General features: G+C 41.7%; 8 protein-coding genes across 15 annotated transcripts; 6 read left to right on the top strand and 2 right to left on the bottom strand.

Moving 5' to 3' along the window:
• The first annotated feature begins 27,907 nt into the window (after positions 1-27,907).
• On the top strand, positions 27,908-32,808 carry LOC140536006 (helix-loop-helix protein 2-like). Its single transcript, XM_072657613.1, has 2 exons — positions 27,908-28,432; positions 30,653-32,808. The coding sequence occupies exon 2, from the start codon at positions 30,705-30,707 to the stop codon at positions 31,071-31,073; it is 369 nt and encodes a 122-aa protein (XP_072513714.1). The 5' UTR covers positions 27,908-28,432; positions 30,653-30,704; the 3' UTR covers positions 31,074-32,808.
• A 13,807-nt stretch (positions 32,809-46,615) lies between these two features.
• On the top strand, positions 46,616-120,533 carry LOC140536001 (vang-like protein 1). 2 transcript variants are annotated; one of them, XM_072657607.1, is made up of 9 exons: positions 46,616-46,789; positions 67,801-68,072; positions 80,313-80,442; positions 94,242-94,673; positions 98,397-98,572; positions 106,800-106,933; positions 114,357-114,507; positions 116,315-116,549; positions 116,985-120,533. In XM_072657607.1, the coding sequence occupies exons 2-9, from the start codon at positions 68,002-68,004 to the stop codon at positions 117,243-117,245; spliced, it is 1,590 nt and encodes a 529-aa protein (XP_072513708.1). In that variant the 5' UTR covers positions 46,616-46,789; positions 67,801-68,001; the 3' UTR covers positions 117,246-120,533. The 2 variants fall into 2 exon arrangements, with proteins under 2 accessions (XP_072513708.1, XP_072513707.1); XM_072657606.1 differs by lacking the exon at positions 46,616-46,789 and adding an exon at positions 47,640-47,873.
• A 6,282-nt stretch (positions 120,534-126,815) lies between these two features.
• On the bottom strand, positions 126,816-141,965 carry LOC140536002 (calsequestrin-2-like). Of its 2 annotated transcripts, XM_072657609.1 has the most exons (12): positions 141,339-141,965; positions 139,275-139,479; positions 137,253-137,337; positions 135,941-136,041; positions 134,344-134,455; positions 132,690-132,763; positions 130,623-130,753; positions 130,470-130,515; positions 129,347-129,401; positions 129,136-129,236; positions 128,977-129,051; positions 126,816-127,610 (listed from the first exon to the last, which is right to left on the bottom strand). In XM_072657609.1, exons 2-12 carry the CDS (start codon positions 139,356-139,358, stop codon positions 127,371-127,373), a joined length of 1,104 nt encoding a protein of 367 aa, XP_072513710.1. In that variant the 5' UTR covers positions 139,359-139,479; positions 141,339-141,965; the 3' UTR covers positions 126,816-127,370. The 2 variants fall into 2 exon arrangements, with proteins under 2 accessions (XP_072513710.1, XP_072513709.1); XM_072657608.1 differs by lacking the exon at positions 141,339-141,965 and having other exon boundaries at positions 139,275-139,511.
• On the top strand, positions 141,510-165,889 carry LOC140535998 (protein O-glucosyltransferase 1-like). 3 transcript variants are annotated; one of them, XM_072657598.1, is made up of 18 exons: positions 141,524-141,645; positions 144,690-144,780; positions 145,434-145,577; positions 145,668-145,803; positions 145,991-146,112; positions 147,038-147,097; positions 147,296-147,395; positions 147,497-147,555; positions 150,058-150,225; positions 151,152-151,208; positions 151,512-151,655; positions 158,451-158,717; positions 159,818-159,983; positions 160,903-160,991; positions 161,089-161,156; positions 161,575-161,653; positions 164,839-164,949; positions 165,497-165,889. In XM_072657598.1, exons 1-18 carry the CDS (start codon positions 141,570-141,572, stop codon positions 165,639-165,641), a joined length of 2,082 nt encoding a protein of 693 aa, XP_072513699.1. In that variant the 5' UTR covers positions 141,524-141,569; the 3' UTR covers positions 165,642-165,889. The 3 variants fall into 3 exon arrangements, with proteins under 3 accessions (XP_072513702.1, XP_072513700.1, XP_072513699.1); XM_072657599.1 differs by lacking the exons at positions 160,903-160,991; positions 161,089-161,156; positions 161,575-161,653; positions 164,839-164,949; positions 165,497-165,889 and having other exon boundaries at positions 141,512-141,645; positions 158,451-158,754; positions 159,818-159,902; XM_072657601.1 differs by lacking the exons at positions 159,818-159,983; positions 160,903-160,991; positions 161,089-161,156; ... (1 more) ...; positions 164,839-164,949; positions 165,497-165,889 and having other exon boundaries at positions 141,510-141,645; positions 151,512-151,635; positions 158,451-158,529.
• A 3,556-nt stretch (positions 165,890-169,445) lies between these two features.
• LOC140536000 (glycerol kinase) lies at positions 169,446-194,722 on the top strand. 4 transcript variants are annotated; one of them, XR_011977572.1, is made up of 22 exons: positions 169,446-169,596; positions 173,500-173,573; positions 174,739-174,845; positions 175,029-175,106; positions 175,840-175,919; positions 178,121-178,258; positions 178,456-178,565; positions 179,909-179,975; positions 180,257-180,274; positions 181,330-181,365; positions 181,475-181,542; positions 182,634-182,676; positions 183,546-183,626; positions 183,895-183,973; positions 184,545-184,641; positions 186,915-186,999; positions 187,215-187,335; positions 187,687-187,830; positions 189,181-189,267; positions 189,800-189,886; positions 190,582-190,838; positions 194,524-194,722. XR_011977572.1 is itself a non-coding variant. In XM_072657603.1 (21 exons), the coding sequence occupies exons 1-21, from the start codon at positions 169,504-169,506 to the stop codon at positions 190,590-190,592; spliced, it is 1,704 nt and encodes a 567-aa protein (XP_072513704.1). In that variant the 5' UTR covers positions 169,446-169,503; the 3' UTR covers positions 190,593-194,392. The 4 variants fall into 4 exon arrangements, 3 of the variants coding, with proteins under 3 accessions (XP_072513704.1, XP_072513705.1, XP_072513706.1); XM_072657603.1 differs by lacking the exon at positions 194,524-194,722 and having other exon boundaries at positions 190,582-194,392; XM_072657604.1 differs by lacking the exons at positions 180,257-180,274; positions 194,524-194,722 and having other exon boundaries at positions 190,582-194,392.
• Positions 194,723-196,480: 1,758 nt separating this feature from the next.
• On the top strand, positions 196,481-201,360 carry LOC140536005 (indolethylamine N-methyltransferase). The gene is made up of 3 exons (XM_072657611.1): positions 196,481-196,867; positions 196,957-197,164; positions 198,583-201,360. The coding sequence occupies exons 1-3, from the start codon at positions 196,717-196,719 to the stop codon at positions 199,004-199,006; spliced, it is 783 nt and encodes a 260-aa protein (XP_072513712.1). The 5' UTR covers positions 196,481-196,716; the 3' UTR covers positions 199,007-201,360.
• pwp2h (PWP2 small subunit processome component) lies at positions 200,210-216,570 on the bottom strand. Its single transcript, XM_072657597.1, has 21 exons — positions 216,430-216,570; positions 215,989-216,101; positions 214,324-214,418; positions 214,123-214,222; positions 213,886-214,029; positions 212,226-212,361; positions 211,722-212,011; positions 211,294-211,437; positions 210,035-210,105; positions 209,809-209,945; positions 208,560-208,708; positions 208,055-208,202; positions 207,045-207,195; positions 206,069-206,249; positions 204,837-204,984; positions 204,463-204,571; positions 203,286-203,351; positions 202,686-202,904; positions 201,768-201,918; positions 201,547-201,621; positions 200,210-200,612 (listed from the first exon to the last, which is right to left on the bottom strand). Exons 1-21 carry the CDS (start codon positions 216,445-216,447, stop codon positions 200,426-200,428), a joined length of 2,832 nt encoding a protein of 943 aa, XP_072513698.1. The 5' UTR covers positions 216,448-216,570; the 3' UTR covers positions 200,210-200,425.
• Positions 216,571-217,830: 1,260 nt separating this feature from the next.
• LOC140536007 (thymosin beta-11-like) lies at positions 217,831-220,183 on the top strand. Its single transcript, XM_072657614.1, has 3 exons — positions 217,831-217,932; positions 218,932-219,044; positions 219,237-220,183. The coding sequence occupies exons 2-3, from the start codon at positions 218,945-218,947 to the stop codon at positions 219,266-219,268; spliced, it is 132 nt and encodes a 43-aa protein (XP_072513715.1). The 5' UTR covers positions 217,831-217,932; positions 218,932-218,944; the 3' UTR covers positions 219,269-220,183.
• Positions 220,184-264,077: the final 43,894 nt, after the last annotated feature.

Genomic DNA, 264,077 nt, shown 5'->3' with positions numbered 1-264,077 from the left:
TCCATCCTTGGGCCTTTAGACCATTGGACTAGAGCCTTTTTATTATGTGGAAGCTCTCCACACTTTGAAACGTTATTTAAGAAACCAAAAATAGCAACTTTTAGCACCTTTCGTGGTCAAGAATAAGAAACGAAAGAAGCTGATTAGACACCACCAGACATGGCTTGATGTTTTGGACTACAGCTGTGGTAAATTGTAGGGGATTTCTTTATTTTGCTAAACTATTCCTTATTTTCAAGGTCAAACAGTAAAGAAAATATATTGCAAGTCAAATTTTATGTTGAGCTAGGTCTGCACTCATGGCAAAAACCGAGATTGTAGCAAACACCCTCCATAGAGGCCGTTAATAATAATAAAAAAAATCCTCATACCCGTTTGCTGGATATATTTCTACAATAAAACTAGAGATAAGCAGAGGTTCACCTTTTGAATCCCAATGTAGAAGGGATCAATTTTAGCTGAATGTGATATGCCAGCACAACACACACATACACATACACACACACACACCCACACAGACAGATATTAGAGGAAACCCACATGCACCCTGAAAGAGGCCAGACCCTACAGTAGCTGTGAGAGCCTGAGGAGGAAGGGGGAGGAGGGGAATTACAAAGAGGACCCCTGAATATTGCCCTGTGGGCACAGTTGTACCCGATACAGGACAAAACACTGACCCCTAGCCTCTGAGCCTCCAGTCAGATGGATGAACATTGCTCGCTCCCGGAGCCCCAGAGGAGCAAACCCCTAGAACTAAGCTTTACATACGGTGCTCTCTAGCAGGGAAGGAGCCATCTCACTTGTACAAATCACTGGGACTGTGGGATCTGCCGCAGGCCTGCATGAGCTATGCCTTTCTTTACAATAGAGATTTTGCTCAGACCTCTTAAAGGTATAGTTCAGCTAAATAAATTCAAGTTCACACCATTTTACAGAAGTGCAAGCACAAATCATTCAATGCAGTTCAATGTTGTTTAAGACAGATTAGCTTTCCAACCTCAATACATTGAAAAACGTATCCAAATAAATACATAAATAAAAGCAGAGCATTTTAATTTCACCACAATTAGCAAATACCAACATCACTCTGTTACATGAATGCATGATGTCTTACTATTCGTAAAATGACAAAATTACTGGTTACAGTGGATTTTCTTTGAGTAAATTTACCTCAAAGTTCTCTTGACGTAAAAAAGTTTTTTAGTTCTGCATCTCAGTTTGGTCTCTTGACAAGCAGACAGTTATTTGATTATCAAATTGATATTTGAACCCCCCTGGAGCTGAGATGCTGTGTACACATCTGTGTTCAAGTAAGAACCGAAAGGTGAATTTACTCAGAACTGTGTTTTTGTGTTGCAAAATTTCTCAGCTCTAGAGTGGCACAACAGTCTAACTGCTGTTCGTCAAGTGCGCGAAGATCAGAGGTTCAAACCTCGGCAAGGGTTCAGCACTTTATTGTCAAAACCTTCCCGGTCTGGGGAAATCATGTGATAGGGGGAGGTACTAACCTACAAATGGGAATAAGCAGTTAAGAAATAGAGGGGGAGGAGTCACAGACTTTCATAGTATCTAAGCAATTTTAGCTGCAGCTAGTTTACTAATCTTTTAAGTGGGCTTAACATTAGCATTTATTGTTGGCCAAACTTTTATCCAGAACTAAGAAATGAGAGAACTGGACTGAGAAATTGAGAAATGCTCTGTAATTGGTTACTTTATCATTTTAAGTTGTCAATTTTACAATTACAGGTGAGTAAAAAGAAAATTAGGGGGAAATCTAAGGTTTATTGATTGAAAAATGTACAGAATTCCAAGAATTTCTGGTAATATCTGTCTGATTACTGTCAAAATTGACACATCAAGCTCTTATAAAAAACATATCCTTACACTCTTAAAAACAAAGATGTTTCAAATTATTCTTTGAGCGATGCCATAGAAGAACCGCTTTAGATTCCACAAAGAACCATGTTTATGTGAGAAGAGAAGGAACCTTAAAATTGGTCTAGAACCTTTACAGCCAATAAAACGCCTTTAGATCTTTCAAAGGCTCTCCATCATCACACACTCACACATCTCTATTTTAAACATGGTTCTTCACGGAACCAAAAGCGGTTCTCCGATGGCATCACTCAAAGAACCATTTGAAACACCTTCATTTTTTAATAGTTTATGATGATCTGGCCAATAGCAGGTTCCACCTGAGGACCATGACCCAGAGGGTAAAGACCACCAATCACAAGTCGTATAACCAGTGTGCTCCTTTATGTTATACATTGTGTGATGCAGCCATTGTCTTTCCTGCCATCATGCTTTACAGTATGTTAGCATTCCACTAATTGTGGGGGTTATAAGCTATCATTACTTATTAGCTATGTTTGCCTCGTATGCCCACTGAATTACGATCAACTACATTCCATAACTTTCCGTAAATGAGATTTTCTGATTCTCAAGAAGTAGGAGTCAAAAAAAAGGCAGAGCTTCTCAGATCTCAGCTGTGGGTCTATCTCTCTCGTTTCACAGACAAAGTGTTCTCAGGGTCACTTGAGACAACCTTCAGAAAGTTCTCCCTCATGCCAAGACACAAAGGGGGCAGGTGAGAGCGTGCCATGTACAGCCACGTCTGCCGTGTCCGTCCACAAGCAAGAACACGTGTGTTCAAAAAAAAGAGAGAACGAGAAAAAAAAAACAAAAAAAAAACGGGCTGTCAGCCATGATAACAGCCCCCTCCCCGACTCTCTCCACGTGGAGGCTGAGTCAATGGGCATCCATCACTGATGCTAACAGCTCTGATTAAAAATACATCAACTGCAACTGGCCTCCTGATGGCAGTGCGTAGTAGCGAGCATAATTAAGGGGCCAGGGAGCTGTGATGATGAAGGGCAAGGCACACCTGCTCTCCGTTAAATCACGCTTCTGTTGGTAGAGCTTTGCCTATTTCACCCTCAGCAAATTAATTAATATCAAATCAAGGGAGGAGGGATGCCATTTTTATTTACGGCTCATGTTGTGCCCAAAGTTTGTTAGGCTAACTCACACATGCGCCGCGGCGGCATCGCTAACTCTCACACCATTTCTCGGCTCAAATTAGGAGGACAAGTGCAACTTCCAATTTTATGATCCAATTACGCTTAAAGTTAGTTAACTTGCCATGCATCCATCTCTCGATCTCTGTGTTTCTCTCTATCGCTCTCTCCCTCTCGATCACTCTTTCTCTCTCTCTCTCTCTCTCACTCGCACTGTTTCTCCCCCAGGTAAGGGTGTGAGAGAAAGACGCAGCGTTTGCGGAAAGCTCACTGGGCTAACACTCGCAGTGTCGCGTCCAGCCTCACCCAATTTACACCTTCTCCTCTCCTGTCAGCGCCACACCGATTCCCCTTGGCGACAACGCCACGTCAACTGTCAGCCCCCCTAAGAAGCGCACTCGAGGGACGTCGACTGCCCACCGGAAGTCACGCGCGGCTACGTGAGCGAGCGCAAGGCCTCTGGCTGCTTCCCGAGAAAGTGCCAGCTCCCGCCGTAATCCCCAAAGGCCCTCATTGGAGGAGGAAATAAAAGCCCCTAACGCTTAAAAAGGCATCCTCAGCGATGCCTGTTTAAACAACTTGACGGGATTAAAGCCGAGTTAAAGTGTTTGGTAGTCGCAGTTAATTGAAGCGGATGGGATTTTTAATAAAGCATGCAGCAGCAGCAGCTGACAAACAGGCCCGTCGGCTCTTCGGGGACGTGGTATCAGAAGATATGTACTCTGCCGGAACCCATTGCGTCCCCCCCACCCCCCCGCCAATTCACGCTTACCTTAATCGTTAGGGTTTTTTTCCACTTGAGTTTTAATTACGGTTCATGTGCAGGATTACATGGGGAATAAGGGACAGACTGTGCGATGAACAAGAGAGTGAGAGAGAGAATCAGCATGACAAGCAAGGCCTTGCACATCATCGCTGTAGCATGCGATTTTCCACTGCCGCAAACAGCTTTTCATTGTGAGTGAAAATCCAAGAAAAAGGATTCCTCAATCAAAGGATTGAGGAAAAGGGGGGGGGGGGTCCAATTTTCTTCTCAATTTAGTCAATGTCAACTCCTACCCACTAGGACTGCTCTGTCACATGATGCCAACACCACGCAATTAAAGCTGCATCCTTCTTCAAATCAAAGTGCTGCTCTGCTCTGCATCATTGGACAGCTCAACACAATTGGAGGAGACCCAAACTGACAGTTCTCTAGGCTACAGATCAGCATTGTGCTCAGTGATAGGATGATTGGGGAGAGCAGGGGACGCCCTATACATGATGGTGCCAACACTGAGACAGTTGTGCCACTCTGGATCCCCTGTAGTTCCAGTCTAAGATGCATCGGTTTAAAAGAAACTGTACACCATCACCAGTCAGTCATAACATTAAAACCACTGTCAGAAGTAAAGAGAAGTGAAAAGCACTTTTTTTATTAGTCTCATCTACAGTGGCATCAGTCAAGGGGTGAGATGTACATATTAGGCAGCAAGTAAACAGTTTTTACTCAAAGTTGACAAGTTAGAAGCAGGAAAAATGGGCAAGTGTAAGGATCTGGCTAGACAACCTGGTCAGAATTTCTCCAAAACATCAGACAAGACTTAAAAGATCTGCTGCTAACGTCCTAGTGCCAGATACCACAGGACACCTTGGGTGGTCTTGTGAAATACATGCCTCAAAGGGTCAGAGCAGTTTTGGCAGTATGAAGAAAACCTAGACAATATTAGGCAGGAGGTTTTAATGTTATGGCTGCTTGGCGTACATATATATACTACACAAAAGGCCAGTTCTTGATCATGTTTTCACCTCTGTGAACATCTGCACTGATATGTCTTCATGCTTGTGATGCTCAGATACTTGATCATGAGTAGGTCCTGAAAAGGAGAGCGAACCACAGCACAGTTAGCATTACATCAAAGCTCCATTCCCCTTTACCATCCCTGTCAACAGATTTACGTCTGCTTTTCTCAGTAACTGGCCTGTACTGCTAACTATCACAAACTGGACTGTTAGACTGTAGTCTGGCAAAGGTGGCCAGGGTCCAGCACAGTTTGCTGATTTTCCTGCTCTAACAGACCTACTAAACCTGGCAGTTAACAGGTGAGATGAATCAGGTGTGCTTGAGCAGGAAAAGCACAAAACTGTGCAGGAATCTGGCCCTCCAGGCCTGAAAGTGTCCACAGCTGCAATAAGGCAAAAGCAAGTGTAGTGCTTGGATCCTGATCATTGCCATGTATGTAATTTGTAAGCAGTGGGTTCGACATAAAATTCAGACTTAACCAAAAATAATACCCAACCAAAGTGGCTCCTGGTTGTCTGTTTTGCAGATTATCGCTGTCCAATGAAAACCATGCATCTCCAAAATAGTTTTTATAAGTAATTTAGAGCATTTCTATTGGTCTATTCATCATACAGAGCAGCCACAGGGCCCAAACCATGGAGAAAACGACTATATATATAAGGCAGTGAATTGTGGACTGTATCTTGACACTTTGCCTGTACTGCAAACTGTCGTGGTAAATGTAATAACAACAATTAAGCCTTTAAACTGAATCTTGTCCGACTTTTTAACTGTCAAACTACAATCAAACTGAAAACTACTAGATCATAGGATCACACTGTTGTAAACACCCCCCCCCCTTCTCCACACTGGGTCATATCAGACTGCTGTCCGATATTTAACGCAACCCTTTAGGACTTCAAGTGGGCATTTAGGATTGTCTTTATAAAGACGTCTTATGGGAAAAGTCTATTTAATATCTCGGTTTTTCGATGCCACGGCCATTCCTGCAGGACGGGGCCTTGTGTCAGGGGACAATTAGTGAGTTTCATTTTCCATCATATCAATCACACAGCTCATGAATAAAAACAATTAGGTGCTCATAATTCATACAATTGCAGTCCCTCGCTGGGCCCTCTTGCGATGGAAACCAAAGCCACTTGGGTATTTGCCCCCGTTGTCACTATGGTTATGGGGAGAGGCCTAGTACAGGAGGGACCAGAACGAGGGGGAGAGATGGAGGCCTAAGAGAGAGAGCGAGAGAGACAGCGAGAGAGACAGTGAGAGAGAGAGAGAAAGAGAGAGAGGGAGAGAGAGAGAGAGAGAGAGAGAGAGAGAGAGAGAGAGAGAGAGAGAGAGACGACACGGGACTCGTTACTGAGCCCGACCCGTCTGCTGAGCAACTGTCACTCTTCATTATGGGATAGAGGGAAAGCGTAGCTTCCAGGTATGAAGGGATGGAGAGAGGATGGAGACAGAGAGAGGGAGAGAGCTACAGAGAGAGTCCAAGGGACACAGAAAGGGTGAGGGAGGGAGGGAGGGGGTGGCAGCTGTGGAACAATGGCGGGGGTCCGCGTCCTAGTCTCCTCCGGCAAAACACCAGCTTCCCCACCGCTGCGAACCCATCTCCCTCTCTCGACGGCCGCAGGGGAGGGATCGAGAGGAGGAGGTCACTGCCAATCAATGGAGCTGTCCGTCAGGCGCGGGATACACTGATACCATCAACTGTGCTTTATGTCACACTCCAGGCCCTGGCACTGAGCAAACTTAGATCACAATGAATTATACACCCTGAACAAGCCAATCCACCAGATGAATCCACATTCAGATAAAATCCATCTCAGAACTTCACAGCTTCAGCTTTAAGTCCTTCACTCATTTCATATTTCTAACATCACCTGATTTTTGAGCTTGATTTAGGGGGGCGCGTCAGTGTGTCTTTGCTATAGTAACAATAGGAAAAGTCTGACTTGTGCACCTCAAAGCGAACAAAAGCAAAAGGCATGTACTAAGCCTCTTAATTAATTATGGATGTGTTTTGGGCGTAACATGCAATAAACCAATCAGCGTGTCACTTGCCATTCCCTTTAAGAGACAGGTGTGGTCTGATGTTGGCGGATTGCTATTTCAATGGTGCAAAACGGGGGTGTAGCGCGTTGGGCGCGCAACTGTGTTGACAATTCACTGCCAAGACAGCAATGAACGTCTGACTGTTGACGTCTGCTTAGTTTGTTTTCAGTCAGTGACGCATGTGTGTTTTTTCGTTGCCAGGACAGCTTCTTTCATATTTCTGTTCCATATTGTGGATATTCAGTGTACATATTGCTATTCTAGTAGTGTATACATATAGTGTACCTATAGTGTACATATTGTTATTTTAATAGTGTATACCTATAATCTACCTATAGTGTCCATATTGCTATTCCTATAGTGTATACCTATAGTTTACATGCTGCTATTCCTGTAGTGTACATACTACTTTTCCTATAGTTTACATATTGCTATTGCTAGAGCAGTAAAACAAGCCAAGAAAGCTGAGCAGATGAAGGAAAAAGGTACAGCAGAGGAAGCAGGAATGGAGGAGGAGCGTGAGAAGAAGAATGAGGAAGAGAAGCATGAGGAAGAGGGAGGACAGGTGAAGACGAGCTGGTTGTTCAAGCTCAGAAAGACACTGGGGTTTCTGCTGGAGGAAGGAGGAAGAGGAGGGAAGGAAGACAGGAGTAAGAGAGGAGGAGAGGATGATAACAGGAGGGAGAGGAGAGGATTCTGGAGGGGCAGGGGGAAGAGGAGAGGAGGAAGAGGAGAGGATTGTGGAAGAGAAGGAGGATGAGGAGAGGAGAAAGAGGAGAGGAGTGTGGAAGAGAAGGAGGATGAGGAGAGGAGGAAAAGGAGAGGATTGTGGAAGAAAAGGAGGAAGAAGAGAGGAAGAAGAGGAGAGGATTGTGGAAGAAAAGGAGGAAGAGGAGAGGACTGTGGGAGAAAAGGAGGATGAGGAGGAAGAGGAGAGGATTGTGGAGGAGAGGAGGATGAGGAGAGGAGGAAAAGGAGAGGGTTGTGGAAGAGAAGGAGGATGAGGAAAGGAGGAAGAGGAGAGGAGTGTGGAAGAGAAGGAGGAAGAGGAGAGGAGGAAGAGGAGAGGATTGTGGAAGAGAAGGAGGATGAGGAAAGGAGGAAGAGGAGAGAAGTGTGGAAGAGAAGGAGGAAGAGGAAAGGAGGAAGAGGAGAGGAGTGTGGAAGAGAAGGAGGAAGAGGAGAGGAGGAAGAGGAGAGGAGTGTGGAAGAGAAGGAGGATGAGGAGAGGAGGAAGAGGAGAGGATTGTGGAAGAAAAGGAGGAAGAAGAGAGGAAGAAGAGGAGAGGATTGTGGAAGAAAAGGAGGAAGAGGAGAGGACTGTGGGAGAAAAGGAGGATGAGGAGGAAGAGGAAGAGGAGAGGATTGTGGGGGAGAGGAGGATGAGGAGAGGAGGAAAAGGAGAGGGTTGTGGAAGAGAAGGAGGATGAGGAAAGGAGGAAGAGGAGAGGAGTGTGGAAGAGAAGGAGGAAGAGGAGAGGAGGAAGAGGAGAGGATTGTGGAAGAGAAGGAGGATGAGGAAAGGAGGAAGAGGAGAGAAGTGTGGAAGAGAAGGAGGAAGAGGAAAGGAGGAAGAGGAGAGGAGTGTGGAAGAGAAGGAGGAAGAGGAGAGGAGGAAGAGGAGAGGAGTGTGGAAGAGAAGGAGGATGAGGAGAGGAGGAAGAGGAGAGGAGTGTGGAAGAGAAGGAGAATGAGGAGAGGAGGAAGAGGAGAGGAGTGTGGAAGAGAAGGAGGATGAAGAGAGGAGGAAGAGGAGAGGATTGTGGAAGAATAGGAGGAGGAGGAGAGGAGGAAGAGGAGAGGAGTGTGGAAGAGAAGAAGAATAAGGAGAGGAGGAAGAGGAGAGGAGTGTGGAAGAGAAGGAGAATGAGGAGAGGAGGAAGAGGAGAGGAGTGTGGAAGAGAAGGAGGATGAGGAGAGGAGGAAGAGGAGAGGAGTGTGGAAGAGAAGGAGAATGAGGAGAGGAGGAAGAGGGGAGGATTGTGGAAGAAAAGGAGGAAGAGGAGAGGAGGAAGAGGAGAGGAGTGTGGAAGAGAAGGAGGATGAGGAGAGGAGGAAGAGGAGAGGAGTGTGGAAGAGAAGAAGAATGAGGAGAGTTTGTTTGTTTTTACCCTAAATAAGCTTTTTTATTTACCTCTAATATCATTGATTGTTTTATTTTTACACTTTTACAAAATATAATTAATATTTTTGCACACTGTAAAATCGAATTGCTCAATCTTACTTTAAATAAGCAGGCAAACCAATTGAAATAAAAAAAAAAAAAAACAATGTGGTATAGGCATTGTATGTTGTACTAGCAGATGCTTTCCACACTTGAGGCTTTAGTATATTGCTAAACTTACACTTAATAAACCCTGTATAGAGTATGAGATCATTTACTTCTGACTGAGTATTGGATCAGGTCTACTGTGAGTGCTATATAGACAGATGCATGGACAGATGTATAGATAGATAGATATTTTATTAATCCCAAAAGAAATTTAGCAGCCAGTAGCAGTTACACAATACAGCACAGCAATACAGTAATACGGCACAGTAATACAATTAATAAATGTAAAAAATATGCATTTGAACCTAACCGGAGATGAAAGGCAGTGCAGTAATGAAGAATAAAGAAGCGGGTATCAGCAGATAAATGACAATACTAAATAAACATGTGCATATATTGGTATTTAACCTCCTGAGACTCAGACTTTTGCTTGGTGTGCATTTTTAGTTTCTCCTATTAGGGATTAGTAGGACCTAACAAGTATAAAAACTAAACTTAACCTTTGTACAGGAAGTTGTTTTTGCAAAAAGACATTGTCCTCATATAAGGTCAAAGGGTAAAAAAATGTAAAGTCCTCATATGAGGACGCAGGGTCTCAAGAGGTTAAGTAAGTGTCAGGGCATGCTAGCCTTCACCTCCCTTTTGCTGGTAGCACTGTCTGATAGGAAGAGATCAAGTTAGTGACTAGAAAGTGGAGGGAAAAAATAGGTCCTTTTCTTTTGGTGTATTGGAAGCAGAACTACCAGTCAAAGGTAAGGATCTGAGCACCTTTGACAAGGGCCAAATTAGAATAGCTAGAAAACTGGGTCAGAGCATCTTGAGGTGGTCCACAAGTAAGGACAACCAGTGAACCAGCAACAGACTCATTGATGTGATTCATAACTTACAGGATCCGCTGCTATCGTCTTGGTGCCAGATACCACAGGACACCTTCAGAGGCCTTAGGGAGTCAGAACATCATATATAGGACTGAAGTGTGTTCCTGGCCAGGTGTATGTCCTTCTAGCTGTTTCTATCAAAGCAGTGGACAGAGTCTTCAGTCAACCCATGAACCTGATTTTCAATCCAATTTTTCAGATTTCACTGAGGGTACGTCGGCTCAAGGACACCATGTCCAACACTGGTCAATGTTAGCCTTCCAGTCATTTCAGCAGTCTAAACTCGTTAACCTTATATCCCCTGTATAACTGTGTGATCTGCGTGAGAGGGACTGATCAAATGGAACACACTGAGCTAATCAGCAGGTTATCAGACCTCATTGATAATATAAGCCTAAGCAGTGCCAGCTTGTATAGTTTAGTAAAGCAAACACTGGTGAGCCTTTGTTTACCACGCACAACACACATTTATACACACACACGCACACCTCACACTCACTTTATTAGCTAGGTCAAACACAATCACAGCTCAGCCACACAGGGCTAGCTAATTATGGGTGGCAGCTGGCAGTGAGGGTTTCCTTTAGGGCCTGGGTGCTGGGTAATGTCCATGCATGAACTGTGTGTATGCATATGTGTGTGTGTGTGTGTGTGTGTGTGTGTGTGTGTGTGTGTGTGTGTGCTTGTGCATGAAGCGTGGATGAGGAATAAATCTAGCTCTATTGTCTACAGTGAACTGTGGGACAGCCCCCTAATTTCAAAACAGTCAGATATGTGGACGCAAGCTCAGATTAATAAGGGGAATGAGGCATTAAATTAATGTGATGTAACTCATCCTTTTGTGTGTGTGCGTGAACGTGCATGTGTGTGTGTAAGAAACAGACAGAGAAAAATCTCTAACCCCAGCAATCCATTAAGAAGCTACAGTACATGCAATCTTAATAATAAAGGTGCCCAAATGTGTTATTTTAAGCAATGCTTTAGAAGAACCACTTTTGCTTCTCTTAAGAATCTTTCAATGGGTGGTTCTCTATGTGAGAGCTGGGCGAAGAACATCTTAAAGTATTTTAGCTAATGAGATGTGAAGTGTGGGGAACCTTTTAAATGTTAAGGAACGTTATGTAAAGGTACAATGTCCCTTTACTAAAGTCCCTGCCTACCTGTTTTTAATGGTTAAATGGTTTTATTGGTTTTAAATATTCAGAAATATATTTTAATACCAAAGATATGCACCAAAATAAGCAATTATCCACGTTATATATTTAATATGTATATATATTTATATATTAATGAAGTTTAAGTAGTAGTAAATTTTTAAAACTTTGCATGTTTTAGAAATGTGGCAACACTTCATGACTGTAATTCATGTATTCACTGGATTTAACCAATATGAAATGTCTTAAAATATCATTTCAAAGAAATACACAACACTAAAGGTTTGCTGTGAGCACAAAGCTGAAATTCCACCTTAAAACAGCACTGCAGGTAAATTCTGTGTATTGTATGTAAGAGGTCTTCCTAGAACCTTTACAGTATGCGTAGGTTCTCTAAACTTGGTTCTTCATGTTTAATTTCCAAAAATAATCATCTAAATAACCACCCACTGAATGTTTTTTAAGGAACGTCTATGGCGTTGTTTAAAAAGTTTATAAAGGTCCTTCTGCATGGTTTTGACCATGTAGGAGGTTTTGACCCCCACACTTACCCTGTTTAACCCCTTAGTTGCACACACTAAGGTGTACTACTCAGTAACTACAGGGACTTCTGTACACTATTCTTTGGTAATAGGAGTTTGTAATAGCACTTTTGGCCCACCGGCGGTCCAAAGGCATCAGATGGGCCAAATCTAGTCCTGCCCAACTTAAATCCAACAGAGGAAAACTATGGAAAAAATAGTGCTAAAATATTTTTTGGGAGTCACACAAAAGGGACCTTAGGGAAGGTGTATGGTGTTGCATAACAGACTACTAGAACCAAAAACCACCTTCATTTTTAAGAGCGTGTGCAATGTGAAGCCCTACCTGTGTTGACGTTGCTCTGAAACCAGTCACATGATAACTGAGTGTTATGTTGAAACCTACCATCTATCCTTCACCCAAATTGATGGACGTTTTCCTGCCCCCCCCCCTGCTCTGTTTGATTTAGGTCTCAATTTACACAAGAAAAACCGCACCGGCCGAGAACAGAGAATCCTTCACAATCAGCTCACTGCGCTGGATATTCTGTAAATTGGGCAGCACAACGACAGAAAGTAATTTCCATGAAAATCAATATTAATATCCGTCTGCAAGTGTAGGACATTACATTCACACCCTTAACCCACCGTCGGTGAAATATGAAAGGAAGGCATGCGAGGGGAGTGGGGAGGGGGAAGAAACGCATTCATCAGGAACACTAATTTTGCCAGCGAGAGGGACCACTAGAAAACTGCATCTCTCTCCTCCTTTGGCAATCAAACGCAAGAGAAAAAATACATTAAGGTTGACAGGTCTGAATGAGGGAACGCGAAACTGCCCCAACGTGCCAGAGAATGAGACCAGAGTGAGAGAAAAATGTGAGTCTAACAGACACAGAGACGAAACATTTCCTCAAGAAAGGGAAAGGAGAAGCCTCCAGAGAAACAGGAGATGGAACCTAACAAGGAAAAGCAGTGATTTCTTTGGAAAACCACAAATCCATACTCCCCAAATGTCCATACATACCCAAAATATCCACTACACGTCTCATATATCAGCTTTGAAGGACAGCAGACTGAGTCAGAAAATGCTATTATCTCCTTAACACTACACACTAAGGTGTATTACTCAGTAACTACTAAGTCAGGGACTTCTGTACACAGTGGTGAGGCTATTCTCTGGCCTTTTAAGGTGTTATGGCCCTGTCCCAATTCCCAATTCCAAGTCCTGACCCCTCCTGAAAGTGCACTTTTATGAAGAGCAGAATTGGGACACACTTCGTCTCATGTCCCTTCACCTGTATTTGACACTGCTGCTCAGACGGCTGCTAAATTCTGCTGCTGCCGCGATGCTGGGTTTAACTGCTAACTGGCTACCTCGGCTGCAGCCTAGGCCTGGGAAGGCAGCTAGCGTCTCTGCTGTAAGAGCACTGGCGCAAACTGGCTGCCGCTTTACATCACTTGTGTTTCTGTTGTTTTCTTTCATTGGTTGGGTGACTTTTGAGCATGGCTCTGAAGTTTTCTCGCAGCTTTGGGGCTTTCTGGACCGGCTGCCTGTCTTGCTCTTCACTTCGGCGTGGAGGTTTCAGCAGCCCGCTGTCAGAGTTGCTCTGTGTTGCAGAGCGGATGTTTTTGTGCCCCGTCGTCAGAGTGACTGTGTTGCCGTTGGGGCATTTTCTGGCCTGGTGGGGTCTGAGCTTCACAACTCTGGGCCTCTTGGGCTGAGCAGGACTTGATTTTTCACTCATTTGTGGGGACTTTTATCTGAGCCAGTTAAGTGACTTTGTGCCTCGGTCTGGGGAGAGGTTCCCCTGACTGTTGGAGAGAAGTGCAAAAATGTCTTCAGCTTACAGACACCCATGCTGAGTAGCACCATGTCAAGTGATTGGGAGGGGGGGGGGGCAGTTATGCGTTTTTGGAACCTGTTTACACCTGGTCACTTCATGTGACCTGGAGTCCTTGGTGTCCTTGGAGCAAAACAAGGCACTGCCGTTATGGTCAGAGGCTTGCTGGATGAAATTCCAGTTCGAGGTGCTAGTCCTCAGCAGCCGGAGCCTGAGAGAGAACAATTGACCTTGCTCTTGCACTTCATGGCACGTCCTAGTTGATGCACTCCCAGTGTGATGATGGTCAGCAAAGGCGTCTGTTAGCTATTGCGTCAGAGTTGGGGAGCCATGCTAGATGCCATGCTGGCTGCTGCAGTTCGAAAAGAGGCTTCAGATGTTTTGGAGGAGACGTGTGATAGTCTTCACCCTCCTAGTGTTGGGGGAGCAGAGGGAACGGGGATTGGGTAATTGGCCTTCTTCTAAACAAATAATTTCTAAAAAAAAATATATATATATAAATAAATAAATATATATATATATATATATATATATATATATATATATATATATATATATATGCGTGTGGCTAGGCGTTAAATTACAGCCTGTGAACCTCCACAACTCCACTGGTTGTCTGTGAAACGCTGTGGCAAGATTTATTGATCCACTTGGTCCTGGCGAAATGAGATGCAGATGGCCTCGTCCCATCTGTAGAAACCATAATCATGATACAGTATAGGCTATCTCAAGCTCAATATCGGATTGTGGCGTGGCTGTGTTAATCTGATCAATGTCTCATTATAGTTTTAGCGTGATAGCATTTTTTGAAATATTCCTCACTGTTTTATAACACTGGTCTCGAGTCTGAGTTTGAGATGTGTGTGCGGAATCGGGCAGATTGTGTTTCAGTAAAGCTATTTGACGATTTTCTGTGTAATAGAGAAGATTAAGGACATTGCGCTAATGACCAGACAATGGTATTTCTCTGAGAACAAGGACAAACTTTTTTCCCTCCTTTTCTTAACAGTGAATAGTCCATCCTTGGAATAAGCGATGATATGGGGTGCGGTGAAAGGGGCTAAGGAATGCTCCATGACAACAGATTTGTGTGTGTGTGTGTGTGTGTGTCTACTGTGCACATTTCATCTTTGCACTTTCCCTCTCTCGCTCCCTGCTTTAACTTGCCCCCCAAAGCCCTTGTAGCCATGGCAACAATGCTGATCGATCCAATGCCATCTGATGCCAAACCCCTTGAATTACTAAAAAGATAAGAAGGGGAAGACTGGAGATTTTGGTTGACAAACTGCACTGCTTTGGAACTTGGACGATATGAGAAATGCTCGAAAACGAAGGCCGACTTGTTTACAGCTAACTGATGGAAATGCCTTTAATTGGGAAATTTGACCAGCGTGATCTATACAGGAGGGGAATGCATGTTGGGCAAGCCTTTAAAAAACAATGTAAATCCCCCAAAAATACGTAAATACTTCTGCTCATAGACACACTCAGTTCCTACTGTAGCATAATCCAAATGTCATGGGGTTTGGTTACTCTGTGTCTGACCAGCCGTATGGTCTTCTTGACCGACTCGTATTGGCGGAGACTCGCGCAGTGTCTCGGTGGCTGTATGCCTGCAGGACTCAGGGCTCCAATCACAGGCACATGTCACATGCTGTTTCTTCATCCAGACAAGAGGCCACAGATTTGCCTGAACTCAGACCGAGACTTACACACAGCTGGTTTGAGCTAAAACAGGACTGTGTTTGCTTAAGGGGAAGATCGGCTTTAGATTTCACGTAAATTGATCAATAAGATTTTAGCATATTAGATAGCATATTAATAAAGTGCTATGACTATGTAAGGATGTATAATCAGCTCCAGGAATAAATGCCTAATTAGACATGCTCTAAATGGACAAAAGTATGAGGACACCTGCTCATTTTTCTGAGTTTATCCTGTTTTTGTTAGAGTAACTGTCTCTACTGTCCAGGGAAGAAGGCTTTCTACTAGATTTCAGAGCATTGACGTGAGGATTTGATTGCATTCAGTGACAAGAGCGTTAACAAGGTCAGGATGATCAGCACACTACCTCATCCCCAACTCAACCGAACAGTACAGGATGGAAAGTGTCATTGGGGGGGGGGGCTTTATAGCACTTTAGTCCACGCCTGGCATTAGGCATGGTGCCAATAGATTCATGTTCAAGTGTTGCAAAGGAAACTATTGGAAAGAACTGCTTGTGCCCTGGTAAGACTGGCCAATCAAAACCCTCCTATCACTGCTAACGAAAAACACATAAAGCTTAGCTTGGTCAAGAAGGTGGTGCACTGTTTCATTGTGCAGCATTGCTTGAATAAACATGCTGTAATATTCTAGATGGAGTCATAAGAAGAACACCTTACCTGCAACCTCATCACTCTGTGTTAGAGATGCTACAGAACATATAGACAAGATCAGATGAGTTTAGGAAAACACAAGTGCCACATAGCACTTAGCAAAGGTACATTTAGAAATACACACAGAAAATGAGAAGCAGCATTTCATGAAAAGAACACCTTGCCAACTGTGAAGCACGGGGTGAATCTGTCATGCTTTGGGGTTATATTGCCCCTAACAGCTTTGTCAATATTGCATGGGTGGAGGGAACAATAGATTCCGCAAAATACCAGAAAATCCTGGATGCAAATGTCAAACCATCTGTTAAAAGGCTGAAGCTGAAAGAAGGATGTCTTCTACAACAGGGTAATGATCCAAACCAGGTCTCAAAACCTAAATAGACTGCCTGAAGAGACACAAACTCAAGCTTTTAGAATGACCCTCACAGTGGCCTGACCTAAATATCGTAGATGTTAGATAAAAAAAAGCTGTGCATGCAAGACAACCCAAGAATATTGCAGAACTAGAGGCCTTCTGCAAAGAGGGTAGAATTTTGGATACAAAAAGCTTTTACAAGCTGGGATTTTTGCCAAAGGGAGAGTTACTATGTCCTGACTCTGAAAGGTGTCCACTCTCTTCACTTTTTGTTTACTCATGTTTTTTTATGACATGAAAGTTAAGTAACAACTATAAAATTAAGTTCATTTCATCTCACAAAAAGATGGAATTTGGCCAAGAGTGGTCAAACGTTAGCATAAGACTAGCTATCTAAACCATAGTGATATATTGGACTTTACAAATGTTCTTGACACGCCTCATTTCCAACAGTGATTCTTTACCAGTAGAACCATGATGACCTGAAGGGCAAGATAAATGCTTAAATGATTCTTTGCCCACAAATAAAAGGAATACTGGCTATTAAAAAGGCCCCCACTATTGTTAGGGGTCTGAGAACCCTATGTACCACAGCATTACATCAAAGTACCCCTTTTGGCACTTTAAGAGTATATTAAGCATGTAGACTCTGGATCTGATAACCTACCCTATCTTTAAATGTGCACTCTTCAAAGGTTCAACTAGGTCCCACTCAATATTAGGTTTCTTTAATAACTGTGTTATTACACATTAATAATCCAGGCAATAGTGGCTTAACTACTGGCAACCTATTCACTTTTACAGATGGATTACAGAACTGCAGATAGTATAATTAGAAAGTGTGTCAACTTCAGCTTTGACTTATGTAGTTATAGCATGTATAACAGCAGATTCTCTCGGTAATGTGGTTATACATGTGTAATAAGATGAGAGCAATTGCATTTATACAACTGCTGCATGTCTTGTTACAGATATTGAGACTGAGCACTTTAATTACAAGAGTCAACGCTTGTGTAATCGCAAGCTGTACTACTGTACTGCATCTGTGCCTCCCGTAGTCACATAAGCCTAGTTATTACATGAATTGTCAATGTGTAATTACATAGTTATAATAGACAGTATATCACTGCTGTCTAGTGAAAAACATGCATTTCCATTTTTAGTTTTTCCCATGGTTTGAACCCTGTAGCTGCTCTGTGCACTGGATGAATGGACCAATAGAAATGTTCTAAAGTACCATGAATAAACTCTTATTTCACATTGACTTCCATTCAAAGCTCAGAACATTTTTGGCTTCTCCTGAAAAGTTACCATTTATATATATGTATATATATATATATATATATATATATATATATATATATATATATATATATATATATATATATAAATGGAACTGTAGCAACTCAAAGAACCAATTAAAGTATTTCAATATTAACAGAGAACTTGTTATATGTGATTCTCTAAAGAATATAGCAACAATAAGGGCTCCAGCATTGTTACAATTTTTCTTCTTTTTTTTTTTTTTGGTTGTACATGATGAACTGTCCAGCATATTCCACTTCAGAACAATCAGACTTAGCAAGACTCTAATGCGCGTGATGTTAAATCACAAGCACGTAAATAGTCAACAGATCTGTGCTTCCTTTGTCTGAAGCTCCTCTGTGAGGTAGGAAAGGATACAGATGTCAGAGAAAGCATATGAACAACAAAAAAACACAGATGACGCTAGCATGTTAGCGAAGCAGCTCCAAAGCCGGTGATAAACAACAGCGAGTAAACAAACAAACAGGAGATTATACTCGGATAACGTAATTGAGTGCTAAAGAGGTGTGATTACGCAAAATGGTGTGAAGGAAATCAAATATAGGGAAAGAGGAGACGAGGATAAAAGGAAGGAGAACACAAAATGTTATTAGGGGAAAAACAGATGGCCGAATTCAGCGGACCCGGGGGAATACAGGGGACAACTCGCCACACCTACAGTTATGAGCGCCAGCGAGGGTTTTAATAAGTGTGTGCATGCACGTATGTGTGTGTGTGTGTGTGTGAGTGTGTTTGCAAGGCCAGAAAAGGAGAGACATTTAAGAAAGTAATTTAGCGGCTAATGTTAAAGTGTCCTAAAATGAAAAGAGAAATGAAAAGGTGTGAGTACTGAAAACTCAGCAAATTATTATTATTTTTTTTTTTAAGTTTTAAGATTTTTTAAGGACTTTTACGGGATTTAAAAGCTGTCCTTTACTCAGTGAGGAATGGACTAATAGAAACAGCCCCTAAAAAAAATCTGATTACACTGATGTCAATTGAATTTAGGTATATTAGCAATGACGATGCCATTTTTACAAATTTTGTTACTACAATGACGATATGCAACAAAATACTCTCAAATGAGCACACACACACTCTTTCTCACACACACACACACACTTAGATGACAGGCAGAGAGTGTAAATGAAGGATTTGGGGTTCCATCCCGTTACATTATGCAGCAGATGGCGTACAGGCCGAGCCAGGCCGGGGCAGTCCCAGGGGTAACGCGCATGTGAGGGGGAGGGGAGGGGGGAAGAGGAGGCGAGGGGGACAAAGCTGCCCTCCTGCCCCTCTCTTCTCCTCTCCTCTCCACTCATCTCTCTCCTCCTCTCCTCCATCCTCGCCTCGTCTCCACTCCCTTCATCTGCCTTCTCTCTTCTTCCTTCCTGCTCTCCTTTGTCATTCTACACTTGCAAAAAAATAAAGGCGCTACAAATTGTTCTCTGACCGATGCCATAGAAGAACCACTTTTGGTTCCACGCAGAACCATGTTTGAGCGTAAAGAACCTTTAGGTCAAGTGAAAGCCTTTTGATTCCCCTAAATCTTCGCTTACCTATCCAGGTCTTGATCCTCATGCAGAAACTATTATGAATTATTTAGTAGTCATTTAAGTTTAGCATATTTCATGGAGTCCTGCAGGGCTCTATCTTAGGGCCAAAGTAATTGTCCAAAAATAGTAATCTAGTCATGAGAGTGAGGAACTGAAGAGTGTAAACTGTTAAGCCTTTGAAAGGTTCTTCACACTCTCACATCTCTATTACTAGCATGGTTCTTCATCGCTCAAAGAACCCCAAGTTTTTAGAAGTGTACGTCTGCAGGACCGATTTCCCATACCTTAAGCTGTATTTGTCGCATCAACGATTCTGATTCAGAGTCTGATTCTGATTTATTTGTCCAGCTGCCTCCTCTCTTCATTTAACCTTCTCTCAGTCTGGCTTCTTTCTTCTCCAGACTTCACTCCACTCCTGCATCTCTTTTCATGTTTCTCTTCTGTTCTGCCCAGATAACCGTCACCTTAACCTCCTCCTCCTCTCCTCTCTCTAACTCTCTCTCTCTCTCTCTCTCTCTCTCTCTCTAACACGCCTTTCTATCGTTCTCTTTTCCCCTCAGCTGAAGCCGCACCTGAGGACCACTGCAGAAGGCCGTGACCCTGAATGACCAGAAGAAGCAGAGGAGATGTGTGTGTGTGTGTGTATATATGTGTCTGTGTGTGTGTGTGTGTGTGGGGGGGGGGGGGGGGTGACTGAAGGACTGCAGAAGAAGAATCAAAGGAAACTGGGTTTACATACAGTGGGGTTTACATGTGAGCATATGTGAGCGAGAGGGAGGGAGAGAGAGAGAGAGGGAGAGAGTGAGAGTGATAATTGCGATCACTAGCAGCATGGTTCTGGTGGCTGGTTTTAGAGTTATGCTGATTAGCATCGTTATGTTTATGGTCACTTTCACTGTGCAGGTTCATTAGTTTAGCGCTGCTCATTACAGGCCGCTGCTGTACCTGAAACACACGCACGCAGCAAACACTGATGTACATCCTTTTATCCTTTTATCTCAGTGCTCAGTGCATCAAATATTGGCTACTGGAATTTAGGAAATAATGTATAAATACATCAGAATACATCCTGTACTCTTTCTGTCCTCCTGAGGTCCACTTTCCCTGACATGGACTATGCCGACACTGGAAAATAGTGCCTTGTGTGTTCAACCTATAACAAAAAATAAATAAATAAAAACAATGTGGTAACACTCAATTAAACTGTTTTTTTTTTTTCAACTCAAATAAACACACTGAATGAACCACTATTTGATTCAAGGTATTAATTTAAGTGGAATATAATCAGTTGAATTGACTGGACTGTAGTGCTGTAATGATGAATCACCATTAAATTCTCTTTACTATAAAATTAGGCTTAATCTTAATCTATTTTTCTGTGGAGCAATTATTATTCACATAGTTTTCCTCTGTTGAATTTCAATTGGACGGGACTAAACTACGCCCATTTGCCAAATTATGTTGACCGTCATGCCAAAGTTCCTGTTCAGATTGCTAAAACTCTCCTTTTCACTCAAATGATCATACTCACACATCTTGTATATAGTTTTTGTAATTAGTGGCATTTTCACTGGTGTTCTCAGACTTTTTGAATGTTAGGTTCTTGTTAGTTTGGTTTTACCATAGTTCTCTGGTGTCAAACATTTTGAAAGGTTCTTTTAACCCTTAAAATATTTCATCACACTCACTTATTTTGACTTGGGCAGTACAATCCATGTTCATCTCAGCATGATAACAGCTGACCTATGTTCAACAGCCTAGCTGCAGATTGTCTAAACACTATCCACTATCCAGTGAGCATCCATCATAGATCTGGATCCGTCGACAAACTGCAAAACAGAAAAATCCCTGAAAAGGGAAAAAATCTAAGAATTTACACTTTTTTTTTTTTAGGGATTTTTAGGGATTTTACATCCCAGATAAACATGAACTTATTGGCACCATGCCTAATGCAAAGCATGGGCTAGAGGGGTATAAAATGTTTATTATTTTAGTTTATATTAAAAAGATTAGAATAGATCCAGCCCTGGCCATGACATTATGGCCAAGACTAGGTCTAATCCATGTCAATGAAAGCATCTCTTTATGTTATTTCTCCCCCCCCCACCCAATTTCGTACTGTCAATGAACCCACCAGTTCTTACGTCCCCCTTGCACTAGCAATGCTCTCAACACTACATATGATACATGTGAAGCCAGCGACGACCTCTTTCAAACTCCCGCTGATGCAACATTGCCGGGCAGCCGACACATTCAGAGGAAAGTGCTGGGTCCCCAGCTCCACCGCACCACTTAGCAGATGCCTGTGCCGGCCAACATCGCTTAGAGATCGCAGCCAATTGTGCTCTTTCAGACTGCGGCCGCTGATGGCAAAACGGCATGGCTTACTTCAATTCAATTGGATTTAAACTTGTGACCCTGGGCCGTAGTGGTAGTGCATTAGACTGCTGAGCCACTCGGAGCCCCATCTTTAACGGAACATTAAGAGCAGTAGATTTTATTCTAAAAGTCAAAAGTATGGTGACATTCAAAAAAATACAGTAAGACCATTATTTAATGTGGTATATATGAATAAAGCTAAAACTTCTAGTAATAGAAAACACAATAAAGATTTATTGGGACTTCATGACAACCCAAAACTGTCAGCTGTAGTAATGTCAGACTTTTATGGCACTGATAAACAGAGAGCCTGAAATATCTGGAGGTGGAGGCTTGCCTACAAACAGTGCTGGCTGTTATCACATTTGCTCGCTGCAATCCCCCATCTCCCTAACAGTGTTAACAACACTTTCTGCTACGACATGCCAAGCGATGCCTCCAAATGTCCTGTGAGAGATGCAGATGTGTCCGCACTTTCTTTGTGTTCGCATGTGGGTGTTTGTTAAGGTAAAGAACCAACCTTGCCAACGTCTCTAGAGCTCGTTGGTTTGACAAGCTTGCACCCTCCAGGCTATGTGATCTCAGGTTTGGCTGGTTGGTTCGACGCATTCGTCCAGCATTGCACTTCGTTCCCTATTTCTACCCTGTGCCATTTTCATTTGTACCAAAGGATCTGTAGGATCTGAACCGAGCACCCACTGCCAGTGCCACACAGCCATCCAGTTTGCAGACAAACAGCCTGCCTAGGTGCCAAGAGGATGGTTGGATCCTTGTAATTCAGGAACTAATGAATGAGCCAACGCACAAACAAGTTCATTAAAGCAGAGAGACCCAAGTCCAAGTTCACCCAAAATGGCCTCTCCCGTTCTCCATACTACCATGTGGTCATCCTGGTTGCTCATCTCGGTGCCAGCCTAGATGCCAAGGGAGCGGTGAGGGGTCTGCAAATCGCACATGTCTGCATGCGCACACACACACACATATACACACACACACACCCTTGTGGCTTTCCTGGAGCATCGTGGAGTCCTGGCATGGCTTTCTGTCTAATGAACCCATCAGCCAGCTGGAGGAGCAAAAGAGGAACGATTTAAAGAGCGGCCTGTGCTGCCATACAAACACAGGCCAAAAGGTGGAAGAGGAGGGAGGGCGGGATTAAGGGAGTGAGGGGAAGTTCGATGTGAAGAGTTAAATAAGGAGAGGCAACATGAACGGTGACCTAAGAAGAGGTGGGACGGGGCTGAGACGTTACCTAAGGGCAATTGATTGAAAGGCTAAAGAAATACAAAAGGCAGAGACAGGGTTACTGATACTGGGCACACAATGTGAACTGGATTAATGACAGATAGAAGCCCTGGACAGGCAGCGAGTGAAAGAGAGACAGACAGAGTGAGAGAGAGAGAGAGAGAGAGGGAGAGATGAGCAGAGAAAGCTATTGGCAGAAGCATTAGCGAGCAGAGAGGAAGGGAGATCATGCGTTGTTGCACCCAGATGCTCGAGACATCTGCACCCACCTGAATCACTAGCTAACTAATGGGGCCTCTTCTCACCTGACTCTGTTCCTCCCCCCTCCCAACTGATGCTTTACATCTTTGTCTGTCTGTTTGTCTCACCCTACGCTACGTTGGCTTTGTTCCTTTCAAGCCTCCGTTCAAGCCAAGAATTCTGCAGTAGCATCTGGATCCAATGCAATTTCACAGTAGAATTGAGGGTAGTGAGTTCTGAGCCCCACACATGGCTGGAAAGCATTTGAGTGACAAGCCTAAGCTCTTATGTCTGTCCATAAGAGATCTGCCCCTACAGACCACCGCACATAGATTAAATTAAGCTGTGGCCATGACTTAGTAAGGCGTGGGAATGAGATCATTAAGACGTGGCCACGACTTAATAAGGCGTGGGAGTGAGATAATTAAGTTGTGGCCACAACTTACTATGGCCATGCCTCCGGATCTCCCTCCCATGCTTTACTGTATCATGGCCACAACTTCATTTTATTTATGTAGCCAGAACTTAGTAAGGCATGGGAATGAGAAAATTAAGTCATGGCCACAACTTGGTAAGGCATGAGAACAAGATCTGGTCACGACTCAGGATTTCATTCCCAAGCCTTACTATATAATGGCCCTGGCTTAATTTTATTAATCACCTGCAGGGCTTCATACTTTGCTGTGCTTGGTAATGTGCTTTAGAATTCATAAAACATACTTTTCTATATCAGTCATATCAAGGAAAAATTATATATTCCTGGGAAACTTTATATAACTATATATAAGTATATATGAGTCTGGGAAACTTTACTCTCAACCATGCAAATTCCTCCCATTCAAATCAAGTGATTCTTGAAGAAACGCCAAACCACTGCAGTCCTTCAGGACTTAAGACCAATGCTGTATATTGGATATTTTAAATATATATCCCCCTAAATCCTAAATGCAGTGGACAACGATTCTAGCAAATCTGCCAAAGCACTATGCAATTGAACTAAATGAAATACCAAATCAAGCAGATTTGTTTTATGTAGACACAGGAAATGACCAACAATCACAATATGCCTCCTTATACCTCCATGTGTGAGTGTGTGTGCGTCCGGCTGCATTTATGTACTTGTGTGTTGGGGGGGGGGGATCCCTGCTGGGACTACAGATGGTGCAGAAGGCTGGCGGGGGCTTCGGTGATGGCCACATTCTCACATGGGACCACAGGCCCCCTGCTCTCTCTCCCACACCTCCTGTTCATTACTGGCCAGCTCCAGTGTCATTGTGGAAGCCTCCTGCCACACACACACACTCTGCCAGGAGCAATGAAGGGAGACCGCAGAGATGCCAGGTTGTAACCCAAGCACAACACAGTATTTAGTGGCCTGAAATAGAAGCGAATTTGTTGCTGTGGCTCTCGTTTTTGGACCCGGCCTTTTTCTATTCAAGGAAAGACAAGACAAGATGATCTGATTGTGTGTTCTCGGATTGTGAAGGCTGCCTGTCGCCTGACAGGTTGCAAACTCGTTGTCAACACTCGAATCCAGCTATAGACTGCGAAGATCCAAGGAGAAAAAACAGATCCCCAATGGCTGCCGCTACATTATCACTCCGTTTTCGCTTCCAGTAGATGTTTAAACAAGCACCTGCTCGATTTCCTCACAACTGTGTCCTCCTTCAGCGACGAGGCACTGTGACGAAGTTTAATGGGTGCATCAGGGACACATCTCTCTCACTCTCAATATCCCTCTCTCCTGCTCTCTGGTGAATTCCGGCTGACTCTTCGGCCACTAGGCTGCTTACTGACAGAGTGCCTAATCCCTCCATTTCATCCGTCCGTCTCGGGGCTCGCAGGAACCAATGGCAGGGCTTTGAGCTCCAGTTTGGCACAGCAGGGCAGGAGGCAGGTAGACCACAAGAGGAATCAAGAGGGCACTTCTCAGAGTTCCGGGAGGGGGGGGTTTGGGGCCTTTGAACGAGTCTTGCGCTGCAGGGGTCTTGAGCACGGCTCTCGGTTCATCAGAGGTCTGCGTTGTTAAAGACGTGTTTCTTATTGCTTCAGGCAAGAAGGAGTTGATCATATCGCTGCTTGGTGAGAGGCCAGCCGATTACATCTGCGATATAAGGTTCAGGACAGAAGGACACAGCATCAGTGTGGTTGTCTTCCTTCAGGCAGTGGGTTGATCATCCCATAGCAAGGTCTAGGACTTGTTGAGGGGCCAGTTGAAACAGGGGAAAGACCCAGCATCAGTGTTTTTTCTTTGATAAGGCAGTGGGTTGGTGTTCCTGCTTGTCCACGACTGGACAGTGGCTGGGACATGAGGTAAGGACTTGAAGGCGTAAAAAAGGGACAGAATCAACGAGTGTCTAATTGAAAGTACGGGTCAGTGCTCTGTTTGTGACCTCCGTGCAAAGTGTGAGTGATGTGCTTGTTGCAGAGCAGTTTGGGTACTGTAATTGCTGCAGTCAGACACAAGCCTTCTGGAGTCAGAGTCTCAGGACAGGAGGTTCCTGCTTGCCCCTACTGACACTACACAATTAGAGTGACCCCATGTGTGCTCCCTGTCAGTGCAGCATTCTTCCTCTCCCCTGACATGTCTCCGATACCACCGGCACACATACACTTTTGCCGCTCCCCCCCCACCCAAACCTCCTGGTCTCTCCGAGCCACATCACCCTGGACAGAAAGCTGAAGGCAACTTTTCGATCAATCACACCTTCCCTCCCACCTTTTTTTTGTCCCTCTCGCTCTCACCACCCCTCCTTTGCTCTATCAGCCCTCTGGCTTACACCTCTCCACTCTTCCCCTGCTTCCTTTTCATGGCGATGGCGGCAGGCAGCAGCCAGCCCCTCTCTACACCAATCCCCCCCCTCCCTCACCATCCACCCCCCACCCCACTCACCATGCAGTGGCTCGGGGCCACGGCAACTCAGTGGAGCCTCCCTCATCGTTTTAATCAGCTCGTTAGGCACGGTCGGCCGCCGCAGCACACTCCCTGACCACCACCGCAGACACACGGGCGCACACGAGCAGCCTTGACCCGAACCTACTGGTCTCCTTGGGTGGGATGCGGAACAGGGTGACACTAGGGTCGCGTCACTGATCCAACTGCTGCCAGGATGCCGGTCATGTGCCAAGAATACACAAGAATCACACTGACCCACTGATGTGGAAAGATCTGTTGAAGATGTCGAGAGCAGAGAGTTCTAGGAGAGCGTTGTGAGCAGCTTCTGAAACAAGTGATGAAAAAAAACTGTTGGCTGCAGGTGTTCGCAATATGCAGATGTGGGAGGTTGAGCTTGTTAATAGCAAATAGCAAAAACAATGGTAAGTCTAATATCTCTAAACACATAGGCTTCGTGTATATTGTGTATAAACCGAGCGCTTGAAAAATGACTTGGTAACTTCCAGAAGCTGCTTAGTACATTCGTGCTGCGTTTAGGGGCGGTGTAAGGAGCGGTACAGAGCCTGAACCTGCCCATTGAATTCCCCGTGGTCTCAGATCCAGGAGGGACAGATCTAGCATCAGCTGGAGCAGAAAGCCACCCCCCACCCTTCTGTCCCTCTCTTTCCCCTTGATTGACATCTCGCTTTAATTCCAACAGTTTGAGGGCCTCTCCGGATGCACTCTCCCCGGGCTCCTTCGTGATTTGATAGACGTAAGGCCTTGCCAGGCTCTAATGGTTTGGATAACTTTCTGTGAGAGAAGAACATTATTTGGACAAACCTGTAGCTCGTTTGTTTACAACATTTTTTTTACAACACATGTAATGAGTACAGATCATTTCATTTTAGGTTATAAAATATTGGTCATGCAGCCACATATATATTGTTATATAGTTATATAAAGTAAAGGGTGTGTTATGGGGTCAATTTAGGATGATTCTAAGGGCCTGTGAATGACATGGGCCCTAATAAATGTATTAATTATTAAGTATTTTGGCAGAATTGATCAGAGTTGTGGGAGCTAATGTAATATCTTTTAATGGGGCCCAAAATCCCTGGCAGTGCTCCTGTATTAGGTTATACTGTGTGGTGATGCTGCCACACAAAAACCTTGTATCCCTTTTCCCCTGGTATCCCATGTTTGCTAGTATCCCATGTTTTGCACTTCATCATTTGAATCTGACAGTTGTTCTTTACATCGTGTCAATATTTCAGAATTGACCATCAGAAATGGATTAAAAAAAAAAAATTTACATTGACTTTCATTGAATTTTTTTATGTTACCATTTTGGAGAACAAGGTTTTTGCATGGCAGCGACATCCTAATGTCTGCAATTCTTTGCTTCACTGGAGAAAATAATTATAATTGTTTAATGCACGTTTTATTCCATGTAACTCTGGTTCATTTCTGCTCTTTCGCTCATCATTAAATGTTCACACATAATGTAAAGAGCAACATCTGAGCTTTAACAAAAAAATTGGGCATCAACAAAATATTGATGTTTAAATATGACACAAAACTGGATTATTTGCACCTATTTTGAGGCGCACTTCATAAACCCATCCCTAATAATTCTTAGAGATTAGGAGAGTATTAATGTAATAGAGATTACACCTGTCTCTATGCAAGGTGCAACCCGTGTCCTCAAATAGGACAAACTTACACCCTATTCAGCCATTTCTTTCTTTTAACTCCTTGTTAGACTTCTTGTTCCAGACTAATCCAGATGAACGTAGCCGAGGTAGCAGAGGTAGATGGACAATGGCTAGCAGAAGTACCCCTTCTGGTTTTTGTCCATCTCTCCTCAGCATCCTTGTCCATGGACCTTGGAGGAGGAGGAAGAGGAGGAGGAGATGGAGGAGAGGGGGGTGTGATAGAGGGAGGGAGAGATAGAGGGAGGTGTGATGTTAGAAGGGGCGGTGTTAGACAATACCACCCCACAAATATATGCCACCTCCCCGTCATTCCGGACAGCGCTCCACTACCAACTCGTAGGCGATTGAGTCCGATCTTGGTAGAGCCGCGGACTCTTAAACAGAAGAGACGTGAACGAAATCCAGAATCCAACCTGAGATGATCCTCGACTCCAGGACTGCTTACCTTCTCGGCGTGCTGCTCGCCTAGACCGGGAGGACTGACAACATTTCTGCACTTTTCCATCTGATCTCGCTGCTGCCATCTCGCTCTATTGTCTGAAGCCGGAGGGGTCACGAGACAGCAGCTCGTCGAGATCTCTATCTGCGCGAGGCCACGCGCCGACGATCTCTCCTCAGATTAAAGAGAGATAAAGAGCAGCAGATCAGTCAGAGAGCGCTCCGCGCGAGCAGCGGCTCCGACCTGCAGTTTAGTGAGGGCTGTTGACGGATTCTCCGCGGGAAAGTGAAGTGATCGGAGAGGCGGAAGAGGAGGATGCTGAAGGAGAGAAGCCACGGAACCGCGTGCGCTTAGGGGCCAGAGTTGGAGAGCAGGGAGGACATTAGGGACACACTTTTTCTGGACCGGTCAGCATTTTACGGTTTGTGGAAATACAGATAGATATCCATCATTTCATCCAGTTTGATTTATATATAGATATGATATAAATATATAAAAACAACTTCATTTTTGAAGGTAAAATTATTATTTTTTTAAAAGGTTAAAAATAGTTTTATACATGCATGCACACATATATGCAGTTATATATATAAAATCAAATATTATATATTTAAACTAATATCATATATTGAATTATATTAAATAATACAGCCCAGATTGTATCATTTTCGATTAAACGAAAGTTAAACGTTTTGTATTAAAAATACAAAAATTAAATACAATAAAAATGATTTATACAAATGCAGAAAAAAACTAAGAAATTGTATATCTAAATATATCTAAATATATATATATATATATATTCTGACCTTTGTTTATCTCTGAAGTTTTTGCCCCCTATTTATTTATTCTTTATATTTTTATTAACAATATATTTATAGTATTTTCACTCCTGCTTCTTTTAGTAGTCTGCTTCTGACTCATATGTCAGCCAAACAATCTCAACATTCAGATTATTTTTTTTTTTTATGCAAAACTACTGTTATGATAAATGATGTACGATATATGAGGTATCATAGGCTATTATTATTATTGCTGATAAAGTGAAGCTGCTCTCGCTTTGTCGAGGCTGGAAATGTTGCCTGTGCTGCTCCAACCCCAAAGTTGCACCAACAGATGTTAACCTTTGGAGCCTCTTATTATTCCAGTTCCGTTTTGTCCTGTCAGGCAGCACGAGCCAAACCCTTATAGTGGGACAGATGGATGATTTTAATTACGGAACATGACTCGAAAATTATCATATTTGCACTCATTTTGTGTGGAGGGGAACAATATGGATCGGAGCAGGGGGAGGGACGTCAGGCAGCTTAACACTCACGCCTATAAGAAATATTTTACAGCAAAAACATCATTTATCTCTTATCGTGGTACTTCTACATTTAAGAGCAGCGCAGAGTGAATGAATTCACGGGGAGGGAATGCGAAATAAAGGAATACGTTTAACTGTATTTATATAAAATACAAAAAAAAAATATATATATATATATATATATCAACAGTAAATGTAAGTAATTTTAACAGACCCGTTAATGAGCTGGGGTGGGGTGTGTGTGTGTGTGTGGGGGGGGGGGGGGGGTTAACCCACTCCTGATGGGAGTTAGTATACGTGTTTTAACCCACAGCCGTAAGTTTCATTTGTGTGGCCTCGGGGCACAACAAGTAAACAACAGAAACGGACCTCTGCTCCTCTGCTGAGCATCTGCTGGGCTTTAAGCATCGAAACAAAGGAGCCGAACAGAACTCAATTCAGGCTCCGTCTGACTCCCGCTTGATGAATTAACAGTCAATACTGAGCCGGAATGAAAATGTCACTGCAGCTCCGTAAACATCTGCCATGATCAGATGCTCCTGAACCGGGTTGTGTTCCCATTTGAACACGTTTACATTAATAAGATTCCCAATAAAAATATAATCTGTGATAAAGCTACAGGTTTCTCTTATAGTGGATTCAGACCATCACTGTAGTTTGCTACAGACAGTTTACACAGTGGTTATTATATGATACATTATTATATAGTTATCAGTTATTATGTTATGTGTTAGCAGAAACATTAATACACATAAAACACATAAAATTTAGGTAGTAAAAAAAATAAATAAATAAATAACACAGTAACAAAAAAAACGTTGAGATGTTTGGTTCAGTGTAGAAGCGCTGACAAAATTTCCTGGGGCTGTAAATTATTGCTTTCGACTTAATTAAAACAAAAACAAACAACAAAACAAAAACAAAAAACATAAACAAAAAATATCTGAAAAATCGTTTTCCTTATTTTGAGAACAAAAATACACATAATTAGTAGATGAGTATTATATGCTAAATTTAACCTGGTGATTTAAAATGTATCTTTTGTATTTTTAACTATAAAAATTCAGATTTTGTTTTTTATATATAAATTGTACGTTTTTATGTCGTTTTAAAAACGTCTGGCTTTTCCAAACGTATCTGCTCAACAAATCTAATTCTTCAATGGTAGAGAGAGTATATATATATATCTCTCTCTCCACCAGTTCAGATTAAACGCGTTTGGGAAACTGAGCCTCATTAGTTACGTTTAGAAGCTTAAATGAATTAAACCTGCTAAAATATGCACGTCCTATAGACATGGGCTGAACTTGCGACGTCACTGTGTTCCCTCAGGTGCTCCCGCGGAACAGAGAATTGGCGGGAAACTTCTCTAAAGGGGGGGAAAATGATGCTGAGCCCAGACCAAACCGACCCCGACCTGCCCTGGAGTCAGTCGGACGCCGAGACTGTGCTCGGTGACATCAAGGCAAGCTGCCTCTCGGACGAGCCGACGGACGGAGAGGGCAAGGCGAGGCCGCTGGCTCCTCAGGCCCTGACCCGGGAGGAGAAGAGACGGCGGCGGCGCGCGACCGCCAAGTACCGGTCGGCGCACGCCACGCGCGAGCGGATCCGCGTGGAGGCGTTCAACGTGGCCTTCGGCGAGCTGAGGAAGCTGCTGCCCACCCTGCCCCCTGACAAGAAGCTCTCCAAGATCGAAATCCTGAGACTGGCGATCTGCTACATCTCCTATCTCAACCACGTTTTAGACGTTTAAAACAGGACGCTTCCGGTGGTAGACGGAAGAGCCCTGTTTCACAAAAAGAAAAAAAAAAAAAGAAAAAAAATGGCGTCAGTGTTTTGCAGTTGGGGGTTCAGGAGGGGATTTATACTGGACTCAGCTGAATTTGAGAGCTGAGCTATTGGAAGGGGTGGAAGGGTTGATACCACTTGATAGCTATCACCCAAGTGTTCGTCCGAATTTAGGTATTAGTGACTTTGTTTTCCTCTTAGAACAGTGGTTCCCAGAGTCTGTTCTGAGGACCCCTTTACTCTGCCTTTTTTGGGGGGGGGTGTTTGCTACCTGACCCAGCACACAAGGAGCTTTTTATAATGATGTAATGGGTTAAATCAGACTTGCTAGGCTAGCTGTGCAGAGTCCGGGGTCTCCAGGTTCAGGATTGGGAACCCCTGACTGTCTATAATGTCCCCTTTAACTATGGTGAGTACTCCAAGAGTCGTAAACCATTTAAAAGACTGTGGTCCCTGCCGTAGGCTGTATGTGGGGGGTTAAAAGAGATGCAATAAAGCCGAAAGGGACTTTAAAAAAAATAATAAATAACTGGAATTAGCCTTCTTTGCGGCAGTCCTGGATGACCACAACGGTATGGACAAAGTGGAGAGTGCAGGCCGTAGATGACCAGTTGCACTGAAGGTGAACAAGAACTACATAAGCGCTCCCCTACCCCGATTAGCTGCTCCCTAGATCTAGCAAGTAGTTTTCCAGTCAGGAAAAAAAAAACAAAATACGTATAAGTGCCACTTAAAATATAACATTGTGACCTTAACCTTTTCTTATTCATTTATCTATTTATTTATTTGCTTGTTTACTTGTTTATGTATTTATTTATTTATAAATAAGTTATTTTCTTTGCTTTTTCAGAAATTGTTTTCCGTTAAGGTGTTGTTTTTAGATAAATGTACAGTATGCTGGGTGTTCGTACGTAGCCTATTGCAGAAGCAACGTTACCATATGTGTTAGACTGTGACATTCAACTTTTCATGAAAAAAAAAGAAGAAGAAGAAGAAGAAAAAAAAGTTAAAGAGTCCAACTGCACTTTTTCAGTGTTTACTTATTTATATTGGATATATTTTGTGATGAAATTAGAGATAGGCTATTATGAGAAGTGATTTTCCTCAGAAGTCTGTCCTCATTAGCCAACGACCATAGCCCACAGAGCTGAAGTAGACTTAGCTTAACGCTAAACCGAGAAGAAACCTTGAGGCCGCTCTGTAGTCGTGGCCATTAGAAGAGAAACTCCCGTGAACATGAAGAGAAATTCAGAAGTAGCATGGAGATACAGGAGGCGTGTTTTCGTCTACGGTTATGGCAGGGCCTATGAGATGATGTGACTTAAGAGAGGACAGAGGAAGTTAAGAACACAGGCTTCCTGATGCGACCAAATATGACATCTTAAGTCTGATCTTTATTTTTTTGTTTGTTTGTTTGTTTGTTTTGTTGGTGTTTACGTGTTACGCTGTTTGATAAAATATTTTATTTGTGTATTCATTTCCGCACTGAGACAGATAATTACAATAAGTTATTTTATAGTGGGGGAAAAAAATATCTGCTATCCAAAGAATTCTCGTCTTTTCAGGGTTGTGCCCTTATTGCTTTATGCACATATTTTGTAGTAGAGTTGCTGTGACAGCTGGTTTTTAAACAAAAGCATTTTTTCATATTTTACTGGTGAGTTGTTTTTTTGAAATAAAACAATAACGAGAGAAACGGACTAACGGCGTACGTCTTTTTCCTGTTTACTAATGAGCAACGATGACTGTGTGCCTAGTGTGATTTGACCTTACAACTGTTTATTACAGCGAACCCCAACTATCAAGTCATTACTGTGGTTAAGTAGCGTAGTGGATAACAGTACTGTCCTCCCTGTAGAGGATTAGGGCTTCAGTTCTCAAGCCAGGCAAACACACCACTCTACATCATTAAGCCTCGTCGAGCAACATTTCCAACACTGCTTTTGCCTGCTTGTGTAATGTGATGTAATGTGATGTAAGTTGCTCCAGATAAAAGTGTCGGCCATATGCCGAAAATAAAGACTTGTAGGCCTTGATATGGTATACAGGTCAAATACTATTTTGTTATGCTGAACAAACCAAACAAATGATTGCATTTATTAATTATTTATTATTAAAAATAGACAAAACTATGTCTCGGTATCAGTGAGTTGCGAGCAAAAAGCAAGCGAAGGATCTAATTTAACTCAAAGACATGATTTAGCCTTTTCGTTTTTAGAGCGTGGCTATTTCCAAGAGACTATATCCAACCTTACGGACTGCAAAACTGAGTCCAGTGCAACCATATGAGTCCATTTATAGCATTTTAAGGCATGCAAGACCCTGATAGTAGGCCTTCCTTTTAACCAACGCAAGAGCCTACCTCATTATTATTCTTGAGGCTTCTATATATTATTGGAAAAGAACACATTTCCATAAGGAACTGACAGTGGGACATTGATCTTGTGCTGTTTGTATTCCTATCATCTGGTTATGTTGCGCAGCCCAGCTCCACAAACAGATTAGAAGAACCTAACGCAGACCGAAAGTGGTGGTCAGTCGACGTGTGGAGCTCAGGAGTGTGATTTTTGCCCGGCGAGTGTTTGCTCCTCGTCTTCCCTCTTGGCTGAAAGGCCGTTTCCCCAGAGAGGGGGCAGGTGTTACTCCAGACGAGCCAAGACAACCAAATTACTGGCCGTCTGGCACCTCCCGTGGGAAACACACACACAGGGAGAGAGGAAGATGGAAATGTACGTGTAGGGAAGAGCGATGTATCACATCTTCCCTTATGTAATATTTTCTATTTTTAATAAGATCCATAGGAACATTTTCTATAGGAATCAATTGGCTGCTAATATACAATAATATGCCATTATTATGCCATTACTGCAGGACATGTTGAGTTTGTTTAGCTGTTGTTATTGTTTGTTTATGAAAATGCCTTCATATATTATGCAGATTATGCAACACGGATGTAAACATGTGGGAGGGTCATTAAACTGACAGTCCCCACCCCACCCCCCCTCCATTCAGCCCCACACCTTACAGAACGAATGGCCAAGAAAGTCATGATACGCACACAACCATTAGCATTATGGATGAGGTCAGATTAAGCCTACAACAGCCACTTCCACTGACATTGTTCATACTGTAATTATCTGCTGTTTAATCGTTGTCTTCTTCTCCATCGCCTTTTCATTCAGACTGAGCTCCCTTACAAGCACTTCCGCTTTGCTTCAGTCACACAGTGCCAGCGCTGAAGAGGCCCTTTCTGTTAATTCAGTAGCCAAAGTCTTTTGTAGCGGCTTTGTCTCGTGACAACACTCTCTCGCACACATGAACAAGACCACCGAAGAGCTTTGAGAGCGTTTCTTTTGCCAATCCAAGGCTTTGCGTCCTTTTAACAGGCAGTTACGTAGAGGAAGAATTCTCAGAGGACTGAATCAGCCACTTTTCACTGTCGTTTTCAGGGCCAGCATCTCCAGAGACAGTCGAGGTGAACTACTGGAACCTGAGTGTCTGCTTTCGATGTGGGTTTATAGATTGAGCCATGAAAAAAAACTGTTCATCAAGGACAGAAAGAAAACTTTACAAAGTATAAAGTATCATATTAGGCCTGAGGTCCTCTACCTGTACAGATTTGCAAGAGGTGGTTGGATATCAGCTCTTTCAAAAACTGCAACAGGGTGCCCTCTGCCAAATTCATACAATTTTCAGGAGCTCCCATTCAATATTTCATACACATTTTACAGTGCACAAAGACCTCTTGTCCACTGGTAGCTTCTACGCAGCTTCTCATGTCCTCAAAGAACAATTGAGAAAACAGTGGCAACATAACATTTACATTCACATTCAAGAGAACTTCTACTGTGGTCATGTTTGGGTGGATTAAGTGTTAGTTTAATGTAAGTTTAGCCTACGTTTAGGTTAGAATTAGCTTTAGATGTAGTAGATTAAGTTTAGGTTTAGGTTACATTAAGTTTAGGTTAAGGTTAAAATTAGCTTCTGGTGTAGTAGGTTAAGATGTAGGTTAGGTTAAGTTAAGTTTAGGTTAATGTTAGAGTTAGCTTTGGGTGTAGTAGGTTGTTAAGGTTTAGGTTAAGGTGTAAATTAGGTTAAGTTTAGGTTAAGGTTAGAGTTAGCTTTAGACGATGTAGGCTAAGTTTAGGTTTACATTAGAATTAGCTTTAGGTGTAGTAGGTTAAGTTTAGGTTAAGGTGTAGGTTAGGTTAAATTGAGATTAGGTTATGGTCAGAATTAGTTTAAGATGTAGAAAGTTTAGGTTAGGTTAAGTTTAGGTTTAGATGTAGTAGGTTAAGTTTTGGATTGGGTTGTAGTTGATTGATTTTTGGTTTAGGTTTAGATGTAGGTTAGGTTTAAGTCAGGTTAAGTTTATATTTAGCTTTAGATGTAGTAGGTTAAGTTTAGATATAGTAGGTTAAGTTTAGGTTTAGAGGTAGTAGGTTAAGTTTATATTTAGCTTTAGATTTAGTAGGTTAAGTTTAGATATAGTAGGTTAAGTTTAGGTTTAGAGGTAGTAGGTTAAGTTTATGTTTAGCTTTAAATTTAGTAGGTTAAGTTTAGGTTAGGTTACACTTAGGTTTAGATGTAGTAGGTGAAGTTTAGGTATAGGTTTAGAAGTAGTAGGCTAAGTTTAGGTTTAGATGTAGTAGGTTAAGTTTAGATATAGGTTTAGATTTAGTAGGTTAAGTTTAGGTTAGGTTACACTTAGGTTTAGAAGTAGTAGGTTAAGTTTAGGTATAGGTTTAGATGTAGTAGGTTAGGTTTTGGATTGGGTTGTAGTTGATTATGTTTTGGTTTAGGTTTAGATGTAGGTTAGGTTTAAGTCAGGTTAAGTTTATATTTAGCTTTAGATTTAGTAGGTTAAGTTTAGGTTAGGTTACACTTAGGTTTAGATGTAGTAGGTTAAGTTTAGGTATAGGTTTAGATGTAGTAGGCTAAGTTTAGGTTTAGATGTAGTAGGTTAAGTTTAGATATAGGTTTAGATATAGTAGGTTAAGTTTAGGTTTAGAGGTAGTAGGTTAAGTTTATATTTAGCTTTTGATTTAGTAGGTTAAGTTTAGGTATAGGTTTAGATGTAGTAGGCTAAGTTTAGGTTTAGATGTAGTAGGTTAAGTTTAGATATAGGTTTAGATATAGTAGGTTAAGTTTAGGTTTAGGTTTAGATGTAATAGGTGAAGTTTAGGTTTAGATGTAGTAGGCTAAGTTTAGGTTTAGATGTAGTAGGTGAAGTTTAGGTATAGGTTTGGATGTAGTAGGCTAAGTTTAGGTTTAGATGTAGTAGGTTAAGTTTAGGTTTAGGTTTAGATGTAGTAGGTTAAGTTTAGGTTTAGGTTTAGATGTAGTAGGCTAAGTTTAGGTTTAGATGTAGTAGGTTTAGATGTTGAACTATATCTAGTACACATTGTCCTGAAATGGTCTTTTAGGCACATATGTAATATTTGCTCTTGGCACCAGGTTGTTCAAGCAGTTTTACAGTAAAGCATCATTAGTACACTTTCAGTGAGAAGGTATTTAAGTGTTACTGGGGTTGCCGTAAGCCATCAGGACCTAGTTAGGAGACGTAATTGTATCCTTTGCAGTTATTAGATTTGAAGCACCTCATTGACATGGCTTTTAACATACTTACTCACTTGCTCACTTCTAGTGGGCTAACATTTCAACACAAGGGAGCACTGTTAGCACTTAAAGATGAATTTGGTACTTCACATCAGTGACACTGTGTGTCCTTGTATTAAGTTGCTTTGACCTCATTCACCCTGTCTTTACTGCAGGCTTTAATAATATGGACCTATACCCTGGGAAAGTGAATATGCTGTAACTTTAAACTCTATTTATTATATGCAAATGGGCCTTTAGAACTGTTTTGTGCCCTCAGTTGTACAACTCTTAAATCTTTGCTGTTTTTTGGTATAGCCAATTTATCTATAGGCCTGAGACCCAATCTCACATCCTTGTCCTGATTTCACTCCTAAGAGACACTCAGGATGGTATTCTGCACTCTGTAATACTATTAATTATTAAATTATTAGCTAACGTTATTAAATTATTAGCTTTAGTCGGAGTTAAACAGCTAAGCTAACATAGTCATGTTTTAGTCTGAGTTTACCTTGTTAGCTAAAGTTAGTCTGTGTTATTCTGAGTTTATCCTTTTAGCTATAGTTAGGCTGTCTTAGCTGGAGTTAAATCTGTTAGCTATAGTTGTCATAAGGGACAATTTAGCATAGCCAATTTATCTACAGGCCTGAGGCCTAATCTCACATGCATGTCCTAATTTCGTTCCCCAGCTCCACCACACCAGCTAACAAATGCCTGCCGAACATCGCTTTAAGAGTGATGAGGGGAGAGCGTGCAATCTACCCACTCGCAGAGGGCATGGCTGATTGTGCTCTCTCTGACTCTGGTTGCTGATGGCAAAGCGGCATGGCTCAGGATTAGAACTCGCGACCCCCGGACCATAGAAACAGCACTAAGACCACACTACTAAATACTACAAAATTCAAATATTAGTACTTGTAATGTTATTTAAAAAATAAAAAAAAAATTAAAAAATTAAATAGAAAATATTGAAAAATAGAAGCACTAGAAGAACTAGCGGTCCCACACTTCTGCACCCCATTGTATTTGTGTGAAATGGTAAAAATACTGGATAAAATATTGCACCTGCCCACAGTTCCTGTATCGGTGAACCCCTCTAGTCAAAATGTGCGTTGCGTTTACTATAAAAGAGCTTTGCCTTTATTTTTACTTCATAAAATACATCAAGGTGAAGTTCATTATCTTGATCACCCCTCAGCACAGTATTTATTTGGCCATATGTCGACAGCCCATACATTCACTCCTCTATCGTTTCTCCTCCATTACACCGTCTCAGTATATTCCAACCCAAAGCCCCTGCCAGCTGTAGCCCTGCTGTGGGTAGTAACAAGCTGTCAGTGTGGCCAATCTGTGTGTGAGCGTGTGTGTGTGTGTGTGAGAAAGAGCCATATTGCTCCTCTTTTCACCATGGATTATGTAATGGCAAAGGCCTACAAGTGACCATATGTCAGAAAGCGTACAGACGAGCCCAGAACTGCAATCACCATTGTAGTTTTTTTTGGAGGGTACCCTGCTCTCTCATCATTCAGGTAGACTTCTGGACAAGAAAAAAAAAACGTGCACACACACACAGACACACACACAAACTAAAATGGGACAAAACACACATATGCACACGTTCCCCTTTGTTCCACAGAGGAGCGTCTTGTCTTCTGGCTGGAGAAGAAAACATGACAACAAGCAGCCATATGTCCACAGGTCTTGAAAAGGCATCTCTGAGTGTGTATGTGGAAGGGGCGGGAGGGGGGTTAGTTAGTCTGCCCCCCTTTCCCACTTTCATTATAAGTGTGTTTAGTACTCAATGCCTTCAACCCCCCCCCCCCCCTTCACAGTACTCTCCACCCGCCCCTTTTCTCGTCCTCTTGATAGCCATCAGAGGTGTGTGTTGTTGTAGAGCGTGAGCGCATGCATGTGTGTGTGTGTGTCTGTGTGTGTGTTGAGCCAGCAGCAAGACACAAAGGCAGATCCATGTGTTGAAATGTGGCCCCCGGGATGGACCACATTATGCCTGCCTACTTCACCAGCAGGGACCCAGGCTGGAGCTGGCTCACGGCCCTTTGTCTCCAAACAGATGGAAATAGACTGAGAGGGGCGAGAGGTAGACAGAGAGCGAGAGGGAGAGAGAGAGAGAGAAGAAAGAGAATGTGGAAAAAAAGAAGTCAGTCTGTTCTCATTAACTCGCATATTGAGAGAGAGGCGCTCACAATGCGATAGGCCCGGCCTTATTCAAGCTCACGCTCAGCCCATCTGTACACACTGGACCCGTCATACGGTGCACGCATGGATTAGCGCTCATACCCACCTAACAGCCACGTTTACAACTCGGCCTAGAGTTTTCATTTACTCTCAGCCAATGGAGCGCATGTTTAAACGTAGTGTGTTCAGAGCTAAAGGTAGTGCGTCCAACACACCACATATCTGCTGAGCAAGTGGCAAAATGCATCTATCAGTGCATTTATCAAGAGAATCAGCAGCTTGGACCCCCAGCAGCGTATTCCCTATATCTCAAACCTTTCATTTCATTTATTTCAGGTCATCTTTGAGCCTGACTGAGCACGAATCTGAAAGGAAAAAAAGAAATAACCAACTAAATAAATACATTCAATTCAAACCTGCCGAATAATAGAGGCACTAAAGTAGCTCTGGAATCTGCCACCAATATGTAAGCAGCAAGTTGGTGAACTGTGAGGTGGGGCCTACACGGATCACATCATTGTGATCCTTGGGTGCCCATGACCCTGTCGTCGGTTCACCAGTTGTCCTTCATTGGAGCACTTTTGAGAGGTACTGACCACTGCATACCAGGAACACCCTCTGACTCAGTCGTCCAGCCATTACAATTTGGTTCTCATCAGAGACACTCAAATCTTTATTCATATCTTTATGTCTTCTGATCTAGCTGTTCGCTTGCTGCCTAATCTGTACATCCCACCTTTTCACAGATGCCACTGTAACGCATTGATCAATATGATTTACTTCACAGTAAACTTTTGCCATTTGCTGGACTGCCCTACACTCTAAAGAAAGGGGGTCTTCAAGGGTTTTTAGTAGAGATAAGGTTCTATATATACATATATCCATATAGATCTATGACAACCTAAAGAACTATTTCCAGGAATAAATGGAGCAAATAAACACGAACTAAAAAGCTTCTTAAAACTGTTTATACATATCAGCACTGTCAGCTGTCATGCAAAAATCCTAAATGACAACTTTCCAGGAGAAGGAAAAAAACTATTAACTATATATATATATATATATATATATATATATATATATATATATATACAATCACACATTATATATAATTTAATGCTGAATCTTTGAGCATTAAAATAACCATAACAAGCCTCCCTGATCTCAAATCTGCAGCGAATTAACTCAAATTAACTTAAAAAGTTCATTAGCATCCTAAGTGAGTTGGGCATGACTGGGTTAATGACCCTGCAGGCTAAGCAGTGTAAGTCCGTGTAAACGCGATTCCTGAGTCTTTAAGGGTTAAAGTGCAGTTAGCTCCGTCAGCAGCCTGACGTGAAATCTATTAGAAACTTACTGAGGATTTACACAAATAAAACAAACCAGGTTCCGAACAGATCCCTCATTTTGGGACCCTAATCTCCCTAATCTAAGAGATCGTAAAACTTGCCAATGCGCAGTGTATCAATTCCAGACCTGAGGGGGTTTATTGTGAAATAGCACCGCCCCCTATTGGCTGCTAATGGCAATGCAGAGTTCGAGCATGTGCGCTGTTTATACATCCCCTCTTATTATTAAATCTTTCCAAATACATGTATTTTTTTCTTTTCTTCATTGTTCTTATATTTTATAGTAAAAACTGCAGTAGTATCAGGAAATGCCCAGCGTCAACTAATTCAGTGTATACCGACCGGCCTTACCCACGTTTGGCCACACGAGGGAGCTCTTTTCTGCTAATAAAACCGGCCATTAAAAAGTATATATAATATATTTATATATACTACTATATAATATATACTTACTACACTAATGAGCGCACTGCTAACGGTGAGGTACCATTTCACACACTATTTAGTGAAGTAGTCTGTGGTTTGGGATTGCATGAGCAAAAATAGAATTTGTGGCTGTGTCCAACAGTTAGTAGCAAATTTGTAACCCTCATGTCATCTAACAGCCCCCCCCCCCCCCCCCCCCCCGATTTGTTATCTGAGGTCTTCATTACTCTCTCGCCAGTGAAGTGACCGGACTGATTAACTCAGTGGTGGTAATTCAAATGGCCCGTCATGTTTGTCTACCCCTTGGGAGTAAAAGAAAGGCAGTGTCAGAGGTCATGTACTCTGTATGACCCCAACCCCCTTTAAAGCCCACTCATAAATGAGTCAATCTGTGAAAGGGGAGCCATTGGAGGCCCGATGTGGTATATAAGTGACAATAAATCTGCTAATATATATTTTTTCAAAGCTCGAAATGAATACAAAGTTTCTCACCAGCATTTCATTAAGAAAAAGGAAAACCAAACTCTTGATAGTTTAACAGTTATTTATTGATTTTAGGAATATGTGCATTTTTAGTTGTCAGTTTAAACCCAAATGTTATCTCAAATGCTACGGAATAAAAGTTGTAACAGAAAAAAATCCCAAAAATCTTTTTGGTAAAAAATACTTACAGAAAAGGAGCCTAATTTAATGCTGGAAACTGTTAATGCTGGACACGTTAGTTAGTCAGTAAGTAAGTAGGCAGGTAGGTCTGGCATCTGGTGCAACTGCGCCCTAACATTTCTAGTAACTGTTAATTAGTCTTTTACATCAGCTCAGAGGAATTTAGCCCATTCCTCAGTCTAAAACAGCTTCAACTCTTACGTTGGTGGGTTTCATCCCCTGAACTGCTTGCTTCAGTTTCCTCCACAAGAACTTGACTTTTGACCATTCTTTGTTAGAACCACTTGTGTGCTTAGGGTCATTGTCTTACTGCATGACCCAATTCAGAATTGACCTGACATAATTCAGAATTCATTGTTCCATCAATGAAGGCACGTCTTCCTGGCCCAGATGCAGCAAAACAAGCCCAAACCATGATACTACCACCACCGTGTTTCACAGATGAGATAAGCTCTATGCTGGAATGTAGTGTTTTCCTTTCTTCAAACAGAACGCTTCTCATTTAAACCCAACAGTCAACCGTGCAAAAAACATCGTTCCAATAGTCTTCTGGCTTGTCCATGTGATGTTTAGCAACCTGCAGATGGGCAGCAGTGGTCTTTTTGGAGCTTGGCTTTCTCTTTGCAACCCTGCCATGATTACCATTGCTGTTCAGTGTTCTCCTGGTGGTAGACTCAGAACATTATCACTGGCCAATGTGAGAAATGCCTTCAGTTGTTTAAAATGACCTCAGGTTGGTGGATTGGTGGAGTAAAGGTAAAGGTAAAGGTGCACGTATTTGTCACTGTACACTGTACAGCGAAATGTGTCCTCCGCATTTAACCCATCTGGTAGTGAACACACACTCACACACACACACGTGTTAGGGGCAGTGAGTACACACACACCCAGAGCGGTGGGCAGCCAACTCCAGCGCCCGGGGAGCAGAGAGGGTAAAGGGCCTTGCTCAAGGACCCAACAGTGGCAGCTTGCCGAGCCCGGGAATAGGAGTCTAAACTCTTTAGAGATGGCTTTGTAACTCCTTGTAATTTCTTTTTTGTAGTTTTCTTTGTTCGTAGGATGTGCAAACATGTGTTGTGTGTTGTGAAGATCAGACATTGATAGATGCCCACTTACACCTGATTGTCATCCAATTGATTGAAAACACCTTCAAATGGGCAGCTATTCCTAAAGGTTCTGTAAGATATGTAATATTGGATATATTAATGATCAAGTCAAATATTTTGTCTCATTTGTTTGATTTGGTTCTTCTTAGCAATATTTAGGACGTCTGATGAAGTTTTAGGTGAAGTTTATGCAGAAATTCTACAGAACATTCTAAAGGGCTCACAAACTCTCAAGCACTACTTTACCACCCTGTCACAAGCTGTACTTCTTGATGTTTAAGGTTACTGTACTTCTGTCTTTTAAGTATTTTAGGAAAGTATGTGACTTTGGTTGGGCTGAAAAATACCCATATGTAGTTGTACATGCCCTTTTACCACATACATGATTTGGCCCTAGAATAAAACAAGCTTCTATGGTGGGCTCCTGAATAATTTTATGAGCTCTGCTCTGATCGGTTGATTGATTTATGGCTCACACAGAATCAACATATTTAGCCACCAGCAACTTTAGCACAGTCACGCTGCTTGGTTATGGACGCTGGGTTATTTTGAAACACTTTAAGGTTTTAGAATCTGCCTGTTTTACCATTTATGTCACTGCGAGATTTGCACTGAAATGTAGAGACAGCAGTGTTCAGTTCAGGTTCAGTGTCACTTCGATGTACCACAATCTTATCATTTAGGCTTTAGTCACTGTATTAAAGATGCAGAGACCTGATTTTGTTATGGCCAATATGTATTTGAAACTATAAGGACATTCCCCTTTCCCTGTTTTCTCTTTCCATCTGTAGTCATGTCCAGTTTTCACCCACTGGCTATATGTCCCCCTATCATGCAGGTTCACCAAGCTGGGAGAGTGAGGGTTCCCACATGCCTGCTCTGAGTCATGTGAAGCATACTGCATCTTTTTCTGCCCCATTCACTTACACCAGCTAACAGACGCCCACGCTGGCTAGAATCACACTGAGTGATGGTGGGAGAGCGAGGGCCATCCTACCCACCCACAGAGCTTACATTATTGTTGTATCTTGGGCTTCTGGCCACAAATGGCTGTGGCGCCACTGGGATCGAACTGGTGACCTCTTTCCTAATGATAGGGCCAATGCTCAGAATTCAAAATTCCATTCATGCATTTCAACCAAAGTTTTTTTTATGTATTTATTTATTATGTCAAACATAGAAGGTTAATTAATTTTGCACAGATGATGAAAATATAAGATGTCAAATATTCCATACAGCTTTTCTTCTATGGTCCAATGCTGTCAAGATACCTCAGAATAACAGACAGCCTTACCTCAGGATAAACTGGACTTTAAATGGATACTATGTGAGCTTTAGGATCATTGTTATTCTGCCCACATTTAGATTATCTCACTAGAGAAAGGAGGAGAAAGTGGATTGTTAAGCTAGCAGTAAGACGCATCGATCAATACGGCGATAACACCAGAGGCCTAACCGGAGCATTGAGGAAATTAGCTGCCTTATTTACACAGGTCTGGGACCAGTTTCTTTTCCCAATTTTCACTTCCATTTATAAAGGATAACACATATAACTGATCTCGCGTCAGTAAAAAAAGAGCGACAGATTGCTTTCAGACAGACATAAAGGCAGACGGATAGCTCCTGAGGCTCTGTAACCTCAGAGGGCTCGAGAGACACTAAGAGATAAAATTATTTACATTCCATTATGACAGCCTGCTAGGCTTCGCCTTTGCCAGCAGTGTTGTTTCTTACTCACTGCATCTGAATGTCTATGCTGGTAAAGAGAAGTAAGGAGATATGGGCTAGATGGACAGCATAGATTAGCGTGATCCTTAATGATAGAGTTAGCTTGTTTAAGAAATGCAAAAAGTACTACACTTTTTATAAGTAAAGCAGTGGTAAATACAATCTCAATGTTGCTAGTTTGCTACTTAGCCTGGTTGGAGTTTACTGTACCACATTTCAGCTCTGTAAATGGTTTGTTTGAAAATAAATGAGCATTTTCATACTCTCTTGGCCCAGAATAACATAATCATTGTGATGCTCCATTGACATGTTAATGGGAGAATAGCGTCTTTATCATTGCCACTCTGAGCCCCAAACATTGTAACTTTGGTGGAGTCATGAGAACTGTGTAATGCTGCGAAACATATTTGTGTAAAATCTTGTAAAATTACTGTACCAGATCAGTCCACAGGCCTTTTTCATTTAATCTGTCAGATCTGTATCTGTCAGCCTGTCAACAAGTGTACAGCTGTCCATTAGGGGGAGCTCATAGTGTGATTTGTATTTACAACAGTGGTGTAAAAGTGAACCGGACTCCACAACTGTAGGGGGAGCCTATGAGCAAACAATGCAAATTTCCATATAATGATGCTGTAAACATGCTGTTTTTCTTACCGTTTTTCAAAGATCCTTACCACAGGTAGCTGGATATTTCTAATAATAGAGATTTTCCTCCCTCTGTTTTTGAAAATATTTCTGTCAACAAAGAGACAAAAACGCTTGCATGAGCATGCTAGTGCTGTATGAGGCTATAGTACCTCAAAAAGAGAGACATCAAAACATCACGAAGAAGGAAAATAAAAAACACAGAGGTTTAATGCTAAATTACACACTACTCCCTATGTAGTGTACTAATCAAGTCATGAAATTAGAAGCCGCGTTCCCGGCTTCGACGCAGACGACAGCAACGGCCAGAACGCCATCTACCCAGACTAGAGAGAGCAAGGCCAATTGCGTGCTCTCAGGACCTCGGCTGCCGATGGCTAGCAGCATGACCACTTTGGTGCCAGGACAGAAAAAAGCCTGGACGCTTGTCTTCCGCGGATTTTAAAGGATGGCGTGTCGAGCCGAGCTGTACTTGAAGCTTGAAGGGCTCTTGGTGCGGATCGGCTTTTGACCATTGCCATCAAGTACAGAGGGGCTGGCTGGTCCGTTCTTGGCTTTGTAGGCCAGCGTCAGGGTTTCGAATCTGATGCGGGAAGCAGCTACAGGAAGCCAGTGAAGAGAACGCAGCAGTGGAGGGACATGGCTGAATTTAGGAACGTTGAAGACGACCCGTGCCGCTGCATTCTGGATGAGTTGCAGGGGCCTGATGGTGCGCAGAGGGAGACCAGCCAGAAGAGAGTTGCAGTAGTCAAGTCTGGAAGTGACGAGAGACTGAACAAGCACCTGGGTGACCTCTCTAGAGAGGAAGGGTCGAATTCTCCGTAACAGCAGAGAACTGGTATTTCTTGCTCCTTGGCTCCCCCTACTGTTGGGAGATGTCATTCACACTTTGAACCACCACTGAAGAACATGCTTTACACACGCATTCCTGGACAACCTGAGAGATACAGACCTGGCATCTGAAGCAAAAAGCACATGTACTGACGCAACAGAGTATTTTACACAAATATGAAAAATATAATAATATATTGTCCTGTCCGCTTCACCAAATCAGCGCTGAAATTAGAGTCAGTGGAGCTTCACAGTGATTTTGAAGCTGCTATTTTGAGGTAGAAATGCTATATAATAGTCTTTAAATATATAAGTCTTATGTTTGTGTATTATTGTTCTTTATTATACAAATAATTCAACTTTATAACTGAACTTTACAGTGACATTATCTGTTTATCTGCTACTATGTGATATGTGATATTTTAAATACTTTGATCGTATAGGATATTGAGATAAAGGCCCTTAATAACTGTAAAGAGGAGCCCGTTATGCAACCCAACAACACAGGATCACCAGCGTTACAGAATAACATGACATTGTGTTGAATGGTCGGCCTCTTGTTCCCCTAGCGCGTTTCAGTCGTATTACACCTTTCTCTCTCTCTCTCTCTCTCTCTCTCTCTCTCTCACACACACACATTCTCTCTCTCTCTCTCTCTCTCTCTCTCTCTCACACACACACATTCTCTCTCTCTCTCTCTCTCTCACACACACTCTCTCTCTCTCTCTCTCTCTCTCTCTCACACACACACTCTCTCTCTCTCTCTCACACACACACTCTCTCTCTCTCACACACACACATTCTCTCTCTCTCTCTCTCTCTCTCTCTCTCTCTCTCACACACACTCTCTCTCTCTCTCTCTCTCTCTCTCTCACACACACTCTCTCTCTCTCTCTCACACACACACACACACACACTCCCTCTCTCTCTCTCTCTCACACTCTCTCTCTCTCTCTCTCTCACTGACACACTGAACACTGCCCCCCTGTTCTTCCAAATGTGGCGAGGCGATTCCACAGCTGGAGCTTCCAAACGAAACCGGGTCGGTTTGAGAGGCGAGCTGCACCTCAGGATTACTTTTACGGGAACATCTGAGCTCGGTGTTTCTCTGTCTGTCGGAATGCCACGCTTCAGTACAGGTAAGCTGTCGACTAAATATTATTATTATTATTATCATTATTATTAATATTATTCACCGCGTCTTATCGAGAGCTTTCCGCCGCCTGCCTGCCTGCCTGCCTGTCCGCCCGCCCGGTAACACGGTAACAGCGCTCACAGACGGAGGTGGCTGCTGGCTGGCTGGCTGCTGGCTGGCTGCTGGCTGGCTGGCTAGCAAGCTATGATAGCGCTGTGTTGGAGGCTAGCTTAGAGTCCTGAGGTCAGGAAATACACCGAGTTTACCACGCTAGCTCCAGGTCTCCTGTCCTGCTCTACTGACCGCTCTTATGCCACTTCCTCAGTGTTGTCTGTTTCTTCACAGAGCCGCAGTTTTGATGAGGAGGAGAGCTCCTGCAGATTAGCTCATTTTCTGGTCACCAGCTAGCAGCACAGTATCAGAAATGTTTGAGGGCAGCTAGGATCTCTTCTTCTGGGTTTGTCACTTCAGAGATGTGCTCGACCAGGACCACTCTGGAGCTGAAGACCAGCTGAACACGGTGATTTCTGAGGGGGGGGGATTCGTTATTTTTCAAAAAGGAGTCAAGTGCAAGTTCACCAACTGTCACTTTCACCACTTCTCGGTACTGGAACCGGTGCTTTATACAGAGGCTGCTTTGGGTGCCCCCCCCCCACACACATACACACACACACACACTTACTCTTACACACACACACACACACATTTCCAACTCCCTCTTCGGTGGGAAGCCGAAAGGCGTTGACACACGCTGCTGGCGAAAGGTTAATGTCGCCCCCTCTCTCCGAGCAGTTTCGCTCTCCTCCGGCATTATGCAGGGCTTCATGGTTCCGCGGCGGTGTTTCCCCCCTTCTCCCTGCCTGTACCGGTTAGTCCAGGGGCGTTCGCTGTTTACCGTGCCCGCTTTATGGAGCTAGGTTTGGCGCTTAAGGCCTGGAGGAGACCGGGGAGTTTCCTACCGCGTCCGCCATTTGTTCGGGTTGTGGGAGGCTACAGGTAGGACTGGGAGTTGGCGGCCAGCCTCTCGGACCTGAACTGAGAGCCTGAGGTAGCAGCTGAGGTGTTTGTGCGACTCGACGACATGTCAGGTGAGTTTATTTAGCTAGAGATAGCTATTTAAAACTGAACTGAGGCTCGGATTCAGCCTGAGAGGACGTGAGGGAGCTGAGGTGTAGGTGAAGTGGAGAGACTGCAGCGCCAGTGAGGAACAGGCTCAGGTACGTGTGGAGCTAGTTGAAGTCAAAACAGATATGATGATAAAATATTTACAGCCAGAAATGAGGTGTAGAAGACTCCTCCTCTTCCTTCTTGTCCAAATGTCCTCACATGGTTCATATTTATAAGGTAGCATCTTCTGTAAGAAGAACTCAGGGTTGTCCCATAATAAAGCTGTAAGTAGGAGACTGGGCATATTGGTATTGATGGGTATTGATATTGGGCTGCTACCAGTGGGAATGAACAATTAGTCTGATCTGATCTGATCCGATCCAATAACAAGTGTAGCCTGACACAGCTCACACTCACACTATGTAATGTCATGTTGTTAGCAGTGTGTTTCTTCCTGTAGGGTAGTTGAGGGTTGGAGCTTTATAACCTATCTGTAAATATCCATCTTACGTGAAGTACTTCAAATAAAAATCGCTCATTTTAAAGCTTGATAGTATCTAAGAAGAAATGTTGGATCTGTAGCCACCGACACTAAAGATTTTGATAGTGGTTTGGGAGAGGAAAAAGTGGCCTAGCAGTTGGTTAAATGGTATATAGGACCTCACTCAGTTCAGGTGCCCCTTAAACACCCAGCACAGAAGACAAAAAAAAGGCAATATTAGCTATATTACAGAGCATATGCATTTATAGAGGCACCTCAGGTATCTTTTTATTTCATTTATTATTTTAGTATCATGTTTGCCAGTTTTTACTGGTGGAAAAAGGTAGTAGTCACATTACTTGTCTAGAATCTCAAAATTTCAATATGTAGATACAACTTTGTTAGTCGACTGAGTGCAGTTTACAGGTTTCCCAGTTTAACTGAAAAAGAGCACACATCACTTCAGCTAACTAAGGTGACCATGTTTTTACTATACTAATATATGCACCCTGTTTCCTGCTCCACAGTTATAGTTATATGGGGGTGTACCACAAAGCTGGGTTTCTCAATTATCCAGAAATCTTGAGTCTAAAGATAAGGGTTGTCCCAAGAGGAATGCCCCCTATCTCTTTTCTGTTTAGACTTGAGACCTGACTTTGGGCTTCAGTTACCTGGCTAAACTGACACATCCTGCGTTGTGGTATACCTGTCAGGTTTAGTTGGTATGTTTGAGCATACAAAAGAAACATGACCAAACTGTGCCGGGCCCAGAACATTTTCACCCATGTGCTTTTTAATCCGGTTTAATCAGACTCTGGCTTGTTTTCACCCTTGGTGCGAATCATTTGGGTCTCCTGATCTGACCTCGATACAACCCAACCCAACCATTAGGTGTACTCTTCCAGTTTGAGCTTAAAGGTGTCAATGTGGTATATTGCTCAAATTACTTCTACTACTTTAGCCATGACCAAAGGCCATCTCTGCCGTTGCTGCTTGTTAAACTGTGCAGATATATGCCCTAGTCCAGAACACTGGACCTTCTGACCTTCTGACCTTCTTCCTGTATTTAATGTCTTGCTCCCACGCCAGACAGGTCTGACCACTCAGCAGCAAGATTGGCATCACTTATTTTGTTGACACATTTTGGTGTGTTTTTTTTTTTTCTTCCCTGTATGATAACAAACTAAACCAAGGTGGGAAACGTTCCAGACTTGTTAAAGGATTTGTACCAGCGTGGAAGAACTGTAGTTGTGAAAATGCCTTTAATTTTAAGACCACCTTAACTACAGAGAGTGAGTTCTGTGTAATGCTCACTTGACCTGTTAAGCATTGGTCTTTGTGCAAAGGTGCTTTGGGGAAACCCAGCCCTGGACTCCGGCCCTCAGTCCAACACCCCTGCTATAAACGAACCTGGCGGTCTTAGGGTTGAAACTAACTAATTCAAAGCTGTTCTACATGCGTCAGTGCAGCTGCACTGTTGATTTACTTTGATCAACAAGGCTCACGACACACGTGAGACTCAACAAGTGGTGTCCCAGTGGTATGGTCAGGCGTGTACAATGCTAAACAGTGATTTCACCTGGTGAGCCTCCCCCCCGGAGCAGGCTGTGCTTCTTACTTGTGCTTCAGGATACATGATCTCAGCCATGCCTGAGTGAATACAGATGGTTCTTCACACCTGTGAAATTTATTCTCCAGTCTATCCCACTTTTTTTTTTTTTAAATCTCTCTTCCTTTAAAGACTGTTTCATGCATCTTAACAGTCAATTTGACTCTTTTTTTTATTCTCTTCTGCATTGCGCCCTGAAAAGGAGCTGTTATGTTGAGAAAATGCTGAACGTTGATATTCGCTTTTGTAGTAAAACACGGCCTGGCACCAAAGAGCCAGGGATAAAAAAAAATAAATAAAAAACTCTTCAGGAGAGTAAGGTGTTCTCCCCTGCCGTTCGATGAATAATTCAACACCGTCAATTATATAGTTTTTGTCGGAGCTGCGAATCTGACGGCAAGGCAAACGTGTGATTATTGCAGTTGGGAGTACGCATGGGATTTGAAGGCCCCACTCCTACCTCCCATATAGAAACGGGTGTGCTTCTCACCTGTCTGATGATGCCGTGAATGGAATGTTTTTAAGCTGTCTTCTGGAGAAGTGGAAGATAAATTTATCTTTCAATAGTAATCAGCTCTCCAAGGAGCGTGATCTATGAAGCTTGTCGTCTTTGTACACTGCACTGTGTTGTGTCTGTCTACAAGTAACCGACTAAATAATAGGCCTCCTCTGCAGCTCTCTTATTTCTTGTGGCGGGGCCTGTCAAACGTTTGAGTTTGACTGAAAGACAGGGCAGGGATGGACCAGTCTACTAAACACTCCTAACTCCTGCACTCCACTTTGTGCTCTCAGATATGCTCTAAAAATATGTTAAGGATTTGAGCTTCAGTTAGCTGGAACACAGTCTGTGCTGTGGTGTTTAGCTACCTTATCTAAGCCTAGCTAGTCGGCTACAAGACCCAACACAGCAGAACCAGCAGAACATTTTCCCTTTCTGTTAATCCCGACACCAGACACTCGACTTCACTCTCTCGTTTTTATCGTCAACACTTGTGTCGGTGGCTCAGCAGTTAGTCAACGGTCATCGGATATACTAGGTGGATCTGGAGCCAAGCTAGTTGAGCAAAGGTGGGCCTAGCAAGTGGGCTACAGATCCAAAATGATGGGGGGGGGGGAACTTTTAAATTGTGCTTTTTGTCTTTCAACAACAGACGCTCGAGTCCTTCTCGTCTAAACGTTTGAGTTGGGTTTAAGGGCAGCCAGAGTTGAATTAGTTCTGTGGTGAGCAGACTGTTATCCTGCTAAGGCTAATCAGCCTGTCTCTCATGATTCAGGGCAGTTTAGCATTTGTAATTGTCAGATTGAAGATTAAACATTTATTTGCTGAAAGATTTTAAACTGTGCAGTTGTCACCCTGTGAGCAAACTGACCGTTGTATGTAGTGCATTTTGTTTTAAAGCAAGGCTGCAATAACACTGTATACGGCTGTATTATTTTGAGGTGGTATAGAGAAATGTTGATAACACCCAAAGCCCTGCTGCTTAGCCATGCTCCTTGCTTACTGTTCATTATTTGCTCTTCTTGTGTTCCTGCTAATACAAGAGAGGAAGGCAGCCAAGAATGTTGCTGAAGTTAGTGCTATTAATTCGGTTCACTTCACTTTGTGGGTGACCACATGATCCTTAAAGATTCATTCATGCACAGCCTGCACTTTTCTGGCTTTCTTCTGGGCCACAGTGCAGCAGATGAGATGTGTGTGAAGAACCTTAGAACTTTAAAGAAGGTCCACATGATGAGGTAAAGGTTCTACACTAATTTAAGGTCTTCATAGAACTGTCCATCCAAGGTTAGAAGCATTGGAGAAGCTTTATTGTAGGAGTGCGTTGCAGTTCGTTGCAGTTTTAACACTGTATCTGTGGAAAACCTTGATATTCTCCAGGCTTTAGAAGAGCTTAGGTATAAGAAATGCTGTACCTAGGCATCTAAATTGGGTATATCCTTTCTCTCTCTCTCACTCTCTCTCTTATTTTCTTTCTGTCTCTTTCTCTCTCTTGCTTCCTCTTTCTTTGTTTGCAAGCTTGGTCTCATGGACACTCTGGAGCCAGGGATGTTGTAAGTTCTGGTTGGAAGCAAGCCAATGCCTTTTCTTTTGTGTCCCATAGTGATTTGTCTTCGCCTCTCGCTCTCTCACTCTCCCTTTCTCTCACTTTCCCTGTCTCTTGCTCTGTTACCACCTTTCTCCCTCCCTGCTGAGGTCTTGATTCCTCACGTCCGGCTTAGCAGGACCCACTGTGCTGGTACCCAAACAGGAACTGGCCCCAAGTCCATGAAAGTTCCTCTCAGACTTCCCTCTCACCGATTGGCATTGCAAAATATACACACACACACACACACACACACACACACACACACACACACACGAGTTCATTAACACGTTTGACCGTTCTACTGCAAATGCCGTCACACCATTGTTCATGACACAGAGCGCTGTGGGGGGCTGGTCTCTTGGTAGTTTGGCCTATCGTTCGGCGTCACGAGAGCACAAAGATTCAATCCGAGATAAGCTGTGGTAATTCAGTCCTGATTTGAGCATTCATGAATGGATTCCCAATCTGCGCGCAGCACGTTCTTCCCGGTTGTCAGCAAAATCCCGAAGCACGGCGAATCGGTTGCCTCCTCTGCCTAGGCGCTTTTCATCTCCTCTTTTCTTCGAGGCTTGTGTGCTTTGTTTCTTTTGTTGTCATCCTGTTACCCGTGTTCTGCTCTGGGCAGGGGGACCGGCGGTGGTTTTCTCTGGTTGTTTACTGAGCCGTTTTGCATACGCTTCATGAGGCGTTGCTAATGACTGAGATGCAGACGATTATTCAGATCTTCCACCATTGTGGTCAGATTCGTTTGTTTTTGTTTTGCGCACTACTTCTCCTTCTCTCCTCTCTCACTTTCCTTGTCCCCAAAGAAACAGGGCCAAGTAAATTGATAAAAGTAGGTAAGGATGGAATGACTGACCTTTCTTGGTCAGCGTAGCTTTTTTGTACTAGCATCATGCCATCAGGGGAGAGAAAGGGATGTTTTGGTCAGGGTTGGTGTTTGGCTGTAGGTCTGTAAGCTGTAGAAGTGTGCACTGTGGAAAATCCTCTCCACTGAAGTGCATGCAGGCTCTCCCCTTTAAAGCCCATATGGAAGAGCTTCTGTGAAGCTCTGGAATGTTTTCACAATGGGTGTGGCATGGTGATTATGGGAGGATGTTTACACATGAAAAAAGGAAGTGACAGAAGAGATATCAGAAAATAAACTTGGAGCGCTACGGCGAGGCCTGGCACGTTTTCAGGATAGCTTGATATTCAGTATGTCCTCTGGACGGAACCGTGTGGTGAAATTGTCAGTTTGATTGAAGGTTAGGGCTGCAACAGACAGCTATTTTGATAGTAAAATAATCTGTTAATTACTGAAATGGATAATAAATTATTCTGATTATGAATCCCCAAATTACCAAATAACTTCTGATAATACATACGTTAAACTCCAATGTTTTTTCCTGTCAATTTTAAACTAAAGATGCGTAAAGCAGCAACAGTTTTCCATTAATATATATATATATATATTATTTCCCTTAATCATTTTTTTTCAGATCAGCAAAGAAATATGGAGACAAATGTGAGACAGTAAATTTAGCTTTTAGTTTGGAAGTATTTTGTGTTACTACTTCGTTTACTTTTATTTTGAAAGTTGAAAGCTGACTGGCTCATTCTGTTGATAGCCAGTACTTTAGCCGTAAACAGGCGCCATGTGTAGCGTTACGAGGGCTCCCATTCATATTTCAACCCCTGACTGATCTCTTCATTTATAACGTCTTTGTGTCGACTTACTTAAAGATTCATATGTCCATATGAGACTCCCATGCCTCACACTAATAGAGCTCTGCTCTCCTCTCACACACCAGAGTGATGCTGCTGCTTTATGATATCTTTGTGTTTTCACTGCAGTTCTGCATCCAGATTAAGGTAATTACTACTGTAAAAAGTAACAGCAGCAGTAAAAGTGAATTTCATACTGTTCTGGTTAAACTTTGGCTTTAATCCACGGTTCATATATGTCCAGAACCATTCTTTTATTGAGACAAGAAACATGCATCATAATGTCAACAACAAAACTACTATTAATTAGTTGCCTAATTTGGTTGTTGCTTTAAGTCTACTAAGTGTTAGAGTATGAGATCACTGGAATGCCTTGAAGTAGCTGTGCTGCAGGTTTTGAACATTTAATTGCAGGGTTTTTCTTTTCCTTCAGTTTTGAGAAAGAAGGCCTCATCAGTGTCGGTGTGTGGCACCGACAGGCACTGTTTAAAATAAAAAAAAACCCTGACGACTTAAAACCTCTTGTGTCATCCTAACACTCTCTCTGACCTTGCACCTTCTCCCACGCCTGCTTAACCCTATTATTAATCCTTGTTGAATTCTATCATTCTTTGCCTTTTGTAAGCGGATTAGTGTGAACTGATGATGATGACCGAACAGGCATCTCTGTATTCTTTCCGAACCAGGAATGCCACTTCTCACATCCTCCTGCTGGTGAAAACAAGCTGTTTTGGTCTAAGGATTGATGAAGTAGCTTGAGGGGAATGTAGAATGGTTGAAAGTTCATGTATCGCTGCAGGTCATGGAAGCTTAACGTTTCTTATATTTGCCATTTCCAGATCTTTGGAGAAAGTTCTGAGTAATCCACTGAGGATTACAGAACGTCTGAAGTACCGCATGCAGCAAAGCATCTATTAAGTTTTACGTGCTGGAGGCTTGGGCTCAAACAGAGAAGTGGTTTGCTGAGGGCCACCACTAACCAGCTGGTGGTTTCTCAGTAGAATCTGGTCACAGAAACTCTGTATATTGCAGATTTATTAGGCATGAATAACATGTTGCTCTGGCTCTCTCTGACTCTACTGTAATGGAGAAGACGTGATGGGAACTTACTGAAGCCTGCACTATGCCTTCTTGAAGAGCTGTGACAGTATTGATATATTGCCTTTGGCATGAGCTTGCCATGGCGAGAGCTTTTTTGAGACGTTGTTTATGTATGGACATGCATGTCCCCTGGCTCTCTTGGAGAGCTTTACTGTTTCCCATTCCCACTTTTCTGTTCAACTGAAGATCTTTTGTTCTACAGTAAGAGCCTGATGTGACTATAGATATTGTATCCCATATCACAAGACTCAAGGACTTCGGTATTTGGCTTGTATGTCTTACCTAATGTGACCAAAAAGCTGTTTTCCTCAGGGTAAACAAAACAACCGGTGCTTATAGATCTTGTGACCAACTAATGGCTTTAAAGCATACATATCGTTCATTTTGTTGTTTAATGTATTCCCCAAAGTCCAGTTTTGACACACGTGGTCCAGATTTAAAGACCTGTGCTTTAGTGTTTGGATGTACTGGTCCATTTTAATTTTTTGGCTTTATAGACCAATGTCTAGACTTAATCACTTAAATGGGGCCTTCCTGCAGTCCTACGCTTTACGCTTTAGGCTAAGGCATTACATTCCAGTCAAATGATCAAAATATCACTCTGTTTCAGTCCTGGGCATTTTATGATGACGGCAAAATCTCTCCTAGAAAGTTCATTTGTTTTAATAGGCATTCCAGCCATGCTTGGTGAAAGAACTTCCATTGGTAAGCTTAGTTTTTCATTTTTTTTCTGCTGTTTATCTCTTGGAATGTTCTTTTCTGGGAAAGCCCGCCATGAAACCTGCAATACAGACGGAGAAAAACGGACTCTGAACAGGCGGTGTAAGAGTGTCTGTTTTTTATTCAGCTATTCTGACCTGTTTGTATGAAACTCCCCTGTGTAATTGAGTGTGGGGAAGTGTAGGGGAGAGATTTGATACGGGTGCCTGGGTGCCGGTATGAGAGGCACTCAACTCTATCACTGGACACTTAATGCTGGCATGCACCACTGTAGGTCACAGCAAAAAAATCTTTTCAAGATAGTTGTGCTGAAGCTAGAGGGTGGGGGGGGGGGGGGGGGGGGGGGAGGTGCCGTGTTACAGCAGCTTGGGGTCAAGTGTTTTGCACTGGAGCACAACAGTAGTATTCAGGGGATGGGCAGAGCTGTTAGAACTTGCAGTGTAGAGACGAGGGCAGGGTTTGATAAGCTACTTATTTTTTCACAGCATTTGCCGTGGACACAAAGGGTTTTTGGTTTTGTAGGTGATGAACTAACTTTCTATGTTAAATAAATTTTACTTTAGGAATTGCTTTTGTAACTCATACCGTTTTTAAACTATAAGCTATAGCAGTGGTCTCCAACCCAACCCAAATCTGGCAGACCCCTTTCAGCCAATCAAAGACGTCTGAAGGCAGTTGTTCACTGGCATGACGTCAGCTATAGGGGGTGTGCACGTGGCAACACAGGTGGCAGGGGTCACTGTGTCCACAGCCACGCTCACTGAATGGCAAAAATACTGATTGAGTGGAAGCGTTGGGGTAGAGCTGTTGTGCGATTGACTGTACAGACAGATTCAGCAGGGTTTTAGACTGCTGAAAACCAAAGAAAAGAGAAACTGAAGATATTGCTGCAGTTCATAGAAACGACTGGAATCCAGGCACCGCAACATGGCTAGAATAGGGTTAGCATTTAGCCAAGTATGCATAATTGGTCGTTTCCTGGGTTTGCCTTTCCTTGTGCACCACTGTCAATGTTCTTCTCCGGCTACTGGCATCACATAAAGCTGCGGTTACAAGGCCTGTTTCACTTAGCAATCCAAGATTGTATGTTTTCCGATGTCTGTCAAAGTCTGGTGTTGATATCCAGCTTACCAATGTTACTGATGGACATCCTGGGAATTAATGCCTGAGAATTCTTAAGAATCGCCCATTGCTTGTTTCTGTACCGCCATTTTGGACTAGGGCTGGAACGCTGGTATATGTAAATGAGTCAAGACTGTTTAGAAACGGTATGTTTTACAGCCCTCTTTTGCTTCTGGGGGATTTGCATTGAATAGAGTTGCGTTGAGAAGAAGTGTTTAAGGTTCACAGTGATTCTAAGGTACCTTTAGCAGCAGATGTATATAAGCCATCTTCTGCTGGAGGATCAGAGGTTCGTCTGCAGTCTCCAGTTTCTAGTTTCCATCTTGTCCTAGAGCTTCCCATAAGCTACAATGCCGTGTTGATCCGAAAACAGTTCTCACAACAAGTCCTTTATGAGCATAGCCTCTGATCTCCCCATCTTCAGTCTGCTCCTCAATCGTAAACCTCTCACTGCAGTTTAATTAACTGGCAGAAGGCTGCAAGTTACACAGATACTGTGGCTGCAGCTAGATTTACAACGCATCAGGCCCAGATAGGTTTCTCATTACTGAGCGCCCTCTTTTCCACGGCCATAAAATCGCCACAATATGCAGAGGAGCATCCAGACCCATCTCAGATTTGTAAGAGTGAACCGTAGAGTCTGAAATGTGAGCGTGAAGTATTCTGAATTTAAATATTTTGACTCCGAAAGGGCTGCTTTAATCCCCCCATGGTCCAAGTTGTTATTAATGAGTGGCGTTAATATTTGCATAATCCCTTGAAGTGTTGGAATGCATGGAGGAGTGTTAGGAGTGAGGAGCGCTAAAGTGGTGAATGAATACTTCACCCCACTTCATGGTGCCACCAGGGATTCAGCTCGAAGTGAGATAATCTTTCTTGTCATTTTTAGTTTTTAAGAATCTGTCTGGAAAGGCGTAGTACACCGCAATGCACACGGCACAACTACAGCTTCACTATGTGGTGTTAGATCGTTGAGGCACATATTTCAGGTGTGATTTTACTACATTCTTTTGGTTTTATTTTATTATTTATGATTCTGGTTTCTCATTGAGCCTTGCTCGTCATTTTCTTATTAATTGTATGAGTGGGGATTGTCCTATAGTATGATGATCTCTACTAATACTTTACTAATGATATAACTAATTCGGATATAAAAAAAATTATTTACTTTTATTTATTTTTCTGATATTTTATTAATTATTATATAATTATCCAACCAATACATATTCTCCCGCTATGACATGAGGGTGGAGACCGACACAAGCTTCCTCCTCCTCACAGCCAGCCATTAGCTCTCTTTCTGAACTTTCAACAGATCGGTGCATAAGTTCATCGGCCACTATTGCACTGGAGTGAGGTGTGGCGTCCACTCACCATGAAGAGAGTAAGCTAGCAGCATGACCGGGATTCGAAATAGCGATCCGCTGGTCATAGAGACCACTCGGGGCCCCATAATGCGGCTTTAAAGATTGTAATCTCACTTCAACCCTTTAATTGAAGCAAAACAGAATTGTGTAGGTGACCTCAACATTTAAAAATTCAGAAAGGGCCCATCCGCTTCACCGGAGCTTCATAACGGAGCCATTTCTCTGAGTAGAGATGTTTTGTTGGTTTCTCCTCCATAAAATGGTCAGTTTGGATGTCCATGCAGGTCCTCTTAGGTACAGGAAGGACGTGGATATGTTATGGATTCACTGTTACAACACAAAATAAACTAAGGCAGTCCTGTTATTCTTGTCATGGAAAATGAGGCAAAGTTGTGTATTTATGGAAATTAAGGAGATTGGTGACCATCTAAGTCCATTGCGTGTTAGCATAATTAGCCTAGCATCTCTTCTGAACTGAAGAAGCAAACGTCAGATATTAAACTTGTCGGTCAAGCAAGACCACGTCTGGACTAAGTGATAAATCACTTTAATTAGATTCTTCAGGACCTGAATCAGGAAGCCCTACTGTTGATACACTCCAGCTGCAGGATGTCATGTAGTCTTAGCAGATTAGTGAGGCGGAGTAAATTCGAGAGATGGTGTAAAAGTAGATGCTATCAGCTCGAGGGATGTAAAAAGAAGCTTATCAATTTTGCGCTCTTTAGTTCTGTGAAGTATAGCATTCCATGTTACACGACTTGCTGTGGGGATTTGGGACTGAAGTGCTTGATGTGTAGAGCAGAGCTTAGTGGTGCTCCTCTCTGCCACCCCACCCCCACCGTGCTTGCACTATCCCCCTCTAGACAGACACACACACACACACACACACACACAAAATGTCCCTCCGGATGGATGCAACCGATCCTCATTACTGTAATCTCAGTCAGGATCTGTGGCTGCGGGCTTCTCGGTGGAGCAGACATGGAGCAGCATGGAGAGATTCCTCAGTGAAATGCAACTGGTAAAAGCATGTTTTCTGACTTTCAAATGCACGCGAGCTGCTTTTGGAGAAGGTGCACAGACATTTTCTTCAAAGAGCGCTTTTTTCTCTGCGTCCATGAAAGCGGAGCTAATCTCTGAGGAGGCCGTAAACGCTAGAAAGAAGGGCGTAGAGCACTGGCGGTGTCTACTGGGAGTTTGGTTTGTACTCCCTTTCACTTTCTCTTTCTTTCTACCTCCCATTCTCTTTTACTCCAACACCCACCCCACCCCCCCATTTTATTCCTCCCATCTTTTATCCATCTCTCTCTCTCTCTCTCTCTCTCACTCTCTCACTGTCTTACTCATTTACCTAGCTATCCTCAGTGTTCTTCAGTAGTGCATGTTGCTGGGACAAGCTTTATATACTGTCTGCAAAAATCCCATCCAGCCTGATAGAAGCCTGCATTTCAGTTTAAGATGAAACCCAACATTTTAGCCCCTTCCAGTTCCGATGTTTTTCTCACTCTAGCTGTAGCTGTTGGACTGTTCTCAGAAGAAACCAAAGAAGTTGGAAGAAGAGCTGTTGTGTGTGATTAAACAGATTCAGTACAAACAGATTCAGCAGGAATTTAGAGCTCTGCTTTTACAGACTGCTAAAAGTTAAAGAGAAGAAGAACTAGTGGACTGCAACAATTCACAGAAACATACCTGAAATCCAGGCACTGAAGCTTGAGTGGTGAAGTCATGCTCTGAAAACAGTGTAGTTGCACTGTAGTTGGAAATTTATCGACATGCTAAGTTCAGGTAAGGGGGAAAGTTAGCAAATCTGGATGAGCCAGTCTACTAGATGTGTATGAAAATGGTGGAAAACCAACTTTCTGCTCTCAGTTATGAGATTTTATCCTCTGGTGTGATTTGAGCCCCAGTTAGCTGGACGTTCCTGGCTACACATTAATGTCCATGGACGGTTGGTTCTTTAGTAATTTGGATGGATCGCTGTCGAGTCCAACTGCCTTTAATTTGAGCAGATAATCGCTTCATTCCTGTTTTATCATTGTTTCAGTTCCAGTTTGGCTGTTTTCCCCAAAGCACGCAGGATGTTTTACCACTCAGTTCGACTAAAGGGGGCGTGTTCCAGCAGAAGCGTGATTTTTCTGGTGGCACATGCACTTGTTAAATGAACGTATTTACCCTCATAGCATGTAGCGGGTATTCTTGAATGAATATGTGTATCGTTACACCGCAGAATCTACTCGAAAGGAAGTCCTGCGACCTGATGACGTTAATGGATAGTTTTTTTGCCATAATGAGCAAAGGATGAATGGAACACCTCTCCAACTGTTAAGCACAGGGGTGGACTGATCATGCTTTGGGCTTGTGTTGCAGCCAGTGGCACAGGGAACACTGGTGGAGAGTAAATACAGTTAAATACCAGCAAAAAAAGACAGCAGAACAATCATCACACCACCAAGTTGGGATGGAATGATGATGTAGCTACTCGAAACTACATGCATTTCAAAAGCAGCCCCACATTTGACACCATGGCAACAACGACCCAAGTCTGTCCTATGGGAACTACACCCAGTCTGTCCTAAAAGTGATTAATCCACTCTTGTACCGAATTTAAGCATTCTACCAAAAATTGAGCTCTGCCATTTCTTTGAATGGCTGAATGGGATTTGGACCAACCTCCAGCAGGTTGGGCGGAGCGTAGAGAGGTCAGCTGAGCACGAAGCACATTCATCTTTTCACCACTCGCTCCCAGCTGCTTCCATATCTGTCTCGCCCACACTGCACATTCTCCACCATGAAGTATGAGTCTCGTGGTTGCAGCCATCAGGCCCTCAGGCACTGCTCCTATGTGTATTTGATGTAAACAAGGCAGAGCACGGCAGCTCTTTCTAATTCCAGCTCGCAGCTTTGCTCTGTTGTCTCCACACAAGGCTTATCACGTTACCACATTTTGGCTCGTGATACCACAGTGAAAAAGTTGTCAAGCATCATGTTACCAATTAGTATAACAGAGGTAATGAGTAACGATACCTGGCCTAATCGTATTGGTTTGAGGCCATAGAGCCAGCACAGAGCGATTTGTTGTTAATGTTTCTGCCGGAGTAGCGAAAAACTATTAGGAAACTGGTGATGCTCTGACACCAGAATTAAGAATACATTGTGCTGTTTTGGTTTGTTTGTTTGTTTGTTTACAGGCTAGTTATTAGTTCTAAACCAGTCCTTTTGGAAAAATAACAGAGCTGAGAAGCAATGGTTAACATACGCCTTCTAAAATTATTGAAACGTACTTTATGTGCCCAGGAAATCCACCATCCTCAACAGCAGAGACAGTGTTCATCCACGGCAGTAGGATTCCAGTTAGTCTTGGCAAGTTCTGTCAAAATAAGATATTTTTGAAGAAGAAGGGCTGCAGAATTTGAGAGGAAGACATCTCTCCAACTGTTAAGCACATCATGTGTTTGGCTTGTGTTGCAGCCAGTGGCACATGCAACAGTTCTCTGGTGGTGGAGGGGGTAAGTAGGATAATGGTCCTTAATACACATTAGAATTGCAATGCACATCAAGAGGCACAACCTAAGGGTTTTGCTACAGCCCTCACAGTCCCCCAACCTAAACATCATCAAAAATGTGGGGTTAGATGTCAAAAGAGCAGTGTAGCAAGATAGCCTAGAAGTCTCACCGAACTAGAAGTATGGGCAAAAATCCCCGAAACAAGAACAGAAAAAAACTCTTAGCAGGCCACGAAAATCAGGTCATCTTTTACTTGCTATCCACAGTAACCAGAGACCAGAGGTACCCGAAGTTCTGCATGCCACAGTATTTTACATGTAGAGGAGAAAATCTCAAGTGTAATAATCTCTCTAATTACTCACAATGATTTAAAAATCAAATGTCTTAACATTTTTCTTGTGGATACAAACTAGTTCACAAAAAAGAAATGGAGACTGGAGCTGGAGGACAGACCGGATTCTGTCACCCCGCCCCCCACCCCCTGACCTGTCACTTGCTTTATTTAGGGGACAGAATGAGTCACGCAAAGTGAATTTTGTGGTTCTGACAGGACTGTGACAGGCAGCGGTTTGAACTTGAGGGCTAGCCGGACAGCTTAGCATGTGGTCTGCCTACCGACTTGATTTTAAATCAAATCAGGGTCAACAAAGTGTCAATAATATTTAACCCTTAGCATGTAGAAGTCTAGAAGTGTTTGGGGATGGTAACAAATGCATGCTGTAATTGTGATTTTAGTATTTCTCACCTGTAGCTTCCTAAAATAGGCAGAGATGTTAAATTGTGTGAATTGTCAGTGCTGTTGTGGGTAAAATTACAGCGTTTCCCCGAATATGCAAGTTCACATCTTGGGGCTCTGGATGCTGGGGCTCTGGATGCTGGGGCTCTGGATGCTGGGGCTCTGGATGCTGGGGCTCTGGATGCTGGGCTTATCATCACTGGTTTGCTTTCACACAGATGAACTTTATATGAAGCAGTGACAAACGGTGCTTTCTGAAGACCATGGCATGGCACTGTGCAGGAACCCCTGCAAACAAGCAGCCATTCTCGTAGGAGGAGTTTTTTTTAGCCACGCAGACGATAAGTCGAAGGAGTCACGTGACAAAATGAACCAATCGCCATCCCACACGTGCCGCTGGGAGCAGTTAGCTTTTACACATTCAGCTGTCCGTACCCGAGTCCACTAAAGGCGAACCCCAGACCACCGATTTCGGGAAGACCTGAGATTGGGATCTCTGAGATCTCTAGACTGCTTCTGTGCTCCGAACCAGCTTTTACACTTAACCAAACATCCCGAACAAGTGCTTCTGGATTCTAGTGTAAAAGCACCCTTACACATTTCTGTAATACCCTATAAAGTGTATCTGCCATTTGCATATTTGTAGCTAAGGAATGATGCATCAGCATGCAGTTCAGTAAGGCTGCCATGTTCATACTATGGAGAAAAAAAAAAATTTTGATTTTCCCCTTCATTCTAATTCAGCTGTAACTTCAGACTCCAAAGAGAGGGAGAGGAACTCTGGTCTCTCTGACTGAGTAGTAGACTCCGTAGTAGAACACATAATACACACATGGGAAACCTAGCACACCTCACACAAACACTCACACCTCAGTGTTTCGACAAGGCCCAGCTTGTTAGTTCCTGCCTGAGCCTTTCATATTCAGCTATAGCCTGTTCCTCAGCCAGCTTCAAGACTGAAAGTACTGGTATGTATCATGCCGTGCAGGAGCGTGCTCCGTAATTTATTGCTGTCTGGAGTCCTCCATTTCTGTCCTCTCTCCCTAAACTAAGACTCATTAGGCTGCTTTTAAGTGACAGCTGAACATCCTCAAAGATCCTTCAGCTTGGCCCCCCACCACCCCCCTACTCCAGTTTTTCATTTAATTGGCTTGCGGATCCCCTTTGAAAAGAGAGTAATGATCATAATTTGAGCGCGTGCACCATGCAGGCACATCACAGAGAAGTCTTGGGTAATATACCTGAGGCCAAAAAATGGTTTGCACCCCACCCCATACTTACACACCCAGAAACAGACATTCACATGCATGCGAATCCCTGCATAAAACCAGCTATGCCCAAGTCACATTGTGACTTGTGATACTGTTGGAAGTTGGCAGTAATAAGGAAGTATCTCCAGTGTAACGCTTTGACTTCATCACAGGGATGTGGGTTCAGTACCCGCATCCGCCAAGTTGTCTCTGAGCATGACACTTGACCTTCTTTTCTACTCCATGGGTGCTGTAGCGTGACTTTCCCTGGGGACAGTGGTGGCCAGTGGTGGTGCAGCAGTTACTGTGCTGGGTTATTGCTCACAGGGTTGCGGGTTCAATTCCCAGGTTTATTAGGCTGCATACAGCAAGGCACTGGACCCTCTTAGTTTTAGGGGTGCTGTAGCATGGCTGTGCCTGGATTTCTAAGCTTGGGGGACAGTAGTGGTGCAGTGGTTACAGTGCTGGGTTATTGCTTACAGGGTTGTGGGTTCAATACCCAGGTTTATTAAGCTGCCTTGAGCGGCTTAATAGTGGATATTGAGTACTTTTATAGTGGATACTGAATGATTCATAGTGGATATTGAATAATTCATATTAGACCCTGAATAAATCATAATAGATATGGAATAATTCAGACTGGATACTGAATGATTCATAATAGACCCTGAATTAGTCACAGAAGATACTGAATAATTCATAACAGATACTAAATATTTGGATTGGATAGTGGATGTGCAATATCATCACAGTAGATTTGCTCATTTATATATTGAAACAGATGAAATAAACCAGTAGCATCACATTTACAAAAATACTAGCACAACTGTAAGTGCTATATATTGATTCAGCGTTTCACACTCCAGACTGTGCTAATTCCAATTAAACAGACCCGTGTTTTTTGTGTTTGTATGGGAGCATGCAGTGCTTACTGGCTTAATTACTGATGAGACACATTATACTTATAGAAACACACTGAGTAATTTACCATAACATTGCTCATCTGTACCCCTAGGTGGTCCACATTTTTTTTGCTTTATGTTGCGATGTGTTGAATTAAAGCAACCACTGAACCCCTACTCTAAAGAACTTTCTTTAGATGTTTTTCTATTTGGGATTTGTAAATGTAAGACCCTGAGAGTAGCTGCTCTTTGTGCTGAATTCTGCTGCCACTAACCAGCATGAACTGTAGCAGCTTGCATCCATAAACGTTGGACTCTTTGACCATAGGATCCATCACTTGTTTTGTCTTCCTCTAAATCATGGTCCTAGAAATGTGAGATCGGCCTCATTTATCTCCTCCTATCATGCTCTGATGGAGTCACCCTCTCCGAAATCCTCTTAGCGCTGCCCTGCGTATGGTAGCAGATGGAATGAGCGTGTTCCATTTTTAGCCTGACTCTGGCTCTCGTCACCATTGATCTCGATGAAACCTCGGGATTTCACTTAGTAACTGTCACTCTTGACTTGACATGCACTCTTTCTTTCTTTCTCTCTGGTGATGGGTTGATGTGGTCTATTGGTGAAGTCGATAAGCTGTCAGGTTGATATGTTTGCGGTGACGCGTTCGTCCGAACCTCTGAGAAGAATAGACAGTGGGGCCTTTTGTTTTATGACATTTCTCCTAGCCGAGATATTTGTTAACTGCGTTGATATGTAGCAGTAGTCATGGAATAGACATGATTCCACCCTAATCACAGACCCCTGAATCCATCATGTATTCACGGTAGACCCTGAATTGAACTGGTTTGGCCTCTCCACTCCAGTTTGCCAGAATCCACCCCAGGTTTTGTATGTATTTGAAGATTTGAAGACTAGACATTGGACTTCTACCAGTTTTAGGGTAACAGTGAACTTTAACAGTCTTGTTTTGGATTTATCTTTTTATTTGGAGGACTGTGTTTCATCTGCTAGCTAGATCTCCTAGTCACACAGTGCCATCATGGCTGGGTGAAGGCTACTAAAAGCTTGGCCTGGGACACTTGTACTGTCTGCTTATTGTTTTTTTTTTTAAACTGCTGCTAATGCTAGGTCACCGTACCGTCTTGGAGAACGCTAACTGTTCAATTCTGTAAGACCAGGCCCATCATTCTTACAGGGACTCCTAGACGTGGATGGCTATGGCACCACTGGGGATCGAATTCACAGTCTCTCAGTAGTAAAATCCACACTCTTAAAAATAAAGGTGCAATAAAGGGTTCCTTGAGTGATGCCATTGAAGAAACAATTTTTGGTTCCATTAAGAACCATGTTTGTGTGCGACCTCAAAGCTTTTAAGGGTTTGAAGTTAATGCCAAGAAAGTTGACAAAAGTTCTTCATGCATCTCATTTACAAAAATGGTACTTAATGGAGCCAACAATGGTTCTTCAATGACCGCTTAAAGAACCATTTATCACACTATTATTTTTAAGAATACAGGGTGACCTAACTGGTCTGTTTGTCTGGAGTACAATAAATGCTTCAGCAACTCCAAGGATGTGCAAAGCAGCAGCAATAAAATATAGCAAAGCTATAGGTTTGAAGGATCACATTTTTTTCAGATCAGAGAAAAAGACCAAAGGTAGACAAGTGAGACATTAATTTTAGCTTGCAGTTTGAAAGTAATTTGGCTTACTGCTACGTTTGTATTAGTGTCCTTTATCTTAACAGGTCTATTAGTATTAGTGACTTATTTTGATATGGTCGGGTTGTTCTTTTGTATTAGTTTATTTGTTAGTTTGTGTTAGTGACTATTTTGACCTGGTCTGTTCGTTTGTATTTTTTAGTGACTTTTTTTTGACATGGTCTGTTGGTGACTTTTATTTTGAGTGCTTTTAAAGTGGATACTGAATAATTCATAATGGACCCTGAATAAATCATAATAGATACGGAATGATTCATACTGGATACTGAATGATTCATAATAGACCCTGAATTTTCAGATCAGAGAAAAAGACAAGTGAGACATTAATTTTAGCCTGCTTTAGCTTTTTTATTATATTTTTATTTTATTTGTATTAGTGTCCTTTATCTTGACAGGTCTGTTAGTATTAGTGACTTATTTTGATATGATCGGGTTGTTCTTTTGTATTAGTGTATTTGTTAGTTTGTATTAGTGACTATTTTGACCTGGTCTGTTGGTGACTTTTATTTTGAAATGGTCTGTTTGTATTAGTGACTTATTTGTACACTGACTCTTTGTTCATTTGTATTAGGGGCTTTTTTGACGTGATCAGTTTGTGATGTAGTGGTGGAGTGAAGTGTTTGGGGGGGGGGGGGGTTGTTTTTCTTTTTTCCCCCTACTTTCATTCCATTTCACATTTTAAACGAGTTAACGTTTAAGTGCATCCTTCTGAGACTAACACACTTGAAGAGTTCTCCTATTCCCCCTCAGCCTGCGTTCTGATGAGACTCCCACTAATAGAGCTCTGCTCTCCTCTCCCACACCAGAGTGATGTTGCTGCAGATGTGTGACGTGTTGCCTTCTGGGCCTCATTCCTCAGTGTTTACAGTCTGTACTGGTTCAGCAATGGTTAACCTTCACGATTAACCCACTGTTCCCCTGCACCCCTAGCAAACACCACACGCGATGATGTCACCATCTAATCAACGATTAAATTAGTTACCAACTAATTTGGTTGTCGATTTTTGTTGACCAAGCCGATTAGCCGCTGCACCCCTGATGCTCATGTTGGTTTTAAGCGTTGACCTGTTCTAAGCTTCAGATATGGTTAGATAAAGCTGACCCTAGCCTGTCGGTCATCAGTGTGCGAGAGCACAGCTATGCAGGGTGAGTATTAAGGAAGCAGGGTCCTCTAAAGCTTGTGCCCGAGTGAAAGCTATTATTTCTCTACAATATTCAGCCGCCTTCATTTACATTCATTAATATATTCCTTGGAAAATCACAGTGAGTCACCCTGACCATTGCAGCAGCCCAAACTCCTACTGCGTGAACAGCCCTTCAGCTAAATGGACTGGTTCAGAGTACAGGCGTTGTTTAATCTTTTAGTAGTACGTTAAACAACTAATGAATAATGCCCCTAGTCACTCCACCGCAACTACTCCAGACGCGAGATGCGTTGGAGACCTTCCTGACCTTGTGTGCATCTGAAAGCTCGCGTCTGCTTGAGAACATGCCTTATGGTTGTACGCCTGTTCGCTTGGTATTGAAGGCGAGTCTTAAGCTATGAAGGTGATAACGAAACTGATATGCTTGCTCTCTGTCTCTCTCTCTCTCTTTCAAGATTGATGCTTGATGACTGGGAGCCCCCAGGCTCGCGTCCAAGATTGACACTCGGCAGCGCACGGTCTCCGCCAATCTCCTGAGCGAGCTTCTCCTCCTGCCAGATAAGACCGCCCACAAGCTCCCACTACGTCTGCCCAACCCCAAGCCCAGCAACGCCCAGAACGCCCTCAGCCAGTCGCTGGGGCAGGAAAGCGTCAGCATGGACACAGAGTCCACCTACTCGGGCTATTCGTACCACTCTGGCCGGTCGAGGGGGTCCCACAGGCATGGGTAAGATCCCTATTCCTCACTCACTATGGCCATGAACAAAAGCACAGGCTAAGTTTGGGCTTCTGTTCTTTCATTGTCTTGTTCCCTCTCTCTCTCGCTCGCTTGCTCGCTCTTTCCCCCTCACTCATTCTTTGGGTGATTTGTCTGTCAGTAGGGGAACTGCTCTGACTGACAGCTTCAGGAAGGCAGTCGGAGACGGGTGCTGAAGGGCTCTGGATACTGATCTCTTGCTAATTCTGGCTCCCCACTCCCCCACTTCCCTTCAGTTGTTTCGGCCTCCTCTGCCTCAAAACGTGTCTGCATTCCCCCTAACAAGGGTCTTGCTCAGGCAGATGACCCCCCCCCGGCACCTTCCTTACACATACATATCATTCATACAATGTATTATGTTGTTGACTTTTACAGTGCTGATATCACAGAGGGCTTCTGTATGAATTATATGTCATTTATAATTATTAATTAATTAATAATGGCATTGCTGTGTTTTTGGCTCCAGTCGTGGTCAACTCCAAACTACTGTTTAATAAAAATAAATAAATAAATAATAATATTAATAATGGCGGCTGCAGTAGTCTGACTCGTTTTTTTTTTTTCTTTTTCTAATCGATAGAAAAACAGTTGTTAGTGGCTGCCATAGTTCTTCAAATGTGTATTGGCATCAACAGACGTGTAGAAGATCTCAGATATCTGCATCAGCCCACAATTTCCATGTCTCTACGGTCCTATTCCCTACTTAGTCCACTGTAAGTCTCCTGACCAATCATCCTGATGATTGTTGTATTCATTGGGATTTTGAGGAATCAAGGTGTTTTTATGAGCCACCCAATTTTAAATATATACTGTGTGCTACAATGCTTCTCCATCCAGTCCTCAGGGACCCCCCCCCTCAGGTGGTCCACATATTTGCTTGATCCCAACTTCCAGCGCATGAGGATAGAGAAAAATTCGAGGACAATGAGGACTAGTTTGAGAACCACAGTTATAATATATACTGTATATCCCCACTGTAGTCTCTAGCAGTATACAATTACCAAGCAGTTTATTCAGAACACTGTATTAGTACTGTGTTGGGCCTCCATTTACTTTCAACACGGACCCCAGAAGATGTTGGAAACAGTCCTTGTCAAGTTCACGAATGCATTTTGGCATTAGGGGATGCACATGGTCAGCAGCAGTACTCAAGTAAGCTGTGTGCCAAGAAAGGATTACCCATGCCATTACACCACCTCCACCAGCCTGGACTGTTAACACAAGGCAGGTCTGGTGTTCGGTGAGCCTCTGCAGAAATCAAGCTTTATCAGACCAGGCTACATTTTTTCTAGATCTTCAGCAGTTCGTTTTTGGTGAGTCTGTGCTGAGCCGCTCCAGCCTCAGTTTCTGTTCTTGGCAAAAAGAAGTGGAACCCAACATGGTCTTCTGCTGTTGCAGCCCAACCGCCTCGAGGTTGGACGTGTTGTGCATTCTAAAACACTTTCCTGCTCACCACAATCGTACAGAGTGGTTATATGAGTACCTGTCAACTCGAACCTCGCTGGCCGTGACTGAGTAGCTGTCCAGGTGTTCCTAATGAAGTGCTGGAGGAGCTCTCTCTCTTGCTTACTTGCTCTCGCTCTTCGCTCACTGAACTGGATGTGTTGAAGCTTCGAACAGCTGCACTCTTTCAGCTCTCATCTATTTTACTGTCTCTCTCTTGCTCCCTCCCTCGTTCTTCTCCCTGTACCTCCTTCCCCTCAGCACTTTCTCTCTGGCTGTTGAGCATATTTAAAGTGTGGAGGACCACATTTTTTTATTTATTTTTTTGGTGTAGCTCTCTGTTCACTTCCCCACAGAGACCCCGCATCCCCCCACCCCACCCCCTTTTGCATTTCATGATATAGAGCAGAAGATCAAAAGCGGCAGGAAGTATCAAGGAAACCTCCCTGGAGTCTAGGAATTCGCTCTCAACTCCACGCTGCCCTGCCACTCATGACGACATGACGGGAACATACACTTAGCTGCAGAGACTAAAGGAATTTAAGAGGCTTTAAATCTCCCTCTTTTCACAAGCCTGCCATCAGTATAATGGGGTCCACTGGGCCTAGCTCCTAAGTGACTGCCACTGCAGGAACGTTCTCACACACTTTCCAATGCTGAAGTAATGAGTCACGTATCGGTGCTACGTTCTGAGCTCTTGAACATGAAGCAGAATTTGAAACCTGAAACTGGTTTTCCTGGTTTTACCGTAGTTCTTCTGCCAGGTCATTGTGAAGAACCGCAGTCAGCTGGGTGAAATGCATATATCATTTATTAGCCTTTGCTGTTCCTGTGCTGGCAGCTCACGTAACCCTTTGGAAGTCACAGTTAACCAAGCGAAAGCACGGTGTGGTTTAATACGAAGCAAATTCTGTTAAATGCAGATTTTGAGCTGTGAATCCGTTTCCGACTTTTCAGGATTTTCCGAAGACCGTTCAGTAGTGCTGATAAAGCTTGTCTGCCTTGTTCTTTGACATTTAAAAGAGGTGAAGCCTCAAGCTTGTGCACGCAGGAGAAAGCTAAATTATGAATCTGATTCATTGTGAATCTTGGATAGTTCAAATACATTGCAAATTTACGTGTAAACATTTGTAGATGACTCTTTATAAACCATTTCTAGATGACTTGGTTCAGTTCTTGTCAGATTACTCATATAAGACATTAGCGCATGTCTCTGACGCACCGTTTGAACATTACTCATTAGGGTGATTCCAAAACAAATAGTGTACAGCATCAGGGGCTCGAAATTTGGTCTAGGAGGGAGTGAGCACCATCAGTAATTCATGGTTTCTTCTAAAAAATAAGCGTATTATCCCAAATGTAGTCTACAAACGCACACATTTGAAGTTTCTCAATGTTTCTATTATTATCTGGGTGATAATAGTGCAGAAATACCTATGTGTATGCCTAACTGGTGGACTCGTGTCCGTCATCTGCCTCTCGTCTGTATTCGATGGTTTCTAGCGTCCGTGTATCCATCAATGAGAATCTCATATAATACAAGAACAGTTGAACATTGGAATGACTGCTTCAAATAAAAACTGAAGTGAACTTACTCTTGCACTCCTGAACGTGTACTGTACAGGGGTTCACATTTGGTCTGGGAGGGAGTGCATACAGCAGTTTAAAAAGTACACTATGTGGACACTCTTTTATTTGTTGTTTCTTTTTCGAAATCTAGAGCCTACACCCTCTGGAGTCTACAAACCGGATGCTTTATTACAAATCGTCCATTACATTAAAACGACCTGCCTTATATTGTGAAGGCCTCCCTCGCACGACACCTGAAGGTGTTCGGTGGTGTCTGGGACCAAAGCGTTAGCAGCAGATTCTTTAGGTTCTACCTAAAGATGTGATTGATCACGTCAGTGAGCCTTGGGCACCCATTGGGGACTTCTTTGATTTTTAGTACATCTCCAAGGACATGTAGGCCTATCCAAGTCCAAACTATCCTCTACTTATTAAGTCCTGGGTCCCATATAACCACTCGTTCATGTGGAAAATTGGGCCTTGTGATTTGCTTAATTCTAATTATGTGGTACCACACTTTTTACACAGGGAACAGTCTCATGCCAAAAGCACTAATCCTTCAGTGAGAAGGGGGCCTCTGAAGGTTCCCTAAAACATTCTCCCTTTCAACTCTGAATTAAGCCCTGATGTGTCCTCCAGCCTCTTCGTTAAGGGTTAGCTCACTTTTTAGCTCGCTTTAGCGGGAATGCTGGGCTATATGGGATTAATGTCTGTGTGCACATGCGTGTGTCTAGGCCTTACACCTCTGCGTTTCTTCAGTTCTACCAATAATTGCTCTGTAATTGCTTGTCATGTTACAACACGGCCCTGATAGCTTGTCACATGTACCCTAGCCTTTCTGCTCCACCCCAGTCATCATCACAGAAGAAATGAGAAGGGAACATTTGACCTGAGCTGAATATCAATGGCACCCTTTTATTGAATTTTCCTATTTCACTTTTATGTCATACTGTCAACAACATTCTGCACTCTGGAATTGGTAGGGCGGATTCAGTTTGGTCCATTTCAGGATTCATGGGGTGGGCTGCATCTTCCCAAATAAAACTGGAGTTGGGATTTACAGCTGAAAATGAATGATGGACGGCCTCTAAAGCAAAGTGCTTTGTATAGTTTGCCCCCCTTTTGCATTGTATATTAATGGAAAATATTGTTTTAGTAATTGTTTCATGTATAGATTGTTTTTGACGATTGGGGCTGAACAGCAATGACCTAAGGATAGCCTTCCAAAGATTTAGAAAAGGTCAGAAAGCTCAGAAGGCTTTGAAAAAAATGTCAGTTTGCCTGTGTACACCCCCTCATTGGGTTTGAAATTGGTGTCCTTAAAGTGTAGACTATCAGCTTTAATTTAAAAGGTTTGACAAAAATATTGCATGGACCGTTGAGGAATCGCAGCCCTTTTATTCTACATAGTTCCTTCCTTCATTTTCACAGGCTCTAAAGTAACTGGACAATTAACTGATAAGCACTTTCATGGCCAACTATTGTCTGTCCCCTCATTATTTCAGGACACATTAAGTCGAATAAAGGTCTGGAGTTGATTCCAAATGTGTTGAACGTTTGAGCATTTAGGAGCCATTCTTGGGACTTCTCAAAATGCAGTCCAAAGTGGTAGCAATGGAAGTGAAGGAGACCATCAAGGCTGAACAAACCTGGCAGGAGGGGCCAAGGCAACAATTTGATATATTCTTAAAATTAAGGAATGTGTTGGCAAGCTCAGGGAAAGAATTGTCTTGTAATCTGAAGTCTTTTAGTGTTTAAAAGTATTAGATCCTTGAGGACCTTTTTGAAGGTTTTTCAGTTTGAAACTGTGAAGGAACCTCTGAAGGTGCTCAGAGCCCAACAATTCCATATTTTAACTGTCCACTGTTGGGGAAGTATAAGCATTGACTACTGAATTAATTGGTGAGATTTATTGGAAACTCTCATAGTGTGTGGAGCAGTTCACTGGTGTAGCTCAGGGATTCAGCTGCTATTTTTCCCTTTGGTGTTTTACTACCTTTCAGCATGTGTCTGTAGTAAAAGAGGTAATAAGAAGCACTTAAGAACTCCACTGTAACTTGATCATCTACTTCAGACCTGAGACGCATGGCGCGAGCGAAATTGGCCGCTCATTCATTTTTGAACAGTAGCCCACAAAAGCCTCAGGAGCTGTCTGCATCTTTCAGCGTAAATTAGCCGCTAATGGCAGTCTTCAGTGGACAGCGGCCTTGCAGAGAAGCATGAGCTGGCTAGAAAACTAACTACAACTCAGCTAGGGCAATAGAAGATGCAGAGACATGGACATTCGTTCGGTCCCCCACTGGATAATGGATGGTGATTGGCGGCGCTTCTGGAATTGGAAGCCCTCAGAATGTTGGCTCAAATGTGTGAAAAGCTGGCAGGAAGTCAGACCCCCTCAGGAATCACATCCTCTTTACCCAAATACCTGCATTTGGAAGCAACGCTGGAAGTCAACTGCCATTAATCAAACGAAGCTCACTCTCCTGCAGAATACCAAATGAGCTAGCCTCTGTTTAAGTGCCAGTTTGATCTGCTGCTGTTGCGATTAACTGATTGTAGGCTTGGCTCTCAGCTGGTCGTCCTGGCTTCGTAATCGGACATGGCAGTCCACAGCTGGTCTTGGGTTGATAAGGCTGAGTACTGTTACTGATCTTAACATTATAGCAGTATTTTGCCAGTAATCAGGTATACGCAATGTTTCCCCAACTTCACATAAAGTCAGTGAGCCCATACATGTTTGATTCTTAAGTTTTGCAATTTGTACTTTTTGCTTCACATCATGCAGTTCGCCAACAGGTAACATAGCTGATGGGTAACGGCTAACAGCTTGCCATTGCCAGTCAGCCATATTCGCCACTGAGCTCCAGTGCAAAGCTAAAGTAATGCTTTAAGTAATGCTTCCCTGGACTCATGATTATTTATGCTGAGTTAGGGATGTAACGAATACCCCCCCCCCCCCCCCCAAGTCCATATGCTTGCATTCATATTGATATGAAAGGCTAATACATAATGTGAGACATTTAATATGTTAATAATGACTACTACTACTCCCGAATACTGAGCACTGAGACTTTAATTTGACCAAGATCAGGCTGACAACCTTCACAGTCTCCCATTCCGAACTCATGTTGTAGCTCATGTTGTAGCCTCTGGTTCTGTTTGAGTAATAATACCAATATATCTGATTATGATCTTACTGTGTAAAATGTCGTTTCCCTCTGCTGCTCTAAGTAATCTATGATTTTAGGGCTAGCAAATGAGTCTCGATCATTCTTCCATCTAGGAGCATGCATTTGATTTGAATGATCTTGGCTATGATTGTGCTCTGCTTAAAGAAGGAGGATATGAATCCAGCAGACTACACACAATTTATAGCATCTTCATATCTCACTCTGTTCAGTTGTAAAAGCTTTGGCTTTTGAACCTCAGTGGTATGGTGTTATTTTGCCAGTCTGCGTTCAGGCCTTGAGCGTGAATTTTAGACTAACAAAGTGGTAGCACTGAATATTCTAGACGTGATAAGTAGGGAATGTGCTGGAAGTGTGTTCCCCACGGAGAGTTTCTAGACTAGTTTTTAATTAATGCAAACTGTTTGCAAACACTGGATTCGGAGACAGTTCTGATATTATTACATTTGGTACTTGTTTTTTTTTGGCAAAACGAGCATCTTTAGTGTGTAAGAGTGTAAACCCACATATCAGTTCTTTACTCTATAGTTACATTATTGCCATAATTGGCAGTTTGATATGCCCTACAATAGAACCCTGAGGGGCTCCACAAGATATGCTAAACCAAACGGTTACCAAATAATTCACCATAGTTTCTGCATTTGGCTTAATAACTGAAAAATCAACCAAGGGTTCAGTGGGTTATAGTTGATTTTGCAAATCTGATAATAACAAGATGCTGTGTCATTGTGACTTAAGCTTTTGGCACTAATATACTTTTACTGAAGTATATTTGCTTTTGTTCCATGTTAGGTCAACCTGCTTTGTCAGACTCGCTTCAATACCTGCCTTGTTAATTTGCTGATACCAGAGTTGCTCCTGGATAGGGCAATTGGATTATATGATGATGATGATGATGATGATACCACCATACATTAGGTCACAATGAGGTTTTCTGATGATGTTATTAAATAGCAGTATTTCTCGAATGAACACACCACATGACTACCTAGAGCATGAATAGGCCATACTTCTCAGCATGCAGTCCTCTTCAAATAGTCAGGGAAATGACCTTAAAGCGTCATAGCGCCACCTGCAGTACTGGAGCACTCGTGTGCAGCAGCAAGAACAAAAAAAGGCAGAGTATGTGAGCTTGTAAGCTGGCGTTTGAGAGGATTGTGCAACTCTCGCAAACTTAATTTCTCTGAAAGTATGCTGAGGACTTTAGAGGAAGCACATGATGGCAGTCACCTTCCAAGTTTGGTGGTATCTTAATTATTTATTTATTTTTATTACATTTTTATGACATTTTTAAAACTTACTTTCCAGTATTGATTAGCCCTAACTCCTTACAACAATGGCGTGTTCAGGGAAACCATTAAGCATTTATGGTGAAGAAATTCTTGTACATCGTTTAGCATCAAACAATATTCTGCTGTTACACAAGCATTATACTCTTTTGCTAAGAGTGTACAGACACAGATCAGCCATAAAATTAAAACCAACTGCCGTATATTGTGTAGGTTCCTCTTGTGCCGCCAAAACAGCTCTGATTCGTCGAGGCATGGACTCAACACACAGCCAGCATTAACCTTTTCATCTTTTGTGCTACAGTAGCTCTTCTCTGGGATTGAACCAGACGGCCTAGCTTTTGCTCCCCACGCCCATCAGTGTCCCTTGGGCACCTAATGACCCTGTAAACCTGTTCACTGGTTGCCCTTCCTCAGAGCACTTTTGGTAGGTTCTAACCACTGCATACCAGGAACTCCCCGCAAGTCTAGCTACAAGATTTGCCTAGTCAAAGTGCCCCAGCTCCTTACGCTTGCCTTATTTTCCCTGCTTCCAGTGATTTTAATTTTATGGCTGATTGGTGTATACCAAGTTCAGACCAGTTCCTCCAATTGTTGACCATCTAAACCAAATAACCACCCCTGCAAATCCTTACGCTTGGGTGACTTCACTGGGTCCTGTAATTGTCTAAATAGTGTGCCAGCAGTGCACGGAAGCAGGTGATGGAAACCACAACATTTGCAAGAGCTCGCTCACATGGCCAAAGGTCACGAGACCTCTTTATAAAAAAAAAAAGAAAAAAGCTGTGTGTTTGTCCAAACTGCAGGATATCCCCTAACTGCCATTTGTGATTTTATTTTATTTTTTTAAAGATTTATATTAAGCAGCACCAGTATTTGACTTCCTTACTGTGGGGATTTCCATATTTACTGAAGCGCAGAAGGGTTTGTTCAACATTGACTTGAACCAAGCAGACACCCTCCCTTTACGGGATGTTTACATTTTATGCAGCCGTACGTCAGTAGATTATATGTTATATGGGCCAGAGTCTGATTTAAACCCACATGATGGCAACCTACAAGTCAGCACATGTCAAAATATAGGGCTGCTAAGAAAATCATCTGGCCTAAAACAAGGGGCAGATACGGAACATCCTCGGTCATCTAGCTGTCATACTCCATTATGCGACATTGCCTAAGCTTAAAACCAGGGAAAGTAAAATTAGCATGTTTCTGTTGAACAGATTTGACATGATTTTGCTCGGGCAAGATGAGAGTGTGTCCCAAGCCAGCAAACGCTTAGACTAAACATGGCGAAACACAGCTAAGTTCTGCTGTCAGTTTGTTGGTGGGCTGTTACTGCTCTCAGGTTAATTCCACACAACTGCCGCAGAACCCTTATCAAAGCTGGTTTATACAGTATGAGGTGTTGGCCTCTTCTCCTGTGCTAGAAACCTTTTTCATGTCATGCTTAGAATTGGGTTGATTAATGTGGAGTACAGGTTAAAAAGGAGAAGGTCTAAAAATAGATATTTGCATGGTTTAAAGTGTGTAATTCAATGTAGATGTAGATAGGGGTTTCACACTAGCCTTCTTTTCTGGAGTCATTTTCTACCCAATCTGGAAGGCCAATTGGTCAATCTCCCTTTATGTGAATCGCCCCAAACACTAGGAGTAGCACTAGAACACGTGAAACCAGTCACGCCCTCTTTTCGAATGGGAAAACACAGCTCCACAGCTCCGATACAACAACAGATAAGTGTGCTGACCAACATCACACTAGGAGTGATGTGGGGAGGAGCTGCCATTAAACCCACCCATGAGACAGCAAGGCCTATTGTGCTCTCTCTGAGCCCGGCTGCTGATGGCCCAAATGTAAATGTAAAAATGTACGTTTGAAAGCTGTTTTTAAGCCTGGTAGCGATTTCTGATCCTCCATAGATTGGTGGTTTGGGGTTCTTGTCAAACAGATTCTGGTGCTGCCTGTTGCACTAGTGGGTAGGGCTGGGCAGTTAATCAAACATATTGGAAATCGACATTGATCCATGATTGGAATGGGGTTGTTCTGTGTTAAAGCAAACCAGTGACGATGAGCCTCTCCTCCAGTGAAGCCCAGAATCGGTTAATCAGAGTTATGTAGTCGGGATAAGTGTAAAAACACCCTAAAATAGCTGCTCTTTTTTTATTTTATTAAAATAAGAATTAGAGTATTTTTAGGTATTGCAATTTGAATCCCCTCAGACACTGGTGTCAATATCCGCCACAAATCTTTCACACCGCCCAGGCCCCAGCAGTTCCACACAGGGCCTCACAGGCTTGCGGATTAGCCTGCAATGTTCACCTCTGAGTGAACATATGGCAGAAGGCTACAGGGCAGGCCTAGGTGGTGCTGGATTAAACCCTGTTGGTGCTGAAGCGCTGGGGTCAGGTACAGAAGCAGCCCTCTTAATGTAGTTCACATGTGACTGAGGTTGGTTGGAGTTTCAAGAAGAACAGTAAACCAGTGGGAGAGTGGCCGTGGCTAAGAGAGAAGGTGGGGCTTAGGCTCCTCCAGTGGACAATGCGGTGGCGGTCTGTCATCAGGTCACCAAGAAGGTGGGATTAAATGTAGGCCTTTCTGCCAAGGGGTCACGAATGGGTTATTGAGGGTGAACATCTGCTCACTGTGTGTGTGTTGGTGTGTGTGTGTATTCATGTCCGGTGTGATGCAATGAGTAAATAAATAAATAAAGCAAATAGATGAAAAGATAAGCTCTGAAGGATTAGGGTGGCTTTTGCGTTCTACTGTATCTTAGCTGAATTGTATAGTGTTTTATATATGAAGGGGATTTTAAAAAAAGGAAGAATTTGCATTGACCTAAGACAGCTGGACATGCTGCCTCAGCCTTTTTTACTTTACATGTGTGATCCCTGTTTACAGTGGGAACCTTTTAAGTACAGTTAATTCCCCCCAGCAGTGACCAATGCTATTGTAGAGCTAAAATACTAACATTGCTAGCAGTCTGTGCTCAAAACAGATTAAATTTATGGAACAGGTTGCAATTCCAATTAACAATGAATTACATTTTCATCAAGAGCAAACACTTTTTTGTTTAAATTTTTTAAAAAGCCCACAACTTAAAAAAAAAAAAACATGTATTTTCTCATCTCAGGCATAAAATCCTTAATATTTTCTTTCTCAATTCGACATGGGGGTCATGTTCACAGTATAACGTGACAAGGTGATATGTGACCGGTTGGCAGATTTCACCCTAAAACGGATGCAGTTCTTCATGGGTTAAATTACTGACCTAGAACCCGTGCCATTAGTGCAGACATTTTAATAAACAGTTTTTCATATATATTTTTGTGTGACTGGGTGTTTGGGTTGAGCTTGACAAACCTGAGCTTGTCTAACATGAAAAAGCAACAAATTACCAATGTAACAAAAAAATGTCAAGACTGGCCACTTCCTTAAATGATACCCTATATATATGCATTTGTCCCTTAGTTCAACTTACCACCCGGCACACCAATTAGTTTTATTTATAAATAAAGTACTGTTGTACACATGTTGTACACTATCTTTTTTATAATTAATTAACTAATTTATTAATTTCCAAATATGTTGTATTTAAACAGGGATATATATATATATATATATATATATATATATATATATATATATATATATATATATATATAATTCTCAAAACAATAATAATAAGCTTTGAGAAAACAGACGTTGGCACTTTTTTTGGTACTTAATGCATCTCATCAAATATTAGCAGAAGCAAACTGCTTCCATTTGAAGAATGACTCAATGCATCCTCTTATGCAGTCATGCCTTCAAGCTTTCTTTAGCAACTCTGAGCTCACCATCTACGATTTACTGATTTAAGTACTCTAGTAAATCTACACAGCCTCAATACTTAAAGCACAGTTTCCCTGACAAGGAATTAAAAATTGAAAACCAAATCTGGTCCATGGTCCTTCATTTGAATGGAATTCTTCTGGGTAAAGGCTAACCAGAGGTAATGAGCCCCTCCCCCAAATGATTCCAGGGACAAGTGTGAAAAAATAAGATTATATAAGAATATAAAATTACATCGTCCAGTTATTTTTGAGTTATTGGAATTCTAAGCCCCTAAACACTGTTATTGATATCTCCCACAAATCGTTTACAAATCAAACATTTGATTCGATGCATTGATTAAATGCAAGTGTGCACAGCATTTTCAATGGATTTTTCAGGTGCAAAGAAAATCTAGTCCATGATTAGGCTTCTAGTTCATTTTCTTAGAAACCGGCCCAAAATGTATCTGTGCATAATACCTGTACACCTTTTGAAGTTGCTTACATATACTTAAGTTATGTTGACAGCTGCACCACAAGAAAGTAAAAATGGTATGTCAGTATTGATGGGTGATGATCAGTATTGGATATTGGTTGGGGTGGAGGGGAGTGAGTATTTTAGCCTGAAACAGAACACACTCACACTGTGTGACATGTTAACTGTGTGTTTTCCAAGAAATGTTTGGAGTAAGAACCGAAGTTTATGATGTTCTACTATTACAACTGTAGGTGTGTGTATTATTCATATAATAGTCTATAGATTTATTGATCAGAATTAAACAATTAGTACCAGTAGTTAATGTTTAGTAGTTACAATGAATTGTTGTTTTAATTTTTCAATCAATTCCTTGGGAAATTCCTTATACTCTTTCCATTTGTCGAATAATGGATTCTTCTCTGCATTTCAGGGAGCGCAGTCGTGACCGGCACAAGTCCCGCAGTAAAGACAGCAGCCGCTCCGAGAAATCAGTCACCATCAACGCTCCCCCTGCTGAGCCCTTGTTAGGAGACCAGTCGATACGTGGAGAGGAGATGCAGGTGAGCCACAGCATCACTGTGGATCTCTAGCTTGTCATACAGGACTACAGCTGCGTGTCCCATACACTGTAGATATTTGCTGTTAACGGAATCTAGCAGGCTCTGCTTTTTGCTATTTGTACACTTGTGCAAATATTGCTGATGTTGAGATCTTTGTAACTGGTAGATGCTTTTGGAAAACCCAGCCTTGGTTAGAATAGCAATATAAGATATAGTAGGGGTTCAAGCACCATGAACCTCCACAAACCCAGCTTCTAAACATGACTGTCCACAAAGACACAGATATTCAACCTGAGATCTTAAAGCTATAGTTTATTTCACAGGTGAAAGACACGGCAGGCAAGCTGTGCAGTGAACATTTTATGTTGATGTAATTAGCGATGCTCCCTCCACCGTGCTTAACAGTTGGTACAGTGTTCTTGGGCTTGAATGTCTCAATGTGCAGCACACTGTGGACTAAAAACTCAACCTTTGTCTCATCTGACTATAAACTCTGTCTCTCAGAAGGCCTTTTGTATTGTCCATTTGGTCAGCAATGCTGGTTTTCCTGCAGATTCTAGTTTGCAGTGTTTCTTGGGTTGTTCCTGATCACCCAAACCAATATCCTTTTAGCTGAGGGTGACCGTTTGGGTCTTCTTCCTGACCTAGGCAAAGTGTCTAGACCTCCCAATAACTTTGCTTGAGCTGATGTTCTTGGTATCTGCAGTTGTTTTGAAAAGGCTCCAAGAGACATTCCTGAATTGCACTTATCCTTGGACTTTCCGCTTGTACTATGTTTTTGGTCAGTCTGATGAGGTCTGTTGAGGTCTGAGAAGCTACCAGCTGTAGTCAATCATGATGACTGGCAGGAAGTTAAGAGGCTATGGCAAGTTTACAGACATTTTGGAACTTTCAGTTTCAATTAATAATGTAAGTGGGTGGATATGTTAATTTCAGCCCCCCCCCCAAAAAAAAAAGTAGTTTACATGAGTGTATATAAACTTCCAACCACAACTCTATCCCCTCTGCTCTGACCTACTTGGCTGCTGTGGACGCTCCCCAGTCAACTCTCTGCCTGAGAGTTTAGGTTCGTGCTGAAGTTAGTGACAGGCTCAGGGGTTGCTGTAATATTAATGCCTTTCGCTTGCCGCTGTTGCTGAACATTTTTGGGTACCTCTCAGGGTTATTTTTGTCGCTGCGTGCTGGTAACAGGATTGTGTGGCGTGCCTCTGTGAATGCTAATCGCCCTTTGAATTTGATTCGTGGCAGACGAGCACATGTTCTGTGTGGTGTTTTATTTATAGCAAATTAAGATTCAAAGGTACGCAGCAGAGCTACCTCTGACCTCAGCAAAGCATGCTGTGAAGAAAATGTCAAGAGTGGCTACTTCACTCTTCTCTACTCTGAGGGATGGAGATTTTATTTATTTATTTATTTGTAATATAATTACTTGTGGGTGGATGGGTGTTTGTGTGTGAGAGAAAGAGGGAGGGAGAGGGAGAGAAAGAGGAAGTGTGCATGCCCTGTGGGACTTCCCTGCGGAGTCTGACTGTGATGTGTTTGCACACAGGAGTGTAGTGTCTGTCCTAGAGCAGCTGTGCGCTTGGGACTCGTTCCAGAACCCAGGCCAAGGCCAGTGCTAACGCGTTAATGCTTTAAGCCTGTCTCCAATAAGGATCAAATGTTTGGACCTCTTTGACACTATATCACAGGTACTCCATCAATAAAAGGCAGTGCAAAGACTCGGTTTGGAGAAACTGTTAACCCTTAGACGCAACAGAGTTGATATTAATGTACTGTTTAATTACAGAATTCTTTAAAGCAGCATTAAAGGTAAAGGTAAAGGTGCACGTATTTGTCACTGTACACTGTACAGCGAAATGTGTCCTCCGCATTTAACCCATCTGGTAGTGAACACACACTCACACACACACATGTGTTAGGGGCCTTGCTCAAGGGCCCAACAGTGGCAGCTTGCCGAGCCCGGGAATCGAACCCACAACCCTGTTATCGATATCCCGGCGCTCTAACCGCTGAGCCACCACTGCCCCAAAACAGTGTGGACTGTACAGCGAAATGTGTCCTCCGCATTTAACCCATCTGGTAGTGAACACACACTCACACACACACGTGTGTTAGGGGCAGTGAGTACACACACACACCCAGAGCGGTGGGCAGCCAACTCCAGCGCCCGGGGAGCAGAGAGGGTAAAGGGCCTTGCTCAAGGGCCCAACAGTGGCAGCTTGCCGAGCCCGGGAATCGAACCCACAACCCTGTTATCGATATCCCGGCGCTCTAACCACTGAGCCACCACTGCATTATGTGTTATGTGCAGTTCTGCGTAGTGTTGCTTTAGAACGGTCAAAGAAGTAAATCACCATTAGATTTCCGTTTCAGGCATTGACCTGAAGAGCGCAAGAAAGGCCTCACTCTCCTTCCATCAGTCAGCCACTTATGCATCTATTAGGTGTCCGAACAGAAATGGCAGTTAGTGTGTTCTCCTCCAAGTGTATCGATGAATGATCAATGATGTAGGCAGCATTGTGTGATAAGGAAGGTCCTAGCTAGTGGCATGTCTATGAAGTGGGATTGATGGCAATTCCCAATCCAGTCGGTCTGAAGGCCTTATCTGTCACATCATTTACAGTATTTATTTTTTGGTTCATGCATAATGTGACACTGGAGTAATATGAAATCATTTTAGGTTGCTGTTTTAAGAACTCGAAAACACTAGAAACACTGGCACCTCAGATATTAGATATGTCCCGATGCGATTCAGTGCATCTACAGGAGAGTTCGACTCTGTTGCGAAATAGGATTTCGAATTAAGCTTCGAAGGCGTACCAAAGCAGAACTCACTCAATGCACAAGCACCTGAACAGAAAACACTAGACGATGAACTGACAGCAAGGGCAAAACCACTGTCTGCTCATGTTTGAGGCTTGTTCAAACCTAGTGCGGACGCGAGTGGACTGTCCAGACCTCTTGCACCCCCAATGCTGACAACGTTCAGAGTACAACTTTGTCACTTTGGCCTTGTGCCTGCAGTAGGTATGAACCATTAGCAGGGAAGCTTTGTTAAAACGGCTGCCATAGAATTTCCAGTGAATACGTGACGCGAAAGGCTAGAATCCGGACTTTTACGTTGATTGGCAGTGCCAGTGTGTGTTTGTGGGCTCAACTGAAAACCATGTAATGACTCTGTTCCGCCATTAGTTTATGCATGTTTCTTTGTGTAGGGAATGGCATTAATACACCATATCACATACACTTTGAAAGGGGGTATAAACACTCCATTTTACGCTGAAGTTCTTGTTTAAACCTACAGTTTTGCTTTGGGTTTGTAAACCTTTATTTACAGTTTTGTAAAAATAAAAGGATTTTGGTGGAAAATTAATCGGTTAGATTAATCAACTAATCGTCAAAATAATCTATAGATTAATCGATTAAATAAAATGGTCGTTAGTGGCAGGCCTAGCTTTTTTACAGAGGAACATACAGAATATCTGAAACTGTGCCAAACAATTTATGAAGCGCTATGCCTTATCAGAGGCATATCTTGAGTGGCCAAGATCAGCAGTGATTAACAGTAGGTTTTCCTGTGCACAAATTGGCGAGAACTGGCCAAAGTAGATATCTGGCTGTAAGAACACCACTTGTTAGTGAGGCTATTTTGGGGTTGCCGGTGTTAAAAGGCTGTGGTTTTCAAGGGAGCATTATGATTGTACTCTGGTCTTGTGGTCTATTGAGACCAGATTTACCCCTTTTCCAGAGTGCAGGGCGTATCGGGGTAAGAAGGAAAGCCAATGAAGCGATGCGCCCATCATGCATAGTGCCCACTGTACAATAGAGTAGAAGTACTTTATTGATCCTGAAGGAAATTGCAGAAAGCCTCTGAAAGGGTTGCTTCAATTGGTCTGCTCTAGGCTCAGCAGCGTTGCAATGTTGGCAGAGTACCTGAGTGTACTGAATGATCAGGTTATCCCTGCAGTGGATTTTTTTTTTTCCCTTCCCTGATGGCACGGCCATATTCCAGGACGACAATGGCAGGATTCGTCAGGCTCGAATTGTGAGAGAGTGGTTCTGGGAGCATGAGGAATCATTTTCACACATGAATTGGCCACCGCAGAGTCCTGACCTTATGCCTTTTGAAAGTCTTTGGGATGTGCTGGGAAGGGCTTTCCAGAGTGGCTTGACTCCTGCTGTCGTCAGTATGAGACCTCAGCCAGAAAGGAATGCAGTTCTGGATGGAAATAAATGTTGTGACGTGGTCAAAGCTTAAGGCAGTCCAACTAATTATTACAATTATTACATGTCGTTTATAGAACGTGTACAAGGGATTGGAGGTGGGTTGGGCTTAATTTATCTGATAATTAAGGCTTTTAATGATTGGCTCGGTCGACTGCATTGATTCCCCATGACAATCATACAAAAATAATGTTTCATCAAATTTGAATAATAAAATATTCTCTCTTTTACTTAAGCACATAAGCATGGTATCAATCAAAAGTTTGGAAAGTGTTTCAAAGTTCTCAGCTTGTTTTGGCTTGTTGTCTGTAATAAATGAGGCTACTTAAAGTGAGGCTTCAAAACCTACAAGTGTTTACGAGTCAATCTAATAAAATAATAAAGGTAATGGGCTCAGAGTGGCTTAGCTGACACAATGGCCCAAAGATCTTGGGTTCGAATCCTGGGTGGTGATGCCTCGCCATCAGCAGCCGGAGCTAGAGAGAGCACAATTGGCCATGCTCTCTCTGGCTAGGTGGTTGGCATTCTTCCCCTCATCTCCATTACTGTGATGTGGAATCAATGTGATGCCCCCACTAGGATGCATCAGAGCTGGAGATACAGCACGTTCTCCTAGTGATGCTGCGTTGACTGCAGTGTGGAAAGAGGTGTATTGAAGGAGGCATTTAGCAGTGCCACAGAAAAACCACTTTTGGTTCCATACAGAACCGTTCTTTGTAAAAGAGATGGGTGTGACAAACCATTAAATTGGTAAGGAACCTCAATGTCCATTTTTTTAACCTTCTGTAGGTTCTGTGAAGTCAAAAGAACCTTCATTACCAATTTTAAGGTTCTTCACGGCCAAACATCCCTCAATTTCTGGGGGAATCGCTGGTAGCACCTGTTGCTTTATTGACTGGGGCACGCTGACCCTTTTGTGCTGATCTGAGATCATGTATTAATTAATGTGATTTAGGATCGAGTTTGCAAGCTGCCTGTCCTACACAGTTGTGAAAAAGGGCAAGTACCGCAGGGTGCCACAGACTGTCCAAACGAAATGTAGGTGTGTGTCTGTGGCCCACCGTGGCGGTATAAAAAGCATGGTGTGCTGGTCAGTTAGCAGCTGAGCTACTTGCGGCCCTAAAGTTTCACCCTGTAACTCTTTGTTAATAGATGATGGATGATGTGCACTGGGCAGAAAAGGCAGCTGTATCCAGAGTCATACTCAGATATTCAGGAGGTGTAGTAGGACACAGCGGGGCGGAACTAGACTGTGTATTAAACATACCCGATACTGTGTAAGAAGAGTTCACCTGGAAGGCAATCCAATCATGAGGATGGTTGGCTAGCATACGCTTTTTTCCAGCCAGTGTGTCAGTGCTGATTTCATCATGTCTGAATACACACAGGAGCAGATTGTGTGTGCATGTGTGTGTGTGTGTGTGTGTAAAGCTGTGGTGATGTCCGTTTACTTGAAGTGAACCATAAGCATAAGCATATACATACATATGCACATGGATGGTTTTCACTGCATCCATGTGCATATGAAGTGTAGGTTTGTCCGGCAGTAACAAATACTGTTACAGTGAAATTTTACATAGATCATTGAGATAAAGTGAAAATTGTATTCCTAGGCTTTTTAAATTATTTTTATTTATTTATTTATTTATTTGTTTGTTTGTTTTTAAGTCAGCTCAAATTCTTTGGCCTGGTCAATTTGAGAAACACTGCAGAAAACCAGATTAAATGGTGTAGCATTGTGAGCAACAGCACTAACCTCCCCATGGCAGACCAGGGTTAGATTCCCTACCTGGACAGGAACTCTGCTCTACACCCAAACACTCGTAGCGCTACTCGAAGCTTCAGACGGAATTCTGCAGTAGCGCTTGAAAACAGGTTAGTGTGGATGTTTCGGTGGTTAAGCGACTGTATTTCACTCTGAAAGGCCCCCGGTATGCAACACTGACTGCTACAAACTGGAATCACTGCTAGCCAGAGCCAGTTTTTCTTCTCCAGTGGTGATTTTTTTTTAGCATAGTGTTTACATCTGAAAGAGTTCCAGAGGCTAAAACTTACTGAAATACAATAAAAAGTCCACTACAGTGCATACCCTCCACAGATGCTCCTCAGACCGCAGCATTTGCCTCTCCTTACCATTCTTAGCAAGCTAATAAAAAACTTTTCACTGACACCTGGAACAGTTTTTTTATTTGTTTATTTTTATTTTGTTTTATTAGTATTTTCTTTCTGTTTTTCTCCTAATTTGATACTGCCCACCTGTTTGTAGACCCCCCCCCCCAGCAGTAGAAATGTTCCCAACACTAGGGTCCGCCGGGTCCCCACGTCCACTGCACCAGCTAAGAGACACCTGTGCTGACCAGCATCGCTTAAAATTAATAAGAGGAAAGAGTGGCATCTCCCCATCTGGAGAGAGCACGGCCAATTGTGCTCTCCAGACTGATTAAACCTTTTTATTTATTTATTTATTTATTATTTATTTATTAAGGAGACTTTATATTTAAAAAACATGCGTCTCTTAGTCTGTGGTCTAATTTTTTTTTTCATTTTATTTTACAACGGATAAAAAAAGAAGGGCAAATTGAATATAAGCATGACTAATTACATAACTACCGTTATTTATGTAGCTTATCAAAACTGCAGTAATGACTACAGACGTCTTGGCATTAAGCTGATGGGAAGCCACCTGGAGCTGAGCTCATGATCCTCAGGTCTCAGCTATTGTTCACTTGCTCTGTTCGGCAGATTAGAACATTAAGCTCAAAAGTTGGCTCTCTCCCTTTGAAAATTGCAGTTTCGACGGAATTCACGCCACGTTGCATAATGCAAGATCACTGCCTCTGTGTTTTGTTCCCTCAGAATTCTGTCTTGCTTTACTCTTGCTCCCCCCCCTCTGCTGTTCATTTGTCCCCATGGGTATTCACCTGCTATCGTAGCTACGTTCATAATTCATTTGCACAAGAAGGGTCGTCTCAGTCTACTTTTGCGCACCCTCTCGCTCGCCTGCTCACCGCCTCCCTGTGCGAGGATGGCTTGTTCAGACGGTGTCAATTGTTTTCTACTTTTGTGTTTTGATTTCTGCTGCTGCTTGAGCTAGTGAGAGAGCGCGCGAGAGGAGGAGGAGGAGGGATGCTGTAACATACTCTGTGCTCTCAGATGGAAGAAATGGAGCAAAAGTGAAAGGGAATGAGGAGGAAGGGAGGGAGAGCGAGAGATATACATGGATAAACAGTGAGGGAGTGCCTCAAGGGTCAGCCTTAGGTCCATTCTTGTTATAATAGATACGAGCATATCGCGGGCATCCACACGACTTGTAATTGCTTGATTATGTTGTTTGCCCTCTCTGTCTCTCTCTCTCTCTGGGGCAGAACTGTTTGTTTAATGGAGCCCCCACCCGCCGCTTTCTTCAACGTTCGGACTTCCCATGTGACCTGCCCTCTCTGTTCTTCGCCTCCACTGAAAGCCCTTACATTAAACCACAGCACCCATGAGTATAGGGCACAATGCATGATGGGAGTTTTTTTTTATTTATTTATTTTTCCTCTGCTTTGATTCTGACACAAAAAAAAAGCAGTGAGGACAGCACTTGCGTTCCCCAGCACATTCGCTCGCACACTCAAACACACTTCAGACTTCCAGTGGAAGGATATGGAGGAGCCAGCGTTGGAGAGCGAACCTGCAGCTCAGGAACAGAGCTCACCACCCTCCGAGCCACAGCAGGTAGGAGAGAGAGAGCGAGCGAGAGCGAGAGAGGTCATTATTCAGTGGTATGCGCCGGTGCTTGATGTTATCTCAGCCGGATCTCGGTGGACCACATGGCCTGTCTGGAAGCTCTGACCCCCAGCAAGAACACTGTGACTGGGTTTCTAATGCAAAAGCAGTTTCTTGAGGCTGTGTGGAGCAGCGGGATTGTGCTGGTTTGGGTGTATGCGACTTTTGTAGGAAAGCCAGAGGGAGAACGAGAGGGGCCGTGTATAATGCAGGACTAACACAATGCTTCTGGGGTTAAGTTATGGAATTTCACTGTTGGGACCTGTTGGGAATCCGATTTAGAACTATCACCATCTGTGCCTCCTCTGAAACTCTAATACATGCATCATGTATCATGGAGACCACTGTCTGTGATAAAAACGTAGGCATCTGGGTGCACCCCCTTCCCTGTAGAAGGCTTGGGTTCAATTCCCTGCCCAGGCAAGAACAAGCGTCGGGAGCATTGCTAGTGCTAGGGGGTGTTACTAACGAGTGGGTTAATTGGCAGAACTAAATTGGGACAAATGGGACAAATTAAAAAGAACTTGAGTTTCAAAACCTGGACAGTGGACAGGATAGTGTTCAGTTTTGATGAGTCTTTGGAGGTTTTTGCCATCCTTGCTGAATAGTGCATGGAGCTTTTGTTTGGTTGGTTGTACGTCTGTGGAAGCAAGAGCTGATGTTCTTCATTCTTCCGTGCTATAAATAAACCCCCGTTCTTCCGTTTGAGAGCACCTCCATCCACGCTCATCCATTGTCTTTTCCATCTGTTTGCTCCCAGGAGTTTGTAGAGTGCCTCTGCGACAGCTCCAAGCAAGAAGATCCAATCCACATTAACTCCATCAAGATCTCAACATATGACTTATGACGGTTACAGTGCACATATCCCTGCTTATCCCGGGGTCACTATGTACTTACTGAGAAAAAGAGTCAACGCTTATAAGCAAGAGAATGTAAGCGTTTGTACATACACTATATGGACAAAAGTATTGGGACACTTGCTTATTCATCATTTCAGCTGAATTCATGGATATTAAGAGAGTTTACCCCTCTTTTGCTGGAGTAACTGTTTACTGTCCAGGAAAGGCTGTCTACTAGATTTTGGGGCATTGCTGTGAGAATCTGATTGCATTCAGCGACAAGAGTGTTAGTGAGGTCAGGATGTTGGATGATCACCACCCCAACTCATCAGAATTGGACAGAGCCCCAACCATTATTCCAGAGAACACAGTAATTCCACTGCTCCACAGCTCAATGTTGGGGGACTTTATGCCCCTCTACTCCCACGTCTGGCATTAGGCATGGTGCCAACAGGCTCATGTTAGTGTCTATAATCTGTAATCTATTGACCGTACTTCTGTAAAGGGACAAGACAAGCTGTGTGTGTTTGCATGTGCTCATCTGTCTCAGCAATGGGTGCAACTCAAGATTGCCGGCTGCATTGCTCAAAAGAGGTGTCCACAAAAATTTGGACACACAGGAATTATGGCCTCTTGTTCTGACATTGTGGGGAAAGTTGCATTGCAGCATGTAATCTGTATCCTCATGCAAACAAGCAGGTGGGGCTGATGCCCCATGGCCCCACCTATTAATAACGCATTCATCAAGGTGCTGAGTGGCTCAGCGGTCTAATGTGCTACCATTTTGGCCTAGGGGTTGCAAGTTCAAATCCATAGCCATGCCGCTTTGTCATCAGTGGCCGGAGCACAATTGGCCTCAATTTTGGCCAACACAGGCTTCTGTTAACTGGTGTGAAGGAGCTGGGCATCCGACCCTTTCCTCAGAGTGTGTGCCTGGCAGTTCCTCATCGACAGCAGTTTGAAGACAAGGCTGTGGCTGGCTTTGCATGTAACGGATAAGACGTGTGCGTGCTAATGTCGGGAGGATTGCTAGGGGGAGCTATGAACGGGTGGGTTCATGGTGTGTGTGTGTGTGTGTGAGTGCTTGTGTGGGGCAACACAAGCAGATATAGGCCTAATAAAGGTATGGTCATGTTCTAAAAACACATGGTTTGTGTTGATATGTCTTTTTGAGCAGGTATAAAAATACTTTTGTCCATACAGTGTAATTGTATGCTTTTCATCCATTTTATTATTTTTTTTCTTTCCCCTCTCCCTCCTTCCGATGTCACTCTGATGCCCTCAGGCTAGACAAAGAGCTCTGCTAGCTCGGCACATTACACCCACATCTCGCTCTCCCTGACGTCATTTCAGTGTCTCTCACTCACATGCTCACACACAGCCGTATAGCATGATGACCGCCAAGTCCTTTTGTGTGAGTGTTGTTTTAGGGCCACACATGCACACAGGGATAGCAGGAAGTGTGTTCTGCCCTCTGGATGTGCATGTGAGAGTAGCTCTGAGTGCTGTGTTATGACTTCCATTTGTGAGGCATTGTCTGTGTTGTTATAGCGCTCACTCTGGATCCGTCACTGTTGTTGTTTTGACCTCAGCGCTGGACACTGAGGGAGCCAGTTATTTAAGTTCTTACACTCTTTCGTTGTATTTCAGGTGATTTCATTTACAAATTTCCATGAGTAATAAAAAAAAAATTCCAGCTGGCTCTCTCATCAGCTCTGTTATTACAGTTGGTTGCTAGGCTAATGCTTTGCAGATACTATGACATTCCTGGTGGTTGCTAAGGTGTTGCTAAATGGGTACTATGGTGATTGAGGTGGTTGCTGTGGCATACCAGGTGGTTGTTAGGTTATTGCATTGCAGATACTATGACATTCCTGGTGGTTGCTAGGTGGTTGCTAAGTGTGTACTAAGGTGATTCAGGTGGTTGCCATGCACAATCCACTGTGTTCCTGGTGGTTGGATGCTAGGATGCTGCTATGCAGTTGCTATAGTATTTTAGGTGGTGTCAAGGTAGACTAGGTGGCTGCTATGATGTTACTTAAAAGGTGCTATGGGGATTCAGGTGGTTGCTGTGATGTACCAAGTGGTTGCTAAGTTATTGCTTTGCAGATACTATGACATTCCTGGTAATGGTTGCAAGGGTATTACTGTAGTGTTTTAGGTGATTGCTAAGTGTGTACTGGGTTGATTCAGGTGGCTTCTGTGGCATACCAGGTGGTTGCTAGTGTGGTTGCTATGCCCAATCCACTGTTTTACTGGTGGTTGGATGCAAGGATGCTACTATGCAGTCGCTATAATATTGGCTGCTACGGTTGGGGCGGTGTTTTAGTGTTTGGATCATCACCTTTCAAACTGTTCAGCACGAGGGTTGATCGACCGTGCTTTGAGGTTGTGTTGTAGCCAGTGGCACAGGGAATATTTCACTAGTTTTGAGAAGTATGGATTCAATTAAGTATCAGCCTGCAGATTCTGGAAGGAAACATCAGATCACCTGTAAAGCTGAGGATCACAGGAGAACTGGGTTCTACAGCAGGATAATCACACTTAAGAGTTGATAATCACAAAAAAAAACATGCAAGCTGAAGGTGTTGCCATCATCAGCAATCTGTGGATAGATCTAAAGAGTGCAGCAAGACGGCCCAAGAATCTCACAGAGCACTAATTCTTCTGCGATAAAGAATAGGGGAAAGAAGTCTTTAAAACTAAAAGCACTTGCAGTCTTAGAACTTTTTTTTTTTCTTTAGAACTTTTTTCCTTTTTTCTTTAAAACAGCTCTCTCCTTATTCAACTACAAAAAGTGCCTTTTCTGATTCAAATACTGAATGGTTGCATGCCTTTCGACAGTTGCTAGGCTGTTGCTACGTGGTCACCAATGTAAAATATTTTTTCACCAAGTGTTTGCTATGGTATTCCGGGTGGTTGCTAGGTTGTTGCTTTGCAGATACTATGCCATTTCTGGTGGTTGCTAGGGTGTTGCTGTGCAGTTGCTATAGTGTTTCAGGTGGATGCTAAGGTGTTGCTAAAAGGGTACTATGAGGATTCAGGTGGCTGCTATGACATACCAGGTGGTTTGTAGGTTATTGCTTTGCAGATGCTATGATATTCCTAGTGGTTGCTAGGGTGTTGTTATGGTGTTGCTAAAAGGGTTTTATGGAACTTCAGGTGGTTGCTGTTGCTCCGGGTGGTTGCTAGGTTGTTGCTTTGCAGAGATTATGCCATTTCTGGTGGTTGCTAGGGTGTTGCTATGCAGTTGCTATAGTGTTTCAGGTGGATGCTAAGGTGTTGCGTAAAGGGTACTATGAGGATTCAGGTGGTTGGTATAGCATACCAGGTGGTTGCTAGGTTATTGCTTTGCAAATACTATGATATTCCTAGTGGTTGCTAGGGTGTTGTTATGGTGGTACTAAAAGGGTGCTATGGTACTTCAGGTGGTTGCTGGTATGCAGGTGGTTGGAACTAAACATCAGTAGAATTTGCTGTTTATTTCACAAATTTAGTTTGTTTTTGTTTGGTTGGTTGTTTTTTTTTTTTTTGTTGTTGTTTTTTTTTTTTTAAGTGAAGCATCAATTTTTGACCAGGGTTGCCCCACTGTGATGTTTTGTGGCTTTTAAACATGTCCCATGCAGAAGTATGCTAAAAGTAGTTGTTTTAGTTGAAGACAAAAAAAATGAAACAAGCCAAGTTAGGGGGACCATATGTCCCCTCTTTCCCGGACATGTCCCCTTTTTGGGATGCAAAAGGAAAACGCATCCGGCCCGGATTTCTAAATTGAGTTAAATGTCTGGATTTCGCCTTTGCAGTGTTTGCTTCTGCAGTCTGCCTGCATCTACGTCAACCATTGGTCAAACTGCCTCCCACCACAGCTGATTGAACCACAGCCTAAAAATGATATGTATTTTTATTCATGTGTTTATTAATATACATGTCTAAGACACAAGTTGAAACAGAAGGAGATCTTTTAGCAATATAGGCTATTACGGCTGTTCATTTACAGAGTTTCTTAAGTTCAGAGCTATTTAACTTCCTCATACCCTCACACACACATGTACACACTGCCACGGTCCTACAACTTAGGCCTACTTGAAGCACCCAGCCACAACATCCTAACCATGATGGAAACCTTTGTCACCGCAGCCCTCCTCCAGAATAGTTATTCTGTTAGATTCTGTTAGTTTTAAATGTCCCTTCAGGCAGTAAATCAAGGTTTAGGAATTGCATTAAGGTTCATGTCTTGCCCGTAAATGAAGCTCACTCTCAGCTTTAGCAAGCTGTGCAAGCCGTTTGCTTGCGGCCTAATCAAGCTACATGCTTTTAGATTTTCCTTTGTGTCTTAACAGAGTGCGAACAAATGCCTACCACGCTGTATTATTCATGCCACTTCACACGAAATCAGTGCCTCTCTTAACCAGCCCGCAACTCTATCCTCCCTAATGCGTTTTGGTGTTTATCTCTGCGCGGCAGCGTTAGCCTGAGGCGCTAGCCGCTTGAGTGGCTGTCATTTTTCCCTCCCTCTCTTGAGATCTGCCTCTGTGACTTGACCTCAGAGAGGCAGGCTATGTTTATTTTGTGCTCTGTGAGGAGGAAACATAAACAGATACAGAACTTGTTCACTAGACATTCAGGCCCACTAGGCCGTGTTACTGTTCACAGCCACTCTGCTCTCGGTGCCTCTTAGTTATTCTGTTCTAGGCCCAAGTCAAGCCTAACACTTTCCTGTGGCTCATGTGGAAGAATACAAAAAAATCTTATCTTATCTTAGGTTATCCGGCTGGGTGTTAATCAGATATAATTGTCTAGACGTAAGAGGCTGGATTCACAAGTCTACTAACTTCATCCTTAAGAAACAAAAAAAAAGTCGATACCCAGTCCATTAAAAATGCCCCACTGGATTAGATTGGAACAGCCGTAGTAGTTAGTCTCATGTGAATAACTGACTTTATTAATGTTCTCTTTCCTGCTCTCTAGGATGACAACTGGGGCGAGACCACCACAGCCGTCACCGGCACCTCCGAGCACTCGCTCTCGCAGGAAGACATCGTCCGCATCAGCAAGGACCTGGACGACAGCGTGGGTCTGGACTGCAAGCGCTACCTGTCCGTCTCCTTCTCCATCATCCTCGGCCTCCTGGTGCTCCTCACGCCGCTGGCCTTCCTCGTGCTGCCTCATCTGCTGTGGCCGGACAAACTGCGGAGCTGCGGCACGGCCTGCGAGGGCCTCTTCATCTCTGTCGCCTTCAAGCTGCTCATTCTGCTGTTAGCTGTGTGGGCGCTGTTCTTTCGGCCGCCCAGAGCGGGCATGCCTCGGGTCTTTGTGTTCCGCGCCCTGCTGGCCACGCTGGTGTTCCTGTTCGTGCTCTCCTATTGGCTGTTCTATGGAGTGCGCATCTTGGACACACAGGTGAGGGGAAGCAGAAAAGATGCCACGAGATGTTTTCCGGGAAAGGATTTAGCGTAGTCTAAAGCTGAAGAAGGATTACGGGAGAATGGCAGCATAATTTCCTCAAAGCCTAAAATTAATACGAGTCTCTGCCTGGGGCTGGAACTGGCTGTGTGAAACTACCTCACAGGCCACTTTTTCACACACTGGTCTACCTTTGAGAACCTTTGAGGGCACACAAGCAGGATGAGCCAAGCCTTGTTTGTCTTCAGCTTCAGCTGCGCTCATATTACAGGGTTACAATGGAACAAGGCTGTTATTTGGTTTGAATGTGGGACTTAATTACTGTTCAGTTTCCATCAGCTGTGTCTAGTCCTAATACGATAAAAATGGACATTTGGAAATGCCAGCTGACTAAATGGTTCCTCACATCAAGACACGTGATAAAAATGAAATCAGTGTGCGGAAAAGCTAAGGACATTCAGGGCTATTGTCTGTTGCCGGTTGGCTAGGTTGTGCTTACTAAATGGATTCATAGCCTAAATGCACACATGCATGCAATATAACTCTTGTAAAGTGATAAACCGAAGTCACAGAAGACGCGACGTTGGATTTATACAGTTAAAATGTGCATTATTGCGTATTAATTATATATTTTGGTACATATACTTAATACACATACATACATAACATATACAAACATAATATTTCCAGTCAGTCGTACTGCAAAGTTACAGTCTTTTGTAATATCCAAAAAAAAGCATCTAAATGAGCAGTGTGACCTGCGCAAAAGTTTGGACAAAGGGCGTGTCTTAGTTGCTTGTAGTGCCTGTCTTGAAAACAGGAGATCAACAATTGGTTTATGCACAAAAAGAAGCATTTCAATTGGCATGCAATGGATGTCACACCATGAGGGAGACTGGGGTTCGATTCCCAGTGTTGGTGACTATGCTGCGCTACACCAGTAAGTGTCCTTGGGCAAGACTCCTAATACTACATTGGCCCACCTCTATAATACAAGTAACCTTGTATAAGATAAGAGCTTTGCAAACGCAGATAAATGTCTTTCAGTTCATGTACTGAACAAGTCAGAATGATCTAATCACTGGAATTACTGGAAGCATATAACTTTACACTATCCACAGATCAGCCATAACATTAGGAAAAACATTGGTCGTCTACGGTGGCATCTGTCAAGAGGTGGGATAAACGTATTAGGCAGAAAGTAAACAGTCAGTTCCTGAAGGTGATGATGTGTTAAAAGCTGGAAAAATGGGCAAGCATAAGAATCTGAGCCACTTTAACAAAAGCCAGATTATCACGGCTAGACTACTGGGTCAGAACATCTCCAAAACATCAGGCAAGTCTTGTGGGGTTTTTCGGGAATGCAGTGGTTAGTACTTTACCAAAAGTAATGACAGAGTCATGGGCACCAGAGGTTCATTGATGTGATCATGGAGGCCCCAGCTCAAAACGTACAGGACTTAAAGGATCTTCTGCTAACGTCTAGTTGCCAGATGCCACAGGATGCCTTGTGAGGTCTTGGGGATTCCAGACCTCGAATGCTCAGATCTGTTGTGGTGGCCCAAAGGGAGCTACTCAGTATCAGTGTTTTTGTTCTTATCTTGCTCGTCCTTTAACATGAAACACGTGAGGCATAGCTGTAGTCATTTTTGATGACCTAGACATTTTGATTATGTCATATTTAGTCCTACCATCCTTCCAGCCTTATCAGTTATCAGTGTCATGGACCGTTCAGTTGGAGGTTACTCTGACTGTTTGGACTTTAGACTGATTGGAGTCCAGTGTTTGTCACCCAAATCACAAGCCAATTAGGATCACTCTTATAAATAAATAGTTCAGATGGTTCTTTAAACGATGCCATCAAAGAACCGTCCATGTTTCATAAAAGTGTTCATGATTATGACCAAAGGCTACCAAATTTATAGTTTGTAGTAGAGATATGCGAGTGTGAGGGACCTTTTAATATGACAAAGATCCTTCACATCAAGTGAAACATCTTTAGATCTTTTTTGGGCTCTTCACACTCTGTGCCATAGAGGAACCGCTTTTGAGTGGTTGTTCTATGGCATCGGTCAAAGAGGCATTTCAGCAGTAATCACACAGACAAATTGAAGGACAGTGACAGTAGGGCCTCTATTTTCGCCCTCTCGCCATAACCATGAACAGCTGATGGGCTTTCAGCCGACTTCCGCAGCAGACAAAGGCTCTGTGCTGCTAGTCCATTCCGTTTTTAGCTCCTGCAGTGATGGACTGTCTCTCACATATGACGTTTTGTTGTTGTTGTTAATAATGCATGTGGATCAGGTGTGTAAAGATACTTTTGAGGTGCATGTGCTTTTCACAGGTAGCTATAACAAATAGATGCATTATGATTATCATAATAGCAGCATATCTGAATCTGCTTTTAAAAATAATATATATATATATACACACACACACACAACAAACAAATGGTTATATTTGGCCAAAATTTGAAGCTGATCTTTAAATAGGTCTTTTTTTAAATCTAGAAGAGCAGCATGTTTAGCTGATGAAGGTCCTAAAATGTGTTTTGTTGATTTTTACCACGATTGTGGTTATTTTGCTCTGAAGCGCTAATACATCTAAATGTTTCTCTGCATAGACAGAAATGTACATAATTAATTAATTTATTTTGATAGCAATTAAAAAAAAAATCTAACTGAAAACCTAGACTTAAAAAACTAAACTAACATTAAAACTACTTTCAACTAATATATATATATATATATAGGCTTGGTGGGGCGAACGCTCCCATGGAGGGAGGGAGGGAGGGAGAGGGAGAGAGAGAGGGAGAGAGAGAGAGAGAGGGAGAGGGAGAGGGAGAGGGAGAGAGAGAGGGAGAGAGAGAGAGAGAGAGAGAGAGAGAGAGAGAGAGAGAGAGAGAGAGAGAGAGAGAGAGAGAGAGAGAGAGAGAGGGAGAGGGAGGGAGAGGGAGAGGGAGAGGGAGAGGGAGAGAGAGAGAGAGAGAGAGAGGGGACATTGGGTGGTTAGATACTTGCCTGGTCCTCCAGAGGAAACACACGAGACAGCAGGTGCAGTGCAATGGAGACCCTTTATTGGGCTGGGGAGCACCCACACTCCACTCACAATCCAGGATAACAGCAGTAGCTGTAAGGCTACAACCTAGAGCTAACCACCATGCATGCATACCTGTCGGCATCTGTACTCTCTCTCTCTCTCTCTCTGGTGTACGAGTATTAACATTGTAGTGCGCATGCGCCTGGTCTAAGGCACATAAAGTGACAGTCACAATAGTAACAAAATGTGGGAAAAAAGGTATGTAAAGCAAAACGGTATAATGTTAATGAAAACAAAAAATCATAGATATTACAAACTAATCCAAATAATGATCATAAACAAAAATAAATAGTTTGGGCTTAAATATGTCCATATTTTAATTATTAGGACATCTATAGTAAGAAAAACAGGTAAAGACCTGAATGCACATCATCACAGTAAAATAAAAAGAGAACCTGAGCATTGAGTCATGGCCCTAGATTTTCTGCTGTGAAGGCAGTTAACCCTTCACACTCCCATTCTTTTCTGGCAAAACCAGATATTTTATTCATAGTAGTTAACTTACAGTGACCACTGGATGATGAGCCTCAATATGAATATCTGAATAACAAACCTGTACGTAATTAATGCAAACATTATTAAACTTCCAATAACATAACTTCTCGTCTCTCTGTCCTGCAGGATGATGATTACCAGGGCATCGTGCAGTATGCAGTGTCCCTCGTGGATGCTCTGCTGTTTATCCACTACCTGGCCATAGTTCTGCTGGAGCTGCGGCAGCTGCAGCCCAGCTTCTCCCTGTGCGTCACTCGCTCCACGGACGGAGAGACTCGACACTACAACCTGGGACAGCTGAGGTGAGCAGAGACAGACTGCAGGCCTTCTTTGGCTGCTTTGAAGGGTTGAAGGTTTGATGAAAATTAAATGATCACTGACCCCAGATGCAGCCGATCAGCCAAGACCTGTCTGCAGTTTGGGGTGAGAGATGCTGGGCTATTTAGGCCTGTCCTGTGGTGTGCGGCCAGCAAGCTGAAGAGACTGTAGCCGTGTTAGCTTTTAGACTAGCACCCAGTATGGAGGTCCAGTATGAGTGGACGTTGAAGAGAAAATATGTAAAAGCCATTCGACTAGCGTTAGCTTTTAGACTAGCACCCTGCTTTTGAGCTCCCCTTTTATGGATGCTGGCACAGGAAGAGCCACAGTCACAAGGCCTGGTTCATGTAGCAACCCATGTTCCCGTAACTACTAGAGGGTTCTCCTCCAAGCGTGTTCAGCTGTCCAGTGAACTTGCGTTAGCAGCAGTTCATTGCACTCAGAAAAACACTAGGTGGACAAAAGTACTGGGACACCTGCTCATTTATTGGTTCTCTTTTAAAAACAAGGATATTAAGAAATGTAAGCCACTCATTTTCCCAGATTTGGCTTTCTTGCTCATCACTTTCCTTCAAGTGTGTTGAGCTCCAGTTTGGTAATCAGCTGAGGAAGTCAGTATGTTTTTAAAGGAGTGGATGTTGAAGAGAAAAAATTTATAAACCCACTCTTTTACCGTTAGCTTTTAGCCTAGCCTAGCCTGGCCGTTGAGTTATCGCTCATTATTGCTTTTGAGTGTCCTTTCCGCGAACACTGGCTCTGGAAAAGCCGCTTTCACAGGGTCTGATTCATGCAGCAACCCGCATTCCTGCAAATAATGGAGTTGGGCGGTTCCCGTTTTCCAGCTCTGTTTGGGGTCTGCAGGAATTTCTTTTCAGTGAAGAGACAACAGTGTTCGAGGTTCATGGTTCATTATTCAACTATGGTGACTAGATGGTGACTTTCATGGTGGAGGTTTTGGAAATGAAAAGGTTTCTGCACTGTGTTGCAGGTGTTGCACAGAGGCAACAGGGTGATAGTATGTGGGTTTTTGTGTGTGTGCATGTGTGTGTGTGTGTGTGCATGTGTGCATGTGTGCGTGTGTGTGTGTGTGTGTGTGTGTGTGTGGGCTTCTCGTTTTTTGGCTCCTGCTGTAAGTGTCATGTTGACAAAGCACAACCGCCTTTCGGGAAAGAATCCAAAGCTTGCTGTGAAGTAGAAAGGGAGGGATTTTGGGTGATGAGCGGCTAGCTTTACGCTCATTAGCTGGAAGTAGTGCTAAAACTGGTTGTGAAAGGAAGGTACAATGTCATGCTGATGCTTGTTAGTTAGGATCATGACACAGGAGCCCCAGACTCCAGTTCAAGTCAGTGTTTGTTGTGTTGTAGCTTTTTTCCCCCCTTAGGGGAGCTATCACTGCCAGAATGTTTACTTTTCTCTCGCGCACCTCTGCCTGCTCTTGCTTTCGCTCTCTCGCTCTCTCGCTCTCTCGCTCGCTGTCTCGCCCTTGTTCTTGTAGGGTTAGTTGGCAGATTTGATAATGCAGATTTTAAAATTCTCCTCTGCCCTCTCCTAGAGAGGGAAACAGGCCCTTATGGGCACTGCGTTTGCATGCATTTTTGCCTCATCGAGCAGATGTAGGTGAGGAGGCGCAGTGCGAAATGGGTGTGACCACAGCCGGAGAAGTTATTGACCCCATCATTGGGAGATTGCATGTTTGTTCCCCTGTAATGCCATGGCCGGCAGTCCTAGAGAACATAATTGGCTGCGCTCCTGCCTGGGTTAGTAAGATGTCCCGCCCTCTGTCCCCTTCGCTCAGCATGCCGTGACGACACTGGCGGGTTGGGTTCTCCTCTAAGTGCTTTGAGCTGACGTTGCGTTCGCAGCAGTTCACGGAACTCTGAGGAAGCTATGCTATGTTAGCAAAAGTATTGGGACACCTGCTTATTCATTGGAGTCTTTACTGTCCACTGCTCCCCAACTCATCCCAGTGGTATTGGATGGAGCACTATTATTCCAGAGAACATAGTTCCACTACTCCACAGCTATACCGTTGGGATAAATTGGGCCAGTAGGTTCATGTTGATCTGCTTCAGAGAGTCCTATTCTATTGGTGGGGGGGGGGGATTCTATTCTTCAGTTGAGGAGTTGGGGTGGTGATCTTCCAACCTCATTAATGATCTGTCACTGAATGCAATCAAATCCTCACAGCAATGCTCCAAAACCTAGCGGAAAGCTTTTTTGGACAGTAGAGGCAGTTAGTTAGCGCTTTGTTTCAGAAAAAACTATAAATGAGGGTGTCCCAATACTTTTGTCTTTCAGAACAGGCCTGTGCCTCAGCAGCTTTCTCCCTTTTGTGTTTTGTTCATGTCTTTGAATAAACATTCTAACTACTCAGCCCAAATGACCCAGATCTCCAAGCATGAGATGCTTTGGGTTCATAAATCTATCCCTAGTCTTCAACAGCTCTAACGGTTTTGCTAATGTTGCTGTTATTTATATAGAACCAGTCCTGGAGGGCAGAAAAGCCTAGATTCTCGAGCAGATCCCATAGAGGGACTCTCCTCCTGGGTTGCACTCTGTCATCATTAGCTGGGCGGTGCGGAGCTCACACTCCAGCATCTCTGGCTCGCCGTCTGCCCCGGCGGCTGCTGTGTTATCATAATTACGCGTCTCCCCGGACCCTCCGGCCTGTTTGTCTTCATTCCTGGGCCCTCGCCCTGATGTCTTTCTCCCCTTCTTTTCTGCTGATCCAAGCTCTACCCCCTCAACTTGAAATATTAGCCAGAATTGAGGAGTTCAACCAAGCATGCTAACTGGACTGATAATCAATACCAGCTAAAAGACATCATGTCGCATTATCAACTGTAAGGCTGATCGGTGGCTGCTCAGTGTAATTTCATGCAAAATATAATGATAATTTAATAGGAGAGGTCACTCAAAGTTCAGCCAAGCATGCTAGCATGTCTGATAATCAATGCAAGCTAATGCTAAGCAATTAGCATTATCGATTACTACGGTAATTGGTGAGTACTAGGTGTAATCTTTTGTTAAACACTTTAGCTCCTATTAAAGATGAACCCTGCATTCAACATCATGAGACAGAATTATACAAAGGGTCTCAGATTGGCAGTGAAGCTTAGCTCAACCAGGCATGCTAATATGGCCAATAATCAGTGGATACAGCCTTCTGGCCGGTCTTCCTTTGCGCACCCTCAGGCCCCTGCATTAATGTTTTAGCCAAGTTCAGCCATGTCACTCCTCTGCTGCGTCCTCTTCACTGGCTCCCTGTAGCTGCTGCCCACATCAGATTCAAAACCCTGACGCTGGCCAACCAAGCCAAGAATGTACCAGCCCCTCCGTACTTGATGGCAATGGTCAAAAGCTGATCAGTACAAAGAGCTCTTCGAGCTTCAGTATGGACCCGCCATCCTTTAAGATCCACGGGAGACAAGCATACAGGCTGTTTTATGTTCTTGCACCGAAGTGCTGGAACGTATGGCAGAGTCACTGGCGGTCTTCAAACGTCGACTGAAGACTCAACTCTTCCAATAGTTCTGGAGGTGTAGTGCCGAAGGTTGTGGTCTCCATTTTGTGTTTAGTAGTATGTAAGCTTAGAGGTATCTTTTGGGTCCTAGCCGATTCAAACTAGGATATAATAGCTAACGTATTTTCTGAGTGAACAGTGGACCACTTTCGGAAGTCGCTTTGGAGAAGAGCGTCTGCTAAACGCCTGGAATGTAAATGTACATAATATTATTGGTTGCTGTACTAGTTGGTGACTATTAGGCAGAACAGGTAATGACTATTATGAGGACCAATAGAAATGCTCCAGACATGCATTAAAAAGTCAGGTTTTGTCCTGTAAAGTTGCAGTTTTGGAGATGCAAGGTTTTTGAGTGACTGTGATCATATTCTTTGCAACTGATTCTGTACCATTTAAAAGAGTAAACACTAAAAACTGACGATTAGACATGTGGGTTCATTAAGTCATTAAGTAAAAGATGTGTGTATAAATTGTGCTTAAAATATACATCAAGCATTATTATGCAAGTTATTTTAAAAAACTGAAATTATGTTGGGGACATGAAATGTACCCCTCAATTCTAGAACTAACCATAACATCAGATCGGTTCAGAGCGCCACATGCTGGACAAGTATCGACAAGAGCATCCAGCCCTCAGCAACACAGTTCAGCAGAGCTTCATTTGCTTAACCTACTCCACTCAGAATATGAATAATTAATCAAAGGGGTGGAGGTCATGAGGATTCAGCATGAAACACATTTGGTGTTTTGGGGGGTTGGGGCTTGAGGGTGGGAATTGCTTATTCTGGTAAAGCTTGGAGAACATCTTGAGGAGTTCAGCGAGTCTCCTGTTCACTGATCCCCTGAATAAGATGACCATTCGCTGTCTGTCTCTCTCACTCTGTCCTTCAGGGAAGACTTAGGAACTCCTACGCCTGTGTGTGTTTGTGTGTGTATGTGTGTGGTGGTGAAAATAGGAAGCACATGCTCCAGGCACATGCTATCTTTGTCAGAATTGAGTTAGTGTCCCTTAAAGCATGACACAAGCTTCCGGGTGGGGCATCTGGTCCAACCCTGTAGCCACTCTTAAGCCCACACACACACAGCAGTGTGAAATGTAGGAAATCTGCTGGTTTAGGGTCCGACACACTGAGAAGTAAAGGACTACTTCAACCTAGTCTAAATCTGCTGCATTAGATTGTTCTATTGATCACAGCAGACAGTAATTATTTCATTTGCCTGGTTGTAGAATTCAAATCTTACTTACAATAGTGGCCACTGGATTTCCCTTTTAAGGCTGACACAAGGAAGAAATAAGCCTCTCTGCTTAGCAGGTTTACGTCACTGCGGCAGCTCACAGGAACCATGTTGCACAACACAGCATAGATTTAAGCACTGGGACTAATCATTTTTTGTACTTATTCCCAAGACTCAACGGACAGTGTTGCTGTCTTGTAGCGTTAGCGTTTAACCTAGTATGCGCTCACTTTCTTGAGTTGGGCTTCCTCAACGTAGGTCCCCTTCTGATGTGTGGATAACTTTGGTCTGAGGTAGTCCAGTTTGTTGTCTTGAGAATGGACAGTGGAGAGAAGAGGTGGCAGGGATTTAACCTTGATTTAGATACTCGCTCATTTCACCGCCTTTTGCTTTGTCGTGTGCCACTTTTAAACTTCTTGTCTGCAAAAACGGGCACAGGCGAATCTGTGGTCATGGCGCTGGGTTCAAGTAGCAACCCATGTTCCCATAACTGGTCTTGCTGTGATTCTGCTGCTCTCCAGTGTTACAAGTTTCAAAAAACGTAATATTCTCCTAAAGAGACCATCGTGTTTTATAGCTTCGTAATTTTGACTGGCAGCGCTTTCACCAGTGGGTTGGGTATATAGAAATGTCACAAAATATTATGTTTCAGTTTTGGGGTTTTCCGGAATTGGCCCATCTCTAAAGCTCTGGTTCTATATATTTTATATGCTGAATTTTTTTTCTAGGGATGCACAAGTTCAATACTAGGGTGAAATATCAATACTGAATCCGATTCCTGCACTGCCAGAATTCTAGGCTTCATAACTCAGGATCAGAGTAATGTACAATGACACACATCCTAGCAAACAGCAAGACTTACTTATCACATCTAACCGATAATAATAACAATAATCCAGCTCAGAAAAACAGCTAAACTCCAGACACTTCACCTTCAGCAGCCTGCTCTGTTTACTCAAGAGCAGCGCAGGGTTGAGGGGCGCAGCAGGCAGGCAGACACAGCCAAACACTATTTTAAGTCCAAGGAGTTTCCAAAATCCGCAGATTACTTCATTAATTTTTTTTTTTTTTTTTTACTAAATATCCAGGATCTGGTATCGAAACAGAAAAAGTCTGATTTCTGTCAGATCCCTATTTTTTCTTCATTATTTTGGCATTAACACTGAGTTCTGATGCAGCCCAATGACTTGTATTGTAGGTGAGTTGTGTGTAAACATGTTTTCTGTTCTTTTCGAAGCACAGAGAGGCATGCTGAAATTACTGCCCGTGGTAACTGACCGTCCAACAGAGATGATGCAGATGAAGATTAGGTTGATTCTGTTACAGGCCGTGGAAGGCATGCTCTCGGCAACCAGTCCAGTCTGAACTCTTGTTGTGGGGTCAGATGTGTTGCTTGCTGGATCGGTGTCCAGGAAACGAGCACTCTATGTTTAGACTGTTTGGATTCTGGCTTGGACACTGGGCTCATTCTACAGGGCAAATGGTATCCAATTGAATTCAATTGGGCCGGATTACGTCATTATTTTCTGAACTGCTGGTGTTACCGTCTCTGTGCTGTGAGAGTGCCATAGGAGCTTATAGAGGATAATGAAAAGCAGGTGGGCAGCGTTACAATATGTTAATGTCATATTCTAATGAATGCATTCAGCTACTTTACGTTGCACTCATTGCTGACACACATGTGCAAATGCACAAAAACACAGCTTGTCTAGCCCCTGTAAAGTAATACAGCCAAAACAACAGGACTCTCTGGAGCAGATAAACATGAACCTATTGGCACCATGCCTAATGCTAGGTGTTTGCTAGAGGGGTATAAAGCCCCTCAGCCTTGAGCAGTGGAACTGTGTTCTCTGGATTGACAATTGGTGCTCCATCCAGTACTTTTGGGGTGAGCTGGGAACTTTGAGATGAGGTGGGGGATGGTGATCATCCAACATCCTGACCACACTAATGCTACAGTATAATCAGATCCTCACAACAGTGCTCCTCCAAAGTCTAGTAGAAAGCCTTTCCTGTACAGCAGAGACAGGTACTCCAACAAAAACAGGATAGGCTCTTTTTAATACCCTTGATTCCGGAAAAAACAACGAATGAGCAGGTGTCCCCATACTTTTGTCCACGAAGTGCATATTTATCTGGCACTAGTTTCTTTAGAGCAGTTGAAAATGATATGATGTCAAATCGAGTGGTTCCCCATATTTATGATGATGTTTTTCCATCAGTCTTGTTTTAAAGCAGCATTATGGAGAATTGGGATTTCTTGCTCTTGGGCTCCCCCTACAGTCGGGAAGTGTAATTTGCACTTTGAGCCATAGCTTAAACACAACTTTTTTTTCATTTTTTGGACAACCTGACCGATACCAAACAGATGTTTTTGACCTTAAATTTGGCACGGAGTTGCACAGTTCTCGTAGGCGTTAACCTGCCTGTACTAACAAAGTTACATAGTGTGCTGAGGTTTCTGGGGTGCAGAGCCCGGAGTATCTATGATAGCGGCCCTATTACAAGTCAATGGAGTGTCTCAATTCTTTTGCAGCTGATATTTTGTTATTTTATTTTAAGCTAGATGTACCTGCATGGCGAGTTGTTACAGTTGTTCAGTTAGCTGCATGGACCTAATGACTTCAGTGGAAAGCTAGAGAAACAAATTTTAGACAGCTGTCAGGGAAGAAACATGGCGGAATCTAGTGCTTATTTATTGGTTATTGAAACATTATTCATGGAGCATACCTTTTCCTTACCTGGATTTTCTATACAAAGACGAATTCTGAGGAAGAACTGAAAACCCACTGACCTTCCCACTGGCATCTCATTGTTTTGTTTTTCAAATTTGATCATCCCACTGTTTTCACTGTGCTGGTTAAATATATTCTGTAATTAGTACTGTGATGCATTTATGCAGTAGATAGCGATGCTGTTTTTATGTGCAGCATATGAAGAGCTCAAAGGATGCGACGGCTGGATGGGAGATTCTTAGTGGTTAAATGAGCAGAAGATGGTGAATCATGGTGCACTACTCTCTAGGCAAAAAGGAAGAAAGAAAAATCAAAAACTAAAAATCAATTGTGCTGCGCGCTGTTTTGAGATTCTATCGGCCTGTCATGTCTGCAGCGAGAGAATTGCTGATGCATCAAGTGAATTATTAAGGGAGACCGTCTAAGAGATTAGCAGTGTTTTGACAGTTTGACATTTCTAGTCGATTCTGCCCATCCTTTCGTTTTGTTTCTTTTAGCCCCATCAGTTTCCCAGAAGCATGCTCTTCGGAAATGCTCAGGAAACGCATTCAGTACTTCACCCAAGACTGCTTGTATTTCTATCTGAGAATTGTGCAAATGAGCTTATGCTAAGTGGTCTTGTTAGCTTTCATTCACTGCTAATTATGGTAGCATTGTTGTTTTTTTTGTCAAGCACTCATTCTTCATTCTTGACTTTTTTCCCTCCTTTCTTTCCAGTATCCAGAGGGCAGCTGTAGCCGTACTGGAGAACTACTACAGAGATTTCCCTGTACACAACCCAGCACTGCTCACGGCCTCCAAGTCTCGCGCAGCCAAACACCTGGCAGGTCTCAAGGTCTACAACGTGGATGGTGAGTGAACAACCCCACTTATGTCTGGATCTGAGTGGAGAATTTATTGTTCGCTGTTCTTTTTCTTCAGGTGATTCATGGATTGAGACGTTCTTAAAAAAAAACTCTTCCCCCAAAAATAAAATATATAAAATATATAAATATAAAATGTTTTTCTTTATTTCTTCCTAACCGCAAATGTATTTGGATAACTATATCAAATTCTGGTGTCTGAAGTTTGAATTAGATTAAAATTAGCTTCATTTGTCCTCATAAGCAAATTAACACTGGGTGTATAAACATGTATTTATCACTATGGGCTGGGGGTCCCGTTCACATCCCATGCCATGTTGCTTTGCCCTCAGCAGCCGGTGTCTAAGAGTGCACAATTGGCCATGCTTTCTCTGGGAGGATAGATGGTGTTCTCTCCTCTCATCACTCTGAAGCGATGATGGCCGGCAGAGGTGTCTGCTTTCTAGAGGTGTCTGACCCGACGCTTTTCTCTAAGCGTGACGGTTGACCGGCAATGCTGCTGCGGCGGCAGTTCGGAAATAGGCGCTGGCTTTCTTCACATATATTGGATCTCACTACAATGTACCATCAGACGTCTCTAGCCTCACTCCTGGAGATCTCCCCTCTTGCGAAATTTAGTTCCAACCCCAGCTGTAACATACCACCCTGCTCAGCAGGAGCTTCTCAGGATTACAACCAGGCATGTTTGGTTTAGGATTTGAACCAAATCTCCTGGAGCATAGACCTCCAGAGGCATAGTTAAACATCATTGGTCCACAGTATATGACTACATGTTGTTTCTAGTCTGCAGAATTCTAAAAAATTTTTTTCTGCTTTCTTGTGTCCCTGCCTCAAAAAGACATCTTTAAAGCTAAGCTGAAAGCTTACCTTTTGGGTAGTAAGTGAAATATTCAGTTGTGTTGACACTGACTGTTGAGCACTTTGGCTCTTGTTAAATCAATCTGCTTGGAAATCCACCTCTCACACACACATGGGGATGAAACACAGGAATGGGCTGGGCGATACTGAGCAAAGTGGTATAATCCCTCCCCTCCCAATTGCAATTAATTTATTGCTATATTTGTTTTTTAAAAAAACCTTAAATAAAACAAAAGGCTGGTTCTCAAGACTCTACTTTAGCAATAATCTCTTGTTGCAAGTTTTTACTCTCCATAATTTCAACGTTTAAAACCGCTCACAGCAGCAGTTTGTGCTGCTGTGAGTGAACGGCTAGACTTTCTCCCTTCATATCTACCAAGTGAAAGGTGCGCTTTACCTTTGTTGCTAACTTCAGATTTGGAACCAGAACAGCATTTTCTCTCTTGCGAAAAATACTGAGTTTTGGTGATCATTTTATCGCCCAGGCCTACTTCCACAGTAAAGCACTGTTGCTTGGTCACGTCAGGTTTTTTTCTACTCAAGAAATTGCCAGATGTTCACTTCTAAATAAGGCATGCTGTGGCTTTTTGCTGGAGTTTCCAGAAGTTTTCCTTTGCAGATGACACCCTACCTTAACAATCCAATAACGGACATCCCCCACATTGCATGGTGCATGAATCACTTTGAATTGACCTAGCTCTGCTCTGTCCACAAATCCCTGTAAAGCTAATGAGAAATTGCAGCAGGTTGCTACAGACAGATTTTCTGCTGATACATGCTGATACGCTTTGCTGTGTTTACATTTTCCCCCTGAACGTCACACCTTACACACTAAATTGGCATTATAAGATAGCAAATTTAAGAAAATACCTCCAAGCAAAAAGCAAGCTTGGTCTAAGAAGTGGCTTTGCAGTATTGGTCAAGTTATGTTATGGTGTTCATATATTATAATCAACTGACTTTCATGCAACGTTGTTTCAGTGCACAGGAGTTCGCTATTAGCATGCATATAGCAGTGTTTAATGTTTGAAATTGTAACCCCATATTTTCGAGACTCCAAGGGAAATTCAGAAGTCAAAAAAAGTGTCTTGAGTATCAGGATTATATCTAGATAAGGCCAAGCCACATAGAAATGCAGGTGTAAATGCACTCAAGACACAAATCTGATCACTCAAACCACTTCAGGAGGTGGTCTGGCATGAATTTGCGACACATGTTATAACAAAGTAAACGCATCCGTCTCTCCAAGACACATTCCATAACCAAAACCCTCCCAGAACAACCAAAACCCCAGTAATAATTGCAGCACGAGTAACTTTGCATATTCCGTCCCACACATTGAGCAGATTTTAGTCGGACCAACCGGAGACTCATTTGACTACAGTGTGTAAGTGCATGTGGCTAAAGTCTTATTGGGATCTTTTGGTGTTGTGTTCATACCACCAGTGTTCAAGCAACATTCTCATCTTCTTTCAATGATTCCCTGCTGAAAACCCAGGTGAAGACCAGCTTTTGCTGGTAGCTGGTTTTGAATGGTCTGAACTGGTGAAGGTGGTTGAAAAGCTGGTCATCCAAATTAAAACATACCTATGCTGGTAAGCTAGCTGATTAACCAGCTCTTGAACAGCATAGTGTATTTAACCTTTGATTCTGGTCATGTTTGGTCATGCTGGGCAACTGGCTTGGTCATGCTGGTCAACCAGCTTAGTCCTGCTTGGTCATATTGGTTTTCTAGCTTGGTCAGGTTAATCATACTTGCTGACCAGAAAACTTACCCTATGCTGGCCATAAGATAAGCTGGTCAACCATCTTACCCAGCTTGAGATCAGCTGGGTTGTGACACCCTCTAACTGAGCAGGTTGGTGATACCATAGCCTGTTCATTTTCACTGTGGTTGTGTTCTACATCGACGGATCCGCCGTCGCACTGGACGGTCTAACACAAAGTAAACAAAGATGACCCCTCCATTGTTTGTCATGGAAAATGAGGTCAGTATTAGGATTGAATTAGTTGATCATGAGGGCTTCTGTAATGCTGTTAAACATCTCCTCAGGGATAGAACCCTCACATCACTGACAGCAATGAAATCACCACAGGAGGGAGTGTCTAATCCCTGACTGTTTACATCACCTGGTCACATGATCACATTGCCAGCATTTGCTTTCACATGGTCCAGGAGACGCTGGCTCTTATTCAAAGTTAAAGAGTTTTAATTCCACATTTGGCTTTCATTTATCTAGCGGATCATCTCCAATGAACACATGCACTCTAAAATACGGTGTGTAGCAGCTGTCAGAAAGCCCTTTTTCCAACAAGAGGCAACATCTGCCTCAAAAAAGCGGAGATGTGAATCCGGAACTAGAGTGATCCTTGATGAGTTCAGTGAAAACCAGCAGGTAATTCCGCCTGTAATTTTCTCAGAGGAGGAGGGAACAGCGCAGGAAATAAAAACACAGAGGAGGAAAGCTCTCTCCTGTGAAAGAGAGAATTACTCCAGAACTTCATGTAAATTGAATCCTCTCTGAATAGGGCTTATGATACCTTGAGGACACTGTACCTGTGGGTGGGGGTCGAGTAAAATGCACTGAATAATTTAGCATTCAAGAGCTCTGTGCCTCTTGCTGTGAGAGAGTGAGAAGTTCTTTATCCTTTGAGGAATTCACGTTGCTTCTCACATCCTCATACTCTCATACGTGTCTCCCCTGTGGAAGCGCATGGAACAAAGCCGACAGCTTCAGTTATTCTTCTATAAGAATGCTCCTATTTAGTATTTCCGCCAGGTTCTTCTGCCCCCCCCCCTCCTCTTTTTGCTGATTTGATATTCCACTCAGTGTCTCTCATTCATACTTTCCCACCCAACCTTCAGCTTGACAGATATTCAGCTGTTCTCTCCCACTGTTTTCCAGATTAAACAAGCCACTGACTCCATTTAGTGCTCCTTTTTCCTTTTCCTCCCCTCTTAAAATGGCCCAGTGAGGAAAAATGTAGGGAACTCAATGATTCCTGATGTCTTTGGAACCGAGGCGGAATGCTGAAGAGGGCGGCATCTCTACGATTTCAAATCGTGACGCTTTTTGTGAGCTGACTGCGGGGGTCCCCAGCCACCTGATGGCTTTTGTCTGTCTTCTCCCCCCCCCCTCTTTCTCTATCTCTCTGTCTCTCTCTATCTCTGTCTCTCTGGCTGAGCGAGACAGCACGAGTGTTGAATCAATAGCCTCGCCGCTCTGATGCTTCGGCTCCAAAGCTGGCCCTGGGGAAGCAGACATCCACTGTCTCGTCCTCCATTCAGTCAGACTTGTTTTGCTACCAGCACATGGTGGAGGGATGAAGCTGGAAGGATGGGGGATGATGAATTTCTCCCCATGCCATTTTTGCTTGACTTTTAAAAAATTTTGCTGAAATAAATCTGCCCTGTCTCGCCACAATCACAGCATATATATACAACATACTGACAAAAAAAAAGTATTGGGACACCTGCTCATTCATTGTTTCTTCTGAAATCAAGGAGTTTAAAAAGAGTTTATCCTGCTGTTGTTGGAGTAACTGTCTCTACCTTCCAGGGAAGAAGGCTTTGTACTACGTTCTGGAGCTCTACTGTAAGGATTTGATTGCATTGAGTGACCTCAAGAGCGCCCAAACTCATTCAAAAGTATTGGATGGAGCACCACCTTCATTCCAGAGAACCTTTCCAGCACCTTTCCACTGCTCCCAAACTTAATGCTGGGGGCCTTTTACCCCTCTAGCCCCCTAGCCCCCCCCTCACGCCTGGTCTTTGGCATGGTGCCAATAGGATCATGTTTATCTGCTCCGGAGAGTCCTATTCTATTGGCAGTACTTCTCTACTGAGACTTGACAAGCTGAATGTGTCTGCATTTGCACATCTGTGTCAGCAATGTGTGCAACTTAAAGTAGCTGATTGCATTCATTAGAAAGGGTGTCCACAAACATTTAGCCATGTAGTGAAAAAAGGTATTCTTCCCCAGTTTTCTCAACCACAAGCTAGGACTCCCCAACCCATGATGCCTGCTCTGATTTGCACTTAAGAGACTCAGTAGTGGAACCTATTCTGGTGCCATATGGAACCAATTTTTATTGTATAGAATAAGCTTCTATTAAGAACCATCCACAAGAGGTTGTCCACCGTTAAAAAAGAGCTGTTTAACCAGGCATGCAACCATTAAAGCATGTTAAATGTTTGAGTTGATGTGGTTCTATTTAAAATGATCATGGTTACTACAGAACCATGTTATTTAGCTCATTTTGAACTTAGATATTAGAAAATTTATTAGAAAAGGAAGAAAAACTAAGATCTCATGTTTTTTTACAGGTCACTTTGGGCTCTTTCTGTTGTCTTTGGTAAAAGCCAGCTGATATAAAAGGTTTGGAAGGTTTTGGTATGACCCTGACAACAGTTCCCATTTTAAATCGGTTCATAAATATGGATCTATAGAACTGGGTTTGTGTCCAAACAAAAGAACTATGGTTTTGTGTATCTTAACATTTAATGTAAAACCATTTTGCCAATGCTAAATCAGTCTTACATTAGTTACTCTGCTATGGTCATTCAATTCCATGGCAAAAGGCTTTGATTTTATATACGTAAGAGGAGGCAAAGAAAAATGGTTCAGATATCAGGTGTATGTGTGTGTGTATATATATATATACAGGAATGGAAATCTGTGAACTTTCACCAGATTGATTTCTGTTAAGATCACAGAAATCAAACATTCCCATTCCTGGATGCCGCATGCAGCTTTTTTGTTTTCACTAACACAACAGACCTCATGGCTCATGAAGAGTGTGTTAATGAGCAGACAAGTGGAATTGGTTTTATCCAGTTAAGGAAAACACAAACATTTTAAATGTCTTTAGGAACTGGGATTAGGAGCTACCGTGCTAACGCTAGTCAGCTATTGCACTCCATTACGAAACCGAAAACTTTGAAATCTGGAGTCAAGCAATTAAACGAGTCCTGGGCCGGCTCCTCCATCACTTATTCACAAAGCCCAGCCCTCTTTTAACATACGTTAACATCAGCTTCAGGAAGCCACAGACCCCGCTGCATATTAATGGAACAGTAATCAGCATGCACAAAACAATATCTTTGATGTTGGAGAGGATGTTTATAAAGTCGGACACTTGGCACCGCCTCAAGACACTAGGTACCAGGAAGAAATGGAATTTGAATAGCTGAATATTAATGGCTCGCCGTGTGGGTGAGGGAAAGAACGTGGGGAACGTATTTTAGACTTTCAGATTTTCAGGCCGTTTCGTCAGGAATGTTGGAATTTGGGGAAGGAGAACACAATTCCGTCTTCATGGAATGAGTGTGCCGAGCTGGTCGGGTCTTGTTGTTGCTGTTAATTACCTACACTTGTCTGTAAATCGCAGCTTCTGATTGTACACACTGGCATTGTTACAACACGTGTATGTAATAGACTACAGCTACCTCTTTTAAATGAATCCTGAATCTTCGTCAGATTAAATTAGCCCACTAGAGAGACCTTGGATTTTCTCAATGGCGTTATGATGGCATTCCAGAGGTAAAACTGCTCTGTTTTTAGCCTAGGCTTGTGGTCCACATGATATTTTTACAATGAGTTAATCCTCAATGCCATCTGACAGGTCAAAGGGCTTTTTAATCAGATTGTAATCGATGATGGCAAAGATTCTTAAAACACACCACCAGATTTACTGTTTAGAGTCGCAATTACCTTTCACAAATGAAAATGACTGCCCTGTTTACAATTCGAGGGAAATTCTTTGGTGCATCATCTGCACAAAACACAATACCATCCTGCAAAAACATTTTTGGTCACACAGGAAAGTCTTGATACACATACACACAGGTTACTAACTGATTATTATTATTATTTTTTTATTATTGTTGTTTTTAGTCAAAATCTAAATTTTTGCCACCTTCTTAATCTGACCATTTCAACATTATCTGCTGACTGGACCAATAGAAAAGCTCCAAAATTACTCAAGCACTGACTGTATGTCTGGATGTTTTTTCTTTCATTTTTTAATACATTTTTCACTTTTTCTTTTTTCTTTTTTTATTAGTAATTAATATTTTTTTTAAATTGTAATGTTAAAAATATTATTTTTAACATTACAATTTTTACACCACAGTAATCTTTTTTTTCACCAAATATTTTTTATATTGTTTCCATAGTTTATTTGCTGCAGCTGAGCGTTATAGACATGCATTATAGACAATAATTTTTCTCAACTTTATCTGGCTTAATGGCATGTTTTCACTGCTCACCACTGTCAGCTTTTAGTTAAGGTTACTATATTGACTGTTTTCTAGCTAATGCTAAAGCAAAAAGCATTACATCTTTTTGGGTGGAAAAAGTTTTGGGTTCATTGGGTTTTAAAGTTTTTATTTAACATTGCATTAGCAGAACATCACATTTGTTATGTTTTATAATGCAATGGATTAAACAAAATTAAATTAGTTTTTTTTGTTACTTGATTCCACATGATATGAGCTGTAAAACGCCTATAAACGACACTAGGCTTAAAATTAAAATGGCTCTGTGTTCAGGTCCTGGAGGCAATAACGCAGCAGCAGGGATTGCCCAGTCCCAGTCCCGTGCCATGATCGCTGCTGCCGCCCGCAGACGAGACTCCAGTCACAATGAGCTGTACTATGAGGAAGCAGAGCACGAGAGACGCGTCCGAAAGCGCAAAGCCAGGTGAGAGAGCTGCAAGAATGCAAGTGGGCAGCAATAAGATGAACGCAGCTAATTAAACATCAGAGGGGCTGCTGCTGATGTGAAAAATAGCCCAGCCGGTGGGAATTTATCTGAGGGGAAAAATATGGTTTACAAAGGAATTTCATTAAGAGGGTAAAGCGTCGGATAAAAGCAGACAAATTGCTGAAGTTGGCAGCCATTACAACCTTGTTATACTTGCTAATTAGTTGTATAAACAAAAGGTGGTCAGTGGAGTGCTAGAATACCGTGATGTCTGATGTGAGCTTTAGTTTTCAAGGGAAGATGCTAGTCTAAGACTACAGACAAATACCCAGGACTTAGATTCTCCCCCATCTCATCTCCATTAGAAAACCATGGCAAAATGCAAATTAATGAACATAAACCTCTGTAAATGGTTCATGAACAAGTAAGTAAATGGGCGATGGAGAGACCAGAATAGATAAAGGGTTAATTTATCATTGTAACTCACTCATTGGAGTTATGCTACAATCCATGTGATCTGGGATGTATAGATTTTCAAGAGTTCAAAGTAGGAAATTTCAACTGTAACGTCTCCCATAACAAAAAAATAAATTAAAAAATGGGAAGAGCCTCACCAACCCAGAGTTTAAAATCCAATATGGCTGCACTGCACATCAACAGTAATAAAATCAGCATATTCTAGAGTTCATTAGCTCTTCTATCTATTTGTGTGTCTCATTAAGTCGGTCATACACACAGTGCTGTCCAACTTCAACAATCTGTGGATGCATTTCCATGATGTTTGGATGAGCAAAATACTGCCTAATGTGCTAAATTGTGTTGCTAACCTTAAACAATGCTAACAGTGATAACCTGGAACAAATTTTGGTTAGATTGTGGTAGACTTAGAATGCTTTGAAATATTGTACAATTAACTGAACGTTTCACTGGACCGCAGTCAAACCTGAAGGCAACGTCATTCCCAGCTCCAACATTCCCACCATTCAGCAGCAGAGAGTGTATTTTTGTTTTTAAAGACTAAGGTCAGTCATGGTGTGTTCTAATGCACAATGATTAAATATCTAGATGTGTTTAGAGTGGGATGAGGGAAGCTTTTGAGTGTGTATTTGCAGAGATAAGATTGATGGCTGTCCAAGGCCGGTGTTTGTTACCAGTGTTAGCCTCTAAGTTTCAAGACCTAAAGAGATCAAGTGTTTTTGTTAGTCTGCATTTCATTAAGTGTAATTATATGATTTGGAGGGGCCTGATTTGTTACTACTTCTTGACTCGTTTTTCCTGTATCAGCTTTCACACACATTTGTAGGGCCACATATTTGTTGTGCAGTCCGGTCATTTCGTTATAAAATATCGAACAACCACAAAGACAGGAAAAAGCTGGTTGTTGAGAGTAAATAAGGGCAACTGTAAAATGAGCTGGTCAGATGAGGTCAAGGTCCATTTTTCTTCATTCGACATTTTTTTCAAAGCACCTGACCAGTTTGGTAAGTAATTAAAAGTTTTTGTGTAAAATATAATGTAAAAGTTAATACTATGCAGGCAAACTACACAACCCTGCTACAAATGAAAATGTGAACTTTGTTTCCAGCACCAGCTGTGCATGAACAGTTCCGCAGTAAGCAAAGTGTGTGCGAATGTTGCAACTTACCCCACAAATTTACAGTGTTAGCGTTAATTAAACCAGATTGAGGTAGGGGCGAGTTGTAACCCTAGCACCAATCCCTAGGGAAGCCAAGTTATTGGTGTGACTTGTGTCCTAAGAGGCCTAAGAATACCAGTAGGACTTAAATCACCTAATCTCTAACAGGCTGGTGGTGGCAGTAGAAGAGGCCTTCACGCACATCCGCCGCATCCAGGAAGAGGAGCAGAAGAAGTCGCCCGGGGACGTGATGGATCCACGTGAGGCGGCCCAGGCCATCTTCCCTTCTATGGCCCGAGCACTGCAGAAGTACCTGCGCACCACCCGTCAGCAGCACTGCCACAGCATGGAGAGCATCCAGCAGCACCTAGCCTTCTGCATCACACACAACATGACGCCTAAGGTAAAAACGTCTTGCTGTTATTTCAAAAGAGGGGGCGGGGACAAACTCCCTGTTAGAGGTACGGCAGGCAATCTCATTAAGCCAAAACTCTCAATCACTTAATTCCTAAGCGTAATCATGCCTTCTTACAATAAATGTGCCAGTATTAGCACAGGGAAAACTAACTGTTGTAATTAAACACTGGAGATGAAAAGACAGTTTAAAAATAAGATCATACAGCAACCAGCCAGCAGAGGCACAAGACCTGTGGTGCCTTCACTTTTGAGATGTTGCACTGTACATGCATTTTACAGTCATTGGTCAGATTTAATCCAGGTTAGTTAACAAGTTTGTGAAAGTCATCGTCATCAATTCTGGCACCATATCAAAGTAAGTCCATGTATCTTCCACAAATCTGAGCCCATAAGACGGCTTCTTGTGTTTGTTTTGCGGCAGGCGTTTCTGGAGAGCTACCTGACGCCAGGCCCGACGCTGCAGTACGGCCGCGAGCGCTGGCTGGCCCGCCAGTGGACCCTCATCAGCGAGGCCTCAGTGACCAGTGGCCTGAAGGAGGGAACAGTATTTCTGCTCAAGTGCATAGACTTTAGCTTGGTGGTCACCACTAAAAAGATTCCCTACATCAAGCTCTCGGAGGAGTTCATCGACCCCAAGTCTCACAAGTTTGTCCTGCGGCTACAGTCGGAGACTTCGGTGTAGCCATCTTTTTTGTTTGTTTTCCCCCTTTTTTCTTTTTCTTTTGTCAGTCGTTCACAAGCTAATTTTGTTTTGGGTTGAAATTTTCTAATTTTTTATTCTTTTTTTCTTTTGATTTTTTTATGTAATATATACATATGAATCTATATATATCACATATTTGAATATATTTTTTTCCCTTTTTTTCTGGATGCATTGTGCTTACGTTCCAATCAAGTGTACAAAGACATGCAAATGTCACCCGAGAGAATATAGTGCACAAGACTCCACATCCTTTTTTTATTTTATTTTATTTTATTTTTTTACATCAGACACCAGACATGGCACAGCAGAGATGAAAGGAGGTGGAACTACGCTCATAGCTTTTCAGCGGACCACTCGGATGGTAGACGGACCTATGTGTCGAAGGAGAGAGACAGTACTTCGTTTCTCTCTGCTCACGGCTCAGACATGGACATGTTCAGGCAAACGCACTGTGAATCAAAACCAATCCCACTGGACGGGATTTCTCCACTTGTTCGCCACGTTTCTGTACCAGCGGACAACCTGCACCTCTCTGCACTCCCAGGCCGCTATGCTCTCTCTCTCTCTCTCTCTCTCTGTCTCTGCCGCAGAGGTTGTTATAGCAACTGAGCTTTGACTCCACAGGGTTGGAAAACATGACACATGGTCCAAATGCTGACCTTTTTTCTACTGTAAGTGCATACGAACTCTACCGGTGCTTCTTTCGTCTCATCGCTGACAATACACTACATAATCATGTAACCATAACCATGTTTTCCACATATGTACAAATGTGAGGTATTGCTAAGTGGGTAATGGAGTTAGAATTTTGTGTTCAGCTGAAGACATGGATGGAAGTTCACTGAAAGGAACCCCTCACTTTGAAAGCTTTGTAGTTTGTTCATCAGGGACCATAACCAACATCTTTAAGCACCTCAAGATCAGGACTGCTATGCTTGTTGAGTGTAAAGCAAAGGCCAAATCCAGACAGCTTGGCTTTTACAGCATGTCACAGACAGTACTGTATAGTTTCTGATTAGATGGCTTTTAAAAAAAGGTCAAGAATAGCTTATTTCCATCAAGTCAGCACCCTTTAAAAAGCCTTACCTTAATCAAAACACCTTTTCATAAGGAGACAGTTTACTAATGTTTAGGACCTCTGAGGATGTGTCATGATGATTTTTTTTGTCTGTAGGGGGAACAAATTATGTTTCGTAAAAATTTTCTTGATCGCACACTATTCTTTATTTAATGACTTCCTAAGCACGTGTTCACAGAGTGCAGAATGAGTAATAATATATATTTGTCCAAATCTGAATGACTTTGGGATTTTCTGTAATCAACACATGGACAGATTTACACATACAGGGCCCAAAAAACTTCAGCCCTGAAAACCAACTATCAAGCATGGTGGTGGTAGTATCACGCCCTGAAACTGTTTTGCTACCAAGTGAACTGGAACATTGCACAAAGTGGACGCAGTGAAGGAAGACCACCCTAGAATTTAACCCTGAAAACCAACTGTTAAGCATGGTGGTGGTAGTATCATGCTCTGGAGTTGGAACACTGCACAAAGTGGACAGAATGGAGGAGGACCACCTCAGAATCATTTTTGCATTACCTCAAACCATCAGCGAATTGGTTTGAACCATGGACACAAGCAGGTGTTTTCAACAGGACGATGATCTGAAGTGCACATCAAAATTGGTTGTGGAATGGTTAAAGCAGTAGCATTAAGTTTTTTGAATTAACTATTAAGCATGGTGGTGGTAGTCCTGACATCAACCCTATTGAAAAAGACAGTATGAGGTCTGTGCTTAAATTGAAGTTGATTCTCAATTTTGGCTAGAAGAGATTCTGCTGCATAAGGTGCGACCTGCTAATTTGCTAAGAGGCATTTAACCAAATATTAGGTGCACTGTATGTATATTTGGACCCTGTATGTACATAATATCTGGAACTGAAGAGGGCATGTATCAAAATGACACAACCTCAGAGGTCTATGCGCAGAAACCTCATGAATGACATGATTCAAGATTTCTTATCAGAATGCTAGCCAGTGTTTTCACACTGAACTCATCTCCGGTTTGGAACTTTTTATTTACTTTTTCAGGTTTGATTAAATGATTTAAATTTAATCGTAATATATTTGAATCACTTAATTGTAATTGAAATATTCTTTGAAGGAATGGCCCTGGAAGTGTAAGGGGTTTTATGTCAAAAGGATAGTTTGACCAAAAGTGCTGTTGCACCTTGAAGTGAGTGAATCCAGTAGCAGCAGTCAGCAAGAACTCATTTTGCTCGGTTGCTCGTTGTTGTTTTTGGAGGAACGATCCGTTTAAGCAGCTCAGCCATGGAATTTGCCGTATTCTGACTGATCATGGGCACATTTTCCTCGGTGGCATTAGCTGGGAATGCTATGGTAGTCAAGATAACGTGATCACTGAGAAAGCACTTAAAACGGACTGCGACACGTGACTCCAGGCTAATGACCATGAGTGCTCATCTCTACATATGGTGAAAGAGCTCTTACACCAAAGCTTTGAGAGATGACTAAAGCTTGGTGAGTGGAAAGACACTGTTGAATGAATCCATTTATCATCATTTTCATGACATATATTCCTGTTTTGTTTGGGGTTTTTTTTTTGGGTGCAGACTTTTTTTGTTTTATCATCACTCGTCGCATCATGAGCATTTTCTGTTTGCAAGCGTGAGTAAGACTGGCCGTCAGAAAAATGAATGCAATTTTAGAAGCAAGATTAATATGCAAGCGGTTTCGCCCCGGGGTGGAGCGGCACAATGCATTGTCATGTTTTCTAATCTGCCTTGTCAATTCAAAAGGACAACCACTTAGTGCCCTCTAGGAAAAATCACTGAAAGTGTCTGCCCTCGCGATCGGCCTGCGTTCGAGCACCCAGCGAATGCTAATTCCAGATATTATGGGGATATTGACTTCTATTCCTCCCCACCTTCCTCCTCCTGTAACACACTCTTCAGATGCATTCACGGCGATGGTGACGAGGACTGGTGTGTACTTTACTTTATATGAACCTCTCTCACAATGTGACCGTGCCTCTGTTTTTACACAGTGTGTTTGTATTTATACTGTATATGTGCATAATTAAGTCATTCCTACTCAAAAACGCTTCCGTTACAGCTCTCTTACGTTTCACCTGTCCCTCGGAAATGAAAGGCCAACATTTATATACGTTATGACGTTGTAATGAATATGTTTCAGAGCTCACTACACAGACATTTGTATGAAATAAACATTTGTATGAACATTCATTAGGCTGTAGTCCTATTATTATCCAGATTATGGAAAACGTTACGTCTGGGTATCCGACCAACCCGCTAACTGTAAAATAACACTACCTAAATAGGTCTCACCAGGTTTGAGAGCTTGTGATTATAGCATGCCACTCAGATTTTGCCCCCTTTATGTCAGAGGGCAACACATTAGAATTACACCGCCCCCCCCCATCTGAATATCTCCACCCATGACTTCAGATGAAGATGCATCAATTTCCTTCTCACGGGTGCTGGACCTGCAACTAGCAATGCAACGCTGAGATCTAAGCATCTCTATGTGCATTGCTGGAACGAAACTTCAATACCAACTGTCCATGGAAAAAGAGTGAACGAGGTGAATGTAAGTAGTTTAAAAATAGTGATGCTGTGTTGATATTTGTCTGTTTAACAGGTACAGCAGGATATAGCTGGGAGAGAGATGCGAACTCAAGGTGAAGTAAATGTTAACAGGTGCTAACAGGGACAATTTAGAATAGACTTAGAAGTAAAGTTTGAGCTTTTGTGTTGAGGAGAGAAGTTGAACCATGGCTCATTATCATTTAAAGGAACAGGCACTTAAACAGCTGCTTGGGACAGGATTGTATAGGCAGTGAAAATGGGTGCTGTGGAGCTGGACCCTTAAGGTGCTTTACTAAAGCGTGTTGCAGGTATTTCATCAAACACCCCAAGAAACTGTCGTAGCTTGTGGGAAAAGGGTAGATCACCTTTTATTTGTTTTCACAGATAAGTTGCATTTCAACAGCCCCCAAAAAAGAAGCTACACTCCTAGATTAGCACCCTAGCTTGCTACAGGAGCTGTGGTAACGTTTTCAGTAACATTATAACTTGAAAAGCCTCTCTTTTTGGAAACAGGAGGTTTAATCCTCGAACTAGTGGCTGGAGCTCATATTTATTTCTTCAGTTGGTTTAGTTGGTTAACATATAGCCTATATGTCAAGCTGATAAGATTACAAGTGATGCCGTATTCGTGTCAACCCTGAACTGCTTCACAAAGCTTACGTTGCCACACCAGACGCAGTAATGGATACGTTAATATGACCTGGAACTGTCCTTTTTGGATTTACCAGTGCTGTCTGCTTATTAACACTTGAGCAAAGCTTTACACTAGTAACAGTTTGAAGAATCAACCAATTAAAACCTCCTTTAGTCTAATTGTTTTCACTACAACGAAGTCTAGAACCGTCTTGAAGTGGAAGGCTACTTCTACAACATAGCATTTGCGTTTGCTTGCAGTGTAGCCTCTGTATTTCTCCCCATGAAGTCTCCTGTGGACAGTAGTCACTGTCAAATCCACATCTGCCTCCTACAGAGTGTTTCTGATCTTTCAGCAATGTTTATTTTCTTAATTATGGTGAACATTGTTCTGTCATAAGCTGTTCCTTATCCTAGCAGTCACTTTAAGGTTACTGGGCTCACCAGTTCCCTCAGTCTTCTCAGTGACGTTCCAAATGGTTGGATTAGGTAAGTCTAAGGTGGGGCTGATGTGGGGCTTTTATTGTTCTTTAGCTTTAATGCTGTATTAACGATGTTAAGGTAATGTATAATGGTTTCTTTGACTTTCAGTGGCACGACTCCAGTCTTCAAGTTGACAGACATCAAAACTCTCAAAGACCTCAAGATCCATCCGAAGATGACCGGAAGCCTAGAATCAGGACAGCATGCTGAAAGCTCTCTCATACCTGCACTACTGAAGCAATTAAACATTTGAGTGACCCTGAGTCCTACAGAACAAACATCATGAAGGCCTGTGATGGGTGGACTGTCTGTAAAATGCAGAACCTGGAGCCACTTTTAGTTCCATAAGGAACCGTGATTGTCATAGAGATGTGTGAGTGTGAAGAACCTCTAAAAGACCCCCAAAATACTTGCTCCTGATGCAAAGGTTTCTTTATCAATTTAAAGGTCAGATCTTAGTTACAAACATGGTCCCCTATAGAACCAAAAGTAGTTCCTCTGTCACCTTTTGTAGCACCTTTATTTCCTAGAAGGCCTTTCTGTTCTTGAGTGTTCATGATCTGAACTACAGGCCCTATTTGCTAAACTTTTGGGAACTTGCAATCCTTTTTTGTATCTCCTGACTGTAACGCTAACCCTCTTGCCCATCGTAAGCTCTGATGCAGTGAAACAGTAGACACTCTGTCCGTGAATCAGTCTATAGCACGCTTGTCGTGCTGCATTAGTATTTTAGCCTTGCTTAGGCTCGGCTGCTCTCAAAGGTCTCATCAAACATGCCGGGTCGTGCTCGCCGCTTTGTGAGTCATGTGTCTGGCATTTGACCTTCAAGTCATAAAGCCCAGAAAAGAGGAGTTTTATAGGAAGGTAATGGTAACTCTGCGTGAGTGGTCAAGAGCCAAGTTCAGTATCTTGAATGAATCACTTTTATCCCCTGCAGGGTCTTCTTAACCACGGTGAGGCTGAGTTGGGGGTAGACTGGTTTGGAGGGAGACTGAAGGACCGAGGATGGGATGAGAAATGGTCTTGCTTCAGTTTGCTGTCCTTTTTTTTATTATTTTTATTATTTTGTCATCCATAGCGGTCAGTTTCCTATTACTCTCCTCAGCTCAGGAACCATTTCTGCAGGTCATATGTTTATACACAACCCCATCACACTGAGCGATGTGATGGAGTGGAGCGTGACTGGGAGGAATTTGACTTAACACGATTTTGGTAATGTAAGGTTTTCCGGATGTTCCTAAAATGTTCTTATTTAACTAGTTCATGTCTATTTATTTATTTCATCTATTCATTTATTTTATTTTTTATATTCACATATTTGTTTATTCTCATAACTGAATACATGCTTTTTATAAAAGTTAATAGAAGTTCGTCATTTAAACCTTTTTTAAATATTCAATTCTATGTTTAAATAAATGCTTCTGAAGTTTGGAAAATGCTCAAATAAATATACATTTTAAATAATTAAATATTATTTATCATTGTGATTATGTATCAGTTTTAGCAGTGTTTTTATTGGATTCTATTTTATTTATTGTATTTTCAGGTTTGAAAAAGGTTACTTTAGATGTTTCTATAATGTTAGGTTTTGTCTAACTGAATGTTGTGTAAGAGCCGTTGTAATAACACTGGGATGCGAACCGCTATGTCACACGTTACAGAACTTTCCTGGAACATTTTTTTTATGTTTCAGGCTAACCTTCCTGTAACCATTTTAAAACATTGCTATATGTTCCTATAACTTTTTCTGAAAGCTGGGTAAACTGGCTATATATATATATATATATATATATATATATATATATATATATATATATATATATATATATGTACGCTGCAAAACCCCACACATTCATACAGTGACCTAATCAGGTAGCAGAATCAATGTAGCAGCATTGAAAAATTATTGCATGATTGTTGGTGCCAGGTGGCTTTAGTATAGTTTTACTATTTCTAGACTTGCTGATCTCCTGGGATTTCTCTAGAGTTCCGTTTCTAAAAAAAAAACAAAAAACATCCAGTAAGCAGCAGTTCTGCAGACGGAGACGCCTTGTTGATGCGAGAGGTCAGAAAGGCTACAGTAACAGGCGAACAGGCTACAACTGCAGAAGACCACGTCAGGCTCCACTTCTTTTAGCCAAAGAGCAGCAAGCTGAGGCTGCACTGGTGGAGGTGTTTTCTAGGCATACTTTGGGCCTGTTAATACTTATCAGTCATTGCTTGAATACCAGACTATCTGAGTGTTGTTGACTATGTGCATCCCTTCATGTCCACAGTTTCATCAACTTTGAACAGTAACATCTAGCATGATAATGTACCATGGTTTCAGGAACATTACATTGAGTGCATCGAGTGGCCTTCCCAAAGATTCCCAAAATGAAAGTGTTCCTTGAAAAAAGTGCAGGAATCTGATGTTAACAGGGACCAGAATCTCAAAGGTGTGTTTCCAATATCTTGTGAAATCCATGCCATGAAGAACTGAGGCTGTTTTGAGAGCACAGGCAAGCTTTACTCAGTATTAGTATATTATTCCTAATAGAGTGTGTTGTCTTGTTTAGACATGGTATCCAGTGCTGTGGACTCTTCTACTGGAATTATCCAACCTTGTCATTAATTAGTTTATATAATTTTATTTAAATAGTTGAGCAAAATGAGGACAATGTCTCCAAAGGGTTAATTTAGTCCTTTAGAAGACATGTCGAGAGCTTAGGTGTCCTAATTATCATCTGATCCCTTCCAGAGGCCCAATTAGCCTTTAGAATGTAGGAAGCCCTGCTTGACACATGCACATTTTTCATTTCTACACAATGCTGTCCTCTGCCTCCTCTGTGCTTTTCTATTTTCAGAAAAAAAAGCTAAACGCAGGACCCTTCCAGTTCGTCTCCTGGGAGACCGGCCACAATTTCAGCATATGCAGGATGTGGCCATGCAGATTTTAGCCAGGCTTCCAGTCCCTCTAGTGTGGGGATGCCCCCGTCTGCCTCTCGTTATGCATAACGCAAGCTAATGATGCTAAATAATTAAAACAGGCTTGAATAATTCAGAACCTGGGGCAGCGAGGTGCTGTACTGAAAGAAAGAGAGGGAGGAAGAGGAAGAGCTGACCTTACATCAATGTGGGAGACAGAACATGGACACAGGAGGTGACTCACATGCATGCACACATACTCAGCCTGAAACTAATGACCATCAGTTCAGTGCTCGGCTCGCTGCATAAGCAAGTCATCTGAAATCAGCCCCATTTTTGAATGTGTTGTTCTTATGCCATGTTTTCATCACATGGTTCACGCCTCAACCGTCTGATCCTTTTTCTTTACAGGAGACACAAAATTCTGGTCTTTTCAAATCAGATTTAAGCGACATTCCCCTCCACCTAGATTAGATATATACAGTTACAAGAAAGTAAGTAAAATCTAGAATTTCTTGGATTTCTGCTACTAAAGTACTAAGAGTGTGGGCTATTTGTTATGTTGTAATATACTGTACATTATAATGATAAACAAACACTAAACAAATCCGACTAAACAAATAACTGTACTTAACAGTTGAGCAACACAGTGCAGGCTAGAAAAAGTAAGTGAACTTTAATTTAGTAACCTGTAGATTTTACTTTGGCAGTAATCACCTCAACGTTTTCTATTTCCTGTAGCTGGAAATTAGATTAAGGTCAAGACTCAAACACAAATCTCCTTGACCAATGTGTAAAGGTTTAAAACTTCCCTATATGCACCGTAGTGAACATCATCGGGTTTGGCACCAGGCAAAAACTTGTGGGTCTTATTTGTGATTGCCCATGAGGACCACAAGGCCGAAGGGTGGTCCCATTGCAGATTTGTAGTCACGTCTACTTAACATCTTTAACATGTGCAGGAAAGCCCCTGAGGCTGTTATACAATTATATGACAATATAATTGTAATATATTGTTAATACTTTAATTTAGTTCAGAATTGTTGTAATACTTTCAATCTGCTACATTAAGGGAGTAATGTGTGGTTTTACTCTTTAAAATGCACAATATCCTATTCACAATGTCTTATTATTATTTCTCTAAAATAAAAGATAATGTTTCTAATGTATACAAATTAAGGTCAAATTAAGAACAGGGGTCAGTTTCGCTGCTTAAGGGGAAAAATCAGTGGTTTACCCCTAAACTCACACACAAATCTACTGAAAGTGTCAGTGGTACTTTTAGGGAGTTTTTAAGGTGTAAACCTTACAGTTTTAAAGTGAAGAACAAAACGAAGAGGTACAAGAATAAGATGCACAGTTTTACAAACTGAGGTGTTCTTGCTCGCCCAGGCATTACTTTCAAGTTTCTAAACTTTTTAAATGCATGTATTTATCAATTTCAATTTCAATTTCTAAAGCATTCTAGGACAATGTTGTTTGAACCAACAGGAGTTTGACCATATCCTTTCTGGACACAGGTGACAAATATTAAAGTTTTTAATGTGAAAACGCCTTGGATTCGTTTAAATTGGGTCACAGACTTGGCCACAAAAAGTGGCAACATGTGGAGTCCAAGCACATATCAGCTCAATTAGACCTAATGCACCAAATGTAACAACATGTACAGTGTACCTGTACTGACATATGTACACCAAACCTTGTGGACTTTTTAAGGGCAACTATACAGATTTTGTAAAAGTGGCAACATTGTGTTAAAGGTCGACACGTTTCGATAATAATTATAATATATAATTATTAATTATTATATATATAATATAATTATTTGTCTGAATAAGTCTGAATATTGTTTCAAGGTCAATATTGACATAATTGTATGTTAAAGAAGTCTCCATATTATCAACCTTTCATGCCATATTTTATTGAAATGTATGCAAGTCCTTTTTTGGACATAGGCGTAGGTCACACTAATGACAGATATTACAGGGACACTTGCGAATATTAATGAGAAGCGTCAAGGCAGAAAGATGGAATCTGAGCAGCGTGTTATTGTGTAAAAGTCAGCATTTACCAGCATGACATAAAAATCAATTATGCACCCTTTATGCAAAATGTAAATGTCAACACAGAGTCCACATTGTGATTACCATTACTGTTACCCTCTCAGAACAGGTACAGGAGCTGCTACATCTTGCTCACGGAGTTGCTAAAATAAATAATGTCTGATGGGATGATATATGGGGATGATATTCTACTGAAACGTACTATAAACATCACGCTTACAGTGTCTTTATAAATCCAATCTATCCACTGAGTAATGCGTTTCACTCTGAAGCACCAATGGAGTCGTGTTATTTTTGAAGCGACAATAAATACATACAAACTTAAAACGTACAAAATATACAAAGTTAAACAAATCAGCCGGTTTGGAATGTTTTTCACATCTACCAATTAATTGTCATCATCATCATCCTGGTCATCGTCATCATCGTTGTCATCATCAGCATCACGGTCACCGTCATCGTCATCATCATCGTCGTCGCTATCATCTTCATCGTCATCAACATCATCATCAACATCATCGTCTTCCGTGTTCACCTTCCCTGAGAGGACGTCCTCGATCCAGTCCTCCAGCTCTTCAGCAGTGGGCAGAGCTTCGTCATTGGGCATGTTTAGCCACACACTGTCCGCCTGTCAAAAGTCACACATCCACACACATCCACTCACTTGTCCTCATTATTAGACATGCCATGATACATCAGGGGTGTCAATCGCTATCCCGTCCTTAAGGTCCGCAGAATTTAGCATTTTAGCGTGAAGCTACTGCCTCAACCCATTAGCTAATTAATAAGGCCTTAATAAGCTTTGCTGTACTGGAGAGGAAATGCTTGGGAAACCTCAACAACTGTTTAAACGCTTTCCTGGATAGGGATTAAGCCTAGTCTTGGACTACACAAGATTTTGGAAAACATAGTTCACAACTAGGCTCGATCCTTGTCTGTGGCAATATATGGGATCCAAGCACTTATCAGCTCAATTGCAACAACTAGAATTGCTGTTTAACAGCCTCTATTGACATGTCCACCGAACGTTGAGATCAATTTTAGCATTATCTTCTAATGAACTGTATAGATTTTAGCGATAATCAGCCAATGTATTATTGTATGTACTATTTTGTGAAACACATTTATAAAATGCTGTCAGACTAAAATGTCCTGATTAAACGTGTGTTTTAACAGATACTTTTTTTCACATGTTAATGCTTCTTCATTTTAAGGTCCACAAGCTTGGTCTGCATATGTTGCAGCTACACTGAATTAAAAAGTCAAACTGAGTCAACTGAGTCAAACTGCTGTATTAAGGTCAATATCAAAATGATATTGACTATTGATTCAAAATCCACAGACTATTTCTGAAAGCATGCTTTTTTAAATATTGAGAAATTGAAAAAAAAAATTACATTTCTGCAGACAAAGTTGTCAGGCTCAAAGAGGAGAACTACATTGTCCCATTGCAAAAGTAGAACTTGAATGACATTTAAGTTTTTTTTAGGTTTTTTTCTTTTTCTTTTAATTATTAAAAAAACTGTCTTTTACATAAGCAAATAATTTCAAATTAAAATGATGCTCCAAAAATTATTTTGTATAAAATGCATGTTCTCAAAATTAAACAGAGCTGATTACTAAAAAGCAGTTGTGTTTAGTTTTTGCTGAGCTCACTCTTCTAGGTAGCAGGAGGGACTACTACCTTTTAAGTTCCAGCTCTGCACTACTTAAAGTTTGATCTACACAATTAGTTTCAGCAGTAAAAAACTAATTTCAGTTCTTTCTGCGCTTGGACCAGTTCCATGTAGCCTCATCACTTCTCCATTGAGTTTATCTGGTTTTAAATAATAGTGCACATGAAGACTTGGAAAGTAGAGGGTTACTCTTACTTAAATAGCACCTAGCTACTGCTAATAGCCCCAAAGTTAATGGGCCTATATCCACAAAGCAACCCATATGTGGGCAGTCAGTCACATCAGTGTTGCATAGCACTAGCACCGAGGGTAACTCACATCTGTCACATTGACCACGCCAATCTGAGGCCTGAAGAGGTCCACTTTAAAGGTCTTCTCCCAATAGGCGGTCAGCTGTGTAGAGAGGTCAGGAATTAGAGCTCTGGCACAAGACTCCTGCTGGGTCTGATAAATGTCACAACATGTGTAAGATCTCACCAAAGGGAAGTCATCCGGGTCAATCCACACTATGCTCAGGTCAGGGTTTTTGGTGTTGTCTCTGGCCACATCTTTCAAGATCTCCAGGAACTCATATCCATCTAAAACGAGTATGTTTGCAGTTTTGGGATTCTGGTCTGATTTCTTAAAACTCCTAAAGAACCCACTATTATCATGTGGTAATAATCAATACAGTTACTAGAAGCCAAACCTGGGTCCTCCTCCTCAGCAAAAGCCACAATGTGGATCCCATCCATGTCATCCTCCTGTAAAATCATGCATTTTTAGAATTTATAAATTAAGTCTCTCTAAACATTGCTTAGATGTATACAAAATGCTACTAGTGTTCATTGCTATGCTGAAAACCTCTGTCCAGTTTTAGAGCTAACAGTATGTCATACACTGTCAAATAAACACATCAGGTCTATTTGAGATTACTGAACACCTCAACATGCTTTAGTGCAAGTGTGACGTGTGATGATTTAGGCCTGGTGCTGATATATACTGCTATGCTTCCATTGCTTGGAATGAAGCTAACTACATTAGCATCATAGCCCCACTGCAAAATAGGGAAATGAAATTAAAAAATCAAGGGCTTTGCTCTGAGCAGACTCAATATTTTTGCGTTCAAACCCCAACATAGCGTTCCCATCCAGGACAAAATGAAAATACGGGTAATGCTATTCCATTCATGCAGGCTGTTTGTGGCCTACAATAATATCCTGTTGCAATTAAAAGTATTCAACTCTAGAGCCCCGAGTGGTCCAGCTAAGGCTCTGTCACTATGATTAGAGCATCGCTGGTTCGCATCCCGGTCATGAGAGAGCACAATTGGCCTTGCTCGCTCCTGGCTGGGTAGATGGCGCTCTCTCTCTCTCTCCATACATCGCTTCGCTGCGGTGCTGGTCGTCACTGGCTACTGTGGGCTGGTTATGCAGCGCTTCTTTCCAGATGTGTTGAATGCCCAATGATGCAGTTCGGGCAGTTCAAAGAGTGGCTTGACTGCACATGCGGCGGAGGGGGTGTGAATTGGGCCACCATCATTAGTGTCAGGAGAATCACGTACGATAGGGGGAGAGAGTACGTATGGTGGAAAAATGTGTGTGTATATGTATACAAAGTACAAAGATTTTTGCTATGTAACATAATGTTATTGTCTGGCAAGGTTTCAAAAGCATTTCTGTTCATGAACAATTAAGATTAAGATGATTACTTTTTCATTATGTTTATGTGATGATGATTATATCATAACATCATAACATTTTAGAGCTGTGACTGATAAACAATGCCCACAAGATTTTAATTTTTGACCTTTAAGAAGCGGCTCTACTCACCCAAGTCTCGAACATATCCTCTGCACGTAGCTTTCTCAAGGTTGGCCTGAACACAACCGGCAAATTCATCAAAACCCAAATCAAAATCTCCAACATTAGTCCATTTATATTAAAGAATATGAATAAAGCTGGCCATAATGGCCTCTGGTCCACCTTCGGTGCTGACTGACAAAGTCCACGATCTCGTCCTCTGAGTTGGGTTTGCCGGGTATGGTGACAGGCTCGTCCATGAAGGGCTCATAGAAGTCCACTTCATTCATCTTCAGAGTCAGATGCTTCGCCACCTGTAGCAGAGTAGCACAGTCGCTCACACAACGCTCTCAGACGCACACTGCAGCCTTTATTCTTAATTAGGTGCTCTTAGCAAAGCATGCAGCTAACTCGCTTAATATACAGCCAGTTCAGTTCAATGAGCTCAATTCAACAGCCGTAATCTGCTGAGGAATGTATGAAGCTGTTTTGGACAGTTGCTTTTCATATCACACATGATGTTGGCTTTAATCAGTGCTTGTCATTTAAAGAGCTCGAGAGCTTCTGTCTGGCATAGTTGGTATTTTTCCTGAGAAAAGCAAAGAAATTCATAAATACGACAAGATGATAAATACGACCAAGCAGTGCTCTTGCAGTTACACCAAGCAGTTCCTACATGGTTCGTGCATGGTCCTGGATGTGTGGTTCTAGGGAAAAGGCTTAGAAACTTTAAGAATGTGATGTTGAGGTTTCTTCAACTTCAACTTAAATTTAAATGTTCAGGACTGCGGGTTAAAAATGCATTTTTAAACAAAAAACAACAACCGATATGATGCTGTTTTTCTTGGTCTTATCATTTTTTGTAATGTGGTTAAGAGTGATTCAGCATCTGAATCAACATCAACATCTTGCTTCTTCAAGTCTTATTTCCTATCAAGGTTAGCTCCTTTCACTCTGAGGTTTTTTTCCATGCCGCTGTAGCCACTGGCTTGCTCTAGGCTCAGACCTGGATCTCTGTAAGACTGCTTTGTGACAGTGTCTATAGTTAAAAGTGCTATTTCAATTAATTTGACCTTGATTACAAGTGATGTCGTTGGTCTTCCTTGTCGATATACATATTGTTCAGCATATATATTTCCTTGTCGATATACATATTGTTCAGCATATATATTTACCAGTTGCTAATGATCTGAGCGCAAACAACTATTAGTCATAAAAATGATGATTTTCTGAATCTGTGGGTTAAGCAGACTGTCCAAACACACCTTAAAACAGTGGCGAAAACAGTTCGCAGCCATTCAAATGTTTAAAAAAAGCCTGCCTGAAGATTTTCTAATTAAAAGAAAAAAAATCCCCATATGTTGACATGGAGAGCTGCTTTTGGTTAAATCTTTGGGGCTGTTGTCACTAGCCTGCTAACGTAGATGGAAGCTGGATAGCTATGGCATTAGCCAAAACTTCTGGGAAGTTTTATTTTAAGTATAAAACATGGTAACTTTCTTCACGTCATTATAATATACGTTAATTATAATGGAAAGTAGAGCTGGGCAATATGCCAATATTTTGTCGTATCGTGATAACAATATGCTTTTCGAATATCTCGAGGATACTGTTGGTGCTTAATTAATTCAGGTTTAATTACTAACAGTGTAATTAGACTGGTTTAATTAGATGAAGTGCAGCAGATGTTGAATAATAAAAATCACTGTATTCAGTACGGGAGAGAATCTGAATAGTAGTGTTTAAGAATCTGCAGCTACTGATGTATTTAGTCTGTGATTACATGTATCATGATGAATATTATGTATCGAGACAAAAGTCTTTAAATATTGTATTTTTACCTTATCACCTAGCCCTAATGGAAAGAATGGAAAACAAAATCAATGACTTGCCAAATGAGGATGACAACCGAGATTACTAAGTAGTGCTAGCTACCTGACTAGCTAGATACCTTACCTTAGTTTGGCTTATTTTACTAATAGGGTATAAACTTGTTAATTGTCTTGAATAAGCAAAAATGTACTTTGTTTGATGGCCAAGGTAAAAGTTAAGCAAGCCGGGTAATCCTATACTGGCAGTCAGGAGTGACTGAGCACCACAGGGATTCAGTGGTTCCTAAGCTTGTGTAATGCTGTGTAAGGGCTGGATTCAATGCTGCTCTACAACACAACACAACAAACATACTACATGCTTATTTGGGCCAGACTTCCCCTTTAGGACTGGATTCTTTTGCTACATGAGTGCACTCACCCCTTTGTCAAAGGTGGCGAAAAACTTCACATAAGGCTGAAATCGCTCTGCCGCTCCCTGAAAGGCCTTGTAGTCTGGAAGAAGAAGGACGGTTTAGTTGAAAGCGGTGTGGAACAGCAAAGGGCAGAGGACAAGAGAGACCAAGGCACCCACATGCCCCCATCAAACACTGTAATAATGTGGAAAATTGCAAGGGAAGAACAACACAGTAAAATCTTGAAGCGAAACGCTGTTGAATGCCTCTACAAGACCGTATCTCTAGTGCTGTGCCTCAGCAATATGTCTGGAGGTCATGGCAGAAGCCCCTCCAATCTCCCGCTCTTGAAATGGGATTTTTAATAAAGGCTGGGGAGCAGTCATAAAAAAAGAGGTAGATCATACCTTTCTCCTGCCTCCTCCCTCTGTCTTTGAAGGAAAGAGGCACTAACTATAATTGTTCTTGATCTGTGTGACCAAGTGCAAGATCTAGCGATAGGCTGGTGAGTTGCCCAAGGTTTAACATGGGACACTGGGTAAGTTTTCATAGCTTATTTACTCAAATTAGGCCTCCATGAAGTGCATGCTGCCTTCAGATCCCTTAAGGTTAGGATGGCTAGAAAAAAAAAAACATCTGATAACAGTAAATATATGTTCTAGATTCATATGGAATTTACCACGGTCTAACAGTGAAAGTATAGTGAGAAATCACTGTACACTCTTCACCCTCTACCACAAACTAACATCCAACACATGTTTGGGATCTGATGTTTGCTTCTTTAGTTTTGCGCTGGAGCTAAAAGGCTAATAAAGCTAAAAAGGTAATGGAAGCATGAAGGCAAAAGAAGTAAATCTGTCTGCTTACCTGTATTTTGAGTAAGGGGAATAGTCTACATGTTTGGTTTTTATTTAAGGAACTATATCAAAACCTTTAGGTTGTCTTAAGGGTCAAAAATTACCCACCACCATGTTTAACAGCAGAGAAAACCCCTACATGATCTTGTTTCAGCTTGAAATGGAATTTTCCAGCTTTTTCTAAAGTGACTCCAGGATTAAAGAAAGTGAAACATTGGCTTTGTTCATACTTCTATAAAAGCTGTGCACCACCAGGGTACATAGATTGTCCTCATGTCTACACTGTGGACCCTTAGGACAAAGAGGTGTACACAGAATGTTAGGACTATACAAGGGCACAAATAACTGATGCTACACCCCTCCTTCTGGTCTTGATTTTGCTTGTTTTGTAAGGCATTTTTGTGTGTAGTAAAAAATGCACAAAGTGTATCTTCCATTACATTACATTTCAATATCGAATCATGATATTCTGAATGAATGATAGATTATTATTTTTGGCCCATAATAGAGATCTAACAATTTATACTGGCCAGCCATGTATAAAACATACCTGATATTAAAGATTATTACACTTATTATATATATATTTTTTCAGAATACTTTTCTCATAAACTGTCGCTGTCATTATTAACTAATATTTATCTATGTGGTCATTACTGTAATAATTTAATACACTAGGTCTGATGATCTTTATGCACAAAATAACAAATCTTCATTGAACATTTAAATGACAGATTCCTATTAGACTGTGGTTTGGGGTCACACTAGCCTGTACTCTACACACACTAACAGGAAGGCCTGAGATACAGTATGAAAGACTCACGTTCAGAATCTCTGCCCTTGAAGTAGCCAATGAGGCGAATATCTTCATCCATTCTCTCAAAGGCCCGCAGCTCCATGGGGTTACTAATCAGCTCTACTGCGTCCTCCAGCAGCTACATTTAACAAACACACGCACACACATTTATACGTAATATGTATCAATAAAATACCTCATAAATATGCCCATTTTAGCCCCTTAAACAGCCTTGGGGCTGCTGGTGGGCCAAAAGTGTTATTACAAACTTCTATTACTAAAGAATCACCCCACCAGTTTGTACAGGAGTCCCTGTAGTTACTAAGTTATACACCATAGTGTGTGATAAGCCTTTTTGCGTTAAGGGATTAAACTACTTTAGGATGGGACCGTTTTACTGGCCCCTGTTTTCTCCTACAAAATCAGCATCTTCGTGTCCTAAAAAATGCTTAAAAATTTGTTCACGGACCCACAGCAGGCCTGTTAAAATATTATATTCTAAACTCATCAGTCTACAGGATTTGTTTCCCAAATCCATTAGGCTTGTTTTTTTTATTTTTTTATGTTGTAGAATTTTCATGGTGAGGACGCAGGAACGGCTTTCTTCTGATGACTCTTCCATAAAGGCTATATTAGTGCAGGTGTTGCTGCACAGTAGAATAGTGCACCACCTCTCCGGAATCTTCTAAATCGGCCTCATTGTAGGAACAGTTCTGTCTGATCATTTTCTTGGATGTGTTGGCATCGATTTGTGTAAAGGTTTTACTGAAGCATTTATAAAGTTTTGACATCTGCATTCCCTGGCCTTTCCTATCAATGACTGTGAACAAACAACCCATAGCCCAAACAAGCTAATTAGGAAGACCATGTGTAAAAGTGAGAGCTTAGATCTCCTGGAGTCCAAGCTTTCACATGTTGTAACCTTTCTGCTTTCCTTTTTTTGGGCAAAAATCTGCTCCCTGATCATTGCAATGCTAAAAACAAAAATCCAAGCTTTATTTTAAAACTTTTCTAAGCTTTAGGTTTGGCAGAAGGACCACACCCTTAACCCCTTCTTCTCTAGGTCTTCATCCCCTTTATATACCCCAACCTCACAGTCTATCCCAGTTCCAACAAACTTTGCGCCCACTTCCTTCCCGGCTCCTCCCTTTTCTGCGGACCACATCTCTAATGGGGTCCCATTCTTCATACGCAGGCCACAGAAAAAGCTGACCCGGATTCCTGACCAAAAACTTCTGAGTCCGCCCTCCTGCTTCACCTCGGAGTGTAGTTCTCACTGGCAAACTCTGTCTTAAACTCTAAGTGCAAGACAAGTACTTTTAATTAGGAATTTGTGATTCAGCTCCATCACCAATCCGATCTGAGAAGATTATGTGCAAGTACGCTCCCTACTGGAGAAGACCTGTAAGCAAATGGAAATTCTACTAGATACACATTATAAATACACATTAACCAGTGCACATTCTACAAACTACATTCTACCACACCTAACACAGTCAATAAAAAGACATCCGGTGTCCGGTATGTACTTAAGTAAAGACTTTAAATGATGTGCATGGCAATTAGACTACATGTCAGCATTATGGAAGTATACAAGAAATGGTCTTGAACAGTCTAGACTCACATCCAGCAGGAACTCCACCAGTGTGTCTGCAGAGAGCTCTCCATCAAACTCAATCACGCGCTCGTCCTTAAAGACATAAATGCTGCCCTCTTCTTCCAAACCTGGCCAGCCGAGATAGTATTAGAAGAAGAATTGCATTAGTGCTTAATATTACACTGGCCCAGCTTTGGTAGGCCATCCAGTAAGATTGTGATGCAGTAGCCGTACTTTCACACAGGTACAGTTTCTCTGTGCTTTATTGATACAAAATATTCAATTATTTAAATCAAGTAAATCGGAGGATGCTTTCGTTTTGGAACTGCTATTTGATATTAATGAACAGTCAGGAGTTTGGACACACTTGGTTAAGTGTGTGCTGATCATCATCTTAAAAACTTTTCATCAAATGCTAGGGTGACCACATTTTTTCAAAAATCTCAAAAAAGAGGACACTTGAGACATGTAGGTATCCCTCGTAGTTAGGATGAAGTGGCTATGGGGGTTCAAGCGGGCCTAAATTGTAGGATTGTGGCAGTGTGTACGTGTGAGGGAGGAAATGCCTCTCAAACCATTAATACATAAACCTTTACTTGTTTAGCAAGATCCATAAATAGCCCTAATAGCCTAGATGACCAAATCAGCTCCTTTTAGTTCAACCTACAACTTAGGCCTACTTGAAACCCCCCAGCCACGACATCCTAACTACAGTGAAGACCCGTGTGTCCCCAGTGCATCTTTTTTAAAAAATATGGTCACCCTAGCATTTGACCAAATGTTTTTAAGAAGACGATCAGCACACATTCAACCAGGTATGTCCAAACTTTTAACTGGTACGTATATTGACATTGTCCAAAGAAAAACATGTAAAAATTGTGACTCTACAGGAGAAGGCAAAATGGATTTAACTTTGAACGGAAGTCAATGTAACATAGAGTTTATTCCACATGATTTAGATCATTTCTATTGGTCCATTCATCCAGAACTATTTACACAGTATACAGAGCAGATACAGGGTTCAAACCATGGAGAAAAATAAAAACAGACAAAAATGGAGATACGTGGTTGTCACTGGAGAGCAGCTACACAACATGACATTGGTCACTGTCTGGCAAAACCCTTGAATATATATTAACATATATTGTGATGAATGTACCAATATGAATGCTCAGACTAAATGACTTGGAATCAAATCATCTTACATTGACTTCCATTAAAATGCCGTTTTGGAGACATAAGGTGTTGATCAAACAGAGACGCTTTGCTTCTATGTCTATGTGACAAGAGAAGACACCGTTTGTAGCCATAATGTCACAAGAGTAGAGGAAAACTTTACCAAGCTTCTTGGCCACCTTGGCATCCTTATGAGAATCTACCATTCCAAAGCCAATGTCCCTGTCCTCCAGGATTTGGGCAGCCAGCTATAAATTCAAAAGACACAGAAAGAGAAAGGGTAAGAATACTAGTCAGAAATCACACAGTTCTTAAGTATTGATAAAGCAGGAACACGCTCTGAAGTCATATGCCTTGTACCCTTTAACCACCAGCCCACCTGCAGGCCGAAAGTGTTATTACACACCTCTGTCACTAAAGAATAGCCCCACCAGTTTGTACAGAAGTCCCTGTAGATACTGAATAATATGCTGTACTGTGTAATAAGCCTTGGAGTGTTGGGGTTAATGGCCATTAGTACATGCTCAGGATTCTCATGTATTTACGTACTTTTTTTCGTACTCATTTCATATAGAGAAGAGTTACAGCCCAAAGATGTTTCTGCAAATAAAACTCTGAAGCACTGGATACAAAAAAAATTGCAAAACATTTGTTTCTGAAAGTTGTAGCATTGATTGCATTAAGCCACCAGAGCATTAGTGGGGTCAGGTACTGATTTCGCTGATCTCATCCCAACTGTACTGGATGTAGCTCCATCACTCCAGAGAGCACAGTTCCACTATTCCACAGCCCCATGCTGGGGGGCTTAACCCCCTTTCTAGCTCACCCTTTGCATTGGGGCATTGGTCATGGTCACTTCAGGCTCATATGCCACTGCTCTAGAGCATCCCATTTTCTATCGTCAATGCCTTTCTGGGGTGATTATTGAACACCTGTGTCAGCAATGGGTCACCTCAAAACACGTGTCTAAAAACTTTTGGACATATAGCGTCTCATACTGACACACCATCTCCAGGGAGAAACAATGATTCTGGATTATGGGGCCGTGTTTCTTAGACGAGTACAGAGCAAAGGGAAAGAGCCTGTTTGAGAAGGCTTGTTCAGAAATAAGAGGAGCACAGATTCGAAGCCTCTGGAGAGATTTCAGGTCTTTTTTCAGCCAGTAAATCAGGTCACTCCTTCACTAAGTTACACACCAATTATTCTCCACACCCAGAAGGCCGGCATGTGCAGACTGTTCAGATTTGTTCTCCAGCTCCCTGGGCTCCACAGCACGTTTAGAGGATGTATCTCCTGAGCATAGCATGATGGAATTCATAAAAACTGATCGTTTCACGGTCATCTGAGACCACTTCTGTGGTCATCTGACCAGAATGATCCTGTGAAATAGGAAAAAGTGCTCAACTACTATATAATGCAGGGCTCAAATGGGTCACAAAAGCTTGTAAGCAGCACCAGACTGTCTCAGACTTAAGACTTAATGCAGGGCAACACATGAGGAACATTACCTTACTGCTCAGAGGTTTGCTATCAATGCTTTTAATCATATCAAATCAGTAAAATTTAATATGAGCTCCACTGAGCAGCTGGACGAGAAAAAGCTGACTCACTATCAGAATTAAGAAATAGCAGTTCAGGAGGAATAAAAATTACTGTAAAGTACTGAAACCAATAAAAGAATAGAATTGCTCATACTCTGGCAAGAAAGGCAAAGCAAACCCCCTATATAACAGCAGAACGCCTTCAGGATAGTGACAGTTAACTTTCCTCACGATCTGAAGATCTAGTTCAGCTAGAGATATTTTAGAAAATTAGTGCTGTTGACTAATTATTTACTTTACTTTTTGGCACACAACCACCAAAGATATGCTTGGAGAGGAAAAATCAGTATTTGATGCCAGAAAAAACACCTTTCTAACTGCTGAACCCAGGACTAAAGGAGAACTAGCAGCGTTCTGCAAGGAAGAGTGAGTGAAAATTGCTGCGATATCTGCCAAAGGCGGTGTTCCTAAGTACTGATTAGTAGGGTCTCCACTGCCAAAAGGAACACTACTTCCACAGTCAAAGCTCTCCACACTACCATACATACGCAACCCTTTTCTCTGAACCATCTGAGATAGCCAAAGCCAGAATTCCTGCCGGTAAAAGTGAGAGCAGAGCTTAATCTGCTCCCCTCCCTTCTTACCTCCAGCACCATCTCCCTCATGTGGAACTGCTGCTGGAGCTCCCTGTCGGACGGCAGGCGCTCGTGGTAGAGCAGGCACAGCATGTCATACTTCTTCAGCGCCTTCTTGTAGTTCCTCTCGTTGATGTCCAGCACACGGACCTTGCCATCGAAGCTGGGGAACTCCAGGCCTTCCTCTGCAGAGCCGCCGGAGAGAAGAGCCAAGCTGGGGAGCAGGAGAAGCCAGAGAGGCAACATGGTGAGTCTGGAGACAAGGCGAAGAAGACTTGAGTATTTCCTTGCTAAGTCTGGGGAATGCCAAGGAGGGACAATAAGGCTCCCCTGAGACAGACAGAGTTGAAGGAGAGAAAATTCAGAATTCAGCTAGAAGTCCTTGTGTTTCATCAGTCAGAAATATCTCTCTCTCTCTCTTTCTCTCTCTCTCTCTCTCTCTCTCTGCTTCCCTTTCTCTCCCCCTTCCAGAGCAGGATAAGGAATGTTGGGAGCATTGCTTCCACAGACCTGCCTTACTGCCTTCCTCAAGTTTGTCCATTCCCCTGTGTCTGAAGGCCATTTTTGATGCTCCCCTTGTTTCAGGGCTAAATATAGATGATGTGCAGATGAAAATGAGGACAGTTAGGAGCACCACTGGGAATCACTCTGACACTTCATGCAGGGGAAGAAAAGACGCCTGCAGTAAGAGCAGAGCGTACCAAATTTCAAGTGGTGTCAAATGGTCTTCCAAACCTCTACACACATGATGCTTGCTTGGACTGTATAGAGTTCAACCATAACCCAAGTCCTTAAAGGAACCAAACTACAGACTGTCTAGATCATTATATCCCATTGCTTGTTTTTTTTTTTTTTTTACATTATTGTTTACTTTTCATCATTTTTAGTGTAAGGACTGTAAAGACAATTATCCCAGGTCACTGTGGAGCATTTCTATGGGACCATTTACCCATTTGTGAAGTCAATACTATGATAAGTTAAACTAGACATCTCTAAATGTTTAATGCCGTAATTCTCTATACATGCAGCTCTGGAGGAAACTACTGGTAATCGCAGTATTAAGTGTAAGAATGCACAATCAACAGGTTTAGACCTTATGCAAATGCAAACCAAGCATGAATTAACGGCAAACACACTGTATTAGTGTATCATCAGTAGCACTGGATTCTCTGTAGTGTGAAATCTGGTTATAGCTAAGAGATAAACAGAGTTTAATCATCTCTAATAATCACTAATGCTTCAGTTTGGATCACAATCCATAATCTAAACAACAGCTTTAGTCACCATTAATCAACCCCCTTAATAACCCTTAATGTAGAAAGGCTCATCACACACTAAGATGCATTACTCAGTAACTACAGGGACTGGTGTACAAACTGGTGGGCCTATTCTTTGGAAATAGAAGTGTGTAATAACACTTTGGGCCTGCTGGCGGTCCCTAAGCTGTGTAAGGGGTCAAATTGTGATTTGTGACTTAAGTAATTAACTTAAATGAAGCAATAAACACTGCCTGGAACCTCCAACCCAGCCAACAAGCTCATGTGAGGCTCAAGCGGGTGTAACGTGGGATAGGTGAGTTCCAGGTGGGTTCCAGGTGGGTTCCTGGTGGAAATGGGCTCTGAGTGGGTTTACACATGTGTTTTAACTAGGACCCAGTTGGGCTTTCCAAATGGGCCTCGTCATTACAGCCCACCTTAATCTCACATGGGTCCCACCTAGGCCTCACATACATTGTACAACCCAGATGGTAAACATGTTTGGTCCCATCACTGGCCCTGGTAGGACTCCATATGGGGGCAAACATGTCCCATGGACAAAACCTTCAGGTTCCCAGTTGGGCTACCTATACAGGCCCCATATCTGGGAACTTAACACGAGCTAGAATGATGCCAATGATACAGTAATTAATATAATTGTGATTGTGAATTGAAGTGAATGGTGCTTAAAACGGTTAATTTAATTAACCTTACGTTAATTAACCTTAAAACACACATATATATATGTGCTATATTATCAAGAGGTTATGTCCCAAATACTATACATTATTAAAATAAATGAAAAACATTTTATTACCTTTACAGGGAGTTTCGTATAGTGAAACCTAGGGCCCTGTCCCACTTACTAGTAGAATGTGATCACACTACAGTAATAGATGCAGTGCTGTAGCTACCACCGCGTTAATACGATGGTGTGCGGTTTGGGACGCAGCCCGAGCGGAGACAGTACACAGGCAGACAGAACTAGGCGACAGTCGAAGACGCGGATCAAGTTTACCGTCAGGCTCGACTAAGCGATGCAGAGAAAATGGAGCCGCGGTGGCTGTTAACGGCGTTTTGTCTCTTGCTCCTGACTGGATCTGAGTTTAGTCTGGCTGATAAAGGTAAGAGCTTCACAGCGTCTTACAGCAGTCTTCACCATCACCCATCAGTGTCGGTCATTTGAGTCCCGACTCGCTGAAACGTTCACTGTCAGTCGGCCGAGACCTGCCTGTCTGCCGTTAGTTCGGTTAGCATTAGCTGGACACTTCCCATACTTTTCTCTCCTGGAAACTTGGCTAGCTAACTCTTCTGCCCCCCTTCGCTGATACTGTCGTGCCGACGGTTTACGTTTAATTTGGAGTATTGGGCAGTTAAATGTTCCCTGTGGTGATTAGTCGGGAAAATAAACTGATAGCACTTCGGTACACAGCAGGTTTGTAAATCTACGGAGTCCCTGGAGAATCAAGGGAGCTAGACGGTTGCAGTCCGTCCCTCGATTTGATAAGTCGTTCCCTCGATTTGTTGTGAGGTAGACATAAATGGTGCCCTCAAATTGATGAGTCCTTCCCTGGATTTGGTGAATGGTACCCTCTAATTGATGTGAAGTAGACATAAATCCTTCCCTCGATTTGATAAATCGTTCCCTTGGTTTGATGTGAAGTAGACATAAATCGTACCCTAGACTTGATAAATCGTTCCCTCGGTTTGATTTGAAGTAGACATAAATCGTTTCCTCGGTTTGATAAATCGTTCCCTCGGTTTGATTTGAAGTAGACATAAATCGTTTCCTCGGTTTGATAAATCGTTCCCTCGGTTTGATGTGAGGTAGACATAAATCGTTTCCTCGGTTTGATAAATCGTTCCCTCGGTTTGATGTGAGGTAGACATAAATTGTTTCCTCGGTTTGATAAATCGTTCCCTCGGTTTGATGTGAAGTAGACATAAATCCTTCCCTCGATTTGATAAATCGTTCCCTTGGTTTGATGTGAAGTAGACATAAATCGTACCCTAGACTTGATAAATCGTTCCCTCGGTTTGATGTGAGGTAGACATAAATCGTTTCCTCGGTTTGATAAATCGTTCCCTCGGTTTGATGTGAGGTAGACATAAATCGTACCCTCGACTTGATAAATCGTTCCCTCGGTTTGATGTGAGGTAGACATAAATCGTTTCCTCGGTTTGATAAATCGTTCCCTCGGTTTGATGTGAGGTAGACATAAATTGTTTCCTCGATTTGATAAATCGTTCCCTCGGTTTGATGTGAAGTAGACATAAATCCTTCCCTCGATTTGATAAATCGTTCCCTTGGTTTGATGTGAAGTAGACATAAATCGTACCCTAGACTTGATAAATCGTTCCCTCGGTTTGATGTGAGGTAGACATAAATCGTTTCCTCGGTTTGATAAATCGTTCCCTCGGTTTGATGTGAGGTAGACATAAATCGTTTCCTCGGTTTGATAAATCGTTCCCTTGGTTTGATGTGAAGTAGACATAAATCGTACCCTAGACTTGATAAATCGTTCCCTCGGTTTGATGTGAGGTAGACATAAATCGTTTCCTCGGTTTGATAAATCGTTCCCTCGGTTTGATGTGAGGTAGACATAAATTGTTTCCTCGGTTTGATAAATCGTTCCCTCGGTTTGATGTGAGGTAGACATAAATTGTTTCCTCGGTTTGATAAATCGTTCCCTCGGTTTGATGTGAGGTAGACATAAATCGTTTCCTCGATTTGATAAATCGTTCCCTCGGTTTGATGTGAGGTAGACATAAATCGTTTCCTCGGTTTGATAAATCGTTCCCTCGGTTTGATGTGAGGTAGACATAAATTGTTTCCTCGGTTTGATAAATCGTTCCCTCGGTTTGATGTGAGGTAGACATAAATCGTTTCCTTGGTTTGATAAATCGTTCCCTCGGTTTGATGTGAGGTAGACATAAATTGTTTCCTCGGTTTGATAAATCGTTCCCTCGGTTTGATGTGAAGTAGACATAAATTGTTTCCTCGGTTTGATAAATCATTCCCTCGGTTTGATGTGAGGTAGACATAAATCGTTTCCTCGGTTTGATAAATCGTTCCCTCGGTTTGATGTGAGGTAGACATAAATTGTTTCCTCGGTTTGATGTGAGGTAGACATAAATTGTTTCCTCGGTTTGATAAATTGTTCCCTCGGTTTGATGTGAAGTAGACATAAATCGTTTCCTCGATTTGATAAATCGTTCCCTCGGTTTGATGTGAGGTAGACATAAATTGTTTCCTCGGTTTGATAAATCATTCCCTCGGTTTGATGTGAAGTAGACATAAATCGTACCCTCGACTTGATAAATCGTTTCCTCGGTTTGATTTGAAGTAGACATAAATCGTTTCCTCTGTTTGATAAATCGTTCCCTCGGTTTGATTTGAGGTAGACATAAATTGTTTCCTCGATTTGATAAATCGTTCCCTTGGTTTGATGTGAAGTAGACATAAATCGTACCCTTGGTTTGATAAATCGTTCCCTCTGTTTGATGTGAAGTAGACATAAATCGTACCCTTGGTTTGATAAATCGTTCCCTCGGTTTGTTGTGAGGTAGACATAAATGGTGCCCTCAAATTGATGAGTCCTTCCCTGGATTTGGTGAATGGTACCCTCTAATTAATGTGAGGTAGACATAAATTGTTTTCCTCGATTTGAAAAATCTACTGATCTTTGGGAATTTCCCCACTGCGGGACTAATAAAGGACTATCTTATCTTATCTTATCTTACTGTACATCCTGTACATCTGCAAATGTATTTATTTGTCACAAATGTCGTTTTTTTTGTTTGTTTTTTGTTTTTTCAAATAAATATATTGCTACCGGCTGCTAAAATTCCTTCGGGATCAATAAAGTATCTGTCTGTCTAAATTGTTCCCTCGATTTCATGAATTGTTCTTTCAGTTTAATAAATCGTTCACTTGCTATGATGTAAGGTAGACATGAACTGTTACGTCGATTTGATGTGATGAGTTTGACATAAATTGTTCACTTGATTTGATGTGAGGTATAAATAAATCATTCTCTTAATTTGATAAATAATTCCCTCGATTTGTTAAATTGGTCCCCTTTATTGGAAAAAAGTTGCAACATACAAACATTATGCTTAAAAAAAAAGTATAAATTCTTTTTTTTTTTCTTTTTTTTTGCTCTAGACACAAGATGGCAGAAATATCTGAATAAGATCTCTGAAGCAACCCAGACGTACCAGCCATGCAGCCAGGAGAACTGCAGCTGCCACATCAGGTAAAATCTTTTTTTTTTTTTTTTTTAAAAAGCTGATAACATTGTATGGTCATTATCTTATAGCAAAGGATGCGTTTCAAATTCATTCCCACCCTGCCATGTTCTTACCTTGCACATCATCTCTTCCATCCAATTTTGTCTGGTAGAAGAATTAGATGTGCGAACAGCAGTTGTGTTGGTCATCCTCTAGTCCTTCATCAGTGGTCACATATGTTGGCTGGATATTTCTAGGCGGTGGACATAATTCACACTGACAAACCACCACCATGTCAGTCTCACTGCAGTGCTGAGAATGACCCACCTGCCAAATACTACCTGCTCTGTGGTGGTCAGTCCTTTGGGCTCCTGAGCATTGAAGAACAGGGTGAAAGGAGGATAACAATGTATGCAAAGAAACAGTCTGTAATTATAAAACTACAAAATGCTCCTATATGGAGAGTGGAGTTGATCTAATAGAAAGTGTACAAACAAGGAAGTGGTGTTAATGTTATGGCTGATTGGTGTAAAGAGGAACATACAAAATAGCATTGCCCACAGCTCCCTTCTTATTGGACTTGGACTTGTGTTCATACATACAAAAAATCCTCATGTCTCTGTCCAAACAAGGTCCTTTCCGATCTCTCCCTCACTTCTTTCCCCTCACTTGGTTCCAGCGTCCTGAAAGACGACCTGCTGCCCTTCAGAAATGGCATATCGAAGGAGCTGATGTTGGACGCGGTGCAGCGCGGTGTGGGGACGCACTACCAGGTTATCGGGCACAAGCTCTACCGAGAACAGGACTGCATGTTCCCAGCAAGGTTGGTGCAGTACGACGTGTATGTGTGTTTGTGCTTGATGTGTTTAATGTACTTGATGTGTGCTAAAGTGGAATTGTCCTGTGAGTGCAGATGCAGTGGAGTGGAGCATTTTATCCTGGAAGTGATTGACCGACTGCCGGATATGGAGATGGTCATTAACGTACGTGACTACCCTCAGGTGCCTGGATGGTCTCAGCCATTGCTGCCTATTCTCTCCTTCAGCAAGGTGCGCCACTTACAGTCATACACAACTGAAGGCTTGTGGTCATATCTTGGTCATCCTTCTGGTAGAAATGGTCTTCACAGCTGGCTTCATGTCAGTGAACTGGCATTATTTTGAAGGCAAGCCGCGGTTTAACCCTAAATCAAACATCACTTTTAAAAACTTTTAGGCTCTCCTATATATTTTTCAGACACCAGACTACCGAGATATCATGTACCCTGCGTGGACGTTCTGGGAGGGAGGTCCTGCAGTGTGGCCCATTTATCCTACTGGGCTGGGACGTTGGGACCTGATGAGAGATGACCTGAAAAAGTGAGTTTTATCCATTTATCATAATCAGGAACTAAAAAAACACTTGGTTCACTTGGTTGCTTGCTTTCAAGGATTAATTTACGATTTACGAGTCTAGGTCAGACAGGTTAACCTGACAAGTTTGCAAACAAGGCAAACACAATGCAGGAACAGTGTATTACTGCTGTATCAGCACACCCTGTTCTTCACAACTGTAGCCTTAAGCGCTACAAAGATATCAGTAAACAAAACACAGCATGGAATGCAGCAAGCTTTGCCAAAGATTTCCACTGATCAGCCATTAAAACATTCACTTCACGGGTGGTATTAATAACCTGGATTTTCGTGTTACAGTGACAACTGCCAAACGGTTAGGGGATATATATGGCATGAGTCAGTTCTTGAAGTTGGTGTGTTGGAAGGAGGAACAAATAGCCAAGTGTAAGAATCTGAGTCAAATTGTGATGGCTAAACAACAGGTCAAGTGGTCCAAGGAACCAACAGGGTCATGAGCATCCAAGGTTCATTGATGCGACCTATGAAGGGCCCCATCTCACAACTTACAGGGCGTAAAGGATCTGCTGTAACGTCTTGGTGAAAAGTTCAGGCTCTTGGCAAACGGTTGCTATGATGTTGCTAAGTGGTTGTACGTCCTAAGTGGATGCTTAGTGATTGCTGTGACATTACTAGGTTGTTGCTGTGGCATCCCAGGTGGTTACTATGATGTTGCTAAGTGGTTGCTTGGTGAAGCTAGATAGTGGCTATGGTATTGCTAGGTTGTGGTTGTTTGTGTTGCTATGGAATTGCTATGGTGTTGCAAAGTGGTTGCTATGGTGTTGTTGGATGGCACACTACTATGTCCACATTGCAACAAGTCACTAGTGATTAAATGTAGTACTTTACTAACCTCTCTCTCTTTCTCTTTCTCTTTCTCTCTGTCTCTCAGATCAGCTACTCGATGGCCGTGGAAAAAGAAGAGTTCCAGAGGATTCTTCCGAGGCTCCAGGTGACTAATGATCTTCGCTCTGTAGTCTTGCTTTTCTGAGGAAGTTCTGTTCTGCTAGTGTCAGCTGTTACAAGATCACTGTAGCTTTTTGGGACAAAGTGAAACCATCCATACACTAGAAAAGAGCAATGCTAGGCTTCGGTCGGCATGGATGAGCTTTGTGAAGGCAGGCTCTGACCTCTTTCGCTCCTCACTCAGGACTAGTTCGGAGAGAGACCCTTTAATCCTGCTGTCCAGAGAGGCTCCTGACCTGGTGGATGCAGAGTACACAAAGAACCAGGCGTGGAAGTCTGAGAAGGTCTGTTTACCTATTGTGTATAATATGTTTTTAGGTAAAAATGACGCTTTATTAAATTAAATTAAATTTTATTTATTTATTTATTTTTCTTCTTCTCGTAGGACACTCTGGGAAGACCACCAGCCAAAGAAATTCCTCTGGTTGACCACTGTGAATACAAGTAAGATCCTGCGTCTCTGGACACATTTTCAGTGCATATAAACTAGGGACGTATAAAAATATTGATATCTCGATAGAAGATAGAAGTATTGCCAATAGAATTGGACTCTCTGGAACACATTAACATGAACAATTTGGCACCGTGCCTAATGCCAGGCACAGACTAGAGGGGTATAAAGCCCCCCAGCATTGAGCTGTGTAGCAGTGAAACTGTGTTCTCTGGAATGGTGGTGCTCCAACCAATACGTAGAGCACAGCAGAGACGGTTACTCCAACAAAAGCAGGATGATTTCAAGAGAAGGAATGAATGAGCAAGTGTCCCAATACTTTTGTCCATATAGTGTACGTATCTTACCTCCAGATTCTTACCAGTGCACAGCCCTGTTGCAAACAGTAGCAGTAGCCCCTGGAAATTGGTGGTGCTGTTTAATGAGCCGAAGACTGTAATCGACCAGACTTCATGTTTATGCTGGTTGAGTCTGAGAAACACTATTCTACATTATTCCAAAATCCCCTCAAAATGATCTAGTCCTCAGAATTTTGGTATGGTATGAAATTGTAGCTTTATAGGAGAAAACAGAGGTGATCTAGTGTAAAGGGCAGCTAGTGTGTTCAGATGCTGATACAAGATCTAAAAGCAGCCTGTAAGAGCAAATGCTGAAGTGCAGCTGCTGGAAAGTGCCTCGTTTCTCATATTTGTCAAGAGCTGAGAGTGCTAATGATGCGTGATGTTCCTGACACTGTGCTCCAGGCTGAATGTCTTGTCACAGCGAACCAGGTTGATACTGATATTGAGCATAGTGTGCTGTCTGCTCTCGCTCACAGCAGTGATTCTAGGGCAGAATTCTTGACAGTTTTACCTTTTTTTTTTTCTTTTTCTTTTTTTGCTACAACTGACCACACAGTTCTACACATTGGTCTAGATGAGGATTCCCCAACCCTGGTGCTGGAAAAAACCCTGACCCACACACTTCAGAAAGTGCTTGTTAATTAGCTGATAATTAGCTAGATCAGTCGTGTAGACAAGTAGGTCCCTAATGGAGGGAGAAGTTGCTGGGGTCAATCTCATATCTCTAAGTGTTGCCTCCTCCATTCCTCTCACATCCATGGGTCTTGCAGCCCATGACCCAAGCTTAATGAATCAGTTCTATTGCGTTTAAATGTCCATACAGCATGCTCATGTGAAAAGCCGGGTGGTAATAGGATATAACTGTTTAAAGCCAGGTGATAATAGGATAGAGGAGTTTAACACTATGCCATAATAGGATAGAAGTGGATTCCTCAAGATGTTGGAAACGTTTCTTTTGAGATTCTGGCCTATGTTTACATAACAGCATCACACAATTCCTGCAGATTGATCAGGCGTGCATTCAAGCTGCGAATCTGACGTTTCCATCACATCCTAAAGGTGAGGTTCTATTGGATTTGGATCTGGTGCCTGAGAAGACCACTGAAAACAGTCAACTCATTGTCATGTTCATGAAACCAGTTGACTGGTGATGACTTCAGAATGATGATAGACCAGGTCACACAGCAGACGTAGCCGACAGTTACCCAACCCACTTGTTAGTACTCTTCCCCATCACATGTAATGCTCCTGACACTGGGAGAGTGTGAACTGACGCATGCACAACCAGCCACCTCCTCTATTCAAACTGCCACTAATGCAACATCACCGGTCCACCAACGCACTCTGAGGAAAGTGCAGGGTACCCCCCCCCCCCAGCTGAAGCGATGTGAGGGGGAGAAAACGCCTTCTACCCACCCAGAGAAAGCAAGGCCAATTGTGCTCACTCTGGCTCCGGCTGCTGATGGTAAGCAGCATGACTAAAGATTCCAACCAGGCCATCCGTCCAATCCTCAGGCCATCGTGGCAGCGATTTAGTCCACTGGAGCACTCAGAGCCTGTTGGCACCAAATTCTGACCCCACCATCTGTGTGTCTCAGCAGAAATTGAGAATCATCAGACCAGGCTACATTTTCCCGGTGTTCAGCTGTCCAGAATTGGAAGTCAGTATGGTCTTCTGCCGTTGTAGCCCATCCCTCTCAGGGTTGGTGTTGTGTATTCCGAGAGGCTTTTCTGTTCACCACAGTTGTACAGAGTGGTTGTACAGAGTTACTGCAGCCCTTCTGTCAGCTTAAACCTACACTACCTACTGACCTTTTTCATCAATAAGGCGTTTCTGCCCACAGAACTGCCTGTTGGCATTTTTTCTTTATTGCACCATTCTGAGTAAACTCTAGAGACTTATGAACTAAACTGAACTATGCCTTATAAATTAAAAAAGAAAAAGGAAACAGCCGCTTGATTTTCTCTCTTGTAATATTGTCTCACACTTTCCAGTCCTAATGTAACAGTATGACTTTGTTCACAGACTGTCTAATACTACACAAAATCTGATTCACTACACAAAATTCTGTCTCTTGATGGTAGTAAAGAGGTTACTATAGCCTTATAGTTCTCTATTCGCAGATCCTTATCATCTGTCTCTCTCTATACCAGATACCTCTTCAATTTCCGTGGGGTAGCAGCCAGCTTCCGCCTCAAGCACCTGTTTCTTTGCGGCTCCTTGGTGTTCCACGTCGGGGAGGAGTGGGTGGAGTTCTTTTACCCTCAGCTCAGGCCTTGGGTACACTACATCCCTGTCAAACAAGACCTTTCTGACCTCAGGTGACCTGCACCATCCCCCACGGCCATCTGCTTTCTGCTGAAGCTGATTACCACAAGTGCATTTAGGGTGCAGAAGTGTATTACATGGGGATCAGGGGGTATAAATGTCTGCAAAAAGATTTGTTTTGCTGTTCAACAAGATTTCACCACAATTTCATTTGATTTGATTTATGTTGGCATAATTCAAAGCCGTCCTTCTGTGGCATCACTCAAAGAACCGTTTGATGCACCTCGATTGTTTAGAGTATTAAGTGACTTAAAACGCATAATACACCGCTCAGCCATAGGATTACCACCAGAAACAAGTAAAGTGAAAGACATTGATTATCTTCTTATACAGTGGCATCTGTCAAGGGGTGGCTATACTAGGATAAAAAAAAATTGGTCCAAGTAAGAACAACCAGAGAACTGGTGGCAGGGTCATGGGCACCAAAGGCTCATTGATGTGATCCATGGATGCCCCACCTCACCTCACAACTTACAGGACTTACAGGATCTGCTGTTAATGTTTTAGTGCCAGATACCACAGGACATGTTGTGGAGTCCATGCCTTGAATGATCAGGTCTGTTGTGATGGCACAAGGAGGACCTACTCAATATTAGGCATAGGTACTAATGTTATGGCTGGTCGGTGTAGTATTTTGGAATGAGAATGTGGAAGATGAGATGAGACAGTATCAAGTCTGCTGATATGCCTGTTGTATCAGCACACTGACTTTGCATTACCAGAGTAGATGCACTGAAGGCTCTTTGCAATAGTTTGCAGTACCTGCTTGCTGTTAGGACTCTGTATTACAGTTTTTTCCATAATTCTTTGTGGAGTTTGATATCTGTGGTAGAAATTTAAACTAATATTGGTCATTTTTAGAATTTTAGCTCCAGTTCCTTAAATTCTTACACATTCTCACAAATGTGTGTTTATACAGGGAGCTGCTGCAGTTCGTCAAGGAAAACGACAAAGTGGCAGAGGCCATTGCAATAAGGTAATACAATCTCGCTATCCCCAGACTACTTAGAGATCTGAACCATATTAGAGCCTTAAATCCAGGGTGGGCAACTCCAGTCCTGGACAGCCAGATTCCTGCCCAGTTTTGTGTCTTTCCTGCTCAAGCACACCTGCTTTAACTCTCCTGTTAATTGCCAGGTTTAAAAGGTCTGTTAGAGCAGGGAAATCAGTAAACTGACTTCAGTAATCCAACCCAGTGTTGCCCACCCCTGCTTAAATCTTCATTCTTCTCATACTGCACGCAAGGTTGCCTTTCTAAGACGTCATTGTGTTCCTTTAGGGGTCAGGCGTTCATAGAGGATCACCTTCGGATGGAAGATGTGTCCTGCTACTGGGAGAGGCTCCTCACTGACTTCAGCAAGCTGCTCACATACAAGCCCAAGCGCAAGTCCAGCTACAAGCAGGTCACTCACAAACCCAGCAGGTCTGAACTTTGACCCGCAGCACTGTTTCATTGTTTAGGTCCAGACACTCAAGATTGTCCATCGTTCACACAAATGGCTTTGGCCACTGGCTTTGGCACGCGTAAAAGCTACTTTAAAGAACCCTGGCCGATTACAGAGGATTAGTTTGATAGTAGTTAGTTTACATACAGATTAGGCTAGTAGTAGTTACTGAGTGATAAGACGTTAAGATTAATAACTGAATAATAAGATTAGGGGGAGGGGCGGGTTGGACCCTTGTGAAGGTAAAGAATCCATATTGAAGGCAGCTCTGTCTAACACGACGAATGTTCCTGTCCAAAGCTGTTACTAATAGCCAAGAAGTGAGGAGTTAGTTAGAAATTAGGTTTGGTGGATCCGTGTACACAGTCGTATACAAAGACTGGACCACTAGGTAAATAGGTAAAAAATAAGTGCACGTCCGTTGCAGGGAATACACTTTTTTGTGCATTTTAAGGCACTCAATTAAATTAATTTAGCAATTGTGCTCTAAAATGTGCAGAAAATGGCATATTCAGCATGATTTCCCATAGAGAAAATCAACCAAACCTGTCCTCTGACCAGGGCTGCTTATGACTGTAGTCTTTTTGCATACTCTGTAAAGGCAGCTTCCTCACTGATGCCACTTTTCTGCAGCTGTTCAGTGTGTGTGCGCACGCAGTGTGTGTGCACACTCCTTTCTCGGTCATGTTCAGCGGTCACTGGAATTGTCGGCCTTTGATTTGCTGTTTCTCAACTTTCAAAGCCTCATCTGAAGGTGCTCATCTGTGAATCCGTTCATATTTAAGTGACAGTTCTGTCGAAACCCAGCTTTCCCTTTCCCGCCAGGTGTACTTCATCAGCCGAGACATGTTTTGGTCCGAGGTACTACGGTTTTTAGCTATGCAATGTACTTTTGTCCAGTTGTATAGATGACAGTAGGCCACGCAGTGTTAGAAACCACACAGACTTCATGCAGTTTGAGGCAAGTGTGTAATTCAGGCTTGCGGTTAGCTACGTTAGCCTTGCAGCTCCAGTGCAAAACTAAAGAACAGACATCAAACCTGTCTAGGCTGATCAACTACATTTGCAGTGTTTTTAGGTTTCGAGGTCGACTGGTTCTTTTTTTTTTTTTTTTGTCCAGGGACCTACATCTGTCTCACAGCAGTCATTGTCTATAGAAAAAAATATTGTTGCAAGATGAAATCAGATTTGTGTTTTCAGACAGAGTCGTCAGTCTCAGACTCTTGCTTTTTTATTTCCTGTGCTTTAGTATCTGTAACCAGACCTGTGACCCAGTGAACACAGATTTATAAGGAGGCATATTGCTGTCTAGCAATAAAATGCACTTCATGTCATTATTACATCAAAATTATGAAAAAATAAACATCTTGGTATTACGAGAAAATACGATACAGTAGCCGTTAAACATGTGAACGAAGCTGCCCTTTCGCAATTGCAGGGAACAGCTGGAGATTTTCTGCGTCGGACACATTCTTGCTCATGTTCAGTGTGGTTTCGGCAAGGGGCGGAGCCTGTGTAGCGCATGCAGGAACATGGCATGACCCACTGTCGTGGACTTTGTACTGGGGTGAGGGGCTGGCAGGATAGTGTGCGGGTAATGTCCAGTACAGCTGCGTTTACACATACAGCTCCTCTGGGCAGTGTCCGAAAAAAGTTCTGGAAATGGGCATAGTGCAAAAGGTTGATGGTTATCTGCTCCAGAGAGTCTACTTATTGTACTGGCAGTGCTTCTCTGCAGGGACTAGACAAGCTGTGTGTTTGTGTGCATTTGCATGTCGGTGTCAGCAATGGGTGCAACTTAAAGTGGCTGAATGCATTCATTAGAAGGGGTGTCCACAAACATTTGGACATACAGTATTGTGTATGTCATAGTGTATGCACATCTGTTTTGGCTGCCAGTGTATTATTGTCGGCACGACCGCAGTCTTTACTGCCCTCTACTGGTCAATACATGGAGAAACAGATCCTTATGAATGAAATGCCAATGGAGCACTGCACTGTAAAAATGAGGGTGCTTCAAAGGGCAGAAGGAAGGCCCTCCACAATCTCGGATCACTTGTACAGAAATGGTTGTTCTATGGCATTGCTCTCCTGTATTTTAAAGAGTGCACCAACAAACCAGCCTCTCCCTAGTGATGCTTAGGTTCATCAGCAGGTAGAGGAGCCAAATTCAGAATAGACGTGCCACATTCAGACATGAACAACATTCTTTCTTTTTTTTCTTTTTCTTTTTTTTACCATCAGAGTAGCACCTCTCAAATCACACCTGCGCTCTTCAGTTTAGGGGTAATGATCCAGAGCCACATTGGCACTGCAACGTTGAATATGTTCTAGTATTCTTCAAGTATGTTAGCAATATGTTGATATTTTGTGTTTGGCTCTATAGGTGAAGTGTAAACTGCGCTCCGTTGAGTTTATGGTCCGAGTTGCAACAGACAGGCCAAAAGCCAAAATGGCATTAAACAATAAACGGTGAACTGAAGCACAGGGTGCTATTACCTCTTCATGTGTGTTCTTTTTTGTTTTTGTTTGGTTTTTTTTTACATTCAGACGCTTGTGTTCCTACTAAATGCTCTGAAACGATGCTTGGAAAATATTTTTTTTTGCTTTTGAGACCAAATAAATAGTATTTTCAAACATTTCGGCACTTGTTCATTTTTATATGATTGCTATTAAAGGACTCATATTATGAAAAACTACAATTATCAAATTTTTCAAGGTTCAAAATGTAGCCTGTATCACTCCTAAACTGTAGAAAGAACATTTTGTGATTTATTTATTTATTTATTTTTAAAAGATGCATCAAAAACACATTTACATATGTAGGCCAAAATCTGCTGATTTAATTGTTGCTAATAACTTGGTGCCAGATACCACCGAGCACCTTCATAGGGCTTGTACAGTGAGTTGTTGTGGCACGCATATGCTGATGGACTTATGGAGGTTCCCTGTGGTATCTGGCACTAAGACATTAGCACCAGATCCATTAACTACTGTCAGTCACGTAGTGGATCTGACATGAAACGGATGTGGATCCAGCGCATCCCACAGAAAAACACCCATCCAAGCGAAGTGTAAAAGAAAGCTGACCACACTGCCTTCTGTCATTACTCCAAGATCCAGCCCAAGTGCTTGTGTGTCGGTAGTAGGCACTTTTGATGGTGGACTGGGGTTAGCATGGGCACTCTTGGGTGGTCTGCAGCGACACAGCAGGGTGTGAGACACTGTGTGCTGAGGTTTTCCTCCCGGACGCTACTGCCATCAAGGTTGGAGAATGTCTGTGCCACAGTAGCCTTTCTGTCGATTCTGCCCAAATGAAGTGGTCACTTTTCCACTGACCACTTCATGAGATCCAGGACCTTATAGATCCACTGTAGCTGGTGTACAGTCACAGGCTGTAGCCCATCTGTAATCACAGACAATTTATCAGCCACCCTTGTCATAATTGGTCAGTTTCTGACCACACGACCACTGCTGACCTAAGATTAAGTGGATGTTATTCTGTACACTGCAGGAACACTACATGGTAAGCTTTTGAGCTCCTTTAATAGGAGGAATTCATAAACGCTAGTGTTGCTTCTAGGTTGGGAGTGGTCTACGACCCAAAATATTCACCCAAGAATGGCTCTGTGGTCAGATCGACAAATGGCTTGTGCTCTTATTTAGGGGGACGCATGTTTGATGGCTGGTTTTGGGTATTTAACAAAGTAACAAAGCCCTTCTCTATGGTTCTCCTGTCCTGTCCTCCCACCATGCCACTGAGTCCATTATGAGCTGAACCAGGTGTCTGTGGCTAATTGAGAAATCCTGCTTGAGAAGTGGCCCCAGGGTGGACTTGATGGATTGTCTGTGTTTCTACCAAAAGTGTCGACAAAAAAAACCCTGAGGATCTTAAGAGGACGGCCACAGAAACATCCAATTCTAGTCATTTAGAGAAGGAGCGATATGCTTGAATTCTGAAGCCGGTGTAGCATTAGATAACGTACAGGGTGATCTTGAAGGGCACCAGGATGGCCCCATTTTATGTAGGGCCTTATGCTGAGGACATTAAAGCCTATGTTTAAACGGGCTGTGGCCTATTTCCTGAAGCAGGATTTGTCACTATAAAGGCCAGAGCACACTGTTAACACTAAGCATGTCAGCACTGGGCCCTGTGTTAACAGAAGTGACAAGCCAAATGAACTGGAGGAGAAAGGGAGTCTTTCAGCAGTCATAGGTAAGAAAAACCTCAGGCAAAGGGAAAGTCTGTCTGAGAGGAAAATCAGGCTTAAAGGACTGAAGCCCAAACGTAGATCAGCCAAGACATGTAAGTTTAACTCTGCAGGTAAGAAGCTAAAGTAACTGGCTAACATGTAATGGCTGTATGTGATTTTGGCTCCCAGGCCCTTTACTCGTTAGCTACATTAGCTAGCTAGCTACAGTACATTTGTACACTTCACTTTTTAGTGAACGTCCTTCAGAAAATTTGCGTTGTGAAATACTAGTACCCCACGATGGCAATTTGACCGTTTAACGCTCGGTAGTGCTGGGAGTTCATCTAAAAATGAGTCGACTCTCCGATTCCAGCCATTTCGGACGAGAGAGTCTACTTATATGTATGGACGCCCCTTTCAACAAAACACACATTAATAACATATACTTGGTAATAAATTGAACATGGCAAATAAAGCTAAATTTAATATTTGTAGCAAAACGTTGTCCTACAAACAGTGATTCTGCTTCTTTCCCCTTCCATTGAAAAAAGTCAGGTCAAGTCTAGACCGAGCGATTAGTCAGTAAATAACCAGAGTTTAAACTCCAGTTAGCCTGGCTAAGATCTATTAGGTCATATTATATTAATAATATTCATTAATTGCACCTGAGTAACAACTGAAGTCGAGAGACTTCAGTAAATCCAAAGAATCATTGTTTGGAATCGACTCCTAGAGTCGACTCCACTGCTTGCTGCTCAGTCCTCAACCGCTAAGCGTCGCTGCAGGAGCCAATCCACGTGTTTTGACATTGTGGTGGAGGACGAAGGAGCGTTAGATGAGGCAGAAGGTAAACGAGCTGTAGATAGATGTCTTTGCTCTGATGTGTGCGTCCGAGGCGTTGTGTGAATATATTCGGTATTGCGGCAGGACAGGGTTGGTAGGACATTGTGATTCACGGGACGAGATACACGCTGATTGTGAATTCAGCTCGCCGGGTTCGGTAGTTAGCATTCCGAGGCTGAGTCCCAATGAGCTTCACGCTCCCTATTGAGGGAACTACGTAAGTGATGAAACTGCGGTTTTTGCACTTAATCAAGCGTCTAATAGGGAGCCGTGTTGCCAATGACTGAACCTAGAACAACTTTCTTCTAGAAATGCTGCTCGATTGTGGTCACAAGTCGCTATTTAAGTACTTACGATGTGCACTACACAGGGAGTGTGGAGCCATTTTTGAGATTTGGCCCTGCTGTCCTGAAGCTAGGTAAGCTCTGAGGTCACTGAGCATTCAGTGCAGCGTTCGAGTGCTCGTCGGAAGGTTGTCAACTAGCTAGTGAATACAACTTCACCCAGATCGGGTGATCGTATACTAAGCATGGAGATCCGTAAGATATCACAAAACAACTCGTAAACTCGTGTTTCATCTAGAATATCGAGTTTCGACCTCAGCGGCTGGTCGGGTTCAATTTACGAGCGGTACAACCGGTAGTTCCCAGTTCCCGACAGCACTTGAACGCTGCATTAGCTCACATAGCAGTGCCTGGATTTCGTTAAAGGGACATTTTCTGTCATTACAACGACTTGGTTGCTAAAATTACAGAATTGTCTGAATATGATACGATATTAAGAGCTAGTTTTAGAGTTTTGTTAGTTTTAACTGTAAGCACAATGTGGATTGTAGCTCGCTAGATGCTATAGAGTTGAAAACCCTGTGAGACATTTCCACTAGTTTCCAGGACTTAAGTAATGGTAACTTATGATGATTTTAGAAATGTGGCACAGAAAAAAAGTTAAGTGCATTATTATTATTAATTCTTATTTTGTGAAAGAATTTAGTCACCTCTGAAAATCTCTAGATAGCTAAACTATATCTATAATTAAAATATTATTAATATATAATGGATACTTTAACTTTCTGTAACATAAACTATATGTCCAAATGTTTGTGGACACCCCTGCTAATGAAAGCATTCAGCTACTTCAGTTTGCTCCCATTGCTAATGTGTAATGTCAGGTGTGGGCTAGAGGGGTATAAAGCTCCCCAGCATTGAGCTGTGGATCAGTGGAACTATTGGAAATGATGGTTGATGCTTTATCCATTACTTTTAGGAGGGGTTGGGGTTGGGGATGAGGTGGGGTGGTGATCATCCAACATCCTGACCTCACTAACTCTGTCTTGTTGCTGAATGCAATCAAACCCTCACAGCAATTCTCCTCCAAAATCTATTAGAAATCCTTCTTTCCTGACAGTTACTCCAACAAAAGCAGGATAAACTCCATTTAATACTGTTGAATATTATATTGGTAGAAACATTAAATGAGCAGGTGTCCCAATACTTTTGTGCAAAAAATGTAGAGTAAAAAGGAATAGCACAGTTCTCTTAAGGCTTACCTTAGACCCCTCCTCCTCTTATTACTCTATAAATTCCTCCATATTTTCCAGCAGCTGCATTGCTTTAGGTGTCAGCATACAGCCTGTCTCCATATTCCTTTCCCTGAAGGCTTGGCATGTTGGCGTAGCCGTTTCTGAGTACATGAAAACATCCTAACCCCTGGCCATGTGTTTCTCCCACCCCCCCACAGTGATTTAACAGCCCACTGGAGCGAGATGCACCCAGAGCGCCCCTTTACATGCACGCCCGGGTGCGGGGTGAAGGCGACAGACACAGCCTGCCCCAGGGCCTTTCACACCGGACTGCTTTGGGACCTTTTCAGGCTCACCTTGCCCAGAGTGCATGCAGCTGAGAGCGCGGACACACAGCCTGGCACCACCGCTCTGCCCAAACATCTGGGCAGGCCGGATTTTCCAGACACGGGATGGGACCGCATTAAAGACCTATTCCAGAAAGAGTTCGTATCACTCTCCTCTCCCTCTGCATCGTAAATTGTGAGAATTTTGATTGACCTGTTGACCATAGGTCAGATAAGCTGCATCAGGACACCTGACTCCTATGCAGTTGATATTAGAGCTGTAGCTGCATACAAATACAGTATTCAGAATTTCTGCTGTAAACTGACAGAAATAGTCTCTGTCAGGCTAAAATCTTTATTCTTCAAATGGCAGCTTCACAGAGGAAGGAAAAAACCTTGTTAAAAGTCTTTTTGAACATTTTGGAACATTTCTATTGGTCCATTCATCGTAACATTTTGACAAAATGTAAAGAAGAAATTATTCAATTTATGTGGTAAAATGGGGGGGGGGGGGTTGTGTGAAATTAATAGGTCTCAGTATTAGTGGGAAACATCTCATTACTTTAAACAGTTCAAAACTTTTTATTCTAATTTTATTAATTTAATTTTGTATAAATTTTCTTTATTATGTTTACTGCAACTCCAGTTTGTTAAACAGTCTTGAAAGCAGGGGGTACAGTTGTACCCTGAGCCTACCTAATGACTGCTTATGTAGATGAGCGTTAATGTTAATATTAATATTAATATGTTTTAGATCATTTCAACTCAAACTAAAAAGAAATTTAAAAAATAAATAAACAAGAAACTTCAATAAAACTGGAATCAGAAGTTAAAAAGGTAAAAACATGAAAAGTCGGTCAACGTTTTACAAATTAAAATTAAGTTTAAAATAACTAGGTCAAAGTGAGATTTTGAAACAACTAAATAAATCCTAAACTTTAAAGTGAAGTGAAAGTAAGATCAAATAATGAAACTAAATTGAAGCTAAACCAACTGAAAAAAGGATCATACTTATAGTAACTAAAATTGTCATACGAATAAATAAGTAATGAATAAATAAAAAAAACTGAAGGGTAAAATAATTAAAATCGGGTCAAGCAGTTACAGGCAGAGTGGAGGTCCACTTAAAAAAAAAAAAGTAAAAAAGGTTTGCATTTTTTGTTCAGCTTTTTTTTTTCTTGTTTAAGAATTTCTCTTTTTTTGACTGTGTGATTAGAAGTTGTGCAGTCTGCCTGATCTTCACTACATTACTCTTCTAGACCTGGGCAGCAGTACTCAGAGGAGCTGACGAACATCTGGACAATGGGTGGAGCGTCGGCTCTGGTGGGACTAGTTTATGGAGGCCTTCCAGCAGCCCGCCACGCCCGCGAGAGTTTCATCCGGCGGGGCCAGGGGGAGGTCTACAGCAACAGGGTGGAAGCAGTGGTGAGAGGAAACGAAAGCAAATAAGGATCACTGCATTCCATTCATATCGACAGATAACCTCAAAAAGTTCATCAAAGCAGTTCAGTCTTATTCCTTCCTCTCTGCAGGATCTCTGTTAATATATTAGAATCGCTCTTGTTCTCGAAAGACCGGCTATTATCATGAACTTTTAGTTTATCTACTAACGTACAAATGTAACGTTGTGTTGTCATTCTGTAATCCTATTAGGAATTTCTGGATTTTGGAAAATAACTGTTATCTCTCCCTGTGTCCAAAAGTGCCCAGTGCATTTAGTCTGCATTTAGTCTTATTCTATATAATTATAATATAGCTACAAATATTTAAATAATTGAATTGTGTAGTAGTACACAATGTACACAAATGTACCTACAGTGTTCTTGTTACAGTACTAACACCTTAACACTCGCAGCTGCAAGTCGCCATAGTGGCGTAAACCAGCCAATAAAAGCAGAGCTTTTTTCACAACCCCCACATTAAAAGAAAATCAAATTTATTCAATAAAATTACAGTTAGAAATTCTACAACAGGATGGTAATCAGATATGTAAAAATGCATGTAGGCATTTCACCTGACCACAGTCACATACTTACTGTTTATCCATCATTGAACAGCTTAAACTTTATATTACCTGCTCTGATTTTGGAATGGCTAAAACAAGCCTCATTTTAAATGCATTTCTGGCTTAGGAAGTAAAACCTGAGCCGATGGATCACACATCGTACAGTCCGTCAGAAATGCCATTGTTCCAGGCTAAAGTTCAGAACACTTCACATCTCCTTAACATCAGCCGAGGCATATATGATCTGTCAAATACAGAAGACTCATCTGCTTTACCTGCTTGTTATCTCTACTTCCTCAGAATCACCCACTGTGGTTTTGTTGTGCTTTGGTTCTTTAGCTTGCGGCCCGTAATGCAGCCATCAGAGGATTCGTGAGGTACGGGTGGAGGTGGAGCTGGAGAATAGCTGCTTTCGTCACCCTTTTTAAGTGAGTTTTTGAGTTTTTAATCAGAAGGAATTGAGTGATTACAGCTGCAGCGGCTCCAGACTGTTCTGACCCGTCACTGCTTCTCTTTTTCTAACAGCGCTGTCAGTACTGGCCTTTCTGTGTACAGAGACAAAAACACCATAAGTAATTTCTGCGCAGCGGGAGGTAAGGTCCTTCCACACAGTGACTCTGTACGTGTCAATGAGTGTGCAGTTATTCCTGTCAGTTTATTGCTCTGCTTAAATGTAGTTGTATAGCTATGTAGTTAACTATGCAGTTACCTAAATATCGAGTTACTTTTACAGCTGACGTCTGCCGCCTTGTTGTTTTTGTGGAGTGTTTGTTTTCAATTTGGCAAAAAGAAATAAAAAATATCTTGCAAAACAAGACTGTATACACTGTGTACATCATAAAAATGCAAGTGATCAATGATCAATCCATGAAAAATTGAAACAAGCTTATTGCCGAGATAACAGTGACTTCCAAGAGGGTCTTTTCCCACAGCTGTTCTAGTTTAATATAAAGGATGTTTGTGTGCTTTATGTTTAGTGACATCAGTAAGACCTGTTATTTCTGTGTGTAGCTGTAACCGGAGGCTTGTTCCGGATAAATCTGGGGCTTGGGGGACTGGTGGCAGGAGCAGGTCTTGGAGCTGCTTTGGGGTGAGTGAGTAAACTCTAGCATTATTTCACTACAGCTATCAAAGTCAGACTCTAATTTAATTATTGACAACTATCATTAGAAATGTTTGAAAGGGACAAAATCAAGATGCTGATCAGAGCAACATAAAGTAGCGGTTAATGCACTGATGTGTAAATAGACGGGCCAAATTGGACAACTCCAGGAGCCTAGGGCTGTGGGTTTGATGCACTCTCCAGCCCCAGTGTTCTCCCCAGGACTGTGTGGGTTTTGTCCAGGTACTCTGATTTCCCTCTGCCTCCCACAAACACACGTGGTATATGAATTTGCTGTGCTAAATTGCTCCCTAGGTGTGAGTGAATGGGTGTATGTGCTGTGTTCTGCGATGGACTGGCGCCTTGTCTAGGGAGTATTCCTGTCTTGCGATCCCACCACAACCCTTCACAAGGAAGAAGTAGATAAAAAGATGGATAGGTGGATGGATATATTCCTATATTTTATTTACTTATCTGCTAATATCAATATATAATTATTGATAGATAGATAATTACATATCAGTTATCATTTAAACATGAAGAACATCGCAAAGTCAAATCTAATCTAACCTAATCAGTCTCTTGCGTTTATTCAATAAACGTTTAGCCCTAACTGAAATGGTTTTAGTTTTATTAGCCATATCAAACTGAATATCTCAACGACAGTACTGATACCTTTAAAGCATCAGTATGCAACAATTGTACCATACAATAACAGCTTCAAAGCTTCAAAGTTATTTTGATGAACCACATTTTGATTTGGTTAGATATTAAATATTTGTGATTATTGTTATTGTTATTGTGTTATTACTTACTAATTGAAGAACGGCTTTTTATTAAAAAACACATAGCTAACTAAGTATTTAATTATTCATTATTAATTATTTATTTAATTGATTAAAAAACATATAGCTAACTAGTTTAACTCCTTAAACCCAGCGTGTATGCCCACACTTCAGTTCTTCCCCCTTATAACCTTTTGACTCCTAAGCTGGAACCATGTGGGACTCTACCTTAAAATAACAGCTTTAAAATCACTGTATTGCTCCACTGACTTTAATAGTGAGAATGGTGTCTCTGTCATTGTCACTCCATGCTCAGCACACTGCTGACCACTGTGTAACTTTGGTGGAGCTGCACAAGAGCTGTTGCAAGAACGTAGTCATATTTGTGTAAAATCGTGTAGTATTCCTTTACCTCTCAGCTTGTCAACAAATACACGTTTAAAGCTGTCCATGAGGGGGAGCGCTAAGCATGATTACTGCAGGGGGAGCCCAGGAGTATATGGAAAAAATGTATATCACATTTATATCACATTTTACGATATACAATATTTCTTGCAATATTTTGTCACATAGACAAAATCCACCAACAGCGTAAAAAAAAAAAAAAAAAAATGCTATTCAAAGTACTTTCCCATACTAAGTACCGGAATTTCTTCTAGCGTGTAGAACTGTAGCTTTCTGCATGCTGCTTTGCCATTTTTTATATTTTGACATAATACGAATCTGGCAGTTGTTCTTTATATTGTATAAAAATGACTCCAATATAAAGTGATGACCTAGAATGAAATCTTTTTACATTGACTTCCATTAAAAGTTAAGGTTTTTATCTTCTCCTGGAAAGTTGTGGTGTTTTTTTTGTTTGTTTGTTGTTGTTTTTTTTTTTTGGGGGGGGGTTGACAGCAATAATTACGCTGCCCTTCTTGTTGGATGCACTGTAAAACTTAGTAAGCATGCTTGTTTTAAAATGTACTTTTTTTTCCCCAAGCGCTTTAGCTCGCTGGACCACTCTGAGCCCTGGAGTTTGTGACAAACTAATTAACTTTTGATGAGGATTTATTAAGTATCAAATAAACGCAACATTGAGAAATGTTGTTATTACAGGAGAAGAGCAGGAGCAGATTTATTGACCAGTTAAATAATGAGCACAGTTCTCACTCTTGAAGTTGAAAGGGATTTAGAGGAAGGTGTTCCCAAAGGTGTTGCCTTTTAAAGACACATGTCTGCATATCTGTCGCTAAAACACGCACACACTCATACACACATGCATAGACACGTCCCATCCTCAAGCCGGGGCGCTATTTAGAGCGTGATGTGCCGACTGGATTAGCTGCCTGGTTTCATTTCACCGCCTGCCTTGCTGCACCTGGCCGGGCACTGGGGCAGTTTACACACAGGTGCCGGTCAGCGCGCCAGTACCAACAGCGCCTGCTCCCAGGCACACACACTCTAAAACAGCGAGCACCACTGGCTGGAGTGAAAGAGACAGACGGAAAGGCTGAGAAGAACAGGCAAAAAGAGAGGTAGAAGGGGGGAGAGAGAGAAGGAAGTGATGCTGAGTGTAGAGCCAGGAGCAGGAGAGAAGATGGAGGGATGGATGGAGAGGAAATGGAAAAATGACAGCGAGGTTTAAAAAAAAAAAAAAAAAAAAAAATGCAGTGCAGCTGTTGGATTAGGCACTCGCACAGCTCTGCCCTCAAGAGTTGGGCCTTCTGCACGGCACATGGGTACCTCTGGCACAGTGTGTGTGTGTGTGTGTGTGTGTGTGAGAGAGTGAGAGAGTGTGCGCAAGAGAGAGTGAAAGGGAGATAGAGGGGGGGGATGCAAATGGACACCGAGGGTTGTGGGGAAGGGCGCAGCTGGCCAACAGAACGCCCACAGAAAGAGTCATGGAGGGGGCGAGGGGGTTGAAGGGTGATTTTTGTGTGTGTCTGTGTGTGTGAGAGTGAGTGAGTGAGAGAGTGTGAGGCAGGAAGAATACAGAGCTGCCCGGGGGCAAACGCATCTCTCAAGAGGGAGTGACAGCACTGAGAGTGAGGCACTCAATCTCCATTCTCAGTGCCATTGTCGCTGATGCCGGTCGAAAACTACAGGACTCTTTTTAGCCTCAATTTACCTTTTGCTGACGTGCACTGTAGGGTTGCAAAAACCATATCTGGGGATTTTCGCCCAAACCAAAATCACTCAGCTTCTGTTTAGACATCAGAGAACAACCTGAAATACTACAAAAAATCTTTGTTTGGCACCTTTGAACAGGGCTTTACTGACTCATACAGCTGATACAGTTCTTAGCTGATAAATTGCTTTAACTGGAATGAAGCCCCTTAACAGTGTGAAAAGAAAGCTGTTTCTGATTTGCTGTTTCTGAACTATCAACTGTTGTCCTTTCAGTTTGCCGACTGGGGCATTTATCATCGGTCTACAGAAGCTTAGTGGAGAGACCATGCGAGACAAAAGACGGCGAGAACGGAGAGAACAGTACGAGTTGAGGGTGGCTGAATGGTACGTTCCTGCATCACAGAAATAGGCCCAATAAGCCTGTAGAGTCTGATTTTCGAACAGTGGTGGATAATAGAACCAGGAGGTTCTGGTGATCTACAACATTAAAAAAATATATATAATGTATTTATATATATATATATATATATATATATATATATATATATATATATATATATATATATATATATATATATATAATATCTATCTATCTATATATCCATGCTAAGGGGAGCAACGAATGCGTGGGTTAATTGGCAGTACCAAAATGCTGGGAGGAAAGTGTGGAGTCCCCAGCACCCCCACACCACCATACAGATACCTCTCCAGTTTACCACAAAAAAGCATTTGAGGCCTAAACCTTCTCAAAACTCATAAAACTATCTCTGGTGCATTGTTAACCACCTTCTAAGCTTTTAGAGGCATTAATCTTTTTAGACGTCTAGTTGCCATCACCTCCACCACTTTTCAATTCAGACACTAAGTTCTCTAGAACAGAATTTCAGGACAAACCAAATCTGCCTTTTTTATTGTTATTTTTTTTTTGTAGGGGCAATCGCTTAAAGCTTACAGATGAGCTGGTTGTGGGAGTAAGTGGGTGCGTCAGCAACCCTGAGATGGACGTTCAGCGAATTGAAGAGCTGCTTAGTCAACCTAGAAATGAAGGTTCTGCCGAGCCTTCTGATGACCAGTGACCAGAGGCCTGACTTCTGGGATTACAGACATATTACATATGAATTTTCATATGGTAAAAGAGAAAACACCACACCAGCAGGAGAAGATATGCCTTTGAGCGGAGCCCTGCTGGTTGTCCTACATGTATGTTTGAAGGACTTCTCAAATATAAGGTGTATATATGGTGTGTTTGTCTGTTTCTAAGACTGTTTAATATGTGAATAGGATACTGTATAACTGTATGACACATAAAAAATGCCAAACGCCATCCTTTCTGTGTCATATCGGTGTGGTGTGTGGTTAGCTAGCAGAAGAGATGGTACATGGTCCCCTAAGGTTAGCTTTAAGCTTAGCACAGACACCTGCTCGCCTCTGTAGTCTTTTAACGTGTTGGAACTGGCCTGTTTCACAGCCCTGTTTTACTTATGCATGATTTGCTTTACAGTGAAGAGACAACAGTGTTCACAGAGCTTCACAGGTGTCAGGTCCATGTACTGAACTTCATGCACTGGGGTTCCATGTACCTATAAAGACACGGAAAATCTGTTGACCTGTTACATGCTTATAAACCATCACTATATAGAAAAAGACCAATGGAATTTGGACTCCACCTTAAAAAGTATCCGTGCAGTTAAAAAACACACTGTGGGCAGTGAGCACACATGCCCCATCACTACCGGGTCACTAAGGGTCTTGCTCAAGGGTCCTCCTGTGGCAGCTTGCTGAGCCTAGAGCCTTGCTGAGAATCAAACCCTCAGCCCCGTCATCATTAGCCTGTTGCTCTAAGCGATGAGCCACCAATGCCCTGTAAAATAAGGTAGGTTTGAAACTACAGCCATTACAGCACAGATGCAAGGACAAGCCAGACATGAGGAAATGCCAAACCAAAGCTGCGTTTATGCTTTTTAATCCCGTAAAGAAACCTTTTTTTTTTATTCAGAAGAAAAGAAATTAGACCCATGTCTAGAAGAATTTATTATATTTTTGGGGGGTTTTGCTGTGACTGTTTTCTGACATCATTTGGCACTTTATTTATTTTTTTATTATTATTAAAATCTACTTTTCACCCCAGTCCATATGTGGAAACTAAGCTGTGAAAACAGCCCATTCTGAATTTGCTGATTTTGTGATCTCAAATATTCACCAATGGAGCCAATTGCAGTTTAGTTCCACCCGATTCAAACTTAAAGTATCTATATATAGCTATGTAGCAAAAAAAATCCAAAACACTGACTTGTTAAAGGGAGAGCCGGGCTCCACACACTGCTAACTGCAGCATGTAACTTTAGACAAGCTGCCCACTTCATGACCACCTCAGTCCACATGCTACTTTCATTTTCAGTGATGGTTCTGTACCTCTCAGCTCGTCCAGAAAAACGTGTCCTTTAGTGATGACTCAAAGAGGCCTCCTGACTGGAGGGGGAGCCTAGGAGCAAGTCATAGCGTTGCCTCATTTGTAAGAAGGCTGTGTCCCAATTGAGTACTATAGACTTATGAAGGTGGATACTGTATAGTAATCTTAATCGTGTGGGTTTGGCAGGTTGATACACCAAGAATTAGCATACTAACCCATTTTGTACTAACAGGAAGTGGTCAGTGTCATTTTTTTCATTTTTCACAAATAAATGTTTCAGATATGAGCAGCTCCTCCCTTTTGCATTGCATTGTGGGATAATCGTGTCCATCATAAGCACACAAAAAAACAGCCCGGTTCTGAGTGTGTGCCTTGGCTTTGACACTTACCTATAATACATACTTGAATGTATTATGAGATATACAGTTGTAATTGGGGCACATTCACAGTGTTTTGGCCTGAACTGCTCATTGAATGAGGTGCAATATAGAACAGCCAGTCAAACCAGAGATCATTTACATATGTTGGTCCTAAAGGCACAGTAATAATAACAGGTAAATTCTAAGGGGTAAAGAGAGATTGATGGCTGTTTTAGGTATAAAGCCCAAGCAAATGTCTTTAAGGGACCTCAGGAAAGGTAAATCAAATTCAAGGGCAAAGTCCCATATAGGCCCTTTAAAGTCAGTCATATTGCACCCATATTGGGCCACAAAGTCTGATGAGTGTCTCTACAGGAACGCCACAAACTGTTGATACAGTTAAAGGATAACTGTCTAACTATAGCTACCCTCTACATAAGTGTGTGTGTGTGTCAGGGAGATGGTGCCCTGGGTGTGTCAGATGCAGGGTCAGTGTCTCTGTCCCTTCTGCAAACAAGATGTGACAGCAGCTGAGGCTCCAACAGCTGGCCCAAGACAGAACAGCAGACAGCTACAGTCCAACAGCACCACCAAGAGCACCAAACACGCCACAGCCCTATAATTCACACATGTAATGTTTAATAATAGTTTAATTATCATTTATTTTCAGTTTAGGTCTCATTTAATTCAGTTCAGCGCTTGTACTGCTTTACACACTCTAACACCCTCACATTTTAGTTTAATTTACACCTAAAGCTCCCAAAAGAGAAGAAATGTGCCTAACAACCCCCTGTGCTGCTGGATAGACCATGAGTTTCCACTGCAGTTCTATATATAGGTGACGATGATGATGAGGTGGATCAGGTGTGTCGGGGCAACGAGTCCCCGGAACTGGAGTTACTGGGTAATGCCACTGGGTAATGCCACCGCTGGGTTATGCCACTGTGGTACAGCGCTGAACTGCTCAGTGTGGGTTTAAGTGATTAGATGGTTCTTGTCTATGATAAAGATGCTGAAACGGCCAGTCATGTCTGAATGAAGGTTTACTAATCTAGCCTTCTTCCTTAAGGGGAGAAAGTGTGTGTTGTTGCCCTGGTGATTTGGCTACAGAGGCCTTCCTCACTACGCTGCCTTCTGAGACAGCTGGACAACAGGGCTTCAAGTCTCCTGGCACTCCTTCCAGTTTCAGACACGGACACTATGGTCATTTAAAGAGTCTGGGATTTTAAAGGGAGCGGGGTTCATACAGCACCTAAGAAGGTTCCACCACAATAGTTTCTTAATTCTTAATTCTTAATTCTTTAAAGAACCCTCCCCTAATAGAAGATCACCTAGCAGAGAGGGATAGTAATCAGTGGTTTTGGACACAATAAATCGATAAATCTGACAGTTTTATTTTTTTACCTTTAAAAAAAAAACATAACACATTTATTGCATATTAAAACTATGTATTACATGACTGTTTATTACAGATAACATAAAATATGGATGTAAATGTTTTGGATGTAAATGTAAATCTGGCAGTTGTTTATTATTATTATTATTATTATTTATATAATTATTTGTTTGTATTACTGTATCAACATTTCATTATAAATGGGCCAACAGAAATGCTTCAAAATGGCTTAGAATAAATTATTTTTACATTGACTTCTGTTGAAGGTTCAAAAGATTTTGTGTATTATTATTATCATTATTATTATTATTATTATTATTATTATTATTAATAATAATAATAACAGTTACAATTTTATAGGGTCGTTTTTTATGTTTTTACATAATGTAAATCTGGCAGTTGTTTTCTATAGTATTATTTATTTAATTTAATTATTTCATTATTGTATAGAAATGTATTGCTGAATGGACAGAAATGATTTAAAATGGTTTAGAATAAAACATTTATACATTGACTTCGATTAAAGGTTAAAAAGGTTTTTCCTTCTCCTGTAAATTTGCCATTTTTGACATACGAGGTTATACATTATACATATTTCAAAACGCCACACGCTCTCTGATTTACATAACTCCTCCCAGTCTGTAGGCCGTGCCCCACGTCACCGGCGCGTGCGCAGTGCCGCCTGTGAGCCGGTGCCGGATCTGAGAGGAGGGACGTGGTGTCGGCGGCGCGGCTTCAGACTCGTTTCCTTGCGCTGCTGGCTGTCTTCTCCAATGAACGGCACAATGGCCGCGTCTTCCAACAGGATCATGCTCGGCCCTCTCGTAGCCGCCATCGACCAGGGCACAAGTTCCACGCGTTTTCTGGTAAGTGCCTGGAGAAGGGTGAGTCCTTTGGTGCCCTTGTGCGGCGTGCACGCCTCAAATACTAGTGGGCTGACTGGTTGCGTCCCAAATAAACCCCGCTCTGACTCCTGCGTGTGCACTCCTTAGTTGTATGAGCTGTTATGTCACGACCTATGTAGTGCACTATGAGTGAGCAAGAAGGTCAATTGAGACGCGGCCGCTACATCAGCCGCTGACAGTCCTGTGTGCTAGAGGAGTTTGTTTGGGCACTGCAGGGAGATTTAGGCTCAACGTGGTTAAGTTAGTCATCCTAATCTAACCTTCTAATAAATATACACTGTTTTTCGACCTAAAAAACACCACAGGCTACGTTTCGTCGTTTAAAACTAGTGGCCAGTTAGGTTAACATTAGCTAGCTAGCAGAGCAGCATGCAGTATATGGGACTATTTATGGACATTTGCGACACTAGTAAAGTTAATCCCCCACAGTAGCCTTTTCCATTTGGGCGGATTGGTGAGCCGTGCAGTTAAATAAAGTGGGGCTTTATCTGAATAATGCGTTTTATCCAGTTGTATAATGGCACAAGCTTCAAATGTGAAAGGGGCTTTGTTTCATTTCTGAAACACTCATGCAGCTCCTTCTCTCCTAGAGGCTTTTGATAGTGTGTCCTGGACTGGACAGTAGAGATTCTGCACTGTCTGGTTAAAGTGAGGCATCTTTAACTCCTGTATAACTTTTACACACCGCAGACCAGCTGAATTATGACCATGAGCGCTGACCACTGACACTTCAGCTTCTTCCAAACACCCCAGTCAACAGTATACTTTGCTACTAGACTAAATAACCAGCCAGTAAGTAAATAAAGGCCCAGCATCAGACAGTGCACATCTGAAGCAGACTGAGATATACAGTAGAAGTCCAAAAGTATGCAGACAACCCTTGTAATAAGTGAATTTTCTTGCACAGCTTGTGAAATCTCCATTGAAAAGCATTGTCAGTGGAATGGGGTACTCCTGAGTCCGCCGCACATGAGCCTAAAGCCACCATGCGTTGGCTAGAAGGGTACAGTTCCCTTCAGCTTTGGGCTGTGGATCAGCAGAACCGCGTGTCCTGGAGTGACGTGACTCTGTCCCCATCCATTGATTCGATGGTGTGGGAGGTGGATGCATTTGGAGAGTCAATTATGCCACAGACTGGACCACCTGACCTGTCTTTCAGTCTGATGGAGATCCCATGAAGACCAACTGCCAGCATCGACAAACATCCATCACTTCCAGCAGGACAGAGAATCGAGGTTATCTAACAGCATCCTAGCACAATGATTCTTGTGGTTCAGAAACTGCTGATTGGAAACACTCAGAAACTTGCTCTGAAACTCTTCTACCAAACACATGATTTGACAACGTTCAGACAGTGGCTCTTAAATGGCATTGGGTAGGTGCAAATATCTGGACTGCCTTGAAATCTCTACTGACTTAGCATTCCACAAGTTCTTCGAATTCTTGACATGCGTTTAGCACTGATGTGCACCAATCAGCCAGATCATTAATACCACCTGCTTAATATTGTGTTGGTTGCTCTCGTGCCACCAAGACCGCTTAAAGGGCATGGTCACTCACCTCTGAAGATGTCCTGTGGGATCTGGCCCGGAGATGTTATTAGCAGATCCTTTAAGTCCTACAAGTTGCAAGGTGGGCTCTCCATGGATTACCTTGAGGCGCCGTGGGTGCCCATGACCCTGTCGCTGGTTCACCAGTTGTCCTTCCTTGGATAAGGTGGATACATTTGTAGAGTCAATTATGCCACAGTCTGGGTCTCCTGACCTGCTTACGTCTGATGGAGAACCCGTAAAGACCAACTGGAAACAGACCAACCCCCCCACCCCCCCAAAAAAAAAAAATTTGACAGGACCTGCCTGCTGTTTTGGAGATGTTCTGACCAGAAATGTGGCTCTGGATTTTGCGTTGGCTATTTTTCCTGCTTCAAACACATCACCTTCAAGAACTGACTACTGTGATGGCAAATTTGGGAGCTGAACCTGCTTTTATAAAGGGTGGGCGCTCCCTTATCACTGCTGAGATTAGCGCTTCGGCTAGGTGCCAGATGTGGTGCCGTAGGTACTTCTACGGTTGTTTAAACGGGGGATGTTTCCCATAGTAAGACACCTCACTCCTGATTCAGAAGACCGAAGTGGGTAGTCCGCAATCTATGAGGGTTTAATCTCAGTAGTTGTTCACTATTTTCCATTAATCAATTAAAACTATTCACATGGTCCGCCAAGATGCTCCAAGATGCTGTCCGCCAAGATGTGTCGTGAAAATATTCCCCACTCATTACACCACCGCCACCAGTCTGGACTGTTAACACAAGTCAGGTTGGGTCCATTCTTGCTGTTAATGCCAAAATCTGAGCCCATCATCTGTGCACCTCAGCAGAAATCAAGGTTCCGTCTACATTTTCTCAGTCTTCAGCTGTCCAGTTTTGTAACACTACACCCCGCTGTACTCCTACTGACCTGAGAACAGTCACACCCTCAACACTGCAGCTAACACTACACCCTGCTGTACTCCTACTGACCTGAGAACAGTCACACTCTCAACACTGCAGCTAACACTACACCCTGCTGTACTCCTACTGACCTGAGAAGAGTCACACCCTCAACACTGCAGCTAACACTACACCCTGCTGTACTCCTACTGACCTGAGAACAGTCACACTCTCAACACTGCAGCAAACACTACACCCTGCTGTACTCCTACTGACCTGAGAAGAGTCACACCCTCAACACTGCAGCTAACACTACACCCTGCTGTACTCCTACTGATCAGAGAACAGTCACACCCTCAACACTGCAGCTAACACTACACCCTGCTGTACTCCTACTGACCTGAGAAGAGTCACACCCTCAACACTGCAGCTAACACTACACCCTGCTGTACTCCTACTGACCTGAGAACAGTCACACCCTCAACACTGCAGCTAACACTACACCCCGCTGTACTCCTACTGACCTGAGAACAGTCACACCCTCAACACTGCAGCTAACACTACACCCTGCTGTACTCCTACTGACCTGAGAACAGTCACACCCTCAACACTGCAGCTAACACTACACCCTGCTGTACTCCTACTGACCTGAGAACAGTCACACCCTCAACACTGCAGCTAACACTACACCCTGCTGTACTGCTACTGACCTGAGAACAGTCACACCCTCAACACTGCAGCTAACACTACACCCCGCTGTAGTCCTACTGACCTGAGAACAGTCACACCCTCAACACTGCAGCTAACACTACACCCTGCTGTACTTCGACTGACCTGAGAACAGTCACACCCTCAACACTGCAGATAACACTACACCCACTTTGAGTAAACCTTTAGAGACTGTCTACTAAGATCGTCCTGTTAGATCAGTGTGTCTCCACCCTGGCCTGAAGGCTCCCTGCCCTGCCCTGCACGTGGTTTCCCGACTTGTTGATCAATCAGGTGTGGTGGGAGAAGGGAAAGCAATAAAGGTGCCGGGCAGGGTGCCTCCAGGACCAGGGTTGAGAACACTGAACTAGATCATCAGTTATTGAAATACTCATACCAGCCTGTCTTGCCCCAACAATCATGCTACACTTACATTATCAGGATCACATGATCACATTTCTCAACTGCTGATGGTTGATATATACATAAAGCTCCTGACCTGTTTATGTATGATCCTAGGCATTGCATTGCTGTCACACAATTGGCTGAATCAGTAGGTGTACAGGCCTTCCTAATAAAGTGTTTAGTGAAAGGTTGGATCATTTTCCTAAGAGGTTGATGTTGAAGGTATTTCAGAAAATATTTAACAGAACATGTAAGAGAATTTCCACATTCCTCATTTTTGACCAGGTTTAATGTCTAAATTACTGTTCTTTTCTTTTGTGCAGGTATTTAATGCTAAAACAGCAGAGCTGCTGAGCCACCATCAAGTCGAGATTCAGCAGAGTTTTCCCAAAGAGGGGTGAGTATGTGGATGTCACGTTAGACATTCCTGGAAAAATGAGCAGAAATTACATGTTAAATAAGGACAACAACATTCACAATGATGAAATCATATTGGCATCGGGCAGATGTTGACTAGGTTTGACTTAGATTCCAGAAGATCAGGATGTTTAGGTGATGCTGGATGACTGCACTAAAATGTCTGCTTCATTTTACATTTTGAGGTGCCATATTTGTTGGCAGTGTATATCTGGGTAGATGTAGTCACAGTTTTTACATTTTAGAAAGGTGACTAGTATAAGCATAGACAGGTGCGTCCAGGGTTGGGCAGCATCCACCTTTTTCATACTGTTTTTACTGTTATAAAACCAAAAAATGATCAAATAAATAAAAAGTTAAGTTTGCTCAGTTAACACCATGCACAATTTAAATTAATCATCTCAATAAATGTTAAACCACCAATCTGATGATTGCAAAAAACACCACAGTACTGACCATGTTTTATCTACCCTCAAGTCTCATACCTGGGAGCTCAAAAGTCAAGGGAATAGTCTTATGAGACCATACCCTCCAGGTTTGCTTGCTCTGCCTTTCATTTGAAATTACCAATCTCACAGCTCTCACAGCGACCCACCCCGCGGCTCCCTAAAATGCACATGGGGAAATGAGCCTATTTGTCCGTGAACTAGACAGACACTGAACAGAAGTTTGACACGCATTGTAATTTTGAGATACCTTCAACATTTTTAAATACCTCGGTGGGCAGTACCGTTATACCACATAACTCTAGATACATCCATGGCAGATGTCCAATATTAGCATTGGCCTACAATGCCTGTGTTGGTACATCTCTACTGTTCAATCATACAGCATACAGTAAGTGACTGTTCTTAAAGGAACACTTTATGACATTTAGGTGGTGTTTGTTAGCACCCTGTATATAAGATCAAGCCCCCATTAATTTCTCACTCTTTCCTAAGCAGCATTTTTTACATCATTGTTGCTTGAGGTGTAAAAGCCAGATGTGCTACCATGCAGAAGGAGCTGGAAACTGTGAAACTTCTTCATAGCTGCTAAATGCACTGTCCTGCAATATTTAGATAGCATGTAAATGTCCACTGACTCACAATCTCAAGGTAATATTGGCTAGTGCAAGCTTGTCAGTTTTGTTTTCTTCTCCTCAGCTGGGTGGAAGAAGACCCAAAAGAGATTCTGCAGTCCGTATATGAGTGCATGGACCGAACCTGTGAGAAACTGACTCAGCTCAACATCGACATCTCCAACATCAAAGGTCTCCTCAATCACTGCTTGGTGTTGGTGTTAAGTTAATTTGTGGATTGCCTTAGAGTGGATAACTTAAGACAAAATTCAGAATTACACAGTTAACCTTTATGTTAATAGTGTGTGAAGTTTGCTTTTTAAGCTCTGTACTGGAGCTATGAGGCTAATGTTGATACATGGAATCTCTTTTCAGCCATTGGTGTGACCAATCAGCGAGAAACCACACTGGTCTGGGACAAGGAAACGGGCGAGCCACTTTACAATGCAATTGGTGAGGCAATTTTCTTTCATCTAATATTGGACCATATCTAGGGCTGTCCCGATCCAATTCTGTGGATCCTGATCAGGGCTGATTCAGGCGTGTTTTAATGAATCAGGTATCAGGTATTTTAATCCCAATCCGGTTCTAAGTCTTAAGTTCCAAGTTTTAGAGTTCATCTGGTGTCCTCGATGCACCATTAACAGACATTATGCCCAGCTGGCAGCAGTAAGAGCTCTGTTTGACTTTTCTTTGTTTTTAAACCAGCACTGAAAAGCATATTCAGAACCGAGTGGAGGATAACGCTAATGCTAATACACACATGCTACAGAAACCCAAATCACAGCACACACATTCACCCACTATAAACCAGTTATTTCACCGCAGTAGTCGAGCTATCTAGCTATATAAAGGGGCTGGGATCTGATTGGTCAGGAAGGAGAGTCAGACTGGATTATAAGATATTAAACACACAATAGAACAATCATTTTAAGAAAAGTCTCTACTACACTTAATCAGTCAGTCCAAAATGTCACATTATAGAAACTGCTACTAAAAATAAAGGGAATTTACTGAACATATTAATAAACTGTGCGGCTGTATTGTTTATGCAAACACAACGATCGGATTGACATCAGATTATACTCTGTGTTAACAGATGTATTAAAAAATGACAACATCAGAGATACAAGGTTTATTTCCAATAGTAATGATCTGCTTAAATTGAAGTTCTTTTTCTGTGCAGTTTGGCTGGATCTACGCACACAGTCCACAGTGGAGAGACTTATTAACAAAACACCAGGCAGGAACAAAAACCACCTGAAGGTAAGAAGACTAGAATTAATGAATGAATACACACTTCAGGCTGCATGTAACATAACCTGACCTCAAATAGCTTGTGGCAATTCTTTAACACATTGAAGCTGGTCTCAGTTTAGAGTGCTTGTTAAAAGATTCTCACAGATTTGTAAAAGGTCTTATGGGGTCTTAAAGTTTTAAACATTGTAGGTTAGAAAATGGCTTAGATTTGACACATCTTGTAGTAAAAAAACTAAGCTAATCAGCTAAATCTAAAAACCAGGTAAAAAACATTGGTTGTGTATGTTAAACTGATCCCGAACAGTCCACCAAACAAACTCTTCAGTCCACTGTGAGTCTATGGTGAGAACCCGAGCAGTGTTTCCCAATTCTAGACATTTTTGTGGTTTCCCTGCTTTACCACACCCACTGCAACTCTGAAATGACTTGTTAATTAACTGATTAGTTCATTCCAGTGTGGTGGGAGAAGGGAAAGCAATAAATGTGCAGGCCAGGCTGCTTCCAGGACCAGGGTTGAGAAACACTGAACTAGAGGACGGCAGAATTCATAACAAAGCAAGACGCCCTGGAGAGACACAACGTCATAACTAACAGTAGTTTATGTTCATAACGCATATGGAGCCTATAGCCAACGCTACACAATGTCTTGCATAAAGCTGCCAGAAGCTTTGTCGAAGGCTTGCCACAGACCTGAGGTATCTGTGCCATGCACGGTGTAACTAAGTGCCTCCTCAAGCACCTCCATACTTGAGAAGAGAAGATCTCAATTTCCACAGATTTTGACTGAATATTTACTGATGTGGGAGCACGTGGTCTGTAACAAGGATTACATTAAAGGGAAAATCTAAAAGGGATTATGTTATATAACCCCACCATTACATAATCCCACCTCCTTATGTCCAGATAGGGCTTTAACATATTCATATACATTGAGTTAACACTCCCTGTCCTACTTTTCGGTTACTCTCTGTAAAGATTCTGTTGATACATGTTTTTTTTTTTTCCCATGTACTGTCCCCTTAAAAATGTGTGTGTAGTCATGTGACACTGCCCTGTTTAATCTCTGACATGGAAGCAACTCGGGCCACTTATAAAACTGTTTATTAATTATAATCGAGGTAAAATGTTTAATTAATCGTGATACAGATTTGAGGTCATATCAGTCAGCACTGGTTAGTTATAGGTAATACTGTGTCGGAAACCACATTACCAGTTATTTTTGAGTTTACTTCAAACTTATCATGGAACAGTCTATACAACAGCGTTCATTTCTAGTGTATAAACATCTATAACTTGTTAATTACTTGTATAGCCTTGTAGTTCCAATATTAAACTAATGTTAGGGTTGGTGTAATATATGGTGGCTAATGACATTGACCTCCTTGGGGTTCAATTCCCTGGCCAGGAAGGCCCACCAATAAGAGTCTTTGGGTAAGACTCCTAATGCTACATTCGTCTACCTGTATAAGTCTGTGTAAGTTGCTCTGGATAAGGGTCAGCTGAAGTGGGCATTAAGCCATTTTTTATGATTATTGTGATAACTTTTGCTATCGTGATACAAGCGAGCGTATCGTGGATCTTGCCAATGCTTAAAGAACACTGACCAACTGCACATTTTATTACAGAGAGTGTAATTACTGCTTTGTAATTGGATGAAGTGCAGCAGATTTGGAATATGAATCACTGCTCAGTATTGGGAAGAGTTTGAATAGCATTTTTTTTAAAGAATCTGTCAATACTGGTGGATTTTGTCTGCATGTCAAAGTATATCAATAAATGTTGTATATTTGTTTAGATATTGTGATATTGTCTTTTTCCCCATATTGCCCACTCCTAGCAACAACCAAATACTCTAAATGTAAAGAGGTCCAGGCCCTAAACATGCCTTTAGACCGATTAGTTATATCTGAGGTACGGAAATTGTGTAAATTTGTAATGTTTGGTCAAGCTATTGCTATAATCAGTGCATACTGTCGCGTGCAATATCAATCAATCAAATTTTTTTTAATATATATATATATATAGCACTTTTTAGATTTAGGTTGAAAAACCAAAATACTTCCTACTGAAAAGATAGAAAATTATACAAGCAGTAAGAATAAAATGATTTAAAGTCATAACAATATTATCAAAACCACACAGGACATGCATGTTACTGGTACCACTCTTATCATCTTATCTAATCATCTCTGTGCTTTCTTCTATAGCATAAGACCGGCCTTCCCATCAGTACGTATTTCAGTGCAGTGAAGCTCCGCTGGTTAATGGACAACGTGGAGGAGGTGCACAAGGCTGTCCTCTCGCACAGAGCCATGTTTGGAACTGTTGACTCCTGGCTTATATGGGTAAGACTCAGAAAAGACTGTGGTGTTTTATGTACAGTATTGGGAACATGACTGCAGCATTTAAAAAAATAAAATAAAATCACACTAAATTATGTGTAACAGTTCTTACTGCCATTAGCATTAGGATTGCTCTGCCAATCAAATGTTAATGGATATAGATGTGATACATATCTTACAAACGTACTCTCTTATTTAAGTGCCTAACTGGAGGAAAAAAAGGTGGTGTCCACTGTACAGATGTGACCAATGCTAGCAGGACAATGCTCTTTAATATTCACACGATGGACTGGGACCCAGATCTCTGCAAGTAAGTTCAGCACCCATTCATACACATTGTGCTGATATGTCTTCTGAGATGGGTCCATGAGTTAGCTGAAACTCAATACTGGACTCAATGTGTCTGTTTTATGATGAACCAATGACGGATTAATAGAAACACTCCAAAAATCCGGATTTTTACTTTGACTGTTATTGAAAGCTCCTATTGTCAAGCTTCTATTGTCATCATTTATCAGTTATCATTTTGGAGATATGAGGTTTGCAGTGTCTTTCTTTTGGAGCCTGCTCTGTCAGGTTCTGTATGGTTTCAAATAACAAGCCGGTGTTCGAAGGATATTGACAAAAATGCTTGAATTTTAGATGATCCTAAACATACCAGAAAAGTTCCCCTAGCCTGCAGCTTGGACAGCAGGTATGCCAGCTGAAAACAGGGGAGGTGGGGACACGCAACCCTTTATTGTGTTGTTAAATTTGTATGGGCTGATCATGACCGAGATAACATTACCGAAATATAGTAAGAAAGACATTGAAGTTCTAAGGACGTGACCACTGTAAGCATTCGTCCTTTTGTGTGGGATGATCGGGGTCCAAGCATTTGTGCAGTTGTAAGTCCGTAGAGAGCAAATGATGGGAGTTTATTATTACTGAATGCTAATCTTATTTATTATTGTTTTGGGGTCTGAAACTGCAGACTTGAACTGTACTTTAAGAAGGTTCGCTTGGGCAGGTGTGAATACAGTAAACATACTCTGATGCGAACCCAAACAACTGCACTGAGACCCTCAAGACGTGGCAGTCTCAGTCCGGTCCCAAGCGAATTCTGGAGCGATTTGTTTGTGGTGAGAATGTAATCTCCCCTCGATTCGACCCAACTATCAGCGTACTCCGCAAGTTTGAGCTGAATTGCTCCCATAGCCGGTGTTACCATTGCCCAGATAATTACTACAGCTATAAACAAAGGCCATCTCTGCTGTCGCTACACAGAAATACGAATTAGTCCAGCACACAGGACCTTCTTCCTGTATTTACTGTCCTGCCCTGACGCATTCTGGTGTGAAACAAACCAAACGAGTGCTTGAAGTTTACAAACCCGTTAACTGATTCAGGCCAGAGGAAACCCACTATAGGTGTGAAATATTATTGTCCACGCAGATGGCAGCAGAATTTTCCAATTTAAAGAACTGTTTTTCATCTAGGAACTCAATACAGGTCAATAAGACACATGAACATTTCTGATAATCCCTAAAAACAAATTCGTAGACTGTTCTGCAAATGATGAATTGTAGGTCCATGTACTAGTGGTTTAAAATCTGATATATTTACATGTTAAACATCTAAATTGTTGAGAAATTGGGGTGCATTTTATTTCAGCTACTTCGATATACCAATGGAGATTCTTCCAAAAGTGAGGAGTTCCTCAGAGATCTATGGTTTAATGGTAAGTCCAGAGCATTTTCTGATAAGATTGTCACTGGTGAAATTTTCTGTACCAGTCTGTAGAAATTCAGATCTATAATTAAGAGACCAGTAAATGGAAGTTTGTTAAAGGATTCGTAAAAATTGTTTAAATTCCCATTGTTAAGTGTTCGATATAAGTCATTTCCAAAGTTCACCTTTCCCAGATTGGATTTGGTTTAGGAAGCAGTTGTGTGTCGTGTAGAAGCTTGTTTTTATTACAATTAGACTTTTGTCTTATCGTCTCTTTGGGCTCACTGATAGAAAATCAGTTCTAGTCTGGTGAGTAGTCCTGTTATTGCTATTGTTATCTCTGGGGGGAATCCAATCTTTTTATTCTTATTTATTTATTTATTTCTATTTTCTTTCCCTCACGTGGTTGGCTTTGATGTTCCTTTGATATTATTACATCAATCAGTGCATTTCCAATATAATAACCCAGTGAAATTCTTCATCCGTTGTGGCTTTTGAGGATCATCAGCATTGTTACTTATGTTTAGTCCCGATATTGTAGCTGTTGTTGGAAATGTACTTGATGGCTTTCTAATGGCGTACTTGCACTGTGTATTGGCTTTACGTAACAGTTATTGACTTCACCCGCTGGTAGCCACTAGAGGCAGCTCCGTCTTTCCACGCAGCACTTGTGGCTTTTCCACTCACCTAAAAGCACTTTCTGACCCAGTGGCCGTTTTTGTGGTTCCCTCCTCTTTTAATAATTTTTATTTTTTTATTTTTTGCATGCTCACATTCACCGTTATTTTGATCAGAAGAAAGGGAATGGGATTATGTGGCATGTTTTCAGTCAGAAATGATTTCTTTGTTCTTGTGAAGTAGCTCTGAATGGTAGATTGTAGTGTTTCACCATGAAAAATGTACAAAATGAACTCAAATTTTATTTAGTGACATGTTCTGACTGCTCTGTGCTCCACCCATACATGATCTTTCATAGAAACTGTTGCTAGGTTGGACAAGTCTTACAGAATGTAGGCAAAAAATTTCAGTCAAAATAAAGAGAAATTGTAGCTTACGACTCAAAATATGGGCATTCAGAATTAGTTATACATTTTGAATATGCATTTTTTTGTATGTGTGAAGTCATGCTGCTAGGACAGACAGATTTAATTATTTAGATGTTCTGAAGTAAATCAGAACGCCAACATATATTCACTCAAATAAATATAATATTTGCCAATGTTCTATAATGCTTTTTCCACAACAGTTGCCGCGAAAGAAAGAATTTGTGGGCGGAGCTTGACTAGACCAATCAGCTGAATCCATCTAATGTAGGAAGTATGTTTTGTTTTCTTTTCTAACTGTGTTTTATGACTCCCAAACAGAAATCTGGTGCTCTCACTGGCGTTCCAATATCAGGGGTAATATGAGCTTTCCTTTCCTATCAAACAGAAATTGCATTACTTGGTTTGCTAACTGGCTAACTGTGTGATCTGAAACTAAAGTTGCTGTCTGTTCTTGTCGGTAAAGTGTTTAGGGGACCAGTCAGCTGCTCTTGTGGGACAGATGTGTTTTCAGGACGGCCAGGCCAAAAATACGTAAGGCTTTTTTTCCCTTTTGGTGTATTTTTTGTTGTTTTTTTGTTTTTTGTTTTTTTTTGTCCTTTTTTTCAGTGAATGTTTCTCTTTTTTTGCCCAAGCTAACCTGCTTGCATCCTTAATGTTTGTTTGTTTATTTATTTATTTATTTAAAATTAGCATTTTGTTTAAGTTTTTTCAGCTGCTACAGAGTCTCACTCTAGTTTGGGGTGAGTGGTATGGTGAAAAATGATTGCCATAAGATTTCCGAGAACCTCTTGGAGCATCAATAATCGCGCCCTTGAGAGAAAATGGTCTCTGTCCAGTCCCAAATGAACTCTGAAGTGCTGAAAATGTGATTTGACCTCGATCTGACCCAACCATCAGGTGAACTCGGCAAGTGTTGTGTGACCTGTAAACCAAGGCCATCTCTACCGTTTCTCCATGTTAAACTGCAGAAATATGACATAGTCCAGAACACAGGACCTTCTTGCTCACGCCCCAAACAGGTCTGACCACTCAGCAGAGAGAAGGTTCATATATGGTTTGATGTGACGCACTTTCTGTGGTGCGTTTGGATTTTTCCTTGTGTGAGAACAAACCAAGGGTAATTCCAGGTAATTCATTAAAAAATGAGTCTGTGACCAGGTTCATTTTTCTCTTGGTGTCGTAGAGTAGAATTCCAGACTGAGTAGTCAGCATTGTAGGTCACTACAGCAGTTTAATGTGGACTAAAGTGCACCGCAAGATCCTGTTAGCATCGGCTGCTGAGACTGACAATGAAGCGTATCGACCTCTCATCCTCTCCGGAGGAACAGGAACAGCAGCTCTGAACACGAAGCAACATCCCTTTTATAGTGCAATCCTAATGAGGGGGGCAATAGGGATCAATTCAGCCACAACCCAAGAGTCTGCTGTTTTGCTTGGTGCATTGTGTTTGTCCCAAAATATTAGCAAACCTTCAAAATATTGAATGTGAAAGTAATACACAAAAGCCCGATACACAAAACCTATCACCCCTTGTTCCAGTCATATTCCTCCACTGTCCCACCCATGCTCCATCCATACACTTGACTGAATATGAGAGTAATGTTATTCACTTCTCTCTACAGTTATGGGACAGGCTGTTTCTTGCTCCGAAACACAGGATCAAAGGTATGCCTTATGTTCACTACTTGTCGTGATTTTCTGCTGGCTAACATAATTATTTTCTCTAAATCTGGCTATTCTATTGGTTCAATGATTTTGGCTGACCTACAGTTTTATCGGTATTGCTGAAAACTTTGCCAATAACAGTAATTGGAGAAAGTTCTTATGTGGTTGTGCCATATGTTTGAAACCTAAGGGGTCATCCTTTGTTTAGCTAGGTAATAGTAAAACTGACTGAACTGGTAGAACACAATACACCATCATGGCAAAGAATTCTAGGTAGCTCCACTCCCAGTTCTACAATATTTATATTACTTAGGATTTGCTTAAGTTTCTACTTTCTGAATTAAAGAAACATTAATATTGAGAACTAACAATCATATCTGTTAAATTACTGTATAAAAACTAATGTTTAAGAGCTTGTCTTATCAGAATTTGTAACCTTTTAACATCTATATCGGACATGTTTTCATGTCTGTTGACATTCTTCTGCAGAAAGGGCAAAACCTAGTAAGAGATCCCTTCATTAGCTACGTAGCCATAATACTGGCTGAACTGGTAGAACACAAAACACCATCATTGAAAAAATTACAACCATATCAAATGTAAACCTTACCTTAAACCTGACAATGCAACTGCAGAGAGATCTCCACCACTAGTATCTCCACCCCTAGTCCTAGTCTGCTGCTGTTTGAGTTGAGGAATCATGACTATTGAGGAAATCTCACATTCATATCTGTTAAAAAAAAAAAACACTGTTTTCATAATTCAGAACCCTTTAACATTTGTATCAACCACATTTTTATAACAGTCATTAAGTGTTAATTGTCTTAATTCTGTGTCCTGATTCCCCCCCCCCCCCCCCCCCCTTTCAGCCAGTGATGTCAGACCATGGCCTGTTAACAACAGTTGCGTATAAACTGGGTCGAGACAAGCCAGCCTGTTATGCACTGGAGGTAATAATGTCTTCATGCATCTTTAATGTATTTATTATTTTCTGACTATGTTTTTCCTTATTTTAATCTTAATAGTCCTTATTCCTTGACACTATATAATTAGAACGGATTAAAACAGATAATGGTACGCCTAATCTTTTCTGAATCTGGGCTTTCTTTTAGACATTTTTCCCATAAGTAACTTGTATAAAGTAAGAAGGAAGTGAGCTACTGTTTGAATGCTCTCTCTCCACTGTACAAGCACTGACCCGTAATTTATTCTCTTTAGGGTTCGGTTGCTATAGCAGGAGCGGTCGTGCGTTGGTTGAAAGACAACCTTGGGATTATCCAGACTTCTACAGAGCTTGGTAAGTGCTTAAGTGGATCAAATAAAAACCCAATCAGGAAGTGCCAAAACTGTCCCTGGGCTTTAGCCTAGTAGCCTACTAACCCTGATTTAACTTACACACACATTGTAAATACACAGTACACAGTTAGTATGTGCAGTGCATTCACACAGCTGTTACCACGTCTTGAGATATCTTAAACAGCCCATGCCTCACCTTTTTTATATAGTTTTTTCTGGAGGTCCACCTACAGTGTTTATGCAGCTTTAAATTGTAAGAACAGTCATATTTTTTTAAATATGCATATCACATGGGCTCAAGGCACATATAGAACCACAAGTTTATAAAAGACTTTCCATACATAATCAAGAACAGCCTTTACATAATAGTATACAGCATAATGTGATCTATGATTAATAACAGTAGCCTAGGTGCCATCTAGAAACATGTATGCATTCAGATGGTTCTTCGGGTTGTAACAGACCCATATGTAACCACAGACATTACTAAAGAACATGTGGAGAAACCCCTTATTTATAGGGTCTAAGTTATGTTAGAGCGGTGGTTTATCATAGTGTTTTATTCCCCCTAGAGAAACTGGCTGCTAGTGTTGGAACATCCTACGGTTGCTACTTTGTCCCTGCATTTTCTGGCCTGTACGCCCCCTACTGGGAACCAAGCGCTAGAGGGTAAGTGAACGTCAGCTTTACAGTGGTGGAATGGTAGTACATCTATTTCCAAATGGAGCTAATTGGCTGTCATGTGTGTGTGTATGTGTGTGTGTGTGTATGTATGTGTGTGTGTGTATGTACAGTGAGTCCAAGAAGTATTTGATCCCTTGCTGATTTTCTTCGTTGGCCCACTAATAAAGACATGATCATTCTATACTTTTAATGGTAGATGTATTCTTACATGGAGAGACAGAATATTAAAAAGAAAATCCAGAAAATAAATCTAAGGAATATATATTAATTGATTTGTATTTCATGGAGTGAAATAAGTATTTGATCCCTTAGTATTCATTAGCAGTTCTGGCTTTTACAGACCAGTTAGACACTCCCAATCAACTTGTTACCTGACCTGAAGCCACCTGTTCTCACTAATCACTTGTGTGAAAAACACCTGTCCACAGAATCAGACAGATCACACAGATTTCAAGTCTCCAACATGGGTAAAACCAAAGAGCTGTCACAGGACCTCAGAGTCAGAATTGTTGACCTTCACAAAGCTGGAATGGGCTACAAAAAGATTAGTAAGGTGTTGGATGTGAAAGTAACAACTATTGGTGCAATTATCAGAAAGTTTAAAGAGTATAACATGACAATCAACAGACCTCGGCCCGGTGCTCCAAAGAAGATTTCGCCTCGTGGGGTGGCAATGATGCTGAGAACAGTCAGAAATCGTCCTGCAACCACTCGGCAGGAGTTAGCAAATGACCTGAAGGCAGCTGGGACCACAGTTTGCAAGGAAACAATTGGCAACACTTTGCGCAACAATGGATTCACATCCTGCAGTGCCCGAAAGGTACCCCTGCTGAAGAGAGCACATGTGGAGGCGCGCCTCAAGTATGCCAATGATCATTTGAAAGATGAACCAAGTTATTGGGAGAAGGTTTTGTGGTCAGACGAGACCAAAATTGAACTTTTTGGCCTCAACTCCACCCGCCATGTGTGGAGGAAGAAAAATGCTGCCTATGACCCCAAGAACACTGTGCCCACCGTCAAGCATGGAGGTGGAAGCATAATGTTTTGGGGGTGTTTCTCTGCCAAGGGTACAGGGCTACTTCACCGCATCACTGGGAAGATGGATGGAGCCATGTACCGCACAATCCTGAGGGACAACCTCCTCCCCTCTGCCAGGGATCTGAAAATGGGCCGTGGTTGGGTCTTCCAACATGATAACGACCCTAAACATACAGCAAAGGCAACAAAGGATTGGCTCAAGAAAAATCACATTAAGGTCATGGAGTGGCCCAGCCAGTCGCCAGACCTCAATCCGATCGAAAATCTATGGAGGGAGCTGAAGGTCAGAGTTGCCAAGCGACAGCCCACCAACCTTCATGATTTAGAGAGGATCTGCAAAGAAGAGTGGGCCAAAATTCCCCCTGGTGTGTGTGCTAAACTTGTGGTTAACTACAACAAACGTCTCACCGCTGTGCTTGCAAACAAAGGCTTTGCCACTAAGTATTGAGTGTGTTTGGCAAGAGGGATCAAATACTTATTTTCCTCATTGAAATACAAATTAATTAAAATATATTCTTTAAAATTATATTCTGGATTTTTGTCTTGATATTCTGTCTCTCCATGTTAGAATATATCTACCATTAAAAGTGCAGAAGGATAGTGTCTTTATTAGTGGGCAAACAAAGAAAATCAGCAAGGGATCAAATACTTCTTGGACTCACTGTATGTGTGTGTGTGTGTATATGTGTGTGTGTGTGTATATGTGTGTGTGTGTGTGTGTGTGTGTGTATATGTATATATATATATATATATGGAAATGAGTCTGCGTTTGAAGACAGCGAGCGACTCGTTCGGACACCCACACATATATACACACATACATATATAAACTTAGAGGTATCTTTGAATTTGTAGTCTATTCAAACTAGCTGAGGTTATCCTTGGGTAAATAGCAAAGCACTTTTGTAAGTCGCTCTGGATATTAGCGTCTGCTAAATGTGTATGTAATATATATAATTAGTGCTTTTTATTGACTATATATTTTTAAACTATTTTATTGGAAATACTCCTCTATAGTCTACAGGGTCTAGAAAGTGTGTGTGCAACTTAAAGTTGCAAAATATGTTCATTAGAAGGGTGTCCACAAACGTTTGGAAGTGTTTTTTTGTTTTGTTTTTTTTGTTTTGTTTTTTTGGTGAATGCTTAACTGCTGCAGTTGTGAAACCACAAGTTTCTTGATCATGTTAAATGACACATTTCTTTTTCCTTTCTCCAAACAGAATCATCTGCGGTTTGACTCAGTTCACGAACAGAAGTCACTTGGCCTTTGCTGCCCTTGAAGCAGTCTGCTTTCAGACACGAGAGGTAGCCTCACTCTCCACCCTCTTCGAATTAATTGTTGCGTGTTTGATACAAATGTGGAGACTCATCATGAATACATATATATGGTATATGCTTGATACATGGATAAAATGCCCATCCTGTCTAATTATGCGTAATGACTCTGCCCTCCTCTTTACTCACCAGAATCAGAAAGTTGGCACATGATTCAAATGTGTTTCTTAATTCATTTGATCCAGATCCTGGATGCGATGAATCAGGACAGTGGGATTCCTCTGAATCAGCTGCAGGTTGACGGAGGCATGACCTCTAACAGACTCCTGATGCAGCTGCAGGCTGATATACTCTGCATTCCAGTAGGTAAGAGGCATTGTAATAAAAGCTCCCCTGATCTCTGCTCATCTTTCAGAATATCTGCTCTGTAGGAGGGGGGGAGATAAGTTTCTGCAAAGCAAGAACATTATGAATATTTTAATAATGCTGAGTATGTTGAAATGATTCATCTTCCTGTTTGGATCAGAGATGTCCCTTTTTACATTTGTGATGGAAAGTTCTTATCAGAGCATCATACAAATAATCTCTGCCCCACAATTATTATTATTATTATTATTATTATTAATTTATGGTATTCACCCCTGGTATTTTAGTGGCTGTTGATCATTTTTGGTCTGGAATTCTCTGCTATGAATCTAACGGTTTGTGTGTGCGTAGTGAAGCCATCCATGCCTGAGACTACAGCTCTAGGAGCAGCTATGGCAGCGGGAGCCGCAGAGGGGGTCAGTGTTTGGAGTCTAAGCCCCGAGGACCTCACGGAGGTCACTTCTGAGAAATTTGAACCGCAAATCAACCCAGAGGGTAAGGCAACATTTCTCATTCTCAGTGGTATCCCTTCTGAACAGTATGAGGATGGTTAGAATGGTGGGCTACATTATAGGCTTGAAGTGGCACAAATACATTCTTCTGCCCCAATGTAAAATAACTAACTAAGAAACTGCTAAAGCCTACTGATTACAGTTTCTATCGCCATTGAATATTAGTTTTGTTTTTAGCAAAAGGTACAAACTCTCAGCTGTTTGCAATTAACCAATCAAACAAGACCAATTTAAACAGCACAACATGACTAATGGAACATGTGCTTTCTCCACATGCAATACAAAATACCACTTTTAATGACCATTGCAGTCTCAGGGTTATTTAACATCTTCATGACAAGCAACCTTCTGCTGTTCTTCAAACATGATTCATAGCCAGACACTTCATGCAGCATTCCTTAGGAATCTTAGCCCATTCCTCATAGGGAGTGGCCTCCAATTTACTAATATTCTTGGGTTTGCTGCTGCAACCACCTTCTTCAAATCCCGCCAAAGATTTTCTATGGGGTTCAAGTCAGGCGACCGTGATGGAAACTCCAGAATCTTTCAGGACTTCAGAAACCAGGTCTTTGTGGACTTTGAATCTTCCAAGGACGATGGAAGGTCAAAGACCCCAAGCGTACCTCAGTGATGCCCAAGCTTCAGCTTTCTCACACACGTTTTCTCTTAGGGTTTCCTGATCTTTGACTGAATCCATCTTACACATTGCAGCTTTCCAAAAACCTCAAACAGAAGGGTGCTACTACTAAGTACTTACTTAAGACGCTTGTCATGAAGGGATTGAATAATCCAGTGGTCATTAAAAGCAGCATTTTGTATTAAATGTGGAGAAAGCGGGCTTGTTTTGATTGGTTTATTACCTAATGACCTAATTTGCCTACAGGCAAACTGTTACTGTTTGCCAGGCTGTTGTCTTCGTTTAAATCAAGTTAGCACAGGTTCTGGTTTCGTGTGGGTTGGGGGGGGGGGGGCACTAGCAGTGCAGTGAGTGCAACATAAATTAGCTGAATGCATTCATTAGAGGGGGTGTCCACAAACATTTGGACATGTGAATAGTGTACATGTGGCTTTAAGGGTGTCCTTTCACTCTAAGTCTGGTCTTATTCAACCATGCTGGAAAGCACAACAGAATTTAATTGTTGCTGAACAACAGCGGGGGGGGGGTTAGTTTTTTGTCTTCATGGGCTTCTCAATAGATCTATCTTTGCTGTCTTTTAGTGATTTATGCAAGGCAGCAGTGTTAGAGGAATGGTACTGTTGTTTTGCACTGCCACTAGCACTGAATTTGCTGAATCTTGATTAAAAGAGCATTTTTCTTTTTCTCCTTAATCAGAGAGTGAGTTCCGGTACGCTCGCTGGAAGAAGGCCGTCCAGAAGGCCATGAACTGGGAGACCACAGAACCGATCATGAACGGAAATGGTTTGTGCTCTTTTCTACTGTATTCAACTAAAGCATCAGTCATTGAGAGAAATCTACAGATAGCAAATAGTAGAAGGTTCATGTTGGAGAAAAAAAAACTGGGAATGAACTCTGCTCTGAGGTTACAAATTTTCCCAGGATTTTGTTCAATTTATAAACTTTAGTTCAAATTTCAACAGTTAAAGTGGTCCATATAGTCTATTAAAACTTTTCTGCAGTGTGTTTACATGAATCTCTGATTAAATCATAGAAAACAGGAAGCGTCAGATTCAGTAAAAGAAAATATTACCCAGGTGTCAGTAAATTGCAGAAAATAATATCCAATATCCAATATCCAAAAATAATGCAGGTTCAAAACATAATTCAACATGAAGGCAGGGGAAATCGTGCTTGACGTGTACAGGAACGTGTCCGTCATATAACTTGATATTGCTTGATGAAACAAAATCAGTAGTACTCACATGTTCCCCTTGTCTCTTCTTTCTCTTTGATACTGCATGAATTGGACCTGGGTTCCGGACACTCTCTACAGAGGAGTCCAATATCTTCAGTAGTGTTCCGCTGGGCTTTTACATTCTGGGTAGCATGTTAATGTTAATTGGAGCAAAATACATTGCAGGTCAGTGTGTGTTGTTCTAAAACAGCAAATGTTTTATGCTTAAGTGCTGTGGGTGGCTGTGTTCGAAGCACGTAATATTGTAATATAGTTTCTCAATAATGTAATAACACCCAGAAATGTAACAACATTTTTGTACTCATTAAAACCCATCATTAAATGAATTGGCCTGACCCTGTTTTTTTAATTATTAGATTTATTTTAGGTAAAAAAAAATTTAAAACATTTCTGGTTGTTATTATTGGAAAATGATTACGATATTGTTGTGCTATTTGTGTTTGTAATGCATACAGTGTAACTTGTGTAACAAATTTGGCTTTGGTACTGGATCTTTTATTGTTCCAAAAACAGCATTGGCTATATACCTTATTGTGGCTTTGCTGCCCTTTCTCTGACACCCCCACTTGGCACGTTAAGTGTAGGGCTGGGCAATAAATAAAAACCACACTATTGCCGCATTCACTTTCTTGACAGAATCCAAACACAGAAAATGCATTATATTTCTTTTTATATCAACAAAGTCCATTTCTTCTTCCAAGCCCCTGCTTCTCCTCCTTTAAATTTTCTCCTTTTTCTTGTGCATCCCATCTGAATACTTTTTTTAAAATTTATTATTACTCTTTTATTTTGATTCAAGCATTTAATGTATACATCTTTTTAATATTACCTCCTGTTTTTCTTTTTTTTCTGCGAAACAGGCCACAAGTAGAGAATTTGAATCCTCTTCCACAATGGAGAATGATGGAAAACGACATGGTCCCGGACTCGTCCTTCAATTCAGACAATGGTCCAGTGTCCGGCCACCATGGCATGCAGTTCCCCCTACGGACATTCCAGCTGTTACAGCTGAGCTGCCAGCTAAGTTTCCAGCAGCAGACACATTCTTCCAACCTCACTCGTCAAGGAACATCTGGCAACTTATACATCTTGACTTCCAAAGACAGAATTTGACAAGGTAGAGTTTGGGAATTGTGGAAGCCTTGTTGTCCTGTCTCAGCATGATATAACTGTAGGTCTTCGTCACGTCATAGGCGGTACACTTGTGTTCATAGTGCGTCAGTGCTTTGACTATGTTGTAAATCCTGAAGGAGCATCAGCATTCAAACAGCTCTTTATTGTGCCACACTTCCCTGAAAAGCTTTCGAATGGAGCAACAGTTGGCATCTTCCTTGTTTTGATGGTGATGGTGATCACACATTAGACATCTTATCTGTTGAAGGCAAAAACCATTAGATCAGGGCCTGACTGGTATCCCAGTTTCAAGGCTCATTGGTACCTTCTGATAAAGCAGGTACCAATCCCTGCTGATAAAGCACTGATGATTAGTGGGTTTTCTGTGTCAAAGTTCTTATGTGAAGACAGCCATTAGATAATGTGGGTTTTTGGGGGGGTTGGGGTTGTCACATCACCGTTTCTGTCTAGGGTATACCGGCCGAACTGGTAAATCTGGACACAAAAAAAAAATAAGTAAATACATAAATAAAAAATTAAAATATTAGCACTTAAAATTAACACAAACAACACCTTTATCAAAAGGGGTACATGATCACTTGGGCTGTCAAAGAATTTTTCAAACCCATTAATCACATCCTTTTGTGTCGTTATTTGGGATTAATCACATTTGTCTTATTTGCTGAAATTGGACCCTGAAGATGGCTTTATCAGTGTATTCATAATATTTAGTAATTCAGTAACATCATTTTTGTCATGTGTGAACACGAGATTAACATTAAACTGAACGCGAAAGTCACATGACATCCACAAAGCGAACACAACATTGGCTGCAATGTTCCTACCAATGACTGTATTTATTGTACGATATATGGATAAAAGTATTGGGACACCTAAAGGAGCTGTAATGACCTCCCATTCTAAATCCATAGGCATTAATATAGAATTAGGCATTATTATAGAGATTGCATTAATATAGCCCTTTCATTCATACAATTCATGGACTCTTGTTAAAGTAGAGGCCCTTGAGAGAAACTGGAGCTCCGGATTGCTGCTTATTGATTTATCCATACATGCCTTTACAAGCGTTGTCCAGCTTAGTCTGCTTAGTGTTTTCCACTAAAAGTTGTAGCTCTCAAGCAGCTGGCCTTCATATGACCTATTTGAAGGGTCAGCAGAGGATGCATTTACATCAGGTTGACATGAACTTTGACCTACTTTGACAGCACAAGTTATAATGACTGTTTTTAATGACCAGAACCAATAGAAAAACAAGAGGTAGTTAACGGACACCAAAACCGCGACCGGGCCGTCCATGAAAGCTCATACTTTTTCATAAGCATCTCTGAGGAACCGCCCCAACTTTGGGAGCACTTTAGTATGAATTATGTTGTGTAGTTATTAATGATTTAATGTATGCACTGTAGGGAACTGTGAAACCTTGTATGAACACGTTTTTTTTATTTGTAATATTTTTTTACGGTTTTACCAACTGAGAAGGTTATGATGTAGTGATGCTGACGAGAAAACTGTGCATAGAGCTACCTGACCCAAAACACTGTGCATCATGAGGTAGCAGGGGAGAGGGGGTGGGCCTTCTGCACTGATCTAGGACCAGCTGCCCGAGACTAAGCAAGACAATTTATACATATAGTAAAACTAGTCCCAGTCCATGGGACAGTTTTTGCCAACACATGAACTGTTCAGATGACTTGTACTTTTGCTTTGAACATACATACCATGAAGCAAAAAGCAACTAAAATCCGGATTTGGTATTTTTGGTCAATGTAGTCGCCTTTCTGTAACAGTGCCAACTACAGGTGTCCTTAGAACGTTGGTTAATGCGCCAATTAGTTTTCTACTGCAATATCTATATAATTTAGAAATGTCAAGTGAAATAATGAGGACATTAATGTAGTAGTTACATATTTTACTTTTTTGTTTGTTTGTTTTTTTTTAGTCCCCCCCCCAATACACGAAAATAATCTTGTGATTAAGGCTATACCTTCATTATGAAAATTAAAGAAGCAAACACAGACCAGACACATCTTGGCTGACTAGCTGCATCTGGGGTAACAACAACTTTGCATGGATAGTAGAACACACTGATTTTCACTAGTTAGATCTAGGGTTGGGTATTGTTCGGAATATTTTCGTAATAATATTATATACGTTATAACTATATCCCAAGACGATTGCAAATAATTATTTTTACATTTATTTAAATAAAATAAATAAATAGACATTATTCCAAAATGCATTGAATTATACATCATTTTTAATTCGGCACAAAACACATTATTTTCCACAATGGTGAATTATGGTAAATTAGTCGGTGCAGGACACTTCCATTTCTTGTGTCCGTTACGCTTACTCCAAATACCCTGTTTCACTGGAAAACGATAAAATGTAATGCATCTTGGAAACCGAATCTTTCAACTAGCGCTGTGCAAAATTTAATAAGTGGTAGTGTTAACACCCCTGATTTAGCAGTCGTACCGTGCTCTACCTCTAGCTTTTACAGCAAGCATCCTCATTGGCTCACTGACACTGATTAGGCCAACTACCAAAAGTTGTGGAAACATTGTTTATTGTATACAGCTACACACCGATGAGCTGCACTGTTTATTAAAGTGAATTGTGTGTCTTCTACTATCCTTGCAAAGTTCTCGTTACCCTAGATGTAGCTAGTCAGCCTACAAGATGTGTCTGGTCTGTGAAGTTTGCTTCTTTATTTTTTATATTGAAGGTCTTGCCTTAATCACAAGATTATTTTGGGGTATGTTTGCATCTGTGAGAGTAAAATTGTAGTTCAAATGAGGGATTCCCGACCCAGGGATTATTATTATTATTTTTTTTTTTTTTTTTTTGCTTTAACTGCAGACAAACTTCTGGAGGAAAAGTGACTCAAACATGGTCAAAGCATTAGAACCACAGGTATTATGTCACATTTTCATGTTCTACTGTAAAATGGTTGCAAGCTGTGAATAATGTCCATTACTGATGCCTACAGGATGCCAGAGGACACTCTGGCCCAAATCCAAACCCCACCACTTTTTTCCTTTTTTTTTTTTTTTTGACACATTTAGTATAGTCCAATGCCACTGAACTCGAGGTCAATGTTTTTGGAACCATGACGTACAACTGATAAAATAATGCACTCCATTTTACATAAAGCGGATCAGTTTGTAGTACCACTGAAGTACACTTTTGTAGTTTACTGTAGATTTGTAAAGACACTTTTTGGAGGTATGTGTGTGACCTGAACTTACTTTTCTTTTCTTTTCTTTTTTTTATTATTGTGTTTATTTTATTTTTTTGCCACGGTTCTTTAACTGACCCATACACTTTTATAAAGCGTAGCAGTGGCCAGTATTACTGACTTTGCAATTGCAAGTATTTCACAGTGTGTTTATTTTCCCCGTTGTGTTGGTATGAATGTACGTTGCATGACAAATCAGTCAATTGTCAATAACCTCTGGACACGTTTCAATGATAGACTTTAATGAACATGTTAACTTTTGTTGATGTCCTCATTAAAAGCTGTGGTATTTACATTTTCATGTGTTTCGTATTGTTTAGTGTATAGTGTGTGTGTGTGTGTGTGTCAACTGTAGAAACTACAAACCTTTAACTGCTTACATTTGTGTGGTTTACATGTGTGTGTGATTTTGTGTGTTTTTTTACAGTTTTCCTCTAAATCCATCTTTACACAAGTAAACAGATTGATTTTCTTCCTGTGCCTTAAAATGTGCTGAAGAATGGATTTATTTCCTGTTTTAGTTCTGGTTGGTTTAGTTGGTGTATAAATAGTAAGTATGTGACTAAGTGTGGCAAAAAATGAATTTACAACCCTGTTATTTTGCCTGACAATTAGACACGCTTGGCTTGGTGGGCTTAAAAATTATACACAGCTTTTATTGGTTGGTTTCCATCACCATGATGACCACAGCATACCATGGCCTTACCATACAGCCTGGCCTTGATTTTTAGACAAGAACCAGTAAAAAACGCTGTGAGATGATATATATATGTATTGTGCCACATTTTAAACACCGACTAAGCTAAAATCTTATCAAGCCAGAGACAATTTGTACTGCATCTTAGTTACAGTTTAAGATTGGATTTTAGATTATGTAAAATTCTAATTAATCACAATCAAAAATGTATTTTAAAATGAAAAAAGGAATCACATGACCAACTGTAAAACTCATAACTGGAGTAGGTATGCAGTGTATATAACATTCAGTTTTCCATTATAAAGACTCTTGAGTGTTGGTGTGTTCTAGTAGCACAAAAACCCTGCTGCTCTGGATATTTGACTTATTTCTCCACCATTTAGCTGATTAAGAGCTTTGTGAGCTACTGATCCCATTTTACATTGTCCACATTGTCCTCTTGAACTTTAATAATAATAATAATAATAATAAATACTGAAAAGTGATACTTCTTGATATATATATATATTTTACAGAAATTCACAGGTACTTTAGTTTACTACATGTTTATATACAATAATATATAACAAATACCATACAACAGTTCCAGTATTACAGATTGATATACTTGGGCCAGCTCCTTTCGAGCTTCAAGTACAGCTCTGCTTGACCCACTATCCTTTAAGATCCAGGAAAGACAAAGGTCCAGACTTTTTTACGATCCTGGGACCGAAGTGGTGGAATGAACTTCATCTGGGAGTCACTCGCTAGCTGATACAAACCTAGGACACTTTCTTAGTAAACAGTGAAGCACTTTTGTAAAAACCTCTGTTAAACGCCCCCGGGGCGCCGCAGTGATGGCTGCCCACCATTCCGGGCATGTGTGCTCACTGTGTGTTCACTTCACTTCACTTCACTGATGGGTTAAAGGTGGAGACACTAATGGTTAATATGCTTGTCTTGTCTGAATGTAAGTGTAAAGTGTAGATTCACTGGCCTTTCGGATAGTAAATAAGGAAATGGCCATATCAGCGTTGGATATCCTGGTATAGTATCATCTCTTCATATCTAATAATTCTGTAACATTAATTAGCTAATACACATACAGACAGCACTACTCTTTAATAACACACAGGTCAACCAATGGCACAGCAGCTACAGCTTCTCTCACCTCCTGCATCATTCATTAACCTGCTAAATAATAATAATAAAAAAGGTCAGATAGTCTCTCCTAGCTAACAATATATGCTGATAATGACTGTAATGTGTTGTGTTCAAGTACGATAAATGATTTGCAATTTTGATAAATTACAAAAATACTCCTTTGCAAAAACTTACTAGACACACGACACGAGGCAAACAGCGACGCTGCGCTGACAGAGAGAGAGAGGCTGGATCATTCCATTTTGCAAGGCGGGGGGGGGGCTGTATTTTCGTTGTTCAAATAATTGGTTTAACCATATACACTCTATGGTTTTAACATTTCTAGCTTGTCAGAAACAAGTTAACGTTAAAATAAAAAAAAAAAAAAAAAAAAAAAAAAAAAAATATATATATATATATATATATATACACTCTGTACGGGTTCTGGGACTCTTAATACTTCAGCACCCCTAAAAAGGGATAGTTACGCCCCTGCCTGTAAGTGTGTAGGTTTCTCTATGGTCACTAGCTGGCTATATTCTCCATATCTCTCCAATAAACCATTTCTCACCAAGCCACCACCTTTGTATCTTCACGACTGACCTTTAGACCTATACAGAAATTAGCTAAGGGGTTAGAGGAATTCCCCTTTGGGCAAACGCTCAAACGTCCCATTTCACAACAGGCTAAAGATTGCCAGCTGTGTCCGCTAGCTGGCTCTAATCCTCCCTCTTCTGAGCTCATATCGAAAGTATGTCCTCGTTTACAGTTCAGAGAGACTGAGAGGACGAAGGTGCAGCAATGGAGGCCAGTTTCACTGAGGGGGAGTTTTACCAGGACCACTTTGACTCCAGAGCTTTCAACCAAAGCTTCTTCTCTCGTCCTGAAGGACACCCAGACGAGAACTTCCTTACTTTCGTGTTACAATGCTTCAGCAAGACTTTCTCAGCAGGTAAGTAGCTAAGTCCATCACCAGCCTCCCTGACCAGTTCAACCCCTCGCTGTGAGCCTGTGAGTTTAAGACCCCCGGTTCACTTTCAGGTAAATACGGCGGTCAGAGACTCATAGACGTGGGCAGTGGGCCGAGTATCCACAGCGTCCTCAGCGCCTGTGAGCATTTCCAGGAGATCACCCTGTCCGACTATACTGACCGCAATCTCGAGGAAATCCAGAAATGGCTGAGAAACGAAGAAGGGTGTTTCGACTGGAAGCCCGTGATCCAGTATGTCAGCAAGCTGGAGAAGAAAAGGTGAGGTGCTTCTCACTTCCAGGAACATGCAGTCTGTCTGTAGTTGCTTCTAGCTGGAATTAGCACTGTAGTGCTGGATCTTCATGTTTCAGAAGCACATCCTGATGAACAAATCCACTTTCTGATCTGACACTTAACTGGTCTAATTCAGAGAGTTTAAAGCAATGGTCTCCATTCCTCGATTTCCTGGAAAGCTGCCTTCCTGCAGACCCAAATTCACTTATTTATTCATTATTTTATTACATGATAATACACACATTCATTACCATAATACTTTTCTTACATCTCATATTTTGTAGCACTACTATAAGTCTTTTTGTAATGGTTGCAGTGCAGCAATATCAGTAAAAACACTGGGCTTATCATGTGAAGGAGAGCGACTTATGGGCATTGGCCTGGTTAATGCAGGAGTGGTTCATATTTACCACTGTTTTACCATGATCAGCTTTACATTACGTAAAGCTCAGAAGATGCGAACCCCTCTGCTGCGTTCTCTTCACTGGCTTCCTGTAGCTGCTGCCCACATCAGATTCAAGGCCCTAAAGCTGGCCTACCAAGCCAAGCATGGACTAGACCCTCTGTTCTTGATGGCTGCGATCAAAACTCAGTCTGTACCAAGAGTCAAGTACAGCTCAGCTTGATCCACCATCCTTTAAGATGCACAGAAGACAAGCATCCAGACTTTTTTCTGTGCTGGGACCGAAGTGGTGGACTGAACTTCTCCTGGGTGTCCAGCAGAGTTGCTTGCTGTCTTCAAACACTGTAACCCCATCCAGCTAATCAAGAACTTCTGAAGGCAGTTATTAGTTGGATCAGATGGGATGGATTAGGGTTGGAGACTAAGACTGGAGGTTCTCTAGAAGGAGAGTTGGAGACCACTGATTTAAATGAAACTTGAAACAAGGAAAAGTGCACCATGCTAAAAGTTTTGACCCTCGAAGACATTTTCGGTCTCAGATAAGCTTCTTAGGGCCGTGATGTGATCAGGCCAGGTAATGCAGAATTTCAATGCTTTTTTCCAGTAAAACCCAACAAACAGCAGCTGGGCCTCTAAGCAGCATAGAACTAACTAGGACAGTTTGTGATGTGCCTAAGAAATGGCAGTTATCAGGTTGACCAACTTTAACTTATTAAAACTTTGACTGCAAAAGACCTTCAGGAGGATGTAGCAGACTGGAGAGGTGGTGCACTGTTTTACTGTGCAGTGACACCAAAACCTTTCCTATGTCCTCATCATACATTTCAGTTTCAGATGTTTTGAAAGGAACATCTGAACAAGCCTGATGGATTTTAGAAAGCCCTTTTTTGGCCACAATGTGGTTTCTGACATGGCCCTAACCTAAGGGTGCCCAACCTTCTACTCCTAACTCCCAGCCCAAAAAAACATTAACTGTTCTGCTGAAACTCTCTTCCTGCAGCCCATCAGAAGTGGAAGCTAACGTGCGGCAAAGAGTGAAACGAGTCCTGAAGTGCGACGTCCGGTTGGAAAACCCTTTCCACCCTGAAACCATGAAGCCAGCAGACTGTGTGGTCACGTCACTGTGTCTCGAGGCAGCCTGCAAAGACATGCTATCTTACAAAAAGGCACTAGCTTCGCTAGCCTCACTGCTACGGCCCTCTGGAGTTCTGGTGATGGTGGGTGTTTTAGGGGAGAGCTTCTACCGTGTTAACCAAACCCGCTTCTCCTGTTTGCGTCTGACCATGCAGAGTATTAAAGCCTGCCTTGAGGACGTGGGCTTTGCTGTCCAGGAGATTAATACCCTCCCAGGACCCAAGCCGAAGGAAAATGCAGTGTCTGATTATGAGGCTATTTTTCATCTGGTAGCTCTGAAAACTGACTGATCTGTCACCAAGGCTTGGTTCATGTTACTGCGTCTGACAGACTTTTGAGATCAGCATCTTAGCAACTATGAAATTTCTAGTGTGTGAAATTAAATTTTTAACATCCACAATCATAGAAAGGAATAGATTAAGGGTCTGCAACATGCATTCACGGCCCAATAGAGTAATATTATCATTTTTCAGCAGCTTTATACATTTGTTTTAAGGAGTAAAAAGAGTGAAAAACAAATAAATAAATAGATATACACATATTAATAATCTAATATTATACAGTATTAGATTATTTCTGAGGAAGTACTGCTACAGTAATTGTGGGCTGATTTCTGATATCTGATATTTTTCATGCACAGATATGGGGTACCACCGCCCCCAAAAATCTCAAATCTAAAATATCTAAATATATTGCTCATTTTAAGTGCTATTGACTTTATGTGCAATATACAGGCAGATCTACACAATATATCCAGCTACAAAAAAACATACCCTTATTAAATTATATGGTTTTACCTATCAGGACCAAAAAAAACTAAACAAAACAAAAAAAACCCTCAAAAAATTAAGTACCCCCTTTTTGCTTCCAAAGGAATTAAGTATCAGCCAGGTGCTGCCAAACAAAAATGCCCCTGATTAACTGATCATCAGCAAGTGTGACCACTAGAAAAGCAGCAGTTCAGCAGTTTAAATGATATAAATACAGTGAATGATATAAATATTTTCTCTCTCATACACAACCAAGCAGCAGCTCACCATTATTCGCACATATATGTATATAGTATGTCATAACCGCTACACGAGCTGAATGTTAATTTACAATGCCAGTGGCAATCATCGGAGTCCAAGCACTATGCCGTTATGGAGCCTGTAGAGAACAAATAATGGGCAATTGTTTAGACTGGTAGACTAGTAGATATGGAGTCTCAAAATTGGATTTCTGGACATTCAGTAACAATGAAAAGTCAATAATAATTAAAAAATAATAATAATTAGGGGCCTATTTGATTTAATTTAAGGATATAGGATGCTTTTGTAGGTTTTAGCTGTAAAGGCTTCCTGTAACGGTGGTGTAATCAGCTCTTTTGTTTGTCAGTGGCAACAGGCCGTATCAGGACAATCCCAATTTTATGTCTTTGGTTTACAATGATCTGAACCTAAAACCTGTTGAAGTTTGTGTCATCTAAAAAATTATAACCTTTAAAAAACAAGAACAGATAAAAAACATTTTAATTATTTTTCACACAAACATTGTATTTAGCATACAGTACAAAATTCCTGATGGTACACCAATAGTACATGACCACTACACCTCTCACTGGCAGAGTGGACGTTTGTAAGACCACTACAACAGCATTCTTCTTTAGATCAGTCCAACAAGGCTGGTTACCAGCGCCATTCTAACCCAAGTTCAGGTCTATGGAGGTCTCAGTTTTCCAAAAGGATTGGCTCACTCATCATATCCTCCTCCTCTTCATCTTCATCCTCATTCTCTGAGCCCAGGACCTCTGACTCGTCCTCTTCCTCACTGAGTGAATCCTCCGCAGTCCTCTTTAGTCCCCTCTGCTTAGACAGAGCTTTGGCGTAGCGGATGGTGTAAATGTTCCAATCACATCTGGACAGGTGAAAAAGGGGCATCAGTTTCATCATGTTCATTATAAGGACAGGTCAGTCAAGGCTGGAGCTGCCATCAAAATCTGGTAGGTGGCAATGATGTACTGATAGTGTACACAGTGGTAGCGCAAATGAACTGAAATCAGCCTTGATTATATTAAACATTTTCTGTCTGATGTCAACTAGTTGCGCTGCTGGTACAAGTGGATCAGACACAGCAGTGCTGCTGGAGTTTTTAAACACTGTGTCCACTCACTGTCCCATCTATTAGATACTCCTCCCTAGTTGGTCCATGTTGTAAATGTAAAGTCAGAGACAGAAGCCCATCTCATCAGTTAGTGTTGGTCATCCTCTAGTACTTCATCAGTGGTCACATGACGCTGCCCACATGACGCTGACGGCTGGATATTTGTGGTGGGTGGACTGTTCTCAGTCCAGAAATGACTCTGAGGTCTTAAAAGCAGCTCCAGCAGCACTGCTGTATCTGATCCACTCTGCCCAGCACCACACACTAACATGCCACCACTATGTCAGTATCATTGCAGTGCCATCACCCAAATACTACCTGCTCTATGGTGGTCCTGACAATTGAAGAACAGGGTGAAAGGCTAACAAACAGATGGACTACAGTCTGTAATTATAGAACTACAGAGTGCTCCTAGATGGTGAGTGAAGCCGTGAGTGCAGAAACAAGGAGGTGGTGTTAATGTTATGGCTGTTCATTGCAAATAAAGACTGATTTCTGTTTATCATTGTTGTTAATATTTAAACGGTCCCATAACCTTTGTAACCCGGGTCAACTGCGTGGAACAGGCAGTAAACTTTTTTTATTTTTTTATATCGTGGTTCACCAGGCTATGGGCACTTTAAAATAGAAACTTGCCAGAGATTTACATCATATGTAAGCTGCCTGACAGTAGCGAACAAGGACTCACAGTTTGGACAGGTCATCATGGTGTCTCTGGATGCTTTTCAATAGCTGCTGGATAGTTGGGAGTATTGCTGCTGACCTGTCAATCACAGATGTTTTTAAAACAGGATTACTTTGAGAGACTGTGTCACTGTTGGGAGTACATCAACATGTATGACCCAACATGGTCCAGAGGTTGAAGTACACTGGCAGTGAAGTACAGAAGTAATGAAGTACTCTCCCCACCTGTTCTTGAGTTTCTGTCCATGTAAGGTGAGGAGGTTCTGGGCCCAAGTGAGGTAGAACTGCAGGTGTCTGGACTTCTCCAGAGATGAGGCCACAAAGTCCAACAGCTTCTCCACATACACGTCTGGCAGGGAGCTGGACACCACAGCCACTACATTTTAAAAAGAGAAACCCATTTTTAAAATATGAAACACACATTTTTGGTTTAGTTCCACAAAGCATTAACCCCTTAACTGCCTGGATTATTACAATAGTTTTTAACCAGTAAATACATGAAAGACAGCAGTTGTTTTTCAGTGGAATGGGAAATTGCGGCCAGTAATTTCAGTGTACAATGATTATTATCTGCCATTATTAGAAAAAATAAACTAACAATATATATATATATATAGTCTTATGCAAATTATTTATTATTAATTCTTTTTGAAGTATTGAAAACAGAAATTGCATTATTGACTATTTAAAAAAAATAAGTTTTTAAAATGGAAATGGAAGACCACACATTAAAACTCTCCTTGGTGCATGCAGACATTATATAGATTTGTTCATTTTCACCAAAGACATGTCTGGTTTGACTAATAGTACATACTGATAATAGTAAGTAATGATAAGGTTTTCATACCCTTGATTTTTAGAAGAAACAATAAACAAGGTGGTGTCCCAAAACTGTTGTCCACATAGTGCATAGACATATGCACTAATATTTGAGCTGCCTCAAATAGATTTTTTTTTTTAATCGTTAAGATTAAATAACTGAATAGTATGTTATTGTATTTTCAATAATTTAAGTACTGAGTGATCTGGGGAGAAAGTGCTGGGATGACCGGGATTCGAACCCACTGGACCACTCTGGTTGGTCTAATGTTTCTGAACGAATGAGTTCACACTGAAATATCGCAGGTGGATCTGTACTTGTACCTTGGTCATAAGGCACCGCTTCCAGAACTTCACTAATCAGAGGGGTTTCGTTCAGACGGAAAGCGAGAACAATGGCTGACGCCCATTCCTTCTTCTTCAGCTGACGACGTATGCTGGTTGGCGTAATGTCCATGTCCAGATCATACGGGTCAAACACCAGTGAGGCGTCCAGGGAATAGATAAGCAAACCCTCAGTAGACGCTGCGGCCCAGCTACGCCCTTAATGGAGGAAGAAGAGCAGCAATATGTGTGTGTTACTACAGTTAGTAATATTCACCTGTATACCTTGTATAGCTCCAAAACTAAATGTCATGAGGTCATCAGACAGTGCTCCCCTGCTTATACAGTATTTCTCTGCTGTCTAATCCATTTTTAGTTTTCTCCATGGTTTGAACCCTGTAGCTACTTTGTACACTGTGTGAATAATTCTGGATGAATGGACCAGTAGAAATGCTCTAAATGACTTGGAATAAACTCTTATTTTACACTGACTTCCATTCAAAGTTAGGACCTTTTTTGCCTTCTCCTGTAAAGTCACAATTTTGGACATACATGTTTTTCATTGGACAGCGTTGATATATAAATCTAAATGTTACATACCAGTGGGGGAGAAGCGGAGAGAGGTGACGCGGATCTCTGGTCTGAAGTGCCGTGAACTCATGTCGCCTGGAAGACACAATGAAAGAAAGGGGTCAGGTTCATTTTTCTTCACAAATTTCACTCAGGGTCAGAACTCAGACCTTAAACATGTAAACAGTCCCTAATTTTCTAAACTACAAAAATAAATAAATAAATAAAATAATAAAAGTAACTTCCATCTAATACCGCCTCCCGACTGATGGCGTACCCTGCCACCTCTTGCTTGTGCAGTACTCTGCAATCAGATTTGGTCGGGGGCACGGATTTGCGTTCATTTGCGTTCATTAATTCACCTAGAGGTCAGTACGCCACATTTAACAAATAGGTTAATGTTGCATTATACTACAGTATAGGGGTTTTCAGTCAGTCAATTTAAATGCAGGATTCTTCAACCACTGCCTATCACACCAATCTAGAAGCATGTTCTACAGTAAGCTTTTTAACAAGAAGCAGTGGTTTGAAATCAGGAAGATATTGTTTATTTATTTATTTTCAATATATTCTTTTTTCCGGATAGTAAATTGGGCTTTTGAATAAACAGTTTTGCTTCAATTTAACATTATACATCCTCATACAGAAGAATGAGATGAGATTCTTAGGACAATAAGAGTCTTGACACACTTAATCCACCAGAGGGCAGTGAAGAGCCTGGGGGGGGGGGGGGCAGACAATACAATACAATACAATACAATACAATAGCAGACAAAGCACCTAGAAAGCATCACAGTGAAGCACCTCATTTAGTGAATTTCCGTGAATTAATCAGGTCTGACATCAGGTAACACCCTCTTCACAAACTGTTTACCAGCTAAAGGTTAGGATACGCCAAGGCTAGTAAACGTCAACCGAGATGGTTAGCCTTTGTCCGTTTATCTTACAGACTGCAGACTGACTGCTTCTCTCAGAGTAAGCTATGGCACTATGTTTTTTAAGGTGATGAGCTCTGCTAAACATGATTAACTGCACTTCTAAATATCTTTTGCAATAGTCTGGTTTAGCCTGAGGTTAAGAGCAAATGTGGAGTTTCTTCTAAAACAGAGATGAAGATGATGTGCTATGCAAATGATATACAGTTAAGTAGTAAAGCAAAGAGACAGCAATGAAGGACCTCAAAGGCCTAATGTGATAAGCCTCTCACCTCTCTTTACTCCAGGAAGGCTGAGTTGAACTCCATCTCCATCTCCAGCGCCTTCGTCCACTAGTGCCAGGCTACCAAACTCGGTCATCTTACGTCTGTCCAGAAACTCCTGAGAGAGTGACATGAGAGAGCAGGTTTTACTGTACCAGAGGAGACTAGCTTTAAAAATAAGCAGGGTATTAGAGGGCAAACTTGATGGAGAACATCACAAAGCAACTTATAAACACCTGTAATTTAGAAGAAAGATCTAAGAGGACTCGCCATTTATATAGATTAATTAAAGCAAAATAAAAAAATAATAAATAAATAAAACAGTAAACACTGTTGGTCAATAAATCTCTGCTGGTCAATGAAACGTGAAAGGACCTGTGTACCTCCATTGCATCCAGGGACATATTGCAGGAGATTTCAAACTTCTTCATGAGGATCTGCTCCTTGATGTTGTAGATGCAGACAAACTTGGACCGGCCACCGGCCAACATCGACTCACCATCAGCAGAATAGCACAGTGAGGTGAAGGCCCTGACAGGAGAAAACAGCAGCACAAAGTCCATTTCAAGTAGCCGATGCTGATGCGCTTCTACTGAACAAAAGCCAGTGAGGGTGTTCGGGTCCCCTGTGCCCCTACTGTGCCCTGCAGCCGATCCAAAATGTAACCACTGGAGGCCTTACTATGTCACAGTCATAACTGGTAATGCACAGTGTAATTATTATAATATTATAAGTGTCAACACCATGTATTGATCACCAATATGCCCCTCTGTCTCTTCAGTGATTATTTACCATCTTCCATCAAAATCACGATCAACTATCATAACTACACCTCTGCATACAGCCTATTAGAGTAAAGTGGGCAGGGGGAGTGCTATAGGCATTTGAAAGACTGGGCTTATTGTAAATAATTACTGTTCGTCACTAATCTGATACAAAAAAAACATCATATCTCTAAAATGACAACTTTACAGGAGAAGGAAAGAACACACTTAATTCTCAATTGCCATTCAGAGTTAACAATCAGATTCAAATGATGTCAAAATGTGGAAAAACAACAACAAATAAAGATAGAAGTTTTTGCAGGGCAGTGCCAAGACAAATTCTAGAGGCTGTGGTTTTAGGGATTTATTCTGTAAGCAGGGGCCTGAGAACGTTTCTAATTAAAAGCCAAACTAATCTGTATAGAATATAATTGTATAGAGTTTCAATTTTTTTTTTAAATATAAAAAACACAAGCTGATTTTTTAAATCATATCGAACTTGACAATATGTGCATTGTTGTGCCGCATATAAGCTGTGTGCGTGATGCCAACATCATATTAACAGTAACACAGCCATGCATATTCAAGCAAATTGGTCATGTCGAGAACATGCTGTGTTGTATGGGCTTGTATTTGAACTGTGTGTGGTTGTATGTCTATGTATACATTGTTTTATACTGTTGCAGATTAGTGCTCCAAACATTTGTTTTCACAGGCAGACAAATATTCATCTAAACCCTGATGTTGTTTAAAGTACCAAGTCAAGAAAGCCCAAAACTCTACTGTTCCATTCTAACTACTGAACAACATGCAACCAACTACTGCTTTTTGAATCCTAAGTAACTACTCACTTGCCCTTGGCTGACTGCTTGGCCGTGATCTTATCTGTCTCTTTGCGGCCCATCTGAAGGTCGTGACGGCCAATGATTGAGCCGGTCTGTGTTGCCTCCTGAGGGTTCCAAAATGTGATTTCTCCATCCAGAGTGGCCACCGCCAACTCCTGACCGTCCGGGCGATACGTCACAGTCAGACCTGACATGGGACAGATAAATCATTTACTGACAAAACCTGTACAAAACAACAATTTACCTGCCACTTTTTGGGTGATTTATTAGTCACGCCAGTAAACCTAATGACTCATGCAATTATCCATTCCGTCAACTGTATGGCGGCAATTCAATATGTAAAAGTGTATCAACAGCATAAGATCAACAGCATAAGACCATGTTAGGTTCCAGTGCAGTCAAGACCAGAAAGCTGAAGCAGCAGGAAAACCTGAAACTGCTGAACATAAGGACGAGTTCAGTGTTCTTCAGTGGTCCCATCCACCAACTCTGAATGATCTTTGATGGAAAGATGTGGTAAAACAGGAGATTCAGAGCATGAAAGTGCTCCTGAAAAATCTGCAGGAATCGTGTGACGTAATCACGTCAACATGGACCAGAATGTCAACGCAATATGTTTAACATGTTTGAAATCATGCAACAAAGATCATGCCCTTTCTAATGAATCAATTCTGCTACTTGACTTCGCTCCCATGAAGAGCAAATGTACACACCCAACTTGTCTAGTCCCTGTAGAGAAGTACTGCCAATAGCACTCTCTGGACAAATAAACATGAACCTACTGGAACCATGTTCTCTTGAATTATGATGTGTCTCATCCAATACTTTAGGGTTAGGGTTAGGGAGTTGGGGATGAGGTGGGGTGCTGATCATCCAAAATTCTGACCTCACTAATGCTCTTGTCGCTGAATGCAATCAAATCCTCACAGCAATTCTCCAAAATTTAGTAGAAAACCTTCCCTGGATCATTTGATCAGCTTACCATCAGAGTTGAGGCGCAGGATCTCTCTAGTGTGCCAGCTGTCCAGCATGTCCCAGAGTCTGACTGTTTTGTCCCAGGACGCACTGGCCAGCACAGACTGCACTGGACTGAAACACAGGCAACTCACAGGACCCTCATGACCACTTAACACCTGCCCACAAACACACACAGGTTACAGGTTACAAAGTAAGAAAGAAACCAGTAGTAAACATATTAGAGAAAATAACATACATTTTAAAAAAGACAGCTGAAGACGGACAGACAGACAGCCGTAGAGGAATAGACAGACAGACAGCTGTAGAAGAGTAGACAGACAGACAAATAGCTGTAGAAGGACAGACAGAAAGACAGCTGGAGAAGGACAGACAGAGAGATAGCTGTAGAAGAACAGGCAAGAGAGACAGCTGTAGAAGGACAGACAGAGAGACAGCTGGAGAAGGACAGATAGCTGTAGAAGGACAGGCAGAGAGACAGCTGTAGAAGGACAGGCAAGAGAGACAGCTGTAGAAGGACAGGCAGAGAGACAGCTGTAGAAGGACAGGCACATAGACAGCTGTAGAAGGACAGGCACATAGACAGCTGTAGAAGGACAGGCAAGAGAGACAGCTGTAGAAGGACAGGCACATAGACAGCTGTAGAAGGACAGGCAAGAGAGACAGCTGTAGAAGGACAGGCAGAGAGACAGCTGTAGAAGGACAGGCAGAGAGACAGCTGTAGAAGGACAGGCAGAGAGACAGCTGTAGAAGGATAGGCACATAGACGGCTCCTACAAACAACGCAACTTGCTAGATTCCACCTTAATTAAGGGGGTGTTTGCATAAGGAAATTAATAAAAGCAATATGGAGTAAATATCTCATTCACTGTTGAAAATGTCCTATGGCTGAACAGCACATAATGTGGGCAGTTGCTAAAGATTCTTATGAAAAAAAAAACTATTACTTAAGTCTGTATTCATCAATGAAGCATTGCTTAAAACAAAAAACAAAACAAAATCAAAGCTCAGACAGACCTCCAGTAGCCGTCCCGTCTGCATGGACCACAGGAAGATCTCGAAGGAGTCCTGAGCCCCTGCGCACACCAGCTCTCCACTCACATCCACTGCCAGTGAAGAAAACTGCGTCGGCCGTGGAGACGTCAGCGTGCGGAAGTTACGGTACCTGAAAGCAGACAGAACGCACATTAAAGGACGGAAACAGGGTTAAGTGTTCACTTCCATACCATAGTTCACACACATGAACGAGGACAAAAGTATTGGGACACCTGCTCATTCATTGTTTCTTCTGAAATCAAGGGTATGTGTGTGCACACACACATTTGCAGCTAGTTAGCATCTGTGGGTGTAACTTAAAGTAGCCGAATGCAATCACTGGAAGAGGTGTCCACAAACGTTTGGACTGCTACTGCTACTTTGCGTAACTGCTACTACTGTTTTTAGGTACACAATGTTTTGTTTGTTTTATTGGTATCAGCATGTCATATAATAAACACAGTCGGTGCAAACTGAGCTCGCTCACCTGTGTAGGTCAAAGGCTCGGACAGTACCGTCCAGAGAGGCGCTGACCACCACAAAGCCGCTAGTGGTGAACGTGACATTAGTGACGCTGCTTGTGTGCTCCGTGAATGTAACAAAGCACAGGCCGCTTGTGGTGTTCCACACTTTCACCTAAAAAAAACCCAAACAAACAAACATATATATATATATATATATATATATATATATATATATATATATATATATATATATATATATATATATATATATATATATATAAAACATTTTTATAATTTTAAACGGTCTAATCTATTATCCTCATGTCGGCCAATGGTCATGCCCACAGAATCTGTGCAATGCGTACAATAATGAACACACATTTCCTAAAGGTTGCTGTGAACATTACCTGAAGCTGCTGACCCCTGACTGCATGATTTTATGTACTGCACTGCTGCCACATGATTGGCTGATTAGATAATTGCGTGAATCAGCAGGTGTACTGGTCTTTTTAATGAAGGGCTCGGTAAGTGTAAGCATGCGAATACTTTTTCCCTCCGAAATCGGATCTTGAATTTTTAGCTGATATCAGCCCGACAGAGATCCCCAATATCAGACAGGTGGCATCTCTATTTTAGAACACCCCTAAAAACAGCTGAACGAACATCAAATACAGCATGAGAACAGAACGTGAAGTTTGTGAACCAGAGCCGCTCAGCCTATCACAACATAGCAACATGTTGATTAAAATGCAAAGATACACTGCATAGACAAAAGTATTGGATCACCTCCTTATTCACTGTCAACAGTATAAAAAAATAATAATTATGGAGCACTGCTCTGAGGATTTGATTGCATTTAGCGACAAGTGTGTTATTGAGGTCAGGGTGTCATCCTCAACTCCTCAACTCATCCTAAAAGTACTGAATGGAGCACAACCCATCTTTCCAGACAACACAGTTCCAACAGCTTAATGCCGGGGGGCTTTACGCTCCTCTTGCTCACACCAGGCCGTAGGCATGGTGCCAATAGGTTCATGTTTATCTACTCCCAAGAGTCCTATTCTATTGGCAGTACTTCAGTATGTGGCCTAGACAAGCTGTGGGTGTGCACATCTGTTTCAGCAATGGGTGAAACTTAAAAGTAGCTAAATGCATTCATTAGAAAAAAAAAATGTCCACAAACAATTGGACATAGATTCCATCAGTATGCCTTATTATTAAACATCAATACATGTTTAAAAAAACAAAAACAAAAAACGAACACAATCTCACCTTCCCATCATCCCCTCCAGTTGCCAGGTACTGTCCGTCAGGAGAGTAGGCCAGAGAGGCCATGTTGTTGAAATGGCCTTGCTGCTTGAACACATACGACTCGCTCTGCCACTCCCAAACTAGCAGCTGTCCAAGACCTTTAAAACATTCACATTCATGACTTTCTCAGCATCAGTTCAGTAAATGATCTGCCCATGTGATAATTCTATATTTGTAAAGACTGTACCTGAGCATCCAAAGCCAATCCAGTCTCCTGTTGGGTTCATAGCAATAGCTGAAATCCTCTGATCTGATATACTGATGAGACAATAGGTTACATTATGTGAGAAAAACATTAATTACATTTCACTTTGATATTTAAGAACACTATAATAGACTCAAGTGTCAAAATACTTAATACTGTAGTAACATGGAGTAACAAAGCAGTGGTGGCTCAGCGGTTAGAGCGCCGGGTTATTGATAACAAGGTTATGGGTTCGATTCCCGGGCTCGGCAAGCTGCCACTGTTGGGCCCTTGAGCAAGGCTCTTTACCCTCTCTGCTGCCCGGGCGCTGGAGTTGGCTGCCCACCGCTCTAGGTGTGTGTGTGTGTGTACTCACTGGCCCTAGCTCACTAGTGTGTGTGTGAGTGTGTGTTCACTACCACAGATGGGTTAAATGCGGAGGACACATTTCGCTGTGCAGTGTACATTGTACAGTGACAAATACGTGCACCTTTACCTTAAGAGAGCAAAAAATAGACCATTATCATTTAATAAAGCTATAGTTAGGCCAATGTTCTGCCTTTGCCTAAATGTAACAGACAGTTTGGTAAGGGTCTAACAATTTCAACATTTACATCAAACTTGAAACTTGCAGCCTATCTGAGTAAACAGGGTGAAAAGGGGGTGGGGCTTATACTATGGACACAGTCACTGAAATGACTGGGCTTTGAACAAATCAATATATAAAAAACAATATGTAAAAGATATGAATACATTATATATATATATATATATATATATATATATATATATATATATATATATATATATACACACACACTATATAGCAAGAAATATATATATATAAATATATAAATTAAATATAATATATATAAATTAATAAAAATGTATACATTCACAATACATAACAAATACATTAAAAAAATAAAATGTATAACTATATAAAAACATATATGTATATATATATATATATATATATATATATATATATATATACACACACACACACACACACACACACACATACATACATTTAATAACCAAAAAGTATCTGAAAACACTTTGGCTGGATTCTGTTTACTTCTCATTAAAACGCATCCCAAGTGTAATCAGATAACTTCCTACTTTACTTGTCTTAGCTACTTTGCTTGCGGCCAAGAGGAATCTGAGAATGATCCAGTTTTTACATATTTTACATTTGGGGTACAGAGAAACTTTGACAACAACTTGTGTAGTAGAGCAAGGAATAACTGAAGGCCAACCTAAGAGAGTGAATAAGGTCAAAATCGGGCAGCTCGTGGAGGTGGAAGGCTCCTGAAGCAAAGCCTGTGACCAGGATGCGTGTGTTCTTGTGGAAAGCTGCTGCCGTGAGGTTGCTGCAGTTACCCTCCGTGCTGAAAAAGTGTCTGTTGTAAAAATAAAAAACAACACAGACACATGCAGATTATTATTCAGAGGGATACAGTTGGATTTGGCACCAAGAAGAAGAAAAGAAAATGAAAAAAACATGGCATTTATTTTTGATGCATTTGACACTTATTTTGCGATTCGAAGACTACAGTGACTCAATTCTGAAAACATTCAATCCACTGTTGCTATTAATGACATTAGGTTATGATTATTTACATAAGTGCATTTATATAATGCAAAACAGATGCATAATTAAACATTAGGGCAGTCAATCACTCACTTGCTTTTCTGCTTGTAACGGACATTTTTAATCCCCTCTACTTCTTGAGGGGCGTCCGCACTTCCTTTAATCACCTCGCCCCTCGGCTCTCCGTCTTCCCCAAGTTCCTCAACGTCTTCATCATCATCATCATCATCATCATCATTGTCTTGAGCCTCTCTCCCTGCCCGTTTCTTCCTCTCCTCCTCCATCTTTTTCCTCTCCAAGTATCTGGGGCCCTTGCGTAAACCATCCAGCTCTGTGTTGCTCTCCCACACACACAGGGTGCCATCCTGACTCACAGTGTACAGCTGCTCCAAGAGAAACAAGCTTACAGTCAGCGAATAACTACACTATTAACAGTCACACCATAGAGATATAACTAGTGTACCTATAATGTTGTGTGGCATGTTTCAAATATCCATTACTGCGTGGAATTATGCGAGTTCTAACTAGTTAACTAGCAAAATATAACAGTCAGAACAATCCATTCTGCAATAACAGCAAACGACAAGTCAAACCTACATCTAGACTGTCCTTCTCGAAAAAGCAGCCCACGATGACGTCCCTGTGGCCCCCCACAGAGTAATAGATCAGATTAGCCCATCGCTCTGCTCCAAATATCCATGTGGTCATGTCTTTACTGCCCACCGCAAAGCACCTGAGACAATAAAACAGATTACTCAGATCATTAAGGAGCTAAACATTCAGTGCAGTCGCTTCTAAGAGAGGGGAGCGTTAAAATTGAGAGTGTTAATTATGTACATACAAGAAGCTGAACCTAGATCAGCACTTCTGCTGGTCTGCCTTAAAGGAGTATTTCACTGGAGCATTTCACTGGAGGGGTATAACAGTGAAAATGAATGTAGGTAAACATCAGGCCTCATCTGCATAGCAGTTCTAACTTACTGCTGCTAATTTCTTAATTATTCCATATTAACACCAATAGGGGAGAAATTTGAAGTCACTACACCGGACACTGAACTTGGCCTTCTATTTTAATTGTTCTAGGCCTAAGCAAGTGGCATGTTTTTTTTATTTATTTACTTATTTTTAACTAATATCACAGCATGTAAAATAAAACATTTCTTGGGCTAATGTGAATAAATGTACTTGTATGCAGGGCGGGGCGAGCTGGCAAAAATATTATATCACAGTATTTAAAGACACTTATACACTAAATTTATTAAGATATTTAGTCACCCAGACATAATTTACCAGCAGTTGTATATAAAAAAACTGCTATCCAAATACACCCCTATACTACAGTGATTTAATGAATTTTCGTTTCTACACCATCCAGTTAACCAGGGATAATGACACTCTCTGTAGTGAATTGTGCAGTTGGTCTGTGTTCTTTGAGCACTGACGATATTGACAATGTGCTCATAAAAGCATATTTACATTTATTGTACATCACGCTAACAAACATTCTCATGACTCGATAACATAGTGTCATACTACCCACCCCTGCTTGCATGTTTTTCTTGAGACCTTAACTGTGTGGTCTTCTGCCTGAAACTTGACACTGTGGTCTAAGGACGTCCTAAAATGCCCACCGCCCCAAAACACAGCACCCACGTTCAACCAGCACATTTCTAGAGCAATCGCATGGCGTTAGATACAATAAATGTGTTATTAATGTAGGACATCAATACACTCTGCACCCAAAAGGTCATTTAGTCTTGCTTTGGGTTGCAATAACTAAATCAATAAACGACTGAAGACTCATACTACCCTCCAAATAGCTGTAGCTTATTTTAATGAATAAGGAAAAAATCACCTGGAATTGTAAACATTAATTTACAGTGTCTATCTCAGCACAAAGAGCCAGTTTATCCATATCCACATATATTTAAGAGCCAGTTTATCCATTAAACAACTGAAATATTGGAGAAAATTGGGTTTTGTAGTTTTTGTAAAGGAATATGGCAACATATAAATGTCCATCTATCAAAAATGATCATTTACTGCAAATTAACAAAGAAAATATTTGCATGCAGATGGTGCTGTCCGATCTATGGGTGCAAGTAAATAATTTTGGGGACCAAGGTGACACTTTGTAATGGACATTAATAGTAGAAAAATTGAAAACTTCATGTTCCTCAATTACCACCCATTTTGCACCGGTTGGAGATCAAGGCCTAACAAAACAGACACAGCGCAAGGAGTTCAGGAAACATACTTGGAGTCATCTGTCCAGTCGATGCAGGTGGTCTCATCGTAAGGTCCATAGTAACTCTTGTCCAGAACGAATGCGTTGAACTCCCTCTTCTTTCCCGGAGCATGGTACATCAGAGCCACATTCTCCTTTGTGACCACAAACTTCCTATAAAAAGAAAGAGAGTGGACATCAGAACGTACGGACGGTACGGACGCAAGAACAGCTGTGTGTTAGGATAATGTGCGTGGAGTAACGGACCTGCCATCAGGAGAGAAGGAGATGCTGTGAACAGGCTTGTGGAAGTGATGGTGGTAAAGCACAGCTCGAGTCACTAAGCTAAGCAGTACCGCTGCGCCATCTGCAACACAAATCATGAACCACTACTAAACACCTGAGTTTAATGCAGTGATGAGGCAAAGCTCCCAATGAGACACAAAAATGGGACAGAACTGCGGATACCTTCATCCACAAGTATGGCCAGATTCCCATCAGGCGAGAGACCAACACAGGCAATGTTCTTGTTGGTGCTCACTGGCAGAGTCTCAGACTTATTGCTGGAATAATAAAAGCATCATTGTTATTATATACATATAAAATGCTGCATACATGCATCAATGTCTGCTAGACCTGTACAAAACTGTCATGTTTGTCTTCTTGCAGGTCTAGGGTTCGTATCTTGAAGGATTCATATTTAGGAGGGCCCATTCTTGTGTATTTCAGTGGATTTTTATTCCTCCCTGACACACTTCATAATTCCATAAGTCATAATTCATTTATTACCATTTTCCAACCACTGGCTAAGCCTCTTTTTGAAGACTGATATACGTAAAATGACCCGATACATATTCTGGCAGGCTGCCCTGTGTTAGGCCTCATCCAGAATGCAGTGCATGCTAATACACTCTACAAAACTCCACTGTGAAAGGATGGGGCTGAACTGCCATAGGTTGGATACAGGCAGACAAGCTAATGTGTCTTTTTAGGACAAATCCAATACATTCAAAAAATGCTGGTTTTGTAACGTAGTTTCCACATATCATCACGGTCACACAGTACAATAGTTAATGTAAAAAGATTTGATTCCAAGTGACTGTGGAGATTTTCTATTGGTCTATTCAGAATAGGACTGAGCAATATGACGATATTTTATCGTATCGCATTTTTACTGTGATAACAATATGCTTTTCTAAGCATATTGAGGAAACTGTTAGTGCTTAATAAACACTGATCAGCTGCAGGTTTCATTACTAACAGTGGAATTAGACTGGTTTAATTAGATGAAGAGCAGCAGATGTTGAATAATAAAAATCACTGTATTCAGTACGGGAGAGTATCTGAATAGTAGTGTTTTTATTGATGGATTTAGTCTGTGATTACATTACACATACAGTATGGTGATAAATATCGGGTATCGCGAAAAAAGTCTTTAAATATCGTGACATAGTATTGTTTACCATATCGCCCAGCCCTACTTTTCAAACAATTTTGACACAATGTGAAGATCGACTGGCAAATTCAAAATATGAATATATTGAATATTGAATATATTGAATATAAAAAAAAAATTTAAATGGCAGAAATGCAGATACGTTTTTTTGTGTGACAGTAACAATAAGTACTGTATGGACTTGAGAGTAAATGGTGTGCTTTGAAACTTTAATGTTTACATACATTAAACTCTATTTAAAATATTGGGGAAATTGTTTACTTTTATTTGATCCTCCAAATGTATTTGGGTGAAGTGTAGTGTTGAGTATCATGGTCTCCAAACTGACTTCTGTATTTAGTAGTGTTTAAGCTTAGAGGTATCTTTTGGATCCTAGTCTATATAAACTAGATAAGGCTATTTTCTGAGTGAACAGTGAAGCACTGTTGTAAGTCGCTCTGGAGAAGAGTGTCTGCTAAATGCCTTAAATGTAAATGTTAAGCTGATTTGATCTGATCTGTTTATGAACTGAAACAATAAAAATGCATTTGCAGAGAATATTTACTCATTTAATGTGTTTATGTCTATAAATATAGAAAATAGATTTTACACAAGTTACAGCCCACAATATAGAGTGTTGATGAGCTTCACACGCCTGGATGTTAGCTACATATATCCAAGAACAGAGTGATACTCACTTCTTCAGGTCGAAAACTGAGACCCGATTTCCAACAGGACTGATGACCGAGTTGCCATCTTTAGAGAAGGAAAGATTCCCGTGTCGATAAACAGCTCCCAGCAAGTTGGAAAACTGTGGGGGGAAATGAGAAGAGCATGTCTAAATGTGTCCTCACTCTGTCTCGAGCTGGTTTCCATGTCTATATTTTCTTATTGATGCTTCACTCAACAGCAGGACTTTAGTGCTCCACAACGAAGCTGGGTCTTATTAAAGTGTCCGTTCCACCTTAAATGGTGCAGCAAGTACACCGGCGCCGTCCTGAGACTACAGTGTTACTGAGCTCCATTTAAGGTGGACCCGAATGATCGAGGCAACCTCAGCCTCGCCGCTCGACTAACGTTAGTGATTAAAAGTAAAGGTAGCGACTTTCTGACTGTGGTTAAATGACAAAAACACATACCTTGTATGCAAACTTCATCTTGATCCCCTGTTACTTTTAAAAGCTTCACATTATCCAACAGAAGACCTGAGCAGAAAATCCACATGTGCAGAAAACCTCAATGTTTCTGATTCATGAGACGCACATGTGTAACCGCGTGAAGTCTTTCCGGTTCAGTTTGCTTTTTGCAAAATAAAAGTTGTCGAAGAGGCGCTGATATAAAAGTCCCTGACTACATTGCTAAGCTACATTTATAAAATACATAGTTTTAGTTAAACAAATTAGTTTTAATTAAACAAATATAATTAAACAAATTTAATTAAACAAATATAATCATGTTGATATATCAGAGCCAAAATAAAACATAATAAAAAATAAAAAAATCAAACATACATTTCTTGATATGGCACACAAAAATTAAAATTAAAATTTCTAAAATATGTTTTAGTACTTTAGTACCAATTGGTTAATAATTTAAAGGTTTTAATATGATATGTATATATAATATATAATATTAAAATGTTCTTAATAAGATAAACAAATGAATGAATTGTGCTTTTTATTGGATCTAAACAAAAAAAATTAATAATGTAGTTACTTTTAATAATAATTATTTTGTTTAAATTTTGTTTAAATAATTTTAAACATTAACCAAACTAAATACACATATTAATGTCTGAGGTTTGTTGAAAAAAAACCTGTTAGTTTGTTTATTTATTTATTTTTATATTTAGTTAGTAAGTGTATAATGTGTGTGTCATATGTTATGCTGTGAATGAAGCTGCTGGGAATAGAGAAAAGTGTAACAAAGTCCAATGACATGTAAACCACAGACAATTATTCAAGATTCAAGATTCAAGAGTTTATATATATATACCCTAAGTACACTAACGTAGCACTAAGTAAAAGAAAAACACTAGGTAAAGACAGTACAGTACAGTATGGATGCATATGCAAGTTACGTGAGTAGAATTGCATGTGCATGTGTATCAAATCAAACCACTTTTATAATATGTTTTATCACTGTTTATAATATTATAATATAATACATAATAAATACAATAAACATATTAATATTTACTGCAACTAATACATCAATGTAATTCAATGAGGTGAAACTATAGGCTGTAACAGACTCCGAAATAATAAACTGCAAAGCTGAGACAGTAAACAGTAAACGCACCACCCATCAACGGCCACAAGGTGGCGCCGGGACACACTGTTAAGAGTCTCAAGCTCGAAACTTCAAATTATTCGCAGCTGTTATCGGTATGTTTTGCACTGCGCGTTTATAAAGTCTCAAATTCGTGGGTATTCGTAGATAAATGCTGTGAATCTCGGCTTTTCTTGCTCGTAATCTGGATTCATCGCTTCATCGCTTCGCATCTGAAGGGGGAACTGAGGGCCTGACGTCACGGCCCGATTTGCATATTGCTCTGTATATATGCCGCGCTTGCGCATTGGCGCGCCACAGTGCTGCAACGGAGAGTAACGGAGATTTTCAACGCTAACCTGTCTGCCTAGGTAAGCTTCCATATTTATTATATATATAATATATGTGCATGGATGGTTTTGCATATGTCAATAATAGTCTTTTTCGTGACGAAAAGCCCCCAGAAATATTGCTGATGTCATTGCAAATGGTTGCTTTACCTTATCTGTATTGGCTGCATTTGGTGGAAAATGTAAAGGAGTAAAGGTTTGCCAGTATTGGATGCCTTAGGGCGCATTAGGTGTGTAACATGCTCGAAACTTTCGATTTTTCTGTGTGTGAGGTGGGTTTTATATGTATGTGGCGCGCTTGAGGAAATCTGCTTCGACTGGCATATTTCCTTTGTTACGCCCCTTTGTGCTGCGACACATGTTATGCATGATAATTGCTCATTATTCGGGCGTTTGATGCGTTTTATACATGTAAATGATTAGGAACAGAGCATAATAACGGTTATTATGGGGCCGTTGGCTTTGGGAAGCCAGTAAAGGCGTTGAGGGCTTGTGCTGGAGATAAAGCAGCAGGGTTGGGCGGTGGTTCCTGGAGCCTTTGGCAAGTGTGCTGAAATCTTTGCGCACGCACGTGGGGGTCCCACAAAATGTCTGGAGATTTTACGCAAACCATTAAAAAAGCCATAAAAAGTTATAATTTTTTTTTTTTTATATTTTTTTCCCCTTGCCCTAGGATCATAATATTCACATCCCCTCCCTCAGTAGCAGGTCTTCAGCGTGGGAAGCTGCATTGTTATGTAAATGTGATCATTTTTTAGACATTTTTTTTTTTTGAGGCACCATTGAAAAAGGGTGCGGTTTTTTGTTCAGGGTGGCAGTGGTCAGAGAAACCAACGGGACGCGATGCAAATCGCCCCTAGCTCTGGCTGAACAAAGGGACTCAGTATCTTCACAGCCGCAAGCATTTGAGAAGGAAGGTGGTCGGGTGGTTTCAGGAGGTTCCTCAAGACAATAGGGTCTCATTTCTAGGAGCTTCTATTTATGAATCTATTTCTGTTTCTTTTCCCCCTCTCCGAACAGACACTCAACAATCATGTCTGACAAGCCAAACCTGGATGAGGTCACCAGCTTCGACAAGAGCAAGCTGAAGAAGACCGAGACCCAGGAGAAGAACCCACTGCCGTCTAAAGAAAGTAAGGCCAGATCTCGTCTTTTAGCGCTTGTATTACGTAATCGCCGCAAGCCTGTAAAGCCAGAAGGCCTCACGCTGGCCGTATCTGTATCTAACCGTTGGGCTTGCTAAGTTATGCCGAGCACAATGGGTGTGGGCAGCAGCCATGGTGGGCTCTAATTCTTCTTCGTCTTCTTCTTTTCTTCTTCCGCAGCCATTGAACAGGAGAAGCAGGCGTCATCATGAAGCCCCCCTCAAGCCGCCATCATGCACTGTGCACACCCCCCTTTCCCTGCATTGCCTTCTTTTCATTCACTTCTTTTAGCTGTATAACTTTGTAACCGAAATGTCAAAAAAGAGAAAAAAATGTGTTTTAAAAAAAAAGAGAGCAAACCTAAAGCTGCCATCAGTGTTGGATGGAACTCTGAAATCACCTTCCACCAACCGCCAGAAGAACCCCCCCCTCTTTTCCAACCCAAAGAAAGGGAATGCTTCGGGGCATGCAGCTTGGATCCATCTGGTGTCCATGGCGGGCCACCTCCACATCGGCCTCCGCTATTGGCGTTGAGACCCAAAAAAAAAAAGGGGCAAAGGACAAGGGGGGGGGCGTGGCCTTGGAATGTGGACGTTTCCAAATTTTCAACCAATCAAGGCGTGGCTTTATGTCGACGTGTGACCAGCTCACCAATTTAAGGCGTTGCGTTCCTTTTTTTTTTTTTTTTTTTTTTTTTTCAAGAAATTCAGTTTTAGGATAAAATGCACAATATTTGGTTTTTCTATGTCGTCAATGAAATAATTAACATCTACTTGTTAGCGCTGCTTCAGGCAAATGCTTTTTTTATCGAGACAAAAGAGGAAGAGATGAGGAAAAAAGGTGGGACCAACCTAGATCGGGGGAAACACTCCTTAAGGAATGTGAGGGTCTTTTTGAAATCGATTGTGTGGTATTCTGGGGTAGCTTTTTGTGTTGCACCCTCTCGGTTGTCTTATTGTATGGAAGCTATCATTTCTCGAAATGAAAATTCCACGTGGTCGCTTTCAGCTGTAGATCAATTTTTTTTTTTTCTTGGATTTCGTACAAACTCAGCAACCATGTTATTTTGCCACAAACCATTATCAGTAATGGAAAACAAATGTTGTAATAAAACCTTTGTTATCAAACCTCTTCTCCGCCCCATTGTTTACGCTCACTCACTCTGCACCTCACCCATCACTTGCCACTTGTCTGGGAGTTAGCATGGGGGAATTTGCTTAGTGGAAAACCATATGCAGTGTACGTTGGGACCTAGCTCATACACGTTTTGCACACTGCTATTATCACATGACTTTAGCATTAACATTGAATATTTTTATTCTCATGAATGAAAAAAATACTTGTGCAGAATTCTTAAGTAGTTACTGGTATGTTGTAATTGGTACTAAAGTACATAACATCTCTGCCCATAGAAAAGAATCCTGATAGCAGGCAGGGTAGCTTCCTGACTCAGGCTCCATGCTGGGGGGGGGGTCCTCACAGGTGGTGACTTGGCACTATGACGATCCAATTAGCTTGCAGCTTTGTGCCGTGCATGCTGGGCTTTTCAAAGCCTGCTAAGATTAGCGCGTGCCTGCCAAGCCTAATGGCATTAGATGACTCCATTTTCCCTGGTTATAAGACGAAGCACTGGCCTAAATGAAAGTTGAAGTCAGTTCATTCTCAGTAGCTCCTGACTGTCCTAAAGGCAACTCAATCTAAGAGGCAGTGTTGCTAATTCTGTAAAGGGAGCAATAGTGCTATTCATATATTTTGGGTAGATATTCACATGCTGTACAGCTTCATGGTGCTGATTCAGCCATATTAAACCATATTCAGAATATAAGCCTGTAATATCCAGCAATACATGTTTGGATAAATGTGGATAATTGTGACGGCTAGACGACTGAGTCAGAGCATCTCCAAAACATCACGCAGGTTGATGGGGCGTTCCCAGTATGCAATGGCTACGATCCACCAAAAGTGAACAAGCAACAGGGACATGGGCTCCTAAGGCAATCCATGGAGGCCTCACCTCACAGCTTACAGGCTGCTAGCGTCTTGGTACCAGATACCACAAATATCTGGCCTTGATGGATCAGAGCTGTTTTGGTTGCATGAGGGGGGACCTACCCAATATTAGGCCGAGATCTGAGATCTGCGCTGGTCTGCTACAGGTCGTAATGCTATTTTCATGAAGTGCAAATCCATGACAGTCATCACCCAGAGAGGGCAGCTATCTCTGATGGCTAGCATTTACATTTATGGTTAATATACTGTTGGGAGTCTTGCCCAAGGACCGTTCTTGGTGGAGCATGCCAGCTCTGTTCATGGGGAAGGCTGTGTTGTTAGCCACTGCGCTACACCAACCGCTAACAATTGCTTATGTTCACTAAAGGCCAAACGCATATTACATTTGCCAGGTATAGGGTAACAAAAAAAATGCTATTCTTCAATTTTGGTCCAAGTTAGACACTAGTTTAACATTACGATTAACCTCTTAAAAAGCCTATGGCCCACCGGAGGGCCAAAAATGTTATGACAAACTGCTATTACCAAAGAATAGCCCCACCAGTCCATGTAGTTACTGTGTAATACACCTTAGTGTGTAATAAGCCTTTATAAGGGGTCATCTGCTTATTGTATATTGGACTGCTTGAGGAAACTACAGCTGCAATATCCACTGTTGAATCGTGGAAAGGACTCTATAGTTATAGAGATATGTACTTTTCACTGATAGTGTTTATCAGACTGTTGTCCTTGCATGATCTGCACATCCTACCCATATTTATGTTGGATTTTTGTCCTTTCAACTTCCTTTCATGAGTTATCCTACGTCTGTAAGAGACACACACACAAGAACTGACACTGTACAAATCTCATTTGTTTATTTATAACATACACAGATAAGCTATAACATTAAAGTGAAGTAAATAACACTGATTATCCGCTTACAACAGCACTTGTCAAGGGATGGGATATACATTCTAGGCAGCCAGTGAACCGTCGCTGACGTGTTGGAAAAATGAGGAAAAATTATCAACTCTAAGGATCTGATCGACTTCAACAGGAGCCAATCTGTGATGGCTAGACGACTGGGTCAGAGCATCTCCAAAACATCAGACAGGCCTTGTGGGGTGTTCCCAATATGCAGTGGTCCGTACCTACTTAAAGTGGCCCAAGGAAGGACTACTGGTCAATCAGCGACAGGGTGATCTCTGATGCGATCCATGGAGGCCCCACCTCACCTTACAGGACAACTTACAAGACGGGACGTAAAGGATCTGCTGCTAACATTTTGGTACCAGATACCACAGGATGCCTTCAGAGGTCTTCTGGAGTCCATGTCTCGGATGGTCAGAGCTGTTTTAAAGGCGGAGGAGAAGCTACACAACATTAGACAGGTGCTTTATGGCTGATCGGTACTTTATCAAGGTTTGTAGTGTGGTCTGATGCAGACCACTTACAGAAGCATCTCAGTGGTAAGGTCTTCATAAATGGTGGAGAGTGTTCAAGGTGATGCTCGCTCTACCATGTAAGAATCATCTTCAAGCATTAGGCAGTAATTCCTAATTAATGCAATAAGAATTAATGTTGTTTGTTGTCACAATTTATACATTGCTATTCAGTCTACAGTTTAGCCCCGCCCACTCATACTGACGCTATACGGAGTGTTTCAGCCCAGACTTGTAAATGAGGGATAATACAGGCCAGTCAGTCAGAACAGAGATCATTTACATCTATCAGTCTTAAAGGCACAGTAGCAAAAACAGCCTTTTTGACTCTAAGGGATAAATAAAGGTTCACATTACACATTACACAAGTGTAAGATGAATTAGGACCTCAGTGGAAAATGATAATGTAATAAGGCAAGAAAACTGTAAGATTTGGGCCTTTTAGGTGTTATGCAATGAAGATGTATGTGTGTTAAGAAACCCATGATTGTGTAGGGTTACTTACACCAAATAACCTTTACAACATGAAGGGAACTGACTATTTTGATTGTACTGAGACACGTCAACTTACATGACCGTGCACAGTGTGCTCTGTACAACAGTTTGACACCTTTAGCACTCAGATAATCGTACATGTCAGTGTAAGTGGATTGGTCTTAAGTCAGTTACTCCTAATACTACTCATCTGTTGCATGAGTGGAGTTCTGCTGGTGGGGGGAGGGGTGTCTGGAACGTTCTTGTGTGTATGTGTGTGTGTGTGGGTTATGTGTATCATCTCACAATTATAAGGATGAATAAAGGCCTGCTGCATAGAAGTCTCTCACACACAGACACACCTCCCTTCTCATAAAAGATGTTAATTAAAGATTCCTCGCCTTTGGGGAGCTCCCCTCACTTTCCAAATCAAATAATAACACAGCAAGCCACTGCAGATGTGCTTCAGCGCCAAAGACGAGAAAGCAGTGTGAGAGATCTGAGAGATGCTGCAGCTCTAAAAGGCAGACAGATCCAGACATGTGTGCAGAATTCAGCCGACAGGGAGGAGCCCAAGCTTAGCGTCTGGCCCCCTCAAGCCCTGATTACATAACATTACAAACTACGGTCAATGAACAGTCCTCCACATTGGGAATGGCACTGTGGTGTTGTGGGATTCCACCCTGTTACGATGCAGTGAATGTAGGGCGGGAAAAATAATCAATAGTAAACTGATGAAAACATTGTGGAATACTAAAATCAGTTAAATAATTAGTTGGCCAATTCATAGGAATTTTGTGAAAAATGCAAATTTAATTTTAATCGATACAGTGGGGTCCGCAACTCTAAGACCACTATTGAAAATGCTGTGATTCTTGAATAATTTTATACAAATGTTTCAGAATGACAATCTAAGTAAACAAATGGAATTATTGACATTTATGAGCTTTAAACGAGCTTCAAAAACAGTAGATATTAGGGTTCCTAGGTGGCACAACTGTCTAAGCGATGGCCCAACCATTAGGAGGACTTCAATAACACCGGTGGTGCCACAGCCATCAAAATTGGTCTTACTCTCACAAGGTGGGTAGGATATACTCTATATGTCCAAATGTTTGTGGACACCCCTTTTAATGAATGCATTCAGCTACTTTAAATTGCACCCATTGCTGACACAGATGTACAAATGCACAAACACACACACACAGCTTGAAACAAACTATTGACATCATGCCTAAGGCCAGGTATGGGCTGGAGGGGTATAAAGCACCCCAGCATTGATCTGTGGAGCAGTGAAACTGTGTTCTCTGGAATGATGATGGTGCTCCATCCAATATTTTGGGATGAGTTGGGAGTTCCCTGGACAGTGGAGACAGTTGCTCCAACAAAAGCAGGATCAAATCTTTTTAAATACTCTTTTTTGTTTATATAGTGCATGTAAAATAGGATCCCCCCACTGCTAACATCACTCAGTGTAATAACAGAACTGACAGTTAGGGTTCTCCTCCAAGTGTGTTGAGCTGCTGTTAGCTGCAGTTTGAAAAGATGTGGCTGTGTCATGCTATAGGGAGGAGTCCTGGCTAGTGGGTGGGAATTGGCAATGACAAAATTAAGGAGAAAATGTGGGGGAAATTCACATCAAAAATGTCAAAAGGCATAGCAAGTGTCACACATTAGCATATTCAGTTAATTTTCAGTTAGAAATAATAAGGACTTTCAAATATTTATTCTTCATTTCATTTATTTTAATTTTATTCATACATTTAGAAAAAACAAAGGCCAGATTTTCAAGTGGTCTCGGATCTTAGGACCACACTGTATTTCATTCTGATCTGAATTTGAAGTTGTGGTTGTGTGTACAGTCTGCTTTATGAGGTTTGTTTTCCACCCCTTTTTTTCAACAAACTGAAAAATATCAGACGCAAGCCTTTAGATTTGAAATGTACATTAAATATTGTGTAATTGTGTAATGCATTTGGTAATTACATTACTTTGTAAACAGTCTGACCTTATAAGGGTTACAGAAGACACAGTCCGCTGGGCTTTCTCACTGCAAGTCCAAGTAACAGTGTATGGACCCGCTTGATAATCGAGTTATAAAAATCCTGTGTCTGCAAGCTAAGCTGGACCTCCGTCGCCAGTGGTTTCATTTAACGTCTGCCGACAGCCGAACAATCAGTTCATGAGGAATATGAATGAGGCAGTGGTTAAAAGCTCAACTATTGTATGCATCCAGCAGTGAGCTCTGCCCTGATTCGTCCATCGATCATTCTGCCGGCCGAAGCCAATGGGAGGCCATTTAGCTTTTCACGAGCCGTTGCACACAGGATTGTGGGTCACCGGCTTTTTATGTCTAATGTTTTGGTCTAAACAGCCAGATGAAGCCAAGCCTTTGAGACGCTCTCAGACTTAACCTGCAGTGGCAGAAATGGCAGAAATGCTAATTCCTTTACTTCTGCCCCTCTCTTTTTATAGGGGGTCTGCAAGCTGACCAGTTTTATTATCTCATGTGATTGGAGTCTTCAACCAATATATGACTATAAACAACATATACTGTATGTACAGACTTGATTTATGACAGACAAAATTTCAAACAGAGTAGGGGTACATCACTGCAATATCTATGATATTAATATATACTAATATTATTTAAAAAAGCTTGTCATGCAAAATAAATAAAAAATAAATTGACATACGTGCCCTATTGTTCTTTGAGGTCCATGTAAGATGTTTCATGTACCAAAAACAGTTAATTCAGTAATTCATTTAGGCTGTTTATTTTGTTACTGTGCCTTTAAGACTGAGATGTAACTGATCTCTGTCCTGATTACGCTGTACTGTGGTAATCCAGGGTAAAACACTCCTTGGCTGGGTCCGAAAACGGAAGGCAGCCGCCTGGATGCCTTGCGGCCTATGCTGCCTTATAAGTCAGTAGCTTAGCAGGCAGGATTGTGAAGGTACCTACTTGTTTGAGACACACTTCGAAGGCCGCAATCAGGGACGCTTCCAGGAATTTTGGGCCCTATAAAAAGATATTAATCTAGTCCTCACAATTTACAGGCCCCTAGAATTGTGCTCTGTGCCAGATACCACAGATGTCTTGTAGAGTAAACTGTTTTAGTGGCATGATAATGGCATGAAATTACTAAATGTTTTCCAGAGGTGGAAACATACACTGAGCAGCCATAACATTATTACCACCTGCCTAATATTGAGTGGGTCCCAAAATACTATATTAATACTTTTTTCGGGCCCCTGTCAGTCACAGGCCCTTAGAATCGCCCTAACGTTTTTCATCCATGTAGTGCCCCTGGCAGCAATACATCATGACATTGGCAGGATACCGACAAAATCATTAGACATAAAAAGCCAAAATTTCTATTCAGAAACAAAATATTTAGGGAAAATAATCGGTACAGATTATACATTGTACCACTTTTTCTCGAGAGATGAGCTGGCGCTAATCCAGAGGATCATGGGCATGACATTGTACCCTCCTACCTTCTATTACTGCCTGAGTAGGCAGCATTTATTGCATTTCAGGCACAGCCCTTGTAACTTTACCGTGAATGGATAGGGCTGTACTGCTGGGGGTCAAAAAGGTTGGACATTACAAATTCCACATGTTTAAGTGGCTTAGTTTCTTTACTAGGGAGGTAAATCATTTTAACAATTTTAATTAACATTCTTTTATTATTTTAAACAAATGTGCACATACTAAAACAGACATTAGTCCAAATAATAATCAGAAATGTTTTCAGGTTTTCTAGAAAACTGTTTTCATACTTTACATGACTTTAGACAACACATAATGTTGATTATCTCATTACAGTGGTGCATGCCAAGGTCTGGAATGTATGTTGGATGGAAATTGTACAATGGGCAGGCCTAAAGGCCTGAGTGACTTGGAAAAGAGCCAAATCATAATGGTCAGATGACAGGGTTGGAGCATCTCCAAAACAGCAAGGCTTGCAGGGTGCTCCCAGTCATTAGTGGTACTATCGGCAGTGGTCCAAGAAAGGTCAAACCACAGTGTGATGGGGGCTCCAGGCTTATCAATGTGTTCAGGGTCTCACAGGCTATCCCATCTGGTTCGAACAGACAGAAAGGCTACCATAACATGAAGTCATTTAATGATGGTTATGGACGGAACGTCTCACAACACAAGTCTCACAGTGCATCCCACGGGGCTTGGTGGCTGCAGACAAGTCGGAGCACCTACAACAGACATGCAAGCTTCAAAATCGAACCTTAGAGCAATGGTCAGATTTGTGGCGGCTCCACCTTGCAAATTGCAGGACTTAAAGGATCTGGTGTAGCGTCTCTGTGCCAGATACCACAGAGCACCGCCAGAGTGAACTGCAAGATGCAATGGCGTGATATACTGGAAATGATTAAATGTATTCCAGTGGTGTAAACTTACGTCAAATATCCATAACATTAATACCACCTGCCTAATATTGAGTGGGTCCCCCTTGCGCCACCAGAACAGATCTGAGCATTCAAAGCATGAGCTCCACAAGAGCTCTGAAGGCATCCTGTGGTGTCTGGCACCAAGACATTAGCAGCAGATCCTTTAAGTCCTGTAGGTTGTGAGGTGGGGCCTCCATGGATTGCATTAATGAGCCTTAGGTGCCAATGACCCTGTTTACAGGGTTTACAGGTGGTTCTTTTATTGAATCACTTTTTGTAGGTACCATCCACTACATACCGGAAACACCTGGCCTGGCCTGATCTGATGTTTTGTAGATATTCTCATCCAGAATGTAGATTCCACCCCTCGACAGATGCCACTGTAGATGAAGATCAGTGTAATCAGTGTCCTCAGCGGCATCTGTCAGTGGTACTAATGTTATGGCTGATCAGTGTAAATGTGTTGAACATTCATGAAACTGCACTAAATGATGTAATCCATTGCCATTATCATCTTTTATGTCTAATAAATCGCACACCCTTCCCATAGTTGCTGACCACTCAGATGATAATGTGTCCCACCACTCTCTGCTGAACATTCCATCTGTTGATCATGATGGCGTCCCGAATTAGCCGAGGTAAACAGAGCGCTGAGCGCTCTGTTTCCATGGCAACCCCCCTCACAGGGCAGGAATCATCGGCACTGAAGTCACTTTTACTGCGGATCAAAAACACAGTCGCTTTCTGCGCCTGGTCACGCCACGCAGCTCTGTGACAGGAAGCGCGAGCTCTCAACACGCTCCATTGCCCGAGAGATCGTTCTGTCTCGCCACAAAGACGGCATGATTGCTTTCTCCAACAGCACTTTCCTTTTCTGTTATTTGATCTAAACCACAGACTGGGGCAGCCTGCCCTGCTTTCTTTGTAGAGTCTAATTCATACAGCGAAGATGAGGGCCAACGTGCAGTATATGTGTCTTGCAGAGGCCAAAACATGCTAGATCTCCAACCTCCAAAACACAAACTGTGTATCTTGCTAATCTGAGGAAGTGTGCATCAAGCGAACACTGACCGGATATGCGGTTGTTCAAGACCCTAACAACAGACCTCTGCTGTGGCATTTTGTAGTGAGTGTCATGTCCATGTTGGGTTATTAGGCATAATTCCAGGTCTATTGGGCTTAACTGTGAATTTTCATCATTTAGCTTACACATGTTTCGACTTACTTATCAGCGGCATGGTACTTGATTCCGCACGTCTACCAGGATGACCACGCGGTCCTTAACACCTCCCACCAAGACCATACAGTCCACCTCATTGGCCTTCTTACGTTCTTTATGGATGAGTGCAAACTCAATGTTGAGACGGTCAGCAATGGAGGTCACTCTGAGGGCACAGTTATCGGGTTTTACTCTTTGGGGAAAAATTTATGGCGATTTGAAAAACCCACTAGATCCTCTGAATTACATGGATATTGCAGTGCCTATAAAAAGGATTCACCCCTTCAACTCTTCAATGTCAAAGTGAAAATATATATTTTTTTGTCAATCAAAATAAATATATAATGTAAAATAAGTGATTGCATTAAAATCCCCTTTACAGTAACTGACCTAATTCAACAGAGCTCCTGAGGTCCAGGTGAAGTGAATCTGTCTCAAGTGATTATGGTACAAAGACACCATGACTAATCAGCATTCCTAGCTACAAAAACACAATGAAGACTAAAAAACACTACACACAACTAAAGAGTCAGTCAGGGGATGGATACAAAAATATTTCCATGTTCTTCAATATCCCCTGGAGTTCAGTTTAATCTATCATTAAGAAATGGAAAGAATGTGGCACATGTGTAAATCTGTCCTCACAAACGAAGGAGGCTAGTGAGGGAGCCTACCAAGACATCTATGAGGACTCTAAATGGGTTAAACTGATGCTGCCACCACCACGTTTCATGGTGGAGATGGTGTGTTTATATTGATGTGCAGTGGTTGGTGTCCGCCAAACATAGCGTCTAGTCTGATGGCCAAAAGCTCCAATTTGGTCTCATCAGACCAAAGAACCGTCTTCTAATTGTCCTTGGAGTCTCCCACATGCCTTTGGATGAACTGTAATGGGGTTGTAATTTTCTTTGTCGCTCTCCTGTAAATCCTTGACTGGTGAAGAACCCAGGCAACAGTTGTCGTATACAGAGTCTTTCTAATCTCAGCTGCTGAAGCTTTTAACTCCTTCAGAGTAGTGATAGGTGTCTTGACAGCCTCCCTCACTAGTCCCCTTCTTGCACAATCAAATCTAGTTGAAAGCCTTCTTAGGACAGTAGAGACAGTTACTCCAACAAAAGCAGGATTTTTTTTATGCATGCAAGGCTCACAAAGCTGTAGGGTAATTCATGTTGGTGTTTAGAGTGGTGCATGTAAGGGCTCTCTGTGTGCCCTTACTATGACCTTTGACGAGTGTCAGAGGAGACATGTGCTCCCCTCTTAGTTTGGGGGGCAATGCTAATGATAAAGAGAGTAATTGAACGTAAGAACATTTTTCCTTGTCCTGCAAAGTTGCCTATTTGTCTATTTATACTGGCTTATGTGCTGTGTAATGGACAAAAGCATGGGCAATTCAGACTTCCAGGTGGCTTCTATTACTATTACATAGTGTGTAACAGATAACAGTATGTCAGGAACCACATTTGCAAGTCTGTTTGAGTTTACTTAACAATTTCGCTTGGTGAGAAGCAAGTGTGTGATGTTTCAGCTGTGAGGTTTGCACAATGCTGGGTCATATGCTTCCATTACTTAGCTAGCTACATTAGCCTTGGGCTATACCTCCAGTGCAAAACTAAAGCAACCAAACATGTCTTTGCTACATTGGGGCAAAAGGAAAACCACATAGCTTGGATTTCTTGCTGAACTACGGCTTTAATCTGATAAAAATAGAAGCAGATTGTTGTTCAGACACATTGTCTCTAAAACAATGATTATCGTAGTCAGAAACTAACCTTCTAATGAAGACGTGCTCAAGAGTACACCCCCGAGCTAAATTGCAACACTCCACAGCCCAAATCAGACAAATACTGCAATAAAATAATGTGATGTTTCTTTGGCCTCCCTCCAAAACCCTTTCTTAACTACATTCCAGAGGTTGCTGTCTGTTGTCTTGCGCTTCATGTGGGGTTTTTTTGCGCAACACACGTCATCTGAACTATGTGAAAGAGTGGTCACAACCACAGCAAGCTTGTTCTGTTTGTCTTCAGCTCGAATTGCATCGGGGTCAACTAAATTTATGCAGCGTTTTCACAGCTCAAAAAGTACACGAGGGACCTTTACATATCAAGGCAAACAAGCACAATGTGGCATGAAGTGAGACAGTAAAGCAAACTGAGATCACAGCAAACATGTGGAAGGTTTACATCATTATAGAAAGCACTGTTCCAATCAAAAAGACACACAAAGTCGATCTGTTTTGGCCTGGATGTGAGAAAAATATAATTTGGCAGATCGTTACACAGTTTTGAGTTCTGCCCTGGCAACCGTGGAGAGTTCTTGACTCTTGGAGGAAATAAAGAGCCTGCATCCGGTGACCTTAACCATCAAGAGAGATTATAAAAAGTTACAAAGTTACTCCAATATCAGGGCAGGCCTGGTTCCTTTTTTCCATTGCACTTTGGAGACAATGCAGTTAAACAGCCTACCTACCCTGCCCAACTCCTGCAGACCAGTGTGGGAGTGTAAAATGAAGCATGTACAATGGACAGCCTTGGGGCATCAAATGTGTGTAGGGGATTCCCACAAACTTAAGAACAACCAAAATAAAATGATAACTACTTTTAAATTGTGCATTTATACAATGTTCTCAGATGTGCATTGAGCTCCTTGAACTGTGTGTTGGTCAGTCCAATGAGTGCTGTCAAACAAACCCTTTTTATGTGGGCACAATGAAGCTACTAGCTGTAGTCAATCATGATCATGAACAGGAAGTTAAGGGGCATTGACTTTTGTAAGTTAAAAAAAGTTAAAAAGCTGCCTTCTAGTTCACCTCAGAAGTTTGGAAGTTACAACTGTGGAGTTCACATGCCCCCAACACAGGGTGAAGACTAGCACATGTCTCCTTCAACATGTGACGCAAGCCACTGCCAAAATGCATCTGATGCAGCATCGCTAGGTGGCCGACGCGCTCTGAGGAAAGCATAGCTCTCCGCCAACAATATAACAGCTAAAAAACACCTGCTCTGACCAGCATCATACTAGGAGTGATGTGGGGAGGAAGTGCCATCAACCCATCCCTGAGAGAGCAATGCCTATTGTGCTCTCTTTGACTTCAGCTGCTGATGGCAAGCAGCATGACCTGGGATTCGAACCAGCAATCCTCAGATCATTGTGGCAGCGCCGTAGTCAGAGCCCCCATCTATGGTCTTATCCAGTACATAGATGGATGTACTTATCTGTTTTGCTGCAAAAAACTAACTAACTAACACATAACTAGGGTTCAGATAAATCACTAAAAGCCCAATATTGCTATGACATTCATGCCCATGATGAGTGAATGTAAACTTCTGCCAATCACAACTGTAAATAACATAAAAGAATAACAGCAAAATGCAAAATAACCTTGTCAGTCATGTAAACAGCGCAGTTCTTGTAGGTTACAGAGAAGGTAGAGATGGTGGAGTCTAGATGTTCAAATAGCCACAGCTGTGCATAGCCTTTTACCAAAGCCCTTCAATGTTTACCAATGGTAAATATTCTGTGGTTTCATTTCTGCTTTGTTTGTGTTTATTGGGAATAAATAGCTGTTGGTGAAGTTACTTCAAAGTGAAGGTAAACAGGCTGATGACCATGATTTATTCATATTATTTCAGCAGAAAATGATTTCTTTCTTTGTTTTTCAATAGTCTGTGCCAAATATCGGATGGCAATTAGTCTCCATGGGACCACACAGCCAAGAGCAGGCCAAAACATTTAGGCTGCAGGAGGGGGCGGGCTAATCGATGGCGAATCTTGCAGGAGTTGGCTGGAGTGTTCACCCAATGATTTTATTCTTGAACCAGGCCTGTAATGGGGGGTTTACAAACTTATGTTGGTCCGAGCCTGGACATGCACTTTAAAGAGTGGAGTTTCAGGTTATGATTCAGTGTGCTGTTTCTCTTGAGTCTACAGGCTCTCTCTTGTCCTGGAGTCTACATGAACACCGCTTGGGGCATTGGCTGCTCCCTAACTCCATTATGGCAGACAGAAAGCTGCTGATGTCCAATGGGCAGCACTCAGCATGCCCTCTTCTCTCCATTAGCCCTGGCTGAGTCTAGCACTGATCAATGGAGTGACTGTGGGCTGGACAGTGCTCCACTGATTTAATGCATTGACTGGCAGGAAACAGCAATCAATAGTGTTGATGGGACACTCAGAACAACAGCTGTAGTGGGTGATTGTCCCACCAGTGGAGTTTTTAGGATGTAAGTAAAGAACTTTATCCATTCTCTGTGTTAGGGAGGGAGTTGGTGGTTGAGGGAGAATTTGTGAGCATGTGTGGGAGGTCTCAGGTTATGAAATTAGTAAAACAGTGTGCATACCTACTTTGTGCACACCCACGATTTTTTTTTGTCAATCTGAAAGCTAAAATAGGGCTTTAAGGGAGGTTTTTCAACTCTGCTCCTGGTTGGGTGGATTTCCAGCACAGTTTACTGATTTCCCGTCTTAAAGACTGAAGCACCTTGCTTTATGGGGCCGTTCAACCATATTAATCTGACCAAAACGATTGAAAGCTAATACTGCCAGTAACACCACTTTTCATATATTTACATAAGAAAGAATATTTGATTAAATGGTAAAAACCTTGCAGGCCCACTTTTTCATCAGTACACCTTATGCATGGGCTTCCATTCATACAGTTTCCTCCCAATATTACATGATTCAGTAAAACCACCCTTGATAAAGTGATACATTTTAAGCATCATCTCCCTTTGTTCCTTTTAGACACTGTATTACTGCTCCTTCGACTAAAACCGTCAACCTATAAACCAAAACTAAGCTTATTTCTGTCTTTGTAAGGGTATTGTGCAACCAAACAACTTGGAAGCTAATACTGCCTGTAAGCAGAGTTTCTGCTTACTTATGTTTTATATACTCAAATAAAGCATTGTTTGATTGAGCCATACTTTGATAAGACTTGGCGCACGTCTTCCTTTTCATCCATCCAGCTCCACTGGGTACAATTCAGATATTGCTTTACTGCTTCTTTTACCACAAAGCCTTGAGGTCTAGCACTAAAACAAAGCCTGTATATCATAGGAATTGTTTAATAAACAAAAGTCTATGTGTCTAGCCGTATTTGAAATCTAATATCGCTAGTTAGCCCTGTGTCCTGCTAACTTACAATGTAATTCTATGTAATGCAGTCTAGCAAACAATCAACTTAAATAATGCAAATACTGCTAATTAGCATGGTTTATGCTAACTTTAATGCAATTCAATTCCATTCAATTGGATTGATTTAGCGCTTTTCACAACGAATGTTGTCACAGAGCAGCTTTACAGAGACCTGGGTCCAAGCCCATTTTGAGCAAGCTAGTGGCAACAGTGGCAAGGAAAAACTTCCTAAGATTAAGAGGAAGAAACCTTGAGAGGAACCAAGACTCAAAAGGGGAACCCATCCTCCGCAGGTCGACACCGGCTAGTAACAGTTACAAACAAAACAATAAAGCAATACTGAATAAACGATCACAAGCATGGTCGTGCAGTAAGGTGCGGATGAATCAATGCAAGGCCCCAGAGCAGGACAGCGGGCAGTGGGAGCCAGGTCTGGCGGTACAAGGATGAAACAGATGGAACTGGAAACTCTGTACACCTGCATATCCACAATTCAGACTCTAATTCTCTGATTGCTCTGTTAACCTCTTAACGCTCAAAGGCTTATCACACACTAGGGTGTATTATTCGGTAACTACAGGGACTTTTGTATAGACTGGTGGGGCTATTCTTTGATAATAAAAGTTTGTCCAAAACAAAGCCTGTCATACCTTCTCTAAGCTGTTGTTCCACCAACAATGAACTGAGTTTTCCCTCAGCTCAAACACTGAGTGGTCTTATGAACACAGTACAGTATATTGGCAGTGGTGTTGAAGAGGCTGGTAAAGTAAGGACAGACCGTAGGCTACAGTTAAGAAGCAGCAGAAGAAGCACTGTGGCACATTTGACTGTACATCGCTGATGGCCAGCATAAGGTCATGGACTCAGTGTTAGCAATCTTTTGTCCCAGAGGAAAGTAGCTAAAGCTGTCTTGAAAAGTCAATAAATGTTGCTAGATGTAGTAAAGCGCTAAATTGCACATTTGTGAGGTCACCACATTGAATTTACAGTGTCAGATGGTGTCAGTCTTGTTGCTTTTATCTTACTCTCTGTACAGGAAAACCAAATGAACTATGAGCATATTTACAAGAAAACGATGTGCAGATTTCAAAATATCAGCAGTATGGAAACAAAATCACAAAATGCATTTCAATGACGTGCAAATATTATTATATATTTGAATAGAATAGGGTTAATGAACTACATGCATTCATATGCACTGAAACTCTGCGCTTTAGTTTACTATGTTCAAATGCCTGCCCCAAACTGCGTCACTTCCTTTACCAATTATAGAAGCTACATTATAGAAACTACCTTAAAGGTGTTTACTTTTCATTACATATGTTTAAACACTTTATTCTGAGCAACCCAGCTCAAAAAGAGCAACCGAGAGAGGTTGTCATGCTAAATGTGCTGTGTGCTATTCATTTGGAAACCAGTGCTATTCTGCAACAAAGGTTAAAATGTCATACATTTTTAGGGTTACTTTAATAAAACAAGTCAATAATAGCTCTTACTCTGGCCATACACTAGAAGACTTTTGGCTAAATTGCACCCCTTGTTTTTTGGTGATGAAATCTGTGTGCTATGCTCGTTCACTGGCGTTAATTGGCATTTCTTGCTCCAGGGCTTCCCCCTACAGTCGAAAAGTGCAATTTGTGCTTTGAGGACACGCTTTACACGTGCATTTACATGACTCAGCATAATGCAGTTTTCACGAGTGTTGTCCTGCCCGCTCCACCGAAGTTACATAGTGCAGTTAGCAGTAACTTACCAGACACAAATGTGCAACAAATATGTTCAGAATTCAGAAGTTCAGATTCTCTTGTATGGAGAGTAGCTGAGGTTAACTATAATAACACTAGAGGGGCCTGAAAAGTCGGAAAAAAAAACTTGACATCACTGTTGCTCACTATTTTTCACCATTTTCATTTTTAAATGCATGTGGTGTCATTAAAAGATCTGCTAATCAAAAGTTAAATTATTAAGTTATTTCCTCTCAAATGTTTACTTTTGTACAAATTTTGGGCTAGTTCCAGCTTCTGGTGGGTGGGTACAAAGCGATCTGGAGCTAGAGAATTCTGCTGAACCTGGTAACCTCCATAAGTAGCACTGTGTGGTTGAACCATTCATTTCTAAAACCACTTCTTTATTGCAGTTTGCTGTCAGATTCCGCATCACCTGCGGCCTTAGCAACTCTGCACTTCAGTTTACTATGTTCAAATGCCCTTTATTATAGATTTCATTTCAGATATTATTGTGCGCAACCCAGCTCACAAAGAGTGACTAAGGGATGTTGTCATGCTAAATGTGCTGTGTGCTATTCATTTTGAAACCAATGCTATTACGCATTCTGAAACTCAAGCCATTAAGCGTTCTCAGAAGAGATGGAGGCATCTTTGGCAACGTAGCAAAGTTCCTTTAAAGTTTGGGACCAGTATGTAACACATCGGCGTTAATCACATCTAAGCGGTGCGTCTGGCGGAGGGAGACTGTAGGCTTAATTACCCACTAGCTGTTTAATAGCAGTGCCAGTATCAGGCCTCACGTTGGAGGAGGCTTTAATTAGAGCAGTGCAGAAGGCAGCAAGCGCGCTTTGTCTCATGTGATGCATGGCCTTTGATCAGTGCTATCTCCAGTAATACTCTGTGTTCTGAGTGCAGCAGCTACAGCCACACCCAGACTGAATGAATCTGGTTCAGTTCGGTTAGGTCTGCCAGTTCATCAAGTGGCTGTAGCATTTCTGAGCCCTGAGTTATTATTAATGCTGAGGGCTTGCTTTGTAATCTACTCTTCTCCTTTAATTGATTTCTGATAATGTGATTTCTCACAACATGTCTCTGCCAAAGGCTGAAAATGAGTCGATTTTAAGGGTTACTCTAATAAAACAAGTCAATAATAGGTCTTACGCTGGCCATTCACTACAAGACATTTGGCTAAATTGCACCCCTGATTCGCCTGTTGCAACCTTTTTTTTTAAAAAGATTTTTTATTGATGAAATTTGAGTGCTATACTCTTTCACTAATGATTTAGTGTGAGTCCCTCAAGACAGAAAGACAAAAATTCTATAAAATACTGTCATTTTTACAGCATTATGCGTTAACTGTCATTTTTGTGCTCCTGGGCTTCCCCTACAGTCGGAAAGTGGAATTCGCGCTTCGAGGACACACTTTGCACATGCATTTTACAAACTGAGAAATGCAGAACCATCACTGAAAATGAAAGGAGCATGTTTAGCATAAGGTGCATGACTCGGGTCATATGGCTCGGGTTACGCAGTGTTTTCACAAGTGTTGTCCTGCCCACTTTACCAAAGTGATATAGTGCAGTAAGCAGCGTGCCGAGCCTCGAGTAGCAAGACAGTATTCTCCTTATTGCAGGTCAGTGGAGCATCAACATTATTGTAAAGCTGTCATGTTAAGGTAAAGATGCTACACAATGCTGCTGTAAGTGTCAGATTCTCTGTGTTTTAGAAGGATTTCATAAGTTGAGTAGCCTGGCTTTAGCAGTCTGAATGCTGTTTTGAAAGTCCATGATTTGCTCGAACCCAAGAAATGCAGAAAACATGTGGTTGAACTTTGACAGGAGCACCAATGCTTTTTCCAATAAGCTGTACCACGAGTCAAAAAGAGAAGAGAACATAAGTGGTTCAGAAATGACCAGTTCTCAACCTATTCTGAGAAAAACCTAGCTGGGAGACCAGACAGACTTATTTGCGATTCCTCCTGGTGAAGGATCTTATCATTTGTGACTCCTTGTCAATGATTAGTTTTGTAGCACAATTAAACAAGACAGCAAGATGTGTAGTGTGAACAGTTCAGCAATCTGACCACAGTCCACAGACCACAGTGTGTACATGGCATTAGGTTCATTATTGGTTGTGTCTGCTGAGGATCAACAAGCGAATTTAGAGGGAGTGAGCTGAGCCCAAGTATAGTCTGCTGTTGGGCCTAAAACATTAGGTTCACATCCTGAGAGCCATGACATTTCAGACAGGCATAGCCTTAAAGTAATGGCTAAAATGATAAACCTGCCCATACAGAAAAAAACACACACACAAACACATCAGTTTGACATGTGAATAACTGTGTGTGCTTTAGGGATCATTTCTAATGTTAAACACACCTGCTCAGTTATTGTTTCATGCACAATCTTACAAGGGCAGGATGTTGGATGATCACCACCCCACCACAACTTCCCACCCACAAAAGTATTGGATGGAGCACCATCATCATTCCAGAGAACACAGTTCCACTGCTCCACAGCTCAATGCTGGGGGGGCTTTACAGCACTCTAGCACATGCCTGGCATTAAACATGCTGGTAATAGGTACATACTCATTATGTTGCAATGAGTGCAACATAAATTAGCTGAATGCATTCATTAGAGGGGGTGTCCACAAACATTTGGACATGTGAATAGTGTACATGTGGCTTTAAGGGTGTCCTTTCACTCTAAGCCTGGTCTTATTCAACGTGCTGGCAAGCACAACAGAATTGAATTGTTGCTGAACAACAGCTTAATACACTTCAGTACAAAGCCTAAGGCCATTGAATTTAGGACTGCGGTAGGCAAATGTGCTTGTCATAGCTGACCATAGCTGGCCAGAGGGGCTCTCTGTCTCAGTCAAGTGCTTTCCCTCTCTTTCTCAATTTGTTCTTTGCACCAGGTGATTTAACATTTACTCCTCATAATATGTGTGTTAGCATGTGTTGGCAGCATCCAACACCTGGAAGGCAATAATAAAGCTTGGAATTTGTGAAATGTGTGTGTGTGTGTGTGTAATGGGAGTGTTTACATGATTTTCCTGTAGCCGCTAAATTGATGATTCATCCCAGTGAATCTCGGCTTGTATCCTTGAATGTGCAAGTTAGCTCACAAGGAAACACACTCTTTATCTCTTTCCTGGAATAAGAAGACGCTGTTTTGCACTCTGGCTAAACAAGCTTACTTGAATCAGTGTGGTTCTACTTAATATCTCCTGACCCACAGACACAAGCCTTTCAATATCTCATACACCCTCTCAGTGAACTGGTAGTAAGTCATTCAGCCTTTCTGCTAAGCCCAAGAGACTAGCAGTGAAATTAAAAAGACGACTATCCTATTTGCTTAGTCCATTTTAACAGAGCAGAATGCAGACCACAGCCTTGCATAATGTTAGTTTACTCCATTGGCTTGCAACAAAAAAAAAAAAGGCTTCAGGCCTGGAAGGGTAGTGGCATTAATGGTTAAAATGTAATGCTAACATTGCTAATCCAAGAAGAAGCAAAAAGTTTGTCGGTGTAGGTGCAGCAGGTGTTGAGGGTGGCAGTCCTAAAGGTCATTTATTGTTTCATTTTGGGAACTTAAAATGACCTTTTATACAATATCAGAAGTCTGTAGTGTATTTTAGCTTGAAAGAAGTGCCAAAATAAACAGAGGATGTTAGCTAGTGTGACACAGGCCTCCCTTGTGGCTGTGGGGCCACAGTTTAAAGCCAAAGTTGTAGGAGCGTGGCAGTGTGTGTGTGTGTGTGTGTGTGTGTGAGGATAAAAGGGAGGTAAATATCTCTAATGAACATTATTACATTTAATGAACAATTACTAATTTACCAAAACTAAAAAATATACTTCAGAATAAAGAGACTTTATTGCTAAAATATCTCTTTTCATTTCAGCTTGAGTGTCTCACAAGCAAAATAATATATTTTATTACATTTCTCATCTTTTACATATCATGTTTTATGACAGTGTAAAAAAAAATAAAAATGAATAAATAGTTCTAATAAAATTAACAAGTCAAATCCAATCAAACTGATTAATTCAGGTCATTTTAGGCCAATCTGCCATGGTGGGGAGCAGTTCAGCTAGTAGTGACAGTGATAAGGCGGAACTTAAGCAGTTTGACCAATGGCTGCATGTGGATGCAGGTACATGTAGACCAATAGTGGTGATGAGAAGGCAGGGCTTTAACAGAGCAGTTTAAAGCTATATTCCTATATTTATAAAAAAATAAAAACAAAATAAGGTGTGAGGACGTATGGTCAGACTAACTAAGTCACTGTTTTGACCCAAAAGGCCTCTTTATGCTTTTTAGAAGAACGAAGCTGACCAGGGTTTTTGCGACCATACCGACCATACTGCAGGTGGTACTATGACATTTAACGGACATTTCAATCACTCTTGGAGGAGGACTGCTGCCTCTTTAGCACCAACCAGTCGCTTGGTTTTGTGGTGTGTCATGCCTGTAATTCGCTCAACCATCATGTCCGTCATGTGCGACATGCCAAACGAAGCCAGCTGTTTATATTCTCCTTTATTGTGTCTTTTTATTCGTCCAAGCAAACGTTGTCTTCACAATAAGTCTACCAAGGCCTTTATCCCCACATCATCCAGGGGTCCTTATGCTCCAGTACTGGCAGGTGGCCAACTGACTCGTCCAAGTATAGAGAAGGTTCAGGATCTTCAAAAAAAAAAAAAACGTTCAGTTGAGAACTTTTTCCGTTTAATCCGATGATGAATCTGAGATGACCTAGAAGAGAACTTTCCAGTTTTTATTTCTGAGTGAAGCCTCAGCAGCTTGAAGTCTTTCTACTTTACTGCTGTTGCCAAGTGTAATAAGCTAAAAAAAGCCCTAACAGGATAACAATCTCAGCAAAAGTGAGAAACCTCAGCTAATTATGGTCTATGTAACATGGAACGAAAATGAGCAGGACTGATACTGTACTGCGACAAAGTGGGTGACTGTATGATTATATGTATATAAGGATAATTACATTACATTTACATTCAAGGCATTTAGCAGACGCTCTTATCCAGAGAAAGTACCCTTAGCTAGTTTGTATGGGCTAGGATCCTTAAGATACCTCTTAGCTCAACTTAGATGCTACTGAATACAAAAGTCAGTGAGGACCACAACACTCGGCACTACACTTCACCTTAGTACTCATGGAAGAGATGAGGTTTTCAGTCTGTGCTTAAAGACAGCGTTCAGACACCCAGGGGAAGTTCCTTCCAGCACTTCGATGTCAGGACAGGATCTTAAATGATGGCGTGTACTTGAAGCTCGGATGGCTCTTAATACAGATCAGCTATTGACCATTGCCATCACGTACGTGCGATACGATAATATTTAATGCGTGCTTCACAATAGGCCATGGTAAATGCTTCATGTGTTAGCAACACTAGCTAGCAGACAATGACCCTGTGCTACAATTTCTCTCTAAAGCTCTACAGGGTTAGAACTACTGTATAACATCACTCACTGTCTGCTGGTCTGGCACCCTCTTAGTACATTTAAAAAGTATAAATAGTTACAGTTGCAGCTCAGGCTAGACCTCTGTGAGTGATCTCTTTCTTTTGACCCTAGCAATGTTTTATCTGTATCAAACCTAAGCAAATGTGCTTGTTTAGCATCTCTGTTTCACATTATGTGCTTTGGAGACAGAGCTTATCTTTGCAGTCCACAATGGCTAGCCTTTAGCAGGTCAAGGTTAGCTGTGCTATTCAGTGCCAGCTCCATCAACAACATTCCTTTGGCTTGACCCAATTGCCTCACAGAGAAAGAAGGAAGTTGGTGGACTTTTGGACAATAAAGTCAGGAGCAGGCTACAGGCACTTATAGTACAAGTTAAAAGGGGACGGGGGGGGGGGACGGGGGGTTATTCTTGCCAATATTTTGGACCAGTTTGAATTTTTTTTGTGAATTGTGTCAAAGGGTTAAGAAAAGGTCAGTCAGGTCAGCAACCTAACTACAGCCATTACCCTAATTCCTCAATGCTAGGAATTCGGCCCTCATGCAAAACAAGAGGAAAACAGGAAGTGTTCGCTATTTTTAACATGTACTAATTTAAATGTTAGCTTTGCATGTTTTTAACACAAATGCATCGTTCAAAGCTATGGGACTGCTGTATGACATGAGGAACACCAGCGTGGAACCCATTATTTACTCATACTTTTTTTAAATGGTGGTGGCGCAAAGAGAGGAAGTGGAATGTGTCCAAATCAGGCTCATTGTGGAGACCACCAAACAAGATATCTGAGGGGGGGGGTCTTTGCTTCAAAATTACCCACACAGCGCTGGACTTGAAACTGTAACTGTAGCATGGAAATGTTTTAAACATTGAAAAAGCTTATGCTAGCAAATATGCTAGCATTCCCATTAACATCCTTTAATGGAGAGTTCTTCCAGCTGAATTACAGTAATAGTAAATAGGACAGGTTAAAGAGATAAGAGGAGCTGGGTGCTGGGAGTGCATGTACAGCCATGTACACACACCCACACACACACTTTTTGGGTTTTTTTTTTTGCTTGAAGGTGCCTAGGCATGCAAGGAATTGCAAAACAGATGTTGTTTTGTTTGAGGTAGGACTAAATCCTCTCACTGAAACACAGTTAGAGACTCCTGCTAACGTTTGCAGCTGTCCGAGGTAAGCTGACTGAAACTTCCGAGGATTGCTTACAACTCTTGGCAGAAGATGTTTTTCCAGTGTACCCCATGAACTCTGGAAAGAAGGTGCCAGAGAGTATTAAACACGAGCCTGATGATTTTAACTGATTTAAAGTCGAGCATCTGCTTATGTAAGAGCATATTTATGATTTACAAAACATGTTTACTAATCAAGGGCCCTATTTTAGCGATCTTTTGGCGAGCCGCCAACTGTGCACCGCGCAGCTTGAATGAGGGCGTGTTAGTGTGTCTTTGTTATTGATGGGAAATGTACGCGAAAAATTAATGTACTAAGTTTCAGAATTGATCATGGGTGTGTTTTGGGTGTAACGTGCAATAAACCATGTGCCAGGTGTGGTCTGACTTTGGCAGATTGCCATTTCATCAGGCACGCGCCTGTGTTGACAATTCACTGGCAAGACAGCAACGAAGGTCAGACTGTTGACGTCTGACTAGATTGTTTTCAGTCAGTGGCACACTTGTGTTTTCTGTTGCCAAGATGGCAATATGCCAGAAATGTACCTGAACACACCCCATTTCAAGACCACCACGCCTGTCAGAGTACCACAAACAGTGCTGTACACTCAGTTATTCCCAATGACTGTAGAAAACATGGACGCTGTGGTTCCAGCTCCTTTTGTTCTATAAAAATGGACCCACAATTGTTCGCCATCTTGCCAAATTTGCATCCAGAGTCTGTGTCAGAGGAGATCAGAGGTAGTGCCAGACTCGCCTTATCCCAGACCAAGCATGTCTCAGACCGCCTTCATTGAGCTTCATTGCCTGTTTTGACCCTGGATAACCAGGTTGTTCACCTACAAGTCAGTTACTGCATGCAATGAACAGAAAGGGTGCAAAGCAAGTCCTGCAGGTGGTCTCTTCCAGCGAAGGCTGTCAATTGCTTCATTTTTTTAAACCTTGCATTTTCACATTATAGCAGAAAAATAGCAGATTTTACTGGGAGGGTCCAAAATGTGCCAATTTTAGACTAGAATTAGACATTGGAGATTGAAAGATGAGCTGTTTCTAATGAAACACATGGGGATGGGGCTACACCAGGTAGCAGAGGCGCTAGACCTGTTGTTGCTTCACTTTTGCAAGGTGTTGCAATGTCCATGTTTTCCACAGTCATTGTTCCATATGAAGGGTCGCATCTTCAGAGATCAACACAGGCAAAGCAGTTTGGGCTCATGGTAGAGGCCACAAATTTGTGGGTTAAAATTTTTAAAACATAGCTTATTGATTTCAGAAACCTGTGACACAAAACTCATTCCAATAAAATGACATTTTTATTTATAGAAGATGATGCTGATAATGATGATGCTCTGAGCTGCCCAAAGGAACAGTCCTGGCTGCTCAAACTGTCCTGTGCAAAGAAATGTTGAACAAAGAAGTACAGAATACAGGTCTCTTCAGTAGCGTTTAAGAGCATAGCATGGAAACAGTCCAGCAGGGGAACGTTGTTATTCCTGTCCAAATCAATGGCTGAAATTATATGTGTAAACAAAAGGCTACACTGAGGTTACAGTGTTATCTATTGTGGTTTACTTTTTTTCCTCATGGCAGACCCGCTTCATACAAGGCTTTTCTCAGCAGGTTTTCACTAAGGCAGAAGTCATGCTTTCACTTCCCCCATCATCACCGTGGTTGCTATAACTGGGACGTTGTCTTGTGTTATGCAGTCACACACCCCCCTCCGGCGACACTGACTGTTGGTGTGTGTGTATGTGTGTGTGTGACTGACTGACTGCCAGTGTGTGCAAAATGGTGGCAGGGATGACGTGAAGCGGCCTGTCATCTGAGGTCAAAGAGGAACAGGAAGTTCACGCGTGTCTTGCTGCAGAATGGTCTTTTGTGTCAGGGGTATCTCTCTCTCTCTCTCTCTCTCTCTCACTATCTCTCTTCCTTCTACTTCCTCAGGGGACCAATGTCTGGCTTGGTCCAGTCTGGCCGCTGTTGCCATGGCACCACTAGACTTCCGCTAGACTGGCAGTCGATCTGAAGGGCTTACAAGCAGTAATGTGGCTGGATAGCTGCCCTCTATTTCTGATCTCAGACTAGTTTTGAGGTCTTTGTTGAAGTGTTTGTAGATATGATGTGGTCTGAGTAAAACCCTGAACTAGTGAACTATTATTAGATATTTAATTATATAGTTACATAATGAATTACATTTATGCCCAATTTAAACCTAAACGTGAGTGCTTATAATATTTTCATAACAAATTCTGTTAAAATGTGTCAACATTTGGTGCTAAGATTTTTTGAACAAGACCAAATACTTGAAGCCAATACTTGAAATTCTAATCACACACAGCAACTTTTACAGTGTTAAATTAATAATGTGTAAAATGAAGTAAATGTTACCAATTAGTATTACCAAATTATAAAACATTATATTAAAATTATAAACATAAATACCAAAGTATTGATTTAACACGGTCAAGTTTGCCATGTCATAAAGTATCTCCTCAAATGTGGCATTGATGTAAATCTTAGGAACCTTTAGAACCTTTTAACAGTATGTCTCGGCTTAAATTAGGTACAAGGAGGAAATAATGAGTCAAAAATTGCTTGCAACTAATAATGAATCATTGGCGTTTGGACTGAAACCTGGCATTACCATTTTTGACTTTCTGACGAATTGTGAAACGTTTGTGATAAATGGACGAATAGAAATGCTCCAAATGAACTTAAAACAGGGTCATTTGGTGTACAAACCACAACCACTAAAAGGTTAAAACCCTGTGAGTGCGAGGGTGAATGTGAGTACAACAATCTGACGTCTCTGAAAGTTATGTACGTTGACATTCGACAACCATAACTCCTCCCCATGCAGTACGTTTTTTCTGCTGAACCTGTAGCCATCTTTAGCACAGCACAGGAAGAGACAAATAACAATGGTATTTGCATATCTGTCCTACAATGCAATCATATTTCAGTTTGACTGACTGGAAATGCACCTCACCAGCAAGAGTAAATGATTTAAAGTGTGAACAAGGTCATAGAATATTAAAAAATACAGCATGCGTTTCGGCACCAATCTGGAACTAACTAACGAAAACCGGCTTATTTTCAGTTTAGGGAAGAGCACAGGCGATATTAGATCATGCTCCTGAAACAACAAATACTCCAGTCCTTCCCCGAGTCCTTTCACACTGTGACTCTGTGACACATACTGTAGGCCTGACAGCATCTTTTGTGTATTAAATGGCTAAGTCCGTCCGCCCTACTCTTTTGCAGCTGCATGTGAAATACCTAAGTCATTAGAATACATACTTCTCATGTGCAGTAACTGTACCATTCTAGTTGTAGTAGTAGTTGTTGTGTTGGAGAAGGCAGTGCAGTTGTGAAAGGAGATATTTGTGGGTTTTATCTGAGGAACTGTACTGAAAGGTACATTTTACACTAAATAGTAGTTTCTCGCAAAAGGATTTTATGACTCATTAAAGTGAGTCACTTTTAATGATTCACTACAGGAAAAGAAGGAAAAATGAACTCTGAACCTGTTGGTCTGTTGGTCTGTTTACCGTCTCAAAGAACAATCTAGGTGGACCCATCAGACTAAACATGGTGACGCAGCGGAGTCACAACAGCAACAGAACAACAATTTACGACAGTCAGAGGAGAATGCAATTTCCCTAAGGTTTGACACACACTGAAGTGAAAAATGATTAATAAATAACGTTATCGCAATTCCAGCACTGGGTGGACCTACAGCCAGGCACTCTATCACAGGTATGACCCATTTTATCTGTTCTGTGTTGACCATGGGAAAGCTCCACAAGCAAGTCCTGGCTGGCATTCAGTTTCCGGCTCTATGAACACTCCTCTGCCATGGACAGTGTTTTTCTTTGGTCATGTCCTAGTTTTAGTCAAGGCAGCCAAAGTTCCATATCTAGTGTCCAATTTGACAGTATGACGTCTAAAGCACAAAAGATGCTTGGGCCCTATTGCTCGCCCACTTCTACTTGACATTATTTTGGAACTTGGTAAATAGAGGCCTATTCCAAACAAACCAGTTTTGGTGTCTATAGTGTTGTGCTTCAAGTGCGATCAGTTGGCAAAGTTCAACTGCGATCACCACAGACACAAGAAAGTGTGCCATATGAATCTACCTGGGTAGCTTTGCTTCCTTCCTTCTTCCAGGATTGTGGTGGGTCCAGAGGTTACACTGAATTAATGGAAACAAGGCAGGAATACACCCTGGACAGAATACCAGGCCGTTGCAAGGTACTATACACACCCACCTAACATGAGTTTCCAGGATGTTGATTGTATGCTTGATATTCCTGTTTGTTATTAACACCAAACACTAGTGTACAGCTCTAGTGGAGTAGTACATTTGCAAAACGGCCAAAATCCAAAAGCCAAAACTCCACTCATAGCACAAAAAATATTTACCTATATATTAGTTAATAACTTAAGATAATTTTAACCTCCTATGCTCTTTAGAACCACTGGTGGTTCCTGGCCTTTCCCCCACTGTTCAGTTAGCTTGCCTTGCTTTGCATGTAGTTACAGATTAGTAATCCTTACAATTACTAATAAATTGTAATTGTAATAAAAGTCATAGAATCTAAGGGGTTACATTGATATTAAAGCAGACAAGGGCCATTCATCTGACACCCCAGCCTGGCTGCCAAACACAGTTTCCCAGTATGAGGGTCAATCATTCTTACCAGACATACTGCTCCAGCGATCTAACTGACACCACACTTGGTACGATAACTTATAGTCTTTCCTAGGGAAGCATGTACAATTGGCCAGAAAACCATTCCCAAGTCTAGGGCAGACCTCATACAAACATTGTACAAAAATGCTTGGATCCCTTAATTGCCTATTAGCAGCTACACTTTACTGACAGTAGAGCATGGCCTGATGCAGGGAATATCATGTGACCGATTGCATTTCCTGATGGTAATTCGGTGGCCTAGTTTCTTTTAAGTAAACATATTTAAGCTCATAATGACCTTTGATAAATGGCACATCTGATAGCAAACCACATGGCCACTGTGAAGGGTTTCTACCATTTGAGCAAAACCTAATAACACATCAGAAGCAATGAGTATCGCTCTAATTTCTTTTTACAAATTATAGCAATCTACTGTAGCCCAGAGAGAAACAACCCAAGGATTAGTTTCACTCCCCTGCTGCTCCATCAAGGTGAAAGTATGTATATCTGTGACACTTCCTCTTAGTTTTCAGTGGAAAGCCAGCAGGTAGAAACGTGCACATACTTGATGTGAAAGTAATTATACCAGATCTGTGAACCGTCAGTGTTAATCTCATCATCAAGAGTTTTCTTTTTTTGTCAATAGTAATAATAATGAGATGAAAAACCCACTAGCAATTTTAACATGCTTTAGAATTCCAGCAATGTGGGAAATAATGAAAAATAAAAAATAACATAAATAAATTATTCTTAATGTTGTGTATATTTTAGTAGTACCTGTCACTGCCAATGCAATTTTAGCACTAAGCTAGCAGTGGTAGATCATCACTTTTCCACATTAATTTTAATGCTACTTTTGGCAAGCCCAGCATGAACACAGATATTTGAGGCATCTAACAACCTTGTTTAACAATTAAAGGTAGTGGTGGACTTAGTAGTTAGAGCACCGGCTATTGCTGATAGGGCTATGGGTTTGATGCCTGGGCTAGGCAAGCTGCCACTGTTTGGCCCTTGAGCAAGGCCCTTTACCCTGTCTGCTTCCCCAGGTGCTACAGCAATGGCTGCCCGCCGCTCCACTGTCATTAGTGTGTATGTGTGTGTTTGCTGCATGGGTGAGTTAAAGGCGGAGGCCAAATTCCATCTGTGTCCAACACAAATGAGGAATATGGTTGTGTTTAGTTTCTACATTGTAGTAGTTTTCCAACAACAGCGATTTTAGTGACTAACTAAAGCGATTGGCTGCTTTAGTCAGAGTAAAATATGCTTAAATCAATCTATAATTACAAAAAAATTGATGAATTTTACGGGTCATCTAAAACGTAAAAAAGAAATAGATGGAAAAAATGAACACTACCCACCAGCCAAGGATGTAAACACAGGGAAGGCCCTAAAGAACCCACTCTTAAAGAACAATGTCCTTCACTAAACACACTTGGCTCCCTTTTGCTACCTTTGAACCAGGAAGTGTGCTCGGTGGAGACTGATTGCGCTTCCTGTTTTGGTGTGCATTCTTTGGCAGCAGAACAGAGTGCTGAGTGTTCTTTTTTTTCTCCTCTTCTTTATTTCCTCCCCGCTAAGCTGGGTATCAAAGGTGCAGATGAAAGAGGAGCTGTGTGCAGCCGCTGAGTGTGCTGTAAAACCACCATGAACAACTGAAAGGTTTTAATTAGGCCCAGGTTTTGTACTAGCAGACGTTAACGTTACCAGTGTGAGTAAGCTGGGATGTGTGCTTTGTAAAATGTGAGCAAAAACTAACGGGCAGAACAGTCCCTCGACTTAAGAGAACCTCAGCTTAAGTGAAGCCAGATGTGTATTTGAGTCAATGGCAAGAAGTATTTACACAATTAATCCAAACACAAGTATATACAATTAAACAGCAAATGATTAACAAGTAAAAGTGTGAATTTCTTTACTTAAAGGTGCCATAGCACGTATTTATGGAGTCATTTAAACAAATGCTTAGATGCAATGTTACACGCCTGTTTACAACCCTGTTATTTTGCCTTAGAATGAAACATGACTTATGGAAATGAAAACGATAAGCTCTTATCCTTCTTATCTTATCCTTTTATTGGCTGGTCTACGGCACTGCCAGCACTGCCAGCACTCCATATTATAGCATAGTTTTTAAACTGTGACTAAAACACTGTAATTATTCCTACCCGATTCTTACCCGATTGTGTTACTGTCCTCTCATTGTGTCCTCTCAGTGCCATGTGCTGTTAGCTGTAGCTGGAATCTTTTTGGAGATTCTGTTGCTGATTTATCTGTGTCTGTAATTTTAAGTTAAGTCATTTTATTGTCCTTATACTCACACACGTCTACACTACAACACAAGTCTGTTCTTTTTGCATATCCCAGCCTTAAAAATTCTGGGTCAGAAGACAGGGTCAGAGATGCCCGATCAACCCTAGAGCCAAGAGGGTTAAGGGGCTTGCTAAAGGGCTCAACTGTAGTAGCTTAGTGAGTGTTGTATTTTGCATATTTGAGCTCTTGGAAAAGGTACCAATATCAAATAAAATGTATTATTATTATTATTATTATTATTATAAGAGAAAAAGAAAAATATTAATACAATTTTTAAAATATTAATGAGAGATTTTAAAGGCCTACATGAAAATATAAGAAGTAAAGAGTATGTTAAAGTACAAATCATCTAATATAACACTGAAGTACAGTAACAATGTACAGTTACTGAAGTCACATTTTAATATTAAACGACTTTTATTTGTTGTTATATGATATTTCTCTGTCATAGTTCATTAAAACAAGTAGAGGATCTCAGTTTCTGCACTTTTAACTGATACCACATTTATACCACAAGCAGATAAGGAGATTTGAACGTGATTGGGATTTGAGGTTACAAACATTTTGGTTATTTCTTGAAAAAACAGTTAGAACTGCAGACTTGAACCAGTGAATACACAATGTAAAACAAATGGCTGCAGCGTCCAACCAGTAAGACAATGGTACAATATAGATATTATATTTCTAAATGTTTATGGACACCCCTTCTAATGAATGCACCTACTTTAAGTTGCACCCATTGCTGACACAGATGTGCAAATACCTGGTGTGGACTAGAGGGGTGTAAAGCCCCCCAGCATTGAGCTGTAGAGCAGTGGAACTGTGTTCTATGATGGAGCTCCATCCAGTACTTTTGGGATGACTTGGGCAGTTGGGGATGAGGTGGAATGGTGATCACCCAACATCCTGACCTCTTGTTGCTCTTGTTGCTGAACACAATCAAATCCTCCCAAAGCCTTCCCTGGACAGTAGAAATAGTTACTCTGATAAAAGTAGGATATGCTCTTTTTTAATACATTTGATTTCAGAAACAATGAATGAGCAGGTGTTCCAATATTTTTGTCCATTTAGTGTATGGCATAAATATGATACATACGGCTAGTGTTCATAACTTCTCCATGATTGTAGCCTCACACTGTAGTTGATACAGCTTGTGGATTCTTGTTACAATGAAAAGTCCAGTCTGGTGGTGTTGCTTTGGTGAGGTAAGAGACTTGGCCTATCAACCAGAAGGTTGTGGGTTCAAGTCTCCTGGTGGTGCATAATGACACATTTACCTTGAATATGGAGCAACCAAGCCCAATTAATAAAGGGCTTGGTTCATTCAATTTAATTAAATTGAATTTAAATAATTGAAATTTTTTATCTACAATTGGTCAACAATTACATTTCATGCTGAGGTAGATGTAGCCTTGTTGTTTTGACTCGACAGCAGAAAGCATTAACCGCCATTTTACAGCTGGTCCCTTGAATGGGAGTCGGAACAAAGTTAATCCAACGGCCATCGGCAGCTGCCAGGCCGCCCAAAGGGAGCTGGCCATTACTCGGAGGAGGGCTGCCGAGCACCGAGGGGGAGGAAAGAGGACAGCCCCGGCCCTGTGTCCGCTTTTTGTCCAGTGTGTCCACAAAGAACACCTCCTTCACAAGACGTGTGCCTGCCCTCCCACATGCACACACACACACACACACACACACACACACACTCTCTCACACATACACAAATCACTATAAAACCCCTTCAGTCTGGCTGGCCCTGAGCCCAGTCTTGTGCCCATTCCCTCTTTTTTTCTGTCTACGTCACTGGCACATGAAAGTCTCAGACTGGCACGCTATACAACCTGCCGTTGGTGCCCCTTCTTCTGCCCAGCCAGGTCCGTTACGCCGTTTAAAGCAACGCTACCCCGAGCGCTGGCAGCGTGCCTGATTACAAGCCGTCTGAAAAAAAGCCAGACAATAAATGTCTTAATTTAGTTTGAGTAAACTCTTAATTGCCATAATCGCAGTGTATCGCATTATATGCTTTGACCAATTAACACATGAAAGATTTACAGAGGACACATGTATGACGGAAAGCTAAAAAAAAACTGCCATTTTGAATCCTGAATGTTTCATTTTTATAAACAACAGTGGGCCATACAGTGTCAGGAATCACATAACACAAAGTCTATTAGAAATGACTTAACAGCTCAGCGTGGTTTAAAGGCGGTGTACACTATTCTGGAAAGCGGCGGGTGATATTTGAACTCAACAGCACCACAAATACAAATGGCAAGGGCCGCATCTTAGTCTATGAGGCTAATGAATCTAACACAATTATAGCCATCGGTTAGCATAATGCTAACTACATGCCGAAGTCACCACATACTTGTGTCAACCCTGGTTAGTTTTGAACAAACTTGGTTAAATGAATTCCAGCATTATTTGGCATACTACATCTATGAAATGGCTTCCTTGGCGTGGCTTGCAACCAGTGTGATTTAAGCATGCAGATTACCCACTTAGCTAGCATTAGCCACATTAGTGTTGTAGTTGTAGATAAAAGATCAAAGAATGATACTGTTGTATAAATCTATAATTAAAATGCACTTCCTGGTCCTGATTTAGCAACTCAGTAAATGGATACAGAAACTGTAACCGATGTAACGGAACAGTACAGTGCGGCCTAATTATCCATTTTGCCCTGCAGTGGAAAAGAGCCCTATGTTAGCAACAGAACTGTAGTGTAGACATGCAGCTTGTACAGTGCATATCATGGGGACTTCAAAGATTCCTAAATGCATTATTCATTTTTTACAAGTTGTTTATTAATGTCAGTAAGTAAGTGTGTGTGTGGCAAAAATGCTAAATCCCGTTTAACAACCCTGTTATTCTGTCTCCGAATGAAACAGAACGGCTTGTGAAAAGAAAACGATAAGCTCTGCTGTGATTGGCTGGCTTACGGCAGTACAATGGCTCAAAGAACCCACATATTGCAACACAGTTAAAAAAAAAACACTGTAATTATTCCAGAGCCTTGCTATCCTCCTCTCAGCATGATGTGCTGTTAGCACGCTGAAATGATTGTAGCTGGATAAGCTTTTAGCGTTGCCCTCACTCGCCTCCGAGAGTTTTGCTTTTCGGAGTCTCTACCGGCCAAAAGATAAAATAAAATGGCACTTTTGACATCCCTTCAGATGTGTGTTTAGCTGCAGTTTGGTAGTCAGCTGGCAACCAATTGTCCAATAACTAGCAGAGTCTGGAGGCTGCTCTCTAATATCATATCGTCCGAAGTCTTCTCTCAAATTTTTAACAGTTTCACCAGCTTTGACTAGGGCACAAGTCAGAACTGCTGCATAACAGTTTTCGAGGAGTTTTAGAAATTGTCTTGTTTTCCAGCTTGGTTTTGGTTATGTCGTATTTGTTTCTGACGGAGGACACAACAGTGAATGAGGTTCACAGAATGTGAATTCCATGTACCGGATTCATCATTCTGTTATTACAATACAATTTGACATTCGAAGGAACCTTAAAGCTACCATTGCTTATAAGCTACATTAACCTTGTAGCTCCAGAACACAACACAATACATGGCCCTGAGACACCAAAGTGTCCTAAACATGTTACAGAGGTAAGAGAATGCAATGATAGGAGTAGGTATAGCCTCCAAAAGGCCTTGACAGCATTACCTAAAAAAACTGTACACTGCATTTGGTGGCTGTGCAGTAGATTGCTGAATGTGATCCCAATGGCAGTGTATTTTCTATTAGAAAAATCCTTCACCGAGTTTCTTTCAGCGGTATGTGCCCTGCAGGCTGAGTTAGGCCAAGTTATGAAATATTAGTCTGAAAAGGCATGTCAAGGGGATACGTGCTGAGGGGAATTCTAGCATGCAGAGGAAGGCCTTGAGGCCTCTGTTGACTCACTGAGACTTTATAACCCCTCTCACACACTACCTGCCCTAACAAGGGACAGCATACCTGTCGCAGATGTGCTGTTTTGCCTGTGCCTCATATCTTCCCTGCACTTTCTGGCCAATGCCTTTTAACAATAGGCCTCTGTGTGGTAGCGGAGGCTTGCTGTAGCTGAACAACAGCCAGCCCTTTAAAAATGAAAAACGCCTGACTCTGACATTTAAAAAGGGGCGAACGCAAGAAATTGCGCAAGATATCAGCTCGTTTAAAAAGACCCATTGCATCAGACTTGGTCAGCTGTGTTATGTCACATGAGTTTGAATGTGGAGAGTTTTGGAATCAGTGTATTTTGACACACACACACACACACACACACACATATACAAATAAATAAATAAATAAATAAAACAAAAATAAATATATATCTATATAGCTGCAGCATTAAACACTGACAGATGACATGCATCATGAAAGACACTGATTATCTGGTTATAATGGCTGGCACCTGTCCATGCATTGGGATCTACATATTGGGCAGGGAGTGAACAGTCAGAAAAGTGCTCCAAGGAAGGAAAACAGGTGAACCAGTAACAAAGACATGGGCACCCAAGGCTCATTGATGCCCATGGAGGCCCCACCGCACAACTTTCAGGATCTGCTGCTAATGTCTTGGTGCCAGATACCACAGGACACTTTTAAAAGCATGAGGGGGACCTACACAATATTAGGCTGGTGGGTTTGATATTATGGCTAATTGGTGATTTGCACACTGTAGTTCATTAGTGGATCAGTAAATGTAACTGAAAAATCTCTGGTGTTTCTAACATAACATAGCAACAACCAAGATGTGTGATCATCTGTGTGCCAGAAATTAGGATGTTTTGATCTATTTCAAAAGGCAAACATCTAGTTAATATGCAAAAGCTTAGGTCAATGGGGACTGAATGGGGACTTTAGACTATGTGTGCTCCTTGAATTCCATGTTTCAAACCCTTTTGAGCTTTATGCACATTCTGTTCAGTCCATAACATCATTAAGCCTATCAGTTTGGATACATGCTTAGATACATAGATGTACTGACATCACCTACAATATATCTGTATTGTATCATAATGTAATTTATCAGTTTCTAACAATATCATATATGTAAGATGTAATGACTACTCTCAGTCTGAACATCACTGCTATTCGTTTATGAGCACTAGTGTTGAGCTGCTTACAAACTGAAAAGAGTGTAACTGGGTTAGCTTTTAGCCTTGCCCCCACTCACTTTCCAGAGTTTGGCTTTCTCAAGTCTTAAAATGGTATTTTCCCTTCTAATGTTTGTTTAGCTCCAGTTTAGTAGTCAGCTGAGGTCCAAGGGACAGATGGTAAAAGCTAGCATCTGCTAGTGTTGGCTTTTAGCCTAGCACGGATCCACTGGCTCATGTAGCAACCTATTGTCTAATAACTAGCAAAGTCTGGAGGTGATGTTCTGCTCTCCAGTATCAGGCCAATTCCATGTACCGGACTCATAATTCTGTTGTAACATGGTAAATACAATTGACATTCTAGGGAACATTTAGGTACCATTATGTATGTATGTAGCTACATTAGCCTTGTAGCTCCATTACAAACCAAAAGAAGCAACCTTGAGACATCATTGTTGGCTGACTGACTACATTTGGAGTAAATGTGTTATATCCAGGGAGCACATGCTGGTGACAAAGCCCCTTTCAAATGTGGCGGAGAGCAAAACGACATAGTCAGTCGCAGTAGTTCAGTGTTGTAGATGTACTGACATCACCTATGACTGTCTACTCATATTGCAAAAAAAAATCACTACTATTCCTTTATGAGCACGAGTTTGCTATGCAAAACACTGCTGAGATGTAATTTATTGAGATGATTATTGAATGATCACATAGTGCCCTGCTAACTCAATAATAAATGTAGTATTCAGAGGGTCGAGCGAGCAAGCGAGCGAGTAAGCACGAATATACTTTTATCTGATGGTACAAAAGGATGTTTTGAGGCAGGCTGTGTAGAAGACTTTGAGTGGAATATTACTAAAGTGACCTTACTCCCACAGGAAATCGAGGAGGAAATACCAGCGGATTAGCAGAGAGAGTGAAAGTAAAGCTGAACTGAAGAGGGAGCCGCAAGAAAATTTGATCTCCAAACAGTCCAGGCCCGTTCTCCCTCCCCCTCTCAGGTCTCCTCTCTTTAGGCAGAGGTCACAGCTAGGGCTATTTTCTCGAGGCTGGAAGTCCACACCCACAAAACTTCCAAAACATTGCGCCAGCAGCATTATACTACGGGTTTCGGACATTGATGGATTCCCTGGCAACCCGATAGTACCATAGTTGTTTTGCCGTTGGTGTCGATATCCTTATATGACTCAGGGCCAATCCTGCTGGGCATAGTATCAAAATATTCTTTTAATAATTTCATCATTTAGGTCGGCAAAGATATGAAAACAAAGATATATTGATAACCATTATCATTTTAGTGGTTATTGAAAACATTTGCTGGTCATAAGACAAAAAACAGGCTCTAATAAAAGTGAAAGTGCTTCTAGAACATTCTACTCAAGCCAAAACAAGAAAGTACCTGATTTAACATTAGCTGAAAGGGGAATTCCACTGATCCACTGAACGTTTTTTCAGTGTTTGAGATGGTAAACAAAGTGATTAACAAAGTCACACAGAGTGGTTTGATGTGAAATGTCTACAACACAAACATAACCATTCTACTTACTGTCCCAAACCACCAGTAATCCTAAACAGGTCCTAATAATGTGATCTTGATTTTGGTTTGGTTTGCAGGGCATTGGCCATATAATGCCCTGCATGTACCTCTCTACCATGAATGGAGTTATAAAATTATAAGACATCCGCCCAAAATTTAATTATAGTAAAACAATGTCTCGGGCATCAGGCAGCACATTTATTAGTACCAATTTAATGTAATGCAACTTTAGAGCTGTTAAATTCTTTGGACAGGTTCCTGTCACCATTACAGTAAACAATTCTGGCTCATTAAGCTTCTCTGGAATTAAGCTTTACTCCTTAACATTTGAGAAACATATTGAGAAACACTGAGGGGAAAATGGCTCTTGAATGAAAATGATACTCCATCAAATACTTTGGGGTGAGTAGGGAAGTTGGGGATGAGGTTGGGTGGCAATCAACCAACATATTGACCTTGCTAACGCTCTTGTCGGTAAATACAATCAAATCCTCAGAGCAATGCTCCGAAATCCAGTAGAAAGCCTTCTTCCCTGGACAGTGGAGATAGTTACTCCAACAGAAGCAGTATTAACTCTTTTTTAAATACCCATGATTTTGGAAAAAAACATTAATGGGCAGGTGTCCCAATACTTTTGTCCATACAATGAAAGCCTGGAGTATATGTCCAGTAACATTGAGTAACTTTGTATGTCAGAGTGTTTAAAATGATTCTTTATGTGCCTGGAGAGGTGATTTACTGAAGCTGTTAGGAGTTACTTTAGCAACAGCTATTTGTATAAATAAATAAATAGCTAAAAATAAATACAATCTTTCCCATTTAAAAAGCCAAGAAAATAAAGTAAACAAACTGTCTGTTTATGAGTGTATTTATAATTTCAGGTCAAATATGGGGGCAAAAAGTTAATTTCTTTACTTTCTGAGAAAGCTTCTGCTCACAAAGAAAATCACATGCAGATTTTATTATAAAATAAGGAAAGCAGCTGAAGGTTGAGGTTAGCCCTCAGGTTCGACAGCATTTACCTACAGTAATACAGAAGTCAGTACAACTACAACCAAAAGGGTAGGAAACCTAAACCTGCATGTATAGTTGTGTGAGTCTGTGCTGGCCTTTCAACGGGCGCTCAAGAGCAAACTAAAGGGTGTGGTGTTCCTGTGGGTTTGGGCAGTGAAATTCCCCCACGCACACACTCAAGACTTAACTGGTGTAAAGATTAACCTCTGACCAATCCTCGGGACACAGCACATTAACCCCTTAAACTCTAATTGTCTTGTTTGAAGGCCCACACCTCATAACTAGGCCTACGTAACTTCTGAATTAGTTCCATAGTGGACAGAAACTTTACAGTAAGTACTGGACAACAGGCCTTAAGGTTAACCCATTATTGTTTTCAGTCTTCAAACAGGTGAATTGGTTGGAATGAAGACCTGCAGCCACACTGGCCTCACTTGTGTCTTTCTCCAGTCCCCAAAACAAGTAAAGGCTTTTAGCTTTAGAAATATTTGGTAAGGATTCTCATGATTGAAGAAACTAATTTCTAATTTGTCTGATTTATCAAAATTCATCACAATATGAGTTATTTACATTTGGCAAAGTAAATCAATCAAGTAAATTCCCTGCATGGCCTTTTCACTAATGTCATTATTATTACTGCAATAATGTATTGCTGTGATCTTTCCTCCAGTTACCCGAAGACTGCTAAAAGCTCCATAATGCTTCAATCCCATTTTAAGCTCAGAACATGCATTATGCCATCGACTAACCACGAGTAAGTGCCATCAAATAAAGCTCCTACCACACTCACTCAGTAAAGCCTTCAAAAGCGTTAAAGGAGATTGTTGGCAGGTCTCACTCACGTCCAACGTCAGCACTTCATGTCAAAATGCAGTGTGAAAAACGCTGAGAACATCTCAGCTGCTTCAGCATCAGCTGCCCATTCGCGTTCAATGCTGGAGTCAGTTAAAGGGCCCAAGAACCTTTAAATTGGTGAAGAACCTTTACATGAAATTCAGGCATACATCTATTTCACAAAATGGTTCTCAAAGAAAGCAAAAGTGGCCATTGCTCAAAGAACAACACTGCTGAAGCTGCAAAACTCTTCTCGCTGAGAGTATAAGGAGCGTTTCATCCCAAAGTTTGTTTTGATTCAGGCACAGTACAGGGTACTAAGAATAAGAGTAAAGAACAGGTGGGAAATGATCATATAAGATGATTTATGGGACATACTGTATAAATCGACACATATGTTATATGTCGACCTCAGAGATGTAGAATATGTAGAATTTGATCACTTTATAATTCAGTCCAATTTCATTTACATTCAACAGAGCTAGCTTGTTTTTCTGCAGGTTTTTGCTTTTTATTTTACTCAATTGTAGATAGCCAATTACCCAACCTACTTGTTAGTACTCTCCCCCTATCACATGTAATGCTCCCGATACTGAGCGAGTGTGGACTGACACATGCCTCTTCCAACACCCATGCCAGCCAGCATCACACAGGCCAGTTGTGCTCTTTCGGGCTCCGGCTGCTGATGGGAGGCAGCATGACCCGGGATCAAACCAGCAATCCTCGGGTCATACAGACAGTGCCTTGGTCTGTGGGAACACTCGGATTGGAACAATGAACAATATCAAGATGTGCATTACCGATAGTAAACACAACACAGTCATGTGATCAAATTAGGACACCCCATGGGAACCTTTGTTGGGAGTGTCTTGCTTTTCTCTTAATTGCATTTCACAAATATATCTATCACTGAAGATTAAATGTCCATATGTGAATTAATATGTTCAAAAGGAGAAAGGTTTTCATGGGGTGTTATAATTTTTGATGACTGGATATGGGCGATGGGGTGGGCTTAATGAAGATGTTATCATTCTTCCCATTATAAATGACCTCTTAATACACTTTTTTAATTACCTCTCATTGAACATCAACAACTGTATTTGTCATAAAAAGATTTGGGCCAATGATAGAGAGTCTGCAAACATTGTAGTCAGTGTATAGTAACTGCATAGTAACACACAGTCCTTTATGACATCATCTTATTTGATCTTAATCACACAATAACACAATAGAGGGAGTGCTGTACAATGATTAGCACTGGGATACCATGAGATTTCCCATATCAACAGTTTAAGCACTGCTCCAGGAACAGTATTGATTTAGTGTTTATAGCACAGTTTTACTACTGTGTTACATTTTAAGACAATGACGACAAAAACTAATGAACAACCATTTTATTTTATATTTCTTCTTCAAATTCCATAAAGGAATAAAGCTCCGATCTGTCTCCAGCAAAAAAAAACTGAGGAAGGGTCATTCAGCTCTCTGGATTATTTTCTCCTGACCTGTTAGTACATATCAGAAACGTAATGAGAACGTGTTGATTTTGCAATTGTCTCTGTTGCATCTCTTGGTACAAAGTTATTAATCATAATATATTGTCTGAATGTTTGTGGACACCCTTTCTAATGAATGCATTCATGCATTCGAAGTTGTACCTGTTGCTGACACAGATGTGCAAATGCACACACACACACACAGCTTGTAAAGTCCCTGTAGTAGAATAGGATATACTTAACCTACTGGCACCATATAGAGAAACATAAGAATTAAGAATTAACATGAGGAATAAACAAACCTCATGGAAGTGTCATCCACAGTTTAATTCTGTAATTCTGTAATTCTGGTAACATACACATGTTTAAGGGTTGTTCTTGGTTCTCACAACTAGAAAACACTTGATAACCCAAAATATAATAAAAACTGAATGTAGGTCATCACAGCTTGATAAGCACTAAAATATAGGTCATGTTAGGTGTTTTTGTGATGTTTAACCAGCTTCGCACTGCATATAGTGACACTTTTTTATTATCAATTTTATTATCCCTAACAAAGTACTTTTAAGACAAGGCAAGTTTGTTTCCAATAGCAAGGTGCAGCCACAAAGCCTGTCCTGATGTTATGCAGTCCATACCTCGGCAAGACTTTTCAGCAGGATATACATTCACAAGATTTTATAAGGAAATCCAGCTAAATTAACTTGCATCACAGATGTCAGATCTATGATAAAAGATAATATCAAAGTAGTATCAACTAATGATATATCTACTAGCCACAAATTGTCTGATATCATCTATAAGAGAGAGAGAGAGAGAGAGAGAGAAAGCCTCATCAGAATGAAATTAATTTGCAGCCAGGCGCCAATGAAGTTTTAGCACGTTCGTCAACGTGAGAAATTCCGACAGCGCCAAACAACCTCTGACGCTGTAGCCATGAATTTAAACTATGGGCCAGAAGTATGAAAGCACACAGTGATCAATCACGTCAATTTACCAACAACCAACAGAACGTCCTTAATGATATCTACACAGTCATGTCAGAATATTATGACCACCCCTGGCTTAAAACTCGGCCCATTAGATCAGCTCCACTTACACATATAAAGGAGCACCTTGTAGTTCTATAATTCCAGACTGTAGTCCCTCTGTTTCTCTGGATACTCTGTTAGCCTCCAGCACTGCTGTGTCTGATCCACCCGTACCAGCAAAACTAACACACACAAACATGTCACCACAATACAGTCATATCAGAATATTATGACCACCTACTGAACAGTGGGAATAACGAATAACTACCGACACTAGCGCGACGTCCTGGCATGGACTGTATTAGGCAATGGCAGGTGTTGATTAAACAGGTTAACTGCTCCACAGTAGTGTGTTGACTGCTCTCTACCACTCGCCGGATTCGTCATTCAATGTTCTTGAGGTTTGCGTGCTGCAACCGTCTGCTTCAAATCCCACCATGATTTTCTCCAGACCACTCCAGAACCTTCCAGACTTTAATGGATGCTTTGGTTCATTGCCCTGTTGAAAGGCCCAATGACACCCACGCTTCAGCTTCTTCACAAAAGGCATGATGTTTTCTCCTAGAATTTCCTGATATTTGACAGGCTGCAGGTCACCAGTACCAAAGCAGCAAAGCAGCCCCAGAGCATCACAGAGCCATTGCCATGCTTTGCTGTAGGTAAGGTGTCCTTTTCAGCATATGCTTCATTCCTCCTTTTCCCAGACATACTGCTGCTCTATAGGCCCAGAAAGTTCCAGTTTTTTTTTTATTGCCCCACAGAAGTTTTGGGATTCTGCTCTGTGGAGCAATGATACAAAGCTAGAATCCTAAACATATATAGGATTTAGTACCTAGCCTAGATAAGCAAAAAACAACAAAATTTTTTTTTAATGAAAACTGCAGGCCAAAATCAGCAAACACTCCCTTCAAACTGCATCAAGTTGTTTAACTCTGATGTGGTTTCTGACAATGTATCATTTACCTTTTTAAATTATAGCTTAAAGGTTCAAGCAAGCCTGATGTATTTGTATGGTTTTGTAAATGATTATTATTATTGTTATTATTATAAACATTGTGATTATTTTGCAAAACTATAATTAAGTATAATAAGTTAGTATCATGTTACAAAATGGGCCTTCTCTTTTAAAGCATGCTCTTACAGCTCTCAGCACTGTAGCACCCTGAGGGAGAAGTAAATCAATAAGCTGAGGCAGTGGGCGGGACTTGGTTATACATTTATCCTGCGGCCATACTGATTCTTAAACAGATGTGTAGATGTGTAGGTAAAGCATGCATGCTGTATGTATGTATGACCTCACCATTACATCAGACCTCTAACGCTGATAGATGTGCCTAGAGGACAGCACACAGATATGAGTGCGCCTCCGCTGCAAATGGGCAAGCCTTTTACAGTTTGAGACCTGCTGTTGCTGGAACTGTATAAACTAGAAAATAGATAGATGGATAGATAGATAGATAGATGGATGGATGGATGGATGGATGGACGGACGGACGGACGGACAGAGACATAGTTAAACAGGCAGATAAACAGATAGATAGATAGATAGATAGATAGATAGATGAATGGATGGACGGACAGACGGACATGTGGACAGAGAGATAGTTAAACATGCAGATAAACAGATAGATAGATAGATAGATAGATAGATAGATAGTTAAACATGCAGATAGATAGAGTGATCATAAGTGATTGAGGGATAGATAGACAGATGGAAGAAGGTAATTTTAAAACAACTGCATTGGGTGAACCAAAGATAAACAAACAGGCTGACTCTTGTGTCTTCTCGTGCTCTGAATGACCTCATCCTACATTTCCTTGTAACCCAATCTCACAGATTCTTTTGTGCCTGTGCTTGTACTCTTTAACCACAGACTCAGGCTGCCAGTGAAATTCCCACACTAGAGTGGACTAACCAGTTCAAATGAAAGTAAATATAATGGTTTAATGATTTCATGGGAATCAGGCTGTTTTTGGTAGCTTACAGACATTTAGCCTGGTTAATCAGATAAGAGCATTTTCTTGTCATTGGTAAACAGACTCCACTTATAGACTCTGAATTAATGATTGCCCAACTGCCCCAGGCCAGTTGCCTACCCTCCATTCCAAGCTATGGATACACCATAGCAACCACCTGGGATGCCATAGCAACTGATATATACCATAGCACCATAGCAACCGCATAGTAACACCCTTGCAACAATATAGCACCCATCTAGAAATCACAACCACCAGGGATACCATATCAACCACCTAGGAACACCATATCAATTACCTAGCAACCACTTAGCAACACCATAGCAACCACCAAGCCACACCATAGAAACCACATAGCAGCTACTTAAAAACATCATAGAAACCTCCTGGGATACCACAGCAAACATTTAGTAACCATTTAGCAACCACATGGAATACCATAGAAACCACCTTAGCAACAACATAACAAATATTCTGGATATCATAACAAATGCTTAGCAACACCATAGCAACCACTTATCAACATTATGAAAACCTCCTGAGATATCACTGCTACCATCTAGCAACCACTTATCAACACCATAGCAAGCACCTAGCAACACCATAGCAACCACATAATGACAGCCTAGCCACTGCCTGGAAGTGGAAACCATTTATGCTGTGCAACTGTTCAGCATTTTCTTCCATAATTTTATCATTATATTATATTAGTACACTCCTGCATAATACGGGGGATGTTAAGAAGAGGATGGGACCCACTTGTAAGTTTTGGTTCCTCCAGCTTTAATGGAGTTTTTCTTACCACACTGTGCAAATAAATTTGACTTGACTTGACTTAATGACAAACATGACAAACTCATGCCAGTGGGTTCTTGTTTCAGCGATTCTGAAAGGTTAAGTTACTCTTACATTTTGTTTCTCAAGCCTTCTCCTATTTCAGACAACTCTGACTTGTGGTTTATGAATCATGCTCTGTCTGGACTATACAGTGTAATGAGACGTTCTGAGTATAGCAGGCTAAGTTAAGCATGCTGGGTTCGCTGTATAAAGTTTGGGAAATGTTTTATTTTTATTTTTTTGGTGGAGAAACAAAAAAGAGCACCTGTAAATAAGCTCCAGTGAGATAGACAGACAAAGACAGTCTACATCTTCTGAAAAAAGGCTATTCCGTATGTGTGTGCATGTGTGTGCGTGTGTGTAATAATGTCCTGCTGTAACATGTAGAGACAGCCCAGCCTGCAGGCCCCTCAAACTAGCTCCATAGATTTAAACTCAGGCTGACATGATGCTGTTATGTAATCACGAAAACAGATCTGAGAGGCGTGCATGAGCAGCATATGCCCACACCCATACATCCTAACATACACACAGGTTTGTTTTCATCCCTTTAGAACATGAATTCATATATATGAATTTGGACACTCTCTGAGTAGATGTTGAACTGAACTGATTAGAGTATTATTCTCATTTGGCTCAATGTCAGAGTGAAAAAAAGGGATGGAGCACCCTTGCAGAAGTTTGGGCACCGCAAAAGCAATAAGAAGATAGCGTAGCGTTTTCAGGTAGTCTCAGGTCATAATGTAATTAAGAATTAGCAATAGGAAAAGTTACGGTTAGTGTGATATCTGAAAGATCAAGAAATCTTCTGCTAGAAATGAAAGGATGCAGACCTACCCAACTGTTAAGCATGGGGGTGGATGCATCATGCTTTGGGCTTGTGTTGCAGCCGGTGGCATTAGGGAAATTTGCCAGCAAATTCTGGAAACAAAAATCACACCATCTGTAAAAAAAAGCTAACAATGAAAAGGGGATTTCTGCAAGCTTCTACAGCAGGTTAAAGATCCTAAACACACCTCAAAATCCACAATGGACTACCTCAAGAGGCACAAGCTAGAAGTTTTTGGCATGGTCCTCACAGTCCCCTAATATAAACATCATTAAAAACCTGTGGGTAGACCTCAAAAGAGCAGTGCATGCACAAATCTAACA

Source organism: Salminus brasiliensis, chromosome 15 (assembly GCF_030463535.1).
Source record: "Salminus brasiliensis chromosome 15, fSalBra1.hap2, whole genome shotgun sequence".
In the NCBI taxonomy this organism is placed as follows: Eukaryota; Metazoa; Chordata; class Actinopteri; order Characiformes; family Bryconidae; genus Salminus; species Salminus brasiliensis.
The sequence above is the reverse complement of the archived record's forward strand: the minus strand, read 5'-3'. Positions and strand labels throughout refer to the sequence as shown.

Coding starts and splice junctions, on each gene's coding strand:
- LOC140536006 (XM_072657613.1), top strand. CDS start 30,705: ATGATGCTGAGCCCAGACCAAACCGACCCCGACCTGCCCTGGAGTCAG.
- LOC140536001 (XM_072657607.1), top strand. CDS start 68,002: ATGGACACAGAGTCCACCTACTCGGGCTATTCGTACCACTCTGGCCGG. Junction 80,443..94,241: donor TACGTGGAGAGGAGATGCAG/GTGAGCCACAGC, acceptor CCTGCTCTCTAG/GATGACAACTGGGGCGAGAC. Junction 114,508..116,314: donor GTCCGAAAGCGCAAAGCCAG/GTGAGAGAGCTG, acceptor AATCTCTAACAG/GCTGGTGGTGGCAGTAGAAG.
- LOC140536002 (XM_072657608.1), bottom strand. CDS start 139,511: ATGTTGCCTCTCTGGCTTCTCCTGCTCCCCAGCTTGGCTCTTCTCTCC. Junction 129,237..129,346: donor TGCTGAGGAGGAGGACCCAG/GTTTGGCTTCTA, acceptor TACTCGTTTTAG/ATGGATATGAGTTCCTGGAG. Junction 129,052..129,135: donor ACCCGGATGACTTCCCTTTG/GTGAGATCTTAC, acceptor CTCTCTACACAG/CTGACCGCCTATTGGGAGAA.
- LOC140535998 (XM_072657598.1), top strand. CDS start 141,570: ATGGAGCCGCGGTGGCTGTTAACGGCGTTTTGTCTCTTGCTCCTGACT. Junction 159,984..160,902: donor GCAACAGGGTGGAAGCAGTG/GTGAGAGGAAAC, acceptor TTGGTTCTTTAG/CTTGCGGCCCGTAATGCAGC. Junction 164,950..165,496: donor GAGTTGAGGGTGGCTGAATG/GTACGTTCCTGC, acceptor TTTTTTTTGTAG/GGGCAATCGCTTAAAGCTTA.
- LOC140536000 (XM_072657603.1), top strand. CDS start 169,504: ATGAACGGCACAATGGCCGCGTCTTCCAACAGGATCATGCTCGGCCCT. Junction 173,574..174,738: donor CAGAGTTTTCCCAAAGAGGG/GTGAGTATGTGG, acceptor TCTTCTCCTCAG/CTGGGTGGAAGAAGACCCAA. Junction 178,566..179,908: donor TGGGACCCAGATCTCTGCAA/GTAAGTTCAGCA, acceptor ATTTTATTTCAG/CTACTTCGATATACCAATGG.
- LOC140536005 (XM_072657611.1), top strand. CDS start 196,717: ATGGAGGCCAGTTTCACTGAGGGGGAGTTTTACCAGGACCACTTTGAC. Junction 196,868..196,956: donor CAGCAAGACTTTCTCAGCAG/GTAAGTAGCTAA, acceptor GTTCACTTTCAG/GTAAATACGGCGGTCAGAGA. Junction 197,165..198,582: donor AGCAAGCTGGAGAAGAAAAG/GTGAGGTGCTTC, acceptor CTCTTCCTGCAG/CCCATCAGAAGTGGAAGCTA.
- pwp2h (XM_072657597.1), bottom strand. Junction 208,203..208,559: donor CGAGCCTTTGACCTACACAG/GTGAGCGAGCTC, acceptor GTCTGCTTTCAG/GTACCGTAACTTCCGCACGC. Junction 202,905..203,285: donor TCTCCGCTTCTCCCCCACTG/GTATGTAACATT, acceptor TCCTCCATTAAG/GGCGTAGCTGGGCCGCAGCG.
- LOC140536007 (XM_072657614.1), top strand. CDS start 218,945: ATGTCTGACAAGCCAAACCTGGATGAGGTCACCAGCTTCGACAAGAGC. Junction 219,045..219,236: donor CCCACTGCCGTCTAAAGAAA/GTAAGGCCAGAT, acceptor CTTCTTCCGCAG/CCATTGAACAGGAGAAGCAG.